The following is a 288,358-nucleotide window of genomic DNA, read 5'->3' as shown; positions in this document are numbered from 1 at the left end:
TGGCAGCTTAACCTCCTCCTTATGGATGTTTGCCCTTGACTTATAAAAATATTAAAATTTATTACTAATTAAGTAATTTTATTAATGTGAAAACAAGTAAATTTCCACATTTTACCAGAGAAACGAATTGAAAGTATAAGTGGGGAAAAACAAGTGTTAATACTAGGGTGTAAAAAGGTGTGATTCGAATCGCGGAAGAAGAACTTATTTAGCTATTCTTAGTGTTCTTTTTTTTTGTACTGGAATAACAATTAATCATGTCATACTACAGTGGATTCCGGTTAATCGAGGCAGCCGTTTATTTAGGGTCAATCATAAAAAACAGAACCCAATCGAGAAAATAGCCAGGGTTTCCTTCACTTAATTGGGACAGGACACAGAAGCACTGGAGAATACGCTACGATTGTCTCCAATCGTACCACGTGGTTCGGTCCGCTTTCTGGAGGTCACAACCATAAAACAATTAGCAGTCACCTGTTTACTGGGCTTTTCTCTTAGTGCAAACTATCATAAACGGTTAGTAAACTAGATCGTATTCAATTTGCGATAATACCGACAGCTGGAATTCTGTGGGTTATTATGATGATATGCGTTCACACTTCCATAGAATCTTCAATCATATAAAAAAAATTCATTTTCAGAATCTTCTCTTCATTCCTATTTTTAGGCCCTCGTAACTTGTTACTCCGTTCTCTTTTGCCCGTATCGTTTTAATAGCAATTGGTGCGTGCCGAGTTCTTTGTTATTGATTGTTTATCTTTTTACTGTTTTAAATTTTAACCCCCACCCACAAATGTCAACTAGTTAGTATGTACATATTACAGTACGTATTAATTATTCCGATAATCACGTATATTCTTCCATTTTCACGGATCATTGGGTAAATTTGTGCTTAATATATCTTTGCTTTTATAACCTGTGGATAATATTCCTCCTATTTTCGCTAATTAGAATCGCTGTTTAATAGAATTAAAATTCAATTTACAAACGTGATCACAACGAGCGGAGCTTACTACACATCGTACAGTGAACGGTACTTTACTATGTTGAGTTCGTCGTAACGTGATTTGATTGTACAGTGAACTAATTGTAAAGGGTGGGGTACATTGTATTTTTCACCTTTTTTACCTGAAACTTCGGATAATTGGGACAGCCGCTTAATCGGGCCAAAATGCACTAGTCCCGAATAACCGGAATGGACTGTAATAATCAGCAATCGATTTATCATCCAACGCAATTACAAAACTTAAGAAAATGCTGACGAGACTGAACGAATAGAGAGCAGACCAATCTGTCCTGACTGAATTAATCGATAAGTCCTTGATTGGCTATAGAAAAATCTTTCGTATGACACGTATATTTGAGCTATGTACAATACCTACGAAGGTCGAATTCTAGCACCAAGAAGTATATAATACTAAACTACAAAGATTCACTATTTTTGGATTAATTGTGGTGAGCTGACTCTGGAGATAGTGCAAGACCAGGACAACTCGTGGCAAAGGTGGAGCAAGCTCCGAGCTCTTCACCGGGTTCCAAAAATCAGTTTAACATCTCAGGGCCCGTTGGACCCCGTATCAGATATTAAGCTGATAAGAACAGATACTACACTTTGATCTTAGCCATAAGGCCGAGAAGCGATACCCTAAACTGTGCCCGAAATCCTTAAAACCGATTTCAAATAGGGAGTCATTTGGTAGTTCCGCAAAAGTTTACTAAAATCTCAATATTTATGAAAGCTATGCACAAAATAGTGTATTTGCCTTTTCAAAAATAACAGTTCTTGACATGTCCTTAATAAATTACTTACAAACGAATGCAATTTCTTTAAATTAAAAAAAGTTTTCGTTTTTTTAGGTATAAAGTCCATCTACTGGTCAGAAAAAGGGTGGCTAAATGATCAGCGCCATCTACCGTCCGTAATTCCTAAACTCTTCGTCAGGATGGTTGTCTCGCGAATTTGGATGGTAATTTAATTAATTTATTAATGAATAAAAACCACTGAATAATTCTCCATTTTCAGTGGTTGGTACCATATGATAACCAATATACATTACGAAAACTTAGAAAAGTTAATCCAAAGATTCGCTGTCGAGGTAATAGCTTAAGAACTTTTGATTTTTAAGCTTTTCTTAAATCCATCGAACTTTAAATTTCAATTAGAAATGAAATAAAATACAGTTTAATTATCTTCTTTTTGTTTTATCAAATAAAATGATACAAAACAGTTTTTCATTTATTAAGAATTCCATACCGGTAAAGATTTTTTGAAAACTTTTTCATAGAAACATTTGATTGTATTCAATTATTGTAGCACAACAGTGGTTACTGCACTTTCGTTTCGATTAGGTTCGATTTTGAATCGCTAACAGAAGGAAGTACAAAGGGTACTAGGAAAGTTTTGCAATACAGCTTTGTTTATTTAATTTTTTCAAAGTAATTTCCTCTACATTCAATACACCTCTCCATCCTCCGAAACCAATCTTTAAACCAGTTCTGCCAAGTTTCACTAGGGAGTAAAGCACACTCGTTGTCCCAAGCCCGTAGAAGGTCCTCATCACTGGAAAACCGCCTCCCTTTTAGCTTCATTTTCACATGCGGGAACAGTGCAAAGTCGCAGGGAGCAAGGTCTGGCCTGTAGGGAGGGTGCTCGAGAAGTTTCAGTCCTGTCGTGGTCAAATATTCGGTGCAGGCTTTGGCGCGGTGAGCTGGAGCATTATCGTGATGGAGGTACCAGGTGTCCATTCTTGACTTTGGCCGCAGGTTCTTCATAGATCCAATGACTTTAGGCAGGCATTGTTCAGTATACCACTTAGCTGTGACTGTCTTCTGCGTGTCCAAAACGACACGTTCCACAGTTCCACTCGATTTGAAAAATACAGCTATCATTTTCTTCTTTACAGATCGGGATTTTCTGACAATTACGGGTGTGTCGTCATCATCAAAGACCCAAACTTTGTTTTGAGCCTTGGTCGGCAGATCGTAATAGTACAGCCAAGTCTCGTCACCTGTCACGATGTTGTTCACATACCGAGATTGTCCCTTATCAAACTTTTTTAACATCTCCCGGCACCAAGTCACACGTCGTGTCATCTGCTCTTCAGTCAGTTGATGCGGCACCCAGAGAGAACAAAGTTTCTTCACGTGCAAATGATCTTGCAGAATCTAACGAATTGCTGGTGCATTTAGGCCCAAAGATTATACTCTATCTGTTGGTAGGTCACTCGCCTGTTTTCGTCAAGCATTTTCCTCACAGCAGTAACGTTTTCCTCCGTAACTGACGTTCGTGGCCTCTCAGAATCCTCCAGAGTGAAATTTCCCCTTTGGAATTCTCTATACCACCTGAATATCGTTGTACGATGTGGACAATCATCATCTAGTGCAAGAGTCATTTCTTCTAAGCACTGGTCTATGGTTAAACCACGCACGAAATTATACCGCAAAACTGTCCTTATCTCATTTCGTGACCACGATGCCATCGCAAGCACTTTACACTCTCACTACTAATGAATAACTGAGCCCATCGACTTGGCGCGGCGGCTACTATGCACGTATGAACATGTCTCAACATGCAGCAACAAGCAGCTTCCTGTGATTCATTGTTGCGTCATATTGCAAAACTTTCCTAGTACCCTTTGTACCTTTTCAAATGTGACATTTGGCTATTTTCTGGCGGGCGTGAAATAAATTTTAATATATTTTCGTTTAGTTTTTAGGCAATGCTTTACTTTGTACTACGGTATAAAGTTTCCGTGTTATGTGCTGCCATCTATAGGAAAAACTAAGCTTTTGCATAATGAAATCACAAAATTATTAGGAATGCATATTTGGATTATCTTTTTTTTTTGTCTTTACTTTTTTTTTAACAAGAACAGAAAAATTGATATTATTATCTATAAATGCCTAATACCAATTTCTAAGCCAAAATAATATGCTGTACTAGAGTATAAATTTAACTGTGATAAAAATTTCGTCGCTTTTCCATATTCGAATCATAAAATTATGACTAATTATTTGCATTTCTCTTGCTTCTTAGTTTTTTTTTGCAAGTACAAACAAAATAGAGAAGTTTAGTTTAAAATGAACATTATGCAATACCGAATATCCATCTGGTGAGTATGGGGTTAGCAAAACCAGGGTTTTCAGCTGTATATCATCATTCTTCTCTTTCTTGGTTATACCTTTCTACTTCTCTGTCTCACGGTAATTTGGGAAATTTTTTTTTTCTTTTTTGGCTGGTGCAGCAGTAGCTTCCTTGCGTCATATGGCTAATAATAATAATAAAGCCAACTTTAGAGCTCGGTATCAGACAACGCTCGGTTCGCTGTACTCTACTGTGAAAATTTCATTGTGATTCGCTGCCAACTATACTGAATTTATTTAAAATTAATTTCAAGCGTGCTAACATCATAGAATGATAAGGATTAATTATTTCAATATATATATATATATATATATATATATATTTTTTTTTTTGGCTGGTGCAGCATAAGTCTCAGATTTCCTTGCACCATATAGGTAATAATAATAATAATATAATTAAATTAATAGTTAAGAAATCTAGCAAGAGTTGCATGATTAGTTTTATCCACAACTTTTTATGCAAGGAGATGTGATTTAGATGGTTCATCTGAATCAAGCTTTCCGACAATAAACTCTGCCTTCACAATCCGTGGTTTCATCAAGTGAACCCCACACACAGCTGATTCCAATATCTTCGCGAATATTGTTTATACACTGCAAGTAAGTAAATAAATAAACTAATTAAAATATAGCCTACAGAGCGTCCAGTTTTGGAATTTTATTAAATGATTAATTAATAAAACCAATGAGAGTATACCGATTTATGGCAGTCTTCAAGGTAATTTTTCGTAACGTTGATGCGTGAGGAATTTTTCAAGAGCAGTATTTTTCCAAGAAGCTTTTGAAGACCGGATTGTTCACTTTGTTCCAAGGAATGTTTGCAGCAAATTGCTTGGCGTAAATTGGCAAAGAATGGATCCAAAAATAAAAATTCTGATAAATCTATTACCAGGTAATTAATTAATTAATTTACTTAAATAAACTAAATGCAACAAGGCATAATATTTAAGATTCTAAATAATATCGGTGTGGATACACCACAGAGAACTCTTAAAGAACAAGTACGATAGTAGTGTGAAAGGCATCATTTCGTCTGTTCTCATATTGTGCTCTTTCTTCAACACGAGTTGCACTTGTATTGAACTCCTTCGAATAAGTAATGCTTCACTAACAGAGAAGACTATTGTTACTTGTCTTATCACCACCAGCCGATGAAAAGCCAAGTAGCTTTGAAACGGTGCCGTCTGGGTGGTGGTACTCACTGAGAATTAGTAACAATACTTTTCTCTATTACAGTATTACTGAAGCATTACTTACTCGAGGTAGTGCAATACATGGGCAACTCGTTGTGAAGGAAGAGAATATGAGATACAGACGAAATGATTCCTTTCACACTACTATCGTAGTTGTTCTTTAAGCTTAGTTTCCAATAATTTCATATATTCCTTATCCTCATTCTCTACTATCGTTATCAAACTCTACTATATAATCAAACAACATTTTTCTTTTATCATTACAAAAAATATTCTAGTTCTCGCTCTTGATGAAAATGATGTTTTAATGTTTTTCGTAGTATTCATTTTAAAGCATAGGGTATTAAATTAATGTATAAGTACTGTCCAGTTATTAATATTAAGTAACCTAAATAAGAATTCGACACATACACTATGCTCTCCACCACGAAACTGCGTGAATTTTCACAAGAGAAGCCTAGTGGTTGTGCGGCAACAAGAATAGTTTTGTGGTTCATCGGATTTGTATTAAACGTATGCAGTGGAGCGCATAATAATAACAACTTTTAGATTCTGACTAATCTATTTTTTAGATATATTTAAAATTCGTCGTGATCGAATGAAATTTAAGCCGCGATCGACTTGTTGGCCACCCCTGCTTTAAACCATGTCGCCCCTTTACTTGCAGAATTGTGCAGTCTCCAAAAACCCACAAGGTTACGGTCATTCATGGTCTGGCCAAGGTCGGAAAGAGCTGCTGTCCCTTGTATAGGATCACCCAAAATTTTGTCCAAGAGTGGGTCGGTCCTGAATACAATTACAGTCCCCTTCCAATAATGATCCATTGAGCACCGCATAAATAAACAGCAAGTTCCAAAAAAAAAAAAAAAGAAGAACAGATCTCTGTTCAGAATTATTAGGAGCATAGACATTTATTTATAAAACGCACAATCCTACCCCCATAATGCCAAGTATTCTCCCATACAGATCTCTCTGAACATTATTAAAATATCATAAGACAGGTTGCATAATTAAAATGCCAACCCCTCTCCTTCTGCTATCACCAAAACTCCAAAAACTTTGAACTTTAAGGGTGTTATTAAAATTACTAATGTCCAATCCTGTATTAAAATGCACTTCTTAAAGAAATAAAATTTTTATACCTAGTCCTAAAATGGTGCTCCATTCTGTTTAACTTATTTTCTAAACCCCTAAATATTTAAAGAGCCAATAATAAAATGATTCATTGAGAGCACTTATATTCTAATTCCGACAGAACATATGCTCTGACAGCTATTGCCAGTTCTGTAAGAACTTCTTTCATTCTTAACTCAGAATTTCGGAAGAGTTCCTCCAATTCTTCAACCCTAGACTCCATGATGTCCTTGATATAAAACACATCCCCCCCAGGCGATTAAAATACTTTGTACCCTTCCGTTTTCTTTTAAAAAGGTATTTTAAAAGAAGAGATGTCACATTCTACAATTTTTTCCCAGTTTTTACCTTGTTTTTCTGAAGGACTGGTCACTGTTTTGCGCTCTTGGCGCTTTAGGGGATTTTTAATATTTGCCCCCTCTTCCATGGGAATCAACTTCTCCTCCTCCTGTGAAACTGTTCCCTCCTCAAGAGGAGAAATTAAAGGTGGAAAATCTTCCACTTTCGTAGGAATATCTTCCGATGTTATCTCTAGAGGGACGATTCTTTCTCCCATACGTTCTGAAAACCAATGGCGAGGACAGGCGTTTATTCTGTGTAATGTGCTCCACTGCATTGCAATTAAAACATTTGGATTTAGGGCACTGTGCCCCAAGATGTTCAGTCCAAAGACATCTGAAACATATTCTCCCCACTCCTGGGTAATTCAGTAATAACCTGTACCCTCCTACAGTTACGATATTAGGTACTGGTTTGTTCATCTCCATAAGCACAGTAATTTTACTTCTATAATCTTTCCCCATATTGATAATATATTTTTCAATGGTTCATCTGATATTTCAGCTGGAGTGCGGTCAATGGCAATTAATTTACGAAAATTACCCGCTAGTTTAGACACCAACTGCCACTTTTTAAAGGTAAAACCTTCTAAGGCCAAATCTCTAGTCCTGTTGTTCAAAAAAAAAAATTACGTGAACTTTGTTTGCAGGTAAAGGCTTACTCCTGTACATTGTTTTCCCCATAATTATCTACCAAACAGTCCAAAAAATCTGTAATTTCCTTATCTAATAAGAACTCGACAGTTCTTTCTCTTTGTATGAGAGAACTCATTTCTAAATCTGCAGGCCGGGCTAGCCGGGTGGGTAAAGTGCCTGCCTTGCAACCCAAAGGTCGCGGGTTCGATTCCCGCCTAGGGCTTGGATCAAAGTACTGCAAAAACCTTGGGAGGTGTATTATGGCCACAGAAGCCGATGCGCCAACAACTACCAAAAAAAAAAAGAAAAAAAAAATTCTAAATCTAAATTCACTAAACTGCACAAGTATGCAAAAAAAAAGAAAAAGAAAAACGAACACCCCTCCCAAAGCACAAACGTTGGCTTTAAGAAGGCCACGTCCCCAGCAAATAACTTACTAAATGTCAAACAAGTGAGCAAAACTTACCAATCCGAACGAATATTCAAATGAGATACGCACTTTCAACACAGCTGATAAGAACAAAACTACAGGTTGATCTTAGCCAAAGGGCCGAGAAGCGATACCCTGAATTGTGCCCGAAATTATTTAAACCGATTTCAAGTAAGCAGTCTCTTCGTGGTTCCTCAAGAGTTTACTAAAATCTCAATATTTATGAAAGCAAAAAATAAATTATGAAAACTGAAAAAGTTAATCCAAAGACTCCCTGTTCAGATTTAAGAGTCTGATTTGTACGATTTTCTTAAATCTATCAAAATTTAAATTGTAAATAAATGAATAAATTATCTTCTATTTTCTTCTTTTTGTTTCATCCAATAAAATGATACAAAGCAGTTTTCCATTTATTAAAAATACCATACCGGTAGAGATTTTTCGAAATATTTTCCTTACAAACATTGTATTGAGTTCTGTGTGTGCCACAACAATTTCACTTTTGTTACGAAAAGGTTTGGTTTTCAATCTCTAAAAGAAGGAACTACTTTGCAAATGTGACAATTATCTATTTCCTGGCAGGCTAGAAATAAATTTCAATATATTTTCATTCAGTCATATGGGCGATGGTGGTATAGTGGTTAGCATAGCTGCCTTCCAAGCAGTTGACCCGGGTTCGATTCCCGGCCATCGCAGTAGCTTTTTTTTTAACCCAGGGGCTCACCCAGAATTGTTTAACCCGAAACCCATATTCACATGTGGTGAGTAAGGGCTTGGCACACCCAGGATCCTAAGCTGGATGTCATCATTCTTCTCTTTCTTGGTAATTCCTTTCTACTTCTGACTCTCTCTCGATAAATCGGAAAAATTTTATTTTATTTTTTTTTGTTGGTGCAGCAAAAGACCAGACTTCCTTGCACCATATAGCTAATAATAATAATAATAATAATAATACTCTTCTCTACCCCAGGGGCTCACATCTGATGAGTATGGGCTTGGCACTCCCAAGCTGGATATCATCATTCTACTCTTTCTTGTTGATTCCTCTCTCTCAGGGTAGCTCGGGATTTTTTTTTTTTTTTTTTTTTTTTTTTTGACTGGTGCAGCATAAGCCTAAGGTTCCTTCCACCATATAGGTAATAATAATAATAATTAATAACGTCATACCGAATACCGATTATAAGGCCAAATTTACAGTTCGGTATCAGACAGTGCTCACTTCGCAGTACTGTATTGTAAATTTAACAGTGATGTTCTGCCATATACACATTGCTCACTTTACAATGAATTTCAAGCATGCCAACATCATAAAACGATAAGAAATGAATATTTGTTTTTGTGCCTAACCTTTGGAAGGGGAAAAAAAGTAGAAAAATCTAGTTTAAAACCAAATTAATAGTTGTTATTAGGCAATACTAACTTTGTAATACAGTACTGTATAAATTTAACTATGATGTGCAGCCATCTGTACCCAATTTCTTTAAAATTTGAAGCCTCCGAACATCCAAACCGTAAAATTAAGTTAGCATTAGCGTTAGTAGAGGCATAAGATGCAAGAAAGCAAGCAGCATCAGCCACAAAAAAAAAAAAAAAAAAAACCTCTTCCCATTTCACCCATCCATTCATTCCAAATGTTTGTCTAGTTCTGCCTTGAATTTATTTAACCTGTCAACTTCCGCAACCACAGAGTTTGTTCATGACAACAAATAATATATATCTAAAAATAGTGTTTTACGTGCGGCCCGCCTTTTTTTTTTGAATTCCTAATATGGCCCTTCAGCCAAAACGTTTGCCCAGACCTGGATTAGAGAATCAAGTAAGGGTTCAAATAGAACATTGGCATTCGTACAGGTTAAATAAATAACAGGATAAATTCTTCACGATATTTTCTATTCTTTTTATTTGGAATATGATGGCTTTCTACCATAAACTGGTGGTTGCACTACACTTGAAAACAGGTTAGTGTCCAAATATTTCTTACTATTTCAGCTTCTGGTGTATCTGAAGCAACATTATTCTCATCACTCCTCGACTGTTTTGTTCTGATTACACACGGCAAAATATATAAAAATGTATACTTTTTTCTTCTTAAAAACACAACCATAATATAAAAAGTAGCAACAGAATAAAAACACATCCAAGTTGACGTACAAGTACCGAATTACGAAGCAGAATAAAGCGTGCGTGCAACAGACTTGCTATTTACTGTCACAGCATATTCGCACCTCTGGCCTTAAGGCAATTTCAGAAATTTTTCCTGTAGGAAGCACGAATTAAGAGCTAGAGAGATTTAGGTCCAGCAATTCAGTAGTACTCAGAAGTATTAATATATACTGATAAATCAAAATAGTCAGCTGGTTTCTGTGTGTCCATAGCCAGTGAGCAAATTGAGCCGTATTATCCACAAGGAGAATAAGTAAGAAATCCACCTGCATCACAAGTGAAACCACCCTAAAAAATAAAGAGTGCCAATAGGGTTCATTCGTATCTCAGACTTCGTTCGAGTAGTAAGATCTCTATAGCTATAGTATGCTGAAGAAGCCCATGCATTTTTCTTCTCTGCCATATGTCTCATTAGTTCATCTGACATCCATTTAAGCCTAAACCTTGAACAATATTTCTTACTTGGTATGTAAAGCCTAGTAGCTTCCAAGATAAATTCTTTGAATGCCTCCCATTTTGAATTTGCTGTTCGTAACATCATCATCAGTTGGTCCCACCGTATAGAATTTAAATACTGTCTCAAACCACTGTAGCCGCCTTTACGAAAGCACAAATCCTTCCCTTTATCCCTGATGGTAGTTATTTTTTTATTTTTATTTTATTTTTTTGTAGTTGTTGGCGCATCGGCTTCTGTGGCCATAGTGCAACTCCCAAGGTTTTTGCAGTACTTTGACACAAGCCCGAGGCGGGATTCGAACCTGCGACCTTTGGGTTGCCAGGCAGGCACTTTACCCACCCGGCTAGCCCGGTCGGCTGATGGTAGTTACCTCTTTGAATAAATCCCACTTCAGCACACTGTGATCACTGCCACCTAGTGGTTCATTTATCTGCAGATTCTTAATACATGAAAAATCACTACTGATAATCAGATCAAAAGTATTACTACCTCTGCAATACTTCACAAAATATGTGAAGTCAACTCTACAGATTATGAAATCAATGATTGGATTATGGACTGGGACACAGTGCTTTCTCATTAGTAGTTTTGTTGTTCTTACATTGGGTGGATCCACTGAGCGATGGATATTACTACTAAGTACACAGGGTGGCTGTTATGTGTCGTGTTATTGTAGATCCAGGAACTCTGACTATCCTACAGGTATTCGGGACTTCTATATTCTGGAGTTCTTGGTTATGCAGCTGGTCATAATCTTGTATATCGTTGGGATACAACTGATAGGCCTGTCTGGATTCTATTGGATCTCTGTGGGGTTATAATTTTTATTATTTATTAATTTATTTTTGTTTCTTGTACTGAGCATATAAGTCTGCTTTTAATTTTTTGATTTAAATCATTATGCCCTTTCTATATCTATTACAAGATACTACTAATTCAATTTGCATTGGACTACACGTAATTCAAATATCTTTCATATAAAATTCTTAAATAAAAAGAATTTCAATTATATAGTGTGATTTTTTTTTTCTGTTATTAAAATGCTAATTGAAATAGTGATCTAAATGAAAGAATGCTAAATTCCTTTTATTAAAGAAAATAACTAATTCAGCAAAAAAAAAAAAAAAAAAAAAAAACAGTTAAAATTTAGTCCAGAGTACTTCTGCGAAGTATAAAAAAAAATAAAAAATAAATGTATTAGTGGCTCTGGTTAGCAGGTAAATGATGCAGTGTTCATAGGATTCCAAACACAAAACAATAAATAAAGAAAGGAAAAGAATTAAATAAAAATTAGAGCCGAAGTTAAGAGCAGTTCAATTCATTCATTCATAAGATCAGTCAAAATAACAGATTTATTGAGTTAAGGTCAAAAAAGGAATAATTACTCAAAGAGGTATACTGGCTTCATTGTACTCAGACCTGCTATAATTAATCAACTGAACCCATTAGTGCGTATATAGAAATCTGTGTTTATTAATGTTAATTGCAACTGGCACCTTAACCTCCTCCTAAGCTACCTTAGGAGGAGGTTATGGATGTTTGCTACTGTGGGGGGTGGGAATATTTTTAGATTCTGGGAAGAATAGAAGTTTTTATTTATTATTATTAATTATTCCTATAATTAATAAATCTCTTTAATCTTTCTTATATCAAGAAATCTCGTTGAACTTTCAGACCCACCTCTCTTAACTTTGTATTTCCCCGTTTATTTTCCCCCAATTTACACCCTCCCACATTAACACCTGGCTTGTATATTGCACAGAAGATCACAGATTCTGGGGGAAATGAAGTTCGTGTATGTCTCCTCTGGACTGGCTGAGTATTCAGAATGACTCATACTACACTTGATAAACATATACAATATTGTTTATTCACAGTATATACATTAAAAGAATATATCATACATCATCATTTGGGGATTATGTTAATTAATAGCATTATATGTGTGCTAAGATGTAATGATAATCACAACTCATATATCTTCATGTCTTTCTGCCTTTTCTTCTTCTGGTTTAGTTTACATCTTATAACATCCTCTTGTCTTCTAACAAATTAAACTTCCCAACTGGGATTACAGCAGTGAGCATAACACCTATATGTGTATTTTCCCAGATTTATAAATCCCTGCTATAATCTTTCTATAATTACCCCTTCCAAAATAATTACATGTGCATAGAACATAATCTCAACTTAAAACACACTAGTCTCGAGTACATAATCTAAATCTTCCTTGCTTAATAAACTTATCTTTGTGATGAAGTACATATATCTATATCTTATGAACCTTTTCCTTCCTTTTATGCTAAACAATACCAAATCTACTATCAACTAAATAAAGACATTTCCTAAAGTCCTTTCCCTCAATTCAAGCTTAAAACTATTATCTTGTACTTACATAACACTTAGGGGATCACTCTTTACACAACCTTTTTTTCTCAGGTCAGGGGCGGCCATCATCATCGATATAGGGCATCATCAGACTCCTACTGGAATTAGTCATGGGCTAAGGAACTGCTGCTCATCTACAGGAATTCTCTTTCGTTCAGGAACTCTTTTCTCCATAAATGGGTTGCTCTGGCCCGCTTTGGGCGTCTGATCAGCTCGACGATACTGGGGTGCATAATAAAATTATCAGGATTCTCCTTACTGCTCTATCGAGAAGCCAGACTGTATAACTCTTCCTTATCTTTCTATACCGAGACTTTTCGATCCTTATCACTCAGCTTCAGCATATGTGTTTCCATCTTTCATTGGGCATCTCCTTCATATTTCTACGTTGCGGCTGACCTCTCCCAGAACTTACTTAACGAATTGTCTTTGCGACAAACTGCTTCAATTTCCACTACCACATTCCAGCGATTCTCCCGGCACTTCTCGGGATTTCTTTCCGGCCGCACATCACTCAGGCACACCCATAGGAACTCTCCAACTTCCAAAAACTCCCAAACTGTCAAAAGCTGGAACTCTCACTCTTACACTGTTGCATCTCCTTTTGTTTCAGCCACCCTTTCTATTCTGATCCAATCGCAGTTCGTTCTTCATCATCTCTATATTCTCATTTGCTCTCTCCCACTTCGTCCGTTTTCTTGGCCCTTCCCTTTCCTGGGGAAACATCCGAGTTCTCGAAATTTCTAGAAGCTTCGATAAACTTCCGGAAGTCTAGATATTTCCTTGTGATCATTCCTTTTTCACTTACCGCTATTAGTCCACTCTGTTTTTTCTCTACCGCTCCTTGAAATCAGTAAGTGCTCAAGGAGTCGGTTTGTTTTATCCCAGCGGCTAGCCATTTCCATATGGTGTATGCCGCATCCAGGGTCCCCTCCACCCTCTTAGTCTTTAAAATTCTTCCTCTCCACAAGGGGGAGTCAGTTCCCTTGTTCTTTTCTTCCAAGAGCTGCTCACTTTCTGTTTATACCGACTTGAACTGGCCTTACAGTCCAGCTACCCCCCGTTGTTACGCTAATCCTCCCCTACTTAACTGTACGGTATGGAGCGATCGCAACCTAAGCTGAAAATCATCCTATGTAAATAATATTATTTAATACATTTTCTTGTTATGTTATAATATTTATTTCCCTAGGATAAGTGTAAGAATTGCGTTCTTACACTACCTTATGGATGTTTGCCCATGACTTGTGTTTACACTTCCATGGAATCTTCAATCATATAAAAAAGAATCTTCTCTTCATTCCTATTTTTAAACCTTCGTAACTTGTTACTCCGTTCTCATTTGCGCGTATCGTATTACTTGCAATTTGTGTGTGCCGAGTTCTTTGTTATTGATTGTTTATCTTTTTACTGTTTTAAATTTTAACCCGCACCCACAAATGTCAACTAGTTATTGTGTACATATTAATTATTCCGATTATCACGTATATTCTTACGATATTCATGGATAATTATTGTTTTAATTGGGTAAATTTGTGCTTAATATATCTTTACTTTTATAGCCTGCGGATAATATTCCTCCTATTTTCGCTAATTCGAATCGCTGTTTAATATAATTAAACTTCAATTCACAAACGTGATCACAACGACCGGCGGTTACTACACACTGTATGGTGAATGGTACTTTGGTGACTCCATCGCAACGTGATTTTATTGTACAGTGAACCAATTGTAAAGCGAGGTTCCATTGCACTTTTAACTTTCTTTACGTGAAACTTCGGATAATTGGGGCAGCCGCTTAATCGGGCCAAAATGCACTAGTCCCGATGTGTTCGAAATAACCGGAATCGAATGTAATAATCAGCAATCGATATATCATCCAATGAAATTACAAAACTTAAGAAAATGCTGTGGAGACTTGAAGAATGGACAGCAGACGAATCTGTCCTGACTGAATTAATCGATAAGTCCTTGTTTGGCTACAAAAAAATCTTTGGTGCATTTGAGCTCTGCACCACACGTACAAAGTACGAGTTCTAGCACCGAGATAATTGATCTACAAGGATTCACTATTTTTGGATTAATTATGGTGAGCTGACTCTGGAGGTAGTGCAAGACCAGAGCAACTCGTGGCAAAGGTGGAGCAAGCTCCAAGCTCTTCGCTGAATTCCAAAAATCAGTTTAACATCTCAGGGCCCGTTGGACCCCGTATCAGATATTAAGCTGATAAGAACAGATCTTGTTTGTGTACCTTTAACTCAGTTTTTCCTAACAGTACTGTTAGAAGCACTCCTCTGGCCAAGGTATAAGGCAAGTAGCCTCACCAGGGTCGAGAGGGTGCGTACACAACTATAACTTACAATTATCGAGCTTCAACCATGTCCACTCTTTAACTGTACTTTATATGTTACTTGGTTACCATCATGTTCCTTGAGCACCTCACTAGTCCGTAATACCTGAAGGCCTTCAGGCCTATTGGTGTGGCCGATGTCTTGGCTTGGGGTTCCCCCCATAGACTTCTGAGGGCTCGGGTGGAAGCTATGGTTGGAAGTGAGAAGGACAGGAAAGGAAAGGAGAAGAGAAAACTGACCAATTTTGAACGTTTGGGGAAGTGAGAAGAGGTAGCTGTAGTAGCTTTCAAAAGTTTGTTCCAGAAATACTCCCTGGAGGAAGGCCAGATTTCACTCCAAGGGTGCTTACCCTCAACCTATACTATATTCGATGTATATATATATATATATATTTATTTTTTTTTTATTTTATATATTTATTATTATTTATTTATTTATTTATTTTTTTATATATTTTTTGTATTATTATTATTTTTTTTTTTTATTTTTTTATTTATTTTTTTTTTTTTATTTTTTTTATTTATTTTTTTTTTTATTTTTTTTATTTTTTATTTTATTTTTTTATTTATTTATTTATTTATTTATTTATTTTATTTTTTTTTTATTGAGGGTAAGCACTGAGTTAATATGTTAGTGTTTTTCCAGTTACTTCCACGTAAGGTTGTTGACAGGTGCCATTCTAAAAAGTCACGGTTACTCTGTGTTCATGGATGTAACACAGCCGGGGTGGTAGACACCATTTTCTTTTGAAGCGGTCCTCTCCAATTAGAGTAAATTCTGTTTGGAAGAAGTTACGAAGGGAGCATCTGCATGAGCTGAGAATGTGCAAGGCTGTAACTCCTCCACCTTCATATATCGCTCTGTTTCTGACTTTCCAGATGTGGTATCTGATCTCTAGAATTGCAAATAGGAAGAGTCGTTTTTCCACTGTGAAGGGGTCTGGAATGTTCAGGTAGAGAGCCTCTTCTTCTGTAATTTTGTGGACGTTGAACTTGTGACTTACATGCTTCCATACTTGTTGCGTAATGTGGCATTGGAAAAGCAGATGATTCAGGGTTTCTTCTTGTGTTAAGCAAAAGGGACAGGTTTTGTTGTTTGTCTTGCTCCATTTGTATAAGTTGGATCTTGTGGGTAAGTTTTGATGGAGTGCCCTCCATGTGAAGTCTCTTCTGGATGGGTAATTTAGGTTCTTTGTGTGCAGTCGCTTCCACGTTATTTCCCAGTTTGAGGTTTGTGCGTTGACTGGTTGGCATTCCTGTGGCTGTAGGATCTTTTGATACAAGCTTTTGATTTTTTCTGTGGCCAGATTTAGTTGGATGTGGTTTTTCCCTAGTTTTCCCATTGTGTCCAGAATCTCCTTGTAATACGAACTCGGAGTCTCTGCTTTTGCTCCTGTCTTTAGTGTGTGTTGCATCCGAGATATTCCAGTCCCCAGCCAGTACCTGGTGAGACTTTCAGCTTGGTGGTCTGGGTTTTTCAATATTTCGTCTGTTAGTTTAATTTTTTCCGTGATAATTCTTGTCTGTATACAAGGCATGTCGTATCCTCCTTTGTGTTTGGGAGCTTTAACTTTTTCCCTATGGACTCCCTCGATTTGGTGGTTCCAGAAGAATCTGAAGGTAGCTGACTCCCAAGTTTTCCTGGTTTTGGCCTCCACTGGCAAGATTGTCGCTGTGTACATTATTATGGGGACTATTGTAGTTTGTATGATTTTTTCTTTGGCTTGGAAAGAGAATGTTCCCCTATTCCAGTCTTTTAAGCTATTTTTTATTTTGTTAGTTATTTCTTTGTCTTTTATGGGTGCGATTTTTTTCTTGAATTTTAAGCCGTAGATTCGTATAGAGCCTTCGTCGGCTGCTGTCTGCGGCCAATTTCCTATGTGGAGGATGTTTGTTTTTGCTTCGTTGATTTGGAGGCCAGATGTTTTCCCATGCTCTTCGATTATCTTTATTAATTTTGTGTAGGAGGAGTAGTCCTTTAGGGTGGCTGTGATGTCGTCTGCATGGCATAGTAATTTGCATTCCTCTTGGTTTCTGCCAGGGAGAGGGACTCCATTTATGTTGCTGGCAGCATTGATCTTTGCTAGTAGTGGTTCTATGCAGAGTATGAACAGTGTTGGGCTCAATGGACAGCCTTGTCTTACCCCGCGCCCTACCTTGATGTCGTTTGTGTGGTGTCCGTTTACTTGAATTTTTGTGGTTGCTGCTCTGTACAGGGATTTCACTGCTTGTGTCCACTTTTTCCCTAGGTTGAATTCCGAGAGTGTTTGGTGGAGATATTGATGTTCGACAGAATCAAAGGCTTTTTGAAGGTCTAAGGCTGCCAGAACCATTTTATCCTTCTTTTTGTTGATATATTCTATGATGTCACGTATTAGTGTCAGGTTGAATTGTATCCGTCTTCCTGGGACTCCGCTTGTCTGGTTTGACTTGATGATGTATTTTAGATTTGCTTTGGCTCTGTTGTTCAGGACTTTTGTATACATTTTGTAGTCAGTGTTTAATAGGGCTATTGGTCTCCAGCTGCTTATTTGTTTTAGATCTTTTCCTGGCTTCGGTATTACGGTTGTTACTGATGCTAGGAATTCCTGGCTTGTTTCCGAGCTTTCCCAGAGTTGTTGGAATAATTTTTTAATCATGGGCCCTAGGATTTTCCAAAATGTTCTGTAATATTCTGCTGGAAGTCCATCTGGTCCTGGTGTTTTTTTGTTCTGGCAAGTTTTTAGGGCTGTTGTGATCTCGTCTAGAGTGATTGGAACATCCATTCTTTCTGCTTGGCACTTTTGTAGTTTGGGATGGTTTGCTTCTTCGCTGCTGATTGTATTAGAGGGGTTGCTTATTTTGAATAGATCTGTGTAATATTTCTGGAATTCTGATTTTATTTCTTCTGTTTCTGTGACTTCCTTCTGTGCTGTACTAATACATGTTATTAAGTTAGATCTTGATTCTTTTGTTTTTCTTTCATAAAAGGCTGCACTGTTGTTTTCGCTGTCCATCCATTCTGCTTGGAGTTTCCATTTATGTTTTCGGGCTATCTCTAATTCTTTGATCTCTACCTCTCTTTTTATTTCTTGGATGATGGGGAGGTTTCCTGTTTCTGCATGATTTCCTCTCTCGAAAATGGTGAGTTCTTTTCTTAGGGCTTTCAAGTCTTGTCTTTGTTGTTTTGCTACTTTCTTCCCCTGATGTTGGAAGAAGGCTTTTGTGGCTTCTTTTGATTCCTGCCACCAGTCCCATATGTTTTCCTGTGGATTATTTTGTAGGCTTTCCCATAATGCTTCATACTCTGTTTGGACTTCTGGTCTTTGTAACAGGCTGGTATTTAGTTTCCAGTATCCTCTTCCGTGGTCGGCTGTTTCTACTGGCTGCAGCGTTATGTTTACCATACGGTGGTCGGTGATGTAGCTGGTTATGTTCATGTCTACATGCTCTGTTGTTGTCTTCCCCTTGAGGATATCTGCTGTGACGTATATTCTGTCGATTCTTGTAGCCACCATGTTATTTCTCCATGTATGTGAGAAAGTGTTTCCTTTGCAGGCCACCCATGAGTCGATGAGGCCCAAGCGCCTGCAGATTTGTCTTATTTCTGGTATGCCTGATGTTCTTGGATTCGGGTCTCCTCCTCTTTTGTCCCTTTCCGGTACTTCTACGAAGTTCCAGTCTCCTCCTAATATTAGGTAGTCTTGTCCTATTAATTTTCTTTCTAAGCTCTTAATGAAGTTACCTCGCTCTTGGTAATGGGTAGGGCAGTATACGTTCGCTATCTTATAGGTGGTGGTATCGTTTATCCAATCTATTGCTAGGAATCGGCCTTCAGTGTCCCGTTGTAGGTTTTGAAATTTGCCTGTGATCGGTTGGCGTATTAATATTCCTACTCCCCTACTATTCCTGGTACCCCAGCTCCAAAAGCTTTGTAATTTGAATCGATTTTCAAAATTCTTCATTTCCTTAACGCTTGTGATGTGTGTTTCTTGAACCATTAGAATTTGTATGTTGTGCTGTATCATTTTTAGCCATATTTCTTCCTGTTTGTTTGCATTTAATAAACCCTGTGCGTTCAGGGTACCTATTTTGATTTGTGGGGTATGCATTTTGGTTTTTTAGTTTAGTTTTCTGTATCGTTCCCACTGGTTCTTTACAGATTCTCCTAATCTGCTCGGTGGGATCATACCTCGTTTCTTGCACAATTCTGAAAGGCTGGTTTGTAGGTCTTTTTGCGATAACTTGTCGATGTTCTCTATACAGTCTGCATCCCACAGTATGTGGGGTTTCTTGGGCTGCCCTTTTTCTAGGGTGAAGGCTAGTTCTGGAATTCCAGCTGTCACTTTATATTCTGTGAAGGAAGGGTCTGTAAGAGGGACCCTTGCTGTTTCAGGTTTTGGTTTTCTCCTTCTGTCTGTGCATGTTTGCCTGGGAGTTTCTAGTTTTTTAGGGGTTTTGTTTTTCACTTCCTTTGTTTCGGACTCTTTTGCCGAGTTTGACTGAGTTGTTGGAGAATCTTCCACTGTTTGGTTCTCGTCTGTCTGTTCCTCTTCGGATTCTTTCGTGTTTGGGATTGTTTCTTTATCAACTGGGGTGATACTGCCCCCCAGTATTTCTGAGAGCGTTCGGTAAGGGCAACTCTCGACTTTGTGGTCGGGATTACTGCATTTTCCGCACGCTTCCGTGCAGGCTTTTACTGTGTGTCCTGGTTGTTGGCAATTTCGGCATCTTGCTCTTGGACACTGGGTGCTTAGGTGTTGGGTGGAGTGACATCGGAGACACTGCATTGCTACCCCCTGGTAGTGAAGGACCAGGCGCCACCCTGCTACTGTGATGATGTTTGGAACAGGTTTTTCCATTGTCATGGCCACAGTCATGTTCCCGTTCTGTATGGATGGAAATTCTGCATGTGTCATGCGTCTAATTTCAATATCTCTGCCGTATTTTGCCAGTTCTTCGGCTATCCAGTCGTCTTCCATTTCGACTGGAACTCTCTGTATCTTTATAAGTTTCTTTGGTGTTCCAATTGTTTGCGGGGTTACCTGTGTGTCTTTATATTTGAAGCCCTGCAGAAGAATGTCTCTTATCTCTGGGGTTGCCAAGCTAATTTGGTACCTGTTTCCTGGGAAAACCGAAAAACCGAGTATCTTCGTTGGATCAGAGACCACATTGCAGATTTGTCGAAGCAAGTCTCTGCTGTCCACTTGTTCTTCAAGGTCTACTTTAAACTGGAGTGTATTCTTCCTGTAGAATGTCTGTGGTGCCATTGTTATACTCAATACAAAAAAATATAAGTTCTTACCCGCGCGTTCCAATAGATGTTGCCTTCAGGGCCTACCCTGGAGACTCCCTCGTTGCCCTTGCAAGCTACCCTCAAAGCCGAAATGTCCCACTTAAGGGCATCAAGACTGCCAAGAGGACCTGAAAGGAGAAAGGATCAGGAACTCTGGAACTGTTGCCTCTGCAAGCTACCCTCAAGGCCGAAATGTCCCACTTAAGGGCGTCAAGACTGCCAAGAAGACCTGAGAGGAGAAAGGATCAGGAACTCTGGAACTGTTGCCCCTGCAAGCTACCCTCAAGGCCGAAATGTCCCACTTAAGGGCGTCAAGACTGCCAAGAAGACCTGAGAGGAGAAAGGGTCAGGAACTCTGGAACTGTTGCCCCTGCAAGCTACCCTCAAGGCCGAAATGTCCCACTTAAGGGCGTCAAGACTGCCAAGAGGACCTGAAGGAGAAAGGATCAGGAACTGTGGATCTGGCTGATAAGAACAGATACTACACTTTGATCTTAGCCATAAGGCCGAGAAGCGATACCCTAAACTGTGCCCGAAATTATTTTAAGCGATTTCAAGTAGGCAGTCATTTGGTGGTTCAGCAAGACTTTACTAAAATCTCAATATTTATGAAAGCTATACACAAAACTGGGGATTTGCCTTTTCAAAAATAACAGTTCTTGACGTGTTCTTAATAAATTACTTTCAAAGGAAGGCAATGTTTTTAAATTAAAAAAAACGTTTTAGTTTTTTTAGGTATAAAGTCCATTTGCTGGTCAGAAAAAGGGTGGCTAAAGGATCAGCGCTATCTACCGACCGAAATTCCTAGAATATTCGGCAGGATGGTTGTCTATCGAATTTGGATTGTAATTCATTAATGAAAAGCCACTGAATAATGCTGCATTTTCAGTGGTTGGTATGATATGATATGTTTGTGTTGTTTGGTTTTTAGGAGCATTAGCAACTAAGGCCATATGGTTCCGGGATATGCGGTGGTCGTTCCCTGACCTTTTCGTATTTGGTGGTGACGGTCTCGAACCCCGGTCTAATGAAGAAGCGTGTGCTACGCTGCTTCCAACCTGACTACGGAGGCGCCCATGATATGATATGATATCCAATATAAATTATGAAAACTTTAAAAAGTCAATCCAAAGACTTATCATTGTCGAAGAAAGGGCTTAAGACCATTTGATTTTTACGCTTTTCTTAAATCCATCGAACTTTAAATTTAAATTATAAATGAAATAAAACACAGTTTAATTATCTTCTATTTGTTTTATCAAATAAAATGATACAAAACCGTTTTTCATTTATTAGAAATTCCATACCGGTAAAGATTTTTTTGAAAAATTTTTCTTACGAACATTTGTTTGTATTCAATTATTGTATAGATTTCAGGCAATGCTCTACTTTGTACTGCTGTAAAAAGTTTCCGTGTGATGTGCTGCCATCTATACGAAAAATTAAGCTTTTGCATAATAAAATCACAAAATTATTAGGAATGCATGTTTGGATTTTTTTTTTTTTTTCGGTCTTTACATTTTTTCAACAAGAAGAGAAAAATTGATATTATCTATAAATGCTTAATACCAATTTCTGAGCCAAAATATTATGCTGTATTACCGTATAAATTTAACTGTTATGTTGCCATCTATACGCTATTTATAAAAAATTCGTTGCTTTTCAATATTCGAATCATAAAATTATAACGACTAATTATTTGCATTTCTCTTGCTCCTTAGTTTTTTTTTTAGCAAGTACAAACAAAATAGATAAGTTTAGTTTAAAATTAGTATTACGCAATATTGAATACCCACACTGGTGAGTATGGGCTTGGCAAACCAGGGTCCTGAGCTGGATATCACCATTCTTCTCTTTCTTGGTGATTCTCCTCTAGGGTAACTAGGGATTTTTTTTTTGGCTGGTGGAGCATAAGCCTCAGGCTTCCTTGCACCATATAGCTAATAATAATAATAATAATAATAATAATAATAATAATAATAATAATAATAATAATAATAATAATAAAACCAAATCAATAGTTGTTAATAGGCAATACTAACTTTGTAATACAGTACTCTATAAATTTAACTATGATGTGCTGCCATCTTTATGCAATTTCAAACAAATTTAATTTCCGAATATCCAAACCATAAGAAGAAAAACTGATTCTGTGAGTTTCAAGTTGGACAATAAAACAATAATGACTGGTTTTGAAGAGCAAGCGGGAATTATAGAAGCCAATTCAGATGAACAATGCCCATGGAATTGTCTATAGAAAAGGCATACAGCAGAAACAGAACATTATGACACTAGGGAGGATTATGAAGTGTGTGGTTAAAAATTCCTTTCAGGAATGGCATCTTTCACCACAGGAGTGCTATCTTTAACCCACGAGAATGCTATCTTGTACAGATACAGTACTAGCATAAGTTCGTTAAGGGGAAATCATGCCTGACCACTGTGGTAAATTATTATGCAGTTGGATGTAAAAATTCTGATATTATCATGTTTCTAACTCACCTCACAATTTGAATAAAGATAATTATTTCATTAAATAATATTGTTGAAATAATATCTGTCTACACATTAAAAAAGTTTCCTCCTGGTGATATTTATCCGAGCCAATGGGAGAAGAGGGATGCGGGTGACGTTTACAAGTGGGCGGGGAAATTACGTCACTACAAATACGCAGATAAAATAGGTAATTTCCTGATTAGATTTCGATCAGTGCGTTATAATGTTAATACATTAGTATAATTACGAGAGGGGTGTAGAAGATTTGACTTACTCTGCCATACCTCTACATTTCACGTGGGACAACATATGTGTAAAGTGGTCACTCGGTTGAATAGCTTCTGACCGCGAGATGTCGAGAGGTATCATTTGAAATTATTGTTACGCGAAGCGAAACGTCTGAAGTGTTTCCAAGACGTGAGAACTGTGAACGGAGTAGTGTAAGAGACTTTTCAAGAAGTTGCTCGAGCGGCAGGTCTAAGCAAATCGGTCGATCATGTGAAGGAAACTCTTTCAGAAGCGGCTTCAGTAATGATGCCGAGCAGATTAAGACTTTTTTTTTTTTTTCGTATATTTGATATTGGCTGGGGGCTGGCGAGCAGGGGGCAGAGCCCCATAGTGTATATTAATTTTAAACTATTCTTAGTCTTTCTGACTTTAGCAAACTTTCTGTCATAAGATTATCTATCCAGTTTTGCCCCACTTTCCCCTATAAGTCAGTAAACAATCTTCGATTTGACAGTTACCATTACCACATTCGTAATTTATTGATTCCAAAAATAGGGGCCCCGAGTGCCAAGCGAGTGATCATTGCGATATTTCCAAACTGATTTGAAAGCGCCTTCTTTCTAAGGCTAAGCGATAGATTATAGGGATTGTTAAAACCATTCCTGGTGGCACCGCTCCTGCCTCCAGGTGGCGTGGCTCGATCGCGATCCCCTTTATTAAATATAAAATTGACGTGACCCCTCAATGTAAACCCCACGGTAGGATGACCAGATTTTTAGAGAACAAAAGTGGCATTTTACTGAGAAAAGAATAAAAAAATTGTTTCCTTTTTAAGTTAAACTTTAAGATAACTGTTTAATATTTTAATTAAATACAACAAATGAAATTCTTATTCTTCAATTAATATTACAAAACAATAAAAAATGAACAATTACAAAACAAAACCATTAATGAGAAGGACGAGCCTGGATAACCGGTAATATTTGGCGCAATGTTTGAAATTACTAATCTGTTGTCATCTTCTGGACCAAGTGCGGAACGCTTTTTTGTTTTTATAACTGTTAATTTTGAGAAGCCAACCTCACATAAATATGTAGACCCGAATGGTACCAATGTTTGTATTGCCATTTTCGATAATTCCGGATACTCGTCTCGAAGAGAAAGCCGAAAGTTTTCCCAAGTAGTCTTGAAAAGAGCAGGTAATGCTTCATCAGGTGAAAATTCGATAAGATCTTCCTTTTGTTGCATGGCAATTTCGGGACATGAAGAAATATCAAAAGGAAAGGAATCACGAATCCACTATAACTTTTTTTCTGGAGATACATTATATCATTTGGAAAAAATTCTTAATTAGCATTGTTAGGTGGGTGGCAATGATATCCCTAAATTCTAAAATGTCACTATTATAACAAAATAGTGCACTTGCGCCAGCCAGTGTAGTCACCTGATTTTAGTGCTCTTCGTTTTCAAGTATTTCTACTAAGTTTTTCTGTACAGTTTAACTTATGGTTTAGTACGGTTGGATTCATCATTGTGAGCTGAACAAGAGGATACATCACTCAAATACAGGTAATGCATTATTTGTATTTTAAGATGAAAATAGGGAGTTCTCTGAGCTGGGCACATTAATTGATGTTAATGTGAGAGAGAGTATGGATTAAAATGGTCATCAAAGGAATTGTTGAATACAATGAGAAGTGTATAAAATATTTTGCTTTTCTGAAGTCTATTTTGTATTTCATAAGGAAAAAGTTCTACAAAAACTTTATGCTAAAACAAGTTTTATTGACTTAGAGTGGTTTGGGAACCAGGAGTACCAAGCACATGTGCAAAAAGTGGTTATTCAGTCTATCTTGTAAATTATGGAAAAACAAAAAGTGAAAAATATGAATTTGGCTTGCCTGTCCAGTCAAACATGAAACTCCTTTAAAACACCATTGAAACATGTTAAACACATGTAACTGGGAAATGTTAAGCATGTGCTGTGAAAGATAGAGGGGAAAATTGTGTCATGATTTCTCTTTTTTAGAGATGACTTGTATCAAAGCAATATTGATTGATCAATACTGGATAAATTGATCATTCTGAACTACATATACCTTAATGATAAATAACATATAGCTCCATAATTCGGTTTGAATTCTATTGTCTGATGAATTCTGCACTGCTCAAGTAGTTGCCAAACATTTGTCAAGGATTGAGACTATTGATACGGAGCCTTTGGTTTCATTTCCTGGTTGAGATCTGTTGATCGATGAAGATGATCAAAACTCAGCATTGAAGAATAAGAAAAATGACAATACAAAAGACCCACATGACTCACCAACCCTATTTTGGAAAAAGTCTGGCAATGCTCTTAATCCTACCATGCTTCATATTAGCAACTTATCTCTGAGACTGGACATTTACCCAAAGCATTGCAATCCGGTTAACATACTTCTGGTATTGAAAAAAAGGTGACAAGTGGTCTGTATAAGATTTCAGACCACTCCCTAGAAAAAAAAGCCTCCGTAAATTATTTTACACAGAAGGGCATAAATAACTCTTCAATTTTGTCAAGCCTTAGATACATCAAAATCAACATTGCTTTGGTCGTGGAAAGTCAGCATGCGTATGTAAGTTTTCTCTAGGAGTCCTATTGCTGTTATCTAAGGTCACATTGCTGTTGTGGCTAAGGTGCTGTATAATACAATGTTCCAACAGTGTCATCATCCACCAAGTGAAGCCTGAACCATTTATCTAACTCTGTGTATGTGTGTGTTCTCTGTGAACATATTGCTGCTAGGCTGTTATGTAGGGTCTCATTGCTCTTGTGTCTTAGAAGCTATATAATGCAATGTTCCCAGTGTCATTAACGATGAAGTGAAGTCAACTTTTTATCCAACTCAGTGTATATGTTGGTGTGTGTTCTCCAGGAGCCCTATTGCCGTTAGGTTGGGTCATATTACTCTTTGGAGTCTGAGGAGCTATATAATGCAATGTTTCCACATTTTCATTAACAATCAAGTGAAGTCTGAACCTTTTATTCAACTCAGTGTATATGTATGTGTTCTCCGAGAGCCCTATTGCTGTCATGAAGGGTCACAATGCTTTTGTGGCTCAGGAGCCATAGAATGCAACGTTACCATAGTGAATCTCATTATCAATCAAGTGAAGTCTGAAGCATTTATCTAACTCAGTGTATTTGTATGTATCTGTTCTCTGTGTACTTATTGCTGCTAGGCTGTTATGTAGGGTCACATTGCTCTTGAGGCTGAGGCTACATAATGCAACGTTCCCATAGTGTCATCATCTCCCAAGTGATTTCTAAACCTTTTATCCCACTCAGTGCAATACTTCAAAAAATATGTGATGTCATCTGTACAGATTATGAAATCAATGACTGGATTATGGACTGGGACACAATGCTTTATTATTAGTAGTATTGTTGTTCTTATGTTAACCCCCCCCCTTTCTTCGGGGTACGCCTGTGTCTATCCTGCTTCAATTGTGCAATCAGTTAGGACAATAATCTGAGCCCTCGGAAATCAGGGATTTTAAGGGCCGGGGATTTCTACAGCTGCAGATCGCGTTGCGTTTTTAATGGAAAGATCGCTTAGCATCTTTCCATCCCACAAAATCCATTTTCTTTGTTTATCTCCCCTGGCGTTGTTTAGGATGCTGACAGAGAGAATGTGACGCGAGAATAACACTTAACAACATTTATCATCAACAAAAAGGCCAGGTATACAATCTACGTTCACACAACGATAGTACAATGAGTAAAGTGCGCATCAATTCTGATCATCAATTCTAAGTGCAACGATGTCTAACAGTAGGACATAGTTTTAGAGTTACGAAATTCAATAGTCTCGCGATTTCATGCGATTCTACATTTTATCTTTCTAAGCAAATTTTCTTCCTTACTTCTAACATCCTATAAACAATACTAGAATGTAAACTATGGTACACCTCATTGAATTAATTCTAATTTTCACATATAAAAGAAAATGAGAAAGGAAGCATTGAGTTTAAAGTATGGTTTGCTTACGAGGTTAAGTTGGTTTGTCCTGGAGTCTGTTACAAGGCTTCCTTCTATAGTGGAGTGGACTGTGGTCTTCTGTGGCCATCACAATTCTATCTCTTCAGCAAGACGAATGGTGCGGACAGCTACTGAAGAGGCTTAGGGTAGACGCCGATGGTGATTTAGGCAGTGGCGGCGACTAGCATCGATGACCGCAGGGATCCAGTATACAACGGCGACCCTACAGCAACTAAGGCGATAATCTTTCAGCATCCATAGGAACAATGGGGACCACAACTAGCAGAGCCATCGGCGGTGACAACGATGACCCCCTTTGGTCTCATGTGGGCACTTTTTATACTCTGTGCTCTCCTTTGTCTTCTAGAGGAAAACTCTCTGATTGTTGACTGGAAGTCACGGGTTTCCTGCCCAAGACGGTCCAGGGATGACTCATGCTTCCAAAAGGGTCCCGCTGTCTCTGGTTGACTTATTTGGGTGCCTTGGTATTGGAGACATTAATAAATAGAAAGAAACGCCCACTTATTTTCTCACGCTGGCTTCCCTTCTTGCCAACCTCCCACGACTTCTGTTCTGTTACCCCGGTCGTAAAATCTTTTGGATATCGCAGTTGGCGAAGAGGGCTTTACCTACTGCATTCTTTCATTGTAGATTAATTGATGCAATCCTAGATGTATCCCTAGATAACATTCTCTCTGACTCATCGTATCCCATGTTCAACATATGCTGTGAATATACTGGCCTTTGGCTCGGGTGCTATGATAGTCTTTTGGGAAGTTTTATCTTATTTTTCATCAGATATAGGGGAAGAAACTAGTTAGAGCGAGAGATTTTCACATTCCCTGGGATACAAACTTCGCCTAGCTACATTGGGAATATTCTCTCTATTCTTCCAACTGATACTAGATACCCAACGGTTACACAACTCAGGCTTGATGTTGCTCCGTTACAGTATTGATAACTGAATATTAGCATGGATTGGTTATAATTACAGGGAAGGTAAAAACTCTCGGGCTAACGCTTACATTATTACTGATTGGGTGGATCCACCCCGTGACGGGTATTACTACCAAGTGCACAGGGCCGTTATGTGTCGTGTTACTGTAGATCCAGGAACTCTGACTTCCTACAGGTATTCAGGATTGCAACTTTCTGGAGTTCCTTGTACATGTTCTCTAGGAAATCTAGTGACGCTAGGGTCTTTGGCACCATAAAATTAACACTATACACTACGTTCGGCTATTATGTTCTGGCTCTCCAAGTGGCATGATATCTTCTTGGTTATGCAGCAGGTCATAATATTGTGGATACAACTGATAGGCCTGTTTGGATTCTATTGGGTCAATGTGGGTTTATTATTAATTATTTTATTTTTGTTTCTTGTACTGGGAATATAAGCCTTTAGTCTTGTCTTTAATTTTATGATTTAAATCAGCATGCCCTTTTAATATCTATTACAAGATACAGTCCATTCCGGTTATTTGGGACACATGGGAACTAGCGCATTTTGGCCCAATTAAGCGGCGGCCCCAATTATCCGAACTTTCACGTAAAAAAAAGTTAAAAATACAATGGATCCCCGCTTTACAATTGGTTCACTGTACAATCAAATCACGTTGCGATGAAGTCACCATAGTAAAGTACCGTTCACTATACGATGTGTAGTAAGCGCCAGTCATTGTGATCACGTTTGTGAATTGAATTTTAATTCTATTAAACAGCGATTCTAATTAGCGAAAATAGCAGAATATTATCCACAGGCTATAAAAGTAAAGATATATTAAGCACAAATTTACCCTTTATTACCTTACCAATTAAAAAATTAAACGATACTTGAAAATCGGAATAATTAATACGTACTGTAATATGTACATACTAACTAGTTGACATTTCTGTTTACTGACATTTGTGGGTGGGGCTAAAATCTGAAACAGTAAAAAGATAAACAATCAATAACAAAGAACACGGCACACACAAATTGCAAGTAACACGATACGCGCAAGTGAGAACGGAGTAACAAGTTACGAAGCTTAAAAATAGGAATGAAGAGAAGATTCTGAAATCTTTTTTATATATGATTGAAGATTCCATGGAAGTGTTAACTCATTTCACCATAACAACCCACAGAATTCCAGCTGTCAGTATTATCGCAAATTCAATAAGATCGAGTTTACTATCCGTTTGTGATAGATTGCACTAACAGAAAAGCCCAATAAACAGGTGACTGCTAGTTTTTATTGTTTTATGGTTGTGACCTCCAGAAATCTGACCGAACCAAGTGGTCCGGTTGGAGACAATCTTAGGGTAATCTCCAGTGCTGCGGCCTCCTGCCCAGATTAAACGGCATGTTGTCCCAATTAAGCGAAGTAAACCCTGGGGCTATTTTCTCGATTGGGTTCTGTTTTTTAAGATTTCCCCAATTAAACGGCTATCCCAATTAACCAGTGGCCCAAATAACCGGAATCTCCTGTATTACTATTTCAATTTGCATTGAACTACGTGTAATTCAAATATCTTTCATATGAAATGAAAAAATTCGAAAATAAAAAGAATTTCAATTATATAGCATGATTTAAATTTTTTTTTTTTTTTTTTTTTTTGTTATTGTAATGCTAACTGAAATAGTGATCAAAATGAAAGAATGCTAAATTCCTTTTGTTAAAGAAAATAACTAACTCAGCAAAAAAAAACAGTCAAAATATAGTCACAGAGAATTGACTTCCAAATTTTTCATTCAATCCAGATTCTTTGTATTTCTCTGAAGTATATATATAAAAAAAAAAAAAAAAAAAGTATTAGTGGCTCTGGTGAGCAGGTAAATGATGCAGTGTTCATAACATGCCAGACATAAAATAATAAATAAATAAAGGAAAAGAATTAAATAAAAATTAGAACCGAAGTTAAAAGCAGTTCAATTTATTCATTACATCGAAACCTAAAACAACAGTTGAGATCAGTCAAAATGACAGATTTATGGAGTTAAGGTCAAAAAAGTAATATTTAAAAATATAATGGCCAGACATTGCCTAAAATGCAGCCTAAAAGGATATTAAGATGACAGTGATCTGTGCTATTTGCAATAAACATTAATAAATTTTTTGCGAGACGGGTGTACTGGCCTCATTGTACTCAGACCTGCTATAATTAGCGAACTGAACCCTGTAGTGGGTATATAAAAATCTGTATTTGTTAATATTAACAATTAATTATGAAAATTTCATACTACAGTGGATTCCGGCTATTTGGGCACCGGTTAATCTGGGCAGCCGTTCATTTGGGGCAAATCTTAAAAAACAGAACCCAATCGAGAAAATAGTCCGGGTTTACTTCGCTTAATTGGCGCGACATGCCGTTAAATCGGGGCAGGAGACCGAAGAACCGATTACCCTAGGATTGTCTCAGACCGTACCACATGGTTCGGTCGGATTTCTGGAGGTCACAACCATAAAACAATAAAAACAATTAGCAGTCACCAGTTTATTGGGCTTTTCTGTTAGTGCAATCTATGATAATCGGATAGTAAACTCGATCTTATTCAATTTGCGATAATGCCAACAACTTTGATGATGAAATGTGTTTACACTTCCATCATATAAAAAAAATTAATTTTCAGAATCTTCTCTTCATTCCTATTTTTAAACCTTCGTAACTTGTTACTCCATTCTCATTTGCGCGTATCGTGTTAAATAAATAAATTTTCTGTTTATACTCCGGGACGACCAAACGGTCAGAGGAGTTCACAAGATAGACAGATTACAAGAAACAGCACCGTATTCAGTAGTCACGGGCTTGAACCCCGGTCACTCAAAGCACGTGTACTTATGCACCCGCGCGCCTGACCACTAGGCTACGACGGCCTTACTAGCAATTTATGTGTGCCGAGTTCTTTGTTATTGATTGTCTATCTTTTTACTGTTTTAAATTTTAACCCCCACCCACAAGTGTCAACTAGTTAGTATGTAATTAAAATTCAATTTACAAACGTGATCACAACGACTGGCGCTTACTACAAATTGTATAGTGAACGGTACTTTACTATGGTGACTTCATCGCAACGTGATTTGATTGTACAGTGAACTAATTGTAAAGGGTGGGGGGGGGGGTGTTACATTGTATTTTTATCTTTTTTTATGTGAAACTTCGGATAATTGGGGCAGCCAATTAATCGGGCCAAAATTCACTAGTCCCGATGTGTCCGAAATCGACTGTAATAATCAGAAATCGATATATCATCCAACGCAATTACAAAACTTAAGAAAATGCTGACAAGACTTGAACGAATTGATAGCAGACGAATCTGTCCTGACTTAATTAATCGATTAGTACTTGATTGGCTACAGAAAAATCTTTGGTATGACACGTGCATTTGAACTCTGCCCTACACGTACAAGGATAGAATTCAAGCAGCAAGACAATACTAACCTACAAAGATTCACTATTTTTGGATTAATTGTGGTGAGCTGACCCTGGAAGTAGTGCAAGACCAGGACAACTCGTGGCAAAGGTGGAGCAAGCTCCGAGCTCTTCACCGGGTTCCAAAAATCAGTTTAACATCTCAGGGCCCGTTGGACCCCGTATCAGATATTAAGCTGATAAGAACAGATACTACACTTTGATCTTAGCCAAAAGGCCGAGAAGCGATGCCCTAAACCTGTGCTAGAAATTCTTTAAACCGATTTCAAGTAGGCAGTCATTTGGTGGTTCCGCAAGAGCTTACTAAAATCTCAATATTTATGAAAGCTATGCACAAAACTGAGTTTTTCTCTTTTCAAAAATAACAGTTCTTCACGTGTTCTTAATAAATTACTTACAAAGGAAGGCAATTTGTAAAATTAAATAAGGTTTTAGTTTTTTTAGGTATAAAGTCCATCTGCTGGTCAGAAAAAGGGTGGCTAAAAGATCAGCGCCATCTACCGTCCGAAATTCCTAGAATATTCGGCAGGATGGTTGTCTATCGAATTTGGATGGTAATTTATTAATGGAAAGCCACTGAATAATGCTCCATTTTCAGTGATTGGTATGATATGATATGATATCTAATATAAATTATGAAAACTTTAAAAAGTTAATCAAAAAACTCCATGTCGAGGAAATAGCTTAAGAGCCTTTGATTTTTAAGCTTTTCTTAAATCCATCGAACTTTAAATTTAAATTATAAATGAAAAAAATACAGTTCAATTATCTTCTATTTTCTTCTTTTTGTTTTATCAAATAAAATGATACAAAACAGTTTTTCATTTATTAAAAATTTCATACCGGTAAAGATTTTTTGAAAAATTTTTCTTACAAAATTTGTTTGTATTCAATTATTGTATAGCACAACAGTGGTTACTGTATTTTCATTTTGATTAGGTTCGGTTTTGAATCGCTAACAGGAGGAAGTACCTTTTCAAATGTGACATTTGGCTATTTCCTGGCGGGCGTGAAATAAATTTTAATATATTTTCGTTTAGTTTTTAAGAAATGCTTTTCTTTGTATTGCTGTATAAAGTTTCTGTGTGATGTGCTGCCATCTATACGAAAAATGAAGCTTTTGCATAACGAAATAACAAAATTATTAGGAATGCATATTTGGATTTTTTTTTTTTTTGGTCCTTACTATTTTTAAACAATAACAGATTGGCTGGTGCAGCATAAACCTCAGGCTTCCTTGCACCATATAGATAATAATAATAATAATAATACAATACAATACAATTTTATTTATCAAGAGAATTCGTTTACAATAAATGGACTTGTTAAGAAAAGTAAATTTCTTGACAACAAGTTGTAGTTCTTCCTTTAAAAGTTTTGTACAAATTTGTTATCTTACAGAAAAGACTATGAAGTCACTACACATAGTATATTCCACACTGTAAACAGAGGTAGTTTATCTGCATATCAATTCTAATCTACTGTGTCATTGAGTATCAAGAATTTCCTTATTAGGAATTTTAATTTGGAGATGGGATAACTTCTCCTGAGCCTGAAATCAATGCTAGCCAACAAGTTGTTTATTACATTCATTGTGTGCCTATCTCCAAATCTATTTAGTATCCTAGGGTGAGGCAAAGTAATTGCTTTTGGGTTCCTTAAATTATGTGAGACATTTCTTTGCAGATTCGACTCTTCAAAAATAGTGTTAAGATTTTTTAAGAATAGATTTAACTTCAGTTTTTGAACTGGATGCAATATTTTATGTTTCAACAAAAATTGCCTTCTCTTATTCAGGTCATTCCAAGAGTTTGTCCCCATTAAAAGTTTCAGAATCCTATTCATTAAGTTGTCTATTGCCCTTATTTCTGTTTTATTTGCTCGTGCCCATATATTTACTAAATAATTGAGTTGGGAGTCCACTAATGCATAATATAAGGTTACTTTTGTTCTAAGATTTAACTTATTCTTAATGTAGTAGAAAAAGTACACATAAAATCTCATTTTTTTGTACAAGTTTGTTATATGCATTATCCAACTTAGACTGTAGTCGATCCATAACCCAAGGTAACAATGATTTGAGACTTCTTCCACAGTTAGACATTCGCAATTCTGGAAATTCTGTTCATGTAGGCAATCATGTTTGTGCAATTTGATAGAGGGTTCAATGTCCGAGGTTTGATGAGGAGGCCTTATTACCAAAAATTTAGTTTTTTCAAAGCTGAGTGCTAATTTATTATCGTGCAGCCAAGATTGTAAATGTATTGCATCCTGTTGTAAATCATTCGCCATTTTTGTTAGGTCCTTTCCTATTGTATATAAGATTATATCATCTGCATAAATTTTTATAAAGGAGTTCTTAATTACTTCGAATATGTCATTTATATAGATGTTGAACATGATTGGCCCAGCATGAGTGCCCTGAGGTACTCCTCTCTTTACATTATAAGATTTCCCCTTTGTATTTTCTACTTCTACTGTTATTTTTCTCTTGGTTAAATAATTTGCTAGTAGTTGATTGAGTCTTCCCCTTATACCACATTTCAATAATTTCTGTTGCAATATTGGGATATCAATTAGGTCATATGCTTTGGTCAAATCTATAAATAAAATCAATATGAAGTTATTGTTGTTTAAATGTAAGTTTAGAGAGTCTATTAAGTTCTCTAATAATGTCTGTGTGCTCTTGCTCTTCTGATATAAGAATAGAGAGTTGTTTAACAGTCCATATTGATGTAAATATTTGCTTATATGGGAAAATATATAATTTTCTATTATCTTATTTAAAACTGACTGTATTGTTATTGGTCTGTAGTTGCAAAAGTCATCTGGTGGTCCCTTTTTATATATAGGAATTATCTTAAATGACAGTAAGTTTGTAGGATAGCTTCCCGACTCTAACATCCGTGCTATTAGCTCTACCAAGAGAACAGAGAACTGTTCTTTGTTTCTCTTCACCTCGGTTACTGTAATACAGTCCAGTCCGTAAGATTTCTTGTTCTTTAATTGTTCTATGATTTTAAGAATCTCAGTATAATGTGGAGCTAAGACTACACAAGAGTTCATTATCTGAGGAAGCCTATCTTGTTGAGTAAAGGAATTTTGGCAATAATGTATTAAATATCTGTTGAGATCTAATACAGCTTTGGCAAACCTATTTGCAGCCTCATATTGTTTATTTGCACCAGAAATCTGTTCTACTAGTGTTTTAATTTGGTTTCCCCTTGACTTTTTCTTCCTTGTACTTAACATGTTATTTATAATGCTCCATTTATCCTTTTGTGTTATCTGCTTATCCATGAAAAGATGATTGTAATAAGTGTTTTTTTGCTTTTTTATTATACCTGTCACTTTATTTCTGAGTGTTTTATAATTGTGATAATGTTCTTTCTTTGATGGACAATTTCTATACTGCCTGTAATATTTATCCCTTTGTACCATTAGTTCTTCTATTTCTTTAGTCATCCAAGGTTTCCTAAGCTTAATCCTGCTACTCCCAGTGTTTGTGTTGTTGGCTGTGTGATTAACTTTTCTCTCGGTATTAAACCTCGAATTGTTTATAATTTGTATTATCTTATTTGAAAAAACATTTACATTTGTTGTGTATGATGCTTGCTCTTGTATTAACAAGTTTCCTATGTTCTGTTTCAGTTTCCCTGTTGATAAATAATTTTTCTTCATAGCATTTGTTAATTTTTTTTCTTCACATGGGTGTTGTTTTGAATACATATCTACTATTAGTATACATGTTCTGTGATCTGAAAGTTGATTTAATAGTATGTAGGAATTAGCATACTTCAACTTGATATTTGTAATTAGGTGGTCCAAACAAGAGCTGACTGTTCTATTACCCTCCATCCTTTGTTGTCTAGTTATTCCAATTAAGGTATGTTCAAATCCATAATTGTTTAAGATTGCAGAGTATCTGGGTATCACATTATCAGTTCCATCGGCTAGTAAATTAATATTAAAATCTCCTACTAGTATGGTCTTATCTGTTTGTATGTCGTCCCATTGCAAAATAATGTTTTCTAATTCTATTAGGAAGCTGTTTATTGAATCTGATGGTGGCCTGTAAAAAGCACAAATCATGAATGTGTTTTCTGGGTCTTCTCCTAATAATTTGACACAGCAGTTTTCACAAGACTGAGTTAAGTGGTAAACCTGTATTGCCCTAAAGCATGTTCTATAGTATATTATTATTCCTCCACCCCTTCTCAACTCTCTCAATATATAGACCTTATCATAATCTTGTATGTTATAATTGGAAATTTCCTCACTTTTTATGTTAACCTCCGTTAAAACTATACAAGAGATAAATTCTTTCATTGGATTTATATATTGCAAGAAGTTAAACCAATTTTTTCTTAGTGACCTGATATTTAGAGCTACCATAAAGAATTGTTTTTTATCAATTATAAGAGCTTGAATATTTTGATTATTTATAAAATGTAAAGGTAAATTGTAAATCTGTGATTCCTCAAAGAGCATACCTGATGTCTTAATTTTACCTTAAATCTAGATTTCTGGAAATTTCAATTATTCACAATAAAAGATTCTATTTTATAAACTGCAAATCCTTTGAACTCTGAATTCTAATGGCTCTTGAAGATTCATTCTTCTTCACATAAATTTTGCCATGTTTTAGCCATAAAAATTTGTAACTGTGAGTTCTTGTTAGTTGTTTTGTTTCCCAAAACAATTGCTTGAGGTGGGCTGTTAAGTGGTCATTTATGTAGATTGGGCTATTGCTATTGTTCTGATATATGTCTTTTGCTGTTAGTCGGATCTCCTTTGCCTTTCTCATCCATTTTTCCTTTGCCACATGGTTTGAAAACTTCACAATTAGTGTTGGCTTGTCTTTTGTTTTCTTACTGCTTGGTATGTAATAGTGTTCTATTTCTTTGTTGTTCTGTAGTTTCAATGCAAGTCCTAGCTGCTGTATAACAAGCTCTAGATCTTGGCCTGCTAATCCAGTTAGTCCTACAATTTCTACGTTATTCGCTAACAACTGCTGCTCTATCGAGTCTATCCTTATGTTAAGCAAGTTGGAATTTTCCTCATTTTGCTTGAATGAGGCTTCCAGCTCCGCAATTCTTTTGCCGATTGCTGTGTTGGAGTCCTGTAGTTTGCTTATGCTTTTTTGTATTCTGTCAAAGGAATCTGAGACAAATGAGATCGAATGAATGAATTCTGGAAATTTCAATTATTCACAATAAAAGAGTCTATTTTATAAACTGCAAATCCTTTGAACTCTGAATTCTAATGGCTCTTGAAGATTCATTCTTCTTCACATAAATTTTGCCATGTTTTAGCCATAAAAATTTGTAACTGTGAGTTCTTGTTAGTTGTTTTGTTTCCCAAAACAATTGCTTGAGGTGGGCTGTTAAGTGGTCATTTATGTAGATAGAATAATAATAATAATAATAAAACCAAATTAATAGTTGTTAATAGGCAATTTCTAACTTTGTAATATAGTACTGTATAAATTTAACTATGATGTGCTGCCATCTGTACGCAATTTCTATCAAATTTAATTTCCGAATACCCAAACCATAAAATTAAGTTGAATGATTATTTGTATTATTATTTTCCTTTCTTATTCTCTTTTAGCAAAGACACAAATATGTAAAAAAAAAATGAGTTAAAATTTTTTTTTTTTTACTAAAACCTGCAGCACAAGAGGCTTTAGAACACAGAGCCGTGCGGAGGTGAGGCGAATGAGGCTTTTGCCTTAGATTAAAAGCTGAAAAGGGCGTCAAAAGAAGATTAAATAATTGCCAATGTCGCCATGATCAATTAACAGTAGGGCACAATTTTTAATTCTTGCTTGAGGCACTAAAATGGTTTGGTACGGCCCTGTTAGAACCTACAGTACTTATTACACTGCATGGGTTGAGGTTGAGAAGTTGAGATGATACTTGTTGACGTTAGACTTGAACTTCTGTATATTGTAATTTTCAGGAAATACATATGAAGGGTGTTTGTTCCGGAAACAAAGTTGATGAATAAATGGGGAAGAAGAAAAACTGATTCTGTGAGTTTCAAGTTGGACAATAAAACAATAATGACTGGTTTGGAAGAGCAAGCGGGAATTATAGAAGCCAATTCAGAAGAACAATGCCCATGGAATTGTCTATAGAAAAGGCATACAGCAGAAACAGAACAGCTATGATGTCAGGGAGGATCGTGAAGTGTGTGGTTAAAAATGCCTTTCAGGAATGGCATCTTTCACCACAGGAGTGCTATCTTTAACCCACAAGAATGCTATCTTGAACAGATACTAGCATTGGTTCGTTAACAATTCTGATATTATCATGTTTCTAACTCACCTCACAATTTGAATATAGATAATTATTTCCTTAAATAATATTGTTGAAATAATATCTGTCTACACATTAAAAAAGTTTCCTCCTGGCGATATTTATTCGAGCCAAAGGGAGAAGAGGGATGCGGGTGACGTTTACAAGTGGGCGGGGAAATTACGTCACTACAAATGCGTAGGTAAAATAGGCAATTTCCTGATTAGATTTCGATCAGTGCGTTATAATGTTAATACATTAGTATAATTACGAGAGGGGTGTAGAAGATTTGACTTACTCTGCCATACCTCTACATTATACGTGGGACAAAACGGGGAAATAAATGGCGTCGACGTAAAAATATGTGTAAAGTGGTCGCTCGGTTGAATAGCGTCTCACCGCGAGATGTCGAGAGGTTTCATTTGAAATTATTGTTACGCGAAGCGAAGCGTCTGAAGTGTTTCCAAGATGTGAGAACTGTGAACGGAGTAGTGTACAAGACTTTTCAAGAAGTCGCTCGAGCGGCAGGTCTAAGCAAATCGGTCGATCATGTGAAGGAAACTCTTTCCGAAGCGGCTTCAGTAATGATGACGAGCAAATTAAGACTTTTTTGTATATCTGATATTGGGCAGCCAAGCGAGCAGGGGACAGAGCCCAATAGTGTATATTAATTTTAAACTATTCTTAGTGTTGCTGACTTTAGCAAACTGCCCCAGGGGTTTGCATCTGGTGAGTATGGGCTTGGCAAACCCAGAGTCCTGAGATGGATAACATCATTCTTCTCTTTCTTGGTGATTCCCTTCTACTTTTTTGGCTGGTGCAACTTAAGCCTCAGGCTTCCTTGCACCATATGGCTAATAATAATAGTAACTGTCTGACAAAAGATTAGCTACCCGGTTTTGCTCCACTTTCCTCTATAAGTCAGTAAACAATCTTCGATTTGACAGTTACCGTTAGCACATTAGTAATTTATTGATTCCAAAAATAGGGGACCCGAGTTCCAAGCGAGTGATCATAGCGATATTTCCAAAGTGATTTGAAAGCGCCTTTTCTCTAAGCGATAGATTATAGAGATTGTTAAAACCATTCCTTTATAACGGCAATCAGGGCCGGTTCTGGTAGGTTGCAGCGCGTGCATGCACGCAGGCGGCCAAATCCCTAGGGAGGCCGATAGTGAACTTTAGAGAATAAAATTAAAAGGTAATCGAATAGATCAATTCTCTTGTCGACCGTTTTCAACATTTTCACAGCAAAAAATTAGTTACTACCGAGTGAGCAGTGAGGTGAGAAGTATGTGGATGGACAACTGATGCATAATATAACCTAAGAAACTGTCGTGTGAGATTAGAGCTTTTGCAGGGCATGAAACGAGCGTAGAACATATGCAAAATTGTAAAAAGTGGTATGAATTAAAAACCTGCCTTGGCAAGAATTGTACAATTGACAAAGAAAGTAGTATAAGGTTGGGGTTCTAACCGAGTACGGCTCTATGAATTTTGGCGTCAATTTTCGTGCGTGCTGCCGCGTCGGTCGCTTGTTTTGCCGTTTAGGTTTTGAGCGTCTGCCGGTGAAGCGAGCCGAGGTTTAGGCTTAGCGGTTGCGCCGAGGCTTAGTTGCGGAAAAATATATTTTAGTTCTTATTTCGCCCGCTAGATGGCGCCACTTATTTTCGCCATTAAATTAAAATTTTTTTTTTCTTTACCCAGGCTCGAACCCATGTCGTTGCTACTTAGGAGTTAAAATAAAAGGTTAAAGGAGTTTAACCTTAGGAGTTAAAATTTAGCTCATCAGTTTCCTTCTATGATGAAGTAACTGTAAATTATATTTATTTAGATACGTATTATGATTTATTCTATAGTAATCATGAGAATGATCTCATTTAAGAAGAAATTTGTTCGTGGTTGACTGAATGGCTTCAATTTTTCGAAGTTGAAAACATAATTAGGGGACCATGATGTGCTTGCATTTCCAGTGTGGTAAAGCACCAGCGTAGTGAATAAAGTCCTCGATAGTTGTGAATTTCTAAAAGAGAATGAAAAACTTTTACTTGTACTTATTTACTAAAAACCCTTGTTAGAAACTTGAAGTTACTTGTTAAAAAAAAAAAAAAAAAAGTATATTTGTAGTGTAAGACTGAGGCAACTTAATTAACTTCATATCTTAATAATTTTTAAAGGATTTTGTTCATTACATTACCCGATATTTTAATTCAGCCCACCTCAGGGTTGCCTCAAGGATCTTCCTTGGCGCCTTTATTATATTTACTTACGATATAATTTAATTTTCTTTTGATCAACCTCGAATCCCATATGATTAGAAATATTTTCAGGAGGCCTTTTTGTTGGTCTGGGCAGCGTAACTTGCATTACTTATAAAACTGTCATATTAGGATCACCAGACTTACCTCATTTATCCGTGTGTATAATGTCTGTAAATTGCATGTGTCTTCTGGTCGGTTTGCCAGTTTTGCTAAACGAAGAACCAGAGTTTCCGGGGGACGAAATTTTATATTTGCTGTTAAATTAATATAAATGTAATTTTATAAGGAGTCCCATAAAGAAATTTAGATTTTTTTGCTGCCACCAGGGGAACGTATACATTCTTGAATAGCCTTTGTAGCTTCTTATACCTTCTCTTCCCATGATAAAAATCATATTAAAATATTTTTGATTGAGTATCCGTTAAAAATAAGTTTACTCAGACCACTAACTGTAATTTACTGAGTACATAAAATCGATCAAAAGTTAACGTCTCCTGAAAGCTTTGCAACCTGTATCTACACGATGGTCTTTTTGTCTGTCTTGGTATTTGCATATTTCATGAAGTTCTTGACGCCTAATAACGCAAACCTTTAACAATATATGGATATCCTTTCAGTCGTCCATACCATTTTCTTATCTTGGTTTCCTTCTTCCATATAACTTGATTTATGTTATCCTGTCAGCCATGATGGATAGAAACCCATAGAAAGGCAGACAAGTCATATATTAAATAACCATAACACCAAAAAGAAAGGCATAATATAATGTATCTGTTTCCAACGAAAACATATGATCCGAACAAACATGTACAAAAGTTGATTCACTTGATTGCATAAGTACTGACCCAACTTGCACGCGAGCATACATTAAAACATTTTTATTTTTTGTTTTTTCTGTCTTTTTTCTCGGCGAGTTTCTGTAATAATTACTTCAGACATTATAAGAACTTACCAGCTAGGTAATCCTACTGCAGTGACACTTCACGCTTGCTGATGAATAGTAGTCATCTCCTTCCCGAATGCGACCGTCAGCAGTGACATCGAAGTTCATAACTATACATCACGTTAATTACGGATTCCTAATTATCCTTTTAATACCACAGCAAATAAACCTGGCCAAAAATAAATGTTTCCAGTAAGGCTGATGAGTTTCCTTAGAGTCATTAATCTTAATGGACGGATTGTCTTAGCAACTTCACTCTGCGAGAAAATTTCTTAATTACAACTTTACGTGTCAATTCTGGGGCATTTGAAAAGGGAGATTGGTAACAGTTTATCTTCTCTGTTGAAACTTGGGTATAAAAGGTAAGCTTGAATGGTGTTGCTGTGTGATTACAGAAATTTGTTATGTCATCTGTAATTTATGGTTGAATATGTTCTTTAATAACGTGGACCATGGATGGTCCTTGGGTAAAGGAGTCCCAGATATGGCAATTTGATGTTGGGGAAAAGGACAGCGAAGAGGAGTTCACACTCCCTTAGTCCAGACAAGGGCATACATCAGCATTAAGAAAATAATGCTGATGTATATCGAAGTATGTATTTTTTTATCTATAGATAGAAAGAGTCCGGCCACATATACAGTATTGCAATCACTATCGTAAACGGCATGAAAAAAATTTACATTATAATTATCTAGAGAAAACGAAATTTAAAATCTTCAAAATTTTGTAGTAATGCAAAATAATCGTTATTGATTTTACTTTGATAAAGCCCTCGTGGGTAGCATAGTTGATAGAATCGCCGTCCTCCCCACACCTGAGAAGGCCTGAGTTCGAGTCCCGTCGATGACGTGGGGAATTCTTTAGGCCTTTTCCACAACGTGGCTGAGTTAGTCGGTCTCAGGCTTTGGGTATCATGGTTTTTTCTCCCGGAAACTGTAGTTTTTCGTCCAGCAAACAGAAAATCGACCATAGAACGCACGTAATTTGCAGACAGTATACACGGAACAATATGGCCTTAGCCGATTCTCCTAAAACCCAACAATTCTGATATTTTAGTTAAAAATTGGAAAAATAATCTGTCCTGTAACTATTTTCGAAGAAAACGATTTTGTACGATTTTTTCAGTTAAAAAATAATTGCATCTCCATTATTGTCTACTATCATATAATTGGGGTTTATATCATTTACTTTGTCTCTTTGCAGTATGGAATTAATTCATTCTTGCAAAGTGGCAGTAGATGGCGAGGGTAAAATTTTTCCGACTATAAACACGCCCTCTTTGACATGAAAACAGTTATTGAATACTCCAGATTCTCATATTCAAATATACTCTTGTCCACTACATCGACTTTGAAGTAGCTCTTTACACCGAACAGTGGGCCAGAGTATAAAACAGCTCCGTGAGGCAAACTGCTCCAATCAACTATATTTGCTCATCAGTACTTACTCTAATCGGGTTGTGTGTATTCAAACAAACAATCCATTTTCAAATCTTTTTCTCGTGGTTATCCCCAGGGGTAAATTCTTAGGCCCTGGTTATGAACCTAGTTGACATGAAAACAGTTATTGTTGTTCCTCTGTAAAGAACAACGAAATATGGTTTTACCCAAATTTATATACCTCGTATATTCCAACAGGGTATGGATCGTTAAAACGTTAATTTCAGCTCTACTGACTTGTTTTCCTCTTGTAACTCGAATAGTGGTCTCATGTAGTCCACTGTATGTATGGAGATTCCTTGGTTCTTTATGATTGCTTCAAGTCTGCTCAACGTTGATTGATCTCTTGCTTCAAATCTCAGCAAAGGTGGTCATATATTTTTGAGGGTGTTACCACCCTTTCAAAAACCTCTGTTTTCCTGGTTCTCTCCGAGTTTATATACTCTTTACGGTTTAGCTAATAGTAGTGCCACATGATGCGTCGAGGTCATTCTTTATTTTCTGCTCTGTCAAAAGAAAATCATTTCTCTGACTCTTCAAAACGAACCTTCTCATTTTCAATTAGTTTGTTTACCACACGAGAAATTCCCACTATTTCTGGATGTTTTGTTTCTTACCTACCTTAGTGACTTTACTTGAATCACTAAACATAAACTCTTCAAGGTCTTTATGCAATGAAAAGAATCTGACTAGACACCAGGACACCCTGCAGTATGTCAAACTGAGCAGTATCATCAGCAGAAGACGGGTCATGGAAGAGATAATGCCCCAAGATTTGCAAAGTATCCAGGAAAAGTAAGCTGGACAAAAGGCATAGTGTGAAGTCCAGCAAGACATTGTTTATATGGGAAGAATCAGTAGAGATGGTATCATCCTAATCAGTATAAGAGGCCAAAATTACAGAAAAGGTCAATGAGAAATAAAGTTTATACGAGATTGAAAGGAAGTCAAAAGGCCAAACTATAAACTCAGCGGTAGCTAAGAAATGCAGCAATTTTTCGTATTTTGAGATTTTAGATGAAAAATTCAATGAGATAAAAATTAGTCAATTTTTTTGACTAAAACTGGCACAATATTACATGTTTAAACTTTCTAATTGTATTACATAATAAATGTAAGTATACTCTTTAAATGTATTTAAAATTATTTCATAACGTACATTACAAAAAAGCAGGGCCGGTTTTGGGCTGGTAGCCGCCTGCGTGCTAGAGATATTTGGCCGCCCCTATCAATGCGGATCGCGAGTAGATTCATAACCTAACCCAACCCATGGGAGCCTACTAGTATGTTTTTATGACAGTTCCATATAGTTGACAGGGGTAAAAAAATCCATAAAAATATTTGATATATTTATTTTAATTTTATTGAGATCAAAAATGTACAAGATATCAAACAGAAGTAACAAAATGTACTCATAAAGTTAGAACTGCAATCTTATTTGCCAATTCATCAATAACATCTGATAATTCTAAAATTTCACACAATTCCTCTTCTATATATAACAGTCCTAGATCACTAAACCTTTCTTGAGTCATTGACGTTCTTAAATATGTTTTTATAAGTTTCAGTTTCGAAAAACTCCTTTCACTTGATGCTACACTAACTGATAATGTCAGAAAAATTCTCCAAGCTATACACAGATTAGGAAATGATGACATCAAGTTGGTTTTTGCAATATATGTCAAGTTTTTTAATGGCTCTGCAATTCGACTGCTCAAAATTCTATACACTGTGCTGCCACTTCATTAGGTACACCCATGCTGTGCACACAAATGGTTTGTCCCACAACGTTGCAAGTCACATGACCACAGTTGTGGATATAAATGCAGCAGAACAGCCTTTCTACTATCAGTTAAGCGTACAAACCGTAGCAAGAATGGGGGAAAGAAGTGATCTAGCGGACTTCGAATGTGTAATGGTAGTAGGTGCAAGACGTGCTGGACAAAGTATCTCTGAAACGGCAGTTGTCCTGAACTTTTCACGCACCACAGTTTCAAGGGTGTATCTAGAATGGTGCAATGAACAGAAAACATCTTCTCAACGGCACTCCTGTGGAAGAAAATCGCTTGTTGATTAGAGAGGTTAGGGGAAGATGGCTAGAATTGTGCAAGCAAACAGACGAGCCACAGTGTCGCACATCACGTCAGAATGCAACTTTTGTGCGCAGAACAAAATATTGCAATGGACCACTAGTCGCACTTTGTCGCGAATGGGCTACAACAGCCGACGGCCACATTGCGTACCTTTGTTATCAATGAAGAACAAGAGAGCACGCCTCCTGTGGGCACATCAACACCAGCGCTGGACTATCGAGGATTGGAAAACAGTTGCTTGGTCTGACGAGTCGAAATTCTTGGTGCATCATGTTGATGGAACGCTCAGAATTTGGCGAAAACAACATGAATCCATGGACCCATCATGTCTGACGGCTACTGTGCAAGGTGGTGGGGGCAGTGTTATGGTGTGGGGAATGTTTTCTTGGCACACGTTGGGTCCATTGATGTCCATTGATATCCATAGCTTCACGTCTGAATGCCATATCGTACCTAAACATCGTTGCTTACGAAGTACATCCGTTCATGTTGACAGTTTATCCTCAGTCAGATGGTTACTTCTAGCAGGATAATGCGCTGGTGTACAAAGCCCAAATCACTATGGAATGGTTCCAGGAACATGACAATGACTTTTCTTTGCTGCAGTGGCCCGTTCAGTCCACGGATCTCAATCCTGTTGAACTTCTTTGGGATGAGCTGGAAAGGGCTGTTCGCTCCAGGCCTGCACCTCCGTCGAATCTCAAGGAACTGCATGACACACTCGTATCTGCATGGTACTCCATTCCTGCACAACGTTTTCAGTATCTTGTTCAATACATGCCTAGACGAATTCAAGCTGTTTTGAAGACTAAAGGAGGCTCAACACGCTACTAGGTAGGTGTACCTAATAAAGTGGCAGCACAGTGTATGTTATTAGCTCATTGAAGAACTGAAGGCCATCAATATCCTTAATACTTGTGTTTCCTTTATTAATTTGAAGGGAAACATCTAAATCAAAACAAGATTTTTTAATTTCCTATTCAGTAATTTCTCCAAATTCACAAAGAAATTTAAACACATTATTACGTTCATTTAGATTTTCAAACCTTTCCTGAATGGAATTTAAGGCTGTATCAACAACTGTTAGATAAAATTGTGTTCTAAACAATTCTTTTGGATTTATTATTTGTTCATCGGGACTTTCATAATCAAAATGACGAACTTTAGTTCTACTCCTTACAACTGGAAATTCTACCACTACATTTACTTCTGCAGCTAAAACATTTGCATCTCTAATATATTCATTAAATGCCTCGTCAGATCTGGCTGCACTTAGGAAATTTAACAAGCTCATTCAAAACATTTAAAAGAGATTCATTTATTTTGGATTGAGGGCACTGGAACATTTTACTTACATCAATTTTTGACAGAATATCGGTCCATATAACGAATGAGCAAATGAACTTGAAAGACGCAACCTGATCTAAACAAATGCTATCTGTTCAGTGTGACTGGCATCTGGCGTGCAGTCGAGAATTACCGAAAAATATTTTGATTTATTTACAAATTCCTTGATTTTTGATTTTATGCCACTTTACTAAAACAGATAAAATTTCATTTTGAAAAGCATGACCTGAGTATTGAGGTATATGGCTTTTAGCAGGTTGAGTTTGTGTTATGTTATTGACATGCTGTGAGATAATGGGGCCAAATTTCGCCAACATATTGATTTCGCCATGATATTGATGAAGGCTTAATGTCGAAGTTTGCAGATGATACAAAGGTTGGCAGGGTTGTTAATGACAGTAATGGCAGTGTGCTACTGCAGCAGGATCTAGATAATTTGGGCAGATGGGCTAAGAAGTGGCAACTGAAGTTTAACCTTGACAAATGCAAAGTACTGCATATGTGTAGAAGTAACCCCAGAGAAACGTACCAACTGTGTGGTACTACACTTAAGGTGGTAGAAAATGAAAAAGACCTGGGAGTAATTGTGCAGTCAGATATGAAGTTTTCTGAGCAATGCAGATAGGCTGCCAGGACAGGTCATGGGGTTTTGTCAATGATATATAGGAATTTTGCTAGCAGGGAAAAGGAGGTGATTGTCCCTCTGAATAAGGCAATGGTCAGGCCACGCCTTGAGTAGTGCGTACAGGTTTGGAGGCCTCATTTTTAGGAAGGATGTAGATTTGCTTGAGCGTGTACAGAGAAGGGCAACAAGATTGGTGAGGGGAATGAAGGGATCCTCTTACCAAGAGAGGCTTAAGTTCTGCAAATTGCAGTGGCTGGAGACTAGGCACCTGCGCGGTGATCTGATTGAGGTATATAAGGCCTTGAATAGGTTGAGCACGCTTAATTCTGATGGGATCCTTCCACTTGTTCAGATTACGAACCTAAGGGGACATAAATTCAAATTAAGAAAAGACAGATGTAGAATAGATGTGCGGAAATTTGCCTTTAGCCAGCGGGTGATTAATTGCTGGAACAAACTTCCATCTGTCGTTGTGGAAGTTGATAGGTTGAATAAATTTAAGGAGGAACTGGACAGGCATTTGGAGGGAATGGTGTGATTTTTTTTTTTTTTTTTTTTGGCTGATGCTGCATAAGCTCATACATTTGCTTTCTTGCATCACATGCCACTACTACTACTACATTTCTTTAAAAAATATCCATTATTTGTTTCATAAAATTTATCATTTTTACCTCTGAAAGATAAACACTGCCCTGCTAAAAACTGGACAATTGCAATGATTCTTTCAATAATGGCTGGCCATCGTCTTTTTTCAAGATTCAAAGTACCGTTGTTGTTCTTTAGTAGTATAAGGTTGGGGTTCTAACCGAGTACGGCTCTATGAATTTTGGCGTCAATTTTCGTGCGTGCTGCCGCGTCGGTCGCTTGTTTTGCCGTTTAGGTTTTGAGCGTCTGCCGGTGAAGCGAGCCGAGGTTTAGGCTTAGCGGTTGCGCCGAGGCTTAGTTGCGGAAAAATATATTTTAGTTCTTATTTCGCCCGCTAGATGGCGCCACTCATTTCCGCCATTAAATTAAAATTTTTTTTTCTTTACCCAGGCTCGAACCCATGTCGTTGCTACTGACGGTCCGGTGCTTATCTCCACGGCTACCCTTTCAGTTATAAGAATATGTGTAAATGTAGCTGTTATAGTTAAGAGTGGTGTGAGTGTGACGTATGAAGTTGTATTTCGCCTTTTTCTGATTGGAGGGGGATATGAACCGATGTGCTGATTGGTGTGGGGGTTTAAGCCGACTTCGGCTCTGAGTCTACCGGTGATTTTCTGGTCGGTTGATGCCGTAGAAATCCTCTGTTTTTGCCGCGTTGGTTTTCAAGGTAGCGTTGGAGGGTGCGCAATGAATTGTGGGTTCGCGCACGCACACACACACACACAAGCCCGAGCTCTCCCGCTCGCGCGCACATACGCACGCACACACACACACACAAGAAAATAGAGCAGTAGACATTCTTTCCCAAAGACAAAGGAATTGGCGGGAAAAACATGGACGCTTCGCCTAACATACAGGTACATACGGGGGCCACAAAACTTCGAGCAGGGAGATTGCAGCGACATCGGAAGACCCAGAAACTGAGTCGCCATCTACCGAGTTATTCTGAAAGCTGAAAATTAAAGATTTTATTTTATGTAAGGTGTTTAAATGTATTTTTTCCTAGATAACCATGACTTTGTCGTTTAAATATAACTCCGTGGCTTTGCTATATGTGGCGCCATCTGTGGAAGCAATCTGAAAGCTGAAAATCTGAAATTAAAGATTTTATTTAAATATATATATATATTTTTTTCCACATACGTGTATTTGGGGTCATAACAGTTAGTGTATGGAGATTACCTTGACATCGGAAGACACAGATACTGTACCGCCATCTATCGTGTCATTCTGAAAGCTGAAATTAAGGATTTTATTTAAATATATATTTTTTTTCTCCCACATACGGATACTTGGGGTCACAATACTTCTTGAACGGAGATTGCCACGACATCGTAACAACCAAGAAACTGTGGCTCCATCTAGCGAGTTATTCTGAAAGCTGAAATTAAAGATTTTATTTAAGGTGTTTAAATATATTTTTCTCAATAGCTATGGTTTTTAAATATATTCCCATAGCTTTGTAGGATGTGTTGCCATCTGTTGAGCCAATCTGAAAGCTGAAATTAAAGATTTTATTTTTAAGTTGGTTTGATGTTTAAATTTTTTTTTACCAAAAGCACTGAGACTGTAATCACAGTAGAAACATCCAAGAAACTGTGTCGCCATCTACCGATCCATTCTGCAAGTTGAAAAGCTGAAATTAAGTATTTTTATTTCATTTTATATGTTTAATGTTATGTGTTTTTTTTTTTTTTTTGATGGTTAAATTTATATGTATATATTTTTACCCATAACTATTTATGATGGTTCCTTTTTCCTCTACGAGCTGAATTTGTATCCTGATGTTTAGATTTTTTCTATCTAGGGAAAAACCTGAAAAGTAAAATGTATTGATGTGTATATATTTATTTACCTTCTTCGTGAAACGATGTAGCCATATTCTGTTTCTATCTACAACTTTGAATTTTTTTTAATCTATATTCGAAATCATTTCTTTCCTAAAAGTAAATTCTCAATTTTTTTTTTAAAAAAGGTTATTGATTAATGGAAAATTAAAAACTTAATTTCTACTTTCTAAGAAAAAAGACAGACAATATTTTTCAAATAGATATGTTTTATTGGTAAGTTTTACAGATGTAGTTACTAATCACAAAAAATCAACACAAAAAACTTACATATGCACATTGCTTTGATCAGAACGGATACTTCGTATATTTCGTATTGTAAGCAGTTTGAAGTTCTTCGATCATCGAAACTACAGCATTGTACAAAGCATAATCGTTGAACTCAGTAACTACACCTTCTTTCGAGCACTTAGCATAAAAAATTTTAACACTTGTAGATGGTTCAGCGTTTCTTACGTAATATGCATAAACGTCGTTAAACGAAACATCGATAGAACCAGTAAACACGTCGTTCTTTATACGTTCTCTAACACAATCAAGATGTTCCAATATAACTGATTGCATTAACAGAAATGCAGGTTTTTCATCTTCTAGACGTTGAAGAAAAGCATCTATGTCTATGACTCTATTAGATATAGCTTCAAGTTCAGAAAGGTGGAGAGTCATTCGCCGTTCTGCTGATAACGAGAATTGTTTCCAATAGAAATCACAAACACCAGCATCTGTATTGATTCGGATCCCCGGTAGTTGGATTTCATCTTTAGATCTGGCTCTTACGGAAAGCAAGATATCAGTCATTTTGCTTTTGAATTCTTCCCACTGGTTTCTCGATAACAACATGTGCGTATTAGATGTCTCGATCGCCACATGTGGCTCGAATTCGTGGCAATAAACACGAACTGTGCTGCTATGGCTCAGACGTCTGTAGAAAGTTACGTTCGGTTTTCTTACTTCGTCAAACATTTCATGCAGGGGCATTTTAGGGAAGAAACAACAACAGTGTAAAAATTTACAACCACGCTGAGAAAGTTCTAAACTACAAATGTGGTCTAAGAGCTATAACAGCATGTGCTTAGATTCTAACCGTGTTGTTACTGGCTCATAAACTCGTGACGTATCAGGAACAGGTATGGGGTATGTCGTACAAAGGTTATATAGCCTCATATAGTTAGCGCAGGTGTTGCTCCCAAGTCTTTGTTCAGATTTAGAACGCTAAAGCAGAAGATAACTCAACTTCAAAAGGCTTCGTTTGGTCACAGCTAGACACAAGACGTACAAAGACTATATATAACTAAAGGAGATACTACCCCCAAGTATGCTCTACCGCTCCCAGAGCCTTTGTACGACATGTGCCTGTGCTACCGCTCCCTTAGGCTTTGTTCAAAATGTAGAGTGACAAAAAGTGCCATCTATCTGCAACTTTGAATTTTTCTGTATACATTATTTTTTAAAAATTCATATCGATCCTTTTCCTAACAATATTCAAAGTATTGCTTCTAAGTTTAATGAAAAAATATACTTTTATTCTGAAATCAAAAAAAATTGTTTAAACTATCAATGAAAGTTAAGAGTTTAAGTTGACACCATCTAGAGAGTGTTTCTGCAAGTTGATTTATTAATTTTTTATTAACTGACTACTATTCTTAGCAAGACAAGCATGTGATTTTGTGTTTTCTTAAGTTCATAACATTCCTTAGAAAGACAAAATAGAATCACAGCAACCAAATATCTTTTTACCCCCAACACAATGCTTTCAAAACAGTTAAGATTTTTTTTTTCTAACGCTCATTGCTTTCAAAAATGCATTTCAAGGCAAGTAACAAGTTCCATGACATGGTATATTTTAAAGTTAAAAACTGGCTCCATCTAGTGTGTGTTTCTGCAAGTTGATTTATTATTATTTTTGCAATCTGTTTAATCTCAAAATAACACGGTCACTTTATGATCACATGCTGTATCTCACACATATAACGGAAATAACTCGTTTCCTTTTCTCACAACCAAAACGGCGACTTTGTTTAAAGTTGATTTATTATTATTATTTTTTATTAACTGGATACTATTGTTAGCAAGACAAACATACGATTTTTTTTATTAAGTTCATAACATTCCTTAGAAAGACAAAATAGAATCACAGCAACCAAATATATATATTTTTTTAACGCCAACACAATTCTTTCAAAACAGTAAAGATTTTTTTTTTCTAGCACTCAATGCTTTTCAAAAACTGCATTTCAGCTTTTAAAATTGAATTTCAAAGCACCAGCCATTCACAAACCATACACTTTAATTACACACTTACAACGTATAGGATGTACAAGAGCGAACTTCGAACACAGAAACCAAAAAGACAAACCAAACGCATCCACAATGCGCATTCACAGACTTTCTGCTTCGCAGAAGGATTGTGAATGTTCGTCGGTTGGTTGGTTATGCCTACAGTGCCAATGTCACTTACTGCATACGGATTCCAAAATTCGATATCATCGTCAAGCTCCAAACCAACGTCGTTGTTTGCAGCCTGGAACTGGTCAAGGGAGTATGATGATTGCCCTGAATATGAACTAGACATACATTTCAAAGCAACAGCATAGTACAAGATGTATGATGACTATTTCAACAAGTTGACTTATTATTTTTGGTCTATTTTGAAATATAACGACTTTACATTATAAAGTAACTTACCAAAATTTAAACTTATTGATTAATGGAAAAAAAAAAATTAACTTATTTTCTAGTATCTAAGGGAAAAAAAAAGAGACAGACAGACATTATTTTGACAAATACAAATAGTTGATTTTATTGGTTTAACTTTACAGGCTCGAATAGTAGTAAAAAGATTTAAAATACAAAGAAAAATGCTAAACCTAACTACAGTAGCCTGTTTCTGATGTGAACTCGTCACCGTTTCCATCGCTCAACATGAAGGGCTCTGTAGTGACACCTGAAGTTGAAAACACACTGTCACTAGCGGCATACGGATTCCAAAAAAATTCGATGTTATCTTCAAGCTCCAAGTCCACGTCGTTATTAGCACCCTGGAACTGAACATAATTTTCAATGAAGTATGAGGATTCATCTGAAAAGGTTCTAGAAGTAATAGTCGATGACAGATCGCCATAGTAATCAGTGCTTGAAGCTTCAGACATTGAGCTTTCACTGAACGATACCGGTGTTGAGCATTTAACACTTGTAAAATTTAAATCAAGATCACTATTAAATTCATCGTCAAAGTCCTCTGTATGTAAAACGTTTTCAATTTCAGAGGAACCGAGAGAGTTGTTCAAGGCAAAACTTACAATAGCCGATGTACAAGATGTGCGATGATATGCCATTTTTAAAGTTTAAATTGAAATTTAAGCATTGCGGTGTTTTGTGTGCATATTTATAACCGCTCACAGTCAACACGTAGTACAGATACACAATGTACAGATACACAATGTCGCAATAAAGCAAAGACTTGAACTAAGATAATTTTTTTTTACAACCTATGGAATGTACATGAGTGAACTTCGAACACTGGAACCCCATAGCCAACCAAGCATCAACAGCCTTCTGCGAAACTGAAGGGCTGCGGGAACGTTTTTTCTGATTTGCGCAGACCAGTCAAACCTAAAGCGTACGCAGGATTAGATACAAGCCATCAGTAACGATGACACTGGGTTCGAACCTCAGAAAATAAAAATAGAGAAATACATGGTGCCAGCTAAGATACGAAATAAGAACTTTCGTTTTGTGTGCGTATTTACAGCGGCCCAAGAGTGAGCTTCGAACGATGAAGCCACAACCGCCCAAACGCGACCTTCTGCGACGCAGAAGGTCTGTTGCGCGTTTTGGTGGCTGTGGTTTCATCGTTCGAAGCTCACTCTTGGGCCGCTGTAAATACGCACACAAAACGAAAGTTCTTATTTCGTATCTTAGCTGGCACCATGTATTTCTCTATTTTTATTTTCTGAGGTTCGAACCCAGTGTCATCGTTACTGATGGCTTGTATCTAATCCTGCGTACGCTTTAGGTTTGACTGGTCTGCGCAAATCAGAAAAAACGTTCCCGCAGCCCTTCAGTTTCGCAGAAGGCTGTTGATGCTTGGTTGGCTATGGGGTTCCAGTGTTCGAAGTTCACTCATGTACATTCCATAGGTTGTAAAAAAAAATTATCTTAGTTCAAGTCTTTGCTTTATTGCGACATTGTGTATCTGTACATTGTGTATCTGTACTACGTGTTGACTGTGAGCGGTTATAAATATGCACACAAAACACCGCAATGCTTAAATTTCAATTTAAACTTTAAAAATGGCATATCATCGCACATCTTGTACATCGGCTATTGTAAGTTTTGCCTTGAACAACTCTCTCGGTTCCTCTGAAATTGAAAACGTTTTACATACAGAGGACTTTGACGATGAATTTAATAGTGATCTTGATTTAAATTTTACAAGTGTTAAATGCTCAACACCGGTATCGTTCAGTGAAAGCTCAATGTCTGAAGCTTCAAGCACTGATTACTATGGCGATCTGTCATCGACTATTACTTCTAGAACCTTTTCAGATGAATCCTCATACTTCATTGAAAATTATGTTCAGTTCCAGGGTGCTAATAACGACGTGGACTTGGAGCTTGAAGATAACATCGAATTTTTTTGGAATCCGTATGCCGCTAGTGACAGTGTGTTTTCAACTTCAGGTGTCACTACAGAGCCCTTCATGTTGAGCGATGGAAACGGTGACGAGTTCACATCAGAAACAGGCTACTGTAGTTAGGTTTAGCATTTTTCTTTGTATTTTAAATCTTTTTACTACTATTCGAGCCTGTAAAGTTAAACCAATAAAATCAACTATTTGTATTTGTCAAAATAATGTCTGTCTGTCTCTTTTTTTTCCCCTTAGATACTAGAAAATAAGTTAATTTTTTTTTTCCATTAATCAATAAGTTTAAATTTTGGTAAGTTACTTTATAATGTAAAGTCGTTATATTTCAAAATAGACCAAAAATAATAAGTCAACTTGTTGAAATAGTCATCATACATCTTGTACTATGCTGTTGCTTTGAAATGTATGTCTAGTTCATATTCAGGGCAATCATCATACTCCCTTGACCAGTTCCAGGCTGCAAACAACGACGTTGGTTTGGAGCTTGACGATGATATCGAATTTTGGAATCCGTATGCAGTAAGTGACATTGGCACTGTAGGCATAACCAACCAACCGACGAACATTCACAATCCTTCTGCGAAGCAGAAAGTCTGTGAATGCGCATTGTGGATGCGTTTGGTTTGTCTTTTTGGTTTCTGTGTTCGAAGTTCGCTCTTGTACATCCTATACGTTGTAAGTGTGTAATTAAAGTGTATGGTTTGTGAATGGCTGGTGCTTTGAAATTCAATTTTAAAAGCTGAAATGCAGTTTTTGAAAAGCATTGAGTGCTAGAAAAAAAAAAAAAAAAATCTTTACTGTTTTGAAAGAATTGTGTTGGCGTTAAAAAATATATATATATTTGGTTGCTGTGATTCTATTTTGTCTTTCTAAGGAATGTTATGAACTTAATAAAAAAAATCGTATGTTTGTCTTGCTAACAATAGTATCCAGTTAATAAAAAATAATAATAATAAATCAACTTTAAACAAAGTCGCCGTTTTGGTTGTGAGAAAAGGAAACGAGTTATTTCCGTTATATGTGTGAGATACAGCATGTGATCATAAAGTGACCGTGTTATTTTGAGATTAAACAGATTGCAAAAATAATAATAAATCAACTTGCAGAAACACACACTAGATGGAGCCAGTTTTTAACTTTAAAATATACCATGTCATGGAACTTGTTACTTGCCTTGAAATGCATTTTTGAAAGCAATGAGCGTTAGAAAAAAAAAATCTTAACTGTTTTGAAAGCATTGTGTTGGGGGTAAAAAGATATTTGGTTGCTGTGATTCTATTTTGTCTTTCTAAGGAATGTTATGAACTTAAGAAAACACAAAATCACATGCTTGTCTTGCTAAGAATAGTAGTCAGTTAATAAAAAATTAATAAATCAACTTGCAGAAACACTCTCTAGATGGTGTCAACTTAAACTCTTAACTTTCATTGATAGTTTAAACAATTTTTTTTGATTTCAGAATAAAAGTATATTTTTTCATTAAACTTAGAAGCAATACTTTGAATATTGTTAGGAAAAGGATCGATATGAATTTTTAAAAAATAATGTATACAGAAAAATTCAAAGTTGCAGATAGATGGCACTTTTTGTCACTCTACATTTTGAACAAAGCCTAAGGGAGCGGTAGCACAGGCACATGTCGTACAAAGGCTCTGGGAGCGGTAGAGCATACTTGGGGGTAGTATCTCCTTTAGTTATATATAGTCTTTGTACGTCTTGTGTCTAGCTGTGACCAAACGAAGCCTTTTGAAGTTGAGTTATCTTCTGCTTTAGCGTTCTAAATCTGAACAAAGACTTGGGAGCAACACCTGCGCTAACTATATGAGGCTATATAACCTTTGTACGACATACCCCATACCTGTTCCTGATACGTCACGAGTTTATGAGCCAGTAACAACACGGTTAGAATCTAAGCACATGCTGTTATAGCTCTTAGACCACATTTGTAGTTTAGAACTTTCTCAGCGTGGTTGTAAATTTTTACACTGTTGTTGTTTCTTCCCTAAAATGCCCCTGCATGAAATGTTTGACGAAGTAAGAAAACCGAACGTAACTTTCTACAGACGTCTGAGCCATAGCAGCACAGTTCGTGTTTATTGCCACGAATTCGAGCCACATGTGGCGATCGAGACATCTAATACGCACATGTTGTTATCGAGAAACCAGTGGGAAGAATTCAAAAGCAAAATGACTGATATCTTGCTTTCCGTAAGAGCCAGATCTAAAGATGAAATCCAACTACCGGGGATCCGAATCAATACAGATGCTGGTGTTTGTGATTTCTATTGGAAACAATTCTCGTTATCAGCAGAACGGCGAATGACTCTCCACCTTTCTGAACTTGAAGCTATATCTAATAGAGTCATAGACATAGATGCTTTTCTTCAACGTCTAGAAGATGAAAAACCTGCATTTCTGTTAATGCAATCAGTTATATTGGAACATCTTGATTGTGTTAGAGAACGTATAAAGAACGACGTGTTTACTGGTTCTATCGATGTTTCGTTTAACGACGTTTATGCATATTACGTAAGAAACGCTGAACCATCTACAAGTGTTAAAATTTTTTATGCTAAGTGCTCGAAAGAAGGTGTAGTTACTGAGTTCAACGATTATGCTTTGTACAATGCTGTAGTTTCGATGATCGAAGAACTTCAAACTGCTTACAATACGAAATATACGAAGTATCCGTTCTGATCAAAGCAATGTGCATATGTAAGTTTTTTGTGTTGATTTTTTGTGATTAGTAACTACATCTGTAAAACTTACCAATAAAACATATCTATTTGAAAAATATTGTCTGTCTTTTTTCTTAGAAAGTAGAAATTAAGTTTTTAATTTTCCATTAATCAATAACCTTTTTTAAAAAAAAAATTGAGAATTTACTTTTAGGAAAGAAATGATTTCGAATATAGATTAAAAAAAATTCAAAGTTGTAGATAGAAACAGAATATGGCTACATCGTTTCACGAAGAAGGTAAATAAATATATACACATCAATACATTTTACTTTTCAGGTTTTTCCCTAGATAGAAAAAATCTAAACATCAGGATACAAATTCAGCTCGTAGAGGAAAAAGGAACCATCATAAATAGTTATGGGTAAAAATATATACATATAAATTTAACCATCAAAAAAAAAAAAAAAACACATAACATTAAACATATAAAATGAAATAAAAATACTTAATTTCAGCTTTTCAACTTGCAGAATGGATCGGTAGATGGCGACACAGTTTCTTGGATGTTTCTACTGTGATTACAGTCTCAGTGCTTTTGGTAAAAAAAAATTTAAACATCAAACCAACTTAAAAATAAAATCTTTAATTTCAGCTTTCAGATTGGCTCAACAGATGGCAACACATCCTACAAAGCTATGGGAATATATTTAAAAACCATAGCTATTGAGAAAAATATATTTAAACACCTTAAATAAAATCTTTAATTTCAGCTTTCAGAATAACTCGCTAGATGGAGCCACAGTTTCTTGGTTGTTACGATGTCGTGGCAATCTCCGTTCAAGAAGTATTGTGACCCCAAGTATCCGTATGTGGGAGGAAAAAAATATATATTTAAATAAAATCCTTAATTTCAGCTTTCAGAATGACACGATAGATGGCGGTACAGTATCTGTGTCTTCCGATGTCAAGGTAATCTCCATACACTAACTGTTATGACCCCAAATACACGTATGTGGAAAAAAATATATATATATATTTAAATAAAATCTTTAATTTCAGATTTTCAGCTTTCAGATTGCTTCCACAGATGGCGCCACATATAGCAAAGCCACGGAGTTATATTTAAACGACAAAGTCATGGTTATCTAGGAAAAAATACATTTAAACACCTTACATAAAATAAAATCTTTAATTTTCAGCTTTCAGAATAACTCGGTAGATGGCGACTCAGTTTCTGGGTCTTCCGATGTCGCTGCAATCTCCCTGCTCGAAGTTTTGTGGCCCCCGTATGTACCTGTATGTTAGGCGAAGCGTCCATGTTTTTCCCGCCAATTCCTTTGTCTTTGGGAAAGAATGTCTACTGCTCTATTTTCTTGTGTGTGTGTGTGTGCGTGCGTATGTGCGCGCGAGCGGGAGAGCTCGGGCTTGTGTGTGCGTGCGCGAACCCACAATTCATTGCGCACCCTCCAACGCTACCTTGAAAACCAACGCGGCAAAAACAGAGGATTTCTACGGCATCAACCGACCAGAAAATCACCGGTAGACTCAGAGCCGAAGTCGGCTTAAACCCCCACACCAATCAGCACATCGGTTCATATCCCCCTCCAATCAGAAAAAGGCGAAATACAACTTCATACGTCACACTCACACCACTCTTAACTATAACAGCTACATTTACACATATTCTTATAACTGAAAGGGTAGCCGTGGGGATAAGCACCGGACCGTCAGTAGCAACGACATGGGTTCGAGCCTGGGTAAAGAAAAAAAAATTTCCATTTAATGGCGGAAATAAGTGGCGCCATCTAGCGGGCGAAATAAGAACTAAAATATATTTTTCCGCAACTAAGCCTCGGCGCAACCGCTAAGCCTAAACCTCGGCTCGCTTCACCGGCAGACGCTCAAAACCTAAACGGCAAAACAAGCGACCGACGCGGCAGCACGCACGAAAATTGACGCCAAAATTCATAGAGCCGTACTCGGTTAGAACCCCCAACCTTATACTACTAAAGAACAACAACGGTACTTTGAATCTTGAAAAAAGACGATGGCCAGCCATTATTGAAAGAATCATTGCAATTGTCCAGTTTTTAGCAGGGCAGTGTTTATCTTTCAGAGGTAAAAATGATAAATTTTATGAAACAAATAATGGATATTTTTTAAAGAAATGTAGTAGTAGTAGTGGCATGTGATGCAAGAAAGCAAATGTATGAGCTTATGCAGCATCAGCCAAAAAAAAAAAAAAAAAAATCACACCATTCCCTCCAAATGCCTGTCCAGTTCCTCCTTAAATTTATTCAACCTATCAACTTCCACAACGACAGATGGAAGTTTGTTCCAGCAATTAATCACCCGCTGGCTAAAGGCAAATTTCCGCACATCTATTCTACATCTGTCTTTTCTTAATTTGAATTTATGTCCCCTTAGGTTCGTAATCTGAACAAGTGGAAGGATCCCATCAGAATTAAGCGTGCTCAACCTATTCAAGGCCTTATATACCTCAATCAGATCACCGCGCAGGTGCCTAGTCTCCAGCCACTGCAATTTGCAGAACTTAAGCCTCTCTTGGTAAGAGGATCCCTTCATTCCCCTCACCAATCTTGTTGCCCTTCTCTGTACACGCTCAAGCAAATCTACATCCTTCCTAAAAATGAGGCCTCCAAACCTGTACGCACTACTCAAGGCGTGGCCTGACCATTGCCTTATTCAGAGGGACAATCACCTCCTTTTCCCTGCTAGCAAAATTCCTATATATCATTGACAAAACCCCATGACCTGTCCTGGCAGCCTATCTGCATTGCTCAGAAAACTTCATATCTGACTGCACAATTACTCCCAGGTCTTTTTCATTTTCTACCACCTTAAGTGTAGTACCACACAGTTGGTACGTTTCTCTGGGGTTACTTCTACACATATGCAGTACTTTGCATTTGTCAAGGTTAAACTTCAGTTGCCACTTCTTAGCCCATCTGCCCAAATTATCTAGATCCTGCTGCAGTAGCACACTGCCATTACTGTCATTAACAACCCTGCCAACCTTTGTATCATCTGCAAACTTCGACATTAAGCCTTCATCAATATCATGGCGAAATCAATATGTTGGCGAAATTTGGCCCCATTATCTCACAGCATGTCAATAACATAACACAAACTCAACCTGCTAAAAGCCATATACCTCAATACTCAGGTCATGCTTTTCAAAATGAAATTTTATCTGTTTTAGTAAAGTGGCATAAAATCAAAAATCAAGGAATTTGTAAATAAATCAAAATATTTTTCGGTAATTCTCGACTGCACGCCAGATGCCAGTCACACTGAACAGATAGCATTTGTTTAGATCAGGTTGCGTCTTTCAAGTTCATTTGCTCATTCGTTATATGGACCGATATTCTGTCAAAAATTGATGTAAGTAAAATGTTCCAGTGCCCTCAATCCAAAATAAATGAATCTCTTTTAAATGTTTTGAATGAGCTTGTTAAATTTCCTAAGTGCAGCCAGATCTGACGAGGCATTTAATGAATATATTAGAGATGCAAATGTTTTAGCTGCAGAAGTAAATGTAGTGGTAGAATTTCCAGTTGTAAGGAGTAGAACTAAAGTTCGTCATTTTGATTATGAAAGTCCCGATGAACAAATAATAAATCCAAAAGAATTGTTTAGAACACAATTTTATCTAACAGTTGTTGATACAGCCTTAAATTCCATTCAGGAAAGGTTTGAAAATCTAAATGAACGTAATAATGTGTTTAAATTTCTTTGTGAATTTGGAGAAATTACTGAATAGGAAATTAAAAAATCTTGTTTTGATTTAGATGTTTCCCTTCAAATTAATAAAGGAAACACAAGTATTAAGGATATTGATGGCCTTCAGTTCTTCAATGAGCTAATAACATACACTGTGCTGCCACTTTATTAGGTACACCTACCTAGTAGCGTGTTGAGCCTCCTTTAGTCTTCAAAACAGCTTGAATTCGTCTAGGCATGTATTGAACAAGATACTGAAAACGTTGTGCAGGAATGGAGTACCATGCAGATACGAGTGTGTCATGCAGTTCCTTGAGATTCGACGGAGGTGCAGGCCTGGAGCGAACAGCCCTTTCCAGCTCATCCCAAAGAAGTTCAACAGGATTGAGATCCGTGGACTGAACGGGCCACTGCAGCAAAGAAAAGTCATTGTCATGTTCCTGGAACCATTCCATAGTGATTTGGGCTTTGTACACCAGCGCATTATCCTGCTAGAAGTAACCATCTGACTGAGGATAAACTGTCAACATGAACGGATGTACTTCGTAAGCAACGATGTTTAGGTACGATATGGCATTCAGACGTGAAGCTATGGATATCAATGGACATCAATGGACCCAACGTGTGCCAAGAAAACATTCCCCACACCATAACACTGCCCCCACCACCTTGCACAGTAGCCGTCAGACATGATGGGTCCATGGATTCATGTTGTTTTCGCCAAATTCTGAGCGTTCCATCAACATGATGCACCAAGAATTTCGACTCGTCAGACCAAGCAACTGTTTTCCAATCCTCGATAGTCCAGCGCTGGTGTTGATGTGCCCACAGGAGGCGTGCTCTCTTGTTCTTCATTGATAACAAAGGTACGCAATGTGGCCGTCGGCTGTTGTAGCCCATTCGCGACAAAGTGCGACTAGTGGTCCATTGCAATATTTTGTTCTGCGCACAAAAGTTGCATTCTGACGTGATGTGCGACACTGTGGCTCGTCTGTTTGCTTGCACAATTCTAGCCATCTTCCCCTAACCTCTCTAATCAACAAGCGATTTTCTTCCACAGGAGTGCCGTTGAGAAGATGTTTTCTGTTCATTGCACCATTCTAGATACACCCTTGAAACTGTGGTGCGTGAAAAGTTCAGGACAACTGCCGTTTCAGAGATACTTTGTCCAGCACGTCTTGCACCTACTACCATTACACATTCGAAGTCCGCTAGATCACTTCTTTCCCCCATTCTTGCTACGGTTTGTACGCTTAACTGATAGTAGAAAGGCTGTTCTGCTGCATTTATATCCACAACTGTGGTCATGTGACTTGCAACGTTGTGGGACAAACCATTTGTGTGCACAGCATGGGTGTACCTAATGAAGTGGCAGCACAGTGTATAGAATTTTGAGCAGTCGAATTGCAGAGCCATTAAAAAACTTGACATATATTGCAAAAACCAACTTGATGTCATCATTTCCTAATCTGTGTATAGCTTGGAGAATTTTTCTGACATTATCAGTTAGTGTAGCATCAAGTGAAAGGAGTTTTTCGAAACTGAAACTTATAAAAACATATTTAAGAACGTCAATGACTCAAGAAAGGTTTAGTGATCTAGGACTGTTATATATAGAAGAGGAATTGTGTGAAATTTTAGAATTATCAGATGTTATTGATGAATTGGCAAATAAGATTGCAGTTCTAACTTTATGAGTACATTTTGTTACTTCTGTTTGATATCTTGTACATTTTTGATCTCAATAAAATTAAAATAAATATATCAAATATTTTTATGGATTTTTTTACCCCTGTCAACTATATGGAACTGTCATAAAAACATACTAGTAGGCTCCCATGGGTTGGGTTAGGTTATGAATCTACTCGCGATCCGCATTGATAGGGGCGGCCAAATATCTCTAGCACGCAGGCGGCTACCAGCCCAAAACCGGCCCTGCTTTTTTGTAATGTACGTTATGAAATAATTTTAAATACATTTAAAGAGTATACTTACATTTATTATGTAATACAATTAGAAAGTTTAAACATGTAATATTGTGCCAGTTTTAGTCAAAAAAATTGACTAATTTTTATCTCATTGAATTTTTCATCTAAAATCTCAAAATACGAAAAATTGCTGCATTTCTTAGCTACCGCTGAGTTTATAGTTTGGCCTTTTGACTTCCTTTCAATCTCGTATAAACTTTATTTCTCATTGACCTTTTCTGTAATTTTGGCCTCTTATACTGATTAGGATGATACCATCTCTACTGATTCTTCCCATATAAACAATGTCTTGCTGGACTTCACACTATGCCTTTTGTCCAGCTTACTTTTCCTGGATACTTTGCAAATCTTGGGGCATTATCTCTTCCATGACCCGTCTTCTGCTGATGATACTGCTCAGTTTGACATACTGCAGGGTGTCCTGGTGTCTAGTCAGATTCTTTTCATTGCATAAAGACCTTGAAGAGTTTATGTTTAGTGATTCAAGTAAAGTCACTAAGGTAGGTAAGAAACAAAACATCCAGAAATAGTGGGAATTTCTCGTGTGGTAAACAAACTAATTGAAAATGAGAAGGTTCGTTTTGAAGAGTCAGAGAAATGATTTTCTTTTGACAGAGCAGAAAATAAAGAATGACCTCGACGCATCATGTGGCACTACTATTAGCTAAACCGTAAAGAGTATATAAACTCGGAGAGAACCAGGAAAACAGAGGTTTTTGAAAGGGTGGTAACACCCTCAAAAATATATGACCACCTTTGCTGAGATTTGAAGCAAGAGATCAATCAACGTTGAGCAGACTTGAAGCAATCATAAAGAACCAAGGAATCTCCATACATACAGTGGACTACATGAGACCACTATTCGAGTTACAAGAGGAAAACAAGTCAGTAGAGCTGAAATTAACGTTTTAACGATCCATACCCTGTTGGAATATACGAGGTATATAAATTTGGGTAAAACCATATTTCGTTGTTCTTTACAGAGGAACAACAATAACTGTTTTCATGTCAACTAGGTTCATAACCAGGGCCTAAGAATTTACCCCTGGGGATAACCACGAGAAAAAGATTTGAAAATGGATTGTTTGTTTGAATACACACAACCCGATTAGAGTAAGTACTGATGAGCAAATATAGTTGATTGGAGCAGTTTGCCTCACGGAGCTGTTTTATACTCTGGCCCACTGTTCGGTGTAAAGAGCTACTTCAAAGTCGATGTAGTGGACAAGAGTATATTTGAATATGAGAATCTGGAGTATTCAATAACTGTTTTCATGTCAAAGAGGGCGTGTTTATAGTCGGAAAAATTTTACCCTCGCCATCTACTGCCACTTTGCAAGAATGAATTAATTCCATACTGCAAAGAGACAAAGTAAATGATATAAACCCCAATTATATGATAGTAGACAATAATGGAGATGCAATTATTTTTTAACTGAAAAAATCGTACAAAATCGTTTTCTTCGAAAATAGTTACAGGACAGATTATTTTTCCAATTTTTAACTAAAATATCAGAATTGTTGGGTTTTAGGAGAATCGGCTAAGGCCATATTGTTCCGTGTATACTGTCTGCAAATTACGTGCGTTCTATGGTCGATTTTCTGTTTGCTGGACGAAAAACTACAGTTTCCGGGAGAAAAAACCATGATACCCAAAGCCTGAGACCGACTAACTCAGCCACGTTGTGGAAAAGGCCTAAAGAATTCCCCACGTCATCGACGGGACTCGAACTCAGGCCTTCTCAGGTGTGGGGAGGACGGCGATTCTATCAACTATGCTACCCACGAGGGCTTTATCAAAGTAAAATCAATAACGATTATTTTGCATTACTACAAAATTTTGAAGATTTTAAATTTCGTTTTCTCTAGATAATTATAATGTAAATTTTTTTCATGCCGTTTACGATAGTGATTGCAATACTGTATATGTGGCCGGACTCTTTCTATCTATAGATAAAAAAATACATACTTCGATATACATCAGCATTATTTTCTTAATGCTGATGTATGCCCTTGTCTGGACTAAGGGAGTGTGAACTCCTCTTCGCTGTCCTTTTCCCCAACATCAAATTGCCATATCTGGGACTCCTTTACCCAAGGACCATCCATGGTCCACGTTATTAAAGAACATATTCAACCATAAATTACAGATGACATAACAAATTTCTGTAATCACACAGCAACACCATTCAAGCTTACCTTTTATACCCAAGTTTCAACAGAGAAGATAAACTGTTACCAATCTCCCTTTTCAAATGCCCCAGAATTGACACGTAAAGTTGTAATTAAGAAATTTTCTCGCAGAGTGAAGTTGCTAAGACAATCCGTCCATTAAGATTAATGACTCTAAGGAAACTCATCAGCCTTACTGGAAACATTTATTTTTGGCCAGGTTTATTTGCTGTGGTATTAAAAGGATAATTAGGAATCCGTAATTAACGTGATGTATAGTTATGAACTTCGATGTCACTGCTGACGGTCGCATTCGGGAAGGAGATGACTACTATTCATCAGCAAGCGTGAAGTGTCACTGCAGTAGGATTACCTAGCTGGTAAGTTCTTATAATGTCTGAAGTAATTATTACAGAAACTCGCCGAGAAAAAAGACAGAAAAAACAAAAAATAAAAATGTTTTAATGTATGCTCGCGTGCAAGTTGGGTCAGTACTTATGCAATCAAGTGAATCAACTTTTGTACATGTTTGTTCGGATCATATGTTTTCGTTGGAAACAGATACATTATATTATGCCTTTCTTTTTGGTGTTATGGTTATTTAATATATGACTTGTCTGCCTTTCTATGGGTTTCTATCCATCATGGCTGACAGGATAACATAAATCAAGTTATATGGAAGAAGGAAACCAAGATAAGAAAATGGTATGGACGACTGAAAGGATATCCATATATTGTTAAAGGTTTGCGTTATTAGGCGTCAAGAACTTCATGAAATATGCAAATACCAAGACAGACAAAAAGACCATCGTGTAGATACAGGTTGCAAAGCTTTCAGGAGACGTTAACTTTTGATCGATTTTATGTACTCAGTAAATTACAGTTAGTGGTCTGAGTAAACTTATTTTTAACGGATACTCAATCAAAAATATTTTAATATGATTTTTATCATGGGAAGAGAAGGTATAAGAAGCTACAAAGGCTATTCAAGAATGTATACGTTCCCCTGGTGGCAGCAAAAAAATCTAAATTTCTTTATGGGACTCCTTATAAAATTACATTTATATTAATTTAACAGCAAATATAAAATTTCGTCCCCCGGAAACTCTGGTTCTTCGTTTAGCAAAACTGGCAAACCGACCAGAAGACACATGCAATTTACAGACATTATACACACGGATAAATGAGGTAAGTCTGGTGATCCTAATATGACAGTTTTATAAGTAATGCAAGTTACGCTGCCCAGACCAACAAAAAGGCCTCCTGAAAATATTTCTAATCATATGGGATTCGAGGTTGATCAAAAGAAAATTAAATTATATCGTAAGTAAATATAATAAAGGCGCCAAGGAAGATCCTTGAGGCAACCCTGAGGTGGGCTGAATTAAAATATCGGGTAATGTAATGAACAAAATCCTTTAAAAATTATTAAGATATGAAGTTAATTAAGTTGCCTCAGTCTTACACTACAAATATACTTTTTTTTTTTTTTTTTAACAAGTAACTTCAAGTTTCTAACAAGGGTTTTTAGTAAATAAGTACAAGTAAAAGTTTTTCATTCTCTTTTAGAAATTCACAACTATCGAGGACTTTATTCACTACGCTGGTGCTTTACCACACTGGAAATGCAAGCACATCATGGTCCCCTAATTATGTTTTCAACTTCGAAAAATTGAAGCCATTCAGTCAACCACGAACAAATTTCTTCTTAAATGAGATCATTCTCATGATTACTATAGAATAAATCATAATACGTATCTAAATAAATATAATTTACAGTTACTTCATCATAGAAGGAAACTGATGAGCTAAATTTTAACTCCTAAGGTTAAAAACAATAATTGTATCAGCTTTCCTCTAATTCCTCTTTCCACCAGTACCGATGCCACACAGCGAAGCATGGACTTTATCAGGCTTCTGAAAGTTGCAGGAGGTATATTGTACCGTGTCACCAGGATTGCATTCTGTAGGTCTGCGATAGTCAGTGGTGGATCTGTCGATCCGCGTGATCCCAAAAATGTTCTATTGAATTAATATCCGGCGAATTAAGCGGCCAAGGTAGCACTTGGAAGTCCCTTTCGTGTTCGGCGAACTCTTGTCAACCATTTTCTCATGGCAATGAAACATTAGTACCTATCTTCACCATCACCGTTGATTTGGACAGTTTCTAACCATACTCATAGAATGATGAATACTACTGTGTGTTTTCCTGCCTTCTATCTCCTGTTGGTCTTGAGGCGGGATCATCCGCTGGCACAGGATATGCCGTGTAGAATCTATATCTCTTTCCTCTATTTCTTTTTATATCTTCTCTTTTACTCTGCATCTGTCTATCAGGTGTTTACTTTTTTATTCTTTCTCCTTTTTCTGCTATTCTTTCCTCTACTGTGTTTGTCCTTGCCGGCACCAGCTTGCACTTGTGCAGGGTATGTTGGTAGTTTTCTATCAATTCTTTTTATTATTATTTTATTTATCCCTTTTTTCAATGGTTTGGACATTCAGTACGTGACACTCGTCATTTGCACGGTCAGCGCCCTGTTGTGGCCCGCCTCCTCGTGACGTACGGAGGCGGGCATCAACTCATCAGTGTTTCCAAGACCACGATACATTTTCACAGTGCACACATATTCATATAGTTGCACAGTGTTTGCAGTTTTGACAAATAATGAATAGTTATTCCACTATGCAATTCTCCTGCATTCACCAAACTCTCCAATCAAGAATTTATTTCCCCAAAAAAGATCATTTCTGTAGTACCACATTTTATTCTTTCTTCTTCTCAAAATGAAACAGCGAACGAATAAATAAGTATCCATCTAGTATATCGAATTAAAGTCCAGATTTACTTCAATATCAGTAGAACCACAAACAAATATACCAAACAGCAAAGCTGCATGCCTCTACAAAATCACATTCTTGTTCGATAATACCGCTGTCCAGTGATCTGAAAATGTGCAGCCTTTATTAAATAATCCTCAAGGGTTTAATGAGTTCTGGCACGCACCAGGCGTTTCACAATTATTAGTATTCTGCACACAAATTTTCCAGGGGTCAGAACGGTCTGCCAAATCGCCAAAAGATAGGAATTTTCTAAAATGAGTTAATAGGTGGCTATTGTTAATTAAGCCAAATGGTAAGAACATTTTTTTGTAATTCTTATTATAATTTTTAAATTTCTTAAAAACTTTTGTTTTTTATTTGCATAATCAATTATTTCGATTACTGAAATAATCGATTAATAATCATTTGATTACTGAAATAATTTATTATTAATCATTCGAGTATGCCCATCACTTGTGTACATACAAGCAGATACAAAATGGCAGATATTGTTTGGAAAAATTATTTTAAATTTTTATCTGTTTTATAAACTTTTTTTTTGTAACGAAATTTTCTTACGGTAACGGAAATTTTTACTTTCAATTTTTTACGAATTTTTTTTTACGGAAATGAAGCATTGACATCACGTCCTATTAGGTGGCTGTTAGATTTTAAATGACGTCACTTCCTAAATGGCGCTAAGAATGCTAACTCAGTCACTAACGTTGATATGGAAGAGTAAGCAGCGGGTAGTAATATTATTCAAGAATAAAATCAGAATATTATGCAAGAAAGTGGGTAGTAATATTATTCAAGACTTTAATAAAATCTGCTTTTTTTTAACAGTATAAGAGAAGGTGGTAACTTTTATCTGTAACATGCCCTTTCAAAATGCGAAATATAACTGCATTCGCACAATTTAACAGCAAATTGGAGAAGAAATCAATTCCGGTATAGTCTTAAAGAGGGGTAAAAATTTATAAGACAATTTAAATGTCAGTTCTTAGGCGTTTCCCTTTCTCCCCATAATAAGAAAAATAATTAAAAACGCCTTGGAGGAGCAATTCTATAAATAATATTTCACTGTTTTCGAAGGCATAACAAGTTACATTGGCATTAGTTAAAAAGTTTAACTGCCTTCCCAATACTGACTATATAAAATGCATAATTAATGTCAGGCCGATAATTAATCAAATATTTTTTTTATTTTCAATAATTTAAATCTAATTCAATACAGATTTACTGATAAAAAAAAACTAAACAAATCAAACCAATAAAATTGTGTATAATATTATTAACACAAATTCATTCATTTCAGCAGCCTTTATATATGGTGAAGTTGACACCCTGGTGAAGTTGGTCATGTCCAATGAGTTTGAAAATAAACGGAAGTGGATGTTGTAGCTCAAACTTCCTCCAACAGGTAGTGGTACGGAAATTGTCCAGTAGACTGACAGATTGCAAGTAACAACCAGTTTCTTTAGTAGCGTTAACCTTCCCTGTCACGATTTCGCAATGGAGCAACGAACGAATATCAAAATTTTTCTTTAAATTGGGAAACTCTGCAAGAGAAATGTATGGAATGTTAAGTCGTATCAGTGTGGATGAATAGTATAAGCTTTTCAAAGGCGGATGTGAGGATGTTTGCGATGGCCAAATTGGGGTACACCAACCTCTCGAAATGAGGACAAAGTTGCAAAAGGTCGGAAATTTTGGCAAGAGGCTGTCGTTCGATCCTCAGAATGATGCCTGATAAGTTGGATATGAATAAGAAAACAATTTATCAAATTCTGCGTGAACATTTAGGGAAAAGGAATGTCTGTACAAAATTTGTACCGCACAGCTTCACGAAAGAACAAAAGCAATTTCATCCAGACTTGTGAAGACAATCCTAATTTTCTCGACTATTGTCACTGGATATGAGTGTTGGGAATTTCAGTACGACCGACAGAAGCATAAGAGCATGCAGTGGACTTAAAAATTATGACCAAAGTGCCCTCCACAAAAACGTTTAGTTTACAAAAGTCCCGGATCAAGAATTCTGATCATGTTTTTCGACAAACAGGTCTGATTCATAAGGAATTTGTACTTGAAGGAAAGAGAGTTGCATTCTACGTAGAGGTGCTTCAAAGACTATTGAAATGCATTTTTCAGGCGAGGCTGCCATTTCGAGAGAAAGACATCTGGTTCTTGATGCAAGACAATGCCCCCGCCCATTCTGCACTTGGGAAGACACTGACGAAACATGGCATTGTAAAAATCAACCATCTACCCTACTCTTCCAATCTCGCACCAGCGGACTTCTCTTTTCTGAGGTCAAAAATTCCCTCAAAGGAAAGAGGTTTCGGAATCTTGAGGACATAAAGAAACACATAACCTCCGAACTGAACATCATCTCTCTTTGGGCGCCTTCACTGACTTTTTTCAAAAACTTTTACAACGGTTTAATAAGTACATTCAATCAGGCGGTGATTACTTTGAATAAAAATAAAACCACTTTTGAGTTCCTTCACTTTTTGTTCTATTTATTGAACCAGTCCGGGGTTTTTATTGCCACACCTCGTATATATACGAGAGGCGTTCAATAACTAACCAAGGTATTCCCACAGTTATATTTTAATGATTCATGATTTATGATGTTCCTATATATCTCAACTTGAATCATACTAATTTTGATCCCACTATGTTTTTAGGTTGGGCTTCTGTAACAGAAAGAAGGAAGACACCTGTATCAAACTATGGATTTGCTGAAATTGGAGTATCGTTCAGTCATCAAGTATCTCACCAAAGAAGAAAATGGGCCAAAGGCTATTCATGAAAGGATGGTGGTTGCGCAAGGCAATAGTGCACATGCAGAGTACCAGTGAAATTCTGATCAAAACAATTCAACTGGGGCAGACAGCCCATCGAAGATGATGGACATCCAGGAAGACCTGTGACAGCGACAACTCCAAAAATGTGCCAAGTTGTGGAAACCCTTGTGCTGAATTACAGATGTTTAAAGGTGTCCCGAATATGACATATCTGAGGGAACAGTTATAACCATTCTCCATGAACATTTGGGGATGACTAAGGTCAGTGCAAGGTGGGTCTCCAGATTTCTTACCCCTGTGCAGAAGCAATTCAGTATTGTAAGAAGAATTTAGAGCTTTACGGAAAGGATCGTGAAAGTTTCATCTCCAGAATTGTTACGAGTGATGAAACATGAGTTCATCACTTGGATCCTGAGACAAAGCAAGAATCAATGCAAGGGAAGCACAAGGGTGTTCCCACGCCCAAAAAATTTTGGACACAACCTTCAGCTAGCAAGATTACGGCAACCAGTTTTTGGGATGCTGAGGGAAATTTGTACATTCACTACTTGGAACACAAGCAGACAGTCGCTTTGCTGATGATAATGAACTGAAGCCTGCTGTTTCTGCGTTATTTGATGGATAGGACAAAGAATTTTATTTGTCTGCTATTTCCTCATTGCCAAAAATGGAACAAGTATACTGAAGTTCAGGAGAGTTACATTGAAAAAAAAAAAAAAAAAAAAAATTATTTTTGCCTCTCTCTCTCTCTCTCTCTCTCTCTCTCTCTCTCTCTCTCTCTCATTTCTTTCATCATCAGCCGTTTTCAATCCACTGCAGGATGAAGGCCTCTCCAGCAACTTTCCGGTTCCTTCTGTTTCGAGCACTGGCCATCCATTTACTACCCACAAACTCATGAATTTCATCTATCCATCTCCGCCTTTGTCTTCCAGGTTTTCTTCTAGCTCCTCTTGGGTACCATTCTGTTATTTTCTTAGTCCATCTGTCATCATGTCTTCGAGCTATGTGTCCTTCCCAAGTCCATATCAGTTCTTTAGTTTAGTGATAAGAATGTCCTTTATTTATGTTTGCTGCCTAATCCACGTGCTTCTCTTCTTATCTAACAGTCTGATTCCCAATATAATTCGTTCCATTCTTCGCTGTGTAGTTCTTAGCTTCTCTTCCATTCTTTTGGTGGTGCCCTAGTTTCACTTCCATGTCATGGTGGAGAGTATACATTGGTTCATTATTTTACGTTTCAGAAAAATTGGGATATTGCTCCTCAAGCATGTGACTGTATTTCCTGAATGCTATCCATCCGAAATTTATCGTTCTCATGGTCCAGCCATTTATCATTATTACAACTAATGACTCGTCCCAGATTATATCCCTTTCTGTGGCATACTTGTTCACCACTACTTTTGTTTTAGCCATATTCATCTTTAGTCCAAAATCCTTACTAACTTTGCATAACTGATTAAAATTTTCCTCTAATTCTTTGGGATCCTGGCTTATGATGACAATGTCATCTGCAAATCGTAAATGGTTTAGGTACGCTCCATTCACATTGACTCCTTTCTGCGACCAGGCCAATCTTCTGAAAGCTTCCTCAAAGGCAGAAGTAAACAACTTCGGAGATATTGTGTCTCTTTGTCGAACTCCTTTCTCAATTTTAAATTTGCTACTATCTGTGTCTAATAAAGAGGTAGCGTTCTCATATATTTTCTTCAAAATCATAATCTATGGGGTATCTATGCCTTGTCTTTCCAGTGCCCGAAACATTGCCTTATGCTGTATGGAGTCAAATGCCTTTTCATAATTTCCTTCATAGTTAAGTAGATAATTTATGGAATACTCCTCGAATATATATATTTTTTATTTTTACTCATTTAAATCGAATTCATACAGATTCATCCACTTCCGTTCTTATTGGCCAAATATATATATATATATATTTTTTTTTTTGTGACTGTCAGAGGAAAGGCTTTTCTACACCTTTCTCTGATCGTGAATGGAGTTCCGGTTTTGTGGCAAGGTAATCTTCCATGCCGTTTACGTTTCGAATTGCAAATTATTTTTGTAACGCGAGCATGTCAAATCCCAAATCCAGCTATCCTTTTTCATGCGTGAGAGATACGCGCATGTAACTCGCCTTACTGACCCGATTACAGTTGACAACCGTATTTATTAAACTTCTTCGGGCGTCTCTCCCTCCGCCTTTCTAAGAGCGAACTGTGTCTGTCCGCACATTTACCGGATATCCTTCTCGGTGACGTTTCGTTTCCCGTGATTCACTGCTCGTAAGGTTATCGCATGCTGGCGGGTTGGCGAGCGTTTCTTCGTCAGTTGAAATCATGAGCTTGTGTGGTGTACTTCTCGAACTTTGATCTCCTAAAGGCGAGGACTTAATATGAGACGCTACTACGCGGTGGAATATTTATACACGCTTGTGGGGTTGTTGTCACTCTGCTTCCAGAAACTGTAATCAAAGAAAAAGTAAGTAACTGTGATTTGTCCTGCTTCGGAATGTTTCCTTTATTTTCCTTCCTTGGCATCTGTTGAGGCATTACGTAATTCAATAGTATTTTAATGACGTATGGCTGTTTTATAATCAAGTATTTTGGAGTTGAAGGAGTACCATTGATTTAGAATTTAGTATGATGACCCAGATAATGTTACAAGTGCTTGGATCAGCCTTGTCCTGGTTAAGTAGGTCTACTGTAGGTCACCTTGCGGAAAATAAATAAACTGCGAACTCTAAATAGTGACAAACTCCTAGGAAGCTCCTCTAGGAGAGGATTTCTTTAAAAGACAGCTGCATCTTCTCAAAAATAAAATAAAATGGTTTGTGATGGCAGTACCACTTCTGATTACAGCAGAATCTTTAAGAAGAGTCTAAATGCAGTTACCGTATATTTCAGCGTCTAAGTCGATCCCCCCTTCTACAATAATATTTTGTATCTCATGGACACGTAATCTACTTCTCAATTATTTCTGCTCAATCTTTTAAAAGTCTAAAACTACATTTTATCAAACTGCAAAATAAACTGTAAACAAAGCGTTAAGCTTCTGCAGAACTTTAAGTACAAGTCCAAAATAAAACCTACAGGCATAGGTGACATCATTGCTCTTGTTGCCTGTTTCATTTTAGACAATTTGATGCTTCAAAGGTGGACTTTTATGGCAGAATATACGGTAATTTGTTTGTCATAAAATGGGTCAAACTTAAAGTGGACACGTCGGCAACTTTCTTTGGTATTTACGTTGAAACTTTATTCGGAAAAGGGTTTATAAGTATAAACGTTTTCCAATATTTATTCTCCTGATTTCTTCCCTTTGCGTATGTCTGTGTGCACTAGTATTCACAAATCACAGAAACGACGATACTATAAGAACCTTACTAAATACTGTCAGGTTGAATTCGATGGCTCACTTTCACCCCCTCCCCATCCTTTCTATATCTTTTGCTGTATCTGTCTTCAAAGACAAATAGATACAGCGTGAGCTCGACTGTCTTCAAAGACAGTTTCTGGAGTCGAGATATCACATTCATCTCAAATATATTACAAGGCCCGCTGTGGTTTCTTGAGGGACCAAAAAAAAAATATCTGGGGGGTTAACAGAAAAAATAGGCAACCACATTAGTGTGCTTATTGGTACACTAATACTAGGAGCATAACAAACGAATTTGAAGTATTGTTAAGTCATCAAATGCGTATTTCTCTTAACCCCCTCAGATATAAAATATGGATGCAGAATACTGAGTACAAGGTGTAGTCAGTATTCTGCGGAGATGGGGTACAGTTATGGCATTGGTTAAGTAGCCCGTAATCTAAAATCCCCTAATAATGGGGGATTTTAACTTCCCAAATACTGTATTGACTGAAACTTGTGGATTTGGTCACTTACACAGTGGCAGAAAATTTCTGGATTTAATGCTAAACTGTTTTCCATATTAGCATTAACGGCAATGAAAGAAAGCTAATCTTGATCGGATTATTAGCAATAATTGTTCATGCATTAAGGATCTTCAACTAAAGCAACCGCTAGCTGGCTGAGATCATGTATTGATGTGGGATTGAAGGAAAGATTCGGAAATGTGACTACAATGGTCTCGCAGTTTTTAAACTAATTTCCCTGGGACCAACTATAAACTCTAAATGGGAAGCATTCAAGAAAGTAATTGTAGAAGCTACTAGGATGTTTATACCAGCTGAGAGATAGTGTTCAAGGTTTAGAACTCAATGGATGTCTGATGAGACTGACAGCAGATAAGATAAGGGGATTAGCCAAGCTAAGGCAGATTTAAAAATACTGGCTAAGAATAAGATAAAAATAACAAAGAATCCTTTGCTTTTGTTAATACTAGAAGGAAAGGGATGAACCCCTCGGTCGTCCATTATGTGAAGAGAGTAACTATTGATGATCCTGTTCAGGGTTATGAAAAACTAATGTTTTGCATCTACATTTAAGTGTGAATAAGTTTTTATGGATAGGAATACTAGGAATATGCCAAATTCTGACTGGAAGCTAAATGATTTTATGAAAGCAGAGGAAGGTGGAAGAAATTGTTGGAGTTAAAAGATTCTTCAGTCCAGGTACCTAAGGCACCTCGACTGATAGAATCTATTCAATTATGCATTAGCATTATCAGTGGTAAATGACGCAAACCTTTAGCCATAATTATAAGAGCATCCTTGGATTCAGAATGAAGATGTGAAAATGTTTCTTTGCTCTTCACGAAGGAAGATCAAGAGCGAAGTGAGTAATTACAGACCACTAAGTTTAGCTTGCTCGGGAAACTAATGGAGTTTTTATAAGGTGAGCATTTAAAAAAAAATAATTATCCTCCACTTTTCTCCCCAGTGATCGCATATTGAAATCAGCACACTAAGAGTTTGATCGTTGAATACTAATAAGGTCTTATTGCCACGCCTCCACAAGCATTCATCATACGATCAAGCTTTTTCACGCAACGCAGAACCTAATCATTTGAGCAAAAGCCACACTATTTCGGGAATGTTATTTCTACAAATTGTTAAAATATTAACAAAGCAATTATTAGAGTAATTTAACGGACTAATAGGGGTGTCCGTTAAATCGATGTAACCTGGGGGGCATTTTTTATTGTTCTTAATGTAAAAAAAATGGTTTAATATAATATACAGTACTGCAAAATATAATTGTTGCAATTTGGCCTTTGATTTACAGATATCAGAAACAGTTTGTTTTTTTACGCCGTGAATTTCACAAACACGTGCTAGTGCTACTGAGACGCCTTGTTCTAATTTCTCAATTAGCTCTACTTTCTGTGCCACATTTAAGTTCACGTTTGCTTTTAACTTCTCTATCACTTGATGCCATTTTGAATTGTAAGGATTGCAAAATTATTTATTAAATAAAGTCACAATTCAGAAATCACAGAAACACTCTGTATACAACCTGACCGCACAAAAGCTTGAAGACTGAGACCGAAACAAAGCGAGTCGGTAGACCTGCAGTTTAGTGTCCCGAGTCACGTTCAGCTCGCAAGTCACCGCCTGCTCTTATCTGTAATTTGGGAAAACAGCTATTTGAACACGTTTTCAGAAAGAATAAAAAACAATTTCCTGAATTTGATTATAAAAATAAAAGTAGGTAATTATTATTAATTAATAATAACACTGAAGTTTTGTATAACAAAAAATATATATATATATATGGTCGAGATTAATATGTACATTACTGTATTATTATTTGTCCGGTCCGTTAAATCCGAAATTCGTTACATCTGGGTCCGTTAAATCGAGGGTTTACTGTTCACTTTATGGGGTGATGTATTTGGATTTATATTAAATATACGAAATCTACTTCTCGAATAGCTAACACAGTAATGTTAAAATGTAAAGACCAAATCATGCAACGCAGTTTAACGCTTAATGTAGTTAATCTGCAGTTTTTTCAATTATTTACAAATGATTCATTATTCTCTTGTCCCGTTAATAAAAGGATTAATTTTCTCGGTCATACTATTACCAGTGAAAGGGACCTACAGTTTTAATTGGTGAGCATTAGGACCCAGGTACAAGGTTGGTTTTGGGATCGCCTTTCTCTTGTTTAAGGTTTGTTATCATTTAAGAAACACTTTAGGTCGCTCTTTTGTGTCGGATCCAGCAAGGGGAAGTAACACGAAGTCAAAATGGAGAGGAGAGAGAGCACCATGCCAAGTTTGGTTACGTTGGTTACAGTAAGGAAAATTGCAAAAAAAAAAAAGTCAAAAAGAAAAACTTCCTTTATTATTCTTTAAACTGCAAGAAAACGCTGCCCCTCTCTGCCACCTGAAATCTCATTGATACTATTCATTTTGTCAGCTCCTGCTAGATGGTCCCTAGATTTCAATCGCTTCCCTCTTAATATACCCGTGGTCTTTTATCAATACAAACAGCTTGCCACGATTAGCTTAATCTTTCATGCGTACTAAAATTTTAAAGTTTAAAATACATCCAAAATGTGCGTTTTTTGGATGCATTTTGTATATGACTTGAGTCCTGGTAACACAAAATCTGGTCGTGGTGCACTATAGCTTCATTTGGCTTTGCGCCAATAAAACAGAAACCAACCAACGTACAAAATAAAATAAAAAAAGAAGCAAATTAGGGAAAAGCAACAGGAAACCCAACGTGATGATAAAAACAGTTTTTGGAGAAGACTGTCTCGTTCTAAGACTTCAGTGATTCGCGAAGTTTGAAGATGAACGGCTTATCCATCGAAGGTGATCCTACTCCTGCCACCATTCAACTTTGAAAACCAATGATTCAACCACTTTGATCAAGAGTGATGGATGTTTAATTATCCGAAGGTTGCTAGCGAAACTGGTATTTCTTAACGGGCGAGACAATTTAACAAGAGTTTTTTTGCTTCGCATCCTCACTGATGATCACAAAGGGCGGCGAGTTCTCACATATCAGGATCTTCTCGAACGTGCAGCTACCCACACCTTTTCTTATATCATTACTGGATACGAATAGTAGGTGTATGGCTATGATCCGGAAATAAAGCTCCAGTATCCTCAATGTAAGACAAAGTGAAATGAAGTTCATGTTTGTCGCTTTTTTTTCCCAACTTGGAAGGCATTGTTCATTATGAATTTATTTTGCATGGTCAAAGAGTGAATCAAGAATACTACAAAACAGTTCCCTGAGGCTTGTCCAGTGGCGTTGGAAGAGAACGGCTTCAGGGAATTGTGCGTTTGCACACTCCATTCAAGAAATTCTTGCAAAGTATTCTATCACTGTGGTCCCCCCCATCTGCCATACTTATCAGATTTAGCACCGAGGTTTTTTTTTTTTTTACCCACTCTTCAAGCCCTCTTAAGAGGTCACCGATTTACCGCGACTGAACTTATTCAGACGCGACACAGGAACTATTAACAATTCCAGATGAATTAATGCATCCAGATGTTCCATAAGCAGTGGAATCGGAGTATTGTAAGAAGATCCATAAGAAGAAGACTTTGAAGAAGATCCATTCCATCACTTGCAATGCAAAATATTAATTCAGTTCCGGAACTTTTCATTACACCAAGTAAATAAAGTTTCTTACACAACTGATTTGTTTGTAGTACATTTAGCAATTTGTTGTTTAATTCTGACCCTTCCCCATTACGCTAGACGTTGAGGCTTCCTGGTTGATGTTGGTATCTCAAAATTAGGGGAAACTAATTGGTGGGCATCAGATTTAGAAAATGGTATAGTTTTCGGCGCATTGTTCCCGAGGTCCTTGTTAAACAGTACTGCCTTATTCTGAATTTCGGAATATTTATTTATTTTTTTAAAGCTTAGCTGTGACAGTGTTCCACTGAAGTTTTTATCCAATTTCATGGGCCAGTAAAAACAGCCAGCAAGCCATGTTTTACACACGTGATCTTGGCATTTTTCGGTCCCACTAAAAACTAGCGGTGGAATCGAATTAACAATTATGCTGTTTTGTAATGCATGGAAACCTTTACATGTACCTGAAAAGTCTGATTACGAAAGTAAGAAAAAAGTACGGAAGCTATTTTATGCAACACCCAAATTCCAAACGTAAACACCGTTTTAGTTCTTCTCCAGTTGTTTTCGGTGAACCGTGAACATGACGGTACAACAAAATGATGACATTCAAGACGTATCGAAAACACAGGAACAACTTTTTATGTGGGAGTTCCAAGCCATTACCAGTCGAACAAACTCCTCAAGGTGTGTGTTATTTATATATAAATACTGTATATAGAGTTACGAGACCTGTTTTGTTACTGACCCCAATTTTTTTTCGTATGTTTTCTTCGATTTGGGTCTTCCAAAATGAAAAAGTAGACGGTATAAAATTGAATTCTTTTGCCTTATTGTTTTAAAACTTCCATGTTTTTCATAAAGTGAAGGCTCCGATAGCCTGGACCTACAAATATTTTAGTTAAAAAATGTTTTGTGACAGGATTTTAATAAATTCTAAAAGATAACAATACCTGAATAAATAACGTAAACAGGAAATGGCTACATACTATCCTTATTAGGATAAGTAAATATAGAAGGGGTAGTACAAAGAGATTTAACAATTATCAACAAACGTAAGGGTAACTTCCCATTTAAATTATTTTAACTTATTTTTTATCCGATTTTGAAGAAACCAACGTTAAATAATTCATTGTTTGAGATTTAGTAAGATGTTAAGTTTCTTTTACAGGTGAATCATGCCTCCAGTTTTGAGTGTGTAAGACAGAGACAAAATTGCAGACAGCTACAGGGTTTTTACAAGAGCTCAGAGGTGGTGAAGGGGAAAATAAACAATTTCCACCAGAAGTTAATGACAACAGGCTGAGTCTCCGATAGGAAGGACATCAGCCTCACACTAGAGAACATTACGACAATGACAGATGTTCTCAAGGAGCCCACAGAAATGATTGCGTGAATGAGCTCGTAAAAGTGGACTCTCCTCTCATGCAGTTGCGACAATCCTCAGGAAAGAACTCTTTCAAAACCATGGAACCCACATCACATTCAGCAACTGTTTATTGTTATTGCTGTTATTTGGTTTTTAGGAGCATTAGCAACTAAGGCCATATTGCTCCGGGGATATGCGGTGGTCATTCCCTGACCTTTCCGCATCCTCCGTATTTGGTGGTCACGGGCTCGAACCTCGGTCTAATCAAGAATCGTGTACTACCCACTGCTGCCCCTGTCCTGGCTACAGAGGCGCCAGCAACCGTTTCCTGATGACTAAAACAGGAAGATAGGATTTGAAAAAATATGTTGGTGGAACAAAGAGTAGCCATAGCTGTTTGATAACATTGTTTTCGAGTGATGGCCGTTTCATTGGCGATTTTGTTAATCGACACAACTGCCGTTATTGGGCAGCAGAAAATCCGTAAGTGTGTGTTGAAAAGGCTGAGGGTAATCCAAAGGTCTGGTGTGGTATCGCATCATCCACAGACGTTGGACCTTTCATTCTGCGAGATGCAATGCCCAAAGATGCTTCGAAATTTGCAAGATCGTGTGTGGCCAGTTATTTCACAGTGGGACAACGTTGAAACTCTTAATTTTATGCAGGATGGAGCACCCCATCATTTTGAAAATTATGTCCGTACATAATTACCCAGGGCGATGAATTGGCAGACGTGGTGTGCATCAATGTCCTACATGCAATGCTGACCTGGGCACTGTGTTTTTTATTTATTTATATATGTGGGTACGGGCCAAGGACGAGTTTTACTGTTTTAAAAACCACGCAACTTGGATGAACTGGAATCAACAAGCACAGACATTGTAATTTTTTTTTTTTTTTTTTTTGCGGTATCGAACTCACCCATTCGTTTTAAAGAAAATCGTCGAAAATGCTGAGGCACATGTGGAATTAAAATAGTGTCAAAAACCTCAATAGGTTTTATCATAGTTACGATAATTTAAAAATAGGCAGTGATTTAGCAGACACCCTGTTTATGCACTTCACTAGAAAACTAAATTATACGCAATTTTTCGTATTTATTTTATAAAAAAAATACTCGTAGAGATCCGTGTATATCTATATCCATCGATAGCGTAAGAAAACTTATTTCTGGCTTTGCAAAAGGTTACTGACCGCTTTACCGACTGCAAGTTGAGAATGCGCCTGAGGTTACTGACACCAGAATTTGAGTTAAATAAAAACATCTTTGCGTGGAATTATCATTTATGCATTAACGCTGCATGAAATTATTATCTCACGCTACTATAGTTAAAAGGTATTTGGGACAATGAACGTACTAGTGTCTTTGTTCGAAAGAATGCACTATCGATAATTTGGCAAAATATAACCAATCGAACTGCTACCCATTCTAAATTGCATGTATTGTATGCATAAATGATACATGAGTAAGAAATGATACGTAACTGGAACTCAACTGAAGCGCCACCTGCAAAATAGGCTAACAATAATAAAAGTTTTGTTGACTTCACCTAAGTAACTCTTAGGTGAAGTCAACACACGAAGTAGACATTTTGTTGGGACTCGTTTCGCTAAGTAAAAGCAAGTAAAGAATTAAAATACAATGGAAAAATGAAGTGGAGCGTGGGGCACTAATTATGTATAGTTTAGTTGCAAAATTATTAAGAGCCCAACGAAGCTTAAGATGAAACATTTAAGCACATTAACTAAGCCGAAAATAGTTATTGTATGGATTGAATCGTATAAAATATTCTTCTCTTATATTTTTAAAGGTTGCATAGGTTTTATTTATTTACTTTATTTATAAATAAATAAATTCGTGTAGTGTGCCGTCAGTTGTACATGCTGTGGTGAGTTTACACAGTGACATCTAAGGCAGTTCATCACTTCCAGAAACGGCCAAATCTAACCACTAGACACCAATCCGACTTCTCACTCCCGATCCACAGCCCTTGCAAAGAGACACTCACACTTACAAGCAATAATTAGTTCATTTCAATTAGTGTCATCGTATGCACTGATAGAATTTTCCAGCCAATACAATATCAGTTGTCAACAGATTTTTGATCAGTTCAGTTCTCCATAGCCCAACTCTGTAAGCAAAAACCCTTAGCAACTTTCAACCATGCTCTTCTCAGTGATCTTTCTCTCTTGCCGCATGACTCCTCCACTCAATGTCTGAGCTGGACCTCAGTGCATCTTTTGAAATTTAATTAGAGAGTACCATACTCAAACACTGTCTGTTGATTATACAATTCTGTTTTACACGGAGTGGCCACTTTAGATATAGCTTACTAATAGCGAGTTGGTCGTACCTTTTAGTCCTCAAAAAGTTAGATACTTAGCATTGTCTCAACAAATTATCGAAACTGCACCACAGGGATGCTAGTCTATGTTGAAAAATGCATGGTTTTCGATCTAAACCCATCGTCTTTCGTCTTGCTCATTCTCACAACGAGCCTACATAGCATCCATACGTAGTATCTGTCCACCTGTTTTATAATAACTACTGAATGGCTATTTCGTGAAATATAAATGGTAGCTGTACCTAATGAAGTGGCTACACAGTGTATATGATGACCTGTTTATAAATGTATGTCCTGTCTCTGCTGCTTGATTAATACATTTACACCAATAAAATAAATACCTCTGAGGGTTACCAGAGGTCATCTCTAATTAAATTTTTCTGCTGAGTAACACATAAATGGAACTTTCTTCAGCGTTGGACACATCCTTCGTGGTGTGCCGTGCCATGCCATAAACTGGAGGAATAGTTCCATGACAACACTGTAATTAGAGTACGCATTAAAATCTGATCTTTAAAATCGCTTGCCTTTTCTTTGAGTCCCGATATTGTTGACAGCGTGATGTATCAGGGTTTGATGTAGCTGATATCACAACTTTTCAGTAGAAAGGACTTATCGTGCTAAGAGTTAGATGTTTCAATAGTGCTGCTTTGTAAAGCAGATAAATATGTTATGATCTTGGGGTAATTTCGCCTGCTTTTATTAGATAAAGTGAACAAAATTTCACTTCTGCGAGGGGCATTAAAGGCTATCTCACTTTCTTGTATTCAGTGTGACATTGCACGTGGGGGGAGAGGACAGTCGTCAACAGCGGAAACTTTCCTTGGGGACATTTGCTCCATTTTTATACTATCAGGACACCTGAGAGGCAGGTCAAAACAACTTTCTCCTTCACACTGCTGCATTCTAGGTTTTATCAAAGACCCGCACCGCGATCGTAAATATTTTTTTTATCTAAGTATACTGCAATTCTTTTTTGACCATTTTGGAAAATTTTCAAACGTGCTTTGCGAAACAAAAATGAAGTAGTTTTAAGGTAAGAATCATTGGTTTCTTGCTCTCTACTAAAACTTAACATAAGTACTGTATCAACTTAAGCCATGCATTTTCTTCTTAGGATCGATGTTCTAAGAAGAAAATGTAAATTCCAGATAAAAATGTAACTTTTGTACCAAAAATTGCACTTCAAATTATATTAAAATCTGCAAAAGAAGTATTGCATCTCAATGCAAAACACAAATCTAATTTCTCTGAAGGAAATAACTGTACAATCAATTCATTACAACCACCCCGTGTTTTAGCAATCGGCAGTTCTTACGCTGATGGCACACGTGTTGCGGTGAAAACCAGTAAATGAGATACTGCATGTTCGTGGCAAGATGTCCATACGGAGTACTTGATTAGGTAGGGGGAAAGGACATGTTTTGACTGGACAGTGTATTTTTGAAAGTAGATTTATAAATACAGTATACTAATTTCGTAGAGTAGAAATGATATCCTGAAATTTTATATAGTGAAGTTTTCATTTTCTTACTTCGGAACTGTCGTGTGTGGGCTTTTTTGGATCGACTGAGCTGCCAGAGAGGACCATTGAAAATGCAGTGGAATTTCGTGGGAAATCATGAAGGTGACTAACGTAGCGTCTTTCCCTTACCATTAGAAGATTTAATTAAATGAAAATAAACAGCGAATATACTAGGTAAACCTGTAATTAACTTTGATTGCCTGTTTGCTTCTGGAAGATTACTGAAGTATAACAAATAGAAATGGAGATGTCTACGAAGTGGGCAGGATAGTTTGTGCAGTGGGCTTCCAGTTATCGCTCCTAGGCAATCATCCATCTGCTTTTGTTAGTGTTTGCTTTCTCTGCATGATCATTCAGTTATTTTTGTGGGGGGAGGGAAAGAACTGACTCTCAGCCAACGAGCTATCTATCTGTTTTTTCCCACTTTCTATTTCAATGAAATTCCACTCGGGTGGGTCCTACTTTTTTTTTTTTTTTTTTCAGGGTGGTTTAAATGGTGATTGTTCAACAACTCATCAATCACTCAACGTATCATTACACTGACGGGCCTCTACTATGCATGGTACACTTAAACGGTAGTATTTGTCTATACCAGACCGGAAGAGTCTACCAAAAAATTAAATAAATAAATAAAATATCGTAGTATGGTGACTTTATCTTCGTGTTGAAGAGGCCAATCATTCAGCAAGAACAAAATAACATATCACCACACCGCGATCCATGGATACTACTACATTGATTGCTTTTATCTAGTAGGATGTGTACACATAATCCGTCGAATTTAGCTGGATTGGGCCAAAAAAGGGTATATAAAAGTAAAATGGCCCATTTCTATATGGCAAGAAACTTCCTTTAAGAATCCCACTCTGTATCAAGGAATACATTTAGCAAGTAAAGGTAGACAGACAAGGGATACATAAAAAAAAAATGGTCTTCCCAGTGTCCAGGTGTCTCTCCATCAACAACATGCGATACCACCGCCCAATGAGAAGCAGAGCTACGCAGTCCAGAACTCTCAAGCAAATTACTATGGTCAAGCGAGGGTCACTAACTTCGAAAAAGACTACACTCAGTTCACAACTGTCAGCACACTAAGTTATTATGCAGCATTTTATGAACAGTTAACCACAATTTGCGAAACTGCTCTAGCACTAGCTGATAATAACCTGTCCCACCGGTTCACTTTGGGCAAGAAGAAAATAAGTCATGCCAAGACTTTTAAAAGTCCATGCAAACAAGATAATGCTGCTTCCCACTGTTTGATAAATCACTGCTATTTTTCGTTTTTCCTCCCATGACAGCTGGCACACCTGGCTGCCACTTCCAGGATTCCATCTCAACTCTGCCCTGCTACGCGTTCCCCTACTCTGTAGGAGATCGGCTAACTGCAACCCTAATTTAAAAAGTCAGACTTTCAATCATCGATAGGATTTCAACTTGGTCCTCTCCACACGAGTAACTTGTATACTGTCACCAGAACAAGAACTTGATGCAACTCGATTATGTGAATGATATAATTGCAACCTCAAGTATCATCCCTAGAGTCGCATAAAAAATGCTATAAGTAAACGCTCACCAACCTCCTCTGCCTCAGAGACATGTTCCTACCAAATACGGCTGAATATTTAAACACTGCAAATTGATTCTCCCAATAAGCTAAACAATGACAGGAAATACAGGAAGCAAATCCTGGAAGACTTGGATCGGAACATCGACTTGCAGTTAGTTCTGGCTAATACCATCTAGCAAAATTACTTACGTGTTCATCACTTTGTTTTCTGAACTATTTTTAACAGAACACTAATCCGTGCATTGCCAAATTTCATAGGTACACTATCAAGTGTATTTATGGAACTATGTACCTATTCGTGCACCACCAAGTTTCTAATGTATATTATCGATTTCCTAGCAGTTCTCCACGGATAGGCCCTACAAAAATCAAATTCGGTGGCCTGTACAAACTCCTACCCACACTGGTAGGAGTACAGGCCTCCTATCCTTTTCACGAACCCGTTCTAATTGTAATCCGCAATTTCTGTATATCCAACATCGTCTTTGAACTCTCTGTAATTTAATACAATAGACTATCCAGAGCTAAAATTGGTGTACGGTTTTATTTTGATTTTTCCTTTGTTTATTTATTCAAATGGCATATCACAGCAATATCACTGTGATCCTTTTACTGATTGTGTAATTACTGCTCATATCCACAGCATCATAACGTGTCGGGCCGCCTTTCGCCGCGATAATGGCTTACACCCGGTGTGGCATCGACTCCTCCAGACCGCGAAAGGTGTCCTCAAGTATTCGGGACCAGCTAGTCAGTACGTTCAGCAGGTTAGCGTGGACTGGCGAATGCTGTGCAATCGTATCCCACAATTTTTCGACAGGATTGATGTCTGGAGAATTTGGCGGCTAGAGGAGTATACTAAATGTTTGAACATGATTCTCGAGCCATTCCGGCACATTACGAGTCCTGTGGGCAAAACTTGGTCCAGAAATATCGAGCTACAATCTGGTTATGAGGGTGTCCATGAAAACATCTCCCAAACCTAATACCACTGACGCCGGCTCCTTTCGTCCAACTGTGCAGTCTGGTTGCAGCTGCTCGCCGTAAAATAAGCACCCGTCCATAAAGGAGCTGGAACCTTGATTCATCAAACTGGGCGCCCCTTTTCCAGTCGTCCAATATCCAGGAATGGTGCCCACGGTAGGCAGTGGTGGTGACGGTCGGTCAACATAGGCACATGAACAGGTCATCTACTCTGCAAGCCTATCCACAAGGACGTCCGCTGGATGATGTTCTTGGCAACGTTTCTCTGTGCGCCCTGGTTACAGTCGGCCTTTAATTGAGGAATCGTGAGCAGTGCTAATAGCCGTTCACCTAGACTGTCAACCAGTTGTGATCTCCCTGTCCCGGCAAATTGGATGGTTATATATCCCTCTTCGGACCATTCTCGTCACAACTTCACTAAGGCGACCCTCGAACAGCCGACAATGCCTGTAGTTTTCGAAATGTTGACCTCCACCTTCAAGAAGCCACAAATCATTTCAAAATCCGTTCAAAATCAGTCAGTCATCCTTCCCCATTGCGCGGACTTCGTACTGACGAATTGACAGGGACTACTGTTCCGTCACCATATATGCTGCACTCATCGGTGACATTACTCCTAGGTGCTGTGGGATGCATTCAGCCGTGGAGATAGGGGGAGGCCATAATGTTTTGGCTCATGAGTGTATATATCCGTTGTGTTCAAACGTGTATAATTTTATATTTGCAACTGCCATATGACCTGTTTCTAATTGTAGGTACATTACCTGTGCACCCTCCTAGCCCAGATGGCTGTTCAAGGAGTGGATTTTATTTCAATAAACGGATTTATAATTATTTTCTGCATTATTGCTCATTGTAACGGCACTCAAGTTATCCCAATCCTCTGCACTACAAAAAGTCTCTCGCTCAAACCTCTTATATGAGTCAAGTCCTTTTTTTCAATCCTTTTAGACGAGGATGTTTTCAAAAGGCAAACAAGGAATTGTTCTGATAACAGCTGCACCAACATGTATTGTTCCCCATTTCAAATATAATGTTGACGTTCTTTGCTTACTTTTATGGTTCTTTCACTGATCGTTGGCCCTGGTGGGTAGCACGGTTGATATAATCACCGTTCTGCCAACACTGGGCGGAAAAGACCTGCGTTCGAATCCCTTTAACGATGCGCGGAATTTTTATGGGCTTTTTCACAACGTGGCTGAGTTAGTCGGTCTCAGGCGAGGGCAGCATAGTTTTTTTTTCCCGGATTTTCACACGCAATTTACAGACACATCATATACAGCGCAATGTGGCAATTTGCTGATACGCTTAAAACCCTACACCAACCAACCAACCAGCTGTTAGCAATATCTGATTTGTATAAGTATAACACTGATTTTAAATGACTTGACAAAGCATCCAATGACAATCGTCATGCCTTTCATTTCCTCATGGTCTAGATAACGTCTGTACAGGATTTGAATTCTGTGCAATTACCCACTTTCTTCCAGTGTCCTCCAGACTTGATAGTTTAATTATATCCCCTCCTGTACATGCTTACCTGACACGTTTTTAATTTCTAAATTATTTTTCGTGTGAAGTTTTCGAAATTTGCGTGAATGCCATTTCCCTGTGCGTAAGCAGTCAGCGGAAACTTCATTATTATGGTATTGGTTGAATGGAAAATTCGCCATGTTACCTTTTCCCCAGTGAAACGATGACATGGTCTCAAACGTTGGTGGTGATGGGAGGGTATTATAAAGAAGTTTCATTCAGGCTTAAACCCTGGCTTTGTTATCCGTTATTTATATTTTTCAGGAAGCCATTTAATTCAGTAGTTATCAAACATATCTTTATGTACCTTAGGGAGTTGGATAATGCACTTTCATAATGAGCTCTCTTCGACCACAGCGCTCTTATTAGACATATCCTGTTGATGATGGATTTAGGAAATCGGCTTTTGAATGGAAAACTCATTATACAATTTTTACACACATGATCTCCTTTTAATGACCTACATACAGTTAGACGTTCATTGGAGATCACACATTTTAATTTTGAATATCAACATCCTATTCAATTTCCTCATTGCATGTTTGATTGCAATACTTAATGGCACCCATAATTCGTTATTAATATTAGCATAAGTGTTTCAAAATTATTTTAATATTGTATTTAATTTCGAGTAATAGGTTTACTCGAAGATGGCAATAGATTTAGATAGTGAACTACATGCAAGGTTAACAAAATGCAGATCTCTGCTCTTAGAAATGATCTTTCCAACATGGATATATTTTATTTTAATACACAAATCCCCTTTAACGCATGGGATAAGCTACTTTATTTATCAATGATGCTTGACATTGATACGCAGTATTATGAAAGGCATTTGTACAGGAAATAGTGGGAATCAGTTGACTGATTGCACTATAAAGAAATGGGTAGTACTATACGGTAACCTCTGGAATGCAAAGAGAAAATTGTAAAATGATGGGTGTCACTTTGAGTTTAAACTTCGACACTCGCAATGGAAGGAGTAGAAGAAATCAATTGAAAAAGGGAGGAAAGTCACCGGATTGGAAAAGTCCATTAAGAATCAAAGTCTTGGATTCCTCGACAAGCTTCCTGATCCACCGTGAACGCCAATATTGAAGTCGCTTGCATTTGGAGAGATTTTTTTCATCCGTATCAAGTATGTAAATGATGTTGATGAAATAATTCTTGGGGTTCTGGTAGGATCATAGGATAAGACCGAGAATGGTTGGTTGTTGTAGGGTTCATGCACCTAAGAAACTTAGGCCATATTGCACCGTATATAATGTCTGTAAATTGGGTGTATTCGGTGGTCGATTAGCTATTTGCTGGAAGAAAAACCCTAGTTTCCGTGCTATCCGCGCCCCAGATAGACTAACGCAGTCACGTTGTGAAATTGCTCGCGTCACTGATGGGATTCGAACTCTGGTCTTTGCCAGTCAATGTGGGGAGGACGGTGATTATACCAACTGTACTGCCCAAGAGGGAATAAGACCTAGTAAAGAGAAACTGGGACCACCTTCTGGAAAAAAAGCTGAACTCTCATTGTAACTCACTTCTAGTATTTTTAAATTTAAATAGCTACAGTGGGATTTCCCATAATTGGTGAGAAATATTGTTAAGTTCCGTTGAATGGCTTCTAATTGACTTGCGTAGTTGATTCTGCAATTAGTGAATATCTGCAGTCGTGTGTGTTTTATGAAATCTATTAATTGGAAAGCTTTGGCCAATTATTTGGCATGTCGGTGAGGTAATTTCGTCTGAATTTTGTTCCGAGATCAGTAATATTCCAACTCTAACCATCCTGTATCGTATCTATAAGGTGTTATCAAAGAGTTCCTTATTATTAGCCAAAATAAATATACATATAAATGCTCAATCCATGTTGCTAAATGCTCGATTGCACGTTGTCAATCCCGAAATAGTATATCTTAGATAAATACAGCAATTCTGACACCGTGGGAAGTAATTTTGGCACATTCAAGTTCATGCTTATTTTGACATCAAAGGAATCGGGTATCAACACTTTGTTTCACTGATTCAAATTGCCAATCAGCATTTCTACAAATGCTGTGGACCGGATACGGGAAGATATACTACAAAGATGTCTGAAAAATGGCGTGAAGGTGACGACTTCTTACCTTTGGAATCTTTCTAGAATCAGGAAGATTTCATTCACATCAGATTAGTACTTCTCAACCGATCAGTGAAGCGATTTGGGAAGGTCCCGAAAAGTTAAATTAAAATATTAACTAGCTGGATTTTCTGAGTGTTATCCGGGGAAATTCTGCATTCAGAGCATTGTAATACTTTGGTAGCTTTTATGCATGATGAACAGCGAAAACGTTATTCTATAAGAAACTCATGGGAACAATATCATGGCATTTTTCACTAGAAGTGTTTTGCTTTATACGTTGCCAGTGTCTACACTTTTTACGTGACAGGCATTCCTTAACTATAAAACCCATTCAGCCATTTTTAGTATCATCACTTGGGATTCACAACACTCTTCCATATCCTTTTTGCATTTACTGACCAGTGCTGCACATCGAACTTCGACCCCCCCCCCCAAGACCAACTAAATAAATGGCTATCATCTGTAGACTCATTTTATTTCTCTAACTTAACTTTTCGTGCTTTCAGCCACATAGAAAAATAATCCCCAATAAAATTCGGCTTTTTATTTCACTGCTATATAACTTACGTTGAGTGTGGAGATAAATGTACAATTTAATGAGACAAATGATTCGGAAATCCAAAGAAAGGGAGTTCTTCGGAACTGTTACTCATCTTACAGATTTTTCTATGGTATAAATTTTACAGATCTTTAATTTTGTCATTAATGGAAGCACCATACGTTCGTAGGCATTTTGCAATGCCATGGAAACGTGCTACTTTCACCCAGTCACAATCAGACTAGGACAGAACCCTCGCTTAATGTCGCCTAATTTAAAATATTTCAGACAAATCTTGTTGGCAATATTGAATACATAAAGATAAATTTCCAAGAGGCGAAATTAAGTTTCATACAAATTGAATTCCGAACACCAATGTCCTGAACGGCAGAAACAGCAAACACTGCTGAAGAGTTCAAAAAATTAATATGCAGCGCCTTGCATTTCAGGCGTGTTAGCAAATAATTCATGATTTATAAGTGGGAAAAAAGCAAGAATTTCGCTTCTGCGCATTCGCCATATTGTCTATTCATTCTTCCAACCAGCGCATGACAAAAGGTAATATCCAGTGCTTCAGCTATAATACGGTACTTATAAAAAACACTTATAAAATAGTATTAAGTAATACCGAGGTTGTGGGTTCGGTCCTCACCTGGGGAAATTGTTTTTTTTTAGCAGACTTCAAAGATGGTCAGATAAGTGGCAGCGAAGTTTTAATGCAGCAAAATGCAAGGTCTTACATTTGGGAAAGAGCAAGCTCAAATGAAATTAAAAACAGAGGAAGAAAGGGATCTGGGAGTTACAATACGGGCAGATATGAAGTTTTCCGAACAGTGTAAACAGGCAGCCATGAAAGCCCATGGTGTCCTATCAATGATTTGCAACCTGTAGAGATAAGAGTTGGAATCTTAAATGAGGACTCCATCCTCACTTAAGATTCCAACCATTGTACCTTCGTGTTCATGAACCTTTATTGAACAGAACCGGCAATATGACATGCTGAAACAACCATATTTGTTTCGACACTCTGTTGAAACAAATTTTAGTATTGATATTAACCATACAGTGCAAGGAAGCCACTGGCTTTTACTGCACCGGCAAAAAACAAAGTAGATAAGAAAATATAAATTATGCCCTTTCGTCCTTCCGTAGGTAACGATCCAGTTGAGCTTAACTTCTTCAAACTGTCCGCCTCAATTAACGGAGGCAACTTGTTGCAGTAATCAGCCACTCGGTGGCTAAAAGAATTTCCTACAACGTAATCCAAACCTCGTCCCCTGTAATTTGAACTTATGGCCCCTGTTTCTGGAATTCTTTTTAACATTAATTCCTCCCTCATTCATTTTACTTAACCGTCTCAGAGCCTCATACACCTCAATAAGATCCTTCTCCCTAAGGTGCCTGGTTGCCAAGCTGTGTAGCCCACATAATCGAAGTCTTTCCTCGTGAGGTCGCCCTTTTGCCGATCCCACCATGTGAGGTGCCGGTCTTTGGACTCCTTTCATTATTGAGTCTCAATGTCTTTTGTTCAGATGAAGTCTGCATACTTGGACACTGTTCCAAATGCGGTATTACAACTGTCTTAGGCACTGCATTAAAACATAGCTGCCACTTTTCTAATTCTAACTGTTCTTGAACCCAGTTCATGTCATCCTGAAGGAGCACTGCTTGGCACTGATCATTAACAACTCTCCCGATCTTTAAGTCATCTGCAAATTTTGACATCACGCCCTTTATCTCTTCGTCGACATCGTTAATGAAAATCAGAAGCAGTAGTCTTACAGCCAATACTTGGGGGGGGGGAGATCCTACTTCTGACGTTACACCAGCTAAAGAATATCCATTAATCACAGAAGCAGGGCAGAATATCCTTCTGCCCTGCAGCCATCCTGCAATCCATCTTAGAATCTTTCAGTAATCCTAAAATGCTTCTAACTCGTACAGTAACCTCTCATGAGTGACTGAGTCAAACCTGCTAGAAACTTAACTGGTCCAGATAATCGACGTTCATGGTATACTTTTCAATTTGAAATTACGAGAAAGACAAACCATTGTTTCGTGCGCTTACAAGGTCATTTCAAAAGTCCTGGAAATACAGTATATCATAAATTTTCGCAGACCATATTGTAGAGCAGAAAATAAGGCTTGGCACATCTATTTTTTGTCATCATAAGTGTAAATGTCTGTTTTAGCAGCGTACCAATGTCAAATTTTATATTTTATTAACGTCACCTTTTAAAATTGCTAACGCAAGCGTATTGCGAGGATTTGATGAAGCAGTCAAGTGTTGCGAATGGCAAAGCGATTTGAACCTTTGCAGATATAGTTCGATGGAATAATTAATTCCAATATTAGAAGCATTAGCTTTTTATATTACTTCATTATATGATGCCGATTATAATGATTAAATATAAAATAGATCGCTTGCATTAGTCACTATATTTAATCCAACTGTTCTACTTTTGTTGTTATTCTTCTTGGGTTTTAGTAGCATCGGCAACTAAGGACATATTGTTCCATGTAAACTGCGTGTGTTTTGTGGTCGATTTTCTGTTTTATGTGCGAAAATCCCGAGTTTCCGGGAGGAAAAAAACCACACTACCTCGCCTGAGACAGACTAACTCAGCCAGGTTGTGAAAAATGCCTATAAAAATTCCTCCCGTCGTTGACGGGATTCCAACTCGGGTCTTTCCCAGTCCGTATGGGGTGGACGCTGATCCTGCCAACTGTCCTATCTACGAGGGCAATCCAACTGTGAATAATCTTGTAGTAGAGTGATGCTCAGCGGGTAGAACGAAGTTTACCACCCAGATACCCTTCACCCAATGCTTGTTAGGAACACACAAAGGGCTTTGACTATTCATTTCTGATTTACCCAAATGATTTTTCTTTCTTTCACCATTTTCATACGGTGAATCTTTGTTTGGGATACCGTAAAATCTAGGCTACACAGAAAACGTTTTCATTGCAGAGAAACATTTAGTGAATTAAGAAGTGCTAACTACAATAGGAGGAGGTAAAATGTTTCTATACAAATAGGATAAGGAGGCGATAATTTCTTGGCCTATTTATCATTGGGCGTTGCCTCTAATTTCGAAAGGCAGTAAGTGGAGTAAATTACACCGTTTAAAACTAGTTTAAGGTTGTAATGCAGAAAAAGTAGTAAAACCGACACATTGACCCATTTTATAGAGAACAATATAAAGGCATTGGCAACAAAACTGTAAAACGCCATAATATTCGCATTATGGCAACTAAGTACAACTTGGTACTTTCAACAATAAGATCATTGAGAATACACCACCCTACCAAAGGTAATGATATCCCTCTGACTGGACGAAAGCGCACCAGATGTCGAAATTTGCAAGACTACGTTAATGACAGTGATGATGTGGCAAGTAGAGATTATAGGAAAGAGTTAAGGGACTTTCACGGAGATTTGATTTTGAATGTCATATTGGACAACTGTTAGTGTGTGGTAGAAAACAACAGGGAAACTGCAGCCATTATCAACTCACTGCAGGATGGAAGTCTCCTCAACGATTCATGTTGAGGGAAATGGACCATAATCTGCCAGGCTGGTCCAGCGAGGGTTGGCAGATCGACCGTATTTAGCAGTCAGAGGCTTGAACCCTGGTCTACTTAAAGAGCGTGTGGTACTGCATTCCGCCCCTGACCACTCGGCATACATGTGGCCATTGTGGCGAAGTCGGGCACCAACAGACCGCCTGCCCTAAGCCAGATGGGCCAACAACATGCCCAAATTGTAAACAAAGGAAGTGTGACAGCAATCACAATTACAGAGATCACACATGCCCGGAGTTTGTAAGGGCCCAAGAGTTCACTAAACAAAAGACCAATTATGTATAATACACCCAATAACAACACAAGTTGTGAAAATATAACCTTCTGTCAACTGAATTGCCAACGCTCGGCCTCAGTGATCTCAGAGCTAGCAAAACTAGCAATAGACAAACAGTTTGATATCCTTGGCCTACAGGAGCCCTATAATTACAGGGACAAGGTCAAAGGACTGCCACACAACGCAAGGATAGTCCAATCAGAACCCTCAACTGACGGAGTTGGGAGAGGGGCTGTAACAAGGGTGTGGGCTGCACTTGCGGTGATGAACCCGACCATAACAGTAACCAAAATAAACAGCCTATGCACAAAGTATGCAGCAACAGCCTGCTTGGAGGGCCCGTGTGGGCAGATATATGCCACTACAATTTACATGAGATGCCCAGGCAGAAACCAGGATATTGCCCCATACTTAAATTTCATGGAGGCTCTCCTAAATACTCTTCCTGGGAAAAGAATAATAATAATGGCGGATGCCAATGCATCATCGCCATTGTGGAACAGCCCCAACCGAGATACAAAAGGAGAACTACTGGAGGAATTAATTATCTCACAAAACTTGACAGTACATAATATTCCAGGACACCCGCCAACCTTCTCCTCGGCCTCAGGAGAATCATATATAGATGTGACCCTCACCAGTAGCTCCCTTGCAAATGCGATAAAAAATTGGGCAGTACACCTATCCTGGTCAACAAGTGACCATGCAGTGATCACTTTCACCTATACAACAATGCAGAACTCTCATGGTAACAGAATCCCCCAGGAGTCTCCCAGATACAAAACAAAAAATGTAAACTGGGACAAGTTTGACAAGCAGGTCTCAGATAAATTCACCAGTAGTCTCATAGATACATTGAAACAACTGCCCGCAGAACAACTAGAGGAAAAAGTAAGGTTACTCCTAACAGAAATATGTGACGTCACATTAAAGAAAAAAAAGAGAAGAGGAAACCAGGTGCCTTGGTGGACTAATGATTTGACATCCTTAAGGAGATCAGTTAAAATATCTAGGAAAGATTTAAAGAAAGCCAGGAGAACACACAGACCACAAGACCAAATTGACAGACTTCAAGATATATACAAAGAGACAAGACGCAGGTACTGCAACGAAATACACAGGGAAAAACAACTAGCCTGGAAAAGACTGGTCGAAGACACAATGGGAAAAGACCCATGGGGCCTGGTCTATAGGCTGGTATTTGAGAAAATACGCCCGGGAGAAGTATTCTCCTCAATCATAAGCTCCCCAAACAATGAAACACTGACATGGGAACAGACAATAAATGAAATCCTGGATGGGTTAATAAAGCAGGACATAACAAACCCTGAAAGCCCCAGACAGACAACCATCCGAATTCAGCACCTGACTTACAAAGCAACAGATAGAGAGGATGACTTCACACATGAGGAAATAAATGCAGCAATACTCTCCTTCACAGATGGAAAATGCCCAGGATTAGATCTGATAGAGGTAGCAATAATGAAGAGACTGTGGAAAACAAATAGCACAGTACTGGAAATCCTCTTCAACACATGTCTACATGAGGGCACCTTTCCTGCCCCCTGGAAAACAGCAAACCTTAAAGTCCTCATTAAACACCCTGATAAGCCCCCCAACTTAGCTTCCTCCTACCGCCCCATTGCCCTACTTCCTGTCATAGGCAAAGTCCTAGAAAAACTAATAGTAGGCAGATTCCTACAATACTATACCAAAAAAAATCTTTCCTCACACTGCCAATTCGGCTTCACCCCTGGCAAGTCAGCTGTGGGAGCTATCAAACAAGTTCTTAATACTATCACTTCATCGGAATTTAATTATGTCCTAGGTCTCTTTGTAGACTTTAAAGGTGCCTTTGACACCTTATGGTGGCAAAGTGTGCTGGCAAGGTTTCGAGAGGCAGAGGTCTCAATTCCGATCTATCGTCTAATTACAGACTACTTCTCAAACAGGCACCTTGTGGTCTCAAGTGGAGCATGCTCCGTAACAAGACCGGTGACCCGCGGCTGCCCACAGGGATCTGTTCTTGGCCCAGTTTGCTGGAACATGGTCCTTGATGAGTGGCTCGCAAAAGATTTCCCCCAAATAACTAAAATAGGGTATGCAGACGATCTTGTTCTGCTCCTACAGGGTAACTCACGGCTTGAGCTGGAAACCAGAGCAAGAGAGGCCTTAAATGATCTAATCTCCTGGTGTGCAACAAACAAACTAGAATTGTCTGCAGAAAAAACAAAACAAGTCCTTTTTAAGGGAAAACTCAACAGAAACAGGCCCCCATTAATAAAAATCAATGAACAGAGTATAGGTAGGGAATCCACATACAAGTATTTAGGAGTCATACTAGATGAGAAACTAAACTTTGTAGAGCACGCAAAATATCTAAGAAATAAAACCCAACAATTAACAGGAAAATTATTGAGAATTGCCCGGAAAAAGTGGAACGTAAAATCATCTACACTGGCAATGTATTACAAATGTCTATTCCTACCCACTATATGCTACGGAGCAGGTGCTTGGGCACCCAGCATTAAACACTGCCTAGTAAAAAAATACTTAATGCAGGCACAGAGAATTTTCCTGCTGGCCTCCTCCTCCAGAGCATGTAGAACCATCTCTACATCAGCACTCCAGATAATATGTGGTAAAATACCAATAACATATGAAATTATACAGGTATATCTAAAATACTATAGAAGACAAGGAACCCCACATTCCCTAGGAGAATATACAACAGATCCAAATGAGACAGATAAGGAAGAAAAAAGAAGATTAAGAGAAATGTTCATTACAGACTGGCAAAGAGAATGGAGAGAAGACACCAAAGGGAGAACAACATACCAGTTCATCCCCCTGGCACAGGAAATAAATAAAAACAATAAACCCTGGTTGAGCCCAGATTTATATACTACCTTCCTCCTGTCGGGTCATGGAAGCATAAATGCAAGACTGCATGCTCTGGGGCTGGCTGATTCCCCCAACTGCAGATGCGGGTCACTGGAAACCGTACAACATATAATGCTCGAATGCATAAACTACACAGACCTGAGACAACCATTCCAGCTTGTAACAGAAGTGTATCACACTGAGGATTTCCCCAAAGTGCTGGAATCACCAGATAACTTTCAAGCATTAGTAAACTTTGCAACAAGTGCATTCAAAAGAAGAAGAACCCTCCTCGGTATGCCGGAGTAAAGCAAGAGGCAACACACAAGCCCATACCTAAAATTGGGAGAGAGGACACAGCATGGATGGAGACTAACCTACGGAAAGGGACTGATATATATTCTCAGTACCCATGCTAAAAATACCACAATAAAAAGGAATACATGCTGACTGCAGCACTGTCATTTCAGATAGTCATAACAATGGACATAAACTGTACATGTACCATAATAAACAGTACCAGGAACAAAAGACCAGTCAACCCCAACATGGCAAAAGTCTAAGACACAACAAGTGAGTAAGGGAAATGCAGAGTATACCCTATGCCACAGAAATATGACAATAACAAGAAGTAATGATTGCAACATGGAAAACAACAAAAATAAATTCAAGGGCATGGTACTGAACTACATCCTCAGTGCCCATGTTTCAGACAACACGGAGCACTTACCACACAAGTAGTTTAGCGCCATTAAGAAAATACATGTTGACTACAATAGTACCTTCTTAGGGAACCTCAACAGTGGTCATAAACCTTATATGTAAACTCTCAATGACCAGATCCCAGACATCACAGTATGCATACCTTGCAAACAATATGAGCCATAAGAAGAAGATGAAGAAGGAGAGGAAGAGAAAGCGAAGTGAGCAGAAGAAAGAAGAAAGAGAAAAAGGAAAGAAAGAGGAGGAAAATCACCGATGAACGTGGCCAAACAACTGCACATGTGCCAGCACACTACGGCAAAACAATGGGTGTTGGGTCACACAAGATTATGCCCAAGAGGAAGGAAGAGAAGAGAAAGAAGATGGAACATGGAAGAGTGGGGAAAAGGAAGTAAAGAAGAAATGGACAATGCCGTATCCTGATAGAACAATACCGTCCAGACTCCAGCCTTCCCACTCTTGGACAGGATTAATGACCACAGACCTGTCATCCCAGAGAACCATAGAAATGGTCATAACCTACGGAAGAACCATAAACTACCAGAGCAATGCTCACCAACACCAGGTAAATCTGTCAGTGCCTGAACTTAAGGAACACCTAGAGTGTATAGGTAATGGTGAAGAATAATCCCAGATCACAGTAGTATTGCACGAACAAATGTAATGCCTATGACATTGAAAACAACAAAAATAAAACCAAGGGGCAAGATACAGACCTACATCCCCAGTGTCCAAGTTCCAGGCATTACAGCACTCTCACCTACAAGAGGTTATGTGCCAATGAGAACAAAGCATGTTGATGTTACCTACAATCCTAACATCTCAGAGAACCATAACAATGGACATAAACTTTGTATGTACCATAAATCACAAGTGCCAGGCTTAACAAGACCAGATGAATCTGCCAGTGCCTGAGCCAAAGGAATATCTAGAGTGTATAGGAAATGGTACACACAAGGACATATCCAGGAGGAAAGAAAAGAGAGGAAAGAAGGAGAAAAGAGGGAAGAAGGGAAGAAAGAAGAAGAAGGAAAATGGAAGAGAGGGGAAAAAGAAAGACAAGAAGAAATGGACACTACCATGCCAGATTGCGTACCAATATGAACTAATCACATCATTCCCACTCTTGGTCAGGATTGAGCCCTGCAAGAGATGGAATAGTACATCCCTCCCACTCTTGGCCAGGACTGAGCCCTGTGAGAGATGGGGTATAGGGATATCGAAAAGTAAATGATAGTCCTTATATTATTATAGTTTAATTTATTTTATTTTATTTATTTTATTTTAATATATTTTACTTTATTTTAATTATCTTATTTTATTTTACTTTACTTTATTTTAATTGTTTTATTTACTTTATTTTACGTTACTTTATTTTAATTGTTTTATTTACTTTATTTTATTTTATTTTATATCTAAGGGGAAATAAAAAACCAAAAAAGTGTGCCCTGGTAATTCTGCGGGGACCTTCCCTGATGCATTACCCGGCCACACAGGATTAACTTGATGGGACATCAGACGTCCAAAAACTTAACCACAGGACCGGAGCAGTCCGTGTCCTCTTAAGATAAAGTAGATCCTGGCTGCCTCCATGTGGCTAGGGATGGGAGTGAGGGGCTGTGACACAAACCTGCCACAGCCCCCTACTGCTAAATGCCAGGTGCCGGCTAACACACAACGCAAACACAACACTAATGCACACCTAATTACATATTTCATCTATCAGATGCATTTTTTTTATTTTTTATTTTTTTCTTCCTTCTCAAAATTCAAAAAACTTAAAAAATTTAAAGAAATTTTTTTATTTTTTATTTTTTTTTTATTTTATTTTATTTTATTTTTTATTTATTTATTTTTTTTTTTTGTGTGTTAAATATATACGTGAAATTTTGATGCTCTTTTTTTTTTTTCTTTTTTTTTTTTTAAGTTCTTTTCTAAGCCGGCAACTTGGCAAAAAGCCTAACAAACGGCGGATATAGGGGAAACCCTGGAAGCCGCTAATAACTTACAAATACACTTTCTGTATACATGTCGCGAATGGATATATATGTGAGAATGTATATAAATTGTATATAAATCTTGTATCATGTATATATAAATGGATGTATATAAATCTTGAGAATGTATATAGAATTGTGTGTATAAATAAATGTAGACCCTTCACAAAATGACCACTCGGCTATGGAGGTGTGGTATTGCGCTGTAATTAAACAGCCTTTTGCAAATTAATGAGAACAGGAATTTTTCAAAAGGTTTAATTTATTTTATAATTAAAGTACGAAAACTAAAATAATTCTTAATACGATCTTCTTTGGCCTTTATAACCAGCTTTACTCGTTTTCGCATGGAATCAGTTATTTGCAAGTATAATTTATTTCGGATCATGGAACCACAACTTTATCACAGCACCAACCATCTTTCGTTGTACATCGAAGGAGGCGTATTGTTTTTCGTAGTATTAACTTAGATCATGACACCTCCCAACTTCACACCGTGTCCTACAGAAAGCCTACAGCTTTTTAATGGGATTGAGATCAAGGTGGTTTGTAGACAATTTCAACTACTTCATATTGTTTCCTTTAAAAAAATTGCACGACTTTTTAGATAAATAGTAGGGAGCAAGGTTCTGCTGAAAAATGGCATTCCTAGTTGTAGGGACTTATTCAATTCTGACAGAATTTTTGTTGCCAAAATTAGTGTGTATTTGTCACGGGACTAATCATCGTCCTATCTATAGGGCTAAGGGATCCAGTACCATGATCCGAAAAAGAACATCCCAAAATATTTTTAATCGGATATTTTTCTGCATATGCTTAGCAGAGACACTTTTTCCAACTGACCTCCTTACATGTGTTAGTCTAATTCCCTGCACCTCAAAATCGCTTTAATCAGAAAAGCAAATTTTATTCTATCCGTTAGTCCAGCTTTTGTCTTCTGGTTCAGTTTCGTATTTTTTAAGTGAAACTTCTTTAGGCGCGCCCCAGGCAGTTTTCATATGGGAGTAACTTGCGTCCGGGGATTGACAAAAATCGCCACGAAAATGCGACACTAAATGATTCATCCCCCCCCGCCGTTGGGGGCGATAAAATTAATGTAAATTTTCGAAACTACGAATCTAAGCCGACTGTTGATTTCCTGTAACAAACGTTCAGTCCAACCATGAACAACGATCCGACGATTTCAACTAGATCTGGAACAGCCATTGATGGAGTATTTCAACGACACTTTGAAATCTGAAATTTATGCATCATATTTCTAACTGTCATAAGTCAATTGTATCGATGTTATCATACTAAATCTGTAAAAACTTTGTAATAAACTTGTAAAATATTAAACTACTGTAACATTGAAATAAACGTTTCAAAAGATTCTAAAGAAATTTCACTTAACTTTCGCTATGCGTGCTCCGCACAATTTTTTTTAATTTTTTTATTTTCCTTGTAGCTTGAGTCAAAAGTTGCTTTTGATTGGCTTACGAGCCCTCTGGCTGACCTCTAAGTCTGCAATGGACTGTTGAATAATGTATTTCACACAAGTTCTAGCCATATCCTTTTGTAAGTCAAAACTGGTCACTTGAGAATCTATTGTGCATCGTACTATTATATCAGTTTTGGGTGTTGCTTTTCCTTTTCCGACCCACATCGGTCTTTTCTGTGAAGTGAAACTGAACCTGTCTCGTGTTTCAGTTTGATTATTTTTAACAGCTCTCAAACGAACTTTGCACTGTTCTGCTATCTCCCTCTGAGTAAGGGAACTATGGTCACGTAAGATTCCAGATTACAATCTTTGATAGTTTTCTAGGGCTGAAATCCATTTCTGCAACGATCTATGAACACTCAGGATTTAAATGCACAGTCCTTTACATAAATCGAATTGTTTAACCATAATAATGTGCACGTGGACTTCCTGTCTGTTAAAATTCAATTCGTTTGACATAATCCACAACATAATACTCTCCAAAGGGACTAATTTTATTTCAAAATTGAGAGTATACTTTCGACAACCTTATTGATGTATATAGCACATGATACAGAATCTTCATTTATTAGTGTCTCGCTGCATGTAGGGTAAAGTCCTTAACTTCCTCGTAATTTCTCTAGTTCATAGAAATTTATATAACATACCTATTAATGAAGACCATGTTGGTTCACATGACGCTGAAAACAATGAATGTATATTTTCTACTTTGAATTTGTTTCAGATTTTGTTGGCAATGTATGATTTTAGTCCTGGTAGAAGTATTTTCTAACAGGAATAAAATTCCCATCATTCCTTTCTTGTTTTCGCCCCTCTTCTAGATAAATTGTGTGAGTTACATCAACCAGAGAACCGGATTTCCCACTATTTTGTAAGTCGCTAACTGTCCCGACTTGTCCAACGTCAAGGTCACAAAAGGGGAAAGGTTGAAATTGTGGCAGGAAAAAAACTCAATACAAATAGTCTGTATAAAACTTGAGACCTTGTAATGTGCTTAAATAAGATCTGCCAACAAACGCGATAATTTCTACACATTAACAGCACTTGTATGCGTGGGCAAGCCAAGATAATGTTTAAATTGGATATATCAAAGAGTTGGTCTGCTAAAAAAAAATTTCATACATCCTAAATTAATCAGTTTTTGTACTAAGCCTAAAGTTTATTTCAGTAAAACAAAATGAAGATCATGTTTCCGCGAACGAACAGCAATTATTTAACATTTAGCGTTCACTTGACCTCGTCCTTGGACTGTATACAGAGGAGTCTCTACTGATGAAAGCCATCAGCCAACAATTTTTTTTTTTGAGCTGAATTATTATAGAATGTGATGCCCGTACGTTAAGAGATACGACAGACATCAACGACCCTATGCATGCGCGCCACCTGATGGCATGTCACTAGTATACTTCCTAAATTATCCATGTATGAGTATTACTGTTCTGTATTACTCTACCACAACGTCATTCCTCACAGAGCAGTTCATAATTTGTCAAAAATGTTATCACTAACCGTATTTAGTAGTTAAGTGAGCTTGAACTACGGTAAATTCAAATGCGTGTAAAACTCCGCTCAAATTGACCACTGTCTATTTAGATTGTCAAAACGCCACATGTCAAGGATTTACAGTTGATGAACAAAGATAGCACAAGAGGCTGCCGACGCCTAGAAACAAAAGGATTAATCATCCAATACGATATGGATGTATGGTATAATTCCTTCCTTCCCAACATTCATTAAAATCAAACAAAGAGAAATCCGGCAATCATTATGTATTGCATTTCATAATGCACTGCGTACATAAAGCAACTTGTTCAATCTGGTTCGCTGGTACCAGTGTCCAATAACACCATAATAAATAGTAAAGGATATAACTCGAGCGCAGAAAATACGTAGTATGGACTTTGTACCACTGCAATACAGTTATCCAACAGACGTGCGATCTGGGGTTTCGATGTGTATAGACTTCTAAACGGAATATTTCTCGTGTGATGGAATTTTGTTGGAATAAAATGATAATAAAATGTCTTTCGCATGACAATTTCATGAAGCACAAATTTCTAAGGGTTTTATTTCAATAAAACCTTTTGCCTTTAAGTTCAAATTCTCGTAAAATAAAACAGACGTAAGAATTCCGGAACAAACATCTCGACAGGGGTGATCTTGTGCACAAAAGAAACGTTGGTCCTACGTGCGCAAGTTAGATTTTATAACATGTAAGCTGGAGAAGTGATTCTGCTTTTCTTGTATTCAAAACGTATAGATCTCCATGGTGACTCTCTGGACTAATATTTAGAATTCAGTGATATGAGGCAACCGCCTTAGGCAGTCGCCTACTACTACTACTGAATAAAGTATTGCCATTGTCCTATGAATCTCCCCCTTTCCCTTAGGAAATCCCAGTCTTCGTTTAAAACGGAAATCTCTGGATTTTAGCGCTATTCAGATAGGCGATTACTTTTTCATCTTGACAGGCAAACACTTTAGCTTGAGTGTCACAATGAAGCAAAAAAAAAATCTCAAAACTCGCAACCATGAATTTCAGCATTGTAGAAAATTACTTTCGGTCCCTCCAACAGCAGCACAGTGGTATTTGCGAGCATCTGGTTGGCGGGATCCTAATGTACTTTCTGCAACATGTGCAGGTGATTCAAATTTACTGAATAATGAAAAATCGAACCTCTGACGGCACCTCCATCTAGCGTGCGGTTCGCATACATGGCAACCCCATGTTAATGAGTTGTGGCCGTCTTCGAAGAAAAGAATGTCTGAGAAACGCGTATTTTAACAATTTAAAATTAAAGTAAATATTATTAATCATTTTAACTGACCTTTTTAATCATTTTAACTTTCTCATACAAATTATCACGAAGAAGTGGCCATGATAGTCTACTTCTCAGGAGAAGATACAAAAGATGTGATTAACGTTGCTCTGACTATGGACTGGTTAATTACACTAATAGGTACAGTAGTTAAATTTTGAAAATGTTAGCTACCATTCCCTCGCGATTAGCACAGTGGATATAAGCGCCATCCTCGCCACACCAGGTGGAAAAGACAAGGGTTTGAATTCCGTCAATGAAGCAAGGAATTTTTATGCACATTTCTTTTCACATGGTTGCTGTATTATTATTAAATCTAATATACACTACTAACATGTGCCCAATTAAAACGTACAAAGAGCAGTAATGTATATATAAATGTGTATATATATACATTTACAACTTATAAGCATAAGTTGTAAATGAATAAGGTTTAATTGTAAATCATACAATATGTACAATGTGGGCACGGTTTGATCAGGAGATTAGTCCAAATAAAATGTTTGTTGCTTTTCTGTAACCCCTTTATCACGAAAAAGCTGTAATAAAGGTATATAAAAGTAATTCGTCATCCATATAACCTGTTCCAAATAGCCCTGTGACTGTCCCAAGACAGGATTACTTGGTTTTTCTCCTCAAGGAAACACGCAATTTATAGACACGACCTGGGTGGTAATTGTGCAGTCATGACGTTTTCTGACCAGTGCAGACGGGCTGCAAGAGTCTTGCAGCCCGTCTGCACGGGTCTTGTCAATGATATATAGGAATTTTGCTAGCAGGGATAGGGAGGTGATTATCCCCTTGTATAAGGCAGTGGTCAGGCCAAACCTTGAGCACTGCGTACAGGTCTGGAAGCCTCATTTTAGGAAAGACTAGCTACTAGAGCGAATACAGAGAAGGACAAGGAGACTAGTGAGTGATTAGGCACCTGCGAGGTGGTCTGATTGCGTATAAGGCCCTGAATGGTTTGAGCAAGCTCAATGCTGATGGGATTCTTCCTCTTGCTCAGGTTCTGCACCTGAAGGAGCATAAATTCAAACTGAGGAAAGACAGTTGAATAGATGTGCGGAAATTGCCTTTAGCGAGCGGGTGGTTGATTGCTGGAACAAACTTCTATCTGTCGCAGTGGAAGTCAGCAACTTAAATAAGTTCAAGGTAGAACTAGACAACTTTGGAGTGAATGGATGAGTGAAACGGGAAGGAGTTTTTTTTTTTTTTTTGTGCTATATAAGTTATATATTTCTTGCATCATATGCCTCTACTAATGCTAACATTCTTCCATCTTTTGGTAATATCCACACATTCATTCTGAGAGGTTCAGACAAATTACAGTTATGCCCACAGAAAAGATACTGATGGCCCAATCCTACCTTAAGTCTGTAAATTTCCGATTCGCAACCCATCCCGACTTCTAACGTATTGGTCCTGCACAAGCAGATCCAAGAGATTTATATTGCCACGATTGAGCTAATACGCATGAGCAAGAAATTTCTGGCACGGTACACCATATTCGTGAAGGAGTGTCTTCATACTTTGCTCATGTAGTGTAGATTATAAAAACCTTAGTGCCTTTTTGTATAACAGAAATTAAGCTCCTAGAAAAATTATATGAAAAGGGTCTTTTTGCTCAAATGAGCAAATATTTATAGCCATTATTCTATATAACTGATTATAATCTTGTCGACTCTTTCCTCAAAAAGGCTGTTCTCCAACTTTCATTATGCATTTAGTCACGGTATGCAGGGATTGTCAAACTTAAACGTGCCAGTGACCTTTACTATAATAGAAGCATGGACGTGGTTCAATTTTCTCTGGAAAATCTTTAAGAACCTCCATCTATAATATATGCTCTGACTGGAAGCGGATTTATTTTTAAGTACCTTCCGAACGATGCCAGAAATTTTCATAATTAATAGCTTAGGTTCTTCAAAACGACTTAATCGACACAACAGCGAAGGTAAACGAACAAGCCTGATTTATTTAATCACATATTTAATAGTTAGTTAAGTTTGCAATGGGTATTTTACTTCGGAAGTATAATAAGTAACCGCGCCTTCTCTCTCGAAATTGTAAGAGGCTGTCAGTATTCCGTAACAGTTTACATTTGAACGACTGTATTTGGGTGGAGTGCACAAATCTCTGAATCACTTACTGCGAAATGAGTGTATTGGGAACTCTAGTGATTTTATTTTTAATGCAGCATTATTAATTTCTGATTTAGTATTTAGGAGCTTCATAAAAAGACGCTGAAATTATTGGCCGACAGATATCATAACAGTTGAAGGCTTTTTGTATTCTTTACGGAATAAATAAAATTAGCGAGCTCTATATAAGGAATCTTTATTGCAACAACAACAGTTACTTAGTATGCACTGCAATATGGCCCTTCACGACAGACATCGAATATATAGCCCTACAAGTATGCAACACCTGATGCACATCCACATCACTGCATATGCTGTGAAAGGATAGATATAAGGCCTAATCCCAAGAAGAATATCCAATCGAAGCAAGTAACCGTGGAGAGGACCTAAAATTCTGTCGGGATGGATGTCCTGATAATCCCGTATTTTGTAGCATCAAGTGGATTCGAATGCACAACGTACGTAACTCTGCATTTTCAAGCTGACCCCTCGGCTAGAAAGATGACTCGAGTCATATGACAAGGTAAAGATACTTGTTTGATTGGTTGTGCTACTATACTTCGTCACGTTCCTTCAACAAGATTCACTGCGTAAAATAATGCTGTTGGCAGTTTAGGGTCCATATGAAGAGTCCATCGTACTGTGCCTTTCTCTAAAATCTTGCTTATTCCTTCAAGATACAGATCATAGCGACTGCAAAACAAAACTCCCAGTTAAACCTCACAGCCACTGCACTGACCTTTAAAATTCTAGTTTCCATGTCGGATTTCTTAGTAGCCAATGAGGACCTCATTTCTCGAACCCTCACCGTACTATGGTCAAACCAAGACAATTTCGAATCTGATTTGGGATTTCATTCTCAACTTTCCGTTACTTACTCTTCGCGATCTCAGTTTACACCCTGTCTCAGAGTCCAGTGGCCTCTACAGTATAGCAACTTGTTTTGTGTGGATACAAGATCCAATGCGGATACGAAATTGACATTTGCAATTTTATTTAGTGAACTGAATGTGCCTTTATGTAGGAAATCCTCTTTTCCGCCTCTGAGTAACAATAAATAACCCTTTAAATCTACAAAAATACGTCGGATCTTTTTACCTTTCTGAAATTTAATTAACTTCACCTAATAATTCTGTTAAATTTATCTTATGCAATAGAAATAATAAATAAATTAGAGAGAGAATAATGATCCTGAACCTGTCCATTTTGGTCAGACAGAATTTCATTAAACAAGTCCTAAGAGTCGGAGCATCCATCCTATCAGATCTTGAACCATGCGATTTATTTTTCGTCTTCGTGGAAAAAAAAACATCGAAAAATTATCGTCTCGAAGATAACATTTTAAAAAATGTGATCAGATTCTAGTTCGAAAGAAAAATTGCTGATTTTCAAGAAAATAAAGTTGAATTTACTACAGTGCATAGTGACTGCAATAGCATATTAGCGCTGTGAACATCTGTCATTCTGACATCTTAAGTGCATTTTACGTACTTTGTTACACGGTTCGCTTTGTTGGACTTTCAGCATTCAAGCTTTCAAGAAATTTGCATTCCACTGAATGAGTTATTAACATGGATGAATTCCAAAGCAGGTTTCAATCTTCAAGATCAATTACAAAGTTCTCTTAAACTTTTGCTTTACTACTGTGTCTAGGCGTGAGATAACATTAATGTAGACCTTATCTCTTTTAAGATGTTAAAGATCTACTGGTCTCCCATGGGTCAAATTCGGATCGAAATCTGGTATTAATTTTGTAGCGAAATGTTATGAAAAGGTACTTCTGCTGTGTGTAACGACTTTGTTCTTAGCATGTAAACTCTAGCTTCTGTTAGTTCACATGCTAAAAATCCAAACCCTTGGATTCTAAATGTAACGGGAATATGTTAAATACAAACTAGTCTACCAAAATATTGGAATATGCAGTGAGTAACGAGTCTGTTGATCGTATCGGTTCTACAAAGGGTACACTGGTATCTGTCAACCCATTCCTGTAACCGAAGAAGATGCAACCTATATTAAGAGCGTTCTTCGAACCACCTTGCAGTTATTGCCTAGAACGTATATTTATCATCCGCAGTTCAGAGCCATCGGAGACAATGCAAAGCAGATTACCGAGCCACAGAAATATTTCCCAAACAGAACATCACTACTATCACAGGAATAGGTGGGGTATATATGACTTATTCCCAAAAAATAAAAATAAATAAAATAACAATAAAATTTTAAAAAATACCATTTTTTGGAAATAAGGTAACTCTTATCTATTTAAAACAATAGCTAATAATTTATAGCACAACAAAGAGATGGTGTTAAGTTTGTCATCGAGATCCAAATCTTCAGCGCAAAACTTTGAACTTACAAAGTGAATTTTCAATATCAACACCAACAAATTGCTTTCATTCCACCAAAGTCCAGTACTTTTATTTTAATGGCTGCATGCACAGAACCGGCATCAAACAAAAATATCACTGTGGCTATTTGTCATTGGACTAATTAATGAGTTACACAGGGTGCTAGAGAATCTTAGATTTAGCCGATTAGTTTTTAGGCGTGTTAGCGTACATGCATAATGTGCCTATTATCTTCATGTCTGTCCGTCAGTCCTTGTGTACTAACTAGACTCCCAGTGGACGAATTTTCATGAAATTTTACCTTCTCTCTCTTAGGAAGATTTATAAAATTTCATCAAAATCGTACCAATAGAAATCTGACAATTATTTGTCTGTACGTCCAGTACGATCCAGAGACGAAGCATCGCAACGTGCTGTGGACTTAAATCAAGGCCCAAACGTTTCGTTTACAGAAGTCCAGGATCAACACGGTGCTGATCACATTTTCGACAGATAGGGTGTGATTCGAAGGGTATTTGTACTTAAAGGTACGAATACCTTTCAAGTACCGAGTCAATGCTGTCGTCTACGTACAGGTGCTTTAAAGGTTACTGAAGAGCATTTTCCAGGTGAGGCGGCAATTTCTAGAGAAAGGCAGTTGGTTCTTGTTGCACCCTACTCACCCAATCTCGCACCAGCGGACATTTTCCTTCCCAAGGTGAAAACTGCACTCAAGGAAAGATCTGAGGACATAAGTAGCCGAGTGGTCAGGAGCGAGAGTGCATAGCACGCGTTCCTTCAGTGGCCCGTGACTACTAAATACGACAAATATTTGTACTGACGATTTATTGTAAACTCTACTGACTTGGTTGTCGTGCCGGAGTATAAACAGATTTTTATTATTATTATTTTTTTAATTAAAACATAACCACGGAACTGAACATCATCTGTTTGATCGCCTTTGCCAACTCTTTTGGGAAACTTTTAAAACGGTGTAATAACTGCAATTCAATCAAGTGATGATTACGTTGAAAGAAAAAAAAAAAAATTGAGTTCCTTCATTTTGTGTTCTTGTTATTGCACCAGTCCGGAAACTTTAATGCCACATCTCGTACGTAATTGCGTGTATCATTCGGTCGGTTTGCTGAACGAAACACATGGTTTCCGTAGTAAAAATAAGGCGACCCTCAACTAAGATTAACTGGGCCATTTTGTGAAAAAAGACCACGAATTTCTCGCATCGTTGACAGGATTCTAACCCAAAAGTGTAGTTAGAAGTACAGACTATTGAAAAAAATAAAACTTCAAAATGACTCGCATATGTACGCCAATATACATACCGGGTTTGTTTAGGACCCGTACTTTCAGGGGACCCGTAACTGAGTGAACACTGCCAAAATCAGTGATATCCAATAACGTAACGACGACCATATAGTGTTTTGTGGAAGGCACCACCTCATATCAGTGCCTTGGTACTTTGTGGAGAAGTACAGAACCTCTGTAAAAGGCAGAAAAGTGTAATGTCTGGTTTGTGCCATGTCTTGTTCTTGTCTCTGTCTACTTGGCCGCAGGGCCCCTAATGGGATCCTGCATTGCCCACTCACCACCGCTGGGAAGTGAGCCAGACTGCTTATTATACCCTGGCTGGTCTGCGCCAGGATCGCCTGAGCTTCCTGACAGAGACAAAAAAAAAAAAAAAAAAAGTTTGGAAGGAGTGAGTAAGGAATAGCGAAGAAAGGTGGGTCAGAATGTAGTTAAATAAGAGCAGGCTACTGAGAAGGGGGGCCTACTAGAGATGAAAACAGGGAGTGGAGAAGGGGACTAGCCCTAGGGGATTAAAAGCACAGGGACAGGTTGCCCTATGTGGGAGGAGATCGCACCGAGGCCAGACCAGACCAGCTGTAGTCGGTGTCAGCATATCCCACGCCATGCCACAATAGAAGAATATGACATCAGCAGGGAAGGGGGGGGGGGTTTCTAAGTAGGTTGTCCCCGCTACAGTCCGATTTGTGAGATGACTTGCCAGAACAACACACACACAAACCATTTATTCCTCTCAAGTATACAGCTATCATACTAACAGTTACACAACTAGACACTTTAATTTTTTTTATATATGTATATACTTATTTAGAGGCAGATTGGTTACTAACAGTGCACAACTCTCATTTACCTTGTTTCAGCCACCATTACACACTCAGACAGGACGCAGGTGCCACCTAAACACAAAAACATGTATATATGCAAAATTATTTGCTTTACATTTTTATATTAACTGTAATCCTAATTTTGGATTATAGTGTTAACTTTATTATTTATTTATTTATTATTTTTTTTTTATTAAAGTAGGGTGCAGTCTCCTCGGAAAATATTCTGCCTAGGGCCAAAATACTTCAAAGATAAGCTCTGCCAATATACCAGCAGACTAGTTTGACTTCTGAAATGAGTACAGTAGGAAGTCCTAACCTCTTGAAATAAATGGCTTTAGTAGGTTTTTATTTTTTTTAATAAATAAATAAAATAAAACCGGGGGTCTTGGTGACAGTATCTATGAAGCTAACCGTCTAAGATTTAACTTTATCTTCCAGTAAACGCTTGTCATATTAACCGGGTATAGCTTCTACTTGTATAAAGTACTTTCCATCTTTCAAGCTTTCCAATGAAACACCAAATTCTCTTACAAAATTCGAAATTTTATTTATAGCACAATTCGATTACGGAAAATTGAGAGGAAACGTGTACACAGAAAATATTTCAACATCACGCATATTTCTATTTCCGGAACGTTATTACTTCAGTTCCGCTGTCATTCACACTAGAAAAAAAATAAGCTCAGTACACTGAATGCGTACTTAGTAGCGCAAGTTGTTATGGATGCGTGCGGCAAACACCATCCCGGTAATGGATCGAAAGGCTTCTTATACAATGGGGCGAGTTCCATCATCTTTAGTTTTCCTTTAAGTGTTCGCATCTTTTTTCTTATAACGTAAACTATTTCCCTTAAGTACCAAAGCGAGGTTCAAGCAATTTGCAGTTCTTTTCCAAAAGGATTAAAGAAGTCTTCGTGCCTGATTCTCGTGTTTGCGAACGCGAGTTGTTTACGACCGCTTCACCATCTCGGCAAATTAGTTTAAGAATAATCCGCATAGAATCCTTTGCAACGGGGACGGCAGTAGGAGTCAATCGTAAAGTTTATATATTTTGGAGATGTTAGCCATTTTCCCTCGTACCGCAAGAACTTTTTTTTAACTGTGAAATGCCGAATAAAAGTTTTATTCTTTTTAGGGATGTCAAGGTCACCTATATTTATTTGCTAATCTAATAAATAAACCTTGTGTGAATTTAAGTCACCAATTACTTTGTCAAAAGTTGCAAAGCGAAATCTAGATCGGTGTCCAAGAATAACTTATTTATCATTACTGCTACAAAACAGCAATCATAGATGCCTTAAAATGCATCTTGGCAGAATTTGTGCACTGAAATTAAAACAAAATGCTACTTTACCGGGCTCTTATATTTAAATACTGTACATATTGAAAACCCTATTAAAAAGGGTACTATGGTAAAAACTCCACTAAACACTGCTCTCATTTTATTAGCAGTCACGAGATCGAACTCCTGTCCACTCAGAGCGTGTGCTACCGCACTCGCGCTCCTGACCACTCTCACGCTCGGCTACGTCAGTCCCTCTTCTGCATCCATCGGTAGTCAGCCATCATGTTGACATTCCACCTCCCCCGGTGCTTCATCTCCATGTATTTAATGTCCTGGTGAAAGCTCTCACCCTGTTCTTCACTAAAATTTCCTAGATTTTATTGGGGGAGTAGTCAATGAGGGAGTGAGAAAAATGCATCTTGACACTCATGTTACAGCCCAGCTTTTTGAAGTTTGCCAATATATTTTCAACTATATTCTTGCAGTCTAGATCCTTGTTGTTCCCTACGGAATTCTCAACAACAGACCCTGAAGCTAATCCATGCTTGCTTTTCCATTTTATTCATAGATTCCTCAAAATCTCGGCCGTTCATCAGTTTATTTGTAGATGGGAATTTAGTACATAGGCAGTTGAAGCCTTCCCGAAGTAAAGCTTTCACAAACTGTTTCATCAATTCCAGTTTGATGTGGAAGGAGGACAGTTTATGGTCTACCAGTGGTTTATGAACAATGTTCTTCGATCCAGGCAACAAACTGTTCCTCTTTAGCCAGACCACATCCCAGTGCTCTTACTCTTCGTCCGACTGTACCACTCACGCAAAAAAGCAAGATATTTTTGAAGTGAAACTTCTTTAGGCGCTCCTCAGGCAGTTTTCACATTTAAAATATTAAACCACTGTGACATTGAAATAATAAACGTTTCTAAAGAAGTTTAACTTCCGCTATGCGGAAGTGTGGCTCTGTAATGTAGATAGATTTTTATTGAATACCGGAATTTGCATGCCAGGATGCCTATTATATCAAATATTCGCTTTCGACGACACTGTTCAAAATAAAATTCGCTCAGGTGCCGTCCTACATAATATACTATACATGTCTGTTTTTTTTCTCTCTTTTCTCTTGGTGTGTCCCAATATTTTGATAACGCAGCGTATGTATGCGGACAAAAGAAAGAAAGTTATACTTATAGGTGTTCCCACATTGTTGGAAGATGCCCTTAATAACAGACTAATATTCGTTTTTTTTTTTGGTTTTTTTTTGGGGGGGGGGGAAATCGCTTTATTTGAAAAAATGTTTCTTTATATTTAATGATACATAACAAAGTTGAATTCATAAAAATATATTAACGCTTCATAGGATGGGTTCGACTGAATTAAAATCGATTTTCAAATATTTCTATTTCGTACGATGTCTTTTTTAGAACTTCAGTTAATTAACTCATGACGAGAGTAAATTAAAGATATGTGGGCCATCTACCATGTTAGAGATAGCACAGTTCCGAAAGCACTGCCTGCAAATCGATTTCAATAAATTTATTTCAACTTTATTTCGTGTATTTATTTTTCTCGGTTTAATCGCACGGTTCATTTATCCTAAGTTAATTATCACGAACACGTTGCATATTGCAGTGATATGTAATAAAAAAATGACTCCATTTTAAGATCTAATTGAAGTGAAACGATCTTTGGTTAGTGAACTATTCTCATGACTGAATACTCTTCCATGAAGGGGATTCATTGTCTGATATGGTGCCGGACATTCTGACCTTTTGATAAATGCTCAGTTTCTTCATGTTTATCTAATTTTTTCTTTTTTTTTTAAATGAGTGATTGATGGATAGTTCACGAAAAAGCTTAATGGATGAATACTTATCTCCATTCCTCTTGCAATGTTAATAGATTGCTTTATGCGTTAAAGGTAGCCCAATCATCAGAGAAAAATACTACCTGTGATTTTTAGCTTCGCTCAATGGCGAACTGGTATGACATTTGACTGTGGTGAGTAAATTATGTATGCGTATCATACATAATCTACGGCTTTCGTGGAATGATTTGGTGGATCATTTCTTATTAATGATCACGACCAAGTGCGAAACTAATTCTAAATTAAGGATCGCTCCAGTCAACCATTTAAAAATGTCTGGGTTGGCGTTTGGCGCCCTATTTACGATGTTAAATATAACCATTTACAGATCTTATTTTGGTATTACAAAGACTATCCGATAGAACTGCTTGCGTGCGCTTTATCTCTAAGATAACTACCACCTTCTGGCACTAAAAAAAAAATATTCTACTTGATTTCCTTAAAATTGAGGAAAACATCGAGCTCCACACCATACTTAACATCAACGAAACGGATAAAGAATACAATAAGAACGACCCCCACCCCCAACTTGTCTCCAAAGAAGTAATTTTGTAGAACGGATGTATCTACGTTTCTGAACCAGAAGTCTTTTTGCATTCGTTTCAAATGAAAATCTTGTCTTATTCAGGTCAGACTTAGTTCCGTTAGTCCAGAATCTAACTTACTCCAAGTTAGATTCTGGGTACTCAATGATCCCTCCTCATGAGCTGGATAGAATTGGTAACAGAGCTAAAGAAATAGAAGTAATATTTTAAACTTCAATGTGTACTTTTGTGATTATACTTGTAACCACGGCTTTTTGCTTGCCGGAATGGCGTTCCGGAAGTTAAAAAGAAATAAAAAATAAAAGAATCATATTTAAAACTATTTTAAAATAAAAATAATTTATTATTACTAATGCTATTGGCGCGTTGTGAGTCGGTGGAGAGTTAAGCTGGATGCACAGCTTAACTTTGAGTCATCTATTGAAAATTGATTTTTTTTTCTAGAGGTTTCAAATAAAAATCGTTCAAAACTGGTTAAGACTTTTATCCCCCCTCCACCCCAAATTCGACAATTTGGCGCATTTGGCACCATGATTTTCTAAATATCCCCGGGGAGAATTCTCCCCCCTTGCTCGGGGGGGGGGACTTCCTCAGCTTTTCGGAAGCTTATATTTAAAAAAAAACTAACTTTTTAACCAATATTGAATACATGATAATCCAAGCAGACCTATCGTTTGGAATACGTGACAATCCAAACGATAGGTTACAGCTTAAATTCCAGTAGACAAAGTTCCAGTCCTTTGTGACATCATGAGATAGAATCTGTTTCCAGTTCCCGGAAACGGCTCGAAGACTGGAGGAAGTCTTATAAATGCTTGGCGACTTATACATATCGAAAACAAATGATATCAAGGCTTAGCAAATAGTGGTATCACTTCAGAGAATTGGGATACTGTTCACTTTATGAAAATTGACAGAGTGAAAGAGAGATATTCGTAGATATTTTCAATATCGTAGGGGGTGAATTTTAAAATAATGGAAACGTGTCGCAATGCCCTCTTTTCATTCTTTTTATTTCATTTTAAAATTCGCCTGCTACGATATCGAAATATTTACAAATATCTCTTATTTGTCCATTTTCTTTCTCGATGAACACTAATCTAGTTTCATTCCAAAAAGGCATAAAGTACTGCAAGTATCGATGTTCATGGATTGGATTTTAAAACTGTTGCCTTTCACGATCTATTAAGTATCTGATCGTACCAAGCTAAACCATTTTTCATAAAAATTAAATCCATAAAATATCATTCTCAGTCTTCGTGGAAGACTAAGGAGCTTTCTGCCTCTATCCCACAGGACTACGAATATTTTCCGACCCTTCTATTCGGTTTATACTGTATATGAACCTTCTGCCCACGCTTATATCTTTGGCCATATGCCATATGGCATTAATCTTTAATAAACTCGTTCATGATGTTTTTGGGCTGTCTGGTTAAGCATTACGTCTAATGAATTGTATCTTTATATATATTGGGTGGAGTTTGCAGAATACTGTGCAAATTAATTAGGTTGGCCCGGTAAAATCAGAGCCAAGAGATCCGAAGTACAGAGCATTACTGTTTTATCCTTTCATGCTAAGTTAGCATAATTTGAATTTGGAAAAACATTGTTGGCATTTAATAATAGGCTTATGATAATGTTAGTGTGGCTCGTAGCAGCCTGGTGGTCAACCGAGAGTTGGTCTCAGTTAGGGAGATGCAAATATTATCTGACCCACTACACCAACTAGTACTACTTATCGTAATAGTGGAAGTCCAAATTTCGGCTCCACATAAGATGCCTGAGGATAAGGATTTACTTCTAAGCTGGTGGTTTCTGCCAAAATGAAAACTATCTATGGCGCCCAGAAAGGCGGTGTCTCCAGTCTCCTATTGTCACGAAAAACTTTAATGTGAACTAAAGATTGTGGACGTGTATTGTCTTTTGTAAGGCGGTCCCTAAACGTTAGTTAAACTCCGCCATGGTTCTCTGTGATGATATACAAAACTATGTACAATGGCCAGAAATGGGTGTAGTGCTATGTTTGCGCAGTGTTTAGTCGTTTCTGGCAACTTAGCTACCATGAAGCAGCGATCACCAAGGAGCCTGCCTCCCATCTAAGCAACTAAAGATTGGGGACTCTGATCGATTTCTATTTTAGCTACATTACTTATGAAACAGTACATAGAAGGGGTCCTAGAGATGAGCTTTGAGGAACGCCACCTAAGGGAGAGAATAAAACAAACCTAGCACCTTGTATTGTAACCTTATAGCATCTTTGGTTAATGCAGCTAATTATCCAAGCATGAAATGGATCCACGATGTAGTAATCTCGTGTTTAGAATCAGTAAGAAATCAGCTGTGGGACTGGTCTGTGTAGACTTGTCTTCATTCGTCAAGTGTTTCTTAATCCCAGTTGCTGTTATCATACTATAAATTCTTAATCATGTGGCTGTTAAGTCATAGATTTAAAAATTGATCTTAAATTATTGGACTTAAAAACATTAACACACAAGCTATATATTAAACGGAATTAAAAAAAAATTGTTTTTTAGTCAGTTTTTCCATTATTGCATTTTCCCTTTTATATTTTCTTGTTTTCATGTTTAGCTGTTGGTTGACTTTTACAGCCATCCTAAGCGTATTTAGCTTTAATTCTTTACTTAAAGATGTGACCATTAAAATACGTGACCATCGCGATGTACACATTGAGAATTAGCATTAAGGTTAGCCGTGCCATCCATGGTAACGTCCCAAGAATCTTTCAGTTGCTTAGCACGAGGCGGCATAACCTTGCGTGAACACGTGTAAGTTAACAAATTATTAATCCATAAATTTACTTGGATTTCCTCTAATTATGACTTCACGATAAGGATTGCGTACATGACTTGCATAGCAATTGCGCTTTAATGGGGTTTGGGAAGTGCTCGAGCTAGGAGAGTTAATGTTTTGGAACTTTTCCTGATGTATTTGAAGTTTTGAAACTTCAACATTCTTTTACAGCAGTTTGTTACAATTTTCTTGTAAAACCCATCGTTGTTCGCTCTCGTGAGCACTTTAGAAAGCATTGTAACTTGTGATGGGAGCTCAAGAGGACTTAAATCAACAATCGATAGACTGCTCTGCTTGATCTACAGTTTGTCTACATGCCTGAAGTGCACTTGGACACGAGATACTTTTCGGCACTTGTGTTCTGTAGAGTCATTAGGAAAGCTGGCACACGCGAACCCCAGAAAAAATTTTCAGCCATACTTTCTCCACATTCCAAAAGGAAAATAACAGTTTCTGTAGTTTTTTAAAAGAATAAACGCAAATATACTACTACTACCTGGAAAGAAGCGCTTGTCTTTGTGCTATATTCAAACTTTTATATAGTTTACGTTTGTTTATAAGGTAAACGAGTCAGTTAATGCATGCAATGCACTACATTTCAGACGCGTTAGTAAAGAATACATGATTTATAAAGAGAGGGGAGAAAAAGTAATTACTTTTTATGCACGAACCGAGACCATTTCTGCGAATCCGCCATATTGGTCATTCATTCCTCCAATCATTGCACGGCAACAAACAATCAACAGAAACAAACAAATACAGTATATAAAATGCCAGATTTCTATTAATTTGATTTTAATGCTCAACAGATCGTTCTGAAAGAGTGAAATATATAATTTTATGCAAATCCATCCACTGCGAGTCGGGTTATTACATGCGGACGGATGGACAGACAAAAATAATTGCGGGAAGTTTATTGATCTGATTTTAATGAAAATCCAATAACTGGAAGGAGTTGTTACGTGTGGACTGACATGGTTAAGACAATAGGCGCTTTACGCATGTATGCTAACACTCCTAAAAACTTTTCCACAAAAAACGAAATGAAAATAAAATACAAAGTTTTTAATTAAACTCATATCCACATTTTCTTGTCAACTTTACTGTATTGCGTTCATTTTATGACAACTTTAATTTTATTTGGGATAGAACAAAAATATCGCTACTGATACCTGCAATGTGCTTATTTTCTTCACTATGTCCGTTCTTCTGTATGTAATAACTCGGCTCCTAATATATGGACTTCCACGAATTTTTATATTTCAGCCTTTTGAAAGATTTGTCAAGCCGATTTCATTGCACGGCAACAAACAATCAAACAGCAACAAACATATGTATATAAAATCGATATCACCGATTTCATTAAAATCGGACCAATAGAAATCCCAAAATTATTTTTCTCTCCGTACATTCGCATGTAATAACAGATTTCCAGTGGATGGATTTTGATGATCCTTTATTTAGCACTATTAGACAGACTTGTTGAGCTAACCCAAATATGATTAAAATAGACCAACAGAATTTCAGGAATTATACCTTTTTTTATAAACGGACTTGTTGATCTTAAACTCAGCAGAAACATCAAATACGTATTACATTTCAATTATCATTATTAAAGTCCAAGAAGAAATAAGTAAATTGCATGACAAAAGTGTTGATGTATACTACGACTGCTTAATTTATTAAATTGCAGAGCCTAAAACGTGTTGGATTACACACGCTGTTCATTATTAAGTACAGTATTACAAAACGTGGTGTAAATATTTTATTGGGAGCTAGGTGAAGCGATGTGATAACAATTACCTTTACATATTATTATTATCTTTACATTTATTAACGAATTAATAATTAATTGGTAACAAGATAATCAGTTTACATTTCGCTTCTATTAATTACAAAAATCAATTTTTTAAAGAAAAACTCAGGTCTTTTGAGATTGATGGACATCATGGTGAGATCCAACTTTTCTAACTCTTGAGTGACGATCTTGGTAAGCCACCTCCTACCATTCGCAGTACATTCCACTCAGACTATGCCTCCTGCGGTCTTCCATCAATATTGTCAGAAGAATTTAATAATCTGGATACCAAGAAAGCTCCAGGTGCTGATGGTATTTTTTTCACTTTGTTCTCAAAACCTGCGCTTACTCCTGTTCTGTGTCACCTTTTTACGCTTTCTTATTCCACTGGCTTTTCCTTCTGCTTGGAAATTTGTTCATATTCAGCCAGTTCATAAAAAGGGAGACAAAATCCTTCCCATCCAATTATCGTCCCATTGCATTTCTCTTTCTAAAGTAACAGAAAAATCCATTAACCGTCAACTCCTGCACTATCTAGAAACCTTCCATCTGATCAGTGATCACCAATATGGATTCCACCACAGTCGATCCGCTGGTGATATATATACTGGCTTGTTACCCATCTATACACAAATTCAGTAGAAAAGTTTGGCGAAACTCAAGTATGTTGCCCTTGAAAATTGAAAGTAAAAGACGTTTGATCGCATTGGCATAAAACTTTTAATAAGCTTCCAACTCTTTTGTAATTGGGTATCCAGTTTTCTTTCTGACTACTCACTGCGGGTGATAGTAGACGGCTATCTGTCTTCTAACTTCTCCACTAATGCTGGTGTTCCCGAAGGTTCAGTTGTTTCTCACATTCTTTTCCTCTCGTATATTGGCCCTCGTGGGTAGCACAGTTAGTAGGATCACCATCCTTCCCGCACCGGGTGAAAAAGACCAGAGTTGAGTCCCGTCAATGACGTGAGAAATTTTTATGGGGTTTTCTCTTTTGCTCTTGGCGTTACTTTTCTTCGAAACAGCTACAGCTCTATACATATCTCAAATCAGCCCTACCATGGAATATTGTTCCTACATCTGAGACGGTCTCCCCATAACTTCTCTGGCTTCTAGACTCCATTCAAAAGAGGACAATTAGGTTAATTGATGATTCACCTCGTACAAAAGTCTCTCCACTCTGTCACATAGAGGTTCTGTTTCTGCTGCATGCTTTTTCTATAGATACTTCCCTGCATACTATTCTTCCGAATTGGCTTCTACAACCCCCCCCTCTCTCTCTCTCTTTCTCTTTCTCTCTCTCTCTCTCTCTCCCAAACCAGTCCGAACACGTGCCACAACCAGTCAACTGTCCCACTTCAACTCACAGAATCAATTTTTCTTCTTCCTCGTTTATTCTTTCAACTTATATTTTCTAGAAAAGCTCCCTTCTCACATATTTCCTCAATTACAATTTACAGAAATTAAAGTCTAAATCATCAAGTATCTCCGTCCATCTTCTCAACCCATGTACGGTACTGAATACTACAGGTTCCAATACCTTTCGTGTTTGGGGGTTTTAATAATAAAGAAAAAAAAAGATCCTCCAAACATTTTCAATAGTGGTTAGATTAGTGGGTAGGGACAGAGAACATGGCACCTGCTGAAAAATATTTTCAATTTCTTTGAAGCCACTTCGTGGTGCTTCTTGAACTGTGAGAAAGTGCCAAAATAGTCTAATGAAAGGCATGTCTAGAAAATGTTCTGACAAAACAAATCAGTTCTTCGATGAGACCAGCTTATTATGAATTAATCCTTCAACAATATACAAGGAACGTAGTCTTCAGAAAGTAACACAGTCTGAGATCTTTACTTTGTATAGATTTTTACCAAACATCGTGGTACCGCTAGGCTGAATTCCTCTCTTTTTTCCAAACGTGGAATTCTTTCTGCTATGAGGATCTCAATAGGAACTTTCATCCTTGTTAATGCAGCGCTATGCGTACATTGTGTACTGACAACTTCTTGCATGTTCCTGGACTCCTTGAGAAATTCTTCGGAAAGTTTGATATCTTGTGAAAATACTCCATATTTGGTAGATATCCAACTTTGACATGGCCAACGGTTGTCGTTTACCGAGAATGTTCAGAAATTCGATGTAGGTATTTAATTTGGTCACTGCATAAATTACTTTTATCTTATTTCCTTTATGCTCAACTGTTTAACACAGATGCTATCATTCTTAACGTATATGTCCCTCTTTCTTGATATCCAAAGAATTTCATCAGAACAGTTCTAGGAAACGAGCTGACAAAAGTTATGTCAACTGAAAATAGGATATATTGGATTTCGAATTTTAGGAACAAATTTTAACTATAATGTATCTGAATAGTAACTTAAATTATTTGCAATTTGCTTTATCACAAAGCATGCTAACTTGAAAAGAGTGTACTTTGTGATAAATTTGTGGCTTGATGTTCTCTGACCATTTTAAATGAAAGATCACTTCAAAATTGCCAATTTTTCGTATTGTCTAAAAACAGGTTTTCTTGTAGTTGTGAACACTTTTTGTGTCATGCATGACTCTTGGAGCGTACCGATCCGCTGTTTTCAGCATTCCTTATCTGACTCATTTCTAATAGATTCGACAAGGAAAGGGAGATATGGAAGAAACCAGTTCGAACAACCGGTCATTAATTAAATGTTAGGTAACTGACAGTTACCGGTACCGTAGCATTTAAAATAACATTTACGAAAGAAAAATGGGCTTTGGTTTCTTCGGATTAGCTGGTAGAGGTTTAACGTTTCAGATAAAATGCCGGAAAGAATCTTATGTGCATATACTCGTACACTTATCAAAGATATTTCGACACCAGAGGATAATCACATGACATTTAAAATATCCGCTATACTAGTGATATAGATAATGTCATAGTAGTGCATAAGTATGAAATGAAGTAAAGATGTATCTTGTTATTTTTAAATCGGTTTTATTACCATTCATTTTAACCTCAGAACGGCCAACAGGACAGAAAGGGATACCATTCAAAGCCAAATTTGACCTGTATTTTTACATATCATTAATTCGCATAACAACAAGTGAACTTTATCTGTACTACATACTTGATAAAGAAAAATTCAGTCCTCACTTCTCTGCAACCGCTCCAACAATCCACCTCCTTCCTAAAATGAGATTTCCAGACATGCATGCAATACTTAAGATGTGGATCAACCACAGCTTTATACAACCAGATAATCACCTTTTCCAGCTGGAAAAATTCCTGTATATAATTGAAAATATCCATAGCCACACGTCTACCACTGCTTAGAAACTTCATAACTGATTTCGCAATTACTCCCATGTCTTTTTTTTTTTTTGCCACTACCCTGCGTGTAGTAATCACAGTTGGTATGTTGTTCTGAGATTATTCTGCTGCTACTCATGAGCAGTTCCTTGCATTTGTCAATTCTGGATTTATATTCAAGTCATTGAGGTATCCTAAGATGGTTCGGAAAATGTCATTCAAACGAGCAAAGTTTTCCGGGGCATGATTAGCGGTAAGTACTGATTTCCATAGCCGAGTGGTCGGGAGAGGGAGTGCAGAAGCACACGCCTTTGAGTAGACCGGGGTCCATTACAATTGATTTGGAGAATAATATTAAAGAAGAAAAACAACGAATATGGAACAAATTAATGGATTTATGGCAGACCAGATGGGAAAGTGGTGATGTTGGAGCTGTGACGAGGAAATATATTCCCAGGTGAACTATGCATTGGCAAAAACCGTGGCATCTTGGTTTACGCCTTCTATGTACACTTCTTATTTGTTAACAGGACACGGCTCACTTAGGGCCAAATTATATGAGAGAGGGTTGGAGACAGATCCTTTCTGTACATGTGGCGAGCAGGAGTCTTGGATGCATGTAATTTTTTTATGTCGGGAGTATGAAGACCAAAGGCGGATTTTGATGGCGCATATTCCTGACTTATCATTTGATACAGTGCATTTGCTTATTGCAAATCGTGACTGTTTTAATTTATTTCAGGAGTTTTCAGCTGCAGTTTTTGCAAGAAGAACTGTTCTCAGCGCCTTTCTTCAGAGGCAAACCTAGTGTCTTAATTGTCTTCATGGAGTTTCACTATTTGTTTCTACATCTGGCTGGCGGCTGGGTGCTGGACCTGATTCATGGTGTTGGGTCAGGTGCTCTGGTTGGTTGTCTTTTGTGCTGCGATCATGAATACTCATTCTGGATTCTGCCGTGCTGGATCAGATTCATTGCGTCGGGTCTGGTGGTCTAAAGGTTCTATTATCCATGGCGTACAGTTGGAGATTGCTGGATAGTATCGTTATTGGTTTTGGAGGTTCCAGTGCATGTGAAACAGCAGCTGAGGAAATATTCAGTTGAACTGTGATTTTTTGAAGTTTATAGTTGTGCCATCCAGACTATTGAATATTATTGTGTTTTTATTGTACTTTTTTTTTTCCTGCTGGCTCCCCTGGTATGGGCAACCCGGGAGCGGGATTGCTGGCACTCACTGGTATTGCACTACCTCCAGTGGGTGCGGGATTTTCAAGTGCGAATTGCGCTACAGTAAAAATCAGACTCAGGTAATTTTAACATACTTTTTAAGGACTGCTTTGTAAAGACTATATATTCCCAAGTTCTCAAGGTAGATTTGGGCTTATGCCTGGGAGCTACCCTGAATAAGAACACTTGCGCACACACACACGAGAGTTTAATGTTTGTCAGAGCATATAATTATATGTAAATATATCTTGTATATAAATCATGTATATACTTTTATGTACATAATGTTGAGACTATATTGTGTGTAATTAATAAATGAATGAATTACTAAATACGGTCGATCTGCTAACTCGCACTGCACCAGCGTGGCAGATTATGGTCCATTTTCCCTCAGCATGAATTGTTGAGGAGGCTTCCGTCCTGCAGTGGATTGATAATGGCTGCAGTTTCCCTTTTTTTTATTACTGATTTCACTGGTTTCTGCATCTGGCTATTATTCTAATTATCACTTACACAAGTTGCATAGGTGCATCAGGCCTATCCGTTAGGCATTTTAGGCATTCCTTGCTAAAACAGTTTCTCTCAAAGAGTCATTTCAAAGTTGGCCTGTAATACTAACCTGGAGAAGATAAACGAATCCCCCTATCTGGTTTAATCAAATCAGAATCTGATAACACGATGGTGTGCAGATCAGATCTCTCATACATAGAGCGGAATTGGTATTAGACAATGCTTTATATATTATGTGATAATTCGATGATTATCACACAATAAGCATTCGACTCTGTCACAAAACAAGCAATAATCAACTAACACGTAGACAGCTTACACCAATATTCCCCAATCAATACATAAAAAGGCGACTGCAATCGAGTCAACAATGATAAAGTTCAGTTCAACACAGAAAGGCATTCGATGAGGAGATACAATCGCCCAAAAACTATTTTCTACCTGTTTAGAAGAAATTTTTTGCAAGGTAAATTAGGAAAATAATTGACTCAAGATAAATGGATATTACCGAAATCACTTACGATTCGCAGATGATATCATTCTGTTTGCCAGTGATCCGGAAGAATTGCAAAACATTGAAGAATTGAAGCATGAAAGCAAGAAGTTCGGTTTAAAGATGAATATCAAAAAAACACAGGTATGTTCAACAAATTTACCAGACCAAAGAAAATCATGGCCGATGGACAAGAACTAGAAGTGGAAAGGTGTATGTTTACCTTGGAAAAGAAATTTCAACAGATGGGAACATCATGATGGAAGTTGAACGGCGCATAAAATTGTGATGGCAAACTTTTGGAAAGCTTAAGTCTTCAAAACAAACTTGCCACTCAGTTTCAAACGAAAAGTTTTTGATCAATGTATCCTCCTTGTCCTAACATTGGTTGTTTCACAACCAATGGGTTGTTTCACAACCCAAGGGCGAATTTGAGCTTTTTACAGAGTGAGCAGCTGTTCGGAAGAAAAGTAACACCGAGAGCGAAAATAAAACCCAGTTTTTTAGATGCAGGGGAAGCAACATTTGTGATGTGCTTTTGCCAAGAGGAATTAGGAGTCAGGGTAATCCCAATAGAGATACGTGGTCCAGTCTAGAAATCTGAGTGTCATCGAAGATAAGCACAGGAGCAGAAGAAACCTTTTTGCGTGGATATAAGATAGGACTGAGTTTTAGGCTTGAAGTCAACTAAGTTATCTTTTCCTCACTACTAGAGAATTACCTGGAGATCAGCAGCACTTAAGGAATTGGTAGTGGATATTCGAGAAGTTGAAGCTGTTTGTGCTTCAATTGTGATATAATTAGTACAAACAGCTTTAACTGTGATATACAGTAATTAGTACAAATAGTACCTTATACGATTCCAAGGCACTGAAGTAGAGCAAGCTATTGTTTGTTTTTGCTGTAAGTACTGTTTGTAAAGGGAGTAGGCCTCTGTCTTACTAGCCTCGTAACTGACGAATGTTCAGCTTCACTTGAAGCTGAACATGTAAGAGGCAAATACTATTGCCTGGTGCCAATCTTGTGTATATTTGATGCAATGTTACCATCTGTATCAACGTATGTAGATGGTACTCTGCAAATCGATCTATACACTGTAACAAAAACATACTATGCAAACGGATTTTTCCTGTGTAGCAAATGGTGTTATCATCTGCATGTGGACATGTGGACATGTGTGTGTATAGGTAGGGTGGCTCCTAGAACGTCCGTTCAAATCCACCTCGTTTCTTTGTACGTTGAACAGACTCTGCAAAACAGGCCAGCGTGTAGTAGTGCAATGTTCGTGTAGTTTAATGCATGTTATGTTGTTGTGTTATGCTGACCTCTTAGCTACCGAGAAGCAGCTATCACCAGGAAGGCTGCTTCTAGATACTCGTCCACACCACGGGAAGGTGGGCCAGTTCCAGTAGATGGGACGCATAAGGTCTCAGATTATGAGACAACAAAAAAAAAAAAAAAACCCTCTGGGGGCCCAATCCAGAGCTTAAAAAAAAAAAAAAAAAAAAAAATAATAATAATAATAAATAACACACGTGTGTGTGTATATATATATATATATATATATATATATAAAATAATAATAAAAAAAAAATAAATAAAATAAAAAAAAAATAATAATAAATAATAATAAAAAAAAAATAAATAAAAAAAAAATAATAATAAAAAAAATAATAAAATAAATAAATAAATAAATTAAAAAAATAATAATAAATAAATAAATCCTCCTCATCATCACCAATAGTCTCTTGGGCATTCTGGACCCACTTCAGTATTCTTTTCAACACACTATTCTGGTTCAACTGTTTAACAGGCGTTTCCTCAGTTCAAAGGCTCCCTTTGCAAAATCCTGGAATAATTGAAATACACTCCTATTAGATACAAACACCTCTTCCCGACCTAACTCATTTTCAGCAATGATTTCCCTGATTATTTCCCTGACATTATCGTAAATTGTACACACATATAATATATGGTGCCAACTTTCACTCTCACCACAAAAACAGAGATCTGTATCCGAAAGACCCAACTGAAATAATTTCGCTTTCATCGAGCCGTGACCTGTTAGTAAAAATGATGTTTGTAAACTTGGCGTAAACCAACTTCGAACTGTTCTGTCACTTAAAAAGGTAACATCCGGAATAAATTTCTTTGTCACTCGACCAGTAGATACAGTGTCCCATCTTGTTTGCCACAAGTTAACAATCTCATTTAAACATCTTCTCTTCTCCCTCTTAATATCAGAATTTATGTCAACTTCTATGCCAACAAGTCTAGTAGATATTTTCTTCTTAATGCCATAGCACAGCCCTCGATAAGCCACGAACAAATCCAAAGGGACTGCCCCAGCCATCACTTGAAGTGCAGTCGTAGCTACAGTTCTACATACCCTTAATATACTGAGAAGCATCGTTCTTTGTAGTGAGTTTAATTTAGCCTGAAATCTAACAAGAGCCACTCTGTGAGACCAAACTCCCGCTGCATATGTAACCATAGGCAGAAACACCACCTTATAATATAAAAATAAAGTTTTATTGGACACACCCCAATCTCCTCTTGATACTCTTATAATATAGCCGGCAAATTTCCTAATCTTGCTATGTAGATGTGTTATATGCGCATAATAAGACAACTTGTGATCAATAATGAGCCCCAAGTATTTAGTTTCAGAAACCATAGTCAACTGTCTCCCATTTAATTTTATTTGCGGCGGTCGTCCCAAATCAAGTTTGGTTTTAAAAAGCATCATTTTGGTCTTTTGGGGGCTAATGGTAAGCTTAAATCCTTGTGCCCAGGTATTAATATCATTTATTACACGGTTTGCATTTTGCTCCAAATCGTGTCGTGATCGACCTGCCACAATTAATGTGACATCATCAGCAAAAGCTATCACGTGACAATTTACTTGTGGTCGAACCAGCCAGTTCTGTAACACTAAATTCCAAATGGAAGGACCTAATACAGAGCCCTGAGGGCAACCTCGCGTGATTTGTCTTTGAAGGAGAAAATGTTTAGACCTTACAGTCACATATCTCTCAGAAAAATAACTCCTGAACAGACTGTATAACTGCTTAGAACACTCAGCACGACACAGTTGAGAAAGAGCTGCCTCCCACCATACTGAGTCAAACGCACCTTCAAAATCTATATATATAGCGAGTTCATATTTTGAATCAGAGTTTGAAATGTATGTATGAAAGTCCAGAAGAGCATCCTCGCACGATTTCCCCGGTGTAAAACCATACTGATTAGGTGTAATCATGTCATGACGTTCTAACAATTCTTGTAAACGTATTGCCATTAACCTCTCTAACACTTTCCCCAGATTAGCCAACAAAGCAATTGGACGGTACGACTTAGGCTCAATTAAAGGTTTCCCAGGCTTCCTAATTAGCCTCAATAAAGCAATCTTCCATTTCAATGGAAACAGTCCTTCCTCTAGGCACTTGTTATATAACAAAAGTAACATGTTAGGTATTAACTTAAAAAACCTCACTATAAATGCGTTCTCAATCAAATCTATTCCTGGACATTTTGCAAAATTAAGTTTCTTTAACACCCCTGCTAGTTCATCTATTGTAAACGCCATGGTATTGCCTCTAGCTACATAAAATTGATTTTTTCTCCGCAGTTCGAATTGGCACTGTGAGTCTAAGATGGGATCGTCAACCGGGAACAGCCTGGTTAATATTGCATCTACTGAATCCTCCCAGCCAATAGTCTCAGTAGAATCCTCTTGAATTGTATTAAATACCTCCAAACTTCTCAGTTTATCTCTTGACAACTTATATAGCAAACCCCAGGGATCGTTTCTCCCCGATTGTTTTACAAACAATTGCCAGGTTTCTCTCTTCCGAGTTGCCATGGTTCTCTTGTAATTATTTTTAAGAGATACATAATTGTCATGCAATCTAACTACCTCAGAATGACCCCAATTCCGATGCCGCTGGTACTGTCTCCTAGCTCGATATACAGCCCGTCGTAAGACAGTCAGTTCGTTTGTCCACCATGGGCAGGATTTTAGTTTAATAACCTTCTTCCTACCTGACTTATATGCCGCTCTTACTATTGAATCCTCTATAGTATTAGCTAAATATATTGCAGATTCACGAACTATCTGTTGTTGTTTATCCGAGGAAAAGTCCCGAAGAATAGAAGCTTCATACATGGACCAATCAAATGATTTCAACGAAAACCGAACAATGTGTGGTATCCGATCTTGAGTACTAGTTAAATCCGGCACATTCTTCACATAAAACAATATGGCTCGATGATCACTTGATGTCCAATCAGGCATTACCTTCCAGTTACAAATACAATGTCTAATACCAGAAGTTGTTATAGTTAAATCAATATTAGATTCACCCATTGGTCCACAGAAAGTAGAGAGTTGATTTGACTTGTTCATTACAAATAAATTATGGCTCGATAAAAACTCTTCCAGCAATAAACCTCTCATGTCAGATGTTGCACTATACCACAATGGAGACTTTGCATTAGCGTCTGTCGAAATAATCACTTGTTTAGGTCTTAAAATGAGCAACACATACTCTAAATAATCCACGCAATTATTAAAGTCCATTGAAGGAGCACAATACAGAGATATAAAATAGAATTGAACATTTGCCGAGGCCACCATAACACATGTAGCGAACTGGTTACATAACCTATGAACAACCACTACGTCTAGATCTCTATTATTGACCACAATTCCAGTTTTAGGCTCTTCCTGCACCGGTTGTATTATTCGTGACGTTAAGGGATAACCAAATATTCTAGATGTTTGCTCACCTGGAACTCTAGCCCAATAAGGTTCCTGTATTGCCACCAAATCAATTTGAAAATCCTCACTAATCTTCCTAATCTCGTCCGCTACCAATCTCGATCGTTGTCCATTAATCTGCATTATTTTAATTCCTGTAGAATAAAAAACTTCAGTTAACTCAGGATCTTCTTCCAACCCCCTCTCTCTTCGTTCATTACAACTATTCATTAGCAGTCCGAGTTCGTACCATTTCCAGTGCTCTTTGATATTCTGGACATCTGACGTCCCTTACTGAATGGCAACAATCCCGCTTACGGCGCTTGCAGTTAACACAGCTTGGCTCCTGATCTTTGTTTGGGCATTCAGCATATACATGCCCCCCTCTTGCACAATGACCACAAGTAGGGGAGCTGTGAGTACAATATTTCGTAACGTGTCCGTATCCAAGACATAGAAAACATCTGGAAACTATAGTAAAGGGGCGGTGCCTATGCGAACTTACTGCCAAGTATAAACGATCCAATGTGGATATAAACTTATATAACCTTGGGGAGAGAGTAATAACCCAGTGTACAAAAGCTGTACTTCTAGACTTGGTCGTAAACCTAAAACTTATGTCTTTCTTAACTTCCTCAAACGTGATCCCGCATTCTTCCAAATTCTTACAGTATAATTCTTCAATGATATCTTCCTGACTTAACTCCTTAGGAATATCATATATAATCACAGATGGGTTGCCCTTTTTAGGAACACCCGTTGTTATTCCAACAGACGCCAAAGAATCCGATGCAGCTATATTCACCAAATCCGTCTTTATAGCTGTTTCTAATAACACACCTTTATTTCGCACCAACCGCAGAGCTCGGACTTTCACTGACTTAAATTCATTTTTTAAAGCATTTGCCACAGCAGTTTTCACTTCAGAACTCGATTTAAGCTCACTACTATCAGAAGCTCGAAGAATCATAAGATTTTCCCCAGACCTGGGTATTCCTTCCTTAGGACGAGTACCACTCGCTATCTCCGCATAAGTACGCTTTACTTCCACCCCCTGCACTTGCGCATGATCTTGACTACCTATTACACCCCCCTCATCACTCACTACTGCTTTGTGGGCCTCAGTCTTACTATAAGGCTCAGACGAAAATGTTTGAATTAAATGTTCTAGTAAATTCGCCCGTTTACTGATCTCGGCATTTAAAGCTCTAAGTTTTTCATTTTCTATTAATACAGCCATAGTCGCTGTTTCTAACTTAGCCCATTTGTCCATAATTATGTCTCCTACCTTCTTTGTAACCTTATTAACATCTGCCAAGAGGAAGCTCCTAATGTCTTTCCTCATTTTAGAAATCCCCTCACACATTGACGATACATCTTGTACATTGTATAGCTCATCAGTCATAGTTTCAACATCCTGACTTGGTATAAGTTGCACCTCAGTATTCGCAGCTACCTGATCACTAACTTCCTCTTCATGCGCTAACTGAATATTCGTATTCCCAAAAGCTCTAAACTGATCCTGACTGTGTCTTCTAGAGTATACAAACTCCCCATATTTTATAAACTCATCTGCAATCATCTGCAATTTATAAACTCATCTGCATGGTGTTATCATCTGCAAACCATTATGGTTTAAAATAGTTTGCGTACTACAAATTATTATTAGTGGGTATTTTTGCGGATTCTAGGGCTCCCCCCCCATTCGCCGCTTTGTCTTGTGGTGAGGAAGAGCCGTACTACAAATACAAAGTATGGTTAAGTCAGTCATACTTGGTACTTGTAGTACGATTAAGACTTTTTGGCTTGTGTTGAAAGAGGGAGATGGAATCCGCCGTGCGCATCCTCACAGATTAGAAGGAACACTGATGTCACTGATTTTGCATAAGCAATCTGCAATCTCATTAATGTGAAATGACCTACGAATAGGTTTCTCGAAGTGTTGACTAACTTTAATCTTTAAATTATTCTGTCCTTTAATGTTAACTAAAACTGTAAATGTGATATGTTCCTCCAGATTTCCAAACTATGGCATGCGAATATCAGTTTCTGACAAGATTCTTATCAGCAGTAATTACATACTAAAATAGACGTTAATTTCTCTTAAATTTCACGTTGTATATGTATGTAGGTGATCCCTATATGTATAAGATCACTTTATCCTTGGGTGACGCGTGAGATGTTAACTTACAATAAAACATTTTCAAATTTCATTCGCACTATACTGTTTTCGCAGTGATACTGGCCATTAAACACTAATGGGTTCTGTCCATATCATCAGACCATTAAGTCGATGTGTAATTTAGGAACTACTAATGTTAACACAGCTGAAAAGTGAATCATTTAACTTTACCATTCCTGAAACTAATTTTAAAATAAACTTCTTGGAGCAGAACTTCACACGTAACTTGAGTATACTGAGTGGCTATTTTATTAGGTACACACTCCATTTCGAAGAAATGGAGTACTGCTTCAGTAGCAGGATCACGTCTTCCTACCACGCTATATAAAGCAGGTGGAGAGATATATAAGGATGCCGTGTCCGAGAATGTGCAAGACGAAAGATTTAAGTGACTTTGAACGTGGCATGGTAGCCGATGGCAGACGCGTCGATAAAAGTATCTCGAAACTTCAACTCTACTGGGTTTTTTCTAAGCACGACTGTGTCTTGGTTTTATCAAGGATTTTTTTATATAAAAACCCCAAACACGAGAGGTATTAGAACCTACAGTACTTAGTACCGTGCTTGGATTGGAGGTTGAGAAGATAAAAGAAGATATTTGTTGACATTAGACTTGAACTTCTGAAGACTGTAATTTTCAGGAAATACGCATGAAGGAAGGTTGCTCCAGAAAATGGCAGTTGAATGAATAAACGAGGAAGATGAGTTTGAAGTTGGACAGTAGATGGATGTTGGCTGGTGGCTGCACGTGTTCGGACTGTTTTGAAAGAGTGGAAATAATAAAGCCAATTCAGAAGAACAGTGCCCATGGAAGTATCTGTAGAAAGGCATGCAGCAGAAACTACGTCTATGAGACAGCGAGTGGAGAGACATCTGTTAGAGATGAATCATTAATTAACCTAAACGCCCTCTTCTGAATGGAATCAAGAAGCATGAGAGGTTTTGGGGGCACAACCCCAGATTTGAGAACAATATTCCATGGCAGGGAGGATTTACGATTTATACAGAGTGAGCAGCTGTTTGGAAGAAAAGTAACGCCGACAGCGAAAGAGAAACTTTCTTAGATGCAGAGGAAGCAATATTTGTAATGTGCTTGTGCCAAGAGATTAGAAGTCAGGGTAATCCCTAAAAGAGATATATCATTTTGCCTAGATCGGAGTGTCACTAAAGATAAGCATAGGAGCAGAAGAATCCTTTTTGAGAGATATAAGACAAGACTGAGTTTTAGAAGGGTTGAAATCAACTAAGTTGTCTTTGCCCCACTGGAGAATTACCTGAAGATCGGCATTTAAGAAATTGGTAGCAGATTTTCGAGAAGTTGAAGCTGATTGAGCAGGACAAGGTAACTCAAAATGGAAAGTGGAATGCAATGTGCTATCATCGGCAAAACTATGGATAGCATTTCTAGTCAATGGAAGAAGGTCATTAATATACAAGAGGAAAAGAGTGGGGGGAAGAACTGAACCTTGGGGGACACCGGCATTAATGGAGAAGTTAGAAGACAGAGAGCCATCACCCTCAATGAGCGATCAGAGAAAAAACTGGACAACTAATTACTAAAAACAGTTAGCAAACCATAAGATGGAAGCTTGTTTAGAAGACTTTTACGCCAAACACGATCGGAAGCCTTTGAGATGTCAAGAGCAACTACTTGTGTTTCACCGAACCTTTCCATTGAATTAGTCCATAAATGGGTAACATAAGCCAGAATATCACCATGGATCGACACTGACGGAATCCATACTGGCGATCGTTGATCAGACGGAAGGTTTCTAGGTAGTTTAAGAGTTGGTGGTTAATTGATTTCTCCATTACTTTAGAAAGAGTAGAAATAATTGCAACGGGACGATAATTGGATGGGAGGGATTTGTCACCCTTTTTAGGAACTAGCTGGATATGAGCAAATTCCCAAGCAGAAGGAAAAACACCTTTGGAATAAAAAAGTGAAAAAAGGCGGCAAAGAATAGGAGTAAGTTCAGGAGCACAGCTTTTGAGAACAAGTGGAGAAATACCACCGGGACCTGGAGCTTTCTTAGCATCAAGATTCGTCAAAATCCTTCTGACATCCTTTTCACGGAAGACCACAGGAGGTATTGAATGGAGCATGGTGGGAGGTGTTTTACCAAGATCATTAATACATGAGTTGGAAGAAAAATGGGATGCTAGAAGGTCAGCTTTATCCTTGGCTGAAGTGACAACAGAACCATCTGGTTTTGACAGAAGTGGGAGAAGAGATGGGCAAAACTTGCGGCCAATAGCTTTGGCAAGAGACCAGAATGCTCGGCTACCATTAGGGCAAGAAGCAAGTTTTATACTCTTAGTCTGTTCAAAATCTAGTTTGGACTGATTAATAACTGCTTTATAATTGTTGCGAGCTTTGGTGTAGGCAGAAGATGAAACTGAAGAATTAGAAACAAACCAATTACGATATGCAACATTCTTCTCTTGGACAGCCTTAGCACATTTATTGGAAAACCAAGGTTTAGATAAAGGAAGAGATTTTAAAGTGGGGTGGGGAATGAAGGATTCCATTCCTATAAGAATAATTTCACTGACACGATCTGAGCAAACGTTGACATCAGACGTTTTTAAACAGTAATCAGACCAAGGAAAAGAAGTTTCGCAGGTCATCCCATTTTGCATTCTTGTAATGCCAAACAATACGAGGTTCGGAATAGCCATGAGACAAAGGCTCCAACGGAGAAGAGACAATAAGCAAGTTGTGATCTGAGGTGCCTAAAGGACCACTCACTTCGGCGGTGTACTTGGAAGGGTTGCTTGTGAGAAAAAGATCAAGCGTGTTGGCTGTATGGTTAGGATTATCTGGTATTCTTGTAGGTAAATGAACAATCTGTGCAAGGTCATTAGTATTTGCAAAAGCCTCAGCATCTCGACCAGCTGGGTCGGTGTGACTAGAAAACGGAAGCCAGCTGGAGTTGTGAACATTAAAATCATCAAGGAAAATTACCTCACTGTTAGGAAAGTTGGACTGGAGAAAGTCAAGTTGCAAAGAGAAGTCAAAGAGCTCCAAGTGATTAGTGGAGTTGGCAGAACGGTAGAGACAACAGATGAATTTGACACAATGAGGTAGAGAGGTTTTAAGCCAGAGAAGATCGAAAAGAGGAGATTCCAAATTACCAAGTCTCTAACAGGAAATATCCGAACGAACATATGCGCAAGTACCACCTTTAAGGCGAAAGGAATCATACAGCGAATAATTTGGGCAACTGAGATGAGCAGTAGTTGAATCAACCGTAACTGAGATTCTGTCAGAAAAAGTACATGGGATTTGGAAGACTGCAAGTGGAAATGGACATCGTTGAGATTAGAATTGAGACCACGTATATTTGTGAAATGAACTAGGAAGTGTTTGGGACGTTTAGATCTCTTCGCAGATAACCGTACTCTATTAGTTTGACAATTCATGGTGTATTCAATAGTAAGAAAGTGAGGAGGACATGCTGTAAGAAGTAATAAAATTTTTGGATATGGCGTACACATGGTAAGAATATACCCAGATCCTTGACATAACGTGGCCTCCACAATGCCCCCCCCCCCGCATACACACTACTCGGACTCACTCCAGTCACTATCTGGCAGAGTAGAGGTAGCAAGATTATACATTAGCTGATCTGGAAGCCTCCTAAAGATTTACCAATAGGTTCCGCCCAGTGTACTAACTCGCGGCCGGCCTGCGAACACCGTTTTAGAGCTGTACCCTGGAAATGTAAGGAAGATTGTATCTCGCTATGATGTTCATCATAATCTCAAACGTCATCAGTCATACTGCATGAGGGAAGAAGTGGGGAAGGGTTGAACGGAATTTAGCTCTGGAGACTAAACATGGGTTCCACCACTTCAAGCCTCCAATAAGCAAAGTGGTGGTATTGCACCGGTTGATGAGTCTTCTACCACCTAGTATTGCCTGGTAACAGAGGGGCATTCCTCCATGTGGTTTGGGCGCCACACCTCGACCTCTGCTTACGTTGGTTCATACTGGGTAGTCACCCACAGTGTGCTTGTGCATGTAGGTTATACCCAGGTTGGTCCAATAAACCAAATAAGATCCAGCCATTCGATAAATCATCGATCATATAGTCGGAAACCTCTCGTTGATGCGAGAGGCCAACGGAGGCAGACATAACTTGTGGAGGGGAACAGAGGCTACAGTCAGTCATAACCCATTTCGATAGCGACAACAAAAAGATTTCGAACGCTCGTCGTACCCTGTCATGGATGGGGTATGACAACCGAACTAGATTCCACTCCTGTCAGCAAAAAAAAACAAGGTAGGATTTTAGTATTAGCCATATAATGAAAGAACACCCCCATGCTTTGCTGCACTGGCCAAAAAAAAGTAAAAAAATAGATAAGAAAATACAAATTATGCTTCTCTCTCAAGTAGGTAACTACCTGCAGAGGCAACTTTTCCAGTAATCAACGACTCGCTGGCTAAAAGAAAACTTCCTACAATCTTCCCGTGTATTTCGAATTCATGGCCCCTCGGAATTCATTATAACAGTGAAAATTCTACGCCTTTATTCATTTTACTAACTCTTCTCAGGGCCTGATAAACGTCAATCACGTTCCCGCTAAGGTGCCTGGTTGAAAAGCTTCTCACATAACTGAAGTCTTTCCTTGTACGGTCGCCATTTTGCCGTTCTCGCCATGCAGTTGCCCGTCTTTGGACCCTTTCATGAAGTCTCCATACTTGGACACCGTATTCCAAATATGATATTACAATTGCCTTATACAGTGGGATTATGACCTCCCTATCCAATGCCCTCGTGTGTAGCATAGTCTGTAAGATCGCCGTCCTCTCCACACCGGGTGGAAAAGACAGTTCGAGTCCTGTCGATGATGGGATGATTTTATGGACTTTTTCACAACGTCGCTCAGCTGGGCATCTCATGCAAGGGTAGCAATTTTTCCCCCCTCTTGGAAACTGTTTTCATCCAGCAAACAGTAAACCGACCACAACACCTAATTTAGGCGCATCAGCAACTTAGGCGCAATATGGCCTAAGTTGCTAAAACCCTACAACAACAAGCACACTATTTTTCTCTTTCTGTGATACTCCTAACTTTTCATTATTACTAATGCATTTAACGTTCGCAAGTACATTAGAATGTGGTTTATAAAACCAGTAAAGGGTCTGATAAACGAAAGGCAACACCACTTAAATTGTGAATATATTGGTTTATTTCATTTCTTGAAATATTTTGACAAAGCAAATATAACTTACAGGGAATAAAGCTGAACTTTATAATTTATGACATGAAAAAGCTTATGTAAAAATTATTCACATTAATCATGTAACATACACAAGAGGTCACAAATTAAATTTAAATTAGAGGGGGCAGCTATTTCTGATAGGTTTGGTTCCATGAACCATTTTGCCAATACTTAAGGGTAGGTTCTGGTAAACTAAATAGCGACCATCTTGTTTGAAGATGGCAAATCGATATAAAAATGCCCATTCAATCAGATTCCTTTAGAACTCCCTCACGTTTACTATAATTACTTGGTTCTAACTATGAGCATAGTTATTGGTAAAGAGGGCAGATAGACATAGGCATCTTACAAGCCTCTTTTTCTTTTCTTTTTTTTTTTGTGAATAGGTTAAAAATGGACCACTAGTCTATAAAACTACCAGTGATGCAAGGAGCGAACCATTAATCGCATATCGAATTCTCCTGTCCACTAGAAGCGTTACGCTAATCTTCACTGTACTGTTTGGTGTTCCAGATTACCAAAGAATTCGTGCGACCATTTTAGAAATAAAATATGCAATTCCAATGAAATTGAATTTTTCACTTTTCTAAAGTGAAATTATAAATTTCCTCCTTTTCTGACATCCATTTCAAGTCAATTACTTTTAAATCGCAAAGGACACAGGCTATAACTGATAGTTTAATTTGAATTCTGCATATTCAGTCTTGAAGTGAGCGTCTTGAGTCAGGCTTGAGTACCCCTCCATTGATAGTTGGTCACGTCTTAACCAAGCACCACGTGTCAGGCACAACTGTAAACATGATCTTAGTCTTTTGAGGACAGAGTAGTATGATTATGAATGCAACATTGCTCTATCGACGGAGTTATGAGACTGAGAGCGAAATGATAATAGGATTCACCTAAGCAGTCGGTCACTGTGACATTTGAATGACAATGAAGATGCTTAGTTGGACGATTGATGTGACCTGCAAATGGAAGTGGACTGATGCAGAAACTGTCACGAAACAACCTAGAAAACCTCCGCAGCTAACGAAATGTGAAGGAGAACACTGCAAAGAATCGTCGTTCGGAAAGCAAGTCGACGTTGTCGCAGCGCGCGCGCGCACACACACACACACACACACACACACACACACACACGCACGCGCACACACGGTCCTTCAGTGAGAAGATGGACACATATTAGCATCACTACAGTGTGCAGGACGTTGCATGATATGGTTTACCACAGTCATGCAGCCAATCACAAACCACTAATCCCAGACACCGTCTAGATTGGTGTAAGGCTTGCCGTTCTTGGACCGTAAGCCAATTAAAAGCTCTACTTTGGAATGACGAGTCACTGTATATGGTCTACCAGACTGACGGTCGTGCCTGCGCATAGCGGAGGCAACGTGTTAATCTGGAGCTGTTTTTCATGGTTTGGTCGGGTCCATTAGTTGTTTTGGACAAAACCATGAATGGTTAGATGTATCTAGAAGTCCTGGAGAACAATATGTTAACACAGGTTGTAGATCGGAAGGCCCATACCTATACCAGCACGACAACTTTCGAGGTCATACTGTTCTCGTTGTGACGAATGGTTTCAGAACATGAGCGCCGAAAAGTTGAAATGGCAGCCCGCAGTCCTGACTTCAACCCTATAGAGAACCTCTGTATTAGAAGTTTCCTGTAGGATTGAGGATAGTTTCTCCATAGAGAACGGACCTTCAATCCAATCCGTGTGTTCTCTATAAAAGAACATTATTAATTCTCTGGGGTGATTTGAATCGTTGGCTGCTAGTGATGAGACTGCTCAAAAAAAACAGAGCTGGACTTCGAAGGCCGAATGACAGAAAATATTTACAGAAAACTGGAGAGTGTCATGGAGACTAGAGGTTTTAATGGTAGGGTAGTGTAGACTTGGATAATGGAAGACTGCATTTTACTTTCCCTCTATTTGATTAAAACAGATTTTAATCTAACCAGCTCTTAGGGATAGGGACATAGCATAAAACTACTTGTAGGAGAATGAGACAGAATATTATACAAGAATACGGGTATATCCTATTAATTTCATCGAAATAAATACATGTTATTAAAAAAAAATAATAATAAAAAAAAATTTATCAACTTCCTTCTAGAATTGTGGTTATTTCTAGGTCAAAACTATTTTCAAAATTCCAGTGTTCGACAATGGATAATTCTGCTTTAAGTAACAGAATTGTTTAGGAATTTTTATACTGGTTCGTTCATACCTGATGGGCTCATAAGCGCGAAAAATCAATAATGATCTTTGAGTAAAGCTTCGAAATCGAAAAGTAATGGGTTTCAATGTGATCTTTAATTAATATTAAAACCACAACATGATTGACATACTCTTCTGAAAATGTCTTTCTTATCGATAACTCGTTTTCCTACAATATTTCCTTGATACCCACAAATGAATTATTAATCACTCTCTGAGGAACACCTGGATGTACAGTTCCGCTTATCTTGTATTTGTACTGGTTGACTGATATCGACCCGCGAAGTCTGCAGACACTCTTTTCGTGCAGTGTAATCACAAGAAAGACTGAAGAACTTGGAAAAAATAGTTCTAATCTGCTTTATAAGATAATGTCCCAAATATGAAAAGAAAGCTAGGTAGTCAGATTTCTGTTAGTTGATTCTTGGTATCGAGAATCAATTTGCATTTTAAATTTCGCTTCGTGAGTGTATGAATATGTTCAGTTACTGAAAATCGCTTTTAAAGTCAGGCACGTAGAATCTCACTTCAAAGGATTATTTTGAATAAGCAACATAAGTTGATGGACCACGGGGAAAAAAAAATCTACTCTCATGACAGCGGCGTATGTACTTTATTTGCTTACTACTGGTTCCATACAGTTAAATGCCAAGTCTTGTGGTCTCTTGACAAAGGCTTTCTACTTTGCATCTTAGATAACATGAATTTACTTCGAAATAAGACGGTACAGGAAAACGTTTCTCAGCATTGTCAATGCTCCATCGGATGCATGAAAAGTCGCCTCGTCCTGCTAAAATTAACGAGTTCATAACTGTTGAGTATAATTGAATGATATATTAAATCTCTGTACACGTTTCAGTCCACCGTGTTCTCGAAGAGAGGTCCAATCACTCGGCGACGTGAAACAGAACACCACACTTCGATTTTGAGGATATACGGAGCGTTTAGTGAAAAACATGACGATTCTCATTACTCTACATCCTGTTGTTTTGACTATTGACGTAACCACTAAAGTAGAACCAAGCTTCATCACTGAAAGAAAACATCCAAAATGTCCATTCGAATCAATAAAGGCGAAACCAGCGACACGATGCAATCGTTTTTTTATTTTTTGTTTTTGTATTCATGTAATTTATGAACTTAACAAGGATGAAAGCGTAACCTTTTTAACATCTTCCGCCTTTGTATACTCGAATAAGACATCCGTTTGCAAGAGTGTTATTCAAGTATGCAAATCTTTTCAGGGTTTTTTTTTTTTTTGCGGGGAAAGGGGACGACAGGTAAATATTAACATCAGGTTTCTCTTCGCTTAGCAATGTTCAGTTCTCTTTTTGCCACGAATGCAACCTGTTTAGTAACTAGGTTCAAACGATTACTGATTTATATGGTATTGGCTAATCGGGATATTGTTCTTGAAATTCAGCATTGACGTTTCGTCAATCCTGAATTTCAAGAACAATATCCCGATTAGCCAGTATAGAATACTGATCCACTTTAAACACATTCAGATAGAGAAAATATCATGATGGCTTCGAGAGCTAATTTCTCATTTTGGTAGTTCCCAAAATGAAAGAGCTAATTTCTCTCGTTTTGGTAGTGTCACAATCCAAATTCAAAATTGGGATGTCACAATTTTGAATCACTTGTCATTTTCATGCAGTTGCGTTTAAGTTTAGAAACTGCAGATCTAAATCTGGAATTGTAAACAAAACAGCATAAAATAACTGAATTTAAGGTAATCCGAATGTGTTTTTAATTGTCATTTTTCACTGTTTCAGGCCAGCCTGATGCTTTTTGGTCTCGCTAATAATGATTCTTATTAGGAATCGAAGAAGCATCATGGTTTTTCCTTCGACTTCTTAAAGAATACTTAAAACAATTTTTGTTCAAATTTTCATTAAAATAATTTCGAAATATACTTGGAAATTTTGTGATTTTTGGATGTACATCATCTTAAGCATGAACTCGTCCATGATTTTGTCTGTGTTGCTTTTGACGTCTTAACAACAAAACAATGTTCTAAAGGTTAGCAGTAAATGGTTCCCACTCTTTGGATTTGTTTTCTCGCTGTTCGCCAGTTTACACAAACGGCTCGAAGTCGGAATTCTGTGTAGAATCTGCTGCTGTCTTTACAGACAACTGTATCAGAGCAGATTCTTCCTGAATGCAGCATACTCACTGTGGAGCTGCGTGCTATAGAGTTAGCCATATTAGTAAATGCCAGCACCAACGGTTCTTTTTATATTCGGATTCTTTGAGTCTTACAGGCTTTATTATCGGTGAGATATAATCCTCACCCAGTCCTGTCTGAAGTTCAGCAGAAGATCCACTCTCTCCATGAACGTGATTACGATATCCGCTTCTGCTGGAGTCCCAGCCACATTGGGACTAGGGGAAAATCATTTGGCTGACACCACAGCCAAATCAGCAATTTCCTCTAATAATTGCTGCCTGTCGGTTCCCTATACAGACTACAAGCAAATAATACACGAAAAGATTCACTCCCAGTGGCAGGATTTATCTGATAGACAGACTACAAACAAATTATATGACAAAGCCTGTAATTGAACCGTTATAGTCTGCGCAGGAATCGTAAGGATGGTTGTTCTTGCACGGGCTCGCATAGCACTCAGTAATCTGACACATTCTTTCTTGCTGAGGGCTGATGACCCCACTATGTGTGAGTCCTGTGATAGTTTTATCCCTGAAACATTTTAATCGAGTGCCTAGATTTTAATAATATGCGCTTTACCGCTTTTAACCGTCTGACTGAGCCTTATACACAGTCAGATTTTATTCGACAATGACATGGTGTCAGCTCTTTAGTTTTTTACAGCTTACTAATTTATATACATGTATATAAAATAAGATTTATATTTTTAGAACATTTACTGCCTTTTTAAACTTATACATAATCTTCTGACCAGGTAACCTCTTTTAAAGTTACCAGAATCTATTTTTACCTTTGCCTTGGCGCATAATTGTACCATAACATGATTAACATAAGAAACGTCAGCTCTCAAACTAAATTTCCTTCAGATCATTGCCCAATATGTTGTGAAATTTCCCCATTCAGTCGTGCAGGTGAGCAACAACATAACGATGTGCAAACTCGACAGACCAAGAAAATATAGTCCCTTAAGTTTATTAGACCTGAAATTATTTTAGAACATCTAAAAACCTACAACTGGATTGATCTGTACAATAAACCGGTGGATGAAGTTACCAACTTGATTGAAAAAGAGCTCCTATTGCTGACATGAGTGCCTCGAAGGAGATAAGAATCATGGATAAATCTAAACCGTGATTCAACAAGAATTTAAAACAGGCATTTGTGGCCAAGCAAAAGGCTTACAGGACATGGAGAAATTCAGGATTTAATGAAGACTTCACGGATTATAAGAAAAAGCCATTTTCTTGAAAAAGAAACGACATGTACGCTACGAAGAGGTTCTTAGAAAACTGACATTCAAAACGAATTGTGAGCAAAAAGGCTACTAAATTCGAAATGGAGGAAACCACATGCAGACAGTGGGCTAAGAGACCTTCGAAAGGCTGCCAGTTGAACGTCAAGTTAGAAATGTACAAGAGGATCAGTCGGCGGATATGGCGAAATATATTTTTCAGAGTGGATATGTTATAGGAAATGCATTATCCAGCGTCGCTGTTTCTAGAGATCTCATCAATGCGATTAACTCCTTGCCTAACAAATCTACGACCGACCCCGAAGGGGGGTCCCCTATTTTTTGTTGAAAATACGCAGTGCTTATATTGTTGATGTGTTGTTGCACATATTCCAAAACATCCTCAAAGACGGGGTTCTCCTCCGGAGACGGAATAAATACTTTGTGAGGCCGGTGCCAAAAAAGAACCCCAAGGACTCTTCAGACTTTCGATCCATATCGATCAGTTGTTCTCTTTTAAAGCCATTGTTCCTTCTTTAACAGAACAGCGTTTTGCACACAGGCCACTCCACCTCCATACCGTAGTACCGAGACGATCCACTACTACTAATTTGTTGAAGACCCTCTTCAGAATGCAACAGGCTTTAAATAAAAAAAAAAAAAAAAAAATTGACATCATATTCCTTGGCATAAAGACAGCTTTCGATAATGTCGTTACGTGCACTTGAAAATATATTGTAAGTTTTTATTTCCGCATTGAGGGCAAGCTATTACAGATTATCAAGACCATTTTGAAGCCCAGGAACCTAATTATCCAAAATCAAGAATTCCGTGCAGAATACGCCCTCATTTGGGGAATCGCTCAGGGAGGTGTCTTGCCAGCTTTGCTGTTCGCTGCCTCCCTGGAACCCTTTCTAACGCAGAATCCTAATTTTATTTCTTATGCCGATGATATAAAGTATTTCGTTGTCTCTAACGAAAGGTCTTGTGTCCGACATCAATATCCACGCCAACGCCATGCTTCACGAACTGCATTTATACTTACATAAAATCTGTTTACGACTAAACTCTGACAAGTCAGCACAATTGACAATAACTAACAAAAAGATAAAAAAAAACCAAATCGAATTATCCATTAATGGAGCACAGGTGAAGCAAGTCAGCTCATACACCGACCTAGGAGTAATGTGGGACAAGGGCCTCACCTTCCAAAAGCACTTTCAGAACACGAGATCAAAAACTCTTGCTGCCATATGGACTGTAAGACAGGAGATAACTGGGATTCGAAACCAGCAACTAGTGACCCAATACTGTATATCCGAAGATGTATCGTTCCTGTATCCCTATGTGCTTCGACAATTTGGTCCTCTGCCCCAAATACTTATATTAGGAAATTTCTCAGCCTGGAATACTGGCTGCTCTGGTGGCTGAATAGGATTGCCGGAAGCCCTTTACAATTTCAAAATCCATACTGTATGCAAACTTGAACACAGCTCCGTGGATTCAGATGGTCACATTACGTAACATCTGCACTCTGGCACAACTTCTGACTGGAAGTTTAGATACCCCTCAAATTAAATCTTGAGGTCAGGCCCCCGCCCTGGAGTCCGGTTCCGCTACCCTCATAGTCTCCATAGCGTTCTCCATCATTCAGACGGATTAAGCGGCTGTTTCCTGCCAATATCTGCCGATGCGCCATTAAAAACCAACCAACCTGCCAATACTCTGGAGCTATTTAGACTTCAAAATAGACCCGGACAGGTACTGCCATGACAAAACCTACAGAAAGCTCATTGCAGCGGATCTGTACACTAAACTGCATATACTGTATAATGAAGAATGCATTTCAAGAAAGCTTTGTTCATAGCAAAAGACTTCAAAAGCCCATGAACGCTTGATAGTGTATTCAAAAGACTCATAGGACTGACGATATTCCGTTCAGCAGAATGACTGACATTCAATTGATGTGTAAAATGACTGTAGTTTTTATTTATGTATTTTCTGGTATTTTATTTTATGTAACTATACGTGTTCATATCTAAGTTATGTTCGATGTATGTATGAGCCATCATCCTAGATAACTTCTGTACAGGGGTGTTTGATTAATAAACTGATAATAAAAATAAAATAGCCACTGCTGCTAATGCGCCAGAAAATTCCAATCAAACCATCTCGCTGTTCATAAATTCATTTATTTAAGGATTAAAAAAAAAGTTCCATCATCAACTCTAAAGATTTATTTATTTTTTTGAGTAAATTCCCCTACTGTGATTCTTCGGCAGTCCGAATTAAAGTTAAATATTATCCATTATTCGATTTTGATAGCACAAAATTGTAAATATCCGTCTATATTTATGACAATTTACCCAGATTTATTAAATCGGGGTTAAATTATTATTCGATTAGTTTCTTATTTTTATTGGTGTTCTTATCAGAGGGCGTACTTGTCGCTTTAAAACAAATCGAAATGTACTGCGCTATGTTAATGAATCAAATAAGAGTAAATTTTACTTCTTTGTAATACCAGCCACACTGATACGATGCGTAAAAAAACTTGAGTTAATAACTGCTCATCGATATGAGCGAAAAAAACTTCTCTTTAATTAAATGAGGAAGAGAAACATTATCCACGATGAGGGGGAAAAAAAAAAAAACTGCTTTTTTTTGGCTAACAAGATATGTTGCTATCGTGTTCCAGTGGCATAGTAAGCTAATAGGGGAAATTTTAATCACTTCATGCTGAAGTTTAATCGCCGTACAGGGTTTAATTGCACTGAAATATTCAAATGCCTTTTCTGCTCTTCCTTTTTAAAGAAGAAGAATCATTGAAAAACACAGCAGTGAAGGATTCATAGAAATTATCTTTTAACTATTAATGCGAACAATTAAACCCGCATTACAGGACTCTTGAAGACCTACATTTAAAATCTTTAAAAAAGTTTTTTATACTTTACATTCCAGAACTACATAAATTACAACGGAATGACTGAATTTTAAATCCTCTTTACCAAGAGGATTTAATTTAAGAAATGATAAAATTTAATTTTTGATAACTCATGACTAGAAATACACTGCCTTACCATTAATATCTATAAATAGTCTTTATAACAACCTTTGATCTCCATGGAACGCTCATCACGACTTTTTTTTTTTTTTGTAAATGTCTTCTAATGTTTTCTGCCATTCGACCTTCAGAGAGTGGTGCCCAGTTCAGCTCTGTTATTGGGAAGTCTCTTCTCACACGCACCGACAATTCAATTCATTCCGGAGGTTCTCTATAGAATTGAGCTCAGGGTCAGTCCAACTTTTCAACGCTTATGTCCCCACACCAGCCTGTCACAACAGGAGCAGTATGGCATCCTTCCCCGACATGGTGCCACAACGAAGGTAGCACCTTATTGTCCAGTACGTCTAGACAGACCTCGGTATTCATGGTTTTACGCAAAACACCAATGAACCCAGACCAAACTATGAAAAACATCCTCAGACCATGACTCTACCATCGCCAAATTTTACTGTCCGGACGATACAATCCAGCAGGTAGCTTTCTCCAGGCATCCGCCACACGCAAGCACGACCATCACACTGATAACTCGTCCCTCCAAAGCACACCTTTCTATTGGCCTACAGTCCAACAATGCAGGGCCTTACACCAAGCTAGATGGCATCTGGCATTAGTCGTGGTGATTAGTGTATTGCTGACGGCTGCACGATGGTAACCCATTTCATGAGAATGCAGCGCATTCTCACTGAGGGCCTGTGAGTGCTGCGACAACGTCGAACTGCATTTGAGCGGACGATTCTCTGCAGGCTCTCCTGTCAGCTTAGGCGGTTTTCTGGACGTTCTGTAATAGTTTCACCACCAGTCCGCTTCCATTTGCAGACCACATCACCAATCGTTGATCCACAGATCTTCAATGCTGTTGGAATGTCACGTACAGATCGGTTGTTTATATGACATCCTTTTATCATCCAGTGCTGGAAGTTGAATTCTGTCGATTAGGGGTATTCACAATCGTGCGACTTTCTCCTCGAATTTATAGTTGTATGAAACGTGCTGCTTGGGGTAGGAGGGGACCATCAAAGGAGAGGTGTCTGGATACTAATGGTAAGGCTGTGTATTAATTATCTACGATGGCACGAGAGATGAGGAAAATAACTCATGCGTAATTAAATACTCATCGATTCCAGGAGTCAGGATTATTAATAATTCCTACAGTCGTACTGTAGCGGCGTCGTTCGTTCAGCCACGGGAAATCTCTGAATAAGCAAACCAGAACAAATATCTGATGAAGAACAAATGCGAACAGAGTAAAGATACTAAAGATCTTTTATTGAAAGAGACAAGTCAGAAAAGAGCATCATATTAATCTGTTATTCCTAGCTAGTCTGTGCTCTTTTTTTTTTTTTTTTTTTGTTCTCCATATTCCTTTTGTCTCATTTTATGAAATGAAACAAATTGCAGGTATTGCACTATTGTCAATCGAAGTGATGTCATTTATTTGAAAGTAGTGCAATATGTACTTGAATTTTCTGCTCTTTTTAAAGAAAAATCATTGAAAAACATTGTATAAAGGATTCACGACATGAATCCTTTTCTTTGTACTAATAAAATAAAGCGATCAAGTAAACCTTCATTATAGAAAGTGATATTAATTGTAAGGCAGTATTTGTTATAGGATTTAGGCGCATCAGCAACTTAGTCCATATTGCGCCCTATATATTATGTTTGTAAATTGCGTGTGTTCTGTGGTTGAGTCGCTATTTTCTGGATGAAAAACCCCCATATCCGAAAGAGAAAACATCCTACACTCGCCTGAAACCGACTAACTTAGCCACTTTGGGACAAAGACCCATTAAAAATTCCGCGAATCATTGACGGGATTTGAACTCAAACTTTTCCATCCGATGTGGAGAGGATGGTGATTATACCAACTGTGCCACCCACAAGGGCGAAACTTTTGGATATCTACCAATGTAGACCATATTGTAACCAATAAAAGGCATGTATAGGACAGTCAAGTAAAACAATCTTATTTTGTTAAGCAGAAATCTCCAATGTTTTTTAAATTTGTGTCGAATAAAAGCTTTCTTTTGCTGTACTAGTTTCGTTAATTTACAATTATTCGATAAATATACACTGTTGGATTTGACACACTGTAATTTGATCCAAATGTCAAGTAATCACTCACCCTTAAAACATCACGTTGTGACTACAGAAAAGTATTTGAATGTGATTTATAAGCGGTAAAGTAGTCATTTTATGGTGCTAAAGGGCAAGTCACTTATTCTGTCTTCCACCATTTTTCCCTAATGGGCTTTGGTCTCTTGCTAACCGTGCGGAACTCAAGTGTTCAAAAAGCATTGTCTGATGCACGAATAAGCGATATCAATCTATGAAAGCTCAGTTCTCAAATACGTACGTGCGTGTTAGATGAACGCTTTGGTTTGATCGAAGATATTGCAGCAACGCTCATGAAAGAGGGATCGATATTTATAGAGGCGTCCGGTATTGGGGATTAGAGAAGTTACTTTTCGTGTCTTGATTATGTCATCTTTCACATCTCGGCCGCCTGATCGAAATGCGATCTTACTCTTATCTTAAATAACTTCGAGATGCGAGACTGTAAATGCTTATTTCGCCGTGTGGGGCCTAAATTTTCTCCCTTAACTTTATTTTAAAATAGCACCCTGAGACATACTGGAAATATTTCCATATTATAAAATATGGAAATCTTATACACCGTCCAAAACAATTAGATTTTCAAGTGCGTGTAAACACATTTCGTTAAAAATTAGTTTAGAGGATCAAGTTCGCTTAGATGCATCGGCACGTGCAAACGATATTTGTGTAAATAAAATGTATACCTCATGACGTAGTGAAGTTGAGCTCCGGTTCAAGGCTTTTGAGTAAACAAAACAGTACGACTTGATTGAAATACGACACGTCAGAAGTTTGTAGGAACTGTTTTTATTACCACTGTATACAGACAAAACTGTTATTGGACAGTCCAGACGAGCCGCAGTAAGACTTCCTAGGGAAGGTCAATTCATACAGAACAATACTCTAATATTTACATATTGTTGACCAGCTGGGCACCAAGTGGTCGACATTGTACATCAGAACGAATTCTTCGCTTACTGCATCAGAATAGGGAAGGACCATTTCGCAGGATCTCATCTCTATACCTGCGTACAGTTAAGGTCATGTTCCCAATGTCGGAATTCTGTACGACCACTGATTTCCTCCCTATACTAGCAATCCAACTGTGCCGAACTTGACTGTCTGGTCCAATTGCAGATTCATTTTCTGCATGTGTGATGATTATGAATCCTGACTGTGTTGTGAACAGCTGAAGTGAAGTTTATATTTAATGGTACCATGAATCGACTGAACTGTTTTTAATATCTGTCGTTAACTAGATTTAATTTACGAAAAAGTTGCTTAACATTCCAGAGAACTGTCTAGTGTGAACTTTAAACAAAGGAGTGATCGGGTTAAAGGTATTTACAAAGTCTCCTTACTGAAGAAGGAAAATGGATTTAAGTACGTTGGTCAGATAAGGGATCACTGGACAATGTACAGTATCGATTTTTACCACAGTGACAGTACACGTCCATGGAACAACATGCAGATGTAAATTACTGTTTTCAAACAGTAGTGTGCATGGGCTGAGTGATATGCAAATTCAGGCATTCGACTGTAAAATACCCAACCACGTCGCAGACTTATCTCATTCGCGAACTACAGCTGCAGAAGTCAACACACCTGTCGTCGAATTTTGTGGCCAGGGATGACATTTTCACCTGTTTCTGAATATATTATTAAAATGGATACGCCTGAATCCACCCTTATGATGGGACGATAACAACGCCAAGTTGTGGCATAGCTTAGTTAAAAAAAAAAAGGTAAACTGCAGACATTATCAACCCACAGCAGGTTGGAAACCTCCTAAACAATTCATGCTGAGGGAAAATGGACCATAATCTGCCATGCTGGTCCAGTGCGGGTTGGCAGATCGACCGTATTTAGCACTCAGGGGCTTGAACCCCGGTCTACTCAGAGTAGTGTGCTACTGCACTCCCGCTCCTGACCACTCGGCTACGGAGGGCATAGCCTGATATGACATTAAATTCATTAGCAAGTTGTGAAATTGCTTTAAAGAAACCCAAACCTTTCGTATGTGTTCAGATCAGAGTCATAGACCAACAACGCCGAGGGCAAGCTCGCCATCTTTCTCCCCTTGCTTCTTGCAATCGACTCCTGAATACTAACCAACTACTCGAACGTTTTGAAGTAGCAGTGGGACACGAAGTCAACCTAAACCATCCGAAATCGACTGCATAGCTGGGAGAAGTACAGCGACACGTTTGAGTGGATCGTGGCTTCGAATCCAGCCGACCAGAAATGCGATTAGTGATAATATTCTTGTCGGATGTAAACTCCTGATTTATGTGGTCATTCCAGAGCTTACACAGCACATAACTTAGAGGCATTCGATATGCTATTCCTAAAGGTATTAACTGATCCATGTCATTGCAATGATACACTTCTATCCCCCCCACTTTGAGGTCCTCGTCGGTAGCACAGTTGGTAGAATCGCCATCCTCCCCACACCGAGTGGAAAAGTCTGAGTTCTAGTCGTCGATGACCTGAGGAATTTTTATGGGCCTTTTCACAATGTGGCTGAGTTAGTCGGTCTCAGGCAAGGGTAGCATGATTTTTTTTTCTCTCCCGGAAACTCTACTTTTTCGTCAGCAAACAGAAAATCGACTTCAGAACACACGCAATTTGCAGACGGTATACACGAAGCAATATGGCCTTAGTCGCTGATACTTCTAAAACTCTACTACGACTACAGCCCTTCCCACCACCCTTTTGAAATTCAATATGGGGTCAGTTGGAAAAAAGGTGTTTGTGAATGTTTTGTAGTGGGGAGTTCGTTAATATCCACCACTAGAACTTAAATCAAATTGAATAAACAGCAAAATATGAACATTTTAATTACATCTTTATTTACGTGGTTCTAAACTGGTTACTTTTGATTAAACAACGACAACGAAAAATTACTAAATAATCCCTTTTTTCCCCCAAAATCTGCATCCTCTTCAAGATTGTTTTACAACTGTTTATTTTTTATCATGAATTGATTTTTTTTTCCTGAAAAACATTTATTTACGCAGTCGATTGCTATTCATAAGTTCCCCAAAGTGAAAGGGGGAAAAAAAAAACCAAAATGGCTCGTTCAAACCAAAAATTTTATTCTAACGCTCACCAGTGTTTATTTATATTATGCATGCGTTCCCATAACTAAAATAGTTCCTTAATATACATATACCCAACAGAAACTTCCCTAAATGCAAAATATGCATAGTGATTTTCAGGTGCTCTCCCCCACTTCCTTCTTTCAAATCACCGCTAGTTGAAATTGCTTTGGCGATGTTCACTTCAGGACTGAAGAATGCTGGGAGGAGAAAGTAAACCACTTTAAAAGCTCTTTTTAAAGAGCTGTAGAGAAAGAAGAGCTGCTCTTTTAATCTCTGAAGCATTTTTGACTTTGCAGCACGCGATATTACGTCAAGGAAATGCTTTTATTGATAATGTAGGAACTTAAATAGCCGCGTGGTTAATATGGATGAGCCACAGCTGAAAATTAATCTGCTGTAAAAGCAGAGGATAACGTCTCGGGTGGCCGAATTAATCAGAACAAAAATTTAAATGAGGAATGGGCAGGCTTTTCATGCGTGTACTAGTTGAATTGTCTCATCAGAATAATTTTTATTATAGTATTAATCGATCATATTAATTAATTAATTAATTATTAATTATCGCATCAAGCAAATTGTTTGAAACAATTCAGCAATTCTTTTTTTTAATTTGATAATGAAATTGTCTGCGTTATCGAACAGTTTTTTTTTTTTTTTTTTTTTTTTCGTATATTAAATCTGGTTACCATAAGTCATCAAAGTTACATTCAGAAAAGTTATTAAAATATACGTGATAAGAATATTTCAGGAAGAAAGAATTGTACCGAATTTAATAGCAAGTTCGTCTGGCCACTTTATGGTTTACATAAAATCGGACCGGGCTTCTGTGTTGATTGGGGCGACAAAAGCCATGGTCCCCCTTTAATGAAGTCTTCTTAATTCAATTCCTGTCTCTGAGAACTTGAGATGGCTGTGCTGTCACTTTCTGACGTTAAGTGTGTTCACAAATAGTATATCGCCTATTACTTCATGTTTGACCCCATCTAACAACTCCCACTGGACGGATTTCGATGAAATTTTATTTAGGGCTTTCAGAAAAATCTATCGAACCAACTCCAAATTTAATTAAAATCGGACCAAGAGAGATTTTATTTTCACAGGTTAACCTACGTCCTGTGTGCACCCAGTCCAATCCCCTAAAAAAAAAAAAAAAAAAAGCTGACACGCAAATCTCGCCTCAGAGCTACTCATCAAGTGAACATCAATAATAAACACTTGAGTACGTGCAGAAGTGTTTAATACTTGATGTACGTTATTTGATAATCGAATACACCTGAAACAACACAATGTGTACATTACCCGACTATTCGCCATTTTCTTGAAACTTAAGAAGACTCGCTAAAGGTACTGGATACCTCCTCATCTTGGACTCTCTTGCATAAATTCTCAAGATGAAGTATCCAGCTATTCATTCACTGCTCTAAAGCTTCCGAATCTATATTGCATTCGGACGAAAACCAAAACAACAAGTTGTGTTCTTGAACCATATTAAATTACAAATGAGTGGCGCTGTTGTAGTGCAAACTTTTATAACTGCTCGATTTGAATGATCTGAACTTAAAATCGCATTCTGACGATATATTCGAATTTCTCACGTTAAATTACAGGAGTTCAACACACAAGCATCTTAAATGATGTTAACTGAACTTTTGGACACTGCCACCATCAACACTAGCGTACATCTTTACTGTTCTTGACTTGTTCATTTGAATGGCCCCTTTCCCCTTATTTATGCTGTGCTGGCGTTTTGTTTGAGGACAGCAATACTTCGAAAAGGCAGGTGACAATAAATGTCTTTTGACTGATGAGTTTTTTGGAACAATTCAAAGCCTGCCCTTGACTTTAACTAATGAGAGATCTAGACAAGTATTTAACTATTGGCAATAATTAGAGTGACTTCCGCCCTAACTCCTTTGGCCTGTCCCACCTGGAAAACTAACCACTTAATCAGAGAGCACCCATCCTTCTGACACTATATAATTAACATCTGCCGCCGCTAATCGGCAGTAGCGTTGCCTGTGCTGCTGTCGTCCGACTGACCTAATCTTAAGAGGAATCGATTGTCGTTTTATCTTTGGCTACCTGAGCAGCGATAGTGATGGACCATTCTTTGCCAGGGCCTTGTTATCGTTCGTTACAATCTGGGACCGTACATGTCTTCACTCCACCCTCCGAGCTGTCATTATGGGTGTGACCGATTCGGAAATGGCAAACAGGCAGACCAACGCCCATCTTGCGATCTGTACTACTTCTAGAGCGTTCTGGGCACCACAGGATTGATGGATAGTGAAAAGTAGTGTGACTATTGTTGTCTTATAGTACTTTACCTCTACATTCACTCTGACGTTAGAAATAGTCGGAAAACCATTATTTCATTAGTGCTCATGTCGGAAATTCTTCAAAGTGATCCATTACTTGGCAAGTTGTCAGCAGATGGTGCTATAATTAGCTGGAACCTGAATACAGACATATCTGGAGTAATTTAGAGAGAGGGAAGAAAATCGTGTTGATACGGAAATAACTTAATGCCTGGTTTTATGTTTAAGAAAATTAATAATTTTCAAAATTAAAAATTAATTTATACTGAATTTGACTTAATTCCTAAAAAATCTTTTCATGACTAGCTCCATCTAGTGGTTAAAATTGAATCTTATCTGAGCTAGATTTTCATGTCAGATTACATCTTCAAATGCAAGTTTAACATTTTCCTTTTCAACTGTACAAATAACAATTTTCAGATTCATTCCGGGAATCGAAAAATTTCCCTGTTGGCTCTTATCATAATTGTCTTTATTTCTAAAAACAGCTGTCAAAACTTCGCTGGTAGTCCAAGCATGGAGTAACATCGCATTGTATTTCCAAGCACGCACGTTTATCTGTCTGATTCTTTATTACATCATCGAATCATGCGCAGTAGCTATTACATGACAAATTCCAAAAGCTGAAGATACTTGTACCGCATAATAAAATATGGTTACAGAATTTGTTTTATGGTAATATCCTTTCCGTGTAGGATTTCCAGTTATGGAAGTTAGAAGCATTGATAATTCTTGATAACAGTGAAGAATAAAATAAACAGAAGAGGATCCTTTGAACATTAAAAAATAATAATTAAATATTAGCCAGTACAAACGAATACCGGAATTAAAGCCAGCAATGTACACAGTGCGTTACATTTTTTTTCTTAAATTAATTGATTTTTTTCGCTCTTTCTGGGCTTCATAGAAGTGAAAAATATTATTTCCTTATCAATTAATTATTAAGATTATAAATTTATATAACACTTGATAAAACTCTACAGTTTTTTACGTTCTCTAAACTTAGCCATTGAATTTAATTGCAATTGTATAGTATTTATTATTCTTCTCCCTTATATTTCTTTTTTTTTTTTAATTTCTTTTTCTCTTTTCATGAGCGACACCATGTTCACGATTCAATACGCAAAGCGTGCACAGACTGCCTAAAGCTAACAATACCGCATTAAAACTAGTGAATCTACGCATTTCTTTTTTTTCTCACAAATTGTAAGGCGGGGAGAATTGTCAGATTTCTCTTTCGCCAGTTTCAGCGAAATTTGGAATGGCTCGACAAATATTTTTAAAAGGCCTGAATATAAAATTTCATGAAATCAGTCAGTCCACTGGGAGTCGAGTGATCCTTATGCTCAGGGCAGACTCTAGGGCACTCCTGGAAAGCCATGCAAACTATACTCTGGCAGGATTGGGTCTCCCACAACCAGCTAAGCATCCCACCTGCCAAGACCTGTTCTGTGCAGCTGAAAGGCAAGCTACAAGAAAAGAGACAGCCACGAATAAAGATAGTGTGCTATCTTTATTTCTTTATAATGCTATCTTTATAGTGTGCTATCCATCAAACTGCAGCCACAACTGAAATATCTAGGAGTAGTTCTAGATAAATATCCTTCCTACCACATTTGATCCATATAAGACGATTGCTAACTACACTGCCCTTGTGGCCAGGGTGACCCAGCGGGACTGGTACCTCAAGAAGCGCGCCACGGCACTCTTCATACCCGCCGTCACACATGCCTCCGGGGAATGGTTCTCCAAAACGCAGATGGTTGTTAACAGACATAAAATTGAAACCATACAGCGCTAATCCTTCTAACAATAGCGAGAGCATGCCATACAGTCTCAACTTATGCCCTGCAGATTCTGGCCGGTGTGCTTCCTTTAGACTTGGTAATTCTGTGTACTAGCCTTCTCCACCAACTCTCAAAGGGAAAAACGGACACAATCCACCACATCTTCACGCTGAATCCACTTAATAACAGGAAGGCTGAGGAAAAGAGATTAATCACTCATTTAACTCAAATCTGGCAGCATTGATGTCTTCGTAGACCATTACACGCGAATTTATCCCGGATGTCCAAACAATGTATCCTAAATGCCCAACATGGTTCTCTCCGGGACTTCAAACCACGGTTCTCCTGAAGGGACATGGCTCCATTAGAGCAAAACTGGCTGCCTTTCACACAACGGATAATCCACACTGCAATTGTGGGTCTCAAGAAACATGGAATCATTTGATGTACGAGTGCCCACACTGTTGAGGACCTTAGACGCATCTTAATTACCCAGATCCATTATCTCCCGCAAAAGCAAGAAAGACACCTATTAGAGAATGAAGAGCATTACCATACCTTCTCCACTTTTGCCCAGAAACTCTTCACCAAGCAAAGAACCCTTCCTCAACCACAGCCCTACGAGTATGAAATGCGAGTGTCAACCCCATCAACATGAACAGACAACACAGGAGACCTAAGCAATCCTAGAATATGCTGACCATAATTCAAACTGGATAACATCGCCAAACTCTGAAGCATAGGCAACTACTAAACTGAAAGCCTAAAAATTCTTCTGGAACCCAGTAATGGTGTCTGATGACACCGTTGGAACTAGACTCCTTCCTAGGACGGAACCTGCACTTCTCGCGTGTCCGTGTGTCATCAAGCTTGAAGCCATTAAATTTAACCTGTATGGGACCAATGCCCCACTTAATACTACTCCACTGATCTTGACACCATCCATTAGATGGAGTAAGCATACCCTGTCCCATGTATGGAAATTTTGGACCCGACCTGACCAACTAGACAATACTCACTGCCGTGACTGAGATCTGCAGCTCCTCAGTGTCCTGCTGTGTTTTCGCTGACGTGTGTGGACCTGATCTTACGCGTCTGGACTGCGACCACCGGATTTTTTCAATTTGCAGATTGCTACCAAACGCCATACTGGCGATCTGAGCAGGGCACTCTAGCCTGCCCACTTTTAACCCCCTTGGCAGGGGGTTAAAAGTGGGAGGAGATCTTCCTCGCCTTCCACCCGCTCCCAATTCTTTATACAAAATTTGTATTAAATCTTGTATATAAATTGATTAATATGTATCTTGAGAATGTGTGTGTGTGTGTGTGTGTATGTATGTGTGTGTATGTATGTATGTATGTATGTATGTATATATAGTTGTGTGTTAATAAATGAAATGAATGAACGACCCCAATTCTTGTTCATTGTTATGTTGTCCTCATTACATTACTGAAGTTCAGTATAATATAATTTCTTTGTTCTTGATCTATACTAAGTTTTTAGCCTTTAGATCAAGCAAATTAAAAGTAAATCTACGCTAATCTAAATAGAAATTCTAAACTATACTACGGGGTAGGATCGAGTTGTAAATAACTAGGGTAAATTAACTTTATTCGACCATCTGGTCCACTAGTGGTTTTTTTTTTTTTTTTTTTTTTTTTGCGGGCTCCCAGGCTTGGGCAATCTGTGAGCAGGATTGCAGGCACCCACGGGTATTGCACTACCTCCGGTGAGTGCGGGATTTGTGCTTCTTTCACGACAGTTTAATAGTAGACCCAGTCTCCTCGTGCCAGGGAAGGGCACCAGGTGTTGGTTGCTCCCTGGTGGCTGAGGCCTGGCACACATCACTCACCACACGCAAACAATCTTTGAAATACTGACTTATTTACTGTCCTGTTCTAAATTAAGCACAACTAAATTAAATAAATTTAACTGTATTAAATATTTATTTATTTATATATATATATATATAGTCTTTTTTTCTCTCTCTTGGTTTCGAATTTCATTCTTCCCCTCTTTCACGTCATGCCCATTTAGCAGTATTACTGTTTAAAAACAGGTCTAGGTGGAGATAGGCGGCACCCCAATTCTTCGCTTGATGGGGGGGGGGGGCATGGGCCTGCCTCACTGATTTTGGGGTCCTCTACTCTATCGACCCTACACTTCAGTCTCCTCTCCCCCTCTAGTTTTCCAACTAGTGTTCAACCCATGTTAAAATTATCCTAGCACTGCACTCAAAATCCTTAATTCTACACTGTAAAACTTAAAACTCCTTTGGCTTGACCCAACCTCTAGCACGAACACCCCTTTTTTAAATTTTAGGCCCTAACCACTGAAATCTTAGGTAACTAGGTGGCAGGATCTGCCAGAGTAGTATTTAAAAATACTGGTGTACCTGACTTGCCTCCACGGAACATAAAGTGGGAAAAGATGGGTCCCATTAGGGGCCCAACGGCTAAAAGGGCAGAAGAAGAACAACGGTACTTTGCAATATCCATACATCGTTAAATCTCTGGCTTTTACAGCGTACTGTAACACACGACAATGTATATTACGCGGAAATGGGGAAAACCCCTTGAGCTGTTATACCCTAAACACACTTTACATGCGGACGGACGCACATAGCGAACACAATAGGCGTATATGCATACATACCATGTATATACAACGCGCCTAACAATTGTTTTTCATTTTATCTAAGTTCGGGGGATGATATATATATATATATATATTTTTTTTTTTTTTTCCTTGAAATTGTAGCTTCGTAGCGAATTATGACTTATCGCAATATATTCGGTGATTTATCTGAACAGATAGAAAGCACGAATAACCCATTTATCTGTAGCTAGTCTGATTAGCGTGCGTTCAGTAGGTGTTTTATGTGTTTCGTCGCATGCCAAGTTCCACCACCCTGGTATGCTCACATTCCATCACGTAACTTCTCCCTTGACATCGGGAAAAAGGCCAGCACTTCATCTGTCTACCTACAACTCTATGCTTGCACACCGAGCTGAATACTCTGACTTCTTGACTTTTCACTGACGGTTCGAAGTCGGTCATCTCTGGGATCTGCTGCATTCTTCTCAGATAACGCTATCTGGGAAGCATTCCCCAAGAATGCAGCGTACACGCAGCTGAGTTGCATGCTATAGAATTAGTCTTGGACCACATTAAAGCCCACTATTACCAAAGGTGTATGGTGTATACTGACTCATTAATTGTCAGTATACACCATTCACTACAGTTTCTATCGGGGATGAGATATAATCCTCAACCGCACATGACCCGGATCCAGCAGACGCTCCATTCTCTTTCTGAGCATTCTTTCGACATCCGTTTCTGTTGGGTCAAAAGCAACATTGGGATCAAGGGTGATGAACTGGCTGAAGGCGCAGGCGTCACCGCAATCGCACAACAACAGTAGCGTATTAGTACAGACTACAGGCAGCTAATACATTCTACGTTACTCTCCCAATGGTAACAATCTTCGCACGGGCAAGTTACGAACAAGTTACATCAGATAAAGACCGCAGAGAGGAAGTTGTTCTAACTCGACACCACATAGGACATAGTCATCTTATGCATGCATTCCTGCTGAGGTTAGATGACTCTCCTATGTGTGAGGGGTGTGACCCTTTTTAAACATACATCATATTTTATGCAGGTGTCCACGATATAGACACGAACGTGTTATACATTTTAATGTATTTACTCACCTGACTGAGCCTTGCATACTCAGTCAGTCAGATTTTAGCTGACAAACTGCGTTAGCCCTTTTTAATTTTTTTTTTTTTTTTTTAAATCGATAAACCTTTTTGTCTTGTATTTAAATGTAATTTTATACATTCATACAGTTGTTGTAGGATTTTAGGAGCATTAGCGACTTAGGCTATATTGCTCCGTGTATATTGTCTGTAAATTGCGTGTGTTCTGTGGTCGATTTTTTGTTTGTTAGTTGAAAAACCTGGGTTTCTGGGAGAGAAAAAAAAAACAATGCAAACATCGCCTGAGATAGACTAACTCAACCAATTTGTGAAAGCTCAAAAATTCCTCCTCTAATCGACAGAACTTGAACTTAGATCTTTTCCACTTGGTGTGGAGAGGATGGTGATTACCTTTTTTACATATATATGTGGCTCAGGTGGGTAGCACAATTGGTAGAAGTCTATCGATAACAGTTGCAGAACCGTTGGAATCGGTGTGAACAGGGTAAAGGAGACTACTTCGAAGGAGCGCCATACGAATGCTGGTAAGCTTCTTTTCTCAAATATTAGTTCAGTCTCCGAAATTCTTAATCACACCTCGTATTGTACGTTGTTGCGGTTTTGGCAATTTCTATGCTTTTCGATAATACAAAGCACATTTCTCACCTTATTATTTCATTGCAGTCACTACAGAATGTAAAATGCAAACAAAATATAAAAAAAAAAAATTGTATTGTGCAAAATTTGAGCACCGATTCAAGCTAGTTTTTTAAGAAGTTATTTTTCTTGTCTTGCGCATTATTAATGTTAAAACAACACGTGCTACCATACTCCGGAAATTTGTACTACTAACTTTTTCTTATGACAGTACACCCAGGACCGAGTTTAGGGTAAGGTCGAATAGGCACTGGCCTAGGGGCGCCATAACCTTGGCACAAATTTGTAAAATAATTCATTCTAAAAAAGAAATCCTTGTATCGGCAGGAGGGCGCTATCAGTCAATGTGGCCTAGGGGTGCATATACCCTTGGGTCGATCCCCAGTACACCCCTTTTTACATTATAACCATATTAATAACTAGCATGATTACACATATCCCCGTGAAAAGTGAACTAATCCAGTTTAACCGTGCTTGTTCAAAATGGCTGACTAGATTAATAATCGCTAATCACAAATTTTTTTTTTTTTTTCCATAGGGGTTTAAAATTCATCTATATACGATTAGTTCAATTTTTTAAATTCAATATTGATAATAGAAAATTGAAAAGTTGCTTATGTAGGGAAGAGAAAGAAGGTAGAGAAAGTAGTGTCAGGTAATTACAGAAACTACAATTTATTATCAAGTAGTTTATTTACTAGATTAGAAAATTTTCGATGAAGCAGGAAAAAATGGAAATTGATATGTTAAAGCATGGAAACCGTGAGTACAAGACTTTCAATTTCAGAACTAGTTTGGTTGCCGTGGCAGCCTGCCAGGATAACTTGCACAACATAATTCGTCCCCTTTATTGTAGTTTCTGGTATTAAGTAAGTCTTATTAATTTGAACATATTTGATTTTAAACTGATTTTTAAAAAATAGTTGACTTATAATAGTGCTTGTTTGAATCCCCAGTAGTACTTTACAGAAAGTAGTATAGAGGATCCTCGATGGATTATCTGATTCTATTCTTAGAATAGATTTTAAGAATGATGAATCAGTTTTGATTAAAACTGATGCAGAATGTTTTATGGGTCAGCCTGGCATGCTGCCAAAGCAAACCGTGTTGCAGTTCTATGAAAGTCTTGTCCCGTCCTAGTTTTCCATTCTCTGTTATGTTTGCCATGAACTACTGTCTTATCAATCTAGTATTACATGCTCATGTTTTCCTGCTCCAATGTAACCTTTTTCAATTTAGTAAATGACTGCCTGATCGTAACTTGTACTTTCGGCTATTATTCTGTAGCCACTACTTTTTCAGCAGCCCTAGTAAGCACAACTTCAAGTATTTAAAACTTTCATTTTTCAAAATGAGGCTGTGTTGAGTCTTTGTATACAAAACTTAAGTTGTACTTGATTGCATGCCAATATATAATTTTTTTATATTAAATGCAAAAAAGAAAACAGTAGTTGTTCTTGCGGCAGAAATAAGAACTGCAGCTTAAAATTAAGAATTAGAATTGGAATGAAAACATTGAGGAAAGCTTAGTAAATTGGAGTGAATCCGTTATTTCAAGAATATGATAATCAACCAATCTATAACTGCATCACAAGACCAGTGCAGTGGGATGGACATTTTTATCAAGAGTGGATGATAGCAGACCACCAGTAATAGCAAAGATAAGACCAAGACGGTGTTCTAAAGAGAAAGATAAATACGCATGCTCACTCCGCGGTCAGCAACTTTCCTGTCATTTACTGAATCAGCAATTTCGGGAAACTAGTACAAGCCTGGGCTTAATCATATAAATAATATTTTGTACTTGTACGATTAATCCCAGACTTGAGCGTTTCCCCGGCTTATGCGTGTGCGACGAATTTTTGATCCAGCAAATTGTGCAGTATAGTTCTGTAGCAAGGTTCAGTAACAGTCTTTATGAGGTGGCATAACATGCTGGTAAACCATTCCTTGAATGCCAAAAAAGAGATGACCATAACTTTTAGCAGTGGTTGCAGCTAGAGAACCGCCGATTTCTGTGATCGAATCACGTCACGATATAATCCATATTTAAACATTCTAAACCACCTACGAGTTGTATTATATGGAAGCGTAGCTTCACCATAAGCCTCTTTTAACATTTCATACGCTTCAGTTGATGTTTTCTTGAGACGGAAACAAAATCTGTGGACAGCATACTGTTCTTGCGTGTCACGTCCATTGCAATGTAGGCAAAACTGAACAGACAAACTTGACCTACCGCCAAGATCGCACCACCGTGCGCATGAGTCAAGCGCAGTTGATATGTGATGCAGCTTGGTTGGGTCTTAAATTCCGCAGCTCAGCCAGATATTAGTAAACAGTACTGTTGTTAATGAAAAATTATCAATGAACGGCCCTTATTGGTATTCAGTTACAAATGCACCAGTTCCTTCATAGCCTGTGGAGATGAAGAGCACAGATCACTGATATATCCTAAGTAGCCGCGAGTCACACAGTGTCATATTTGGGCCAATGTTTTGAATTGTGTTAAAATTAAACTGGAAAAAAAAAAAAAAAAAATTCTGACACGACCACGCAAGTCAGAGCAGTTTACAACTGATCATTTTAATAATACAATAATTAACCGTATTTAGCAGTTATGTGACTCGAATCACGGTCAACTCAAAGGTGTACTGCGCTAATCACTCGGCTACTCAAGGACTGTAAAATATTCTGTTTATACTCACACATGACGACATGGGTCAAAGAATTATATTTTATTTAGTGATTACTAACTCGAACCATCTCAAATGCGTGTGCTACTGCACTTCCCCATTGACCATTCGGTTACGTTTTGTCTACAATTTAAAGTTTACCTACTCAACTGCTTTTCATTGGGAAAGTTTATCCCGTCTCCGGTTTTGTCTGAAAACATCACCGGTGTACTTCTGAATCAAACATAAATCGATCTTTTTTTTAAGAAAAAAGAGGAAAGACAGAAAAGGAGTGGGAACGGTTGTAAGCATGAGACGCGACATAACTGCTCTCGTACAACTAAACGTGCATAGTTGAAGAGCGGACATCACATAGCTGTCATTTATTTCGTTTAAAATTGATTTAAACTCGTTTCAGAAAAAGAAGCCCACAAATTCTTCCGGTCTAGAAGAAAGTCGAACCCCTAACCTTTCCACGTGCGGTACAATGATAGCGATCATAACCACTATGCGGAAAGTTTTTGATTTTTTATGGAAGGATGGTAAAGCTTAATGCTTGCTGTAGTAGCATGGATTGGTTGAGGGCATGAAGACAGATGGAATTGGCGCACTATGGCCGTAGTTGCCGATGCGCCTAATATATCCCTAAACCAACAGATGGATGCTTATTGAAGTAACTGGTACAGCATCTACTAGTATTAGCGTACCGCACTGACAGGTTAAAAGTTGGGAAGCACGAGAAATTTAGTTAGCAAAAAGATGAAACAACACAGGCTGTCAAATATAGTACTGGCAGGAAGAATTGGAGATAAGACCACCAGGAAGACCCAAAAGAGAATGGCTCCAATGCCTAAAGGAAACACAGGCTTTCAGAGCAATCAACAAATGAAAGATTCAAGAGACAACAATGGAGGTCGATATCTAAATAGGGACTCAAACCATGCCAAACGGAAAAGTAGAATGATGATGGATGATGAAAGAGCAAACAAAGAAAATAAAGGTCGCTTTTCTTTATTTATTAGCAACTGTTGGAAGTCAACGCTACTCAAACAACACGGATGGGTTCTCTTGCTTCTCATCTTTCTCTACTTCTGATGACAACTTTCCTCCATACGGAAATCAGAACGGCAAAGCAGTAAGTTCTCCTGTGGAGGTTATTAAAAAGTTTATTCAAATTAATCATTGATTATGACGTAATGTACTAAACTTTTGCATACACGAGTAGTTTCGCTTGTATCGAAAACTACCTACAGATTCTGCTACCAGACTTTAAATCTTAACATTTTTCTTTTCAAAACTAGCAATCGTAGTCTGTGCTAAAAGTTTCTGTTTGCCATATGAATCTCCCTACGAAGTCTTTGCATTTTATCTTCGTTCAAAATTAGAATATCTGAAACATGTAGTCTCTGGTTGGTTCTTCTTCACTGATCAAACTACCAAAGTGAACTTTTAACTGATAAGAGACGGCAAGTGCGCCAACTTTGTAGTTTTGGGTGTGATAATCACTGGAGCCTTTAATAATCTCTACCGTTCTTCAGATAACGACTTTTCCATGAGTAACGATCAAGTTGCAAAACTTATCTTGCAAAACTCTTTCAAATGAAGAGTGGAAGTTCGCGCCAATGCGGTTGCTGTTTTACAATATTTAATGGATTCTGTGTTGATATTTAAAGTAATATTTCGGTAAAAACATCTAATTTAAATTACTGTATTTAACACCAAAGCTAATCACAAGTGCTGCGTAATTGAGCCGACTGTGTCCTTGTAACGTGCGGGTATCATACATCGATAGTTCGAGCCGTCAAGACCCCAAAACTTGGAGATCTGCAATTTAGTGAGCGCAGGGCCTGGCCACTCTTATTTTCATTATGAAATTTTTTAAAATATTTTATTAAATAAAATTTAAAGAATTTTAATTTAAAAATCTAATGTTTAATGAATATTAAATTAATTTTGACAGTTAGCACAATTAAATTTAATTCCGCTAACTGTCATAATATTTTGTTGGAGGAAAACGTTCTGTTTCTGTAACTATTTTTTTTTTTTTTTTCGCTGGGAGATCATTTAAAGATCTTGCAGAAGAAAAATCATTGGAATTAAGCAGTCAACCATGACAATAAAAAGATACTGCACAGGTCTGATGTATGTGAGAACATCAGGTTGTTTCTGTAGTAGAAGTTCAAACGATTTCTTTCCGAATGCTTTACTTCTCGACACCTAACCGCAGAGTGCCACAATTTATACTTCGAACTCCTTTCATTCCACACGAAAGATTCTATGGCTGGAAATTTTGCATAGTATAATTTATATTTTAAGTGTATAAATCACTATTAGCACCGTGCCACGAGGATATCGGATTTCATCTCCCGTAGAAACTTCGTTATATGACATAATGCGGATCATCTTCAGTGTTGGAGTTAATATTGACCCCAGCAGCTTTCACTCTCCCTCTTACGGCAGCGAGAGGATCAGAGTGGAAGCAGAGGGTGCTAAGAATCTCTGGGTACGACCAGGCTGCCATGCACGGAAATTGAACCTGGCATGTTATAACGTACGATCACTCATCGGTGAAGACAGGATATTAGAGCTGGAAAAGGAATTAGAAAATGTGAATTGAATATCATTGGTTTGGCTGAAACAAGAAGAAGAAATGAATCACTTATAAGTTTATCAAGTGGAAATCTCCTGTACACTAATGGAAACAGTGAAAGGAGTGAAGGTGGAGTTGGGTTTCTGGTCCATAAAGATTTTAAAAACAACATTTTGGAATTCAAAAGTACATCACCAAGGGTGTCAAGACTAATACTCAAGATTTCTAAGAGGTACAAGCTAAAGATTATAATGATTTATGCACCAACATCGAGCCATGATGATGAAGAGGTTGAAGAAATGTACACTGAAATTGAGAGTCTTCTAGATGAGCAGAAAACCCACTACACTATTATTATGGGGGACTTCAATGCTAAGGTTGGAAAAAGGCAAAACAGCGCAGAAAGAGGAACTATAGGAAATTTTGGAATTGGTGAAAGAAATAAAAGAGGTGAAAGACTTGTGGAATTTGCAGAATCTCAAGGAATGTCAGTAATGAACACTTTTTTCAAGAAAAGGGTGAACAGAAAGTGGACATGGAAGAGTCCAAATGGATTAACAACTAATGAAATCGACTTCATCCTCACTAACAGAAGATATATTGTGAATGATGTTACCGTCCTGAATAAGGTAAATGTTGGAAGTGATCACAGAATGGTAAGATGTACACTTGATATAGATGTAGGAAAGGAAAGGAAAAAACTGACTCGAGTAAATAATACAAAGGTCTTTGAAATAACAGAGGAGGAGAAAAAGCAGTATGTACTGGAACTTAAGAACAAGTTTGAGCTTCTGCAGACTGCTCAGGACCAAGATATCGACGAGGAATATTACAACTTTCTGAAAGTGATAAAGCCCAAGAAACCTATAGGGAAACAGAAATCCAAAGAAGAAAAAATTAGTCAAGAAACACTTGTCATGATGAACCAAAGACGACAAATGAAGAGCAAGAAAAACACTGACAGGGAGAAAATTGAGTATACTGAGTTATGCAAAGCCATTAGAAAGAGACTCAGAGAGGACATAAGAAGATTTAACACAAGAAAAGTAGAACAAGCATTAAGGGAAAACAAAGGATTTAAATCAGCAGCCATGAGCAGTAATACAGAAAGACAAATGATACTGAAACTGAAGAATAGCGATGGTGTACTTATAAATAGCAGAGAAGGCATAATTCAAATAGCAGAAGACTACTATAGAGAATTATACAAGGAGCGAGGGAATGATACCAGCAGTGGGGAAGATGGATTGCAAAGTAGCAACACATACGACATACCCGATATTCTTCCTGATGAGGTAGAACATGCATTGAAGAAAATGAAGAATCGGAAAGCCCCGGGGGAAGATGAAGTTACTGTAGAGTTGTTAAAATTGGGAGGAAGAGACATAACACAAAAACTGGCAAGGCTCTTCACAAAGTGCATTAGAAAAGGTGTGATGCCTAAGCAGTGGAATAATGCAATCATAGTTTTGCTGCATAAGAAAGGAGATAAATCAGAAATTGGAAATTATAGACCAATTAGCTTGTTATCCCATATCTACAAGTTGTTCACAAGGGTCATTACTAACAGATTAGAAAGAATACTTGATGAGAATCAACCGAAAGAGCAAGCTGGCTTTAGGACAGGATTCTCAACTATGGATCACCTTCACGTAATATCACAGCTAATGGAGAAAGCAAATGAATATAAAACACCATTATGCCTGGCATTTGTGGATTATGAAAAGGCATTTGACTCTATACAGCATAAGGCAATGTTTCAGGCACTGGAAAGACAAGGCATAGATACTCCATATATTATGATTTTGAAGAAAATATATGAGAGTGCTACATCCTTTATTAGACTAGACAAAGACAGTAGCAAATTTAAAATCGAGAAAGGAGTTCGACAAGGAGACACAATATCTCCGAAGCTGTTTACTGCTGCCCTTGAGGAAGCTTTCAGAAGATTAGACTGGTCGCAGAAAGGAGTCAATGTGAACGGAGAGTACCTAAACCATTTACGATTTGCAGATGACATTGTGGTCATAAGCCACGATCCCAAAGAATTAGAAGAAAATCTTAATCAGTTATGCACAGTTAGTAAGGATTTTGGACTAAAGATGAATATGGCTAAAACAAAAGTAATGATGAACAAGTATGCCACGGAAAGGGAAATAATGATTGAAGGAGCAGTAATTGAAAAGGTGGAGTCATATACTTATCTGGGACAAGTTATTAGCTGGAATAATAAATGGCTGGAAGTCAAGAGAAGAATAAATTTTGGATGGATAGCATTCAGGAAATATAGTCACATACTGAAGAGCAATATCCCAGTTTGTCTGAAACGTAAAATAATGAATCAATGTATACTCCCCACCATGACTTATGGAAGTGAAACTTGGGCACTCACCAAAAGAATGGAAGAGAAGCTAAGAACTACACAGCGAAGAATGGAACGAATTATATTGGGAATCAGACTGTTAGATAAGAAGAGAAACACATGGATTAGGCAGCAAACTCAAGTAAAGGACATTCTTATCAAAACTAAAGAACTAAAATGGTCTTGGGCAGGACACATAGCTCGAAGACATGATGACAGATGGACTAAGAAAATAACAGAATGGTACCCAAGAGGAGCTAGAAGAAAACCTGGAAGACAAAGGCGGAGATGGATAGATGAAATTCATGAGTTTTTGAGTAGTAAATGGATGGCCAGTGCTCAAAACAGAAAGAACTGGAAAGTTGCTGGAGAGGCCTTCATCCTGCAGTGGATTGAAAATGGCTGATGATGATGATGATGATTGACAAACTAATGCCATTCATTTGCCCATTCCTTCCAATAATTTGTCCAAACCATCTTTAACCTCATTCAAACTCCCTCTTCTACAACAATAGGTGAAACTTTATTCCAACAATCAATTATTCTCTGGCTGAATGCGAATTTTCACACATCCATTCTGCAATTTTCCAATTTTTTCCATTTGTGTATCATCTGAGAAAAGGTTAGAGATGCCATCAGCATTTTAGTTTACTGAACCCTTTCAAAGCCTTATACAGTTTACGTTTCTACGTAGATGCCTACTTTGCAGAGGTTATGATTTACATAACCACACCCGTTCTTGGTAGTATGACTGCATCCTTTTATGTCTGCAACTAATCTTGTTGCTCTTCTCTGCACCATTCGCAACACTTCTGTGTCCTTCCTAAAATGAGGCTTCCAAAATTGTACTTGTAATTCCAGATGTGGCCTAACTATCGCTCCATACAACGGGATAATCACCTCTTTGTTTCTGCTGCCAAAGTTCCAATATATCGACAGAACTCCATGAGTTGTTCTAATAGCCTGTCAGCTCTGCTCAGAGAATTGTCGAATGGATGAGGTAATACCACATCCATTCACAAGTTACATCTAGGTATTTCTTCCTTATCAACTACTTTGAGTTTGGTATTATCTGAATTACTTGATAACTGTCATTAACTACCCTGATCAACTTTGCATCCTCAACTATGCAAACACACATCAAACTTTGTACATCAATATCATTATTAAATAGTAAGGATACAACAGAACCCCTTGCAATATCTCACTCATCACATTAGTGATAACAGTGATAAGATATTCAATTCATTTATATAAGGATCGCACATGTGGAACAGTATCAGAGGCTTATTGAAATCTAAGTAAATAATATCAAAACTTCTTTTTCATTCAGTTATGTTCATTCCTGGGTAACGACTTCGGTGTGGGATCAGACCGATCCCACAGTCACATAAGGCGATCAGGCCGATTGCCTTATGGCCCCACTCCTATCAAGATGATCCTGCATTACTTTAACAACTGACTCGATTATTTTCTCTGGCTCGAGGTCAAGCTTACAGGGGTATGTAGTACCCACTTCACTCTCTGAACTAAACTTGTGAAATCCCCTATTTTCTTTTTTTTTTTTATTAGTAAATTGATAAGAGGAGTTTACCTCAATATAGTACGTGGAACACTTCCGTATGATACCCTCCAGAAATTAAAACGAAAAAATCGACAACTTACCGGTACATTAAAGTAAAATATAAATAATTAAAGTGAAATATAAATAATTAAATAATCAATTTAACACAATTCAAAATCAATTCAAAACAATTAAAATTCAAATTAACGCAATTAAAAGAATCTAACGAAAATATTCAAAACGATTTTCCTTCCTGAAGCTGACAATGCTTTTCGACCGACTGTCGTGATCACAGGAATGAAAATTATCGAATCAGGCTAAACCTGCAACTTAAATAGTGATTATGTGTCTTCGCGCATGCGCGTAAAGGTCCACGCATCGGAGATCAAATATGGCCGCCGAACATTAACAGAATTCTCGTGTAATTTAATTTCAACGGTTTCTGCAATTAATAGTCGCGTATAATTACGTTGAACGTTAAGTATTTTGGCCTCGTTAAATAAAAAAGTATGTTTTTCGTTAATGGCATGAAAGGCTAATTCTGACGCTGCTGAACGAGAAGCACGAACAGAGGCTTCGTGTTGATTTACACGGATATTAAGAGAAAACCGCGTGGAACCCTGATAAGACGAGTCGCAATCACCGCAAGAAATGTTGTATACTAGATCATTAATTTGTGTTGCGAACGCCGAAAGAACCGAGCGATTGTTCAGTATAGTGTGTAACTTCCGTATAGGCCTAGCTATAATTTTAAATTCGGTATCTTTAAAGAATCTGTTAAGCTGTTTGTGCCACTGTTCAACATATGGGACAGAAATAAAGTATTTTTTGATATTACTATTGTTGATTGGTGCAGTATTTTGTATCCTATCCTTAGCTTGTACCCTAATTCGATTTATTGTGTTAATGGGATAACCCCTGTTCAAGAATCTGCTAGTTAATATTTGTATTTCTGAGTCTAAAGCAGAATCCGTCGTTGAATATTTATAGGCATTTAGAAATTGATTAAAGATAATCGATCTTTTGTAGGTGAACGGGTGGTAGCTATTATAATGTAGAAGTATACCGGTGTTTGTGGGTTTTCGATAGATGCTAAATTGTATTTTGTTCGAGTCCCGGGTAAGCGTGAAATTTAGAAAGTTTAATGACTTAGTATCCGTATCTTCCCTTTCCAATGTAAATTTGAGTCTAGAATGAATATTGTTAAACGAATGTAAAATATCTTGGATAGTACTACTATCGGTAATAACTAGAACATCGTCTAAATACCTCCCATAGTATGTGATACGGGGACGAAAAGGTGTCAAATGTATCTGCTCAATCGTTGAGAGATAGATCTCTGACATTAAGCCACTCAGGCTCAAACCCATTGGTAATCCAAAAATTTGTTTGTACACCTTGTCTCGAAAGGTGATGTAGTTAGCCTCAACTAATAGTTTAATTAAGTGAAAAATCTCCTTTATGGGCAGCTTCGTATAATTAATCGGTGTCGAGTTTTTATTTAACATATCCCAAATAATATCTAATGTGTATTCAACGTTTACATTCGTATATAATGATGTAACATCTAATGAGAATAAATTGTCATTGTCGCCGAGTTTACAGTCCTTAAGATTATTAAATAATGTATCGTAATTCTTAATCCCAAATAGTATAACCTGTCTAAAAGGTTTTATAATGTTATATACATGTGTGGCTAAGGCTGAAAATGCCGAGTTCCTGTAGGAAACAATAGGTCGAATCGGAAATCCAGGCTTGTGTAATTTTACCTGACCAAAAAGTGCAGGAATATTGTATGTTCTGGACTTCAATTCCTTCAACTGAACCATAGTAATGTAGTCGTTTTACGATATGTGGTTAACGTTTTATTGTATTGATTTACCAAATTGGTAAACAGTGTCGGGTCCACTTCACAATAAGTGGAGCTATCAGATACAACTGAATCTAACTTATTAATATAATCATGTTTATCTAGTATTACCACTGTATCTCCTTTATCTGCCCTCTGTATAATAATGTCCTTATTTTCTTGAAGTTCTCGTAAAGCTGAACTGTCATGTGTATTCAATTTAGGAAGTCGTGTTTCTTTTATGTTATTCACTACTTGGTTAACTTGTTGAATAAATACATCTTTTTGTGGAACACTACGAAGTCCAAATTCAAAATCAATTACGCATTGTTTTTTTGGCAGCTTTCGAGGTGGTAAATTATAATTTAATCCTTTGGATAAAAGTGAAATCTGGTCCTGCGATAGTGTACACGAGGAAAGATTTGTAACCTGTTGATATGTCGGTTCGTTGGATACTGGGTGAGGGGGTGTTCGTGAACTAGCCGACATATTCTGTGGTAGTGCGTTATGTGTCTGTGGGGGGGATGGTTCAGTTGAAGGAATTGAAGTCCAGAACATACAATATTCCTGCACTTTTTGGTCAGGTAAAATTACACAAGCCTGGATTTCCGATTCGACCTATTGTTTCCTACAGGAACTCGGCATTTTCAGCCTTAGCCACACATGTATATAACATTATAAAACCTTTTAGACAGGTTATACAATTTGGGATTAAGAATTACGATACATTATTTAATAATCTTAAGGACTGTAAACTCGGCGACAATGACAATTTATTCTCATTAGATGTTACATCATTATATACGAATGTAAACGTTGAATACACATTAGATATTATTTGGGATATGTTAAATAAAAACTCGACACCGATTAATTATACGAAGCTGCCTATAAAGGAGATTTTTCACTTAATTAAACTATTAGTTGAGGCTAACTACATCACCTTTCGAGACAAGGTGTACAAACAAATTTTTGGATTACCAATGGGTTTGAGCCTGAGTGGCTTAATGTCAGAGATCTATCTCTCAACGATTGAGCAGATACATTTGACACCTTTTCGTCCCCGTATCACATACTATGGGAGGTATTTAGACGATGTTCTAGTTATTACCGATAGTAGTACTATCCAAGATATTTTACATTCGTTTAACAATATTCATTCTAGACTCAAATTTACATTGGAAAGGAAAGATACGGATACTAAGTCATTAAACTTTCTAAATTTCACGCTTACCCGGGACTCGAACAAAATACAATTTAGCATCTATCGAAAACCCACAAACACCGGTATACTTCTACATTATAATAGCTACCACCCGTTCACCTACAAAAGATCGATTATCTTTAATCAATTTCTAAATGCCTATAAATATTCAACGACGGATTCTGCTTTAGACTCAGAAATACAAATATTAACTAGCAGATTCTTGAACAGGGGTTATCCCATTAACACAATAAATCGAATTAGGGTACAAGCTAAGGATAGGATACAAAATACTGCACCAATCAACAATAGTAATATCAAAAAATACTTTATTTCTGTCCCATATGTTGAACAGTGGCACAAACAGCTTAACAGATTCTTTAAAGATACCGAATTTAAAATTATAGCTAGGCCTATACGGAAGTTACACACTGTACTGAACAATCGCTCGGTTCTTTCGGCGTTCGCAACACAAATTAATGATCTAGTATACAACATTTCTTGCGGTGATTGCGACTCGTCTTATCAGGGTTCCACGCGGTTTTCTCTTAATATCCGTGTAAATCAACACGAAGCCTCTGTTCGTGCTTCTCGTTCAGCAGCGTCAGAATTAGCCTTTCATGCCATTAACGAAAAACATACTTTTTTATTTAACGAGGCCAAAATACTTAACGTTCAACGTAATTATACGCGACTATTAATTGCAGAAACCGTTGAAATTAAATTACACGAGAATTCTGTTAATGTTCGGCGGCCATATTTGATCTCCGATGCGTGGACCTTTACGCGCATGCGCGAAGACACATAATCACTATTTAAGTTGCAGGTTTAGCCTGATTCGATAATTTTCATTCCTGTGATCACGACAGTCGGTCGAAAAGCATTGTCAGCTTCAGGAAGGAAAATCGTTTTGAATATTTTCGTTAGATTCTTTTAATTGCGTTAATTTGAATTTTAATTGTTTTGAATTGATTTTGAATTGTGTTAAATTGATTATTTAATTATTTATATTTCACTTTAATTATTTATATTTTACTTTAATGTACCGGTAAGTTGTCGATTTTTTCGTTTTAATTTCTGGAGGGTATCATACGGAAGTGTTCCACGTACTATATTGAGGTAAACTCCTCTTATCAATTTACTAATATTATTACCAACGTAGAACATATTGAGTAATACAGCTCTGATTCATACTATCTAATTTTTTTTTTTATGTAGACCCCAAATACGAGAGGGTATTAGTACTTAGTACCGTGCTTGGGTTGAAGGTTGAGAAGACGAAAGAAGATATTTGTTGACATTGGACTTGAACTTTTGTAGACTGTAATTTTCAGGAAATACGTAGGAAGGAAGGTTGTTCCAGAAAACGGCAGTTGAATGAATAAACGAGGAAGATGAAAAGCTAGTTCTATGAGTTTGAAGTTTGGACAGTAAATAGATGTTGGCTGGTGCTGCACGTGTTCGGACGGTTTTGAAAGAGTGGGAATAATAGAAGCCAACTCAGAAGAACAGTGCCCATGGAAGTAACTATAGAAGAGTCATGCAGCAGAAACAATACGTCTGAGACAGCGAGTAGAGAGACTCTGTTAGAGATGAATCATTAATTAACCTAACTGCACTCTTCTGAATGGAATCAAGAAGCCTGAGGTTTCGGGGGAACCACCCAAATGTGGGAACAATATTCAATGGTAGGGAGGATTTGCGATTTATACAGAGAGCAGCTGTTTGGAAGAAAAGTAATGCCGAAAGCGAAAGAGAAAACCAAGTTTTTTAGATGCAGAGGAAGCAATATTTGTAATGTGTTTGTGCCAAGAGAGATTAGTCAGAATAATCCCCAAAAGAGATATATCATTTTGCCTAGAAATCGGAGTGTCACTAAAGATAAGCATAGGAGCAGAAGAATCCTTTTTGCGACATATAAGACAAGACTGAGTTTTAGAAGGATTGAAATCAACTAAGTTGTCTTTGCCCCACTGGAGAATTACCTGAAGATCGGCATTTAAGGAATTAGTAGCAGATATTCAAGAAGTTGAAGCTGATTGAGCAGGACAAGGTTTCTCAAAATGGAAAGTGGAATGCAATGTGCTATCATCGGCAAAACTATGGATAGGATTTCCAGTCAATGGAAGGTCATTAATATACAAGAGGAAAAGAGTGGGGGAAAGAACTGAACCTTGGGGGACACCGGCATTAGTGGAGAAGTTAGAAGACAGAGCCATCACCCTCAGTGAGCGATCAGAGAGAAAACTGGATAACTAATTACAAAAAACAGTTGGCAAACCATAAGATAGAAGCTTGTTTAGAAGACCTTTATGCCAAACACAATCGAAAGCCTTTGAGATGTCAAGAGCAACTACTTGTGTTTCACCGAACCTTTCCATTGAATTAGTCCATAAATGGGTAACATAAGCCAGAACATCACCAGTGGATCGACACTGACTGAATCTATACTGGCGATCGTTGATCAGACGGAAGGTTTCTAGGTATTTTAAGAGTTGTCGGTTAATTGATTTCTCCATTACTTTAGAAAGAGTAGAAGTAATTGTAATGGGACGATAATTGGATGGGAGGGATTTGTCACCCTTTTTAGGAACTAGCTGGATATGAGCAAATTTCCAAGCAGAAGGAAAAACACCTTTGGAATAAGAAAGTGAAAAAAGGCGGCAAAGAATAGGAGTAAGTTCAGGAGCACATGTTTTGAGAACAAGTGGAGAAATACCATCGGGACCTGGAGCTTTCTTAGCATCAAGATTCGTCAAAATCCTTCTGACATCCTTTTGACGGAAGACCACAGGAGGTATTGAATGGACCATGGTGGGAGGTGTTTTACCAAGATCATTAATACATGAGTTGGAAGAAAAATGGGATGCTAGCAGGTCAGCTTTATCCTTGGCTGAAGTGACAACAGAACCATCTGGTTTGGACAGAAGTGGGAGCAGAGATGTGCAAAAGTTGCGGCCAATAGTTTTGGCAAGAGATCAGAATGCTCGGCTACTATTAGGGCAAGAAGCAAGTTTCCTACTTTTAGCCTGTTCAAACTAGTTTGGACTGATTCATAACTCCTTTACAATTGTTGCGAGCTTTGGTGTAGGCAGAAAATAAAACTGAAGAATTAGAAACAAGCCAATTACGATATGCAACATTCTTCTCTTGAACAGCCTTAGCACATTTATTGGAAAACCAAGGTTTACATAAAGGACGAGATTTTAAAGTGGAGTGTGGGATAATGGATTCCATTCCTGCAAGAATTATTTCACTCACACGATCTGAGCAAATGTTTACATCAGAAGTTTTGAAACAGTAATTCGACCAAGGAAAAGAAGAAAGCAAATCTCGCAGGTCATCCCATTTTGGCATTCTTGTAATGCCAAACAACACGAGTTTGGGAATAGCCATGAGATAAAGGTTCTATTGGAGAAGAGACAATCACCAAGTTGTGATCTGAAGTGTCTAAAGGACCTCTCACTTCGACCGTCTACTTAGAAGGGTTGTTTGTGAGAAAAGGATCAAGCATGTTGGCTATATGATTAAGATTGTCTGGTATTCTTGTAGGTAAATGAACAATCTGTGCAAGGTCACTAGTAATTGCAAAAGCCTCAGCATCTCGACCATCTGGGTCGGTGTGACTAGAAAACGGAAGCCACCTGGAGTCGTGAACATTAAAATCACCAAGGAAAATTACCTCACTGTTAGGAAAGTTGGACTGGAAAAAGTCAAGTTGCAAAGAGAGGAAGTCAAAAAGCTCCAAGTGATTAGTGGAGTTGGGAGAACGGTAGAGACAATAGATGAATTTGACACAATAAGGTAGAGGGATTTTAAGCCAGAGAAGATCGAAGAGAAGAAATTCCAAATTGCCAAGTCTCTGACAGGGAATGTAAGAACGGACACATGCACAAATACCAACTTTGAGGCGAAAGGAATCATACAGCGAATAATTTGGGCAACTGAGTTGAACAGTAGTTGAATCAACCGATAACTAAGATTCTGTCAGAAAAAGTACATGGGGTTTGGCAGACTGCAAGTGGAAATGGACATCGTTGAGATTAGAATTGAAACCACGTATATTTGTGAAATGAATTAGGAAGTGTTTGGGAGGTTTAGATCTTTTCGTAGATAAGCTTGCTCTATTAATTTGATAATTCATGGTGTATTCAATAGTAAGAAAAAGTGAGTGGGACATGCTGTATGAAGTAATGAAATTTTTGGATATGGCGTACACAAGGTAAGAATATACCCAGACCCTTGACATAACGTGGCCTCGACAATACTCTCCGCATACACACTACTCGGACTTCCTCCAGTCACTATCTGGCAGAGTAGAGGTAGCAAGATTTACACTAACTGATCCGAAAGCCTCCTAGAGATTTACCAAAAGGTTCGGTCCGGTCCGGTGTACTAAGTAGCGGCCAGCCTGCGAACACCGTTTTAGAGCTGTACCCTCGAAATGTAAGAAATATTGGATCTCGCCACGACGTTCATTATAACCTCAAAAGTCATCAATCATACTGCATGATGGAAGAGATGGAGAAGGGCTGACCGGAACTTAGCTCTAGAGACTAAACATGGGTTCCACCACTTCAAGCCTCCAATAAGCAAGGTGGTGGTATTGCACCGGTTGATGAGTCATCTACCACCTAATACTGCCTTGTAACAGAGGGGCGGCATTCCTCCATGTGGGCGCCACACCTCGACCCCTGCTTATGTTGGTTCACACCTGGGTGGTCACCCACCATGTACTTGTGCATTTTACATTTACATTTATTTACACACACAATTCTATATACATTCTCAAGATTTATATACATCCATTTATATATACATGATACAAGATTTATATACATTCTCACATATATATCCATCGCGACATGTATACAGAAAAAGTGTATTTGTAAGTTATTAGCGGCTTCCAGGGTTCCCCCTATATCCGCCGTTTGTTAGGCTTTTTGCCAAGTTGCCGGCTCAGAAAAGAACTTAAAAGAGCATCAAAATTTCACGTATATATTTATCACAAAAAAAAAAAAAAAAAAAAAAAAAAAATTCTTCAAATTTAAGTTTTTGAATTTTGAGAAGAAAAAAAAAAAAAAAAAATGCATCTGATAGATGAAATATGTAATTAGGTGTGCATTAGTGTTGTGTTTGCGTTGTATGTTAGCCGGCACCTGGCATTTAGCAGTAGGGGGCTGTGGCAGGTTTGTGTCACAGCCCCTCACTCCCATCCCTAGCCACATGGAGGCAGCCAGGATCTACTTTATCTTAAGAGGACACGGACTGATCCAGTCCTGTGGTTAAGTTTTTGGACGTCTGATGTCCCATCAAGTTAATCCTGTGTGGCCGGGTAATGCATCAGGGAAGGTCCCCTCAGAATTACCAGGGCACACTTTTTGGTTTTATTTCCCCTTAGATATGAAATAAAATAAAATAAAATAAAATAAATAAAACAATTAAAATAAAATAAAGTAAAATAAAATAAATAAAACAATTAAAATAAAGTAAAGTAAAATAAAATAAGATAATTAAAATAAATAAAATAAAGTAAAATATATTAAAATAAAATAAATAAAATAAAATAAATTAAACTATAATAATATAAGGACTATCATTTACTTTTCGATATCCCTATACCCCATCTCTCACAGGGCTCAGTCCTGGCCAAGAGTGGGAGGGATGTACTATTCCATCTCTTGCAGGGCTCAATCCTGACCAAGAGTGGGAATGATGTGATCAGTTCATATTGGTACGCAATCTGGCATGGTAGTGTTCATTTCTTCTTGTCTTTCTTTTTCCCCTCTCTTCCATTTTCCTTCTTCTTCTTTCTTCCCTTCTTCCCTCTCTTTTCTTTCCTCCTGGATATGTCCTTGTGTGTACCTTTTCCTATGCAGTCTTAAGCATGGGCACTGGGTATGTTGTTCAGTGTTATGCCCCTTGGTATTAGTCTTTTCTTTCCCTTTTCCTCTTGTTCTTCTTTCCCTTTCCCTCCTTTCCCCTTCTTCCTTCTCTTCCCTTCTTCCTCTTTTCTCCTTCTCTTCCCCTTCCCTTCTTCTTTGTTGTTGTTCATGTCTCAATCTTTGCTTGCTGTCCATGTCATCCTATTGTGACCTGGGAATTTCACCCCATTACCTCTGCTCACTTGATGTGCCTTTGGCTTTGGCAATGTTAGGGTTAACTGGCCTTATTGTGCCTGGTACTGTTGATGTGAGGTACAAAGTTTTTGGCCCTTGGTGTAATTTGTGATGTCAGTGTTGCAGTCAACCTGCTTTGTTCTCATTGGCACTTAACTGCTTGCAGGGTGAGATGTCTGAGGCATGGGCACTGGGAATGTGATTCAGTGACCTGCCCCTTGATTTTATTCTGTCTCTCTTCTTCCCCTTTTCCTTCTACTCTCTTTCCTTCCCTTTCCTCCCTTCTTGTTGTCTTCTATGCCTCAATCATTCCTTCTTGTTCTTGCAGTGCTACTGTGATCTGGGACAAATATTCACTACTTCCTATACCTACCAGATGAGCCTTGGGCCCAGGCACTGGCAGGGTTAACTGGTCTTAGTGAGCTTGGCACTAATAGTTTGTGGTTCATACTGTGATCTAGGACACTTATTCACTACTACCATGATCTAGGACAATTATTCACTGCTACCTATACCTACCAGATGTGCCCTAGGCCCAGGCACTGACAGGGTTAACTGGTCTGAGTGAGCCTGGTACTGATAATTTGTGGTACATATAAGGTTTATGACCGTTGTTGAGGTTCCCTAGGAAGGTACTATTGTAGTCAACATGTATTTTCTTAATGGTGCTAAACTACTTGTGTGGTAAGTGCACCGTGTTGTCTGAAACATGGGCACTGAGGATGTAGTTCAGTACTTGTGCATGGAGGTTATACCCAGGATTACTAACAGTTCCACCATTGTGAAGGTGCAAGCATAGGATTTGGCTGTCACAGACCGTCCGTACTTCGCCGAAATTGGGTACACTTGACTTGAGTGTCACCTGAATATCAGTTCCATCACCGTTTTAGACTCCCAGGTAGCAAGTACAGCTTGTCTGGCATATCTGAGAGAATGTCTGATCTTCCACTATTTTCAATCTACAGGATCTTTCACTATTTTCAATATTGCTGTGGCTTTTAATATAATTGAATAGATTTCATCAGCCCCATTTTTAGCAGTAATTTTTCTTTCAACCTTTAAGTTATAAAAATCATTTAATCTCAATTAGTATTAGATAGCTATCTGCTAACTTCCTCTCTAAAATCTATCTTTCTGTGAATACAGATGCTAAACTGAATAAATACTTTGCAACACCCTCTCTAAATACAGTACTGTATTCTAGCACTGTAAATTGGTACTTTCCTCCGACTCGTCTATACTTCAGTTTAATTGATGCTTTTCTGTTTCATTTTCCAGAAACAAACTGGTGTTACTATTATCACAACTTACCAACAGTGTTTCCTGTGTAATTCTACAAATAATGGATGGGCAATATAAGATGGTATCCCATCCTCCCTGAAAACAGTTGTCCAAGCAATTACCGCTAGAAAATTAAGGCATAACATGCCAAGTGAATTAAATGTGCCTGTCACGGGATCATGAACTTAAATCTCCTCAAGGAAGTACAACAAAATGACAAAATTCGCAATATACAGTAAAATGTTGAGAATGCAGTGAAATTTTGAGAAGATAATATGCAAAGACAAAATTATGGAATTAATACTGCCATTGAGACAAACTGAACTTCGTTGGTCCGCAGAATACATGAAGGCCACATATCGTATACGTCCATCCTAGCTGGGAATGGGAAAGAAATGGCTATAGCAAACTCATCTGGCGATGAGTTTGCTGCTTCATATTGTTTGACAAGGTTGCCACGTGCTCGCTATCCATGCCAATCGCTGAAGTGATCGCCATTATTCCACAGGAACAGACCTTCGAATTCTTTCTCTTGATGCCACTGTAGTGTTGCCTTCCAATGCGAGCACTACATAAAATGACGTGATTACTACAGTAATTAGTATCACGTACCCACTACTAGTGTTTATTTTTTTTTTTTTACGCAGTTCAGTTTCATCTAAATATCTTACTTATAGGTAAAATAGCCACCTTTTAAGTGGTGGGTTTCTTGTCCAGTTCCTAGGTAATTTTCCGACAGCTTCCATTGACCCTTATTAATGGTGAAAGTCACATTACGGTTTTTTCCACGTGAAAATAGATCGAAACGCATCAGTTCTCATCAAAGATGATTACTGGGCTATTTATCTTCATTCGTTCTGTCTTTCTCGCCACGTGAAGGGTTCCGTAAATTATGGGAGCCACGTTTGTTGCTTCAGTGACTAGACTTAAATCCTACGAGAAGAAACAGCTGTCAGAAGTAGTTTTCCACTCTGCAAGCCAATTTTAAAAGGGCAAAGGAGTAAATTCTGTTGACCTCAGAAAATAAATGCTAGTTTTAAAGTTGCATCTTCGCACTTAAAATGGAAAATGACTAAAGTTTCACAGAAAGTTTATCACTGTGAGTAAAACCGTAATCCAATCTTAATGGAATTTCTTTTAATGACATAACGTAGACATTTCGGGTCTACTTTTAAGATTATTTTATCTTAAAAATATATTACTTCTCTGATCACCCATTGAAAGTTTCTCTGTCCGCTATCAAACCTTCTTGAAGTTTGTTGAAGAGTATGCATAGCTTGTGGTTCAGTTTTTCGGAGTCGCCCAGCTGTGATGACATAGGGTACAACTTAAAAATGCATAGAGGGGTTTTAGGGTAGAGTTTAAGTCCCCTTTGTGCGCATGCTATGTTTTAAGAACTTCTAAGTTATATACATTGTTCTTTTACAATTCACTCGTAAAATAAATTCTCACATTGAGTTCTACAGAACCTTCAAATGTTGATATTCATTCTCGATGTATTGTGGCAAGAAGTTTGATATGACGTCATACTCAATCCTGCATGTTTTATTCTTATCTCTGAGTAACACTATGGTTGGGTGCAAAGCGGTTGTCTTACTTCTGTGATTTCATGCTTCATCTTTTCGGAAAAAAAAAACTGAATCACCCAATAGAAAATTTTACCAAGAATGAAACTTTAAAAAATTTCTATAGTGATCATAGCTACGTTGGCCATTGATTTAAAATACTGCACTGAAAGGCTGTTACAATAGGGTCACTTACCCTAATGAGAACAAACAAGTGGATAGCACCACGGGAATAAAAACTCGCCCGGGTGACAGCAGTCAACAGTCGATGAGTGGATAGGTGAACATCGTTACATGTGACGAGCATGGGAAAATGCCGGGATTTCAAAGAGCCATTTTGGTGCAAGACAAAAGTGTATACATCTCCGGGACAACGCCTCTAGTAGGCTGTTCCCGAACCTACTTTTGTCTGGGTACACCAGGAATGACAGACAAGGAATAAAACACCCTGCACGAAATACTTGGCGCGAAACCAATATTGGATGATTCCTATAACTGCTTGTTCGGACCAACAAGACGGCGCAATGACAGTAAGAATGTGGGACAGTTCAGGGCATTTTGCAGCAGGACTATCTGACATATCTGACGATTCGAGGTTGGCATTCGAGGTGAGCGGACGCGCTTAGACAGGGCTCCTCAGTTAAGTGGTTTACTTTTGGATAGTGCTTTTAAATATTTGATTTATTTAGATATTGTTGGATTATTTTGTTATAGGTTTTCCTGTAACTGTTTGATTTTAATAATATTATAGATATAATTTTTTAAAGTTACTTTCATTGATATTTATTTAATTTTATAATGGTAGTTACGAGATCTGCCTTAAACACGTCACAGGGTATCGTGACTCACACGGAAATAGCAGATGGCGATTTACGGGTGAGTCATGATTTAATCCGTTGTGGAACCTGTGGAATGTTTTCCAAGGTCGACCTGGTGACTAATCCTACCTCACCTGGGGATTCTTTTCTTTGTGATCGATGTAAGGAGTGCACCGATCTTAAATTACAATTTGGTGCACTGAGGGAACAATTTGAGTCCCTGAAAAAACGAGTGCTTGCCCTCGAAAATAATGCATCTGGGAGCTCGTCAGGGACTCAAAACTCCAGCAATCTACCAAGTGATGCACACCCGATTCGAGCCTCAAAACAGAAAAACCAAGTGCAAACTACTCTGGTTAAAAAGGACATTGTATTATTAGGAGACTCCATTGTCAGGGAAACGGGGAATATTTTTTGTAATAAAGATAGGTGGAGCAGAACCAGGGTATGTCTGCCGGGAGCAACTATTGATGATGTCACCAACAGACTGTCAGATTTTAAAGGGGGTAAAGAAAATATTATTATTCATGTGGGGACAAACGATATTAAACGTACACGATCTGACGATTTGTTGGAAAAATACAGGACCATGCTGAAGAAATGTCGCGAGCTAGGCCATAATGTCTATGTGTCTGCAATTCTGCCCAGACACGATAGGAGGGATTATATGTTAAGAGCCTTGTGGATTAACTCAAGACTTGAAGGAATCTGCAAGGCTTTAGGGGGTAAATTTCTATCAGCATGGCCCACACTTGTAGGTAGAAGGAATTTGTTTTGTAGAGACGGGATACACTTAAACAAAGGTGGTGCAAAAGTTTTTGCCAGTATTATTGAGGATACCTTAAAGGTTCAGGGAAACTGCTAGTTAGGGGGGATGTGGGTAATACTGACACGCGTTTATCTGATAATATTGGTCAAAGTAACTCTTGCACATACCTCAAGAGTTCTTATCTGTTACCCCAACTGGACGTATTATCTAGATGTTCTGGGGGCACAAACGTTTCACGTGGGCGGGTAGCTAATGCCAGGGAAGAGAGCCTAAAAAACTTCAAGGGTTGTGTTAGGGTTGTTAAATATACAAGAACAGTAAATCTTAATTGTTTATACAGTAACGTTAGAAGTGTCGTCAATAAAATGAGCGAATTCGAACTTCTGGTTAAAACAAGTAACGCGGACATAATAGGGCTTACAGAGACGTGGTGCCACCCGGAAATTGGGGATGATGAGTTTCAGTACGGCTTGTATAATGTATTTAGGAAGGATAGGTTAGATAGAAGGGGTGGTGGGGTAATGCTTCTTATCAGAAGCAGCCTGAGTGCGACGATAGCTTTCCCGGATTCAGACATTTCACATGCTAGTATAGAGTCTGTATGGTGTGAGATAGTTGGAAACAAAGGTATAATGCGAGTAGGAGTAATCTACAGACCAGGTGATTGTGAAGATTATGACAAAAGCCTCTACATGCAAATGGAATGGGCAAGTAAGCGTCAATGCCTTATTATGGGTGATTTCAATCTGCCTCTAATTGATTGGAGTAAATGGGAAGGAAACTCGACATGGGGAACCAAATTTTTAAATCAACTAGATGACTGTTATTTGTATCAACATGTCAGGGAAAATACTAGAGAAAAGAATATCCTAGACCTCATCATCACACATGAATCAGATGACATAACAGGGCTGACAGTAGAGGAACCAGTAGCAGGAAGTGATCACGGAGTTCTACGGTGGATGATGACGAGAGAGGTAGCAGAAGTAAAAGGCAAAGGAATGGGTTTTAATTTCAGAAAAGGAAATTACGATGCCTTAAGGTACTACATGGCCTCTATTAACTGGGTAGATATCGCGCAGAGAATGAATACAATTGAACTGTGGTACGCTTTTAAAACATTAATCACAGATGCCTTGAATGCGTATATACCATTAAAAAAATACTCCACGAGGAGGGTTCCAAGTTGGATGACTAGTGAAGTTGCCGCATTACTTGAGCAGAAAAAGGTGGCATGGAAAGGTTACAGAACAATAAAAAGTACTGAAGCCTATAACAGCTACAAGGTGATGTGTAATAGAGCCACAGAAAAGGTTCGACAGGCAAAGGCAGTTTATGAGAAATCACTAGCAAACAGAGCAAAGAGGGGGGATAAAGAATTCTTCACATATATAAATGCCAAGAAGAGCAGGACAAACCAGATCGGACCTTTATGTAAGGGAAAGGGGATAGTAATAAATACACCAGCTGCCGTTGCAGATGAACTCAACAGTTATTTTGCATCAATATTTACAAATGAAAAGCCTTTTGTGGCAAAGGGAAATTGTGGGAGCGAAGTTAAAAAATATGTAATTAATGATATTGAAATTTCGCAAGATTATTTAATGAAAAAACTTTCGAGCCTACAGACCAGTAAGGCTCCTGGAGTTGATGGAATATACCCTATAATCTTAAGAGAGGCAGCAAGCGAGTGCATTGAACCATTGAGGCTAATTATGCGAGCATCATTAGACTCTGGGGAGATTCCCTTGGATTGGAAAAGTGCAAATGTATCTCCCATACATAAGGGTGGCTCTAAAAGTGAAGTTGGAAATTATCGACCTGTCAGTCTGACTTCAGTAGTAGGGAAAATCATGGAGGCAATGATCAAGGGTGGAATTCAGGATCATTTGGATCGAATTGAAATTCTCAAGGATACTCAGCATGGTTTCGTAAAGGGAAAATCATGTTTAACAAATCTGGTTCGCTATTTCGAAAGGGTCACTCACGAGCTGGATTTAGGGAATAATTTCGACATTGTTTATTTAGATTTCAGCAAAGCTTTTGACTCAGTCCCACATGAGCGGTTGCTTTATAAGCTGGAACAGGTTGGAATCACTGGGAAAATCCTTAGATGGATAGAAGGATGGCTTCAGGGCAGGAGGCAGAGGGTTGTGATAAATGGCTATTCCTCAGATTGGGTTGATGTAAGAAGTGGGGTTCCCCAAGGATCAGTATTAGGACCACTGTTGTTTTTAATTTTCATAAACGACATTGATGAAGGGATAGAGGGCGTGATGTCTAAATTTGCAGATGATGTTAAAATTGGGAGAGTAGTTAATGATCACTGTCAAGCTGAGCTTCTTCAGAGAGACCTAGATAGACTTCAGGAATGGTCAGAAAAATGGCAGATGTGCTTTAATCCAACAAAGTGTAAGGTATTACACCTGGGAAACAGTAATCCCAAAAAAACTTATTCACTTGGTGGAGTTCAACTAAAGCCAGTACTGGAGGAAAGGGACTTGGGTGTTACGATACGGTCAGACATGAAATTCTCTGAGCATTGTAAACAGGTTGCAAGGAAGGCCCATGGTGTCCTATCGATGATCTATCGAACTTTTGCAAGTAGAGATAGGGACGTGATAATCCCATTATATAAGGCTTATGTTAGACCACACTTGGAATACTGTGTTCAAGTATGGAGACCGCACCTGAAGAAAGACATCGAGCTTCTTGAAAGGGTGCAAAGAAGGGTAACTCGCCTGGTGAGATCGGCAAAAGGGCGTCCTTATGAAGAAAGACTTCGAATATGTGGGTTGCAGAGTTTGGAAACTAGACACCTTAGAGGAGATTTGATTGAGGTGTTTAAGGCTCTGAGAGGAATCAGTAAAATGAATGAGGACAAAATTTTCAAGATTATAAATGATGCTAGAACTAGGGGACATAAATTCAAGTTACGGGGGGAAATGTTTAGATTGGATTGCAGGAAGTTCTATTTTAGCCAGCGAGTTATAAATTACTGGAATAAGTTGCCTTCATGGGTGGTAGAGGCCGACAGTTTGGGGAAATTCAAAGGTCATCTGGATAGTACTTTCGGGTAAGGGAAGCACATAGGATGATAGGTTTAATTTCCTTTTTATTTTATTTTTTTTATTTATTAATTATTATTATTTAGTTATTTATTTATTACTATTTTTTTTTTTTTTGTTTTTATCATTGTTTTGTTCGGTTTTTTTTTTTTTTTTTTTTTTGGCTGGTGCAGCATAAGCCATAGGCTTTCTTGCACCATGCGGCCGTTACTAATACTAATATTTCAATCGGATGGTGGTATCAGATCAGAAGACCGATTCGAAATTCCCTTCTGGCCATGTAACGGCTATCTGCAGTTCGCCTGATGTAACGACATATGAGAGCCCATGGAGACCGACTGGATGTTAAGTGATACTATTTTTGTGTCTAATCAGTGCATATAGGAAATTAATGTATAAATAAGATGATCAGTTCTAATACCACAAAATTAAATCCAAAACTTTACCTTTCGTAAGCTCTCTCGCTCTATATGTTGCGGGCTAGGCGCCTCCGTAGCCAGGTGGGAAGGAGCAGCAGTGCGTAGCACACTCTTGATTAGACCGGGGTTCGAGCCCGTCACCACCAAATACGGAGGATGCAGAAAGGTCAGGGAATGACCACCGCATATCTCGGAGCAATATGGCCTTAGTTGCTAATGCTCCTAAAAACCAAATAACAAACAAACAATATGTTGCGGGCTTTCCAATATAGCATTGAATACGCGGATATCAATGGAAGTCGTTAATCCAACAACTGTTTTTTTTATTTATTAGATATAATTAACGGCAATGTCAATAACGGTGACAAAGTGAAACGATCCAAAGCTAATATTAGAAGCTGCTAAAACCCCCATTTCCCTTCTACCAACAATGACTACAGCCGATTTCATATTCTCAAAACCAAGTTGTATCAACAGGTCAAATGATCTATTCTTGGCTGAATACCAGAAATTCGGGTGTGGCTCAAAAACTTTAATCGGTTTAGATCTATTATTCAAGGTAGTGTAAAATATTCACCTTTGTCAAAGTCTTTAAGTACAGCCAAACTTGCTACATACATCTGTCAAGGATACCTTGAGTCACGTTAGTGACGCCAAAAAGATAAAACTAGTTTCACCTTAAAATTAGCACTGTATTATAGTAAAAACCAGTCGTTTCTATTTTTAGAACGTTTCATATCTTTAGCTGTTTACTGGTTAGGTTGAACACTTCCAGTTAAAAATTCATCTTAGCAGAGCATGTGGACAGAAAGAAATCCAACTTATCAAACTTGGATTACTTGGGATTAATTGAAAGACAAATGGTAGAGGATGTTGCCAAAAAAGACGTGGGTGTGGCTTCATAGTGTTCTAATCGATATTTAAGAGTCAATAAAAAAAGATTTTTGACAGCTGTTAGGTAATGAAGAATGTTCAAACCTGACTTGGTTCTATATAAAGTAACAAACGAAAATTTGTCAAGAAGAAATTGTAAAAAGTTTTATCAAGTTGAAAGGTTAAATTAGGAATGGATTAACTATTTAAAGAAGCATTTAAATAAGATATTATATTAAGAAAAGAAATTTAATTTATCAATGATAACGAATACTTTCGAGCTATTGAAACAATTGGCAAAAAGCCACGTTAATGGGGACCAGTTTTTAATAATAGATTAATTTATTTTTAAATTTAATCTTAGAGTACACAACTTCAGAAACTTGAGTTCAATGTACTGTCAAAATGAACAGTTTGATGTACCATCAACCAGAAACTGAGTACGGGATGAGGTGGAACTCCGAACAGTGCGTTCCACCTCACGCCAAAGGCCCTCAATTACGGTGAGACTTGGTGATTGGAGAGGTTACAAAAGGTTACATTTCTGTACAATTTTGGGCTTGTGACATTGCACATATCCTGAAGAACTCATTCGTGGATAGTTTAATTGCAGCTGTGGAAGGGGTAGGCATGGCAGGAAACAATTCCTAGAATGATAGGTTAATTTTATCCCGTGTCATCAATTTTGCCCCACTGATATCGCCCTAAATGTGCACCACGAAGACAATGTCATGTCCACACCAACTTGCATCATTAATAAAGGAACGCACCATTTCATGAAATAGAGTAGGTGTACTTAATAAAATGGCCAGGTAGTATATGCTTTAGCAACTCTTGTCATACGTTTCACCTGAATTTGTGCCAAAAATTTCATATCACCCGAATTTGTGCCTAGCACAATGGTTACGATCTCTTCCTTTCCACACTGTGTGGAAGAATACTGAGTTCGAGTCCAATCTAGTGAAGAGGAAATTTTTATTAGTATTCTTTCAACATAGAACGTACAGCTGTCTCATGGTTTCGGATGTCTCGGTGCAAAATTAACCAAAACTAATTTTGCAGGACAATGTTTGAATATGGAAATACTTTCTAGTCACGTCACACCAAACGTCTAAGAAGTATGATCAAAAGTTCTAAAGATTTTCGTTACTTTGACTCTAATTTGTATTTCGATTTAGTGTCTCTATTTTTAAAATTTCACCCTGCGTTGACAAGTTTAAATAAATAAAATATTCTGTTTATTACACCGGAAGACCACTAAAATTATTAAACTATTGGAGACTTGATTGCAGTTAGACTGCTAAGACATGCTCTTTCCAAATCAAAAATAATACTATTATAATAAATATCTAATAATTGTTTTCGACATTTTGCAAGTGAACAGTTTTATTATTATTATTTACTTTTTTTATCTTTATTTTTATCGGCTATTTACACTTTTTTTTTCAACTATTTTTAATTCAGCTACAGTGCTCAAAAAAATTAAGTCACTTGCAAAATTCACCAATATAGTATATTATATATTTTGTAATAGCATCACCCTAGCAGCAGTATAAATTTGAATATGTCATATGAGTGCATATGCTATGAGCCCAGTATTCTGTGCTATTGCAATGGCTAGGTAAAAAAAAAAGTAAAGTGCAGCTATTATCAACCCACTGCAGGATGGAAGCTTACTCAACAATTCATGCTGAGGGAAATGAACCATAATCTGCCACGCTGGTCCAGTGCGGGTTGGCAGATCGACCGTATTCAGCAGTTAGGGGCTTGAACCCCGGTCTACTCAAAGAGCGTGTGCTACTGCACTCCCGCTCCTGACCACTTGGCTACGGAGGCTAGGTATTCACAATTAACACCACATATGAAAATTGGTGCTGCTGCGTTGAATGCAGAGACATTCTACGCATGAAATAGCTGCAGAAGTCACCTGTAATCAGTCATGGCACGCTTATTACGAAAATTATCAGAAACTGGAAATCTAAACAGTAAGAAAGGAAGTGGACGTCCATGAATATCTTCTGTAGGACAAGAAAAATTTCTGGTTTGTGTCTGAAACAGAAGACCCTCATTGACAGATCTGAAAACAGCATGGGAAGAGGATACAGGAGTAAAGGCAGGTTCTGCTAAAGTACAAAGGGTACTAGGAAAGTTTTGCAATACAGCTTTGTTTATTTAATTTTTTCAAAGTAATTTCCTCTACATTCAATACACCTCTCCATCCTCCGAAACCAATCTTTAAACCAGTTCTGCCAAGTTTCACTAGGGAGTAAAGCACACTCGTTGTCCCAAGCCCGTAGAAGGTCCTCATCACTGGAAAACCGCCTCCCTTTTAGCTTCATTTTCACATGCGGGAACAGTGCAAAGTCGCAGGGAGCAAGGTCTGGCCTGTAGGGAGGGTGCTCGAGAAGTTTCAGTCCTGTCGTGGTCAAATATTCAGTGCAGGCTTTGGCGCGGTGAACTGGAGCATTATCGTGATGGAGGTACCAGGTGTCCATTCTTGACTTTGGCCGCAGGTTCTTCATAGATCCAATGACTTTAGGCAGGCATTGTTCAGTATACCACTTAGCTGTGACTGTCTTCTGCGTGTCCAAAATGACACGTTCCACAATTCCACTCGATTTGAAAAATACAGCTATCATTTTCTTCTTTACAGATCGGGATTTTCTGACAATTACGGGTGTGTCGTCATCATCAAAGACCCAAACTTTGTTTTGAGCCTTGGTCGGCAGATCGTAATAGTACAGCCAAGTCTCGTCACCTGTCACGATGTTGTTCACATACCGAGATTGTCCCTTATCAAACTTTTTTAACATCTCCCGGCACCAAGTCACACGTCGTGTCATCTGCTCTTCAGTCAGTTGATGCGGCACCCAGAGAGAACAAAGTTTCTTCACGTGCAACTGATCTTGCAGAATCAAACGAATTGCTGGTGCATTTAGGCCCAAAGTATCCTCTATCTGTTGGTAGGTCACTCGCCTGTTTTCGTCAAGCATTTTCCTCACAGCAGTAACGTTTTCCTCCGTAACTGACATTCGTGGCTTTCCCGGCCTCTCAGAATCCTCCAGAGTGAAATTTCCCCTTTGGAATTCTCTATACCACCTGAATATCGTTGTACAATGTGGACAATCATCATCTAGTGCAAGAGTCATTTCTTCTAAGCACTGGTCTATGGTTAAACCACGCACAAAATTATACCGCAAAACTGTCCTTATCTCATTTCGTGACCACGATGCCATCGCAAGCACTTTACACTCTCACTACTAATGAATAACTGAGCCCATCGACTTGGCGCGGCGGCTACTATGCACGTATGAACATGTCTCAACATGCAGCAACAAGCAGCTTCCTGTGATTCATTGTTGCGTCATATTGCAAAACTTTCCTAGTACCCTTTGTATGTAGATCCCCAGAAGGCCTCCGTAGTCGAGTGGTCAGGAGAGTTAGTGCAGTAGCACACGCTCTTTGAGTAGACCGGGATTCAAGCTCCTGACTGCTAAATACGGTCGATCTGCCAACCCGAACTGGACTAGCGTAGCAGATTATGGTCTATTTCCCTCAACATGAATCGTTGAGGAGGCTTCTATCATGCAGTGGATAGATCATGGCTGCAATTTCTTTTATGTAGACTCCTTTTCCCATCGGGATTAGTAGCACGTCGCCCAAGAAGAAAGCCACTTTCGACGCAAAAACTGAAAGCCCAGCCTCTTAAGAGCATGCTGGTTGGTCTTGAGGATCAGTGGTGATGTGTTATTTTCTCTGATGAATCAAAATTCAACCTGCATCGTTCGGACGGCCGGCAGCCTGTTAGCCGAAGAAGAGAATTTCATCCTGACTGTATCGTGTCCAAAGTGAAACAGTCTGTATTTCACATAGAGGAGTTGGAATTTGTGAAAGGTACAGTGAATGCTGAGGTGTACAAGGACAAAATTACTTCCCACATTTAGAGGTCACCATGGGGATGTTGCTAATTACATTTTTCAGGACGACTCTGTCCCATGTTGTACAGCCAAACCTTAAGTACTACTTCATAAAATTAGCAAAAGTTTTAAATTTATGAAACCTCGCACTCTTGCTTAAATAAATGTTATTTATTGCGTTGTCTTCACTGTCCACAGATGCAAAAATGGCTGAAGGATAAATCAATTCACACATGGGAATAGTCAAAATCTCAATTCAATTGAAATTTTTGGAACAAAATGGTTATTTCAGTAACGTAAAAGAAACCAAAAACACTTAGATAGGGAGACATTAATCCGTGTTTGGTACCACGAAATTTCCCAGGAATACATTCAGAACTTGATCCAGTCGATGCTACGACGATGTGCAATAATCATCAAAGCAAGCGGTGGGCCAAGTAACGAAATATTAGAACATTTTTTGTTTTTTTGTTTTTTTCGTTATACAGCTACCTATCATCCTGGTATGAGCGAAGTAATGAAAAAAAAAATTAAAAAAAAAAAATATTTTGGAGAAAAGTACAGGCAGTTCTCGCTTTACGAGTTCCCGGGTTTACGAGTTTTTTTCCCCGAAGTATCAACAAAATCGAAAATATGAACATTAACTGCAAAAACGGGATTCATAAATACCGCATTACAAACCACGTGCATAGCTATACAATACAGTGTACCACGCTTCACGATATTAATCAGTTCCAAAGACCCCATAGTATCGTTAAAATATCGTGATGTGAACCCAATAACACATTGTTTTTTTTTTTGGTAATTTGTTTCAAGATCTCGAAGGTTGAAATTTTCGGTGTATAACTAAGCTATTTATCTCTCTAAAATGTCATTTTTAAGGCCACGAGCGTGACCTTAATGCCATATAAAAGGTCGTGAGCTTGGCTTGTAAATTGTATTAGTTATCAATTCAAGTCATTAAAATGCACTACACTTTCATCGTTATCATATGTTCCATTATAAGAATCGATTTTAACCACCTTTGTGATATTTTTCTAAAGCATATTTCTGGAGGTCGCAACCATAAAACAAAAACAATTTGCACTTTCCGGTTTATTGGGCTTTTCTGTTACTGCAAGCAATTATAAACGGGTAGCAAACTATCTTCTTGCATTTGTGAAAATACCGATAGCTGGAATTGTGGTTGTTTATGTTATTATGGTGAAATGTGTTTCCCCTTTACTGAAATCTTCCATCATATGACAACATAAATAAATTTTCAGAATCTTCTCTTCATTCCTTTTTTTTTTAAGCTTTGTAAACTTGTTACTCCACGCGAATCGTGTTAGTTGCAATTGGTGTGTGCCGTTAAAAAAAAAAAATGCCTATGAATGCAATCGTGAAATTTATAATTAAGAGAAGATTATCTTGGAAACAAAGGCCTCTTGAAACATTTCTGAAGAAAACTCCTTGCGCAACAAACCGAGAGCAAAACCAATAATGAGTAATCAACAAGTGTACATTTAGTCGATGATGGTGAAGAATAAACATTCTTTAACATTTGTAAGTCGTAAATAATTTCTCTATTATTATAATTTGCTTGATTTTACAGGCTGTTTTCATTTCTTTCGATAAATCAATCATTGTTTAAACAAACTAATTAGCTAACTAATTTCATTGTTGAGAAAGTAACCCCTAATTTTAACCTTATGTCTATGGGAAATAAATTCCCGCTTTACGAGTTTTCGCTTTACAAGCGCACATTAGGAACGAATTAACTCGTAAAGTCGAGAACTACCTGTACTTATTTCATTGTATATTTACCCATAAGGCATAAAAGTAAAATTTTCTGCAATTGATAGCTTTTTCAGCTAGTTCTAAAAGATTAGCTGCCAATATAAGCAAAAACAACCTAAAAAAAATTAGGTGGTGCAATTTTTTTGAGAACCACTTATATTTGAACAATACAAACGGGATTCAGAGTAGTGACAATAATTATTTGACTAATAGAAAAGTAAATTGTCATTTGGTTGAATTAAACTGTAGTGTTTAATTTAGTTTGCCAATAAACTGCGCCTACTAAAATTCTTTTTTTCTTCTCCACGTTTTAGAACCTCACCCACACTTAAACATCGTCTTTTGGATGTTCACTCAAATCATTTGTGGTTTGTTACTCTATTACTGTAATTTTTTTTTTTTTTTTTTTTCTATTTTTAAGCCACCCAGGATGCTGAACTTTCACACAAAATTCTGCCTTCCTGTGAACTCTTTCTCTTGTCGCACGACTTGGTCGGAAGCGTTGATTGCTCCTCAGAGAACTAACTTTGATCACACCTGCAATAAAGGAAAGCAGCGCCGCCTGCTGAAGCCATTATTAGAATTAAACTATAATTTCTTCTTGCCATTTGGAGTTGGCCACTAGGGCGTGCAGCCTAAATGCCACGGTGCGTGCCAATGAAGGACCATTTTCCAGAAATTTCGCTCATTATCAACACTCGGTAACCATTTTCAAAATTGGCTTCTTTGTCCAATATTTTTTCGCTGAATGAAGATCGCTCAAAAATTTCATGATTGGAGTTGATTTTTCCGATAGAACTCCATTGACCGTAATTAGTTTATAAATTTCTCTTTGTATCTTTACAATCAAGGATACTGACGGTTACCTGGCACTGATATAAAAAAAAAATAAATCTACGAAAGTGAGCTAAACTTTCGCGGAATTCAATAAAACACAGTTAGGTGCGTTATTTATTAATCCAATTTTTTCATAGCTACAACTTCAGCAGCTTGTTGAAATTCTATTTGCTCTTCTCTGTACATGTAGGCTAACTACCAATAATCAACTAATGGATAAAATTAATTATCGCAATTTCCCTTTTAGGTACATTGTAAATTATTCTTGTGAACCATTGCTAAAGTCAATACTACGTATTAACTGTAGCAATGAGAAATTTTCTTAATTGAGTTTTCGTGGAAACGAAATACAAATAAAAAAAAATTAATTTCGTCTCTGATTGAATTTGGTAGAAATCTTTTGGATATATTCCTCTAGGCTTAGTCATAAAATCTTATAATCACCTGTCATAAAACATGGTGCCGCTGAAACCCTCGGATAAAATATTAATGAAGATGTACACTAAAAGGACAATTCATGGGATACTGCACCTGGTTCTGGGCAACGTGAGGCTGTCACCCTCTTGCTAGTGGATGAACCCAACGCATGGCAGGTATACACTAGTGTTCAAAGAAAGTGCATCACCTAGGAATTTTACATTTCTAACCCTTTTTCGCGATGGTATGTTACATTAATGACTAGCATCACAAATAGAAATATAAACAAAAGATATATTTAGTAATAATTAAGGCAAAGCTAAGTAATATTTGACAGGTGCTCTCAAAATATTCCAAAATGAGCATTTGCAATCTTTATACAAGTTTGGTAAACATGACAGTTATGGCTGAAATGTTATCAGAAGCCCTCAATTTGCTTCAGTTTATCATTTTAAATGAAAAACAAAATGAAAGTTCCCCAGATGCAAACTAATATTTAGTTGAACCGCCTCTGGCCCTGATGACAGCAGCACACCGTCGAGGCATTGACAAGATAAATTTCTGAAGATAATAAACTGATAGTTCGTAGTTCCAAACACGAATTATGGCTTCCTGAAGTTCACGAAGGGTCTTTAGTTTCTTTCTGGCAACTGCAGATTCCATACGATGTCAACAGTTCTCTATAGGATTCACCCGGAAACTCCGGTTTTTGTCCAGCAAACAGAAAACTGACCACAGAACACACGAAATTTACAGACAATATACACGGAACAAAATGGCTTAGTCACTAATGCTCCTAAAACTCAACAATAGCACCTGCAAGTGAAAAGCCAAATATCAGTTTTACTTTGCTAAAGAAATTAAGTTTACCCCAACGAGAATAAAGACTTCATGCCCGGATCACGTTAACAGGCTTGAAGACGGGAAACAGTGAGGTCCCGAAACGTAGCCACAAACAGTTTAAGTTTGGCATTAAGATGGTTTAATTCCTTTAAAATTGTATCATTTCGACAATAAATCTACAACGTGATATAATAGTACTGTATAGTGTCCATCAATTCATTAACATAATAATGAACAATCACGTGAACCCCCCCTCTAAGTAATTAATTTTGTAATAATGGAGTGATTAGGAAAGTCTCTAGATGTGTCAACACACCCATAACTGGTCAGTTTGACTTTAGTGGTAGGAAAAGTCATGAAGGCAGTGTAAAGAATGCAATAGCGGGACATTTAGATACAAATTATTCTAAAGGCCACACCACACAGTTTTGTTAGGGAAAATTAAAGTTTAATTAATCAGGTTAGATATTTTGACACGGTTAATCATTAGCTGGATGGAATAAATTATTTCGACGTAGCTTATTTGGATACTAGTAATTTGACTCTGTCCATGGTCGTCTATTGATGATTTATTGAATGTTCCATTTTTGAGATAGGGAGGTGCTAATCCTGCTGTATACGACAATTGTAAGACTGCAATTGGTTGTCTGTTGACGGATCTTATACAGAAAAATACAAAAATATTTTTCTATATAAGATACAAATTTCTATATACGTCAACAAACAACCCATCCCCTCCTCTTGGTGCCCTCGTGGGTAGCACAGTTGTATAATCAGTCCTCCCCAACACAGGGTGTAAAAGACCTGGGTTCGAATTCCATCAACAACATGATGTTTTTAAGGGTCTTGTTCACAATGTGGCATCGTTGTGAATAAGGCAGACAGTTGCTTTTAAAACAGCTTGCATTCTACGTGGAACAGATTCAAATAAAGGCAATATCAAGGCAACTTGTGGACGTGAGGAGTGCACTACGTAAGGATAAACACCGTTTTAGCGAATTAATGTTTTTAATATTACTTTTTCTGATTATTAGACAAACTGGTGTCAATTAATTCAAGTTCCAAGTAACATAATTACTTCATCTCCACAGCTAAGTGGGCACTGGACACCGCTAGGCCTAAACGATATCGCGAAATTAGATCAAACTGACTTAAGAAGCGACAAATTCCACTAAACACAGTTTAATAGCTGTGTGCAGTGCTTAAGGAAACTCTGCTGTTTGGGTCGCGTGGGGGGTGGAGGGAGGGTGACAAGATCATCGGTTACTCATCTTGTATTCTAGATTCCGAGTAAATAGTTGGATATCTCTCACATGGGAGTTAATATTTTTTATTTTTTTTTATTTCGCCTTAATTTTTTTTCAAAGATAACAAATCCGTCAAATGATTATTTTATTTTTTTTTTTGAGGTAAGCATTTTCTCGAGCTTTCTTTATATATGTATAAAAAAAAGCTCGAGAAAATGCTTACCTTTAAAAAAAAAAAAATGGAAATTTGAATTTTCTTCCACATGGATATTCTGTTTTAGAAATTAATATGAAATTATTTTAAAATACTACAAATAGATGCGTAATATCGCTCCCAGTGCTTTAAATAATAATATTAAAAGTGAATAAAACTTTTTGCGAATTATTCTCCAGTTCACTGCAAATGTTTCTTAATAGATCGCGTAATAACGAAATTGCGTTAAACGAGAAATTACTGTAATTATAATTAGTTACTGATTAATTATTACAACTCTCTAAAATATTTAGAATAAAGTGTTTTTCTTATTTGTGTTAGAGAGGAAGCCATGACCATCTTAGTAACGTACTTCCTTTTCCTGGGGATCTGTATCCAGCTGATAGCAGCCAAGAACTGCAGCACAACCAGGCTGCTCGGTCAAGTGATCAATGTACAGGATTCCACGGGGAATGGTGCTCAGGTGGACGTGCTTCAGGTGTACAACGCTGATAGTGTTTTTACCTGTATTGACGACTGCTGTTCTGGAAAACATGGCAAGTACTTTATTTTTAGAAGTAAAGAAAACAGAACAGAAAAAAAAAATTGACAGTAAAGAAACAGAAATCTCGTTAAAAGGAATAGTGCTCATTATTCAGTATTATATTACCTGTCTGATATTTCCGATTGTCCATTAAACTTAAAAAGAAACACAAATAGTCACCGAAGTTGGTTATGAATATTATGAAAAAGCGTAGAGTACCATGAAATACAAAAAAACATTAAATTAAGGGGATGGAAAACAGAACGGAAACAATTGAGTTAAAAGTATGCACTAATATGGTGTTAGGCAGACCTTTGCTTTTAAAACAGCTTGTATTCTACACGGAACAGATTCAAATAAATCTTGAATTGTCTTAAAAGAAATTTTGGGCCATTCTTTATGGAGGAATGTTTCAAGCTCCTTGAGGGATGAAGGCGAGGATATCGGCTCACTTTTCTCTCCACATAGGCTCACAGTGGCTGAAAAACACTTAAGTCTGGTGATTGTGCAGTCCATAGGAGATGCGTAGCCCCAGTTTCATGTTCCTCAAACCAAGATTGGACACGTGTGTATTGGAACATTATCATCTTGAAACATGGCATTGTTTGTGGGAAACAATATTTTCACCATGGGATGAACTTGGTCACTCAGAATATCATGGTAATCAGTGGTAGTAATTCGCCCGTTCAGAGTGATATGACCTAGAGAATAAAGAGGTATTGCTGTCCAAACCATTGTTGAGCTTCTTTGTGTGATAGCTGGCACAAGACAGTTAGGAGGATGCGCTTTCTTTGGAAATCGCCAAACGTAAACTCTTCCTGATGTTGGAAAAATTGTAAATGATAATTCGTGTGAAAATATGACGTTTACAATCCTAGTATCCAGTTTTTGTGCTCCTTACATCACTGCATCCTCTTTCTAGCATTACTATCAGTAACGAGTGGCTTGGAAATAACGACTCTGCCATAAATTTTAGCTTTGACGTTTTCACCAAACTGCTTTGCTAGAAACTGGATTGCAGAGGCTTACATCAAGTTCTACAGTTATTTTCGAGGCAGCAGTTTTGTTTTCAGGCTACAGACCTTTTCAGTGTCGACGATCTCTTCCAGTCAGCTTCGATTTTCTGCCACAATTCCGTCCTACCGGGTTTTTTCTCCAAACTTTAGGTGAACGGGGATATCATTTTCGATACATTTCTAGATGCATTAACGTGCTAAACGTTAATGCATCTAGAAAAATTTGGCCTTTTTGGAATTCAGACAGGTCGGTCATTTTCTTCGTGTACCTTGTTATATCACCTCTAAATAAATATCCGCTTTTATCGTCTTTCCTTCACAGTACTGCATACAACAAAAAAAAAAAAAAAAAAAATCGCTGCACGTTCATAAATACGTCATACAGCCATTACAAAATCTGCTACTTTCGTATCTGGTGTTTCCATTATTCTGTCTACCCCTGTAGTAATACAGGGGCAGACAAAATCTCGAGTACCCTTGAGAGATTTGGATGAATCAGTGCTAATATCAGACATCAGCAGGGAAGACTGAAAGGCAGAGAAGAAATCCTGGCTCCCTGGAATTTTGCTTTACTGCAAAAATATTTTAACCGATGGTAAATCCCATCAGAGCAGTTGGTTATGTCACCGGGTCCCGTACGGACGAAAAGCCTGGTTCAGTGAACGCTGTCCGCAATTATTACATTGTAATTTTAAATAGAAAAAAATATTGAACATCTAGACATAATAAAATATCTTTTCAAAAAGGGGGGAGGGGTATCGAACAAAAATATTCATAAACACATGATAAATACATTAAAGGACGCTTCGCCATCATATTAAACTGTCAAAAATTGGGCGGCTTGATTTAAATATGGCCGAACCAGCATCGAAGATGAACAGCACAGTGGAGTCCATCAATAGCAACCGCTCCAGAAAACGTCAAAGTTCAAACATCGTGATGTATGATCAGAAAGTAACTATTAGAGAAACAGTAGAAGCTAAGGGCATCTCAACTGAATGGGTACAAAACATTCTGCCAAATGAATTTGGTATGATTTTACGTTTCTGCACGTTGGATTCCCTGACTTTCTTGACACTCGATCAGAAACGTTGGTGGTTGTTGTTTTAGGCGGATCAGCAACTTAGGCCATATTGCGCCGTATATATTATGTCTGTAAACTGCACGTGTTCTGTGGTCGGTTTGCTGGACGAAAAACATGACTTTCCAGAAGGATAGTAACCACACTACCCTTGCTCAGACCGACTAAATTAACCGTTGTAAAAAAAAAAAAAAAAAAAAAAAAAAATTCCTGGCGTCAATGACGGGATTCTAACTCGGATCTTTTCCACCGGTGTGGGGAGGACGGTGGTTATACCAGTTGTGCTACCCAAGAAGGCAACAGAAATGTCTTTGATTCAAAACAAAGCAACTTGTTTGTTATCACGAAGATCCTAAAAACTTTCTGGCCAGTTAGATAACTAAGAATAAAACATGGCTTCATTACTACCAAGCAAAGTCCCAACCACAATCAAAACAAGGGAAACATGCCGAATCACCACCTCCAAAAAAGGCCAAGTCAGTACCATCAGAAAACAAGGTCATGCATGACATCTGAGATCAGAAGATAGATGTCAAAAATAAACGGAACACAGTACCAATTTAGTAACTAAATTTTTTTCACTGACAATGCACTTGTTCACATATTGGCTCTTACCATGGCTGCAATTCATCAGGCTGGCTATGAATTGTTGCTCCGCTGAATTGTTTCTGGCCTGAACTCTCATTAACATCAGAACCTCCTGTGTTAGGCTAGAAACTTATCAAACAGCCCTTGTAACAAAAAATTAAACTCCAGTTTAATGAGTAAATGGCTGTCCCACAAAGGCTTTTTTTTTTTCTTTCTTTCTTTACCAATATGCTATTCTCTCCATTCCCTCAGCTAGAGATTATTGTGTAAGTGGCGACCAATCTTGAACAAATTTTTCGAGGCCTGACCGTGACTGCCAAGTTAACTTCTAACACAGTATGTATCAAAACTAACTCAATATGTTTGACAGCTTTTAATCCATTCTTTCCTCAAGCTACAAAAAAAAAAAAAAAAGTTAATTTCGTAAAAGTACCTGGCAATTAATTTAAAGCAGAATTACTAATTACGAATAATTGGTTCACGTAAATAGCAAGTAATTTCATTTGCTTCACAATGCCGTCTCTAGTTTCCGAGAATGCTCTACAGCTCAGTCGCTAATTTAAAATCGGCAATGAAAAAGCCACTTTTCCATACGATTCTGCTCTTTAAGTGCAAGTTCGTTAATATTCTATTTTTGAAACTACAATTCATATCGCTAATTCTGACAGTTTCATTAATTGACATTCTGTATATACGGCGGGTTTTTTGTTTTCTTTCTCTCATTTATTTGCAGAAAACTTAAAAGAATAATGCAAAACCATAATTTTCTCGATTCTTGTATGTTTGCGTAAATTATTAAATGTGATTATTCAAATTTGATGCGTGTAAGTTAATTACGACTAATTATTGTTCATTAGTAGAGATCTGATGCGATCGGATCCATTAAACTCAACAACATAGCATGTTAAGTTGTCTGATTTATGTTTTTAGAGGCAAGGAATAATTGGTATGTTTTTGTGGGTTATTTTAACGTATCTACAGACTTAAATAATCATTGTTTTTAAGCACAATTAAAGTTAACAAACTTAGGAAGACAAGTTCAGCACTGTGTACGCTTGATAAGAACTGTTGTTTTCTCTGCGAAACAAACCTTATCTAGTTTCCGTAGTAAAATATTATTAAATATGTTAAACATAACGCCATTTCGTGACTCGTTAAGCCTGTTTTTTTATTTATTTTCTTTCATATATAAGCAGACATGTGAGAAGGTTTGTGAGACAAAGGGGGTAGTACATATGCAAGCCCGACATTATGGGAGAAAATCAGCACATTTACTTAGGTTTTTTTTTTTTTTTTGAGTGTGACCTTGAAAAAAGTATTTTCTCGCACAAAGACAACTTAGTTCTGCTAATGACCACCAAGAGAATGAAACTAGCCCGAGTACATACCCAGAAAATATTCATTAAAGACGTTAGAAAATAAATTTGATCAACAATTTTGTAATATTGATACCGTACAAATGCACAATATCTACAATTATTTTCAAACACTTAAGAAACATTCATGAAACAATATTTATTAGCATTATAAAAAAAATAGATAACAAAATACAAATTATGCGCTTAGCTCCCGCATGTAGGGTCATCCAGTTGACCCTTAAATTTCTTCAAACTGTCAGCCTCAAGTACCTGAGGAGGCAACTTGCTCCAGTAATCAACAACTCGCTGGCTAAAAGAAAACTTCTAAAATCTAGTCTAAACCTCTTCCCCTGTAATTTGAATTTATGGCGCCTAGTTCTGGAATAATTTACAACAGTGAATATTCTGCATTCATTTTACTTCATTCATTTTACTGACTCATGTCAGAGACTTATAAACCTCAATCAGGTCCCCGCTAAGTAGTGGCGCAAGTGGGACACGTGCCCTGGGCGCCAAATTTGGGCGACGCATTTTTATGGTTAAACAACAACAACAAAAAAAGTCCTGTGCGCCATCAACCATAGTTATGCCACTACCTCTGCGCGAATTACGTTACAGTAAAATCAGACCCAGGTAATTTAACATACAGGCTGCTTTTTAAAGACTACATGTTTTCAAGGTAGAGTTGGGCTTATGCCTGGGAGCTACCCTGATTAAAGAACACACACACACACACACACACACACACACACACACACACACACACACACACACACACACACGTTTAATTATATGTACAGAGCATATAATTATATGTAAATATAGCTTGTATATAAATCATGTATGTACTTTGATGTACATAATCTTGACTATATATTGTGTGTGATTAATAAATTAATGAAAAAAAAACCTCAAGTGACTGGTTGCCAAGCTTTATAGCCCGCATAGGCCTGACGCAGCCGAGTGGTCAGAAACGCGAGTGCAGTAGCATACACTCTTTGAGCGGACCGGGATTCAAGCCCGTGACTGCTAAATACGATTAACATTTGTATTCATTGATTTATTGTAAACTCCACTGACCTGGTGGTTGTGCCGGAGTATAAACAAGAACTTTTTTTTAAATCCAAGTCTTTCCAAATACGGTAGCCGTTTTGCCGATCTCATCATGCGAGTTGCCAGTGTTTTTTTTTTTTTTTTTTGGTTTTTCGTTTCAGATGAAGTCTTATACAGTGAGATTATAACCTCCCTTATAGAATATCGTTCGATAAATTATCGATAGGACACACGTCGTCTTTTACTGTTTTAATTCGACCCAACCTTGGTCCTTGAGGTTGTCACAGACATTCTCTCAGATATGCCAGACAAGCTCTACTTGCTACCTGGGAGTCTGAAACGCTGATGGAACTAATATTCGGGTGACACTCAAGTCAAGCAGACCCAATTTCGGCGAAGTCCGGACGGTCTGTGACAGCCAAATCCTCTGCTTGCACCTTCACGATGTGGGACCGTTAGTAATCCTGGGTATAACCTCCATGCACAAGTACATGGTGGGTGACCACACAGATGTGAACCAACGTAAACAGGGGTCGAGGTGTGGCGTCCACACCACATGGAGGAATACCGCCCCTCTATGTTACCAGGCAGTACTAGGTGGTAGATGACTCGTCAACCGGTGCAATACCACCACTTTGCTTATTGGAGGCTTGAAGTGGGGGAACCCATGTTTAGTCTTTAGAGCTACGTTCCGGTCAACCGTTCCCCCATCTCTTCCATCATGCAGTATGATTGATTTTTGAGGTTATGATGAACATCGTGGCGAGATCCAATATTCCTTACATTTCGAGGGTACAGCTCTAAAACAGTGTTCGCAGGCCGGCCGCTAGTTAGTACACCGGACCGAACCTATTGGTAACTCTCTTGGAGGCTTCCAGATCAGCTAGTGTATAATCTTGCTACCTCTACTCTGCCATATAGTGACTGGAGGGAGAGAGAGAGTAGTGTGTATGAGGGGAGCATTGTCGAGGGCACCATCCCAAATCTGGGATGGTGCCCCCAAAACCTTTCAGGCTTCTTAATTCCATTCAGTTAGGTTAATTAATGATTCATCTCTAACAGAGTCTCTCCACACGCTGTCTCGTAGGCGTTCTGTTTCTGCTGCGTGCCTTTTCTACAGATACTTCCATGGGCACTGTTCTTCTGAATTGGCTTCTATAATTCCCACTCTCTTTCATAACAGTCCGAACACGGGCCGCCACCAGCCAACATCCATTTACTGTCCAACTTCAAACTCACAGAAACAACTTTTCATCTGCCTCGTTTATTCATTCAACTGCTGTTTTCTGGAACAACCTTCCTTCATACGTATTTCCTGAAAATTACAGTCTACAGAAGTTCAAGTCTAATGTCAACAAATATCTTCTTTCGTCTTCTCAACCTCCAACCCAAGCACGGTACTAAGTACTATAGGTTCCAATACCTCTCGTGTTTGGGATTTACATAAAAAAAAACCAAAAAAAAAAACCAAGTGTATATTATTTTGGGGTTGCTATTTCCCAAATATCAAGAAGCGCTTGATAAAAAATGCCAAGAAGCACTCCTTCAGGATGACTTGAACTCGCTTCAAGAATGATCAGAAAAGGGGCTATGTTTATATGCAGCAAAATGCAAGGAACTTTGTCCAGTCTTTGTGCATTTGAAAATTAACATCACTAACATTCGGTCATAATATAATAGAGCTTTTGTTTACGGTTTTTCGGATTTTTATATGTTCCCTTGCTTTTGAACATCAGTGTATTAACCGTTGTCTTCTGCCACCACATTCTTTCTATTATTGTCTCTATACTTTTTGTTGTGTAGTGTAGGTGTGTAACTTTGTAAGTGGATTGTAGCGTAGAATAATATGTTGAAAACCATTCTGAAATGATATATTTTTTTTATTTTCAGGAAAATGTACGCTGATAGGCTTCACTGTCAACAGGACGCAGCAGCTGAATTGCTACCACTTCTCATGCACACCATGGAGTGCCTGCAAATTTATGAAGTCCCAAGAGACGATCACCTTCAGGATTAAACCAATTGCGAAAAATGCAATCGAACTAAAGCCAACTGTTCATGACCCACTAAACAATGAGACACAACCCGATGTCCACAAACAAGATTCCTTAAAATCTTCTGGCACTCATGAGGAACGCACAAGAACTGTTTCTGCTAGAAAAGGAGTATCTCCTGAAGAGGAAGTCAGCCCTGTAGCTCATGGTGATGGAACTTTCTCTAAACCAAGAAAGGGTGTTCTTCTCGATCTGCCTGTAAATCACATTTTTCGGTTAAAAAACGACAACACCACTGTAAAACCCAGAAAAGGGGTAGAACTGGGACTTTTAGAAAATACAACGAAATTTTCCCATGCAACTGGAATTATGAATAACGCAGTGGAGGCTAACAACACAGAGTTGTTCAGCATATTTCTCGATCAAACAGATCAAAATGATACGTATATTCCTAAAAGTAACTCTTCGATAATTACTTCGTCTAGCAGTAGTACAGAAAACAGTCTTGAACTAAAATCTCCAACAGTCACATCTAGCAGTAGCGGCCAACAGCTATCAACAAAAACATTTTTCAGCGACTCTTTATTTTCTACTCAAGATCCCACATCATCTCTTCCAAGTACGAACAACTCGACAAGTTTATCTCCTGGAGAAGACGAAGGACATCCGGGATCTATTTCACAAATATCTCCGGAAATAGTTTCTTCAGAAACTCTAACAAGAGCGCTATTATCATCACATATGACAGACTTCCAGGCAACCGAGTCCACCTCGGTATTCAGCACGGAGGTGACATCAGTACCAACCACTTCGGCATTAACCTATGCTTCTGTCTCTTCGGAAAAATACTCGAATCTGTCTTCGGTGATCATTTCACCACCACTGACTACAGCCACAATAAAAGTCTCCGAGCAAAGTAATATTCTTGACTCGGCCGATCAATTCAAAATGTCTTCCGTGGCTGTAGTTATAGCTCTGACCATGGGTTTGCTGCTACTCTTTACTGTCTTGGGAATTGTGGGAAAGCATGTGTACGATATTTGGTTACGAAGGCACTATCACAGAATGGACTTCTTGATCGATGGTATGTACGATAATTATGCCTAAAAACATTGAAAATGGCTACTCCTATGGAGGAGCTTGAATAGATTACAGTTCTATCCCCGCTCCCTCGCTCCACCAGTAACCGTATCAAACTGTGTATATCCTATCTTTCCTCCTCTTCATGACACTTTCGAAGTGCCTCTAAACGTTTAGCATTGTGATCTCATATCATGGCTGCTAAGCAGCTTCGAATTAATTGAGTGCCCAAGTTGAAAAGATTTAGCTTCTCCGGGTTGCCATCATGCATTTTTTTTTTTTCAGTTAATTACAAGTCGGAGGATAAAAAAAAAAATTAGATCATTCAAGATATTTGAAATGTTTAAATAAATTTAAATCTGGAACTTGGTGATAAAGTTTCAGGCAAATAATGCATATCATCTACAAGTGAACTGTTTTTTAAACACTTCTGTGAAATCATACGTTTCACATTGCACTCAGCACTGAAACTTCACCATGGTAAAGTAGTTCAGATATTTTCGTATTCTACTAAACATTTATAAGCTAGAAATATTCAAAAGTTAAAAATTAGTTTCGATTATTTTTCAGAGTTTAAGGGAATTATTTTTTTAATCTTTTTAGTAAAGTACCACATTTACGTCGTACGGTACCAAAATCGACAGAGAAAGCTCGGGTTGCCAACTCTTAAGATACCAATCTACAAAATCAACACCACATTTTTAGCAGTCTTAAAATACTATTTCTAAAATAAACAGATTTTATTAATATACATTTAAAATACTTTATTTACTTATCCAGAGACATAAGGCAATATTTACAGTAAATAAAATGATTGTTACCGTAACCAGTGGTGATAAAAATGCAATAAGAACTATTCTAATGTCATTACAAATATCAATCTTTAACTGTACATAATTTTCTGCAAAAATCTACAATTTAAAATTTAAACCTTGGCCACAGAAATCAATGCACACCAGAGTCTGTATAAAATCAATTTGATTGACTAAAAGTAAATTTGTATTCGATGGAAACATTTTAAAATACGTGCAATGAACCCTTAAAATAAATAGTTTGGCTTGCTACAGTTAAGAGTGAGCAATATCCCTTCCCTTGCAATCTGTAACCATAAATCCAAAAATCGACAAAATTTAAATATTTACACTTTTTAAAAACAGATTGTCCCCACAGTAGGCTTCCGGTTGCGGTAGCCAATGAGGACGAGGAGGTGGGGAAGGAATGCCATCCTAACTGCCACCTTTCAAGGGCAGGTCACAAACACCGATTTTTTCTTTTTTTTTTGTTTGTTTGTTCCATCCTTTTTGTGCATATATAATTTTTAATTTGTATCATTGCATTTTTACAAGTATTTCAATAATTCTGAATTTAGTATTTTTCTTTCTCTTGCTATTTTTTATTTTTTTAAATTAAAGTATAAATCAGCTTGAAAAGCTGGTTTATACTTTAAACAATTAAAGTACGTTTGTACATTTTAATTTCACTGTAAATAAGTTTTCTATTAAAACAGATTTTAAATGAAGTTCAACCTTTATTAGTGGCGTATAGTGTATTAAAAACAACATTATTGACCCATACTCACCCATGAATATTAGACCTTTCTGTAGACGCTCAGAGAAATACGAAAGGCAAATAAAAAAAAAAACAAAAAAACAATTATATATATGGGCCTTTGTCCTGAGCCTGAAGTTCAAAAGTAGTAATAGTAACTAATGGCAAATTGTCCATCTTCCTCCACTTAACCATCCCTTTATCCATTAGCCTCTCCGGTAGCTTCAAATATATTTTCCCATAATAATCAGTGCCTTTGCATAGAAAGTCATCTCTTAAATAAAAAAATGTATTCAAATTGTTTTTTGTATCCTATTGTTTTCATCTATCTTCCTTTTTTTTCTTTTTAAATTGTGATTAGGGTAGGTAGATATTTAAAAAAATAAAACATGGGACACTTCTGCTGAAATCGTGGTGCGCATGCGCAGAGAACAAGTAGTGTCAATCGCAGATTATTACGCTTTAATTACGTTGCTGTTATGTATTATAAACTCATCTATCAGGAACAAACGTTGAATCAGTAAACATTATTTTATTATTGTTTTCTTTAAATACTTCTAACCTTTATACATATAATAAAGCGATATATATACAGGGTGGTTATAAAGTCTTTGTGCAACTTTGAACTTTTAACTTTGGATGTACACTTGATAGAAGCACACTGTAAATGCACATAAAAGCTGAAATCTTAAAAGTTTTAAAGCAACTGAGTTTGATTTTTTAACCTTCAACATAACGACCACCATTTGTGACATTTTTCAAACCGATTTTCCAACTTGTTGAAAATATTCCTGTTGCTGCTCGGTAATTTCATGAATTGCATTTGTGAGATCCTGACCTTAAGTTCATCCAAAGGACATGGTTTTTGTTGAGTACACAAGAGTTTTAACATGACCCCATAAAAGCCAGTCCAGTGGGGTCAGATCAGGCGAACAAGGTGGTCAAGGAATTGGTCCAGCTCTACCGATCGACTTGTCTGGGAAGACGTCATTCAAAAACCGCCGCACATTCGTAGCATAGTGGGAGGGTGTACTGTCTTGCTGAAACAAAGTGATGTCTGAAAGATTTAACCATTGTAGTTCAGGGATGAGGAAACTCTGCAACAATTCAAGGTTGTTACCTTAAAATGCTGCAGAATTTCTTCATTCAACATTGATTTTTCTTTTTTTTAAAAAGAAAGGACCACTAATGCATGACTTCCCGAGGGCGCACCAGACATTGAATTTGGGAGTCTCATGTTGCCAGACTTGAGTTTTCTCTCTTCCCCAAAAGGTAATTGTGGCGGTTGACTTCGCCACTAATGTGGAAAGCAGCCTCATCAGAAAACGTCAACTCTTGATGAAATTCATGGAATTGCCCATTTTTGATTTCATCTGTTGACAGAAATTCAATCTCGCTTGGTCGCCTTCTTACTGTAACATTGGAACCCTCTGAATCTTGTAATCGCGTTCGTGCGGTTTCACTCTTAGAATTTTGCGGAATGTTTCGTTCAGAAGATGCACGCGGCACAGACTTGAGTCAAGTGGCCTCCTTTCAAATGCTTCCTGGGACGGCCAGTTTCTTCGCTAATTCGTGGTCTCCCGGATCGTGGTTTGTCATTCACGGACTCACTTTCTCTAAACGTTTCATCCAACCGTTGATTAAGTTCCTATGTGGTGCATCTTTCGTGTGATGAGCAGTGAATCTTCTCACAGCTGTCAGGGCTTAAATTAGGACATAACACACAGTTGACCTTTTCTTCTACTGTCTGCTTTAAAAACAGTTGAAGGTTATGAAAAGAAAAAAATTAACCCAAAATTAACAACACTAATACTTAAAAAAAAAAAAAAAAAAAATTTAAATTTAAGAATTTATATGCCATTTACAGTGTGCTATCATGTGTATCTAAAGTTTTTAAAGTTGCACAAAGACTTTATAACTACCCCGTATAATACAAATCAACAGAATATTACAGACATGAATAGATTTTTTTATTAACAGGGTCAATTATTTCTTGTGAAGTCGACTCGACTACATCTGATTAAAATTGCTAAAATAAATAAATAAAATACTTACGATATGTATGCAACATGATTTTCATTATGCAATAAATATAGCATTCGAATATTTCTTAACGATATAACCCACGAAAAAATGTCATATTCATGTTTTTAAATAAAGGGAACTATTTTAAATTTAAATAAAGCAACTATTATAAATACTTGATTATTTATGGCAGTATTTCATTACAGGCAACCATTTGAGCAAGCAATTTATTGTAATTTATAACGAATCCTAACTTTTTATCTGAGAATTGTGGATTCTCTAGGCCTAAACAAAGTCGCGAAGTTTTATTAATTAAACCAATTTAAAGAAATACGAATATTGCACTTACCTGGAATGTCGCAGTGAAAACGGGACAAAACACCATTTTTTCACATTGAATGCTTTTAATATTAAATATTTTTCTATTCTGATAATAAAATAATCACCAAATCAACTAACGCGTAAGTGAAGCGTTTGGTATCCGATTATAGCGCCCTCGTATGTTCTCAATTATATATTTAACAAACGGGAATTAGATTATTTATAATATTTCAGGGAAATTTTTGAATTTGTCTAGTTTTAGACTTTGAAATATTAGTACATTCCTAGCCTTCCTCAGTCGGCATGAAATTATTTAGAGCTAAAAGTAGTGGTTTTACTAGGGTTTTGTTTTATTTATGTTTTATTTGCCCTTGGGATGTAGGCAGACAGTGAATAGAATATTATTGCTTGGGCTTTAAAATGATCCTATATTTCAGAACGCAAGTCTCTCATAAATAATTTCAAAGATAAAAATACAATACATTCAGTTTGGAGAATGATGAGAGCGATATGATAGTAACGAACGGGGTTTCGTAAGTCCTAGAGAAAACGAACAAACCAGTTGCGGAGTGCATGAGACTGTGTGGAAAAACAGAGGGTGGCCATAAATCAACATGCTTGTTATCGAGGAATAATTTATATCTTCCGTATCTAATGCAGCAGTACATAAGACGTAGTTTGAGGATTATAATGCAGAATGAAAAGACTTTTCAAAGCAGGAATACTCTATACACAGTGGATGTTGAATGCCGATGTTAATTCAAGAAAATTTAATAAATTAAATAAGGATATTATTCCGCACATCATTGTGTATCAGATACCCCTCTTGTTATTTTAAAGAATAAAATCTACCAAAACAAGCCTTAACTACAGAAACCGTACTAAGCAAGTTTTATATTTAGACTTAAAAGTATTTCCTGCATGACACTGCAAAAGTTGTTGATGCAATATTATAGTAGAAATGGCGATGGGAAATTTTACGAAACGAACGCTCGTTAATAAAATGTTAGTTCCAAATTTCATTACTAGATAATAAGCAAAGTGATTAATTTTAAGACAAGTAACTCAAGTAAATTTTTCACTAACCTTTGTTAATCAAATCTCCACGTGTCCATCACTGTTTTCTAATACGCAGTCAAGATAGGACATTGTGTTCTCCACAGCTATCATTGAAATTTCCGATGGATTATGTCCTTCAAATCAGAGTTGCTGTTCCGTCTCATTAAATCTTTGAATCATTTCTTGTGATATTAACGGACGAACACTTCTAGGCTTAGGAAATAAGCGGCCTTCGGAAAAGTCTTACAATATTTAAGTACGTGTAATTTTTATTATTAATTTTTTTTTCATATTACAAAGTCAGAACTTTTTAAGATAATTGTGTTTTTTTTTGGCGTGAAACTGGCTTCCACCCAATAGGGTGGAAGTCAATTTTTGGCGGAGATAAACCGCAACTCAGACTGCCTTTTTTTTTTTTTTTTTTTTTTTTTTTTTTTTTTTTTCAGGAATTACGAGTTCTACGGGGGGGGGTGCATGAAAATTGGCAAGTTAGCAGAGCGTAGAGACCTACCACACTAATTTTTAGATAAGTCAATTTTATTACAACACATACTTATATTTATTTATTTATTTCCCTTTCCGGTTTACAAATTTCTCTCATATAACCAGGAAAACATTACTAAATTATACAGGCTGTCACTTAAACTAGTTTCTTCTTTGTATTCATACAGTTCTCTCAAATAACCTTACATCATTTCGCCAATTTATTAAATGAGATATGCATAACTGAATTATACAGACTGTTATTTAAATGAGCTCACATCTGATGAGTATGGGCTTGGCACACTCAGGGTCTTGAGCTGGATATCATCATTCTTCTCTTTCTTGGTGATTCCTTTCTACTTTTCTCTCTCTCAGGGTAACTCGGGAATTTTTTTGGCCGGTGCAGCATAAGCCTCAGGCTTCCTTGTACCATATGGCTAATAATAATAATTTCAAATAACCTTACAACGGTCAATACATTGTTAAATGCCGATATATGTATATAGTAATACATATTACTATGTTATATTATCCTTTATATAAATGAAATTTGTCTTTCCCCTCACATAATTCTCTTCTATTTTCCACACCATTCACACATTTTTATTTGAACTATACGTATGACCTGATTATTTAATCCGTTACATACATGAATTTTCCTTTGTTCAAAATAGAAAGTGATTTCTCAAAGCATTTTCACCTCTAGGTTTGTAAAGTGTCTGGTGTTTGATATAAACGGGAACACTTCAACTCCAATCATGCTATAGACCGCAACAATGCTACCTCGCTTTCGCCCTTTATGGCTGGATTCCGATATGGGCTCTTATTTCTATTCCTCATCTGACAAAATTTCTGCATCTGCCTTCCTGAATTTCACTCTCTATCTTTACTTCTGTTCCCCGGCTGATGAAATTTCTGGATTTCACACAATCTATTTTTTATTAGAAGTCCCTTAAACTTTATCTCCCAATTTGTGTTATTTCATATCCCATACTTTGGGTGCCTGGCTTATTCAAGGCGGAACCGAATCCCAGACTAAAAGTACAGACTCTTCGATGAATTTTAACCTCGGAATTGCCTCATGCATTTTATTTTTAGAATTTCCGATCAACCAGCAGATAGCTGACGCTACACAACTTTCTGGCACTCATACCTACTTGACCCGGACTTCCCACAGAAAAAATCACCTCCACTTTTTATAGCCACATTTCCTCTCTCTCTCTCTCTCTCTCTCTCTCTCCCCCCACCAAACATTTCTCATATCTCAAATTGCTCCATTTAACTTTTTTTACCATGTCCAAACATTCCTCTCCCCATCCGCGCAACATAGAAACCACTGTTGAGCTAGGAATAGGTCGATCAGGCCATTGTCGCCTTATTCGTTCTCAATAATCGCGCCAGCTTAAATTTCTAGTCCATAAGTTTGCCTATTCCCAAGTTAAGTGCATACATTCCTTCAGCTAGTATTGCAATACTTCAACTGAATGCCCTTCTAACCCCTTTTTGTTTCAATCAACTAAACAATGTGAGAAAGCATTTTGTTTCTATCACGGATCTACTTTCGTTCCTCTCAATACTACTTAGATTACCATCAAACTCCCATATGCGCTAATTAAAATGCAAAAAAGACTTGAAACAACCTATTGTTTTTTATTTTTAAAATTGGGAAAGGACTTCATGACCAACCGGTACATGCGTTGCCGATGCATGTGACAAACTGGAATTTAATCTAGCTTACTGTATGTACTAAGGTATTATTGTTATTGTTTTTTATTAAACAGCAAATTAATATTAATAAACTCTAGAGCGGCCACGTCAGCACACATTTGAAACCCAACTAGTTTTTAATAATGAAAAAACCGATATCAGGTTCAAATAATGCTATGTACATCTGAGAGCTGTGGATGTTGGATATATTTGCTTTTAAATTCTAGCGTTTATTTTCGATTTTTTAACGTTCTTTGTGCAAAAAGCCAAAAGTATACTAAGTGCTATTTTATTAGAACCTACCATTTCCATGAAATGGAAAGCTTCTTGAGCAACAGCATCAGGTTCGCAACATGTCGCATAAAGCAGATATGCCCACACATATACAGTTGGTAATCAGTGTTCCACTCGCGTGTAAGTATTTCGGAAACTGCAAGCTTTCTGGGGTCTTTGGTGGGAAAACATCTTTGGCGGCACCTACTAAATTTCTGACTGAATTAAAACATGATGATGCAAATTACGTCACATCCTAAATGACGCTAAGATTCTGCGCGGGTAGCACAGTGGTATCGTCACCGTCCTCTCCAAACCGGGCGGAAAAAGCCCGGCTTCGAATCCCGTCAATGGTACGAGGAACTCTTATGGGCTTTTATCACTCCGTGGCTGAGTTAGTCGGTCTTAGACGTAGATAGCAAAGTTTTTCGTTCAGCAAAGTAGGCAAATCGACCAGAGAACACACGCAATTTACAGATACAATACACATGGGTAGTTGAAATTACATTTCCAGGTGACCCTAATAAAATAGTTTTAAGTTTAACAGTTTTAAATGAACGCTAATCAATGCAGTCACTAATGTTGATTCGGTAGGGTAAGTAGCAGGCGTGAGCATTAAATGTTACGTCGTTGATTTAATCACATAGACATGGGCTTTTTGATATGAAAACATCTTTGGCAGCACCTAAATTTCTAACTGAAGTAAAATCAACTTGTCACGAAAATGTGAAACGGAAATGGCGCAAATTACGTCACTTCCTAAATGACGCTAATTCAGTCAATAGAGTTTATTCGGTAGAGTAAGTAGCGGTCGTGAGCATAAAACGTTTGATTGACTAAAATAAATTTAGTGTTTTTACTCCGGGACGACCAAACAGTCAGGAGTTCACAAGATAGACAGAATACAAGAAACAGCACCGTATTCAGCAGTCACAGGCTTGAACCCCAGTCACTCAAGGCACATGTTTTATGCTCACGACCGTGAGCATAAAACGTTACATCGTTCATAACTACGATTCTAGCTGTTCGATTTTAAAACGGTTCCGATTTTTGTCAAAGATGTTTTCACATAAAACATCTTTCATCCGTACAGGGTATACTCGCAATTTTTTTTATATACGACGTTGTCTCGGAAGTATCAAACTGACTAAACATCCGAACAACGGCGATCTTTAGATCGGAAATAGTTCGTTGATTTGAAAAGCCAAGGGAGGCTGATAAGACTTCTACAGAGTAACAGAAATGCTAGTCAAGGGCCGCCGTAGCCGAATGGTCAGTGTTTTAGTACATGTGCCTTGAGTGACTGGGGGTCAAGCCTGTGATTGCTGAATACGGTGCTGTCACAGACTTGAACCCCAGTCACAGGCTGTGACAGCACCGTATTCAGCAGTCACAGGCTTGAACCCCAGTCACTCAAGCCTGTGACTGCTGAATACGGTGCTGTTTCTTGTACAGTAATACCCCGAAGTTACGCGATAGGTGGGTCCGACGAAAATCGCGTAAGTCGAATTCGCGTAAGTCGGGGTACAAATTTGCATATAAATACATATAAATTTTGCTTAATTGGGACCAAGGACTAACAAAAACACTAGTTTTGAGGAAAAATATTAATAAAATTGCAGTTCTTTATACATATTAATACAAAATATGTATTAAAAAAACAAATGACTTACGTTAAAAAGTTATTTCGATGTCGATGGCTTCATAAAATCTAACAAATTCGTCTGACGACACAGCGCGTTCTTTTTTTCACGCAGAATTTCTTCGTAGCAAGCTAATAAATTTTTTATTCCTTGCTTTGTAGCTATAACGCGTTCTTCGTTGAAGTCTATGTTTTCTAAAATTTTTAAGCCCTTTACAATTGAGCCCTTTTCAATTTTCAACCTGTCAAGTTTGCAATTGTCATGTGCTTTTCGCCGTTGCTTCATTTAGGCCTGTAGCACGTGCAATATCACATGGTCTTTCATTTCGCTCAAAGCGTTTCACAATTTCATATTTTTTCTCTATCGACAGCGGCGGACTGACCATAAGCCTTACCGTGGAAACCCCGGTGGGCCAGTGTGATTTTGGCCATAAACCATAGTATGAGGCCACTATAAATTTTCCCGGGTAAGAATTTTTGACCCAGTCCGCCTCTGTTTATCGATAATTGCTTTTCTTTTTCTCTCTGAATCTGCAGTGTCTTCACCAGGACGCTTCCTTTTCACACCTTTTAATTAAGTATTTCACTCATTTTTAGGGAATAAAGCACAATTACAAAACGAGGAGGCACGCTTGATACGCATAAACAAAGCTACGCGCATGTAGCAACTGAATAAACAACACCATAAAGGCAGAGATACGCTATTAGCACCTCACATTTCTAGGGGTTACTACCATAAAACAATAAAAATCCAGTTGCGTTTCTGCTAGTGAAATCTGTTATAAACTGGTAGTAAACTCGATCTAATTGCATTTGCGATTATACCGATAGCTGGAATTGTGTTGGTTTTTACGTTATTATGGTGAAATGTGTTTCCCCTTCACTGATATAAAAAACATAAAAGCAGCAAAATGAATTTTGTTCATCTTTCGCTCCCATTCTCCGCCGTCGCACCGTATATCGATAACATATGAAAAACGACCTTGAAGATAGTGGGCGGCAGCGTTGCCAAACGAAAAAATCAAGAACCGCGTAACTCCGAGTTCGCGTAAGTCGGGGTATTACTGTATTCTGTCTATCTTGTGAACTCCTGACTGTTTGGTCGTCCCGGAGTATAAACACTAAATTTATTTTAGTCAATCAAATAACAACCCAGCACAACAGTGATAGCCGAAGATGCATTTCAGAACGCCCAACTCGTCGTACCTTGTTATGGACGGACCGTCACAGCCGACGACCAAAACGCGTTTCACAACCGTCAGCAAAAAAAAAAAAAGTGATTATAATTAGCTCAAAAATACCACTTAAAATTAGAGATTAGAAAAGATTGTCTAGCATGTCGAATCCCGGTTACCAAAATTTCATATTGAGGAGAGAACCAGAATATGACGAAAACAGTAAGTCCAAGAACCAGTTCTAGATTTAAACAAGTCTTCGGGTGCAATGATGTGGAGTTTTTTCGTAACACACATTGGACCTCTTGATACGTATGGAGCAACATTTGGATGCTGCACGTTATTTGGAAATCCAAATAAACAAATCTGGTTATCCATCTACGAATGGGTTCTAACAGAATAATTCGCCATATTACAACGCCAGAATTGTACAGAACTAGCTCCAGGAACTGTAGAGCTGCAGTGGTCACCACAATCACCCAATCTCAATCCACTTGAGCACCTGCGGGATGAGGTTAAACGAACTCTTTGGGGCAGAGATGAACCAAACTTTAATTTGGGACAACTGGAATTGAGTAAGCATGATCCAGCATTCCTTTAGCACGCTTTTAACACTTCGTTGAATCCATATCACGATGAATCAATGATGTTCTGAAGGCTAAAGGGGCCCTACTCGCGATTAGATAGGTCTACCTAATAAAGTGACCAATCAGTGTATATTTTTATCCAAATAATTTTACTGAAGAGTAAACTTCAGAAAATCTGCATCAGTATCAATATTATATAAATATTCTTTGTTGGTCGTATCACCATGATTCATTAAAATTAATAGGGTTGTGATGACATGCAATGACCAAAAAAGACAAGAATGGCTAAACTAACAGCGTTTGGAAAATGCTCTTATTGTTGAACTCTGCCCAGCTATATTTTCACTTTATAGGATGTCTTAATACGTGGAACCTCTTTCTCCAGTAAGGGCAGTCTCATGTATTCCCATCAGTGCCGTTATTACTCGATACGAAATACATTCCAGAATATAATCTCTGATATTATCACATAGCATATTTTCAAGAAGAGTTCTTTTATCTAATCGAATAGTTCAAAAGACATTCTATTTTATTTGATTATAGGGAGAAAAACCTCAAATAACCAATTAATTTTGGATAGATAAAAGCGGTACTTAAGGCCGAAGGCTTGATTAAAATGAAAAAAATGAATTAAAAGGCTGAAGTTATTTCAGCCTTTTAATTCATTCAACAGTTTCTCTTAAATACTGAGCCCAAAATCAATCTACCGTTCACTCCGACAAGGATTCCTTTCGTTAAATTTTCTTCAATAAGTAAATTTAATTCTGACTGTCTAATTAACTTGGCTTTCCCTCAAAAATATCGTTCCCACAAGCAAATTTCCAAAAAGAATCTTTGGTTGCAGACACTCGTCACTTGAATAGCCATTTTAATCTTCGAATGCAGAAAATTTTAAAAATAATAATAAATAAATGTAGTTAATTCAATAAATACTTAAGGTATTAATAAAACTGTTTGACTTAGTCATGTTAATATTTTACTGAAAAACATGAGCCAAATTCGATGTTTCTTTTAAGCTTTCGGTTTATATGTTCCAATTCGTAACCTCCATATTATTTATTATGTTTTTTTTTTTTACAATAATATTTGCATAAGCCGTTCCATTTGTCTTGCGCTTTTGTCAAAGAAATCTATTTAGCATCATAACAGGATGGCGAATGTGAAATGAATGAGGATGGCAAAATTAAGAGATTCTTTGAATTCATAATTTTCAGAATCAATCTTCCTAATATAGGAATTAAAACACGTAATGCAGGTAGTGTTAAGTTAGATTTAATCTACGCACTAAACACTGGGCAATATAATCTAACTTATTACTATTTATATAATTTTATTCAATGGTTATACACTCCTGTATGGAGAGCAGTAGAATGAGTTATATTTTTGATTAAGATAACATACACAGGTATAAACATACCTAAGTACTAGCAAGGGTAAGTAACTAGCATGAGTATAATTGAAAGTTGGAGCTTTCCTGTTGGTCTTTTGGGATATTTTCTCCAAAGGCCAACACTTTTAGAGGTTTGAAAAAACGTTGTCTAGCGGTTGTGGTTCTTAACTACAGTGTATTGTTATTAGTTATATGGTGCAAGGAAGCCTGAGGCTTATGCTGCACCAGCCAAAAAAAAAAAAAAAAAAAATCGAAAAGAAGAATATCCAGCTCAGGACCCTGGGTGTGCCAAGCCCATACTCACCAGATGTGGGCCCGAATTGAATTAATAAATCTTTAGCAATATGAAGCAGTGAATTTTTTTGAGTAGGTGCAGTGTCCATCTGAATAACCACTATTATTATGTCTATGGTGGCACCTAGACTTCCGTCTATCTCCATCTGATAAACTGAATTTGTGCAGAACCTCTGCGAAACAGGCCTGTATAGCAGGCCGCACCACCAGCAGGGAGCAGCTGGCACCTGGACAGCTGCTCCCTAATTGCCGCCGCTAGTCACGTAGTACTGGGCATGGTCTACTATTTTAACAGTGCCTCATGCACCAAAACGCCGCACCCACCGGAAGTAGTGCTATACTGGTAGTTGTGGGATCCATCTGAATAACCAGGGCTCTTCCTAGCAACCGATTATCACTGAATAGGACTTGGTTGTTCTAGAGTTTCAGGTGCATCAACAACTTAGGCCATACTGCGCCATATATATATGATATGTCTGTAAGTTGCGTGTGTTCTGTGGTCGGTGGACAAAAACCAGAATGTCCCGGAGAAAAACCATGCTATCCTCGTCCGAGAGACCAATTAACTCGGCCACGTTTGAAAAAGACCGATAGAAATTCCTCGCGATATTGACTACATTCGAACTCCGGTCTTTTCCACTCGGTGTGAGAAGGACGGTGACTACCAACGAGAAAAAGAGCAAAAGTTACAGAACTTCTCTTCTGTAAAAAGAACTTCTCTTCTGTAAAAAAAAAAAAAAAAAAAAAAATTGCAAGATTCCAATTTTTTTTTTTTTTTTACCAGTACACTTACCTTTGTATAAGATAAGGCAAAAGTTGGTTATCTCCATTTTCATTCGTTATAGGGTTAGGAGCATTAGCGACTTAGGCTAATTGTATCATGTGCATTTTGTATCTACAAGTGTTTGTCTTTAGTTGTCTTAATCGGTCTCAGCCGAAGGTTGCATGGTTCTCCACTCCACTGGAACCTCGGATTTTTCCTTCCACAAACAGCAAAATCGATCGAAGAATACATGTAATTATAGAAAAAAAAATGCAACAAAGTAACTCAAATGTACAGTTCGTTCCATTTCGTGGGGTGCCGTGAATTAGATTAATAAACTGAAGTGGCGTTGTTCTACAAAGTCACCCTATTTTCTCATATTTCGAAGCTGTTGTATTATTAGGAGCATCAGCGACTAAGGCCATATATGTTCCGTGTATATTGTCTATAAATTGCGTATTTGTTCTGAGGTCGATTTTCTGTTTTCTGCTGCATGAAAAACACTGGTTTTAGGGATAGAAAACACCATGCCACCCTCGTCTGAGACCGACTAACTCAGCCACTTCGTGAGAAAAACCCATAAATTCCTCCCATCATCGACGGGACTCGAACTCTGGTCTTTTTCACCAGGTGTAGGAGATCCTACCAACCGTGCTACCACGAAGGCAACATTTCGAAGTATTTTAATGATTTTTTTCCCCTAGTAGTCCTTAAAATATATTGCAGTGCGATATTTTTAAAATATAAAATTATTATTTTTTCTTTTTTAAAGAAACTTGCATTGATCTTATCCAATTCTTTATCACAAATTTTATCAGCTCTGAAAATTAAAGATTGAATCTCAGCTTTGGTTATGTTATTCAGGTGATTTGATTAATAGTTAATGCCTTTATGATCTTGTCTTCTATATTAGCTAATTGTTAATTCTAAATACAGAAAATATTCTGAATGCATTCTAAATACCGAAATGTCATTAGCTTCATTTTTCTGGTTTAAATTGTATAGATTTCGTTCTTTATTCATTAACTAGGGCTCCCTTCTCGTGAGTATGGGCCTGGCACACCCATACTCAAGGTTCTGAACTCGATATCATCATTCTCCGGGAGCCTCCGTAGCCCGGTGGGCAAGAGCAGCAGTGCGTAGCACACGCTTCTTGATTAGACCGGGGTTCGAGCCCGTGCCCACCAAATACGGAGGATGCGGAAAGGTCAGGGAATGACCACCGCATATCCCCGGAGCAATATGGCCTTAGTTGCTAATGCTCCTAAAAACCAAATAACAACATCATTCTTCTCTTTTTTGGTAATTCCTTCCGACTTCTCTCTCTCTCTCAGGGTCTCATTTTTTTTTTTTTTTTTTGGATGTTCGTTTGGCTGGTGCAAGGAAGCCTCAGGTTTCCTTGCACCATATGGTTAATATTAATAATAACTATCAAACACGTTTTAATTTCTTCTGTTATCAGGTTAGAAAACATTTGACTTATAATTTTTTATTTATAAGCGTCTCACTATTACTTTTAACAAATTTTAAAATTTGTTAAAAGTAATATGGGGGTCACTAGCCCCATCTTTTAGAAGAAAAAAAACTTCTTGCTGTGAATTTGGCTGATGAAATAAGATTTAAAATAGTTGACAATCACATGACAATGGTACATCACTGGATTGACACCTAGATGTAGTAGTTTAAAAAAAAATCACAAATATCATTAATAGTTTAATATTCGCATTTGCTTCAATGGCGAAAGAGGATAGAATTTTCTTTTATTTCAGCTGTTGAGTTATGTTGCGCTAATACAATAACAGCTTACACCAGTTTAATTACAAAAGATATAGTTAACGCAACAGAATCTAGGTGAAGAGTTGTCATGGGCCTTAAATAACTTATTTTTATTATTAATTATTATTATTATTTTTTTTGTCGTAAATTCGATCTGCTTGTACCAAGAATATAAGAAGAAACATTTAAATTTATCCTCCCTCCCTAAAGACTTGGGTTGGTAATTAGAAAGAGAAAGGAAGTAATGAACATTTCCTGTTAATTTTGGAAGAGTTGGCAACCCTGAAAAGAGCACAATTGTAGGAACCGCTAATATTCATATTCAGTAATTAATTTTTTTTATATTCTTAATCAGTAACCGACAGCTAGTGAAAAATATTATATCCAAGACCTTGTTTTTTTATTTAGAGAACAAAAAAATAAATAAATAAATGCTGGAAAATCTATTTTATAGCATTTTACAATATTTATTTATTTTAATATTTCTGTCGATATTGACTGTAGTGCCTCTAGCGGTAAATCAAACTGTTTTTAATATCGTTTGTTTCAATGGCGAAGAGAAGGTGGAATTTTCTTTTCCTTTCAGCTGTAGAATTATGTTGCGCTAACACAAAGAAAATACGGTAAGCAAAAAAGTCATTTTGACTGGTTATTTTATTTAGATCCGCTGTTTCAAGTTAACGGTAGAGAACGATAAATTTGGCAGATATGACACATAAAATAAATAACGACGTGTCTGGTGTGCCTATATAAAAGACAAATAATAATCGATTAATTATGCTAATAAATGTTCTGATTCTTCCTTGGATTACTAATTTCCGAAGTTAATCTAAGTTTTACTGTCACGTCAACTTTGCGAAGAGTAGGAGGGTTCTTTAAAATTTATTACTTATAATTTATAAGTTTAACATAATTAAAAACTTACTTTAATACTCACTACGTAATAATTCGAAATTGAAGGTAAAAGGTTAAGAATTCTTTTAGTGGAATTAAAGCTGTTTTTTATCTACTTACAGCCATATGTTTTCAGTGAAGGAGCTGTTCCCTTCTTTTTTTTTCCCTCATTAAGCAAAGAAAAACAAAAACAAAAAAAAACTGCTATAGGTGTTGACATAAACAAATTAAAAACTTTTCCTGAAAGCTAAAATTTTTAATGAGACAAGGCTGTCAAACGCAAATTCAGAGGCAATTTCTCAGATTGGTGAGAAAAATGCTGTTATTTTTCTCTTTATTTCAGATATTATTTCTTAAGTTTTTTTTTTTTTCTTGTGGTTGGGAGAGAAAAAAAAAATTATTTCGTTTATTAGTTTATAAATAGCCCAATAGATGGCTGCACAAGTTTTATATTTGCACCGTATGTGGGTTTTTAATAACCACTTTTTGCACAGTAAATAGAGGAAGAGAGCTGTTTTACAGAGATTGAGTGGCCATCGAGGTCCTCGAAAAACAGTCTCACCAGGCCGGCCTACCTTTCCTTATAGGGCACCCGCTCACGATGCCCAGGGTAGTCCAGTCATCGTTCTAGTATCTTCTATCCTATAATTCAACGACCAAGTTCCCAGATGGGAGGTCGGTAGTTATAACCACTTGCTGCCCAGGCGGGCTTCCTGGAACAATACATTAACGATTGTTAACGTCATCTCAGCGTAACTTCGCAGTATGATCTGACTTTTTTTCCCGATTTCGTTGGAAAGGGGGCCAAAAATCGTAGTTACACCAATCTTTTGGTATGCACATTATCGGGATCTCTTTGGCTCGTGGTACTCTCTAGAATGTGGGATGGTTTTGGTTTATTTTATGCCATGAAACAAAGGTTCTTTAACCTTTTTTTACTGTTGCCTTCCCTTCCAACCTTGGCCTGCCACCTCGCCTCTCTTATACTAGTTTGAAAATTTGTCCTCTCCAGCCTTTATAGTGAGGAGAATTCCCCTACCTCCCCCCCCCAGCTCAGATTCTTGTAATTCAAAGTATTGTATTAAAAAAAAACCAAATTTTATGGGACCATCTGTGTATATAACCGATCGTTTTGTCAGCAAAATAAGAAAAAAACGTGGGACTTCAATTAATGTGCACTCTACCAGTTGTAAATATGTAACTTCTGTTCCCAGACAGTGTGCATCTTCTGGTACAAATTTATAATGGAGAGAAAACTATAAAATGGCATACGAAAAGTCAACAGACGGCTTCATCTATCCAGTTTTCATATTCTTAAAGGACCAAGTTCCTAAGCTATTGAACTTAGATTGTCAACCCTCTGTATGCAAAACCCTTCAGTTACCTCTTTTCAGATCAAATTCCGCAAAACTCAACCTTGCTCATTTGTAAATACGATACTTAACACAGTAATGGAAGTAATCATCATGTTTACTCGTGAAATGGTATATTTTTGGTTATAAAGACAGGTCTGGAGCATAGGACCAATATCCTTCAGTGATGGAATAGAAAAGACTGCTTCCAGTTATATTCACAGTTCGGAACAAAAAGTATTTAACCACATATTTACTTAAAAGAATGTGAATAACCCAGTGAGCTTCCAAATGCTTCAAATGAATTATATTGGGAATGCATCGAACTTCTTGGACCATCTTTCTCTGACTTTTGGACATACCATGGATCTACCTCCTTGTTTTATCAGAATGTGACTACTCATTATTGTATCGAAATGTAGACCTAATGTATGTGAACATTGGTCCATCATTAATCATATCAATGAAAAAAAAGTGTTGCGATTTTTGAGAGGCAGGTAACCATGGGAACACCAATATGTAACCATTTATTTTAGTATGAAGATTTCAGTAGTGCACAGACAACTAGAAATGTTTTTCCATGTTATGTGGAAGTCCATAGCTTCCATTATAGGAAGTTGTATGTAATAATTATTTTTTCTTATGAAAGATCGTGGACTAGTGTTGGTTGATTGGCAAAAAATATGGTAGGTGTAATTTGGACTTGTATGAAATCCCTAATTAGAATTAGCTGTAGTTTCTAATATTGTTGACTGAGTCACCTCCTTTGATCAATCAATGTTGATGTAAAAAAAAAACTATTGGTAATTAAAACGAAAAGTTAATAAAGTTTTTTTTTAATTTGGAAAAAAATTTTTTCTTTTTTCAAATCTGTTGACAAACACAAGACTATTTAAATATGAAGATGGTTTAGCTACGTTCTCCACACTTCTCATAAAAAGTTACCTAAAAAATAATTTCTCATTTAGGGAAAGCAATGAAAATTATTTTTTTATATATTTAAACATTTTATTAATATTAGTGTTTTCTTTCAATATAGCTACTATCAGGAATCCCAGACGTTTTGATATAGTGTTCAAATAACGATCTGGATTCGATCCTTAAATTTTGTACGCCACCCGGAGTGTCTCGAAAGATAACAGAATGTTTTCTCCTCGACTCCTGCCTGCACAGCAATGATGGTCAAAACCTTCAAAAATAACCATTTGCGTAATGCGCCTAATTATTTTTGATCACAGTTTAAACCTCCTGCGGTGACAATATCACCAACGCACCATAGACCACCGGATCTTGTCTTCCTGCAGAACTGTGGCCAATTCACCTGCCGATATGGAACGTGTTGGTCTGTCCTTTACGTTCCATTTAATTCCATAAGTGTTTTTATGGGTTAAAATCGAAACTCTGCCCCGGCCATTCCAACTTTTGTCCATTCATGCCCACGAAACAACACCGGCAGTGTGGCATGGGGCATTATCCCTGTTGAAACAAACACGGGTCTGTACCAAAGAACTGCCACATCGTAGAATGCATGGAGTGTGTGAAATGTTAAGGCCGGCGTTCATAGTTTCCTGCACAACCACCAAAGATCCTGAGCCATACCACGTAAAACAGTTGCCTATCTCCTCCGAACTTCATTGTCGGCACAAACCACTCTGGCAGCAAACGTTCTCCGAACACCCTCCACGCCACCCGTCTGATCGGAATAGGGTGTAGCGAGATTCGTCATTGGTCCTATAAATAGGACCAATGTCCAAGGCTCTATGGACCAATTATGTTTGCTGGGCTATGCAAGTGGAGATTAAGTTTGGCGATGTTTGGTTTATGTGCCGGAAGGACGATGTTTGGCTTATGTTCATGGAAGAACTGCCGCTCTTCCATGAAGACCTAGACTGTGGAACTGTATGTACTGTGTTCGTATAGACTCCAACCCCTGTTAATTTGCGCCCTAAATTCGCCTTTCTTATATAAAGGTCTCACTCACTTATTTATCCGGGAAGATAGAACAGATGGGAACAGCGGTGTGAATACTTTTTGGAGGGTAGTGAACGTTTAATATATATGAACAATACATTTTATAATGATTGTTCACGTTATTCAGGGAGTCGTGCTGCCATTTTGAGGACCTTCTGCCCACGGAAGCTGTCCTTGGCTTCCTGTTGCTGGATGGTGGTGATGCCATCACACTTCTGTTTCATCATAATATCACTGGCGATCGACTTCTGATTGTCTAAGCTGTTAGCAATGCAACATCCGACAATAACTCTCCTCTCATAATCAGCCAGCTCGGCTGATTGTGAGAGCAGAGTTTGACTCATATGCCTTTCTTATATAAAGGTCTGACTCACTTATTTATCCGGGAAGATAGAACAGATGAACAGCGGTGTGAATACGTTTTGGAGGGTAGTGAACGTTTAATGCATATGAACAATACATTTTATAATGATTGTTCATATGCATTAAAGATATCTGTATTTTTAAAATTCTAGTTGCTCCTAAATGTTTGAGAGTGACCTGAATTGGGGGCAATTTAAGATAGCCAGTTCATCAGTGAAATTACCCCACCTGGAAAGAAGGATGGATCTACCTGAAAATTTGCATGCATAACTGTGACATATATGGACGTAAACGATTACGCGTCAAGCTAATGGCACAGCAGAACATCCAATATTGTCTTGTTACAGCCGTAATGTGGCAATTTGAAGGAGCTACAAAAATGCTTGCAAAAAAAAAAAAGTGACTCAGATTGGTATATATTCCTGCTATTCGCCTGCTATTGGAACAATAGCAGGCGAACAAAAACTGTGAGCAGATGACCGTATAAGAGTATGCAGTGCCTTTAACAGGCACACGGTGATGTTATTTACAGCTAACAGCGTGTCAAAAGCTAAATAGTCAACATGGAAAATCGCCGTTCGTGTGGGTTGTGATACTCAATCGATTGAACGCTATTGGCAACACTGGGTACAAGAAGGTAATCTGACTACAGGTTCTGGTGACACTAGAGGACTGGCAGGAACGATGAATCCACAGACTAGCCACAGGAAACTTGTCACAGTTCTCCAGATTCAATGACAACGATGAACGTCTGGAGATACGCCAAGAATATAGGTAATCCAGCTTCATCAGGTAGCAGCATATTGGGCCAGCACTCAAGTTAGCGCTCTGGTCGTTGTTGATAGCTAGGCATTAGTTCAAGCCGTTCTAGGACCAACATTTCTGCCCTTTCTATGCTCCATCCCAAATGATATTTTCCAGCAGGACGGTTTTGCCCACAAACGGCGGTGCGAGAACGTAATGTTACAGGCTGTTAGGCCGACCGGGCTAGCCGGGTGGGTAAAGTGCCTGCCTGGCAACCCAAAGGTCGCGGGTTCGATTCCGGCCTCGGGCTTGGATCAAAGTACTGCAAAAACCTTGGGAGGTGCATTATGGCCACAGAAGCCTATGTGCCAACAAATACAAAAAAAAAAAAAAAACAGGCTGTTACATGGTACGCTGTGATGTTACAGGCCTCTGTAAAACGGCCAGAAATGTGTGTTATATTATGTTTGTGTAGTATAAATGTTGTTGTTTCCCACTTTTCCACCAATAAGGCGATCACCTGAAAAGCCTGCCCAGTGGTCGTCTACACGAGGTGGTGGGCCACAACTAAGCGTGAATCGGGGTCATAGATTAAAAAAGGGGAAAAAAACCGCATCCGCTGTTGGAGTGAAAGATCAGAGGATACCAACAATTCCGCACCCAGGGAGCCCAAACCTGGGCACCAGCAAAATCGATCCTCTAACATAAGGCTAAAGGCAAGCAAAAAATAAAATATATTTATTTATTTTATATATACACACAGGTTGATCAGTGAATTATGATCAACCCTATGAAAACTGAATGCGACCCGTTGACCACATAAGATACGAGAGTGCGGAGTTAGTCAACATACGTAGCATATATGAGGTGTCAGTGGTTCAGTAGGTAGTAAAATTCCGAGCGTGACGGGTAAAAGGAAGGATTTATCGGACTTTGATAAAGGACAGATTGTGGGTTCTCGACGAGCTGGTACCTCGATTTCCAAACGGCTGAACTGTTGGGGTGTTCGAGAGCCTCCGTAGTTAAAATGTACCAAGACTGGCGTCAAAATGGTCAAACAACGACCCGACGGCAAAACTGAAAAGGTCAGCGAAAGGTTGATGTTAGAGGTGAGCGCCGAGTCCGACAACTCTTACAGCCGCAGGACTGTTGAAGAGTTGACTACCCAATACAACGTGGGCCAACCCGGAACAATATCTGGCATGACCATGCGCCGCACGTATGGGCTATACCAGCAGACGATCCCTATGGCATCCTCTCCAAATCAAGGTTCATCGGTTAAAAGACTCGCCTGGTGCAAAGAGCTTGCAAGTTGGACGTTAGAAGATTGGAAGAAGGTGTACTGGTCGGATAAGTCACGTTATATATACACTACACCGTGGATGGTCGTGTACGGATTTGGCGTCCACAACATGAGGCTGTTCATCCATCATGCATGGTATTAAAAGTGGAGGCGGTTGTATGGTGTGAGACATGTTTCACTGACAGGAACTTGGACCACTTACAGAAGCTTTCGACACTGCGTGTGTTCCTCAGCCATGAATACATAAAATACGTTACATATGGAAATCAATAATGGTACCGCGTGGTCATGCTAGATAAACAGAGCGCGTGCATGAGGTTTATCTAGCATGATCACGCTAAAACAGAAGCTTGTTTTACCACAATAAAACAAGTTTCTGGTACGTATTTAAGTATTACCACGTAATCCCGCATCCGTCTTCTCCCATTGGCTGAATCCGCATCCGTCTTCTTCCATAGGAAGAAAATTATTTTAATGTATAGCAAGATAAAAATAATTAAAAAACATTTCATAGGATAATAGAAGAAAGAAAACGAAAAGGTAAAGAAGAAATATAATGAGAGCCAGCAATGCAAAAGATAGGTGATATATGAACCTTGTGCCAAGAACAAACGCACGTCAGTATCAACCTGAACACTGGAAAGTCGAAAGTGACAGAAAATTAAAAGGATAGTCGGTATATGTTATGATGGATATTCTGTGTGAACAGTGGTGCTTCTAAGATGCAGTGGAGGACATCACAGGTGAGCCACTTTGGAACGCAGGAACAGGCAGCAGAAGACCACTACGTGAAGTGAATATATTTCTTGGCATGGATTCGCATCTTTGTCCCATTAAACACACATGGGACATGATAGAATGTTCATTGACATTCGCATATCGTCGATGACGCAAGGAACTTTAATGGGCTTTTTTCACTTCGTGGCTGAGTTAAGTCGGTCTCAGGAGTAGATAGTAAGGTTCCCCCCCCACTAGCAACTGGGATTTTTTCGTCCAGCAAAACGGGCAAATCGACCAGAGAATACACGCAATTTGCACACATAAATACTGGTTTATAGACGGAATACAAGAAACAGCACCGTATTCAGCCCGTGACTGCTGAATACGGTGCTGTTTCTTGTATTCTGTCTATCTCGTGAACTCCTCTGATCATTTGGTCGTCCCGGAGTATAAACAGAAAATTTATTATTATTATTAACCCTAATATAATAATAATGCTGTTAAGGGTAAAGGGAATAGCTATTCCCTTTGTAAGGGTGACTACAGTGGTCTTAGACGGTTTCTAAATTCTATGCAGTGGGACCCACTGATGTTACCAACAGCAAATTCTAAAACAATTGAAAAGTATTATCATAGAAACGACTAGGCTTTTCATATCAAGAAAGAAATACTGTTACGTATTTGTAAGACCTAAATGGATGTTGAACTGATGAGACTTGTGGCAGAGAAGATACACTGATGAGCCAAAACATTGACCAGCGAGTCGTTATGCAAATCGAAGCAACTGCAGGCGAACTACGGCGCGTGCGCGGGTCGGGAGGCAGTATATAAAACCTGATACTGAGCTCCGTTAATCAGTGTTACTCTTGTTCTTCAGATGGGAAAGGCAGCGGACTTAAACGAGTTTGACAAATCCCAAATTCTAAATGGCCAGACGACTGGGTCAGAGCATATCCGAAACGGCAAAGCTGGTGGGATGCTCATGGTCAGCCGTGGTTAGTTCCTACCAAAAGTGGTCCGAGGAGGGGAAACCCACGAACCACTGGCGAGGTGTTGAACGACCATGGCTCGAGGTGAGCGAAGGCTCTCCCGGATGGTACGACTGTGGCGCAACTCGCCAGCAATTGGAATGCTGGTGATGGGAGTAATGTGTCACAACACACAGTACATCGAACCCTGCTGAAAATGGTGCTGCGTAACCGCAGGCCGCTCCAAGTGCCCATGCTAACCACGGTTCACCGGCGACACTGTCCTCAATGGGTACGCGAGCATCGAAACTGGACCTTGAGTGATTGGAAAAAGGTGGTCTGGTCCAATGAATCACGTTTCCTGTTGTACCATGTGGACGGCCGGGTACATGTGTGTCGTTTACTGGGGTAAACGATGTCTGATGGCGACTGGATGCACCGTGGGACGAAAACAAGCCAGTGTCATGATTTGGGCGATGTTCTCCTGGGATACTCTGGGTCCAGTCATCCATGTGCCGGTCCCTCTGACATCTACCACCTACCTAAACATTATTGCTGACCAGGTACACCCTTTCATGGCAGTGGTCTTCCCCTCTGGCGTTGCCGTCTTTCAGCAGGATAATGCGCCATGCCACACCGCCCGGATTGTTCAAGACTGGTTCGAGGAACATGAGGAAGACTTCCAGGTATTGTCCTGATCTCCAAATTCCTGAGACATCAATCCATCGAGCATCTGGTTTGTGTTGGAACAGCAACACCGACCTGCGGCATCTCAACCAAGGATCTGCTGGTTACGTGTTAGTACCAGATACCACAAGACATATTTAGAAATCTTGTAGCGTCCATGCCTCGCCGGGTTTTGCCTCATCGGTGTAAATGCGTGGCATGCATATAAATTATCAGGTGATACTGAAGCCTATGGTATAAATAAATTACTCTGTAATCGAGTCACAAAGGTTAGGCAAGCTAAGCAGATTGAGAAGTCTCTGGCAATGAATGCAAAGAACAAAAGCAAAGACCTATGCTTATATAAGCAGCAGCAGCAGCAGCAGGAAGGGGTTGAATCACATTGGGCCACTTGTTGTCAATAGGTTAAAATAAAAGCGTTAAAATTATAGGTAAAGAGCAATAAAATATAAAAAGAATATAAAATATGGAATAACATGGTAAAATATTAAAATACTGTATATACACCGGTGTTCAAAGAAATTGCATCACCTAGGAATTTTGCAGAAATTTCACATTTCTAACCCTTTTTCGAGCATTCGCAACCTTTATACAACAGTAAACACGACAATTAGCAGAAATGTTATCAGAAGCCCTCAATTTGCTTCAGTTTATCATTATAAATGAAAAACAAACTGAAAAGATCACCAGGTACAAAATTAATATTTAGTTGAACCACCTCTGGCCCTGATCACAGCAGCACACCGTCGAGACATTGACAAGATAAATTTCTGAAGATAATCAACTGATAGTTCGTAGTTCCAAACACGAATTATGGCTTCCTGAAGTTCACAAAGGGTCTTTAGTTTCTTTCTGACAACTGCAGATTTCACACGATGCCAACAGTTCTCTATAGAATTCAGGTCCGGGCTGTTTCCTGGCCAGCTAACAGTTGTAATGGACCGTCCTCCCAACCATTTTTTGCACCTGTAACAAATGTGAACACATTACTGTAGAACCTCTAATGCAGAAATGAAGCTAAAGTAACTACAGCAATGCCTACTTTTCACCCGATGACCAGGAGCAGAGCCGTCCTGAAAGATGTAGTTACAGGTTGAAAGGATGTCTAATGGTTGGCAGCAATTTGCCTTCCAGTATAGCCAAGTGTCCATTGGCATTTACGGAACCTTTTATAAACTGCAGGTGACCTACTTCGCGATACAAAATGCACCCCCATATCAGTTGGCTGGTAGGGAATTTCTCTGTAGACACCATACAGTTTGGATGGTATTCTTCCCCACGTCCACGAATCGTTTGTCTCCCATCAGAGCCATGCAGGTTGAATTTTTTCTCACCCGAGAAAATAACTGACTTCCACTGCTCGGGGGTACATTTGACATGCTCCTTACACCAAATTAATCGGGCCTTTTTCATTTTTTGTGTGAGGAGGAGTTTTTTCTTAGGACGACGAGCTACAAGTCCATTTTTGAAGAGGCGTCTTCTGACTGTTACTGTACTTGCTGCCACTCCTGTATGTTCTTTCCATTCTCTTTTCAGCTCAGACGAAGAAGCTTTACGGTTTTTAAGGCATAAGCGCTTCAAAACGCGGTCCTGTTTTGGTGTAGAGACTCGTTTGCGTCCTGTACCTTTTTTAACTATCAGAACCAGTATCCTTGAGTTTGGAAAGAAATCTACTCACTGTCGGTTGATTACAAGACACTATAAGCAATATGTGGGAAGCAATACGGGAAGAAAATCCTCACGTAAAGCAACAATAGCACTCTTTCTACACTTTTTCCTAAGTCTCAGCGCATTCAGCGTATTTTCCATCATTCCAAAGAATTAAAAACGCTGCAGAACAGCGTTCTATTAACTTTCAAACTGCTCTTCTTCTGCCCTACAATAAACCTCTGCAATACTGTGAACTTTTGCATACCATTGGAACAGCTCACAATGGTGCTACCGGACTATTCATTTATTAATTACACACAATATACAGGCTCAAGATTGTATACATCAAAGTATATCCATGATTTATATAGAAGATATATTTACATATAATTATATGCTTTGTACATATCATTAGTTGTCTTTTGTGCTGCGATCATGAATACTCCCTTCTGGATTCTGGGGTGGTGGACCTGATTCATTGGGTTGGGTCTGGTCCTCTAATGATTCTATTAGCCATGGCGTATAGTTGGAGATTTGCTGGACAGTACCTTTATTGAGTTTGGAGGTTACAGTGCATGTAGAACAGCAAATGAGGAAATATTCAGTCGAACTGTGATTTTTGAAGTTTATAGTTGTGCCATCCAGACTCTTGAATATTGTTGTTGTTGTTTTTTTTTTTTTTTTTTTTTCCTGCTGTCTCCCTGGGATGGGCAACCCGGGGAACGGGATTGCTGACACTCACTGGTATTGCACTATCTCAAGTGAGTGCGGGATTTCATGCGCGAACTGCGCTACAGTAAAATCAGACGCAGGTAATTCAACATACTTTTCCAGGCCTGATTGTGTGTTCTTTAATCAGGGTAGCTCCCAGGCATAAGCCCAACTCTACCTTGAGAACTTGTAAATATGTAGTGTTTACAAATCAGGCCTGGAAAAGTATGTTGAATTACCTGCGTCTGATTTTACTGTAGCGCAGTTCGCGCATGAAATCCCGCACTCACTTGAGATAGTGCAATACCAGTGAGTGTCAGCAATCCCGTTCCCCGGGTTGCCCATCCCAGGGAGACAGCAGGAAAAAAAAAAAAAAACAACAATATTCAATAGTCTGAATGGCACAACTATAAACTTTAAAAATCACAGTTCGACTGAATATTTCCTCATTTGCTGTTCTACATGCACTGTAACCTCCAAACTCAATAAAGGTACTGTCCAGCAAATCTCCAACTATACGCCATGGCTAATAGAATCATTAGAGGACCAGACCCGACCCAATGAATCAGGTCCACCACCCCAGAATCCAGAAGGGAGTATTCATGATCGCAGCACAAAAGACAACTAACCAGAGCACGAGACCCAACACCACGAATCAGGTCCAGCACTCTAGCTGCTAGCTAGAGGTAGAAACCAATAGTGAAACTCCATGAAGACAAACAAGTCACCAGGTTTGCCTCTCAAAAAAAGGCTCTAAGAACAGTTCTTGCAAAAACAGCAGCTGAAAACTCCTGAAATGAATTAAAATAGTCACGATTTGCAATAAGTAAATGTACTGTATCAAACAATAAGCCAGGAATATGTGCCATCAAAGTCTGCCTTTGGTCTTCACCACTTTGCTTATTGGAGGCTTGAAGTGGTGAAACCCATGTTTAGTCTCTAGAGCAAAGTTTCCGGCATCCCCCTCCCCTTTCCCCATACTCCTCCTTCAACCCATGCACGGTACTAAGTACTATAGGTTTTGATACCTTTCGTGTTTGTGGTTCTCATAAAAAAAAAAAAAAAAATCATACTCCCGACATAAAAAAAAATTACATGCATCCAACTCTACTGTTCGCCACATGTACAGAAAGGATCTGTCTCCAATCCTCTCTCATATAATTTGGCCCTAAGTGAGCCAGGTCCTGTTAACAAAAAAGAAGTATACATAGAAGGCACAAACCAAGATGCCACGGTTTTTGACAATACCTGGGGAATATATTTCCTCGTCACAGCTCCAACATCACCATTTTCCCATCTGGTCTGCCATAAATCCATTAATTTATTCTATATTCGTTGTTTTTCTTTAATAATATTCTCCAAATCGATTGTGATATCCAAAAACGTTAACAACATACCCTTTTTCGATTTGCACAAAAAACCTCTGTAGACAATAAATAAATCCAATGGCATGGTACCAGAAATTACCTGAAGGGCGTTTGTAGACGCTGTTCTGGGTACTTTCAGTAAAGTTAATAACATAGAGCGCTGAAGCGATAAGTTTCGATCGAATCCTGGTTTTAGTTATCACAGAAAATTAAGCAACAGCCGCATATGCCACTATCTGGAGAAAATAGTCTTATAATACAATGACAACACCCTCTTATTCAATCCCCACTCCTTATGAGAAATCCTAGTAATGAAGGCTGTAAAGTGTCTTACTTCTAAATTCAGGTGTGAAACATGTGGCAAAAAGGAAAGTTTGTCATCTACGATTAATCCCAAATACTTAATTTTAGCAACATAAGGAATCTGAACTCCACCTAAAAGAACTCGTGGCGGTCTGCCGTAATCAAATTGTTTCTTAAAAACCATAAAACCGGTCTTACTTGCAGAGTTGTTCAATTCGGCCCACTGCATTAAATCATTTAAGTATTTTTTCTTCCAATATAAGTCTGGAGCGCCCAGAAACTCCAATCACAAGGTCATAGCATAGGTTATCTTAACAAACTCTGTACCCTCCTTAACAAGCCACTGATCTAAAACTGCATTCCAAAAGAGAGGTTCCGAAACCGAACCTTGAGGACAACCTCTCGAGATACCGGCACTATATGACAGATGACGTGCACGCACAGTAATAAATCTGTCCTGAAAGTATAATCTTATAGTGTTAATTATGTAAAAATTACACTGTGCAAGCACAAGAGATCGAAGGGCACTTTCCCACCATACCGAATCAAATGCTCCTTCAAAGTCTATAAAGACCATAAGAACATATTTATCAGAAGAATCCTTGACGTATTTTAAAAGAGATGTTATGGCGTCCTCTGTAGAGTGCCCCTTCTTAAATCCATGCTGATCAGCAGAACACAGATGCTTATCCTCTAACATCACAGAAATTCTGGGAGCAAGATGGGATCTACACTGGTGTGCAAAACTTAAGGATCCTATGTAACAGCTGTCACAATCTTTGCAAATTATGCGGTATACCACATACCGGGTAGAGAACGCATACCGGGTAGTTGCACGAATTTTATGCGGTACTCCCGGAGGATTTTTGAAATCTGGCCCGACATGCCCGGATAGTAGGGAATGTAGGCGGTAGGTATATTGTCATGCGTTGATGACGGTCTCGGGTGGATCGAGAGCTCCTGCGCTTGCAATAAGCACTTGTGCAATATGTGGGTTGGATAGCCACAATTGACCAGGTCCGTTCTCACTCTGGAAATCTCGGTATGCTTATCTTCATCTGAGCTGGAATGGCTCCAAGCACGGGAGAATAGGGTGCGGGCGGTGCTGTTGAGATGATTAGGGGCGTGGCCCGATCTGTAGTTGGTAAACTGTCCGCACCACATTGGCTTACAGTATATCGATTATGGCAGCTGCTACATAGGGGAGAGCTCGAGACGCCTTCAAGACCGCCTTGCAGAGCACGACAGGTCAATTCGCCTTGGTGAGACTGACCAATCCGCAATCGCGGGACACTTCTGGACGACCCACCATGACCTTAATCCCAAGCGCGACTATTAAGTGATTGAACAATCCCGACACTTTTGCCAGCGCATCTGGCTAGAGTCGCTTAACATCTCATGCAATTCAAGAACTATAAATCGCTGCAAGGGCACAAGGCTATACTCTATCTTAGAGGCAACTATCTTGAAACTGGATAAACGCTGGCAGCAAATCCACACACGTCCGTGCAACAACAATGAGCAGCATCCTATTAGTTAAATGTTTAATCTGAAGCACGCACAACTCTGCATCTATTAAATTTGTCTTTATCGCGTTAGAATTTTGCCGAAGAAGGGGTCCATTTAACCCTGAAAGCTACATGTCATTTATCGTTTATTATTAAAACTTTACTGGATCATACAGAATTTGTCTATTTACCTACTATGGAAGTTAGTACAACAAGCCCATTTATTTACGTAAATCAATTATTTTTATTGTATTTAAATTGTAACATTCTTTGATTATAGAGATCATATATGCAATATCTCGTTTCAAGGCTTTAACAAAAGACCAGAACTGTCTGTCCGTGTCTATAAGATGATGATGCGGCCACACCTGGAACATTGCAATCCAAGGTTGTTGTTGAGTTTATGTGCAGCAACAACTTAGCTCATATTGCACTGTATGTAATATGTCTGTAAATTGCGCGTGTTCTGTGATCGATTTGCTGGACGAAAAACCCGAGTATCCAAAAGAAAAAAACTATGGTATCCTCACTTCAGACGACTAACTCAGCCACTTTGTGAAAAAAGGGCCATTAAAATTCCTTATGTCATTGACGGAATTCGAACTTAAATCTTTTCCACTCGGTGTGGGGAGGCGGTGATTATACCAAATGCGCACCCACGAAGGCTAAGTTAGCCTAACTGAGACATTTTTCACACTTAAAACAAATGCTAGAGCGTACTAACTCTAGTAGAAAAGAACTTAATATGTTGTTTTTGTTTTCTGTCAACAAAAAAGAACGCTAACAGTATTTAGTAAACACTGCGTGATGAATATGTTTTTTCACTGATACAAAGGTGTCTGCTTATTCGTGTCGCCCTTCCAGACAACGTAGTGGGAAGGTGAGCATTAGAAGGATGAAAGTACCTAGTGCAGAGATGGAAAACTAAAAATACTTACTTTCATATTGTTCCACTCTAACCGGTTTTTGATATCCCGCAAAGCCGGTATTCTGTAGAACACTTATAGACGACGGCTTGTCTTTCTGCAATCTTCTTCAACAAATGTAGGTCAACGAACCAGTTTCCACAGCATTCATGTTTAACTGTAGACTGAAAATGCTTTTTTTCTTGTGTTACAGAGATCTTCATTTTGTAGTCCTTCGTTCAGTCTCATTGCTTGATACACTATGGATAACCTATCGCCATCGGTTGTCACCAACAAAATGCGCATCTGTTGGTGGCATATGCAAGCGAAACTAAGCAGACGACCAGTGCTATTAGCCCTCATAGCCCTAATTTCGTTTGCAATAGTGCATCGCTTGGTCACTCCGAAGAAAGAACAAATATTGACAGAGAAGATCAGGAAAAGCAGCAGTAAGTCTCTATTTATTTATTTTTTATTTGTACTTGTTCAATTTCTGTTTGAGATACGATGATTAATTTTAGAACTTGGCAATCTAGATCTCAAGTTGAGAGGAAACAATCTTCTCCCTTTAGTGTTATACCTTTTTTTAACGATTTGGTAGCAGCACTCTACAAGATGCAAACGTTTTATTTAATTTAGAATAACCAGTTATCCAAAGGATACCACGAAAATCACCAAACACGACTAGTTGTTGCCGTGGCAACTAGTTGCAATTTGTAGTTTTTTCTTTGCTTTCCAATGATTTATTTTCGAATGAGAAAAGGCTCGTAAGAGAAAATGCTTAGAAAAGGGACGCATTTTACAAATTCAATATATAATGTAGGCAAGTCTCCTCATCACTTTTACCTGTTTTTTAAGGCGCATTAACATATGGAGTTTTGCATTTTATAAACTCAGCCGTTCAGTTTAATTACAACTGCATGATATTTATTACTCCTCTCCCTATACTCTTTTTGTTTTTTTTTTTTTTAAGTTCCTGAATGTTTGTTAGCAGACATTCGGAACACAACGTTTAATAACATTTCTCAGTTCTGAAATCGTTTTCATTTCAAGTGGATTTTAATTTTCGGGAACAGAAAAAAAGTCGCATCGCGCCAGATCTGCTGAATAAGGCGGGTGCTCCAATGTTGTGATCTCGTTTTTCGTTTAAAACACTCTACGACACAGGAATGACACGGCGCCCCTGGTGCGGTTAGACCCTAAATAAACTTTTCTCATGAAGAATTTTTTCAGCATTCTTCTCTATCGTTGAAGTTGGCGGTCTTCTCGTCCCTCCCTAAACCGTTTGTGCCATTCTTACGCACGTGGCTCACTCATGGTTTCATTACCGTACACTTTCCACGTTGTCTGCGCGGGTACCACCGTCCTATCGTCACCCTTCTCCCCACACCGGGTGGAAAAGGCCTGGTTCGAATCCCATCGATGACGCGAGGAATTTTATGGGCTGTTTTTCACTCCGTGGCTGAGTTAGTCGGTCTCAGGCAATAGCTAGCAAGGTTTTTTCGTCTAGCAAAACAGGCAAATCGAACACACGCAATATACAGACACACTACATAATAATTTGAATTTTTTTTTTGACATCTCCAACGTTTCTGCACCATTTTTGATGGGTTTCATTAAAAATTTAATTAACATTTCTTTGCTCTAAATTACGATCACTCATATTTGCTCCAAAGGGTTAAACACTGATTCACTTAAAGAGCCACTACTCCTACTTCTCAGCCCATTCATTTAAATTTTCTAGGTGTTTTGTTCTAGTATGTTTTGGTTCCTGTCATTATCCGCCCTGCCAAGCTTTGTCAACTGAAAACTTAGAGAATATACTTGATAATCCTTTGTCAATATCATTTATATATATACTATGAATAGAAAGGGGGCCCAGCACTGGACACTGAGGGTATCCACTAATTACATTAGTCCAAATAAGAGCAATGCCCATTTTTAACCATCCTCTACCACTCAACCATCCCTTTGCAGTAACTTATCCCTAATTTGTACACATTGCTCCAATTTGTACATAAGTCCTTTGGGTGGTACACTGCAAAAGCTCTACTGAAATAGGGAATGCCTGTGGCCTTTGCCCTCTGGGTGTTCCATATTTATTTGATAACCTCGCACTGTACTCCTACCTTGTTGTCGTTTAAAAAGCCCCAGCACGAGGTGGGGAGGTGGGTATGGTCGCAATTTAATTACGACCTTTTTTTTTTTTTTTTTTTCTTTTGTTTTTCATGGTTACCTTTTTATCTTGTGGTTTGTCTTGGTCATAATTTCTAGCTACTCAAAAGCATATCATAGTCTTATAACATAACCTAAAAATTAAAGATTTTGAGTTGTAATTGCTTTTTGATTAATTTTTTATCAATTTATATTGTCTACTTGTTAATGTTCTTCTGTTAGCGCCCCATATGACTTGATGATGGGGTTCGGTAAGAATCCTGAAATGTCACTTGCTAACAATTTAGTGTAGAAATTAAGCTTGTATTCTGTATGAGTTTAATCAAACCTATTTTTTAATAATTTCACGTGGTATAATTGTGCCATTTATTATTATTATTATTATTATTATTATATAATTACGAACCTAAGGGGCATAAATTCAAATTGAGGAAAGACAGCTGTAGAATAGATGTGCAGAAATTTGCCTTTAGCCAGTGGGTGATTAATTGCTGGAACAAACGTCCATCTGTCGTTCTGGAGGTTGATGGGTTGAATAAATTTAAGGAGGAACTGGACAAACATTTAGAGGGAATGGTGTGAATTTTTTTTACATAAGCTCATACGCTTGCTTTCTTGCATCACATGCCACGATTACTACTACTACTGTACGTAAAAATTATTATTTGCACCAAATTCCATTGTCATTGCTGCATAGTAATCTAATCAAATTGGTAAGACAGAATACCCCTTAACAAACTCAGGCTGTGATTTCCCTATAGGTCCATTCCAGTTAAGATGATCCTGCACCAATGACTCCATTATTTTTCCTGGAACAGAAGCAACTTTACAGGCCTATAATCACTCACGTTTCCCATTGTACCCCCTTTCTGAAGAGGGGACAGACTTGACACCAATCTATATGAACCTCCCCTGAATCCAAGGATGCTCTCATTCAGTAAGCCAAGGGTTGCTTACTTTTTTAATCTAACTGGATAGATCCTATCAGTCCCAGGTGCCTTATTTACTTTGGACTTCAGTAATTTCTCTTCCACCTTCTGTTATAACAAAATCACTGAGTATCCAGTTATAAGTTGTATACTCGTAGGATTAATAATGTCACAGTAGGGCCACCAGAATATATATTCATCTGCCCATTGTTTATGTTCGTTGAGTGTGTCCTCTGGTTGATTTGCTGGACGAAAAACCTGAGTTTCCGGGAGAAAACCTTGTTATCTACTCCTGAGACCGACTAGCTCGGCCACTAAGTGAAAATAAAAAAAAAAAAGCCCATAAAAGTTCTTCGTATCGTTGACGGGATTTAAACCCGAGCCTTTTCCACCCCGTGTAGGAGGGATGTGACAATGCCGCTGTGCTACCGCACAGATTATACTTGCAAGACTCCCATCTATACAACAAACAATTCATTGCTACTTTTCTTTGCCAAGGACTTTTTTCGTAATCTGCCTTAATTTACCTAAGACCCTTAGTGGCCTGATTGTAGATTAGTTTGAATAAATACTTTTCAGTCATCATTTTGATGAATTTTACTCTACTCTTTATACTTTGATATATTAAAATATTCACTGCAGCCTAAGATAAGTACAACTTTATTAAGAGGATGTTTTTTTAACACAGGATCATCAATATCAAATTCATCACCTAAGACGCCATCAACCTTTGATGACCTATTGTCATACATAAGACATCCATCAACACTTTGCAATGCAGCTCTTTCACTAGGAGGTAAAGCAGAGAATACAGACAGCATTGACGGTGATAAAATTATCTGCCTCACTCCTGGACCCGGGCTCAGGAAGAATTGCCTAGTATACTCATTTGGGTAAGCATATTTCTTTCTTTTAGTAGTTAAATAATTTTGTATATGCAGAAGTAGGGCCAGTCCTAGAGTTCAGGTGCACTGGTGCAAGAATAAGTGTTTGTGACTATCCAGTCATACTCGCTGAGAGTGAGGTTTCCCTTTGGGTTAAGACCCTCTAAAATTGGGAGTCCTGTATGTTGTGTCCCCTATGGACTGGTCCTGTCAAACGTTTTCAGTTGCAGTGATATTGGGATTGACTTGTTTTAGATTAAACATACAGGAAGTTAATGCTAGGAGGTGACAGTATATCTGTAAATTACACGATATGGTCTGTTTTCCTCCTTGATATAAAAAAACCGGAATTTTTTGGGGGGGAGGAGGGGAAGGAGAGTAATCGTAGCACCTCTGCCCAAGACCAACTAATTAGTGATATTGAATTAAAAAAGGTGGTAGAAAGAGACTTGGGAGTTATAATAGTTGGATATAAAATTCTCTGAGCAGTGGAGACATGCAGCAAGACAAGCCTCTGGTGTCCTAGCAATGATTTATCGAACATTTGTTTGTAGAGATATGGAGGCAATAATCCTACTGTATAAGGCAATCGTAAGACCAGACTTGGAATACCGTGTGCAAGTATGGAGACCGCACCTGAATTAGACAAATTTCTTGAAAAGGTCCAAAGATGGCAATCTCACTTGGTGAGAACTCTAAGAGAGCACCAGTACGAAGAAAAATTTAGAATCGTTCCGCAGACAACTCACTTATAGTACAAAAACGATCTCAGCACCGCTACCAGTTACATAGGTAAATCGGCTGTTACAGATCTTTCGGCCAAGTAATGTAGCCACCGCAGCACCTACACACATTGCTGCAGCACGATTTGCGGTGGCTACACAAGTGAATGCATCAGCAATGAGCTACACGTATTTGGCCAACTTCAGTTTATTTTCGTTTCGTACTTTACGCAATTTCTGTAACTTCTGTACAGAAATGTTGTTACATTAAGGTTAGGTTACTGAAATTTGCATAAGGAGAAGGCCACAATTCAGAAATTCAAGTCACAGACAGTGCTGCAGCACATTTTACAATGGCTATATGTAGAATGCATTGACAGTGAGCTAAAAGACTGCCGCAGTAGTTTGTTTTTCCTCACCTCGTACTTAGCCGATCTTTCACTCCCACATCTGTTCCATAAAATTACTCCCTTCTTTCGAAAATACGCTGTAATTTTTTCATATTCGCAGAATATACAAACTATCCTAGGATAGTTTGTATATAGGAACTATCCCTAAGTGCATACAAAAGAAATGTGCATTTTGCCAAGTTGTTAAGCAAGGCACTGCAAACACCTTGCAGAAGTTAATTATCTGTACGTACTATATATGTGACAATAATCGACTACTCTAGAACCTATGTACTGGTGTCGCACAATGGTAAATTTTATGGATCCATAAAATTTTATCTATACTGTTTTGGTGTATGGATGACTGTATTCCCAGTCTTCTGGTACTACTGTTGTCTATTGTGAATTTATTCACTTTGCCATTTAATCATTGGTGCCCTCATGGGTAGCACAGTTGATACAATCATCGTTCCCTACTCCCAACCAGTGGAAAAGACCTGGTTGAAATCCCATCAAGGACGTGAAGAATTTTTATGGATCTTTTTCACAGCGTGGCTGAGTCAGCAAGATGATTTTTCTCCTGGAAATTGGTTTGTTGTCCATCAAATCAACCACAGAACACATGTAATTTACAAGACATATTACCGTATTTCCCCATGTATAAGACGCACCCTTTTCGAAAAATTTGGGTCTAAAAACTGGGTGCGTCTTTGTACAGTGGTTGTAGATTTTTTTACTTGCATTTCCCGCTTTTATGTGCTTATTGTATTTGCGCTCATTCTTTTGCACTTGTTACCAGTATATTAGGTTCTGCCGAGAAATGGCTCAAAAAAGATTTTCGTACAGTGCTGAATTCAAGTTAAAAGTGATCCAGTTTGCAAAAGTGAATGGAAATTGTACTGCTGAACGTAAGTTTGGTCCTCCTCCAACCGAGAAAACAATCTGAGATTGGCTACGGAAAGAAAAAAACCTTACTGAAAACGCCACAGCAGGAGGCCGTGGGAGGCAAGTCAGCAAAATGGCCTGATTTAGAAAGGAATGGAAGAGCAAAGGACAGTTGGAATTCCTGTGTCCACAAAGATGGTTCAGCATGAGGCAAGAAGAATTGCTGATGAAAAAGAAGTTACCGATTTCAAAGGACAAAATTGGTGCTTCAGGTTCATGAAACGGAATGGACTAAGCATGCGTACACGCACCAGACTTGCCCAAAATATGCTTGAAAGCTATGAGCAGAAGGCCCTTGAATTTCGTTTTGTCATTCAACGTCGGAAGACACATCAGTTTGAGTTGGGACAGATTGCAAATACGGACGAAGTCCCCCTTCAATTTGATATCCCAAGTAACAGAACTGTTGATAAGAAGGGGGTGAAAACTGTAACTGTGAAGACAAGTGGACATGAAAAGAGCCATTATACAGTTGTTCTACCTTGTTGTGCCGATGGAACCAAGCTGCCTCCTATGTTGATTTTCAAACGCAAAACAATGCCAAAAGAAGACATTCCTCGAGGAGTGATTGTCCACCTTCATGACAAAGGTTGGATGGGATGAAGATCTGGTTTGAGAAAGTTTGGAGCAGGAGACTAGGTGGGCTCTTACGCAAACCTGCCCTATTGGTGCTTGATCAGTTCAGGGCACACATAACAAAAACCACAGAGAAGATTGGTGCAGAGCAAAAAACAAAACTTGCCGTCATACCTGGAGGCTTGACATCCCAGCTCCAACCACTTGATGTCAGCATTAAGAAACCCTTCAAAGCTGCCACGAGAGACGAATGGAACCAATGGATTGGTTCCATTTGTCTCTCTTGTATTAAACCAAGCAGGTAAGAGGAAAGTTTTGTAAAGTAGATGCAGCACTAGCAAAATAAAGATTAGTATAATTCTGTGCTTTAAATATGCTCTTTTGAAATTGTTACTTATTAATAATGGAAACAATGTTCACTAATTTAATTATTTTATAAATTTTTATGGCAGAATAAGTGATGATTGGTCTTTTGATGAAGCTATAGAAAAGTTTGGATGTCAGGTATTTTCATTTGACCCTAGCCTAAGGCTGACTAGTCATAAACACAGTCCAGGTATCTCGTTTCATCCAATGGGAATATCTCATGTGAATGAAGACAGGTATGGATAAGTTAAATTCCCATATTTTGTTTAAAAGGAATTCTCATGTCACACATTCTGCACTGATACGCAACAAGCTCTGAAGTTATCTTATCAGTATATTTGTAATTTATAGAACATTATTAAAAGAACGGTGGACGTGGAAACTCAGGACGCTGGACACCATTTGTAAAGAGCTGGGACACGAAAACAAAATTATTGACGTGCTGAAACTGGATATTGAAGGAAGCGAGTGGAATGTCCTGGAACAAATACTGGAATCAAAAATGTTTAAGGCAAGAAATTAAATAAATTTATGTACTAAAAGCTAAATAATTAATCTACTATTAATCTATAAGTAGCATAAAACTGATTTTTATTCATATCACTATACAGTAATGGTAAATTTTTCTTCTACTAAGTACTACATATCAGCCAATAAAGCCAAAGTAAATAAAACTTGTTTCAAATACAGATATATGATAAAGGGACACGTGTCCCTTTATCAGTTGATAAAGGGACACGTGTTCCGAAAGCTACTGGTTTTTGTACTTATATTTTATTTTATTTGTACTTTATTTGTTAATAAATATCTGGGTATAACTGTATATATCTGTATTTGAAACTATGGACCCCAGTACTCCAGGCCCATTTGTCACTAAAACTTGTTTATTGTTTAACTTTATTTCAGCATTTATAATAGATACACATACAGAGTAAGTGTTTAAATTGTGTTTAATCAGTTATGTGGGATACAAACAGACTTGAAACAAACTTTCGATTTAATGGGCACCTCCACCTTTCTCCCGTTAGTTCTAAATTGAGAGTTTACTGTACATACTGCCTTAGAGAGATGGTCTGACTCAGGTGTATAAGGCTCTGAGATGGGACAGCAAGATGACAGGAAAGTTTTCATTATAAATTACTCCAGAATAAATTCAAGGCTTCGAGTCAAGCAAGCCAGACTTCTCACCCATTTAAAGTTTGAGAATAGGTTGAGGTCGTTTCGGCCCCAAGGCCTCTAATCATTCGCTTTACCAGATGAGACTGATTCCCTCGAGTGCCAGCTATTCTGAAGGAAACTTTGGAGGGAACCATAAAATCAAATTACAGTCAGTCCTCACGTATATGTATTTACACTACATGAATTCGACATACCCGATTTATAAATAGGGGTACGATGTTGCAAATAACACGAACCGAATTCACATATGTGTGATTTGGCTTTGTGTCAACAAGAAATGGCAGCAGAATGTAACACTGCATTGTTTACTCAGTTGCTACACACGTGCTGTTTTGTTCGTGTGTATCAAGCGTGCCTCATCATTTTTGTTCTTTTTTTTTGTTCATTTTTGTTTTTGTGTGTATCAAGCGTGACTCCTCATTTTTGTTCTTTTTATACCGTAATTGTGTTTTATTCCCTAAAAATAAGTAAAGTGCTTGAAAAAGTGTGAAAAGGAAGCGTGCTGGTGAAAAAGAAAATATTTTCAAAAAATACTAAATTGTGAAATGCTTTGAGCAGAATGATATTGAGCGTGCTACAGACCTAAATGAGGCAATGCTGAGAACAATTAGAGAGAATACGGAGAAAGTAAAAGCAACTTTTATTTTTACTATTGGAAGAGATTGAATATCTGTTTGGATAGAAGGTCAAACAAAGAAGAGATCAGGAACAAGTTTGCATAAGATAAAAGCAAAAGCATTAGCAATATTTTATTACATAATAATCCTAATAAAATACTTATGTATTTTATTACAATTATTAATTGTGTTTGGTAATGTTTTGGTTATAAATGTGTGTTCAGTCTTGAGTGGTCAGCACCTAACCCTATTTTTTCCATAAGGCCTGTTATTCATATTGCACGATTTTGCATTGCATGGGGGCTTCTAGGAACACAACTACTGTACTGTGTTATATGAGACTGACTATATGGGGAAAAAGTTTAGAATGAGCTTTAAGGAAGTTTTCTTCTGGCCAGCAAGTTGCTAATCACTGGAATAAGTTAACTACATACAGAAATTCAGGTCTAATGTCTAACCTTCTGTCCTCCCAACAACCTTCAACCCACATGTTTGGGTTTTCATACAGAAGATATAAGATTTACAGCTTGGGGTTTCCTTGCACTGCATGGCTAATGCTACAGAAACTAACAGCCAGTAAGACATGTAATGCCCATCAGATCACTACTAGATCAGCTGAATGAGAACCAATTTACAAGTTGGATGAAAACACAAAACCTTGCAGTGGAGAAAGAGACTGACATAATTCAAACAACAGAACACTGGCAATTATTTTTAGTATTAGTAGTGGTAAAAGATGCAAGAAAACAAGCTTACACAGCACCAGCCAAAAAAACCCCTTCCCATCTCACCTATCCATCCCCTCCAACAGTTTGTATAGTTCCTCCTTGAATTTATTCAGAGTACCTACTTCCACAACATCAGATGAAAGTCTGTTCCAACAATCAACTACCCACTGGCTGAAGGCAAACTTCTGCACATCTGTCTTTCCAGAACTGAAGCTTTCCTGGTATTCTTACCAGGAAAGGCTTCAGTTCTGCTAACCTTTTGTTTCTCCTCACTAATCTCTATGCTTTTCTCTGCATCTATTCTAACAGATCCACAGCCTTTCTCAAATGAGGATTTCGATGCTGTATACAATACTCAAGATGTGGCCTAATCATTACCTTGTACAACGGAATGATCCCTGCAGACAAAATTCCTGTATACCATTGGCAAAACCGAGAGCACTGCTCAGAGAACTTCATATTTGACTGCACAATTACTCCCAGGTCTTTCTCATTTCCATACTCAGGGTAGTGGCGCATATGCCACTACCCTGAGTATGGAAATGAATACCCTGAGTGTGGTATCACATAGTTGGGTTTAAGCTGCATAAACGTGTAGTGTATAATATAATTTTTTTCCTGCTTCCCTTTTATGCAGATAGTGATCATTTATTTCCAACATTTATTTAGAATATTGAGGAAAAATATATATCCGAAAACCCTTCGCCCTAACTGTGGCCTATAACTGGGATTATACTGCATAATTTAGATAAAAGAAAAACACACAAGAAGGCAATAAACTGTGATTGGAAGCATCAGGTTGAAAATGGCTACCCAACTATTCCTATCAGAATTACAGATGAAAGCCCATTACACTCAGATCGTAACAGTAAGATAACTCCATTAATTTTTTAGAGAATGTTGAGAAAAGAATTAAATGGTACATCATTTTTTCACCATTTATAGTGCTTGCATATGTACACATGAAATGCTTTCTCATCTGAATCATTTATTTCCAACATAAAGTATATTCTGCTGAATTTAATCCAACCAATATGAAGGACAGTCAATAAATATTTACCCTCACACAGAAATATTTGAGTTAGGGATTTGAAACTTGGATAGCAATTTCATTCTTTTCTATGCATTACCTTCCAGCACATTTTCCCCCATCTGTGGATAAGCTTTTTCAGACATCTTGAACAGAACTTCTCACTCTGAGCCAAATCCAGCCTTCCACTTCATTAATCGCCTCCTCAGCAATCTGAAGGTGAGAGGCTGGAGGAATAAGGCACAAATTTTCAACTGCTAAACCTGAATGCAAAGTCCACTGTGAGAATAGTCTTATGAGCAGGAGCATTGTCAGCTAGGAGGTGGACACCTTTGAATAGCCTCTCTTAACTTTCCTAGGGTTTTGTAGCACTCTCCACAGTGATGCTGTTGTCTTTTGGTAGGTAATCTGTAAGGATGATAACCATAGAATCCCAAAAGAGTGTTAGGACTTTGTTGGCAGACAACTGAACCTTGGCTTTTGAATGTTTCCATTGTTTGCTCACCTGTTGTGTTTCTTGGTCACAGTGATGTAGCCAGCATTCATTCATCATAATTTGGTCACAAAAAATAATCAATATGCTTTCTCTCTACAAAACTCCAACAATTGTGTGGAATACTGTTATGGGGCTTTTGAGATGTCAACATTCTCAGAACCCATCAGGCTGCCACCTTCGACGTGCAGAACTCATGCATTAAGGTGCAAACAGATCCATGGCTACTATTCACTTCATTTATTTAAAAATTTATAGTTACACATCTGTTTTCAAGGTCTATCTATTCCTTGAGCCAAAATGGCAAGGTCTGTGGCTGAAATGGGTCTTCCTTCTCTTGGGTCACTGTACACATTGCTTTGCCCATAACTGAACTCTTTTCCAATTTTTTTAGTGACATAAGATAGGCAATCCTCCCTATCACAACATGGATTTGTTTTGCTTGTTTGCCTTGTAAATGAAGAAATTTTATAATTTCTTCATTCCTTGGCCTTCTCTCCAGCATGCTACCTCTTCCTGTATTCATGTCTCTAATTCAGTAACCAATGGATCTGGAAATACAAATAAATATACATTAACTTATGAGACTCAATGTGTGAGTTTTCTGTCTTGCCAGCAGCATGGCAAGACAGAAGAGCGAAAATAGTCAAAATTAAACATAACAATCAAACCAACAGGGAGGGAAGAGAAGGGTAACAAGAATAAAAATATTGTATTAGCAACGCTCCAATATAATTTAGAAAATCTAAATGCAAAATTAGAATAATTAAATCTTGAATGCTAATTAAATTTTGCCTATTTTTTTTCACCAATTAAGCCTATTTCAGAATTTACAAACTTTTACTCTGCCTATGGGAAACATTTTTAAACTGAGGATTTTTTAACATTCTGTTCATTAAACTTATTGCCAAGTTGGAAGAATGGGCTCCTTTGGAGTTTCAACATATCTTAAAAGGTCACAATTACAGTAAGACAGAGCTATAATCTACTAAGTAATTCAGAATTGTTCAAAACCATCAGAACTTAACACTTAACGTGGTCAATGTATCCAATTATGGTTACTGATGAAAAAAAGTTGCAATATATCACTTCCATTATATCAAAATGTTTGTACTAAAAAGGTTTTAGTGCTGAAAGCCTCAGACTACAAAAAATTCACTAATAGAACAATTTAGTGCCAAGCATCATTTTAGTTCATAGTAAACCACCAAGTAGATGAACTGGCATCGTTTCTGTTATATCTCATATTGTGAATGCCTTCACAATGAGTTTTTATTTAATTATCATTCTAATTTTTTTATTTCATGCATCATGTAGAGGAATATGCTTTTTGCTGCCTCTGATGTTTGCTTTAGCTTTTTATTTTTCATTATGAAGGATTCAGTTTTCAACTATTTCAAAAAAAAAAAAAATATATATATATATATATATATAGAATATATCACTTCGTAATATGTACGAAGTTGTAATAAGAGGAATATGTGAAGGAGGTTCTACTGTGTGTGTGTATATATATATATACACACAGTAGAACCTGGATAAGTTTTCCAAGGGACTGGAGGTTTAGAACTTCTTAAGCATGAAAACTTCTTAGAAGGGAAAATAACCTAAGGGTATGAAATATTAACTACACAAATAAAAATGAAAAGATACACATACATAAGTTAAAGATCATTTTTAAGTACTATTTCAGAATTTACAAACATTTTACTCTGCCTATGGGAAACATTTTTAAACTGAGGATTTCTTAACATTCTGTTCATTAAACTTATTACCAAGTTGGAAGAATGAGCTCCTTTGGAGTTTCAACATATCTTAAAAGGTCACAATTACAGTAAGACAGAGCAATAATCTACTAAGTAATTCAGAACTGTTCACAACCATCAGAACTTAACACTTAATGTGGTCAACATATCCAATTATGGTTATTGATGAAAACAATTGCAATATATCACTTCCATTATATCAAAATGTTTATACTAAAAAGGTTTTAGAGCTGAAAGCCTCAGACTATGAAAAATTCACTAAGAGAACAATTTAGTGCCAAGCATCATTTTAGTTCATAGTAATTCTCTTATTGTGAATGCCTTTACAACGAGTTGCCTTGATATTGAACTACCTTGAATAAGCAATGCTTCGACAATGGATTCTCGAATAGGCAACACTTCACCAATGGATTCTCGGAGGATACCACCATCCCTGGGTGATAGGGTATCCCCCGAGAATCCATTAGTGAAGTGTTGTCTAATGTTACTTATTCTCAGCAGATACCACCACCCCTGGGTGGTGGTATCCGCCAAGAATAAGTAACATTAGTCTTCTCCATTGGCAAAGCATTGCTTATTGGTGGTTGCAATATCAGGGCAACTCGTGAAGGAATTCATAATATAAGATACATGTATATCAAAAATGATGCTAATTTCACCTACTTCGATGGTTTACTACGAACTAAAATGATGCTTGGCACTAACTTGTTTGATTACCAAATGTTTATATTGTTTAATATTTTTTAATATTAAAAATAAATAATTTCTATATTTAAAAAATGTATTAAGTAGGAAAACGTCATTATAATAATACACTGTGTATTCTTTATCGTGAACTTTTTATGTGAGAAAACTTTTTATCCGGGAAACTTCTTATGGGGAAAAATAATATATTACAACATACAGAGTTGAAATTGGGACTTAAGAAACCAAACCTAGTACAGGGGAAAACTTCGTATGCAGGAATTTCTTATCTGGATTCTACCGTATATATAGGGTGGCCATAATTTAAGCATCCCTATTCAGAGCTCTCTGTAGCTCTAAGTAATAAGTGGAATGCCACCAAAATTAATAAGTAAACTATTCAAGGCATGGGGAGAAGGATCCTGTGAAAACAAAAAAGTTAGTTCCAAAATCTGCTGATAGGGGTTAATATGGTGCTGTACAAGAGGAAAGACATGACAAAGTACCAACAAATAAATAAGACAAACCTTAATGAAATTACAAATGTTTATTTGTGCTCTTTGCAAAAAAAAACAGAAAGAAACAACTAAACTGCAAGAGGAAGTGGTTTCACAGCTCCAAACTCTCACAGTTTACTCCCAATGGTCGATGATGTCACTGATGGTGGAATTGGTTTTCAATGCGATTACCATTGTTCTGGACCAGAAATTGCATTCGATGCACAGTGCTCCACTGTGGAATGCAACATCTGTGGAGTAATGTTCCGCACATGTTGCATTACATTGTCCTTTAAGACAGCCAGGTTAGGGACACTTCCTCGATAAACATTGGCCTTGAGGTGACCCCACAGCCAAAAATCACATGGTGTAAGGTCAGGTGAACATGGTGGCCATGCAATGGGAAACAAATGACTGATGACTCTTTCTGCAGTAAAGTGATGCCAGGGAAGCTGCTGTACTGGTTATGCAATATGAAGAGGAGCGCTATCTTGCATAAAAATTGTCTCATCCAGGCATCTTCTTTGCTGCAGTTGAGGAATAATGTTAACAGTAAACTTGCAGAATACTCTTGCGATGTTTGCATTGTGCCTTTATAGCTCTCTGCTGCTGGGAAAATTAAATTAACCCAGATTTATGCAAATTTTCTGCTCTTAGGTGCCTTATTTTTTTTGTTTGGATTTAAAACTTTAGTGCAATTCAGTTTCTTTCTGTTTTTTGCAAAGAGCACAAATAAAAATTTGTAATTTCATTAAGGTTTGTTTTAGTTATTTATTTGTTGGTACTTTGTCATGTCTTTCCTCTTGTACAGCGTCATATTATCTCCTATTGGCAGAATTTGGAACTAACTTTTTTTTTTTTAAGGGATCCTTCTCCCCATGCTTACTACTTAATAGTCTACTTACTAATTTTGGTGGCAATCTGCTTATTACTTAGAGCTACAGAGAGCTCTGAATAGGGATACTTAAATCATTGCCACTCTGTATATAATATCACATATCTAACTCAAATGTTTCTAGATGAAGGTAAATACTTATTGACTGTCCCTTATACCAATTTTAAAAGTTTAATTAGCTTAACAAGTTCATTGTGCTGACATTATCAGCACACTTGATGCAATGCTGAAAGTTGCATTGGCAATGTTAATTATATAACATTTTTAATATGTCTCTAGTTTTTAGAATTTTAAATAGATTTGATTCGTAAAGTTAAGCAGAAGCTTTACAAGCTGTTTTTCAGGAATACTTGCATTGTTAATTAAATATTTCTCTTTCTCTTATTATTTCTTCTTTTCAACAAAACAAACACTGTTCATTTAATTTTCAGTTTATTTACACTGTTTATTTAATTTTCAAGCTGTTTTTCAGGAATACTTGTATTGTTAATTAAATATTTCTCTTTCTCTTATTATTTCTTCTTTTTTTTAACAAAACAAACACTGTTTATTTAATTTTCAGTATATTTACCATCTCTGCGTAGAAGTTCACCTTAACTCTGACATTCAGTGGAAAAGAAATCTGGAGATTCTGTTGCGACTTGAGAAGGAAGGTGGATTTAGGTTTTTTAGCTCAAGAAATAATATAGTGACTGTGCCAAAAAAAGTTCCTGGATTGGCAAATCGCACTGAACAACTTTTTTATGAACTTTCATGGTTTAGAGACAGAAAATGATTCTATAAACTTGTACTTGGAATTCTCCTGACTGTGATAGGCTTTTATTATTAATATTAATGTAAATTTTTTGTATATTTATATTTGAAGCATGTTTCAAGTGGAAAAAATTTATATAAAAGCAGTTGAAAAGTCATTATTTTTTCTGTTTCATTGAAAATTAATCCACTGAGCCTGCTAACTGTACTTATGATAAATGTTATTGTAAATACTTTGTATTTTTTTTTTAAACTGACCTTTATTTTTTACTGTAGTAGACTATGCATACATCTCAAAATGCTACAAGATTAAAAGTGCCTGAATGCAGAATTTTAAGCTCATGGGAATGATAAGTTTATTGGAAATTTTTACTGTTTTTATGATTAATTAACATATTAAATTGTATTTTACAAATAGTTTATATAGTCTTAGTCATGCTCATTAGCTTATTTTTAAAATTAACTAGTGATTTTCTAAGTTACAACTTACTATTTGTACTGCTATTGTATCGGTGTTTTGGCATGAATATTTAGCACTTAATGAGTAGTGCAGTGGAATAGTAGGGTTTTAATTGTGATAAATAAGTAGGTCGAAGGTTCTAATCACTTGTCGAGCAAACATCTTTTTTTGTGTTTAGCTAAGGAATTTTACTTTTTAGTAAGGATATAACTAATTTAACATTGTGATCATAATGGTATTGTAGAACATATCTTGATAGCATAGCATAAGGTATAACATAAAACTAGATAGTAATAGATATCACTGCATTTAGGAACATATGATTTTCACTGTTAATCAATTAAATTGTATTTAAAGGGAAATCATGCCCCAGACTAGAGCAGCAAAGCAATGGGCACAAAGTAGCTGGAGTGCTGTGGCTTGGGGAAGATCCAAAGGGGTGGTTCTCCAATGCATCACAGCCTAAAAAAATGTACAACTTGTGAAATGTCTATAGATCTTTCTGGAAAAGAACATGATCCAGTCAAGGGAATGCCTTTGTGTGTGCTAGGTGCAGGAGTATGAAGAAATTATAGGTCAACTCAGCATTCTGATAGGTGTTTAAGTGAGTTTGAAGAGTACAGTAGATGCTCTTCAAAGGAATTAAAATGGAGGGCTTATCGAGCTCTTGGCTGCCCAACCCAATGCCAGAACTCACACTTGTGCATCAAACAACATGATGGCAATCTCCAAGGCAGAGTGCGCTGGTCTTACAGAAGGTAGTTACTGTTGGTGACCTTATTTTCATGGAAATGGGAAATATGTTGTGCAAGGATAGGTGGAATAGGAGAGGGTATGTCTGTCAGGGGCAAAAGTAGATGAAGTTGTAGAGCAGACATCATCTTTTAAGTGTACAAAAGATGATATTGTTGTACAAGTTGGCCATAATGATATTAAGAGTAGATCTGAGGACTTACTTAACAAGTACTGGGCAATGTTGGGAAAAAGTTGCAAGTTAGGACTGAATTAGAAAGTGTCTGCAATTCTGCCCAGACGAGATAGGAGGAAATATGAGTTGAGAGCCTTGTCAATCAATTTGGTCCTGGAGAAATTATGCAAGGCTCATGGGGTAGAATTTTTTCTCAGTGTGGTCTGTGCTTGTTCACAGGAGAGACTGTTTTTATAGGAATGGGATATGTGTGAATAGAAGGGGTCAAGAGTATTTGTTGATGCTATAGAGGCAGTGATAGGTGGGTCGGAAAAAAACTGCCAGCTTTGGGGGGAATACACAGACTAATAGCTTAACTAGATCATCAAATAATTTTACTCTGGTTCTCGTACAAGATTCCTGTAGTGCAAGAACTAGTCTTGTGATCAGCAACAACGAATAGACTTTGCTCTACAATTTCTGGCCTGTATGGAACTTAATGATACATGGGCTCGAATGATCTTGTGGTCTGATGAGGCACATTTCACTATTCATGGGGATGAAAATGCACAAAACTGCCGAATATGGTTAACTTCTCGCCCATCTGATGTGCATAAAAGACCACTACAAAGTCCATACGTTAGAGTGTGGTGTGGATTCACAGCAGGGTTTATAATTGGACCATTTTTCTTTGAAGAGTCTACACCTCATGGCTCCGTAAGGTGCACGGTACTGCACTCTTCTAAGAGATCACATTATTGCCACTCTGCAAGAAAGGCAATGCTTGGAGACTGTAGTGTTCATGCAAGATGGTACTCCCCCACATTGGTCGACAAGTGAAGGAACTGCTCTGTTCAACATTCGGAAATGATCGCATAATTTCTAGAAACTTTCCACAGTTCTGGCCAGCCCAATCACCAGATCTCAATTCCTGTAATTTCTGTCTATAGGAATACCAGAGCAGAGTTTACCATGGCGGCATACAGACACTTGTCGATTTGAAAGCAAGCATTAAACAGCATGTAGCCAACATCCCCATCTCATTGGGGATGTTGGCTACATGCTGTTTAACATGCGAAATTATGTTGCACACAGTCCTCCGTTTTCAGAATGTCATCTCAAGTGAAGGAAAGCACATAGAACGATATCTGTAGATTTCTAAGTTCTGATATTAAAATCTAATCCTAAGTTAAGTATTCCATCTCATGTTTACAGTGCCAATTTATTCCCTGGTGGCAGAAATTTGAACAATTTTTTGTTTCTTCTACAAATCGCCTCCCCATACCCTAAATGACAAAACCACTAATTTTCACAGTGCCATCTCTAACAGTTTTGACACTGTCTCCTGAATAGAGAAACTTATTTTATAACCACCCAGTACTTTACACTTAACTACTCAATAAGGTGAAGGATGTGGAACCATAGCACATCAACTGAAACGGTTGGGAACTGCTGATGTAGGACTGTTTTAATACAAGCAGAAGTATAATGTTAAGAAATTTTATATTTGTAAAATAATAAGAGAAGTTTACCTAAATATAATAAGTAGAACACGTCCGTATGATACTCTCCAGCAATGAAAACAAAAAAAAAAAAAAAATCTAAAATCTTACATTATGGTAAAAAAGAATTAAAAAATCAATCTAATGCAATTAAAAATTAAATTAATTAAAAGAAATTTAACAAAAAAATTGCAAAACAATTTTCCTTCCTGAAGATGACAACGCTTTTTGACCGTATGTCGTGATCACAGGAACGAAAATTACAGAATAGGGGTGTGCATGAAACTTTTAAATAGGGATTATTTGTTTTCACGCATGTGTTATTACAAGCCCACGAATCGATGATTAGAAATGTAGCCAGCAAACATTAACAGAATTCTCGTGTAATTTAATTTCGACATTTTCTGCAATTAAGTCTGATATAATTATGCTGGACACTAAGTATTTTTTCCTCGTTAAATAAAAAAGTATGTTTTTCGTTAACAGCATGAAAGGCTAATTCTGATGCTGCTGAACAAGCATGAACTGAGGCCACGTGTTGATTAATACGAAAATTCAGAGGAAAACGCATAGAACCTTGGTACGACAAGTTGCAATCCCCAAAAGAAATGTATACCAGGTCATTTATTTGTGTTACAAATGAGGAAAGGACTGAGTGATTTTTCAGTATAGTGTGCAGTTTCTGTATTGGCCTGGCTACAATTTTAAATTCGGTATCTTTAAATAATCTGTTAAGCTGTTTGTGCCACTGATCAACATATGGAACAGAAATAAAGTATTTTTTAATATTATGATTTTTAGTTGATGTAGTATTTTGTGTCCTATCCCTAGCTTGTACCCTGATTTGGTTTATTGTAGCAAAGGGATAACCCCTGTTGAAGAATCTGCTGGTTAATATTTGTATTTCTGAGTCCAAAGCAGATTCCGTTATTGAATATTTATAGGCATTTAGAAATTGATTAAAGATAATATATCTCTTGTAGGAGAACGGGTGATAGCTGTTATAATGCAGAAGCATACCGGTGTTTGTAGGTTTACAATAGATGTTAAATTGGATTTTATTCTAGTTCCGAGTAAGCGTTAAATTTAGACAATTTAATGACTTTGTATCCATACCCTCCCTTTCAAGTGTAATTTTGAGTTTAGAGTGAATATTATTAAACAAATGTAAAATGTCTGGGATAGTACTACTATCAGTAATAACTAGAACATTGTCTAAATACTTCCCACAGTAGGGACCCTGTATCACATACTATGGGAGGTATTTAGATGATGTTCTAGTTACTACTGATAGTAGTACTATCCGAGACATTTTATATTCATTTAATAATATTCACTCTAGACTCAAATTTATATTGGAAAGGGAGGGTACGGATACAAAGTCATTAAATTTTCTAAATTTCACGCTTACTCGGGACTCGAATAAAATCCAATTTAACATCTATCGTACACCAACAATCACGGTATGCTTCTGCATTATAACAGCTATCACCCGTTCTCCTACAAGAGATCTATTAATCTTTAATCAGTTTCTAAATGCCTATAAATATTCAATGACAGAATCTGCTTTGGGCTCAGAAATACAAATATTAACCAGCAGATTCTTCAACAGGGGTTATCCCCTTGCTACAATAAACCAAATTAGAGTACAAGCTAGGGATAGGATACAAAATACTACATGAACTAAAAATCATATTAAAAAATACTTTATTTCTGTCCCATATGTTGAACAGTGGCACAAACAGATTAACAGATTCCTTAAAGATACTGAATTTAAAATTGTGGCCAGGCCAATACGGAAACTACACACTATACTGAAAAATTGCTCAGTCCTTTCCTCGTTTGCAACACAAATAAATGACCTGATATACAACATTTCTTGCAGGGATTGCAACTTGCGTACCAAGATTCTACGCGTTTTCCTCTGAATTTTCGCATTAATCAACACACGACCACAGTTCTTGCTTATCATTCAGCAGCATCAGAATTAGCCTTTCATGCTTTTAACAAAAAAAAACATACTTTTTTATTTAACGAGGAAAAAATACTTAGTTTCCAGCATAATTATACCAGACTATTAATTGCAGAAAATGTCAAAATTAAATTACACGAGAATTCTGTTAATGTTTGCCGGCCATTTCTAATCTCCGATTCATGGGCTTGTAAAAGCACATGCGCGAAGACAAATAATCCCTATTTAAGTTTCATGCTCACCCTTATTCGGTAATTTTCGTTCCTGTGATCATGACATATGGTCACAGCATTGTCAGCTTCAGGAAGGAAAATAGTTTTGCAATTTTTTCGTTAAATTTCTTTTAATTAATTTAATTTTTAATTGCATTAGATTGATTTTTAATTGTATTCAATTAATTTTTAATATTTTTTACTGTAATGCAAGTTTTTCGATTTTTTTCATTTTAATTGCTAGAGAGTATCATACGGAAGTGTTCTACATATTATATTGAGGTAAACTTCTCTTATTATTTTACAAATATTGATATCAAGGTAGAACATATTGAGCATTACAGCTCTGGTTCATACTAAGAAATTTTATATATAATATAATTTTAATTTTCTATTGAATATTTATGATACATGAAATTCTTTATAGCTGCTTTATAAGAAATCTGTTATTTCAAATATTTTGCCAATAAACGGTGTAATTATGTAATTTTCAGACTAACAGAATATCTGACACCATAAACACAATAAAAACCTGTTATAATTTGAACATTTTTATTGATTTTTTTTTTGTCAATACAAAAAAATTGTCAAATGTGATGTCAACAGAAAGACATTAACAGAATAGCTATCTGACTTGATCTGAAATATGATCATAGCAAAAATTTGAATAATCAACTGTTAAATTTACAAATGAAAAGGTGCTGTTATTTAACACAAGAATAAAATTTAATTGTTAGTTGTTTCTGATTCATTATGCAGTACTTGTATAAGTAGTTTCTTAATTGTGAAAACATTATTTACTGAAGTAATTTTTTTTTCTCTGTGAAAACATATATAACACTTTTAATCATATTTTTTGCTGACAATTCAAGAATTAGTTTAAATGGAAACTACTCAATAAACAGTAATTTATTAGCAAAAATAAATATATAATTACTGAATGTGACTATATATAATTTATTGGATTTTTTTTGGACAGTTTTGGCTAGCTAGGTGATTAAATGAATTTACTAAATCAATTCTGGAAGAATTCTCATGCTGATATACCTGCAATACACACCTGGAATTTTAAGCATTCCCCATAAAGAACAATATAATGGCATTTCAGTGAACAAAGTATTGCTTATAGCTACCCAAGTAACTTTAATAAAATAAATTTCCATTTATTCTCTATGGCCGAGACCAGAAGAGTTCACATTCATTGCGACTGCAATTAATAAATTCAGAATTAATTAATTAATTATTACGGACAGCCTGATTTTTGGCACAACAGTTCACAACCCGCTGTGCATTTTTTGTGACAGCATATGGGCTCAACCTCCAAACCTCTTTACCTTTGGCTATGCACACTAACCAGTGGTCCCCAATTGGCCCATGATTAGTTTACACCAATGTTCTTGTTTATTTATACTCTGGCATGACCACTAGGTCAGTGGAGTTTACAATAAATCATCAATACAAATGTTAATCGTATTTAGCAGTCACGGGCTTGAACCCTGATCCACTCAAAGAGAGTGTGTGCTACTGCACTCACACTCCTGACCACTCAGTTACGTCATATACATAATATAAATTAACATAACAGTATATTTGAAAACACAAATGTTTTTTTGATAATTTTTATACATTTTAGGTATAAAAATATTTTCATCATTAATACTGATTTTAAATTATTACAAACAAAAATTCAGCACTGTCAAATTTGTAAATTCTTTGCTTGATTTTTAATCTTCTTCAATTCATAATAACCACTTAATTTAAAGTAAGAAAGTGAAAAAAAATTTTTTGTTAGAGATTTTAAAAATATAGCAAGGCCTACAGTAATTATATTATTATGTATAATTTCCAAAATTGCATTCTACATATAAATTATTTTAAAAAAATAAATAAATAGTACAATTCAAGTAAAATATAAGAAAGAGTAATTAAAGTTATATACAATATATGAGGTGCATATTAACACAGTTTTCAATATATTTTAAACAGAGGAAAATATGTACACACCAAGTGGCAATGCACTGGACCACGACTCAATTTTGAGGTTATCTGGGTGAGATTTGTTTTCAGTAGTAGAATTTCTAACAGCACAGTGTGAACAGAAACACAGGAATTTACAACAGTGTGGTGCGGCTCATAACATAATTATGGATTCAACCTGAGAGAAATGAAAATTTAGTAGATAAGCAGATTACTATTTCAATACTAGTATTGAAACGGTTTGAAAAATAATGCTACTCAGCATTATAGTTTTCTGTCATTACTGCTGCTCCTCCAATTAAATGATGGGAGCCCAGGCTTAAGCTCTTTTTAAGACTACATTTATCTGTGAATTAACCTAAAGTAAATAATATTTTTAATTGAATAAAATCACCAAGAAGGTGAATCAGTTATTCATTAAAAACTTGAAGGCATTGTCATGACCAGTTTCCGAACTGGTCATGACAGTGCCTTCGATTGAATCTCACCACAATGAGCATCATGGCAAGATCTAATCTTCCTTTTCATTTTGAAAGTACAGCCATAAAATAGTGTTCACAGGCTGGCTGGTGGCTAGATAGTCCTAGCCACCAACAGATTCCTAGATAGTCCAATAGTTAGTCCTAGCCACCAATAGTCCACTGGACTGAATCTATTGGTAACTCTCTAGGAGGCATTCAGCTCAGCTAGTATATAATCTTGCTGCCTCTAATCTGCCAAATAGAGACTGGAGGCAGTCCTAATAGTGTGTATATGGAGGCATTGTCGAGGCCACATTATGTCAAGGAAATAATTTTTTGAAAATTGACTGGTTATTAGTAGCACATGATTTCTTATGTGCACAATACAATGGGAAGATTTTACTATGTGACACTTTATCATTCTGTAATTCAGCAATCAGCAGATATTTTCCTTTGAGCTTTTTTTATACCCTCATCATCCATACTGTATCAAACTTTTTATGTGACTTCCCTCCTCCTTGCATTATGTATTTGTGAATGGCTCCCTAAGATCATGCAAGGACTATCAACCTTAGTAGTATAGCTATTTGTATAGGAACATATTCTGGGGGGAAAATCAAATTTTCTTTCTTTCTTTTTCCTCAAAGCAACCAGAGAAGACAAACCATATAATTCTTTTCTCAGTGACATAAATGAGAGCAGGAAGACACTAGTGTAGTAGATATAAGTAAAATGCCACCTCCAATGAAGAAATTATATTGGAAAGTAAGCATCACAGAGACAAACGAGGAGCTTTGCATCGTAAAAGATCATGTTAACTGTCTGGAAGAAAACAGAAGTGACTAAAGAATAAAAAACAAAGAGCAAATATACTGTTAAAATTTTACCAACAAATAGGAGGAACCCACCAGCTGACAGAGGAAGTTTCGAAATTCAACTGTACTGTGAATATTGATATGATAAATGAAATGGTGACATACACAAACATGTAAGTCGAAGAAAAAAAAGAAACTGTCAAATATAAAAGGGAGAGAGATGAAAAGGGGCCATCTCAAAGTGAAATTTAGGCACTTGTTGGGATCTTATTTTTGATTGGAACATGAAGGGCTAGCCACACAAATTACCTAGTGATGTGGAGGCCAGATGGCACATGAATCAAGCTTCTCTGAGCAATAATACTATTTATTTTTCAAGCAGTTCCTGGTATTTAATGCCTGCAACACAAAATGCAAGGTAAAAGGAGGACAAATTAGCTGCAGTGTGCTCCATTTTCTTAACATTTGTGACAAACTGCAAAAGTGGTACACACTGAACGAAAAATTGCAGCTATTTCAAAGGCACTGCAATTTTGTGCAGTACATGCCTAATAAACTCGCCAAATCTGCATCAAAATGTTTGCCTTATGCAATGTCGAATAATTTTATACCTGCAACTTAGAAATATATTGGAGAAAACAACTAGATGGTGTATATAATGTTTTCTGCATGGGGTCTGAGCAGAAGTGACCAGTTCCCTTAGTTTGAGATGTACTTTGTATGGCTATTCCGTCAGTACAGTCATCACATTAAATGGCACATTATCTTGAATGGATGAACCTCCATTGAGGTCACAAATTATTACTGTTGGCATAGACACCAATCAATTTACTACATCATCAGTGGACTTATATGTCTCACTAAGTGGGCCGAGGAGTCAAGGCTGTGCAAATGTGGGGTACATTGGATGCACTGCACCAGGTCCCCAATCGAGGGAGCACAGAATTTGGAATGCTTTTAAAAAAACTTAGTAGATAAAATAATACAATCTTGATAAGTACAGTATTTTGGAGCTTTAAAATAATAGCTGAAATGTTTCCTTTTATTATTTTTTAATAACAATTTAATTCATTAAAATTTTCATGGACCTTTGTCAATTAATAAAATAATTTTGGAAATAATCCGTGTCACCTTTTTTGTTATTAATTTTTTACTAGCAATTGGATGCCGGACCTATCATTAAGAATGCAAACTGCAGACCTGGGTCCTTTGGGTCCCAATCATTTAAGTTTCAAATATTTAAATTTAACAAAATAAAATAAATAACTTTTTTTTTTTTTTTTGATATGGGGGTTTGATGGTACATAAGCTACTTTGGCTATAATGCAATAACTGTTTAATGAACATTTTATTGTTTACCTTGATATTTTATTGTATATCAAAACAAGTTTTAATATAAATAACATCATAAGTTCAAATTAAATCCTAAATATGGAAAGGAATGCTAATGATAGCATGGCTACATTGTGCCAACAATGCAGCTGGATCTACATTAACCCATGCAGGAATAAAAATTAAATACAAAGTAAGTTTCCTACAGTGTTGCATGAAACCCATATTTCTGTTTACTCGAGGTTGTGGAATAGAAGATGCACATCGGGCATTGCAGAACTATATATTAGGCTCGAACAGTATGGCCTTGGAGTCATTATTGACTTTGAGGGAGCTTTTGACTCTACTCAATGGAACGACATTCTTATGATGTGACTTGCAGGCTGTTCAGTTAAGATGTTTTAGAATGGTAAAGGACTACTTCACACACCATATGGTGACTGTTAAGTTGTGAGCTGGTTCCATTGTACCAGGATCGGGTTTTGGACTGCTAATGTGGAACCTAGTTTTAGACGACTGGTTATGTAGGGACTTCGAGCATACAGAGATGGTACCATATGCTGAAGATCTTGTGCTGCTTACTGAAGGAAATTCACGGCACAACTAGAAACCAGGTCACAGCAGGTTTTGCTTGAACTTAATAAATAACTGGTGTAAGTTACATTAACTGACTGTATCACAAACAAAAACAAGGACAATGGTCTTCAAGAGTCATTTTTCAGGTAGAAGACCCCCAGTTATGAGAATGAATGGGGTCATGCCTAAAATCGGCAAGGCAATTAAAATATCTAAGCATTATGATTGATGGATCGTTAACTTTCAAGTCACATGTTACATATCTGTCTGAGGTGAGGAAATTTATTGGGATGATTACTCGAATCACTAGGGTTGGTTGGGGAATAAAAGGTAAGATGCTGAGCTTGAATGTGTATTTATCCCAATGGTAACATATGGTACACCATTTTGGTTTCAGTGTGTAAGTCAAAGTGTCTGCTAGGAAGCTCAGTTCCATTTAAAGAGTAATGCTCCTTAGGATGTGCATAGAATGCAGGACTCTGTTGACACCAGCTTTGCAGGTTGTGACTGGCAAATTGCCTACTGATCTGCATTTGGTGTATTGTGCATTAGCTTACACCGGCCACCGTGGCATTCCTAGTTCTTTTCTGAATATAGAGGTAGACATCTTGGCAGATCCCAAGAAGGAAAAGGCAAGAATCTGGGACACTCTGATAAACATGTCTAGCAGGAGCATTGGAGTGTTTGTGATAAAGGATGGATTACACAAAATTTTTCCCAGATATAAGAAATGCAGCCTCAATAAAGTTTAAATGGTTTGCACCAAACTTACAAGTTATGTTCTTATTGAATGGTCATGGTTCAATTAATGCAAAGTTGCATGATTTAGGAATCACTGAAAGATCTAGTTGCCATTGTGGCAAAAGGGAATCATGGGAACGTATTATGTACAACTGTGAGGAATATAATGATCTAAGAGTTGAATTGGTATCTCAGGTGAGTAATCTCAATCTTATGGCAGAAGGATACGAGACGATTCTACTTGAAAAACAGGAGAACTTCTTGGCTTTTCAGGCCCTTGCAACTGCTATATTTGTTAAGCGGAAGGCACTTCTCCATCTGGAAGCCTTGGATTGGTAATGTGGTATGCTGTATTACCTGGAGTTCTAGTCAATCAATCTAATGGCTTTGCTTTGGTGGAGGCATGAGTCTGCTATATCCACTGCAACTCCAGCTCTTGTGCTGCTGGCTTTCGTAAACAGAGTTCCTGGTACTGAAACACTGAGAGCAGATGTAGCTCTTTGCGATAAAGTTTGGACTTTGTTTGATATTCAGCTATATTTATTTATTTAATTTTTATGTAATTTGATTATCTTCAGTTTTTTCATATGTATCTGGTTTTGGCCATGGCAGTCTTTCCCTCCCTGTACTTGGGCAAACGGGAGAGGGAGTATATTAGAGTACTGCTAAATTATGTGTAAACAACAGCGGGGTTGCCATAGGTTGGCTGGGACCGCTTTAATTAATAAATAATTGTGTTGCATGAAAATACGATAAAAATACTTACATTCTTATGAAAGTATAGCATGAGCCAGGTAAGAATAAAAATTTGATACATAGTAAGTTTCCCACATTCCTCCTTGACAATATAATAATGATTCTTATGAAAGAATAGCACGAAAGGCAAATTATAAATACAAATTAAACTTATACAAAATATAACATTATGAAGATGGGGTTCGTTTTGATCCAAGGTCCAGTGACAGTGTTAATAGCAATTTATTTAAAAGAAATTCAACTGCAGATTCGATGGCTATTATGCAAAATAGTGTGTATATTAAAATAAACAATTTGGAGAACATGTCAGTTCAATGTTCGACTGAGGGTCTGCAACGACCATCCGCATCATGATCAATGCTCATTGACGAAGAGCAAAAGACTGAAGTATTTGGAGATGTGTCAAAAGAAAATAAAGAACGTTGTGAAAAATAACAAAAGAAAATGAAGAACAAGACAGTGATTCATTCACCAACTTCTGTAACAAACATCATTGAAGACCAACAGGTATCAAATAATTTTTGTAATAGTGATGATAAAACTTTCAAAAGATAAAGATGTAATTAGTTGTGATGATCCAGCCACATGGCCAAAAATAATTAATGATTTGAGAGTTAAGTTTCTAAATCTAGGTCCTAAACAGCCAATTGATGGAATTTTTCCATGTAACTCAGTTAATAACAGAAAATTTAACTAGCTATTATAAATTAACTATAAAATGGAGAAGTAATTAATTACAGTTGGTTAATGTATTCATTAAGAACTGATCCGTGTATTGCTTTTGTTGCTTATTATTTCACAAATCAAATAGACCAAATAAATTTGTAAATGATTACAATTGGAGGAAACTTAGTGTTTCACTTACAGATCATGAAGTAGGAAAAATACAGTCCAATCTCGTTAATACAAAATTAAAGGACCTAAATTTTTGCGCTTTGTAATAATGAGGTTCCTGCAAAAAAGATGTCAATTTTTTCGTTTTCTTTCTTTTTTTTTTTTTTTTGGTGCATACTATATATAGTAGCCATTCTCTCCCGTAATATATTTTCAGCATCTCTTCAACCACTTCTACAAGAAAATACAAATCTACTGGCATATGTCGGTGATTTAAAGTTATTCATAATCTCCAAAGCCAGTGATGATATTTGCAAAGTTATCAATGATGCAAATTCACAGATTTGTGAAATCAAGTACCTGAAAGATCTCAATCTGACTATAAATGCAAGCAAATCTGCTCAAATTACTTATTCCCTTTAGAAACAACCCAACCACATAGAAATAAAAATTGCAGCTGTCCCAATCCCAAATGTTTATGCTCACAATGACCTTGGAGTGATCGCCAATATGGCTGCCTTACAGTTCGGATGTGCTGTATGCCGCTCTGCAAAATTGTGTTCGGAATATGTGTTATAAATTAAGCCAGTTATCCAAATTGTGTACCCAAGGGATAATATTCATCAGTGGATCAAAGCGGTGAGATTTGTTTCTCTTTTATTGGGTTATTTAGTACATTTCAACTCGTTTTCGATTCAACGCTGGTAACAATGTGTCAGTTCACCATGGCGGCATTGTTCTAGCGCTGGAGAGGGTGGCAAACTACATATTTCTCTGTCACCGCGGTTGAAGTGTACTCTTGACTGGGGAGGGTGACCCTGTGTGTTTCTAAACAAGGCACTGATCATGTCCCAACAGTTCTTTGACTTTTGATTTTGCTTTTCTGGTAATAATTATGCATAGAAGAACTAAAATGTCCACATTTCCCTCTTGAACGAACAACACCATTCATTGCCCGAGGACACTAAGTTGTGGGTAATCTCCCCACCCTCAACGCTTTCCTGGAAGTGCTCGCTCAGTCAAAAGTTCAGGCACTCTCTGAGTTAATCCCTGCCCGGAGCTTGACCTGTGGCATAATAGGAAACGACTCACCTTCTTGAAAAATAGAAAGTAAAATCCTCCAGGCAGCAAAACTATAGTGCGGCTCCACTTATTCTGGCGAAATTAAAAGAAATTAAGACTACCGTTACGTTTAGACCAAAGAAAATGATTTCCATAAATCGTTCCAACCTTGTTAACCTGAAGACAATGGAAACGGATGACAAAGCAGGAAAATCAAGAGCATCGCAGCCACAGATGGCAAACAATGAAAACTTTGAAATTATAGAAAGCGAGGACATTGACTTCGCACAATCTGGCTCCACTACAGCCAAAGGAAAACACAAAAATTATGTGACACCAAATATGGAAAGAGTGACTCGCTCTAAAAGCCAGAATAAGGATCCTACTGAACAACCTGTGATACAGGCAGACAACATCGGGGAGAAACCCCCGGACAAACTGCAGGGCACCTCGTTAGATCCCACACTACCGCCGGGCACGGCCCTGGAACAGCCCCTTGCCCTGCGAACGGCACTAGAGAGCTTATTCAAGGAACAAACAAACAGGGTTTCAGCGGTCCTTAGGGCAGAGATAGTCTCCATCTGGATGAAGATGGAGACGATATTAGTCCAGACGCAACTTGAAAAGGAGATTGCCCAAGCCAAGCTAGAGGTCCTCCAAATCAGTGGAACGAACCAAATGCCACAGCACGTTCCCACATACTCACAGGCGCTGAGGAACAACATAAATATCACAAGTGTGAATACGGACACAGGATGCCCCAAAACGGGGCAGAAGAAAACCCTGCTAACCAGACCCCACCTGGTAGTTTTGAAACCAGCAGCACCAGAAACACACAAGTCCAGTGAAGCAGTTAAACAGACCGTCATGGACAATCTGAAGGACGACTTTAAACACACAAAAATAAGATCCATCAGGAAAACGAGAAATGTTGGCGTGATCATTCAAACTGAAACGGAACAAGACATACAGGGGATACTAAAAAACTCCAAAATATCCTCGTCGGGGCTGCTTGCCGAACCGCCTAGGGAAAAAGGGCCCTGCATAATGATACATGACCTAGATAATGATATCACCACTGAAGAGTTAGTCCAAGAAATCTACAGGAAAAATCTCAATGAATTGCAACGGGATGGAATGCCAGAGCAGCACATCACATTGAGGTTCAAGACCAGGGCCAGGACTGGGGGAGAGCTGTCAACTGGGTCCTGGAGCTGTCCACAGTTGCCTGGAAATCCATAAAGCAACAGAAAAACAGAAAAGGGTATATGTAAATTGGGGCAGTCATCGCTACAGGGAGTATGTGGCTGTCCCCAAATGCTTCAGATGTTGTCGTTTTGGCCACATGACACACACCTGCAGGCAAACGCACTCTACATGTGGCCACTGTGCCAAAGATGGCCATGAATATTAAGACTGTCCAAACAAAGCTGAAGCCCCGGTCTACATCAACTGCAAGTCCCTGAAGCTGCCACATGACCACTCTATAAGGGATAGCGCCTGCCCAACATACAATAAAGCAAGGAGTACACAACAGCTACGGATAAATTATGGGGAGTAATCCAAAACAATACAATCACTTCGGGATAAAAATTGCACAACATAATGTACAGCGTTCTAAGGCAGTTGCTGCTCAGCTAGTTAAGAAATCTAATGAAAAAAACCTGGACGTGCTCATACTCCAGGAGCCGTATACACATAATAAAGGAGTAAGAGGTTACCCTCTAAAGTTCAAGATTGTCCAAGTGGAAGGAGACACTCCTTGGGCGGCTGTTGTGGTTTGTAACCCAGACCTCACGGTTACAAAAATAACCGACCTTTGCACAAACTGGGCAGTATGTGCCCACATTGCCTCATCACTTGGGGAATTTTACATCTCTTCTGTATATGCCAGACCGGGAGAGGACATTCTTCCCATCACAACGTATCTGCAAACCCTACAGCGCCAGCTTCCGAGTGCCAAAATTATTATTGGAATGGATGCAAATTGCAGGTCCTCGGCCTGGCATAGTGAGACGCCAGATAGGAGAGGTACACACAATGGACAGCGACTGGAGGAGTGCATAGCAAGCAGTAACTTTACTATCCTGAACCTACCAAATCAACTTCCCACGTTTTCAAGTACAATGTGGGAAGCAAACATTGATCTTACCCTTGCAAGCTGCACAATAGCAGGACCATTGGACCACATCTGATCATAGGGTTATAACCCTCAGTCTGCACCGAACCCTAATTCCAAGACAGATCGTCAGATTTCTCTCGCCAAGGTATGCCATTCCCAAAGCTGACTGGGATCTCTTTGAACAGATGCTGATGATGGGAGCAGAAAACATCCGTACTGAAGGCCAAAACTTAAATGACCTCCAGCAGCAGGTGACAAAATTAATCATGGACGCAGCGGACATAGCCATAAAAAAGAAACACCCGGCCCCCAGAGCTGTTCCCTGGTGGTCACCAGAACTAACTGACCTCAGACACAGAGCAAACAGAGCCCGAAAAGCATTCCAACGAGCACGCAGAACCTGGCCACAGGCGGAGGTGGATGAGTTAAGGCAGAGGTATCGCGAGGCAAGAAATAACTACACGGCCAAGATTAAGCAGAAGAAAAAAGAAACATGGGAAACTCTGGTCAGTGCAAATGGCAATGCTGACCCATGGGGATTTGTTTATAGAGTTGTCGCTAACAAGCTCCCAAGAGGGGAAGTGGTTACAGCCACCGAAACTGCACCGGGAAGTTATACCAAAACCTGGAAATCATCAATTGACAACATATTAGACCACATCTTCCTACCTCAAACTGAACCCCAGACTGAGGAACAGAGAAAACTCTATGAAGAAAACTCCTCTTATTGTACAACGGCAGTTGAGCCCCCTTTACAATCATGCAGCTGAGCATAGCAGCAGCAAACATTAAAAACAGGAAAGCCCCTGGTGACAACATGATTGAACCAGAGATGCTCAAAAAGGCAGTAGAGAAGATACCAGACATCATTCTAAATCTCTTCAATCGCTGTCTTTCAGAAGGCTATTACCCTAATAAGTGGAAAACAGCAAGAATAAGACTTATACTTAAGAATCCAACCAAACCCCAGGATAAGCCAACATCGTACAGACCCATAGCTTTGCTTTCTACCTTGAGCAAACTTTTAGAGCAGCTTCTGTACCATAGATTAGAGACTCACTTCCAGGAAGCGAACATGATGTCGCCGAACCAGTTCGGCTTCAGAAGAGGACACTCAGCGGCAGATGCTTTGGAAAACATAATTGAGGCAGCAAAAAACTGCGACGCGAAGTATTTTCTTCTCATATCAATAGACTTTGCTGGCGCTTTTGATTCTCTCTGGTGGCTCGGAATCCTGGCCAGACTTCGGCACGCCCAAATTCCAGGCAACCTTTTCTGCTGCCTTAGATCATACTTGGAAGACAGAAGGATTACAGTGACTGCTCCCTTTGTCACTCTCTCCAGGCAGGTCCACAGAGGCTGCCCCCAGGGATCAGTTCTGGGGCCCCTTCTGTGGACTCTTGTGCTGGATGAGTTCCTCAATATGGAAATCCCTAATATAAGAACGCAGGCATACGCCAATGCTCTTATACTGATGCTGCAGGCTAATAGCAGGACACATCTGGAGACCCATGCAAATCAGGCCATTTCTGTTCTGCAAGAATGGGAAAATGGGAATCTACTGAACATCTCACTGGAAAAAACACATTCAATACTCCTCAAGGGCTCCCTTGATCCCAGGAGGCCTCCCCAGATCAAGATAAATGGAACAACCATTAAACTCCTAACAGAAGTCAAGTATCTTGGCATTATCCTCGATAGACACCTCAACTTCACACCGCATCTTAGTTACCTCAGAGTAAAATTCAGGAAATATTCCGGCCTATTTGCTAGAGTTACACGCAGAGACTGGGGTCTGAAGAAGAGGGCACTCGCCATCCTCTACAAGGCATTCTTCATCCCGGCACTGGCTTATGCAGTGGGAGCTTGGTACGCTAAGGCAAGCACTGCTGTTAACAGGAGGAAATTGGAAACCATCCATCGAATAATTCTCCTCACAACAACCAGAGCATGCTGCACGGTGAGCACCCACGCTCTCCAGGTCCTTGTGGGATGTCTCCCTCTGGACTTAGAGATTGTCGGCCATGGGATGCTGCACCAACACGCCAAAGGAAGGGTAATCACACATTTGGGATACACTACGGACCCAACTCTGACTAGACCACAGGAAAAAAGACGTCTTACAGACCACGAGAACAGTGTGGCAGAATCGATGGAATGACTCCACTAAAGGCCGCATAACTAGAAGCTTCATACCAGACATTGGACGTGTTTACCCTATTTCCCCGACCTGGTACTCTTCTGGACTTCATACCACTTACCTGCTGACAGGGCATGGCTCCTTCAGGAAGAAGCTACACGATTTTGGAATCTCGGACATAGCGCAGTGTAGATGCGGACAAGAAGAAACTTGGGAGCACCTGCTCTATGAATGTAATATATATGAAGACCTCCGTGGCCTGCTGTTTACCAAACTATGCTCCATCCTTAGAAATCAGGAGGACACAGTGCTGCAGGAAGAAGAAAACTATAAGGCTTTCACGCTTTTCGCTCAAAATCTCTTCGCGAGGCAAAGAGCACTCCCACCACCCTGAAACAATGACGACCCAGATCCGACACCTTTCCGGGCCTGCTTTATCTCCTTTTCCCGGTGGGGGGGGCACCCCTGTCTCCCCCTCTCCCTGCAAAACCCACTTTCCCTCTGGTGTGGCATGGGCATGCCCACTGAACATTTGGGGGCCACCTCCTCTATTGGTCCCTTTCTTCCTTTTCTACCCTCCAGCCTTCCTTCTCCCCACCCAAATCTGTCTACCTTCACAGCGCACAGTCCCACGTGTCAAAATTGTAACTACACCAAAATTGCTTGCCCGACCCTTTTCGGCCAAAAAATAAAACTCATCCAGCGTACAATCCATTCTCGCTCTTAAGGCAAATCTCTATGACCAAACAAAGCACTAACAGCGATTAAAGCAATGTCTTTTTTTTTTTTTTTTAGGTCCTAGCCATTGAAATCTGAGGAAAGTAGGTGGCAGGACCCGCCAGAGTACTGATTCCTTATTGGTAACACCTGGCTAGCCTCCATGTGGCCCGGTATGGGCAACGTCGGGTCCCATCAGGGGCCCGATGGCCAATAAGCCAGATGAACAATGGGCACAACAGACTACACTATACACGATCCACACACTTTTAATCTCTGGCTTGACAGGGTACTGTCACTCGATACAGAGAACACCGCGGAGATGGGAGAAATCCCAGGAGCCGCTAGACCTTCAACATACCAAATAACCATGGAGTTGTTTTTGATAAAAATCTCTCCTTTAATACCCACTATTTACGTTTCTCAAAAAATTCAAAAAGCAAAATGGTTAATCAAACAAGAAACAGCAGCGATTCAAGACAGAAAAACAGTTATTAAGCATGTTCAAAGATGCATCTTTCCCATTCTGTCCTATGCTTCCGAAATCTGGTCTGGTGCTCCTCAAGTAACCGTCAAGAAATTCCTTGCCCTAGAATATTGGGTTCTTAGATAGCTCAACAGTAAGCCTTGTTTTCCCCATACAATATCCAGGCAAAAACGTACAGTACACATTTTGATATATACAATATTTTAGTATCACAGTAAAAAGAATTACAATCTTAATATAAAAGGAGACATATAGACCATTAACTTTTTAATGAATTAATCTAATTTAAAGAAAGAATCCAATGTTGTTTGCACAGTTTTTGTCCTACATGCATTTTTAACTATTGCATTATCAAATGCAACAGTTGTTTCTTTATCAACGTTATTGCAGGCCAACACATTCTCTATTATGCTCAATGCATCTTGTTGCATTTTTTTTTTTAAGTGGGTGTGTGTGCTTCTTCACTTCCACTGGTAACAAAAACATCATTTTGCTTGGTGCTCAGCAGCTCTTCTGGTATTGGCATTACTGTGGTAGTAACTTCATCATCCACCTTCCCAAACTCTTCAAATTCGCCAACAAAATCCATATGCTCTTTCAAATTTCCCCATTCCTCAATGTTGCTATCAAATTCATCTACTGGACCATGTTTTTCGATGATACGTTCTCCAAAACCACTCTTTCTGAGCTTGATGCAATACTGTCCCAAGCAATAATAAGATTACGGATAGCATCCAAGACATTCCAATTTGGCTGCAAATATGTTTTTCAGAGTGCACTTACATTGTAGTTACCACAAACTGGTTTATGTTTTTTTTTATGTATTAAACTTACAAAAAACAAGATTTATTTCTTACAGGGTGAAAACGAACTTTGTAATACATATTAATCAAATTTTGTAATAAAGAATATATTTACATAGAAAAGTCTATCCTTTCACAGAGGAATGGTATGGGCTTCATATAAACTAGCATTTTGTATAATCCGAGTTTGTATTATTGAGATTTTACTGTACATATAAATTGTTTTTTGTCAATGGCAAGAATTATACATAAGACTAAATGCAGGTCAAATGATAGATAAGTCAACACAAAAATATTAAATGAGGAAGAAAAGAATCTGAAAATGTTATATGAAAGAATTGTTTCAGTAATATTATTTTTAGGTAGTAGAAATTTGCCACTAAGAGGGTCTAATGAAGACTGTTTCAAATGGAAATGGAAATTTTTTGGGCTTGATAGAATTATTATCAAAATATGATGTGTTTCTGTCAGAATATCTAAAATCCATTAAAAATAAAAACACAAGAATTAATAATCACCTGCCAAACAGATCTCAAAACAAATTTTTAAGTGAACTCAGTAAGAAAGTTCCAAAAAAAATTTCAAATGGAGTGAAAAAAGCTAAATAATATAGCATTCAAATGGATTGCACACCAGATATTTCGCATGAGCAAACCTCAATTATATTACATTATGTGGGCATTGACAAGAATAAAAATGAATTCAAAATACAAGAACATTTCATTGGATATATTCAAGCAACTGATCACAGTGGAGAAGGCTTAACAAATTTGCTATATTAGGAAAATTTCATATTGATATAAAAAAATTGAGAGGTCAGATAATGGCACAAACATGAACGGCTAATATAAAGGCGTTCAAGCCAGAATTTCAAGTATTGTGCTAAGTGCTGTGTATATCCTATGTGCAGCGTATTCATTAAATCTTATCGTCTGTGATGTGGTGTCAAACAATTTAGAATGTAAAATATATTTTTTTAATAATACAATTGTACACAATACAGTATTTGCCTCCTCAACTATTTGTTGGAATATTTTGTGTAAGCATATAACACTACTTTAAAACCTCTTAGTGATACAAGATGGGAAGCAAGAATTGAATCAATGAAGGCAGTTAAGATTTCAATTAAGAGCAGGGGGCATATGCCCTCTTAACCAAAATTCAAAATTATTTCAGTGTAGGAGGCATTTCGCTTCTCTATTCTCTCAAGGGGTTTCAGTCTACGAAAAGCTAACTGAAAGACAATCTCCAGAAAAACCAATGATTACGTAGTCTACAAAGAGCTAACCGAAACCTGTATCTAAGTGGGGAATTGCTGTTGATAAATTCAACACCCACAAGAATGTGGAGTATCATAAAATATTTATGCTAAAGGCCAAAAATTTCCAAGAGACTAGGATGGGAAAAAGACATTTAGCTGCTCAACTAGCAGATACAGCTTGTTTGGCACAAATTAAAGAAAATTTAAAATTGACACCAATCATAAAAACAATCATATTTTGTGGCTGAAATAGATTGGCACTCGGAGGTCACTGTGATTCTGGGTGGATTGATGTAACAGATTCTTTTGAAAATGAAGCTCATGAAGAGAATTTCCAACAAGTTGTTGAAATTTAGAATTGATTCTGGAGTTGATGCAGCTTTATTACTTCATTCAGCAAAAAATCCTGTTTGTGATTGCATTACTTACCACGCAAGCATTGTATTCTTCGATTGACTCATGAGAAGCAGTTTTTTTTTTTTTTTTTTGATTTGGTAGTTGTTGGCGCATCGGCTTCTGTGGCCATATTGCACCTCCCAAGGTTTTTGCAGTACTTTGATCCAAGCCCGAGGCGGGAATCGAACCCGCGACCTTTGGGTTGCCGGGCAGGTACTTTACCCACTCGGCTAGCCCGGTCGGCATGAGAAGCAGTTAAAATGGCTAAAAGTGTAACTGAAAAACTAGAAGAAACATGTAATGACGTTGATGCAGAGTTTGGCAAAATTTACAATACAGCTATTAAGTTGCTGAAAGATGTCATTTGTGAAAATTATGAAATTCCTTTGTCCAGAGTGACAGATTTTTGGCCATAACTTTCATGCGGCTACTCCAGAGAGTCATTATCGAGTCACCTTATTTATACCCTATTTAGACTTGATGATTGTACAGCTACCAGTAAGTTTACTAGTCACAAAGAAATTTTGGAATCATTGAACATCTTGTTACTTAATAAGCCTTATCCAGACAATTATGAAAAACAATTAGAATTGTTAATTCTAATTACAAGACTGATTTGAGGTGCAGTGTGAACTGATTTGAGGTGTAGTGTGAATATATTAAATTTCAAACTGCTGTGGAGGGATAAATTCAAAGCTTTCAAGTCCAAAGATTTGCCTAATCACTGAGAATATTTTCCCCCAATGTATATAAACTCTTACATATTTTGACTACCCTGTTAGTAAACACATCTACCGTAGAAAGAAAATTTTCAACTTTGAAATATTTGAAAACATATCTACCAGACAAGACAGACAACATTACCTGTAGATACTAACTATGTTTTAATATTCAACAGAAAAAGAGTAGAAAGTTAAACATTATTTAAGTTTATTAAGTATAATTCTTTTTTCCTCAATTGTATTTGGTAATTTTTATAATTTTCTTTGTAAATTTTAATATATAATTTTAATGTGTTATTCATAATGAATTTATTATTCATTCCTTTGTTTATTTTGTTACCTATTTCAGAAATTTGTTTACTTTGTAATATTGTGTTTTTTTTCTAGTTTGCAATTTTTGTAAACAATTTTATGCATAATTTTAATGGATACACGTAATTTATTATTCTTTCCTTTTATAATTTTCTTACATATTTCATAACCTTGTTTGCTCTGTGTGTTGTATTGCCAAATGTTTGGAAATAATATACAGGCAATTCCCACTTCATGAGTTCTCAGGTTTACAAGTTCTTTTCTTCAAATATCAAGTATCAACAGAATCGAAAATATGAACATTAATTGCAATAAATAAATACTAAACATTCATAAATATGGCATTTCAAACCACAGCCGTAGCTATACAATACATTACTACTACTATTGTGCGTGCATTTATTTGTTCAGGCAGAGATGAGGAGGGAGGTCCAACTCTTTTGAAAAAATTCCATATTTTAGAAGCAATCAAAATAATAAAACGAGCTTGGGACAAAATTACAAAGAACATGGTGTTTGGAATAAACTCTGTCATTATTTTATTTATAATTTTGAAGGGATTTCAAGAACCAGCAGAGATCGTACAAAATGAAACAGAAGCAGTCATTAATATTGCTAACCAATTGCAGCTTGAGGTATCTACAACTAAGGTCACTGATCTGCTTCAAACACACAACGGAGAGCTCACAAATCAAGACCTTCTTGAAATGGCCAATGTGAAGGAGCTGAGGAAAAAGATTTAACAGATGAAACTCCTGTTCGTTCCTTTACTCTCAAGAGGCTTGATGAAGCTTTTCAACACACTGAAAAAGCAACAGATTTTTAAGTCACAAGAAGCAAATTCCGAGCACACTAGAAAAGTTGCAATAGATTTTAAAAAATGCTTATGCATGCTATCGTGAAATTTCTAAAGAAAAGAGAAGACTGTTTTGGAAACACGACTCTTGAAGAATTTCCGAAGAACACAACTCCTTGTGCTTCCAACAAACCAACAAGTGTCGAGCCAACAGTGAGTGAAGAACCATTAACGAGTATGCATTTATCGATGATGATGAAGAATAACATTCTTTAACATTTGTATGACATAAATAATTTGCTTGATTTTAAAGGTTATGTTTCCATTTCTTTGGATAAATAAATCACTGTTTAAGCATAAACTATTGTTTTGTTGACTTTTATTTACTATTACTATTATTACTAGCCGTATAGTGCAAGGAAGCCTGAAGCTTATGCTGCACCAGCCAAAAAAAATTTCGAGTTACCCTGAGAGAGAGAAAGAGAGAAGTAGAAGGGAATCACCAAGAAATAGAAGAATGATGATATCTAGCTCAGAACCCTGGGTGTGCCAAGCCCATACTCACCAGATGTGAGCTCAACATTACTATGGTAAAATTTCATTGTTGAGAACGTAACTCCTGTTTTTAATGCTTTAAATCTATGGAAAAAAAATTTCCACGCTTTATGAGCTCGCGCTAGGAACGAATTAACTTGTAAAGTTGAGAACTATCTGTATTGTCACTTTTTGTGATTAATACGTATTATTATTCATATGCTTTCCTGATATTCAAATAAAGATAATCAATCAAACATTATTTATGTGCATATAAGTGTTCCTAGGTCTATCTAAAAAAAAAAAAAAAAAAACAAAAAACACTCAAAAACCTGGTTGTCATGCCCCCACTTCCTCCTACGATATCTGGATATGCCACAGATTAAGAGAATTATTGGATGCCTTAGAAGAGCATCCAATAATTCTTAGTATGCCTTAAACATACAGTCACTGATAATGCTGTTACTTTGGAGGCCAGTAGTTTGCTGAAATGAATTCAAAATTACCCTTCATCATTGCATGGTATGATTTATTGAGTGAAGTCAGTAAAATAAGCAAATATGTGCATTCCCCGGATTGGACTATAGATTGTGCAGAATTGTTAAAAAAAAGATCGAAAAGATAGAATAAATGAGAAAAGAGAAAAATTTAAAGAAATATTACTGATTATCAAGGATGAGACTAGAAAATTACAAATGAATATAGATTTTCCTGAAAGTAGAAAAAGAAAAGGTTTTATGATGAAAACTGTGAAAATAAAATAACAGATTTAAATTAAAAAATAAAAATAACATTTTATTTTAACTTAATTGACATTACTATAGAATTACATGACTGTTTTGATAGATTACCACAAGTGACAAAAAAAAATTTGATTTTCTCATAAACATAAAAAAACCCATCAAAATCAATTTTGGGGGAAAGCCTCAAAAGATATTTGTTCAGTGATACAAAGTGAAGATAATATTAGGAATCTGAAAAACTTATCACTCATAACAAAAAATAATTTGGAAAAAATATTTCCTAAAATATTTGTTGCTTTATTAATTTTTCTGACTCTCTGTAACAGTAGCATCAACTCAGAGATCTTTCAGTAAATTAAAGTTAATAGAAACATACAGGTAGTCATCATTTTGTGCTGGTCTGATTTGCACTGATTTGCAATAGTGCTGGTCACTAACCACAAGGCCATGAATATTTATTTTTGCAATTTTTTTTATAAACTGAAAGTTTAAAATCATCAAACAAAATTTTTCGGCATTGTACTGTACTACATCACATGTACAAATCAAGGACAATCTAAGCCAATCACAGAATGCGAACCTCACCCACCCACAATCTTAGCCAATCAGTGATTAGCATGTCTGTATCCATGGCCAATCAGAGATGAGAAAGCTTCCCACCCTCAAAGTAGTCACTCATGGATGCGGGTGGTAAAGGTCCATGCGGTGAAGCATTCAGTTGGTTGTTGTTTGTCATTTACATGTGTTGGAAATTTATTATGCTAACATTTTTTTTATTAATTGTGCTATTAGTGATAGCTGTGTGCAGTTTTTGCCCATCCACTAGACAGTGTGTTACTTAATAAAGTTTTTAATTTAAAAGAATAAAGAGATGACATGTCTGGTAAAAGAAATTCAATGAATGAAAGTGCAAAAAGGCACGTTGATCTATCATCTTGGAAGAAGATAAGATGGAGGTTATTCGGAGGATGGAAGCTGGTGAAAGCCACCCAAATGTGTGTAGGGCTACGAATATGCCTCCATTGACTATCACTACAATTACAAAGAATGCTGATAAAATAAAACAATCAATAAAGAGTGCTACACAAATTAGTTACAGCAGAAGTAAGCTTTTAGAAAAAATGAGCAATTGCTGACACTTTGGGTTGATGATTTGAACAAAAAAAAAAAAAAAACACATTTCCTTGACCAGAGCTGTAATAACTGAAAGGCTAAGTCAATTTTTGAAGACTTAAAGAAGAAAGAAGGAGGTCAGTGAAATGAAATATTTTTGGCTAGCAAGGGCTGAGGTTCATGAGATTTAAAGCAAGAACCAAATGAAAAAGTGTGAAAACAACCGGCGAGACAACAAGTGCAGATACTCAGGTGGCCGCCACATTCTCTGCAGAGTTTCAGGCCATAGTAGAAAAGGATGAATATCCTTCAGATCTCATCTTTGATGTTGATGAAATGGGCCTTCATTGGAAAAAGTTGCCCTCAAGAACCTACATTGCCCACGGAGAAAAGTCAGCTCCTGGGTTTAAAGCATCAAAAGATAGGCTGACACTTTTCTTGGGAGAAAATACCACTGAAACACCGTGTGTTATGAAAGGCTTAAACAAAACCATGTTGCCTGAGTACTAAGAATGTTTGGGTGACAGAGGATGTCTTCTTGGATTGGTACACCAACTATTTTTGCCGTACTGTTCTCAAATTCTGTAATGACAAATAATTTACCAACCAAGGCTATTCTTCTTTTGGACAATGCCCCTGGACATCCTACAAATCTGGGTGCAGTCAGAACAGCTCTTAAAGTCAATGTCATCTACATGTCCCCTAATACATCAGTTTTGCAATCCACGGACGAGGGGGCAATAGCCACCTTTAAAGCTTATTACCTATGGCAAACATTTACAGAAATGGTAAAAGCTTTAGACATGTCCAATATTACCATCAGAGAATATTGGTGGTTGTTTGTTGTCTTAAAGGGCATCAATCACACATCAACACAGCCTGGCAAGAAGTGACTGCCAATTGTCTAAATGGAGTGTGGCATAAACTTCTCCCAGATTTCATGCATGACTTCAGAGGATTCGAGCCACAACAGAATGCTGTAGAAGACATCAGCAGGGTTAGAAGAGTTACAGTTGAAGGTGTAACCGAGCTCTTGAAAAGTCATGTAGAGACTTTCAAATGAAGACCCTGAAGAGTTAGTTGCAGAAGTAGCTAACTTTTCCAAAAGCAGGAGGAAGAGAAAGAAGAAGACCAGTGATGGTTTGGTTGGGTTTTTTTTTTTTTTTTTTTTAGGAGCATTAGCAACTAAGGCCATATTGCTCCGGAGATGTGCGGTGGTCATTCCCTGACCTTTCTGCATCCTCCGTATTTGGTGGCTCACGGGCTCGAACCCCGGTTAATCAAGAAGCATGTGCTACGCACTGCTGCTCCTGCCCACCTGGCTACGGAGGCGCCAAGACCAGTGATATAAAACGGATTCTTGTAAATGTAGACTTGCAAGAATCTGTTTTATATCACTGGTCATGAGTGGGAGGAGTGCCAGAGGAGAAGTTAAAAGGTGTGTGTGATATCAATCCTGAGCCCTTATTTTGAAATTCTTCAAGAAAGGAGGAAGAAATCCAGGCAACCAACACTTCTTTCTTCAAAAGTAGGCAACCTTCTCAACCAGGGCCTTCAACAGATGATCCTCAACCAAGACCTTCCTAAAACAACTAAAACTTCAGCATTATGCCAACTATAATGCCAACATAAAGCCAACTAAAACTTCAGCATTATGTCAAAACATTTTATATATACTACATACTACTGTATTAATTTATTTTTTTATTTATTATATGTACTGTATTTAGGTTAAAAATAAAACACTTTTTTTAATTAAAAAATTTTATTTGTGAGCTTTAAATACTCCAGTATTGAAAAGGGTAGGTAAAATGTTTGGTGCTCGGAACCTAACCCTGTGATTTCCCACCGACTTCATTATATAAAGGGTTCCATTTGTGCCTATCCTCACAGGAACCTAACCCCGGCAACAGAGGGCTACCTGTACTTACGTCATCGATGCTTCGAGAAAGATTAAATGCTTGTGCAATATTATCAACTGAATGGGAAATAGCTAGTGAATGTTCTTTTGAGGATGTAATTAATAACTGGGTGGAAAACTTGTAAAAAAACTACATAAAATATATTTGTGTGAATTCCCTGTTTGTATCAAATTTATAATAACATTTAATATGTCTGTTATAGGTGATTATTTTGTTTTGACTATTTCATAACAAGTGGTTGTTTTGACTATTTAATAATACTGTAATAATCAATATATTGTAATACATAAAACATTTGTGTAAATTCCCTTTTTGTGTTAAGTTTATGATAACATTTAATATATCTGCTGTCAGATCATCAGTACGGCTTTCAAAAAAAAAACAGATCAATTAAACGTGCTCGTCAAAGCTGAATCTCACATCAGCAATGCCTTTGTCAGGAAACAACATCTAGTTATGGTCAACTTAGACCTTGAAAAGGCATTTGACACTACCTGGCATCATGATATTCTTATGGATATTTACCATCTGGGACTTAGGGGCCATTTACCTGAAATAATTCAAAATTTCCTGCTATTGCATTCTTTTCAGGTGCAATATAAAAACATACTCTTTGCTTCTCACACTCAGGAAGGAGTCCTGCAGGGATCGATACTTAGTCCAACACTATTTGCAATCCGAGTTCGAAGCATGACAGAAGATATCCCAAAAACTGTTGAAACATATATGTATTCTGATGACCTTACCATTTCCTGTCAGTCTCAAAGTATCAATACCATAAAACAGTAGCTCCAACTTGCCATAAACAAAATAGAATCCTGGACTTCGTGAAACGGTTATTGACTATCAGAAAAGAAATGCACTGCCACTCACTTTTGCAAGGAATGAGCTCTCCATCCCGAATCTGAACTACAAATAAATAATACTCCAATCCTGCTTGTTAATTCCATTAAATTTCTTGGACTAATATTAGACAGCAAACTAAATTTCCAAGCACACATCTCTCATTTAAGAACTATGTGTCTAAAGCACTTGAATATACTTCGATGTCTCGTCTATGTTGTGGGGAGCTGATTGGTACACTTTACTGCATCTTTATAGAACTTTAATCCGTTCACGGCTAGATTCTAGTTGTCCAGTGTATGACTCTGCCAAGGAGCACTACTTTAAAACAGCTAAATGTGATCCATCACAGTGCTCTGAGGACTGCGCTGGGTGCTTTCAGGACTTCTCCGACCCAAAGTCTTTACATTGAAGCGTATGATCCCCCATTACACCTGCGTAAAAAAACACTAACTGGTCCACTACACTGCTAAGATCCAGAGTTTACCATCGCACCCAAGTTGGGAGTATCTTTATAATACTCAGTGGAAATCCTTCTATGAGAGCAAGCCAAATGAAAATAGACCTGCTTCACTCAGGATTAAAGAGCTTGTTCAGAGTTGGAATGTCATTTTAAATTAAATTTTTCAAGACACAACTGCACCCATTCCACCTTGGACTTATGTGTCTGCCTCTGCTGTTTTGTCTCTGTTGTTTTATGGGTGATAAAGCGAAATAAACTCAAAAATCAATTTTTTATGTTTGCCAAATTACTTCTTTTGCACTCAAAATTATGAACTAATTTGTTAACTGTCAATATATCAACATGTGATTTCTCCAAATTGTAAAATCCCATTATAACGAATTCAAAGGGACCAGGAAATTTTTTCATAATACTGAAATTTTGTTACTTCGAAATTAGAAATAAAATTGTTAAACATATACAGTAGACTTTCAGAATAACGCCACCTTTGGGGATTCAAGGTGCCATTATTTCAATTGCTTATTATACTTAAGGTCCGGGTTCAAATCCTATCGATGATGCGAGGAACTTTTATGGGCTTTTTTCATTTGGTGGCTGAGTTGCTCTGTCTCAGGTGCAGAAAGCAAGGTTCCCCTCCCTAAGAAAAATGGGGTTTTTCCTCCAGCAAAACAGGCAAATTGACCAGAGAACACACGCAATATATAGACACAAATAGGGGTATATGTAAAAAATTACCGGGTGACCCTAATGTAATAGTTTGGATTATGTGAAGTTTCCCACTAAGCTGTATTATTCTTTTCTTCTCTGTATGAGGTTTATCAACTATAGGAGCCACAGTGAGGGGTTTTTAATTTAACTGTAAAATAGCGGTATAATATGTGATATCAGTAAAGAATTCACTTTCAAAATGGTGAACGTAAACAAATACAGCAATCACGAACTTGCCGTATTCTTTTTTCAGCACTGCCAGATATCTGTGCTGTATGTAAACATCTGATCTCAATGTGCCATTAGCTCAAATGTTCTGTTATTTGGGGTGCCATCATCTCCACAGCGTACTGTATAATGAATGCAGATTTTGATTACACACGCAAAAAACAAAAATTTGTTTCTTTCAAATCAGTACATTGCTTATTATACTTAAAATCTCTTCACCTTTCAGAATTACCAATAAAGTAGGCACGAACTGCTGCACAAAATTTCTTTTTCAACTTGTTCAATAATTTTTCTTTTATTAAGAATAAACTGCTTTTTTTTCCCCAATCATTTTCAAGTTTCCGTGTATTCACTACAGTTCAATTCCAACTAACCGAAGGATATCAAAAACTTAAAAGCTTATCGGGTGTCTCATTGTAACACCTTATCTTTATTGATTTCTAACACCATGATTTAAGATCCATATAGATTTTCTAATGAACTGAAAAACATTTTATAACTCTGATATTTTATTGCATCAATAATTTTTAGTTTGTTATAAAAAATTAAGAGAAGAATAGCACATTCTGCCATAAAAATATTCATTATATTGAAAATTTCATTATACAGTAGACTTTCATAATAACGGCACCTTCAGGGATTTATTCAAGATGCTGTTACAGCAGGCCCTCATTATAATGCAGTTCGCTTTATGCTAATTTGCTATAATGCTCTTCTTATATTATAACCTGTATCTAACTATAATGCTGTGAAAGCTCACTGTAGCGCTATTTTACTAGCATACAGATTGAATTTTTGGCAAATCCTGCTTCAGTCCAGTATGTTTTTAAGCCTTTTTTTTTGGCAAAAGGAGAAAATAGCCACCGTGAAATTAAATAATTATTTTTATAAATTCTACTCTATGTACAAAATTGAAACTTTCAATATGCACTATTTTCTTGGTGTGGATTTGATGTTATCACAAAGTTTCAAGGGAGAAATCCGTTTTTAGTACACAAGCTAAAAAAATTTACCATTCAGTGTCATGTGCTGTTACGAAGTCTGCATTTCCTGTTCTGACCTGTAATAGAAAGATACTGTATACCCTATTGAAAAATAGATTCACTCCCTATCTCTTCTTTTGTTTACTGTGGGAACTATAACTTGCGAAAGATGCCTCCGTAGCCAGGTGGGAAGGGGGTAGCAGTGCGTAGCACACGTTTCTTGATTAGACTGGGGTTCGAGCCCGTCACCACCAAATACGGAAAGGTCAGGGAATGATCACCGCATATCCCGGAGCAATATGGCCTTAGTTGCTAATGCTCCTAAAAACCAAACAAACAACAACAATAACTTGCGAAAAGGTTTTTCACACAATCAACCCCATGAGTGCTAAATGAGGTGGTTTCTTGTATTCTCTTATCTTTTGAACTCCTCTGACCATCTGGTCATCCCGAAGTACAGAAAATTTATTTGTTTTACTGTCCAAATGGCCTTATGTACTCCATTCTGTCTTCTAAGCTGCATTGCCTTGAGATTATCACCTTTGGGAATATTGGAAAATACATCTGTTAGAAGCAGTTTACATTCCCCCACTGTAACAAATTACTTTTGGTAACATAAAGGGTAACTTCCCTGTTTGATTTTACTGTATGGGACTTCTCAGAATAAAACACCTATTGTTACCGTCTTCACGCCACTTGACATTATTTCCAAATGGAATACTGACAAGTACTTTCCATCCATTTGAAGCAGAAAACACTCTCCATGACTCACATCATAATTGATTACAGTACTTTTCGTGCAATAAAGGATTACAGGTTGTACTGTAATCCTTTATTGCACGAAAAGTACTGTAATGGTTGTACATTTGATTTTACCACAAGTCAAAATCAAACTTTTCAGATAAATAAAATATTTGTCACTGTCTTCAGCTCACTTGCCAGAGGAATTCTAGTCATCATTCAGTGCATACAATGTTAGACATACGGACAGTTTACTGTACTCGAACATCGTATCACAATCAGTGCAACGCAGTTACATTTTCAGAGTTATGGCAGATAAGACTGAAAAAGCAACAATGTCTGGACACGGTACAAAGACTGGAAAGGTAAGAAAAACATTGAGTTTGAAAATTAAATTAGACGTTTTGAAGAGAATTGATTCCAGTCAACGACAAGTGGATGTGTGCAATAATTTAGGCCTGGCAGGTTCAACTGTAAGAACAATTATAAAAAATAAAGAATCAATTTTAGCAGCCAGAAAAACAGCTGTTCCACTGCAGGCAACTAAATTGACTAGGGCTAGGCCGGCTATTATGATTGAAATGGAGAAACTTCTACATAATTTTATTGAAGATAACATTCAATGCAGAATTCCGTTAAGTTCAATTATTATTAAAGAAAAAGCAAAGAGCCTATATGAAGATTTAAAGGAAGCTCACCCCGAAAAAAATGTGGAACCATTTAACACTAGTAAGGGCTGGTTTGATAGATTTAAAAAGCGCTATAACCTACACAATGTAGCAATACAGGGAGAAGCCACAAGTGCAGATCATGAAGGAGCCGAAACTTTCAAAAAAGAACTTGTTAAAATTATTGAAGAGGGATGTTATACTGTTCAACAAGTTTTTAACATAGATGAAAAGGTCTTTTTTGGAAATGAATGCCTAAAAGAAGTTTCATATCAAAAGAAGAAAAAAACATGCCATGCTTCAAAGCGGCGAAGGATCAGTTAACTTTGTTGTTGGGTGGTAATGCTATGGGGGATTTTAAATAAAAACCCCTTTTAGTTTACCATTCCGAAAATCCAAGGGCTCTTAAAGGTTTAGCTAAATCAAACCTACCTGTAATCTGGAAGGCTAATAAAAAAGTTTGGGTAACCAGGCTGCTTTTCATTGATTGGTACGTTGAGTTCTTCTGTCCCACAGTGGAAAGTTATTGTGCCAAAAATAATCTTGGTTACAAAGCAATTCTGATCATGAACAACGTGCCAGGACACCCAAGCAAAGAGAGCTTAGAAGACTTGAACAATAACATAAAAGTTTTTTATATGCCTCCAAATACAGTCTCTGATTCAACCAATGGACCAAGGAGTAATTGCCACATTTAAAGCGTACTACATAAGGAACACCTTTTCCCAAGCTAGTAAAGCCATCAACACTGAAAATGTACCGAGCTTAAAGGAGTTTTGAAAATCCTATAACATTAAAACTGCCGTCTACAACATTTCAAGTGCCTTGGATGAAGTGGCTCAGAAAACCATGAATGGAGTGTGGAGGAAAGTTTGGAAGAATTGCATAAAGCATTCCCAGGAACCTGATGATTCCGTTGAAAATGTTAAAACGCAAATTGTTGAGCTCGGAAAAGAAGCAGGATTACATGAAATTGACGATGACGACATACAAGAGATGATCGACAATGACAGGGATGGCCTCACTAATGAAGAACTAATGGAAATGATAAAAGAACAAGAGCTTGATATTGAGGGAGATGATGATCAAGATACTACAGATGAAGAACCAATGAAGTCGCTGACTGCAAAAGGACTTAGTGAAGCTTTTGAGCACTTTGAAAAAATGTGTTTATATCCGGGAGAACGACCCTGACATGGAACGAAGTGCCAAGCTAATAAGAAATTTGAAGAAAGAAATGAATCCCTACATGATGTTGTACGAGAGGAAGAGGGCCAAAGCACAACCCAAAATCGACACATTTTTCAGTCCAAAGATACGAAAACTTGAGAGCACAGGGCCACCAGATTAATAAATTAATGAATATTAAATATTTTTAACTGACATTTGTGCATATTTTCACTACCATTTATTATTGATTAGGAAATATTCTATGGAATAGACTGCAACTCACAAACACATGTTACCTTATGGGAATACGGTGCTCGCTTAGCACTGATTAATTTAGCGCTCTGTTTTCCGGGGGGAGGGGGAGGAATGAGGGCAACTAAGACATTAAATAAACTTTCTGAAGATGAAATGTTGGCAGAATTTGAAACTCTGCATTGAGGCTGTCGCTGTGAAGAAAATATTCCTGAAAATACAGTATATTTGAGTGTTAAAACAAATGCAAACATCTTTTTTTTATGATCGATGTACACTAAAATCAGTGCACAACAAAAGATAATAGCTTACAGCACGTGTTACCATAGGAGCACGGGCATTATCCTCCACACACTTGCATGGGGACTGGAAATGACCCGGGAGCATGCCAGGCAGAACCATTCATCCCATCCAAGAATTATGGGATGAACAGTTCTGGAATGAGAATTCTGGTTGTACTTTCATATGCAATCTGAGAAAGAAACAGTCAACTAAGGAACAAGAGGATGCATTGAATTTAGGTGTAAAGTTTGCATTGGTTGCTTGAAACCCTCTGATAGCAGAAATAGCTATGGGTATTGAAAGATTGGTGAGCAAGTTACCAGCTGCTGTAGATAATGAAATTCACACTAGAATTTTGGTGATTTTGAGTCATCTCACCACAATCTAGAGGAAGGCTCTTAGGGAGTTAAGACATGATGACAGCATTTTTATTTTACCCACTGACAAAGGGAGGTCAAATGTGATCCTCAACAAAGTAGATTACCATAACAAAGCCTTGGAACTGTTAAACAATAGAACAACTTATAAGAAAACCCATAGGAATCCCTTAGTAGGATAAGAATGATACGTCAACAAAATCCTGCAGGGTTGGCTGAATGCCAGGAAGATCTCCAAGGACAACTATTGGGCACTTCGTGCCACTGGATGCCAGTTACCCAGATTTTATGGTCTACCGAAAATTCATAAGACAGGGATTCCGCTTAGGCCAATTGTATCATTTGTGGGCAGCCCTACGCAATCACTGTCTAGATTTTTAGCTAAACTGATATAGATATTTATTTAAAGTATACCCAGTAAAATAAAATAAAATAAAATATTTCCAGAAGCTTTCGGAACTCGTGTCCCTTTCTCAACTAAGGGACACGAGTTCCGAAAGCTTCTGGAAATATTTTATTTTATTTTATTTTACTGGGTATACTTTAAATAAATATCTGTTAAACTATGGACCCCAGTACTCCAGGCCCATTTGTCACTAAACTGATATCTCGTATTGTAGGATATCCAAACTTTACCATCAAAGACAGTAGAGACTGCAATTTATACATGCTCAGGTGATTGAAGATTGTGAGGTGACATTTGATGTGGTGCCTTTATTCATATGCACCCCCACTGAGCATGGTGTGAAGTGTGCATGCATGGCATTGAAGACAGATGACACCTTAAGGGAAAGAACTTCCTTGGGTACAGAAGATATTTGTAGCGGTGTAGAACTGTCTTTATAGTACTACTATGTTATTTCAACATACTATGTACAAGCAGGTTCATGGCGCAGCTATGGGCTCTCCAATTAGTGCTATTGTTGCAAACTTAGTCATGGAAGAGCTGTAGTCCAGAATTTTTGATGGGTTTGCTAAGCCTGCCTCCCTCCATGTGTGCACGGAAATGCTATGTCAATGATACATTCATTGTTGTAAAGAGGGGAGGAGAGGATGAGGTTCTCAGCTTCCTCAATGGTTTCTCCCCTTTCTTTCACTTCACCTCGAAGGTAGAAATAGGTGGCACTTTTGTTGATATGTAGGAATGGCCCCAGAGTAAAAACAAGAGTGTATAGGAAACCCATGCAGTGGGTACAATACACACGGTTCCATGAAGGAACAGAACATGAAGAAACAGAACTATGACAAATAGAACCATGACAAATCAGAACAGGGGAAAAATAAAACATTTATTATTGTCATATCTCTATATGTTATATAGATTTTAAATCACTGCAGGTTGTCCATTCGGCGTAAAAACATCAATGTATAGGTCTACAACATTTAAATCAGCAAGTCCTTCACAGACACCCAAGTGGCTCCTTATTGGTTTTCGTCAAATCTTATCCAGATGTACGGAATAATGGAATGAAACATTTTCGTTCTAGCAAAAATACAAATAAACTGTGTGCCTACATTTCCAAGAATACTAAGTAATTACAGGGTTGACGATTTTCTAGATATGTCTTTATAAATTTAAAGAATCAATTTATACAGACAAATACTTTTACCGTTACGCACCAAACAAGATAAACACTTTTCAAGTGTGCCCCTGCATTGCAAGTTGTGAACAACTCATCCCAGGTAGGTACTTCTTAAGAACTGAGCAGCTTACCAGATTATAGAATTACCAGGAATAGGTACCCTTTCACTCAACGCCCCTAATGCAGTTTCTAGTAAGTTTGCAATATAACACTTTTACTTAGTGTCCTTTTGCATCTTCTGTTAGATATTTGGGGTGGCATTTGAATTTTTGTTGTGAAACCGTCTTAGCAATTGTAGTTTCTAGTAAGTTTGCAATATAACACTTTTACTTAGTGTCCTTTTGCATCTTCTGTTAGATATTTTGCGTGGCATTTGAATTTTTGTTGTGAAACCGTCTTAGCAATTGTAGTTTCTAGTAAGTTTGCAATATAACACTTTTATTGGTGTCCTTTGCATCTACTGTTAGATATTTCGCGTGGTATTTGAATTTTTGTTGTGAAAACATCTTAGCAATTGTATTGCCAGTTTGCCAGAATAAAAAGGTGATCCATCTTCTACATATTCACTGTAGACACAATTTATTCGCAAGGTAAGCATTCATACACATTTATGATCATATTGGCAGTTACTTATCTGCCCATATAATCTACTAGTTAGTTTAGTACTATGACAAAGCTTGAATATAAAATACTACTTATATTCCCAATCCAGCTACAACTGATTTTCCTATCCCAGAGAAGTATGCTGACCTCATTTTCTATGATACGGGAGCTGATGACCCAGAAAGAATATTGGCAATTGGGAATGATGATCTGCTCTCAGAATTAGACAAGGATGTCATTTATGGAGACGGAACATTTGATAAAGCACCTAGCATGTTTTATCAGCTGTATACATGGCATGCTAAGATTGGCAATTCATATCCTCCATGTATTTATTTTCTTTTCCAAAAGAAGAATATGGATACATACAACAATGTTTACCATATTGCAACAATTGGTGCCCAATATAACACCCCAAAAGATTCTGCTGGACTTTGAAAAAGCATGTATGTTAGCTGCTCAAGTTGCTTTTCCACAAGCAGAAGTAAAAGGGTGCTGCTTTCACCTTTGTTATTAGGAAGATCAACAGTGTTGGCTTAAAGGAAGTGTAAGAGTCTGATATTGACATGAAGTTGAAACTGAAATCCCTACCTGCTCTCTTCTTTGTGCCAATAACAGATGTAAGAACTGTCTTTGACCAACTAGCTGCCACATTTCTGGATGAGAATAATGACAATGAAGTTCTCACATATTTCTTCTCAACCTACATCGAAGGCGTTGCAGGAAGATCACCTCTTTCCAATTAGAATATGGAATCATTTTGAGGCTGCTGCTGAGAGATATCCCAAGACTACAAATTGTTGTGAAGGTTTTCACAATGCGTTAAACTCACTGTTTCATTGTAGTCACCCAAGCATTTGGAACCTATTAGATGGATTAAGACAAGATATAGCTTGCCAGCAATTATTATTAGCCAATGCCCATACAGGTCACCCAGAAGTCAGAAAAAAGAGGTATGAGACCCTTAGTAATCAAGTTGTTGCTTGTTATTTGGTTTTTAGGAGCATTAGCAACTAAGGCCATATTGCTCCGGGAATATGCAGTGGTCATTCCATGACCTTTCCGCATTTGGTGGTGACGGGCTCAAACCCCGGTCAAATCAAGAAGTGTGTGCTACGCACTACTGCTCCTTCCCACCTGGCTATGGAGGCGCCTTTAGTAATCAAGTGGCAATAGCTGTGCAGGAATATCAAAATCAAGAAGATAAATTGAGGTTTTTACACCAAATGGCCAACCTGCAGTGATTAAAATTTTTTTTTTATATAATGTTTTATAAAAATAAATGTTTTATTTTTTCCCTGTTCTGTTTCTTCATGTTCTGTTTCTTCTGGTTACCAATACACACATTATAACACGGCACGAGCCAACAATCATAAGAACAGTGTAATTAGGGCCCTACTGAATAGGGCTGGATCCCACTGTAGCTCTTCCTAGGATAGAAGGTTAATTGGAAATGAAATTCATGCCAGTATTATTTCAAAAACTTAAAAAAGCTAAGTACTTCTTGTTAATTGATTGCACACTTGATTTATCACATCGCACATGTAATGCAGTAAGGCCACATCTCGAATTTGTATCAAAACTGAGTTATGTGTAGGGTAATGATACGGAGATTCAGTTACGATAATTGCAATAAGGCCATATACTCAGTTTTAAAAATAGCCATTAGGGAGCATATATGTCCTTCAGTTTCTTAAGGAAATCCAGTGCCACATCTTGACTTGTGGCCCTGCTGCAGTAAGATGTCCTTAGGTTTCTTAAGGAAATGCAGTGCCATAAGGCCACAGCTTAACTTGTGGCCCTGCTGCAGTAAAATGTAATGGGCCTGCACAAATATTATCAGTCATCTGTCCGCTTCTGGCCTTATCGCACTGAACTGTTGGTGACGTTATTCTTGTACTTTTAGGTGTTCTACGCGGCGTGTAAAAAAAATTAGTTGCTCTGTTTGGTATTGTTATTTATAGACATGAGTGGTAAATTTAGAAAAAGCAAAGGGTTGCTAATGGTTAATATGTTGTGTAAGAATGATACAGATTCTAAATCAAATGAGATAGTTGACACTAATATACCTGTAGAAGCTGCAAGAGTTTCTGAAGATGTTCATTTCCAGAGTATGGTTCAGAGTAGAGGTTCTTTATCTTGTGTAAGTACCTCTTATTGTAATTATTTTTTCTTATACTTAAATTAAATGGATATCCAATTATTTCAAGTTAGATTAATTATGTTAATAGAGGATACATCAGATGTCTTATATATTTTTTCGGACTGTCAATCATTAATTATAAAAATGTGTTAA

General features: G+C 37.6%; 2 protein-coding genes, 3 non-coding genes and 2 pseudogenes across 5 annotated transcripts; 3 read left to right on the top strand and 4 right to left on the bottom strand.

Moving 5' to 3' along the window:
- Positions 1 to 1,450: 1,450 nt before the first annotated feature.
- Positions 1,451 to 1,642, bottom strand: LOC150082317 (U2 spliceosomal RNA). Its single transcript, XR_016547327.1, has one exon. It is a non-coding gene; the product is annotated as a U2 spliceosomal RNA (small nuclear RNA).
- Positions 1,643 to 8,497: 6,855 nt separating this feature from the next.
- Positions 8,498 to 8,569, top strand: TRNAG-UCC (transfer RNA glycine (anticodon UCC)). Its single transcript has one exon. It is a non-coding gene; the product is annotated as a tRNA-Gly (tRNA).
- A 6,397-nt stretch (positions 8,570 to 14,966) lies between these two features.
- On the bottom strand, positions 14,967 to 15,173 carry LOC150082315 (U2 spliceosomal RNA; annotated as a pseudogene).
- Positions 15,174 to 20,913: 5,740 nt separating this feature from the next.
- Positions 20,914 to 21,025, bottom strand: LOC150082314 (U2 spliceosomal RNA; annotated as a pseudogene).
- A 10,677-nt stretch (positions 21,026 to 31,702) lies between these two features.
- LOC150082313 (U2 spliceosomal RNA) lies at positions 31,703 to 31,894 on the bottom strand. The gene has a single exon (XR_016547352.1). It is a non-coding gene; the product is annotated as a U2 spliceosomal RNA (small nuclear RNA).
- Positions 31,895 to 72,373: 40,479 nt separating this feature from the next.
- Positions 72,374 to 203,632, top strand: LOC150082312 (uncharacterized). Its single transcript, XM_090380138.1, has 3 exons — positions 72,374 to 72,509; positions 194,998 to 195,212; positions 202,186 to 203,632. Exons 2-3 carry the CDS (start codon positions 195,008 to 195,010, stop codon positions 203,394 to 203,396), a joined length of 1,416 nt encoding a protein of 471 aa, XP_090236264.1. The 5' UTR covers positions 72,374 to 72,509; positions 194,998 to 195,007; the 3' UTR covers positions 203,397 to 203,632.
- Positions 203,633 to 234,108: 30,476 nt separating this feature from the next.
- On the top strand, positions 234,109 to 249,508 carry LOC150082311 (putative methyltransferase-like protein 24). Its single transcript, XM_090380486.1, has 5 exons — positions 234,109 to 234,307; positions 237,651 to 237,855; positions 240,931 to 241,080; positions 241,196 to 241,355; positions 249,296 to 249,508. Exons 1-5 carry the CDS (start codon positions 234,121 to 234,123, stop codon positions 249,506 to 249,508), a joined length of 915 nt encoding a protein of 304 aa, XP_090236612.1. The 5' UTR covers positions 234,109 to 234,120.
- Positions 249,509 to 288,358: the final 38,850 nt, after the last annotated feature.

The sequence above is a fragment of the Mastigoproctus giganteus genome, chromosome 8, assembly GCF_048544385.1.
Source record: "Mastigoproctus giganteus isolate SK-2022 chromosome 8, ASM4854438v1, whole genome shotgun sequence".
Lineage (NCBI taxonomy): Eukaryota > Metazoa > Arthropoda > Arachnida > Uropygi > Thelyphonidae > Mastigoproctus > Mastigoproctus giganteus.
This window is presented reverse-complemented; position numbering and strand designations above follow the sequence as displayed.

Bases quoted from the DNA above. Each gene is read 5' to 3' on its own strand.
- LOC150082312 (XM_090380138.1), top strand. From the start codon at position 195,008: ATGACCATCTTAGTAACGTACTTCCTTTTCCTGGGGATCTGTATCCAG. The intron at 195,213-202,185 runs GCAAGTACTTTA...TTTTATTTTCAG, and splicing joins CTGCTGTTCTGGAAAACATG to GAAAATGTACGCTGATAGGC.
- LOC150082311 (XM_090380486.1), top strand. From the start codon at position 234,121: ATGGATAACCTATCGCCATCGGTTGTCACCAACAAAATGCGCATCTGT. The intron at 234,308-237,650 runs GTAAGTCTCTAT...TTTTTAACACAG, and splicing joins GAAGATCAGGAAAAGCAGCA to GATCATCAATATCAAATTCA. The intron at 237,856-240,930 runs GTAAGCATATTT...TTTTTATGGCAG, and splicing joins TGCCTAGTATACTCATTTGG to AATAAGTGATGATTGGTCTT.